Genomic DNA, 236,159 nt, shown 5'->3' on the forward strand with positions numbered 1-236,159 from the left:
CAGAAAAGCGATATGCCCAGGTTGAAAAACAGTGCCTGGCAAGCGTATGGGCATGTGAGAACTTATACAGATATCCAAGTAATTGATTCCAAACTACACAGATAACAGACCATAAACTGCTTGTAACCCTCATCAACAGAAAAGATCTGGATCAAGCACCACCGAGATGCCATCATCTATTGCTAAGGTTAAAGTGACTTAACTCAAGTGCTAGATATGTTCCCGGGAAAAAAATGCCTTATTTTAGCTAATCTCAGTCATACCTGCCAGAGCATTAAAGCATCTTATGATGAACACATCTTGTGTTTATAAGCAAGCTCTGTAGCCAGTCCATATCTGATACAAAAGAAAATGACAGCATGGACTTCAACATGGGCTGTACAAGCCTGCCTAGGACCCTGAGTATGTACTTGGGCAGCTAGCCCCCACAGCTGCAACTTCACTAGCACAGGTATGTCTGCATGTGATGTGTTGCAATCACCTCTCCGATTGTGGTGTAGACCTACCTTGAGTGTCATCAACTCCCATTTGAAGCTGATGGTAGCTGAGGGTGTTCAGCGCCATGTCTCTTTCAACTTCGTGACCTAAAAGAGTAGACAAGAATTCAAAGTATTCTAAATGCTCCTCTCTCTTTCTCCATGCTGGACCAAAGGCTTTTAGCAGAGAAAGGAGTGATAAAGAGTGTAACTTTTTCTTCGTTGTTCCTTCTTTCCCTGGCCGGGGGAGGAGGAGGGAAGAACAGCTTTATGTTGGTTATCAACCAACCAACCTTTGCCTTCTTCTGAGACCCGTCTATTAATGTCTGCTTTTCATTTTGTTTTTAGGCTGGAAAGATTTTTAGGCTGGAAAGATTATCCTAATGTACCATAAACAACCGCTGAGCGTTGGAAAGAGATTTCTCATCTGGGCTGTTTTGCTGGTGAGTTGCTCGAAGCCTGATGCTATAAAGATAATACAATTAGCAGACCTAGCAGGCCTCATTATTTTTAATTACTCAGACTGCTGCTCACATACTACATGTAATTTGGTAAAGAAAAATAATCCCTATGTGTTTACAATAATCCAAAGCATACAAGTGTTTGTCAAATCCTGCAGAGGGTTATGTACTATCAGTGCTGATTTTTGTGTAATATTCTAATTGAACACAAGGCCTCACACCCAGCAAGGCCAGAATAAAACTAGGAAAGGAACTGTGGATAGTTCAAAATCTAATTACCTTCCTTTTGCAGCTCACATTTTGGTCCATTCATCAAAGTCAGATCGACTCATTATTATTAGCCTATTATCATTCTTCTAGTTAGCTGGTTTCATTTTAATCAATATTTCAGATTACTCTCCATCAAATGCAGTTTTAAAATGAAGCAACCCAGTGCAGTTTAGGTTAAATGGATGTATGCATTAGGTTCAATGCATTGTGCTTTATTACTTAAGATTTCTTTTGAAATAAGTAAAGCAATGTGTCTGAGGTAGGTATTGCAAATTAGAGCTGATGTTGGATTTGAGTTTTGTTCTGGTAGCAATCTAACCCTTATTTTCACCTGGGATATGTGCCTCTAATAACCAGCAAATTACTTGTTTATCTGTCTGTTCTGATAATCATGCACAGAGAGGCTGTGTGGAGGAATAGGAAGAGTACTGAGTCCAGTCCTTTTGAATTCACCCTTTCTGTGCTTCTTACCACCTGCAAAATGAATTCTTCCTAGAGGAAGACATGTGGCACAAATGTCCCATCCTTTGGTGGCTGCTCTTCCCTCATCTGCATCTGCCATGAGGGCTGCTACTATTCTCCCCTTCTCTTCCATTCATCCCCATTTCCCCCACTTACAAAAGTTCTGCCAATGAAGTCAATGAGGCATCTGCATTTGCTACGATAAAAACAAGAGTAGAATTTAGCTCATAATTGGTAAGTCTCTCTCTTTCAAGGCCTGCACAGATCCAGGCAGGGGCCTCACCTTCTAGGAAATCATGAAAACTTCACCTACTTTAAACTGGGCTTTATTAAGGGCCCCTCGGCACTAGAGATACATGCATTGGCAAGATCCATAGCTTCCTTAATGCTTGCAGCCCTGCACTTAACTCATATTAATACACGTACCGTAGCTCAGTAATAAATAAAAAAAGGTAAAGCTGTGATTAGGAGTGGTAGCACTGATATACAGCAGGGCTCCAGCCAGTAGTTAATTATGCAAGACAAGTTTCTAACTGGGGAGATAGATATCTATACCAGGGATGAACTTGTGCTTCAAAACTTGGACCCAGTTCCAAATTTTCCCATAATGCAGGAGTGTTCGGATCTGGACATATTCCTAATCTGTACTGCTCTACTACAGCAAGAGAATTCCAAGCTCAATTGATGTTCTTTCTATCTGTATAAATAGGGTGGCTTCTTTCTGAGGTCGACAAATGAAGGACATTATTGGAAAAAGCATAACTTTGCTGCATATGTATTAAGGTCAGTTTTGAAGCATGAGCCCAGCAAGGGTACAGACTGTTCTGTATCTTTCCAAACACTCCACTTTCTATTTTGTTTTAATCAAATTTGGCTCTGGATCAAAAATTTTCATTTAAAAATAATTCTAATGCCTCCCCTGTCTGATCATATATCATATCTGGGTATCAAAATGTTTTACTGATCACTGCAGATTTAAGCATTTGGCCAAACAGCTGCAAGTTTCACCTTCACATCCCCTGTCTTACACTCCTCCAGTAAGTTATGTGCACTGTTTTGCAAACTGCTCTAGCTTCAGGTAGATCTTTGCCAAAATGCAGGCAGTTTTCTGTGTGTATCACTGGGGAAAAACTGTAGCTGTGCAGGCCACATGTTTAACATTGTCAACTGCGGAACACAAAAGAATTCCGTCCTCCTTACAGCTGAGGCCTGCCACAAGCAGCAACATCCCCTCCATCCAGTTGCTTTCAGTGAAGAATCATTTAGGACTCTCATGCAAAGCTCCCACTGATTTAATTGGTTGCAGGCTTCGGCCCAAGTATGGATGTTGTTTTATGGGACTTAGTTCAATATTTATGGTAGTCCTGTGACTCTGTGCTGCTTTGAGAGGCTCACCAGGAAACTGAAGGCCTCCCAGAGATATCCAGAATTCAAAGAGAACATGTCTGGTCTTGCCTCCACCTGCTCCTTTGGCCAGCACTGCACACCCCTCAGGGGACATGAGGCTGAGTCCCTGTGGTCCAGAGCACACAGTTGTACATAAACCTTCTGCGAACCACGCAAATGGGAAAAGCGCCTTGGGCCCATCCCTTCCACCATGCATCTGTGCAAAGAAGGGCCTATATAATTTGTTTCTTGATGAGGTGAAACCTGTGAGAACCAAAATGTAGGTGACTTCCATCTCTCACCTAAGCATTATTTCCATTAGCAAAGCACTGTATCTGGCTGTTCTAGTTTGGCTCTAACGTTAGCAGCTTAGCAGATGTTTTCTTTACTTTTCCCTCTCCCTCCCCTAATATTTACAGGTGTTTCTTGACTACAATTGTGCATACACTCTTAACTAATGTACTGTAAGTATGGTCTGTGTGTTTTCAAGTTGAAATACCACTTTGTCTGTTGTTTCACTTGACTCAGATAATGCCCTCTTGTATATACCATAAGGTCCGTTGCAATTACTTATAACACTGTCAGAGTGGTGCCCTCGTGAAAGGACGTAAGAGCATTTAAGAGCATGAAGCTAAATTGACCAGCACTGTAATGGGATTATAAGTAAGTGCAAGTAACCATATTAAAATATTATAAAGCTCTCTTTCATATTGTACATATGTCTGTATAGTTGGAAAGAAGGCTTGATAATAATTTAATGGGAATCCCGTTTTATATTGCCTAAAAAATCTACATGAAAAGAATGTTAGGTAGCAAAGCTAAGCACTCAGATGTTTAAGAAATGCTAGAATTAAGTTTTTCCATGCTACCTTGATTCAGCCCCCTTGTGCACATGCATTATGATACAGTCTTTAATTACATGATTACGTACTAATTTGTCTCAATCTTCAAAGGAACCTGTGGGAGTCAGTTATCCAACTCATTTAATTTCAGTGGGATTTCCACACCTAACTCCTTTAGGCTCCTTTAAAAATCCCATCCTGAGTGATTTGCCCAAAGCCATGAAAACACTTTAGTGGAAGAAGTGGAAGTGGAAGAGCTGGAAATAGCACCCAAAAGTCCTGACTTGCAGTCATCTACTCTGACCCCTAGACCATACAGTCCTCTAAATATTTACGTTTTTCATCCCAAAACATCACTGGAACTTTGGGAACTTAGAAGTCAATGGGACCACTCATCGTATGTAAAAGTTAAGCATGTGGGACCAGGGTTTATATTCCTGATTCTTCTTTTTTCCTGCTGAATGTATTTAGGGTTTTATAAAGTTGTTAGATCCAGTGCCTTCCTAGACAGTTCAAAAAATTCCTTACAGTAGCAACTCCTGCTGTCTAGTGTCTGAATTAACCCTTCACAGGCCAACATACACTTTTAGGTCTCAACTTCAGTGTTGCTACTCATGTGCATCAGGCTCACGGGCTATGATAAAAGTTTAATTTAATTTCTTCTTTTTTTTGAGTATTTAGGCTTTGGATTTTTTTTTCAAAGAATAACATTTTGCAGTCACACTTTCTGTTTAGAATATGAGTTATAGAATTTCCTGAGGTGACAAAACTAATATACTTTGTGGCACAGAAAATAATTACTGGGGTATGAATTAATCTTCGTGCTCAATATTCCATTATGAAAATGAAGTATTGAATAAAGAAAAGTGCTAAACTAAACATATATCACCAATATGAGTTGATCATGATTTCTGTCTCAAAATCAGGTGAATGTTTCCGATTTTGCATGTTTTCAAAAATGCAGTATACTGTATTGTACATTTCATACAGCTTTGCTAGGTTATGATACACAGTCCACGACTGAGGTAAAGGTATCAAAAAAGGTTGAGTGCAGAAGGCTGAATTTGGGCACATATTTACTGAGTGAAATGTCACATTAAAAAAATTCTAGGCATGCGTATTATCACTATTGACTTAAATAAGAGCAGAGTTAGGCCAATGTTGAGCACTTCGAAAACTCATTCAAATGTAATAATGGGCCTGATCCTAGGTTCCTTCCTCTAGACCATACTCCTCCGAAGTTCCTTTGGAATTTTGCCTAAGTAAATAGGTCAGGGTATGTCTCAATATACATGAATATTTTTGTAAAGATATGGGGCTTGAACAACTTTTCAGTGGACCAATACTATCTTAGGATATTAATGGGGTTCGACGCTTAACTCTTGTTGTCCTTGTTCACATGCACAAATTAGAAATGATCGCTGACTTTGAAGTTAGGACTTTTCCCTAAGGCCATATTGATAAAGTCCTTGGAGGACGTTCACCTTGGGAGTTAAGCAACAATTGGGTGAGTGTTTCCCACATGATCAATTAAAGGGCACATGGACTTTAGCCCTTCATGTCTCTAATTATTTGTGTGTTAATGCTGACTTTAAATATGTTCCATAAGCTTAGCATCCAGATTCTATATTGCTCATTTCATCTTTCATTCATGTAACTAATGAGATGTAAAATGACTTTCATGTCAGATGAGTTCTATAGAGTTTCTGGGGTTTGTCACAACATTCATGTCTTCTCTATGTCATTCCCCTGAGGTGCTGTTAAACAGCAGCGCTAAGCTGGGTGTGAGAACTTGTCTCTGTGAAAGTGAAGGAAAATGATACCACTGCTGAAAATATTTGTTTTGACAGCTTATTCCATTGCATTGTTGTTAGCTTATCAGTCAGGGATTTCTTTGCATGTTGTTAACCATAGACATTCCACATGAACACAAGTTGTGTTATTCTTAAAGAATCTAAGAATGTGAAAGGCAGTGTTCTTTGCTAGCTATTTCTTTAGCTACTAGATAGCATTTGCAAGTATAAAATGGACAAGTCTTATTATTGAAGTCTTAATATTGTCATAAAAATTGGAGATGGCCCTGTACTTGACCTGCAGTAAAATTATCAGTGACTGTAGCCAGACCAGACATAACGAGCTCATCTGGTTGGTCTTTTGAGTTGAATTTCTCCTGATTCCCAACCATCTAACAGCCAGAGTTGTAATACTTAGCCACTCTCCATTGCTTTTCGTCCAAGTATCTCAAATCACTAATGAAAGAGAGTAAATATAATTTTTCCCATTTCACAGATGGAGAAAGCTGAGACAAAGAGATGTCAAGTGAGTTGCAGTCAGTAGTCAGTAGCAGATCTGGCAATAGAGCCCATGTCCACTGACACCTTTGAAAAGTAGGCTTATCTAACACAATGGTAAAAATAGGTTCATTCTTGGAAGCCTTTCTTACAGGTTCCCACTGTCTTTAACGCCAAATCAACTGAACCAGTGTTAGAATTGGTTTTACTCCACTGTAAAGAAGACCAGGCACACAGTTTACTCTCTCATATTGTCCTCTCGCTCCTCTATCCCCACCTGCTCAGCAATAGCAGTCAGTGAGCACTGACACGTTATCAGTCCCAGTCAGATGAACGCATGGGTCCACATCTATCGTACGTATGAAAATTCAGTGACATGATGCCGTGGTGGCACAAATAGGCAATACCATCAAGTTTAATGCATTTATCCTTTACATTCTGCATGGAAAAACCACTGGAAACCGTTAATAGAATAGAAAGAAAACCCATGGAAATGAAAATGCAGTGGTTTAGAAGCTGTGAAAGTTTGCACATTCTATTGCTTGTGCTGTTTTTCAGTTTCTGAGATGCTTAGGGGACTTTGAGAGTATCCTGATGTTGGAAGAAAAACTTAAATAGACTTTTACACATTCATCTGAGTTTCAGGTTAATTAAAGGGTCAACATTCTTTGCAGGATTAAGGATGGTTTAGTTTCAATGGGATGAACTTCAGAAGAATGTCAGTGTTTTTATCCATTCATATGCATTTGTGTATATATAAGTACAGTAGTTAGGCATCTGTTATACAATAGAGCACTCCAAGGATTTGGATAATAGATCATTCTAATGTAGGGAAGGGTTAAATTCATAACTGCTAACAGTGGGAGAAGTGCTAGTTCCTATGGCAATTTGAAGAAAGCAAATTGCCTAGAAAATTTATAGTATCACTGTACAACAAAAATTATTGATTAGTAGATGAGGGACTCCATTTTTATAAACTTAATCAAGGCTAGCATTTGATATTCAGCACTAGTCTGTCAAGGAGAAAATGAAAGCTGCAGCCCCATAAAAAAAGAAGTTGGTAGTTATCAGGGGTTTTCAAAAACCTAATGTGATTTTTCCATGAGGACCAAAGGATAAACTTTTAACAGGACAGAGAAAAGGGGTTTAAAGGGACAGGTTTCCTGCAGAGAATCTTTGTTTTGGTATAGTTGCTTGATATAAAACAGTGACATTTTTACAAGCAGCTGCTATCTTTATCTTTCATCTTTAATAGTACTCTATACAAGTGTCTCGCACAGACCAACTCAGAACATTCAGTGGCTTAGCCAAGGAGAGAGATTCCCATAGAAATGTTGGTTTTGAACTATATAGGTCCCATTTGCACTTTGCAGTCATATGCAGGATGCATGAACATAGACACGAGTCTAGGGCTGGACTTAGGGAAAATGGCACCCTGGGTGAACCGTGGGCAAGGTGCCCCCTTATTGCCTCTGGCCCCCATAGACTCCCCAGGCTCCTCACCCTCCCTTTGCTCCAAAGGCCTGCTCCCCCTCCTGCACCCTTAATCCCTGCACCCCCATCACTCCTAACCCCTGCATCCCCCTTCTGCTCCCATGTGGGGAAACTGACCTGGATGCATGAAACAGCTGGCATTGCTGCTCGCTCCTCTGCCCTGCACACCCCTAGGGGGCTGTGAGGGGGGTGGGAGAGAGGAGCGACATCAGGGCTTCCTGCATCCAGGTCACTGTCCACACCTGGGCTGCTTAAGGAGAGGGCCCGAGAGCAGCAGCTCCTGATGCCTCACAGCACAGCACAGATGGGGAAAGTGACCTGGATGCAGGGAGCCCAGGTGTGTGTGTTGGGGGGGTGGTGCATGGGGGTTCTGGTCTCCCATGTTTAAGAAGGATGAATTCAAACTGGAACAGGTACAGAGAAGGGCTACTAGGATGATCCGAGGAATGGAAAACTTGTCTTATGAAAGGAGACTCAAGGAGCTTGGCTTGTTTAGCCTAACTAAAAGAAGGTGGAGGGGAGATATGATTGCTCTCTATAAATATACCAGAGGGATAAATACCGGAGAGGGAGAGGAATTATTTAAGCTCAGTACCAATGTGGACACAAGAACAAATGGATATAAACTGGCCACCAGGAAATTTAGACTAGAAATTTAGACTAACCATCAGAGGAGTGAAGTTTTGGAATAGCCTTCCAAGGGAAGCAGTGGGGGCAAAAGATCTATCTAGCTTTAAGATTAAACTCGATAAGTTTATGGAGGAGATGGTATGATGGGATAACATGGTTTTAGTAATTAAATATTCATGGTAAATAGGCCCAATGGCCTGTGATGGGATATTAGATGGGGTGGGATCTGAGTTACCCAGGAAAGAATTTTCTGTAGTATCTGGCTGATGAATCTTGCCCATATGCTCAGGGTTTAGCTGATCGCCATATTTGGGGTCGGGAAGGAATTTTCCTCCAGGGCAGATTGGAAGAGGCCCTGGAGGTTTTTCGCCTTCCTCTGTAGCATGGGGCACGGGTCACTTGCTGGAGGATTCTCTGCTCCTTGAAGTCTTTAAACCACGATTTGAGAACTTCAATAGCTCAGACATAGGTGAGAGGTTTTTCGCAGGAGTGAGTGGGTGAGATTCTGTGGCCTGCGTTGTGCAGAAGGTCAGACTAGATGATCATAATGGTCCCTTCTGACCTAAATATCTATGAATCTATGACTGTTTGAGGGAGACTGTATGTGTGAGGGAGTATGTGAGTAAGAACAGCTAGCACAAGCCAAAGCTGGCCAAAACACGAGCCATGTGGTGCTCCCACTGAAAGGGAACCATCACACTATCTCATTGTTCACATTTCTCAAAGGAACTTCCAGGGCTTGAATTAAATTTTTCTAGTGACATTGGGGCGAATTTAAAAACTGTTTAAAAAGTTTTAAAAATATGAAAAACTTTAATACATTTTATTTACAGTGTCATTATTCATACTAGTCCTTGCCCCCATGCAGAGAGGCACAGAGACTAGGATCAGGTCCAACCCTCCAAATTGGACCCGACCCACATCCCTCCCCAGACCGAACCTCCTAAACTGGACCCGACCCACATCCCTCCCTAGACCAGAGGCGTTGGTGGGGCAAGCGGACAAAGGGACACCAGTTGTCTGCGGGGCCCACACCGACAGGGCTTACCTGGAGCAAGGAGCATCCACTGGTCGGAGTATCCGTCCACTGGGTACCGTTGCCGCCTCCTGCCCAGCATGGTGTGGGACCCCCACGGAGTTCCCCAGCCTCTGCATTCGAATAATGGCGGGGTCAGGGTGGGTGCATGGGGCAGATGCGGAGCACCGTGCACAGAACCTTCCCACCAGTGCTGGCCCAGGCCCAGCATGGCCCCGAGAGCCCACGGAGGAGGCAGGGGCCGCACCACGGGGGAGCCCAGCTGTCTGCAGCACGCGGCAGCCAGAAAGCCCCGAGCCTGCTGCTGAGCCTTCCCCTCTCTCCCTCTCCCTCCACCAACTGGTACAAGCCTCTTGGGGGAGGAGGTGGGGCCAAAGCGGCGCCACAGTGGCTGAGGGCTCCTCTCCACCCCTGTCACTGGCAGGAGCTCTCAGCTGGTGGCCAGCCAAGAGGAGGAATTGGGTGGGGAGCGGGAGAAGGCAGCCTGGGGCCCGCCAGCCGAGAAGAGTTGGTGGGAGGGGCTGGGCCAGTGGGAGGGGAACCACCACCGCGGCTGCTTGGCCGCAGCACACAAGTGGAGCACCAGGCTGGGCCAGTGCATGGCTGGCGCCCTCTTTAGCAGGCCGCCCTGGGCAACCGCCCTGGCTGCCCACCCCAAAGGCTGGCCCTGCACGAGTCCAACCACCAGACAGGAAACTCAGCTAAGTTCTAGATTTTTCTATCTTCACCGTTTGGTAGATAAAATAGTGGCCTGTGCTGAAATAGAGTTTAAAAGTTTGCTAGCAAGAATGGGATTTTCCTCAGCTTCATAGAAAATGGCAAAAAGCCTTCAGTGTTTACTGTATCTGCTAAGGGAATTATCTCGGTTATCACATGCTCTGTTGAGTCACCTTCACATCTTTTAGAGCCTGCTTGCTATTCGTGTATATTGAATTAGTAGGCAGCACACCTTGTGCCACAGCTGCACCAGAGAAGAACAGCTTGAGAATATGGGCTCTTGAATCACATGAAGGCTATGCATCTTTGGAACCACGGAGTCTAGTTATTAATCACTATGTAGTCCATGCCTGTAATATATATCCAATCAATTATACATTTCCAGTTAAATATTTGGTCTTGGTGCTGTAGAGTCTGTGGGGGATAATTTTCTCATTTCCCAACTTAGAAACCTGCTGTTTCATCAGTGGAAAGGGGACTAACTCCTGAAAAGCTTTAACATATTGATCTATTTTAGAATTATTTAGAATCATCCACGATTGTGGATGGTGGGTCCCTAATAGGCTAGTGATGGGCAGGATCACCCCCATCATTTATTCAGATGAAACCCAAGCCATTGATTTATCAATTTAAAACATCATTTGAAAGTTTAATCACAAAAATAATCATCTGGCATAGTTCTAAATACAATCTTGTTTCCTTCAGGGTAAAAGGCAAGCGCCTGATTAATGGTGACAGCAATTGAGCGAACAGGAAAAAATGCAGCTTGGCCTATGTACCCAGTTAAAGTTGTAACAGAAATGTATAGTTAACATTTTTTGTTCTTATAAAGTTGTTTTTTCCTCCTCTGAATTTTCACTTTTTTATTCACCAGGGATTGGGGAATGGTAGCATGCAATGTTGATGTCTGGGGCCACAAACCCATGTTATGAAACCTGAGCTACAATTATAGAGGCCCATTTAGGTTCAGAGCCCCCTAGAGCCAAATACAGCATACAGGATGATTCCTGCCTTGAAGAGCTTATAGACTAACAATGACGATATGCAACCAATGAGCATAACAAACAATTTGAAGAAAAAGAGGAGTGCGGCCGAAGCAAGTGCTGAAAAGAACATGTAGTGACATAGGCCAGAGATGTGCACAGCTAGCTGTGGTGTAGTGGTGGTTGGTGACTCTCTTCTGAGGGGGACGGAGGACCGGGGGTTGATGGCGGGTATGCTGCCTGCCAAGGGCCCCTCTTTGGGATATTACAGAGGGATTGTCGAGTATCATCTGGCCCTCTGACTACAACCCCATGCTACTCATTCATGTGGGCACTAATGATACAGCAAGGTATGACCCTCAGCAGATTGGAAGTGACTACAGGGCTCTGGGAGTAAGGGTGAAGGAGTTAGGAGCGCAGGTGGTCTCTTAGATCATTCCAGTCAAGGGTAGGGGCAGAGACAGATACATCTTGGAGGTGAATGCCTGGCTGCAAAGATGGTGTTGCCAGGAGGGTTTCGGCTTCCCTGATCACAGGATGCTGTTCCAAGAAGGAGGACTGCTAAGCAGAGATGGGGTCCACCTATCAAGGAAGGAGAAGAGCATATTTGGATAAAGACTGGCTAACCGAGTGAGGGGGGCTTTAAACTAGCTTCAAAGGGGGCAGGTGACCAAAGCCCACAGGTAAGTCAAGAACATGGAGACTTGGGGGAAGGTTTGGAATTTGGGAGGAGGATGAGCTGTTACAGCAGGGATAAAGGAGAAACAAGACAGAACGGGGGAGGAGGGAATCAAATCAGTATCTTAGATGTCTGTGTACTAATGTGAGAAGTATGGGGAATAAGTAGGAAGAACTCAAAATGCTTGTAAATAAACACAACTATGACATAGTTGGCATCACAGAGACCTTGTGGGATAATACACATGACTGGAATATTGGTCTAGAAGGGTACAGCTTGCTCAGGAAGGACAGGCAGAGAAAAAAAGGAGGTGGTGTTGCCTTATATATTAAAAATGTATACGCTTGGACTGAGGTTGAAATGGGAAATAAGAGACGGATTTGTTGAAAGTCTCTGGGTAAGTATAAAGGGTAAAAAAACAAGGGTAATGTCATGGTAGGGGTCTACTACAGATGACCTAACCGGGAAGAAGAGGTGGCTGAGGCTTTTTTTTAAACAACTAACAAAATCAGCCAAAGGACAGGACTTGGTGGTGATGGGGGACTTTAAACTACCCAGATATCTGTTGGAAAAATAACACAGCAGGGCACAGATTATCCAACAAGTTCTTGGAATGTATTGGAGACAATTTTTTATTTCAGAAGGTGGAGAAAGCTACTACGGGAAAGACCGTTCTGGATTTGATTTTGATAAATAGGGAGGAACTGGTTGAGAATTTGAAAGTGGAAGACAGCTTGGGTGAAAGTGATCATGAAATGGTAGAGTTCTCAGGGAGTTGGTAGATAAGATCCCATGGGAAGCAAGTCTGAAAAACTGTCAACTGTCTTTCCCCTTAGAGAGACATTATTAAGGGTGTAAGAGCAACTATCCCACTGCTTAGAAAAGTTAGGAAGTATGGCAAGATACCACACTGGCTTAACCAGGAGAACTTCAATGATGTAAAAATAAAAGAAGAGTCCTACAAAAAGTGGCAACTAAGTCAAATTACAAAGGATAAACATAAAAAAATAACACGAGTATGTAGGGACAAAATTAGAAAGGCCGAAGCACAAAATGAGATCAAACTAGCTAGAGACATAAAGGGTAACAAGAAAACATTCTACAAATACATTAGAAGCAAGAGGAAGACCAAGGACAGGGTAGGCCCATTACTCAATGAGGGGGGGAAAATAATAACAGAAAATATGGAAATGGCAGAGGTCCTTAATGACTTCTTTCTTTCAGTTTTCATGAAGAAGGGGTGGAGATTGGACGAATAACATAGTGAATACCAGTGAAAATGAGGTAGGATCAGAAGAGGCTAAAATAGGGAAAGAACAAGTTAAAAATTACTTAGACAAATTAGATGTCTTCAATTCACTAGGGCCTAATGAAATACATCCTAGAATATTCAAGGAGCTGACTGAGGAGATATCTAAGCCATTATCTCTGAAAACTCATGGAAGGCGGGAGAGATTCCAGAAAACTGGAAAAGGGCAAATATAGTGCCAATCTATAAAAAGGGAAAGAAGGACAACCCAGGGAATTACAGACCAGTCAGCTTTACTTCTGTACCTAGAATTTTATTTAGAAGCCCATCAACACAGGCATCTGACAGGGAAGGGGGCACTCTCCTAGGTGACAAGCTGGAAATTGGGTGCTTGCCCAACCATGGTATAACAAGCCTCAAAGGCACAATTGATTGCAGTGAGCAGGAAAATTTCCGAGCCATTGATCCAAGGCTTCACAAAACCCTGAATGAAGCCTGTCAGAGGAAGTTAACAATACATTTTAAACTGTCTCCAAAAGAAACTTAGTCCTTGCTTAACAGGAAACTTCCTTCCTGACCTTGAAACGATTTACAAATGCCTGTGACATTTGCTTTGGTTGATGGGTTTCGAAAGGCAAATTCTCTTTCATAATATGTGGCTATGTGTGTATGTGTGTGTAGAGAGAGATTGATTGGTGGGGAAGCTTGCACAAAGAATGTTCATTTTATAATTCTGGAATGAAACCTTCCCCAATCTCACAGAATCATACATACATTACATTTCCAAGCACCAAGGCACTGTCCCTGCTCAGGGGAGCAGTTTGTGAGTGCACAGAAATGGTGGGCGGCATGGTCTTCTAATCTACCATGAGATTTATGGGAAATGCAGCACACAAGTGATATTCATCTGGCAATCCAATCACCACTGCATGCTGCTTCCTGGGCCTTCTAGGTCACTCAGGAGTTATGCTGCCATTGGCTACCTATGTGTACACCACAACCACTCCTTATGGTGGTAGAAAGCATGGAGCTGCTTCAACAAGTAACACTGACCTGTGAGGGGAATTATGTCACATATAGCAGCTGTCACCATCTTCCTATAAGCAGCAGAACTCCAACTGTGCATTTTTTATACATAGGAGTCTTTTCCATCTTGGAGTTCCTCTAGTTTCAGTAACTACTTCTTGCCCATACCTGTCAGATAGTATTTGCACCTGCCAGTTTAATTGACCTGTTATTAGTCCTTATCCATAAGCCTCACAGAGGTCTGTGAAATTGGCTTAGCTCTTTTCTACCTCCTAAATTTTATTAAGATTGAGGGTTTATTAATTTTTGTGGTTATCCTGCAATTATAGATTGTTCATATGGATATAATATAATAAATAATAAAATGAACACAGCTCAGATTTTCCGACCTGTGCTAATTATAAGACAATCTTTATTAATCTCTAAGCCATGATACAACAGTTCATACATCAATACCTCTTCATTTAACCGTAAATGGGTCTTTATCATGTTGCTGCAAAAGAGCAAAGCTTGCATTTCAGATCAGAAATGCAAAACTCATAGTATTACTTTGGTGAGATGTTGTACTTTGTATGGCACTTCGTGTCCAAGGCTGCTTAAGGTTGATAAAGGTTGGGAAGTACTGGCATACTTAGTTTTAAGATGGGAAAAGGGGGAGAAAGAAATTTTAAGAGATTTTCCAAGATCAGGCTTAGAAATAAGAGGCCTTATTCTTTTCCCATTTACTCTGGTTTTACACTCATGTATCTCTGACTTCATTGGAGTTATGCCTGATTTGCACTGGTGTAAATGGGAAAACAGGCCCAAAGACGCCTAACTCCCATACATTCCTCTCCTATAATCACACTCTGGCTTTTGGACTGTGTTGGTAGTGGCCTCAAATTGAACTCTATCAGGTAAAACTGCACCTCTTAAAACTTTGTATGAGTCTGTCATGTTACCCCTGTGAAATAGACTCTTTCAAAAAATATATTGAGTCTCATTTGCCAGGATGGAATATGAGAGAAAATTAGGTAGATTCTGACATGTCTTTTCAAAATAGTTACCTTCCTTCTTAGTCCTTCCACTCCTAGTGAGGAATAGCAGTTTCTATTACCTTCTACATGAAGTTTCTCTTGTACGAAATGTGAAGTGCCCATTATCTATCCAGAGACTATGTCATCACAGATTGAGCTGAGGTCAGGAGGAAGTGATGACTGTTCAAACAGAGATTGTAGTTTAATGTGTGCGTTTTTTTCACAGCTGTGTGAAATCCTTGTTGACTGTTTACTGGTGCTTGTCTTGAACCAAAGCCTTTTGTATACTAAGCTCAAAAATTTCTCTTTCTCATCATAAAACTGAAGTTACACAGCGGTGTATCAGATTCTGAGACCCACCTTGTTAAATGCTATCATAATAAATTACTGTTGAGAGATGTCTTCAAAAGAAAAGTATGCTGTTAAATGTACAAAGCATTGGTACTGACATCATTATTACAGTACCTACTATATGTTAAAGAGAAAAAAAACTTTGACAGACAGTGAAAAGTCCATTTAGATATATCAGACCATTACTGTACGGCAGTGAAATTAGTATACCGATACAAGAATGAAAGACTATTGCAAGATCCTGCACTTGTACCTCAGGTGGTAAGAAAAAAAAATTGTGTTCCCAGATTACTATGATAGTTCAGTGAATCATTTGATATTGGAAAGAAATTGAATCCTTTGACAAATGTGTGTGTGTGTGTGTCTATAATATTTGAGAAATAGAATGATTCTAGAATTAAAGATTGTATCAGAAGGCATTTGCACATGGGGGCAGAGTGAAGGCTATCTTTTCAACCTTATTTTATGCATGTCTTTACTTTTGTCTGCTTACGGTTGTACTCCTATAAACCTGTATTCATACAAGTACTCCTTATTCACAGGAGCTCGCCTATTGCCTAGAAAAGACAAGAAAATTATTGGAATGTGTAGTTGCCCATTCAGGGCTTGTTGACTTCAGTGGTGCAGAAATCAGCCCTTTAGGGCTTCAGATATCAGCGTTGCCATTGAAACAATACAAATGTCAAAATTAAAAAAAGGTCCATGAAAGGTATCAAGGAGTTTTCTCAGAAAAGGTTCTGAATTTTGCTACCATTCATTGAGCTGGTCAGCATTATTATTATTATTTATTATTATTTTTAAGTTTGAAATTTCAAATGTTCACAAAAAGGGAAAAGACATTGGAAAAATAGTCCATGAAATTTCTTCCCTTTTATTTTTATTTTTTTTAATCAGCTCTACTGCCTCCAATAGGGATTTTTGTACTTCCATATCCCTCCACAAGACCTTTTGTATCATGATGGTAATAGAAAGCCAAAGAGGTGGCCATCAAGGATTCCTATATTTATCTTAATTACTTATTTGTTTAGCTCGAATCATTAATTTTTTTTCTTAGATGTACCTGACCATCTAGCTGTATGCATCTCTGGCCAAAGTCGTTGAATGTTCTTATTAGTGTTTGCTTTGTCCTCATACCTCTCTCTGTCGCTCTAGCTACCCCGATGCCAATTCCCAGTGTAAATCAGGGCCTACAGTGTAAAAAGAAAAGGAGTACTTGTGGCACCTTAGAGACTAACCAATTTATTTGAGCATGAGCTTTCGTGAGCTACAGCTCACAGTGTGTGACTTACCCTGCTGATAAATCAAATTATTCTGGTAGCAGTACCCTCTTGTAGATAAGTTGCTTTGTCCTATTTTTTTTTTTCAAATGTGTCAAACCTGAGCATAAGTAAAAGAAACAAAGTGATCCTATTTCATTCTTATTATTTACATACTTCCCAAAATGATGCCAGGTTCTTTACAGACATGCAGGAAGATAGTCCCTGCTTCAAAGGCTTTATAATCCAAGTAACTTCACCTAAGGTAGGATATGTGTTCTCAAAATGCTGTAATTAGACTTCTAAAGAAAAACATTTAGAACTGTTGTGGTATTACATTTACTTATAAACACAAGTTCAGTTTGGGGGAGGAAAAGGACTGCTGAGAACCAACTCAGAGTTAGAGTTTAATGAGAGGAGGGTTATCGCCAAATTCCAATAAATCAGTATGCAAAAATCTGGGGAAGTATGGAGCTGTTGCCTACAGGTTTTGTGGCCTTTGTTAGCTTGTACCTTATTTTCTCTCCGGATAGCACTTACTATCATTCAGGTGGTCACTATAGCCCATCTAGCCTTTCTTTGTTAATTGGTGTGCTGCCTTTTATTACATTCACATCTGAAGAACAGGGCGGAATGAGTCTGACTCCAGTGACAATATACATTCTGCACAGTAAATTAACCCATTTATGCATCCCATTCACATGCAGTAGTTGCTCTTCATATGTGAGAAGTCAGATGGAGAAGGCATCCTGTCCCTCACTGAGGCACTGCTTTTGTGCTGTTGCAGTTATGGACCGGCCATCATGCCCTCTTAAAATAGATGTCACTAATGAACACTGTGATGACATTGACACAAAATCAAACCTAATTTCATTTTGTAAGGGACAGCTGTGGCTTTTGGTGTAAACATGATTCAATTGTTTTTCTGCCATAATGATGGGTAGATTGCATGTGATAATAAGATAGTCACCATCTCTGGCTGTTATAAGGGACAGAGGAGTCTAGCTGCATTGCATAAAGCTGAAAGTTAATGTTAAAATAGGCCGACGGAGATGCACAGAATTCAGTATCCTGTTAAGTCAGTCTCCAAATTGCATACACTATTCTTCAGGTGTTTAGCTTCGAGATGTTGGTTTATGTGTTTAAAAAACCCCTCAACTTCATGGGCTGCGAACAAGCACACTTCAAGCTTTTTCTACATGGTAATGGAAGGACTTCTCTGAAATACAAAGAATATTTCAAAAAACTGTGTGCCAGATTCACCAGTATGCTTCAGTTGTTTTCTCTGCTCTGGTGACACAAAGCTGCTGTGGTTGGTTGTGACTGTTTTGTGTCTGTTTTGTGACACTGCACAAAGCGGCCAAAGCATCTAGGAGAATCTGCCTCTTTGATTTTGCACTGAACAGTGCGTATCTTGCACAATTAGAATTTTTGTTTCCTGTGTAAGTTGCTGTACTTTTGGAAATCATAAACAGATTGCAATCCAGTTTTGTCAGATATATCCAGCTAAGCAAAAGTCACTTCATAGGTAAGAGAAATCAATGGGAGAATATCCAAGGAACTAATGTTGGTGGATTGAGTAGTTGGCACTATTTTTTCTATATCAGTATTAAAACAATGGTTGGTGTGAGGTGATGCCAGGCTTTTGAAGTGCCACCTTTCCTGAGAGAGGACTAATTTTTGCCAGTAAAAATTCCAGTGGCCCTGGTCCTTTAGCTCAGACAGAAAATGCTTATTGTTTTAGATGCAATGGTCACAGCTTCAATCCCTAGAGATGGACCCGAGCCCCAGTCACTTTAATTGACTGAGGGTTTGATCATGGATCCATTAAGAACCCAAACCCCGGTTACCGATCATATTAAATGGCATTTTCAGATTTATAAATAAAAGAAAACCACCCCAGAGAGAAGGAATAGTTACAGGGTGGGATTGCAAAACTTAAGGGCAAGAGTCCCATTAAAAGTCTATGGGACATTAGCTACTAATTACTCAGGTTATTTGGGTGCGGGAGGGGGTGCGGGCTCTGGGAGGGACTTTGGGTGCGGGGTCAGACTCTGGGCTGGGGCAGGGGGTTGGGGTGCTGGAGGGGGTCAGCATTTACCTCAGGGGGGCTCCCAAAAGTGACTGGCACTCCTCTCTGGCAGGGCTCCTAGGCAGGGGGCCCAAGGCGGGGTCTCCACGCACAACTACTTGCAGGCACCGCCCCTGCACCTCACATTGGCCGCAGTTCCCAGCCAATGGGATCTGCAGGGTTGGTGCTCAGGGTGGGGGTAGCGCGCAGAGACCCCTTTCGCCCCCCCTGCAGTTGCAGGTATGTGCAGGCCACTTCCAGGAGCAGCGTGGAGCGAGGGCGGGCAGGAAGACTTTCTTAGCCCTGCTGTGCTGCCAGCGGCGTCCGGGGCTGCTGGGCCCTTTTTTAAATCGCCCAGGCCCCTGGGCAATTGCCCCATTTGCTCCTTCCCCGCCCGTCGGCGTGCCTGTGTTCCACAGTTAAATCTGCTTGTTAGCTATTTCTTTCGTGACAACTCCAGAGAGAGGAACTCAGAATACAAGCTTGTTGTAACATTTAACTCCCCAATTCTCCAATAACTAAGTAAACTAGAGAGAGGCATGAACCAGAAACCTAAATCCCCAAACACCTGCACTTTGGGCAGACTTTGAAATTTAGTTTTGAACCCAGATTTGGCAGCTTGGACCCATCTCTAATATATAAACTCATCAATTTTGTGGATTTTTTCATATTTATAATTTATAATCTGTTACCTTAACTGGGGATTTTTTTAAAATCAAAGCATTGAGACGTGATCGAGAGATACATAACTTTGAGCTTTAGCAAGCATGTATACGCAGCTTAGGCATTCACACAGCACTTCCTAAACACCTGGGAAAGAGTCTTTGGTCGGGTCAAGAATCTAAGAGCTATGTCCCCAGGACACTACAGTTGTTAGAGTCTGAATAAAAGTAGCATGGACCAAATTCTGCTCTGGTGTAAATCTGGAGTAATTCCATTTAAACTAATGGAGTCGCTTCAGACATAAAATGCTGTAACTAAGAACAGAATATGGCCCTATATTTTAAATGCTTAGTTTATAATTACTATTTTACCTGCAAGCTAACAGCACATTATATTGAATACTATATATGGGTTATTTGAATCTGCTTTGCATTTCCCCGATAAGAGACATTTATAAGGGGCTTTCCCAACACCTTATTATAGTGTAACAGACACTAAAAATTATAAGGCTTTTTTTTAATTTCTGATTTTAAACCTGCTATAAAATTAGTCATCTTCTACTTCACTTTCACATGGCTTTCTCTATTGCAGGTTATTGGCTGACATGGAGAAGTGTTGTCAGGAACAGTTGTTTCTGTTCAATCTCTAATTACAGGGCATCTGTCCTCTTTCCTCTCCCCTCCACCGCCTGGTTTGATTTCAAACCTTTGCAACCTTTCATAGAACATGGAAGTTTAACATTTCATCGAGTCAGTGTCAGCAGTTTTAACTACAAACCTATGACATTTCCAGGCTGTTGATACAAATAAAAAAATTTGGGGTGGGAGGGGAGAGGCGGGGCAAAATATTTACAACATTTTCCATGTGTAAATTTAATGTTTGGAATTACCCTGGAGGTCTAGTCATTAAGCTATTCTATAGAGCCCATCTACTTATATCAGATGCATGGTTAAGAAGCTCCATTTTCTTTTTGCTTGTACTAATGTTTGAACTTGAGCATGATACATAAGCTGTTGCCTATCAGGATTAAACAGAAATACAGGAAAATAAATTTTCTTAATTTCAGAATGAAAAGGTTAGTGAGCCTGTTGTAATAACCTCGTCCAGTAAATTGTCCAAGGTCAGGAAAGCAATATAAAAGCAAACATAACGGACCTCTGCTTTGTGGTTCTGAGGATGCAGTATTACTCTCAATTAACATTTAGTTCGACTCTTTTAGTGTTTGCAGACGATTGTCTCATAAATCTAGACACGCAAAGAAAACTGCATAGCATATAAAGGAATAACGGGAAAAAGCAAAGTTCTAATGAGTGCTAGATGTAACATCAATTGACACACCTAAAACTTACTGAATCAAATTAAAGTGTATAGTAGGAAAAATGAAATATAAAGGCAGAGTAGTCTGACGATACTTTTTCACTGCTATCGTGGCTTCCTAAAGGGAACATGTTATAATGAACTGAGCACAGTATAGGACTGGGAGCCAATATCTCCTACCTTTTTGGAACCCGTTCTGACACTGACTGTGATGTTGGAAAAGCCGCTTTATCTCTGTGCCTGGTTTTCCATCTGTAAACCAATGAGGATGTTATACAGCTTCTTTAATTAATTCTTGTACAGAGCTTTGGAAATGTGAACTTCTGTATGAATAGTAGGTATAATTATTGCCGCAGGTGAGACTGGGGGGGGGGGAAGTGAATAGCTGTCCCTCTCCCAGACTATCCCCACAACTCTGCCCATGTACAACATTAGAATCCGATGCCATTCTCAGTAGATTGTGGAGATCTTCGTTAATATATTTGTACTTCTTCTTTCTTGCCTGCTGTGGGTAGCAGTGAAATAGTTCACATTGCTGATGTTTAAATTGTCACCATTGAAACTCAGCATTAACACCCCTTAACATGCTTGTTTTAGGGGAAGGAGGGAGAAGATTTAGCACCACACTGAGATGAACAGGAGCAGTCTAAATTCTTCTCAAAACCGCTGTTTCAGGCTCTCAGCAGACTCAAGCATATCATGGTATTTTTTTCCCATTTGGTTCACATTTTGCATCTATCTTTGCCACACATATGGGCTAGAGACATTTGTAATGAAAGTGTTTCAGTTCTGCAGCACAAAATGGTAGTTGTCAAGAAAAAGTACTGGGTTACCAAGGGTCTGATCCAGTCAGCTGAAGTCAACATAAAGAGTCAGACTGACTTCAGAAAAACCTTTGGGTCAGGACTCTAGTCACTGTAAATAAACCCAATTTGATCCCTCATTTTATCCACAAGCCCACCTGGTAGGGTTGCCAGCTGTCTAATCGCACAAACCCAAAGACCCTTGGCTTGCCCCCTACTCCATCCCTTCCCCTAGACCACGCCCCTGTCCTGCCCCTTCTCCAAGGCCCTGCCCCCTGCTCACTCAATCCCTCCTCCCTCTGTCACTCTCTTGCCCCCACCCTCACTCACTTTCACCAGGCTGGGGCAGGAAGGGGGTGAAGGATGCGGGCTCTGGGAGGGAGTTTGGGTGTGGGAGGGGGTGCGGGCTGTGGGAGGGACTTTGGGTGCGGGGTCAGACTCTGGGCTGGGGCAGGGGGTTGGGGTGCAGGAGGGGGTCAGCACTTACCTCGGGGGGCTCCCAAAAGTGACTGGCACACCTCTCTGGCAGGGCTCCTAGGTGGGGGGCCAAAGGGGGTCTCCGTGCGGCTGCTCGCAGGCACTGCCCCTGCACCTCACATTGGCCGCAGTTCCCAGCCAATGGGATCTGCAGGGTTACTGACTGGGTTACCAAGGGTCTAATCCAGTCAGCTGAAGTCAATATAAAGAGTCAGACTGACTTCAGAAAAACCTTTGCATCAGGACTCTAGTCACTGTAAATAAACCTAATTTGATCCCTCATTTTATTTGGCAATCTCAAGCTGTTCCACCAACATGACCTAAGGAATCGTCACCTTGTGACTGGTGAGTGATGGGTCATTTCACCCAAGGGCGGAGAACAGTAGAGATATCTCATATCCTAGAAGGCAGCTCATCATTGGATTCCAAGTAAAACGTGCAGCATTTGGTACATAGAATCATAGAATATCAGGGTTGGAAGGGACCTCAGGAGGTCATCTAGTCCTACCCCCTGCTCAAAGCAGGACCAATCCCTAATTTTTGCCCCAGATCCCAAATGGCCCCCTCAACGATTGAACTAACAACCCTGGGTTTAGTAGGCCAATGCTCAAACCACCGAGTGCAACAGGCTTGCCCTTAAGGGCTGGAGCACCTAGGAGGGCTATCCAACCCTGATTACATCAGGTAATTCTCTGTAAAGAGAAGCAGGTGGCTGCAGCAAAGGGGGAAGTTCAGGAAACTGCAGGAAGTAAGACAAGATCTTGCAAGAAGACCCTGGTACTTGGGGGTTTGGAAGCTGTAGGGTGTGGCCGGCAGGATAGGGAAGACAGTGACCAGGGAGCTGAGCTCCAGCCAGAAAGGGCTGGGACTGGCAGCTGTGGTTGCAGCAGCCTGGGATGGAGGAAGAGCTCTGTGTGTGGCAGAAGAACTGGGCTGAGTGTGAACTTTTGTGTTACAGTTGTGGATTTTATTTGTGGCACTCTGAGGGTTGTTTGAACCATTTATAATTATGGACTCTAAGGACTTTTTGCATTTTAATGTTTCAGCGGAATTGGCTGACTGCTGCTTTTGTCCAGCTCACCTTAAGGGAGGTGCAGTAGAGGAGTTGGGGTGATGGTGGCTAATCTCTGTATGGCACTACTCGCCGTCCAGTGACAGAATGGCACTGACTGTAGTCCTGCTCCCTGGAACAGGTTTCTAAGTCAGTGGCTGCTGAGCGTGTCGTTCCCACAGCAGGTTCGAGGCCTCAGAACCATGGCATCAAGTAAACTCAGTCCCTGCCTCTCACCATACCCTTTTCCCTGTAGAACGGGGTGCAGCACTGGTGTTCATTTGCCATGCCTAGAACAGTGCACTTTTCATTGTACTGTGCAGCTCAGCAGATTCGCATGTCCCCTCATCTCTGCACTGTGTAAGAAGTTTCTGCATTCAGTCATGAGTTGCTTAAATATTTTTCACTAATCTGTTTTCATTTGTGATGCAGCGGCCACTACAAATGCCTTCTCTTTGTATTCTCCCCCCCGGGGTGTTTGTGTTGTGTGTAGGCCAACTGATAACTTTCATTCCCAGCCAGAGTGCAGAAGGTCACTGTCATGTTCAAAATGCTGCCTGTGCTCCACCAAATGCATCCCCCTGTTTACACTAAGGCTTGAACTTTGTGTGTGGTAGGGAGGATGCAATTACCCTTGTTAAAAGTACTCTGTTTAGTGTAGAGTGCATGATGAGAGGACAAAAGGAGAGGATCATTCCACATGCCAATTGCGCCTAGAGCCAGATTTGCCCTGAGTTACACCAGTGTAACCCAAGGTAGGATTTGGTCTCTGCACATTCATGTTGCATACAGCTGCTCTGCTTTTGGGGAAAGCCCCCTGACTGTGGGAGCGCTCTGCGAGGCGCAGCTGCAGAATGAGGCCCGACGTGTGCCCTTGACTTAATCTGAAAGGAAACAGAATCGGACCAACAAAATGGTACTTGTAGCACAGGGGAAAATCCAGCGTCTTCCATCTGCTCCCTGCTCTGGCAGCTGCAGTGAATTATGGTATGCTGTCACATTCATAGGGTGATTTCATCAACTGATTTATTTAATTAATTTAGGTTTAACATTGTACAAAGGGTGCGTGATAAAGTGGTGAAATTGTTTCCTTCAGCCACCACACCAGCCAAGATTTATTTTAAGAATCCTCTGTGTCCTCCCTTATTCTTTCTTGAGCTGGTGCCAAAGAGACAGCGTGGTAATGGGATGATCGGACCGAAAGCTGCCGAGGTTTAGACGTAGCCATGCTGCTGTTGAGCGGAACTGGCTAGTTTAGCTTCTTCATTATAACGCTAGTAATAGACAATTGATCAGCAGCTCACAGTATTACTTCTCACTGCCAAAAATGATCTGGTGGAGTGCATGGCAAGAAATACAAAGCTGGGACACAACAGCTTCTGAGCTGCTACTGAGTTATAAACACACCCAATGTGTGGAGATGGCCAAAACCAGAGCCTCACGTATAAGCTCTGAATTCAGAAGTGGGAGTCTATTCAAATTTGAATCACCCAGATTATTTAGGCTCCAATCCTGCAATTTGTTGCATGCAGAAAGACGGCTGTACCTGTACAGACCCTCATTGATTTAGACGGTAAACTAAGATTACTTTAGAGGTAACCTTAGGCAATGTCTGCAGACTACTGCTGGCACACCTCTGTGAGTCATGGGGGAGAAGAGGTGTGATACCTACTTCACATCCCTATGCCAGCAGAAGTCTGTTGTGTAGATGCAACTAGAGCAGCAAAGCTGTGCTTTTACTGGTGGTATTTGTTTTGCTGCTGGGGAGGGTGGTTTTAGAATAGTGCAGTTACTAAAGTGCCGCTTCACTGATGTAGCTGTGTCCACCCTTTAGAGCTAGTCCACACTGGCAATGCTAAAGCGCTGCCGTGGCTTGTGTGGTCCCGGCGCAGCAAAACCACCTCCACGAGGGGTGTGGCCCCCAGCGCTGGTGCACGGTCTACCTCGGGGCGTTACAGCGCTGAAACTTGCTGCGCTCGGGGGGGGGGGGGTGTTTTTTCACACCCCAAGGGTGAAAGTTGCAGCGCTGTAAATTGCCAGTGTAGACAAGCCCTTACTACCGAAGCACGCCTAGTGTAGACCGAGTGTTATATTCTAAACTGAGGCTGAGACTTTTCTTCTGTTCAGCCTCCGGCACAACGGGTCAGGTCTCTAGCTGCTATTGAAATATAAGTAATAGTAATGCAGACTCATCTTTTGGTTTGGTGCCAGGTTGGATCAAAAGCAGAAAGAGATTTTTCTGGTAACAGTTCAGATGTGGTTGCCATTTTATGGGAATTATCATTAGTGTTAGCACAATGTACGTGTACTGCACTATTTCTTAGTAGCCCCAGCTGAGACTGATGACCCATTCTTGTAGCAGCTGTAGATCCACATAGTAAGAGACAGTTGCTGTCCTGAACGGTTTACTGACTAAATAGACTAGACAGCAAAGGGGGGGGGGGGGAGGAAGTAGCGTCTCCATAACATTCCAAATGTAAACTGTTTTGATTGGACAGATAGGTCACATGCTTTGATTCTGCTCCCTGAGCAGATAAATGTAACTCTTAGAATACAGTCTGAGGCAGTCACAATTAGTATCTGCTTTCCACTAATGTTCTGCAACATTTGCTCAAAATTCAGTTTCTTCAGCAAAAGAGAGCCCCAAAAGCTAGCAAACACAGCTTAAATGAATTAATTTAACATATCAAGCAAATAGTCATAGAATGTCTGTGCAGCACTAAGCAAGCTTCAGTTATGACACTTGCAGGCAGGTAATTTATACTGATGCAAAAGCAAAAACCACTTAAAGGGGAAAACTTATTGTTGTGATGCCCAGAGTGGGTCACAGCTGAGAATGCCAAACTTAGCACAGATTGTCAGAAAATAGGGCAGACACCCCGAAACTAGTGGTGTATGCTATCATTAGATTCACTAAGCCAGTAATAAAAGAGTATTCCTGAATCACTACACTAGTTTTACCATGGAATACAGACAATCCCCATGGCATTCCAGCCCGTTTATCACCCAGGCAAACTGGACTTTATGATGTAAGGTTATTAAAACCAAAACCACTGCACATTAGGTTCTGCCAGTCCCAAAGATCCAGTCACACACCCCAGGTCACTGGATGCTTCAAGATTTCACCAAAAACAAAGTTGTTAGCCAATCCTTAATAAACTAACTGAAAATGTTTTGATTAAGAGAAGAAATGAGAGTTGAGATTAAAGCCGATAATATACATTACAGGTGAATTACAGGTTGTAGTCCAAATGATAGCATAGATTTAAAAAGTGTGTTACTCTTTTCATAAGTTCTCAGGGCTTCCCAAAAATGAATTCCAGGGATCTCTATCCATATGCTTAGAACTCCCCCTGCCAGAATTCAAGCAGTCCAGATATGAATCAGAGATAGCAGGATCATTCCCATGGTCCAGCATTTGTAGTTGAACGCAGCTCGTTGAGGGTTACTGGCATAGCATGGGTTTTCCTCGGACAAAGAATAGGTAATACAGAGAGTTTGAGAGTCTCCATTGTTAAACCAAGGACCCTTACTTTGAAGTTAACTGCCTACCTCCCATGCATACAGAAATAGTTCAGTTACACTGATTTACATTAGGCAATTGTTCGCCATTCATTAAAACATGGACAGATAGGTGAGGGCAATACAGGAAATATTCATTAGTTCCATGCAGTGTATACATATCTTTGATCTTAAGGCTAGTTGAGTACAGGATATAGACAGATGTAAATATACAAACAACATTTTCCTTGATTTCTTATCAGCACAAGTGAAGGAGCTGGTGTCTGCAAGCCCATTTAACAACCCTTTGATACTCTCACAATTGAATTGGCCTGATTATATTGCAATTCCTCTTCACCTGCCTTTAAAGATTACACGCAGGTGAGCGGGCCTGTTAATTAGAAAATCTCCTCACTGTATTTTCCACTGAATGCATCTGATGAAGTGAGCTGTAGCTCACGAAAGCTTATGCTCAAATAAATTGCTTAATCTCTTAGGTGCCACGAGTACTCTTTTTCTTTTTTGCAAATACAGACTAACACGGCTGCTGCTCTGAGGCCTGTTAATTCTAACCTGAATTGGTTTGCCAGCATCACACTTATTTCAGAATATCTCAAGAGAAAAAGTGGGTGGCTGGAGAGAGGGTCAAGTACGTGTTATAAGATAACAGAGGAATAGTTAGACTACTCATTGGCACTCCCCAAGCAACTTTTAGTTTTGTTTTCAGTGCTCCTGAATGTTCTGTTGTGCTTTGCAAAGACAGAGATACGTGGAAATCCTTTCACTGTGTTTAATGTTACTAAATAATGCTTTCTTTTCTAGTTTATATTTTATTGATTTTCCCCAAACATTGAACTTATTTAAAACATAATATTCATTTATAAAAAAAGAGACCTAAATTTCTGATAATTTAGTTTAACCATAAAATATGACCCCTCCTGACGTATAGAGATTAGAGCTCCTCTGATGAAAACCATACTACTGAAAATTGTTGTTACTTCTTCTTATTGCATAAATCTAGATAAAAATCAAGATGCAGGTAACAATGGTAATGTAAAAAGAAAAGGAATACTTGAGGTACTCCTTTTCTTTTTGCGAATACAGACCAACACGGCTGCTACTCTGAAAAATGGTAATGTACAAATTTACACTTCCACTGTGCGAGAATTGTGATTGTGAACCTAGAATCCAACTGCAGATTCATACAATCAAATTCACAAGAATACTGGTGACTTAATATAGGTCAGATAATCTACCTGTAAAACATATTATTACCTATCATTTGGAGGTCTGGAAAAATGGGTTATAATTTTCAAGAGGCCTAAAAGTATGTCTACTCTGCAGTGGGGAGTGTTAGTCGGGCCCAAGCTAGTGTGTACGTTGTGGCTCCAACAGAGACTCAGGCTAGCCACCCGAGCTCACACCCAGGGGACCAGGTGCACTTTAAAGCTGGAGCTGCTGCCTGAGCTGTATCATCCATACTCTGTTTTTAGCACATTAACTCAAACCTCGCTAGCTTCGTGAGTCTGTTTACCTGTGCTGGGAGGTTCACTCCCAGATAACTCAGGAGACTGTCCGATTTTCAAAAGTGACTTAGTCATATAGGAGCCTAAGTGTCAGTTAAAGCCAATGGGACATTGTCTCCTAAGTCACTCTGGCCTTTTGAAAATGCTGTGCAGGTACCCTACAAAGGTCTGATCTGGGAAGTGTGAGTGCATCCCAGCCCTGATCTTGAATAATGTGCTAAGATTAAATTGCATCAAAGATCTATCTTTGTGCATAACCTTGCCAGATCTCCACTACTCCCTGTACAAATCTATGCTATCACTCCATTAGCTTTGCCTTATGCATCACTGTGGTTCATTGACCCTGTGCTAATAAAATTTCTGGAAAAGTCATGTTTTAGTAAATCTGATAATGTAAAAGAACCACATTCTCAAATCAAAGTCGGCTCACAACTGCTATTGTAGAGAGAGGCTGCTCTTCTTGTTAGGCAATGCATCTTTAGATTATCCAATCAATGGAAACACTTAGAGCTTGGCATGGACAGCTGTCCCTTCCCCCACCCCACCCTTTTCTTTTTTTTTTTCCTTTCTGTGATTCCTGAGCTTGATATGTTATTGCCTGTTATTGACCTATTCTCTGATTTCTCTCCCTAAGGGGAGTATCTCGGCTATTTTAACCAAGTGTACATAAAATGAAGGATTCATTCCTATCAATAAATACTAGTAAGTGCTTTCAAATCCAGCTAGTAGAGTTTGCTTCTAAGGAGTCCTGTTAAAATGTGCACGTGACTTGCTTTTTTTAGGGAATACAATAAAAAATGTTTTGGTCAACTACAGAAGTTACACCAGTTGCTGTAATGTGGCTGTTCAATATTAAATACTTCGCAGTTTCAGTCTTCAGGGGTTTGTGCAACCTTTGGTTCTGTTTTGAATCACTAGGGCTCTCATCCCTAGCATTTTGTATTCAAATTAGTGGCAACTAGAGCCACCCAGTTCAGAACTTTTTCAAAATTTTGGGTCCATCTAGAAAATGAATGTGAAAATTAGCCAATCTACTCCTCTCTCACTGTTGTGCCTCTCCCCATCCTCCAACTCCCACGCTTCTGAGTCTCCTGCTCACATCTCCGCCCCTTCAGTCTTCTCACCATAAAAAGAAACATCCCATCTTTCAGAGCAAGAAGAATGTGCAAAATCAGAAATAAAGCTGGTGTTGATAATAAGTCCCCCCAAAAGATTTTTGGTTGATATGTGCTGGACAAATGCCAACACCAGAGAATTATCCAAAGCCATAAAGACTGGAGTACATCTGTCTAAATGTCCAAGTCTTTTTGATCAGAACTGAGATCAGCATTCAAAAAAAAAAAAGTAATTCTCTGAGATTGCTGTCTGCTAAGAGTCCCATTGCCATTTTTTAAGATCAACTTTCTAATAAAATCACAGCACTCTGGAAGCCAGAATAGCTTTTCCCTTACAGGAATTGGACACTTTGAAACAGTTCAATACGATCTGAAAAATGAACACAAGACCTCACAGAAATCATCTAAGATATCTGATAGGACTCTGGGAACCTGTGTGTAATGTATCTTAATTGTCATGCTAGAAAGGTCTTGCTACAAATTCTACTACCTATGTTTCACATAATTGAATGAAGGAGTTAGCCTGTTCCCTGTAAGACAGTTAAATGAAATTTATAGTGAAACTACTGTACTCTCATGAAAGCCCCCGTAAACATGAGATGATTTTGACTTGTATTTTGATAAAACATTGATTAGCACTTGATATTTTAGCTCACAAATGTCCTTTTGGATTTTTTTTTCTAATTAACTCAGTGAGAATTCACCAAACATGCTGCACTTCTTTCGTGTCCTCCATGAAGCATAAGGAAGTGTAATGCCTATTAATGGAGAGTTTTGAACCTTCGCAAGGTTTCAAGCAAGTCTGCCCATTATCTACAGTTCTTTGCACTGTGTCCCTATAAGTAATATTGGAAGAAACACTTGACAGTTTTAAAAGAGAAGCGGAAATCAATCAGCAACTACTTAGAGCATTGCAGTGTGCAGATGATCAGCCTTGCTAAGGCCGAACTTGTGCTGTAACATCGCTACAACGTGTAGAACAATGGGCCTTAGCACAAGTACCGAAGGAAAAAAAGAGAACTCCTCTTATAATAAGCAAAGAGGGAAGGGTGTTAATGTGTGCTGACAAGAAACCACTGGAGTCATTAGCAATGTTCACATGCATTGGATGCAAGATCCTTAGCTCCAGTGAGTGATTTAATGAAATGTGCACAGGAACTGACATGACCCTAAATATACAATGTACTTACATCCTCTCTGCCAAAACAAAACTAATGCTTAAGTGTTTTCATTTCTAAACTGTACTTAAAAGATAAGAGATCTTTTTGTTAACTATGAGATATGCATGTGGAAAGCTGCTCTGTGAATGAGTATGTTATGTTTATTATAAGTTTATAACCGTGTAAGTGTTTATGTATTCTGTATAAGCAATATATTGTATGTGTGGGGTACAAAGATCCTTATTGGCAATCATTTGGGATAGCTGCATTAATGAAGCCGTTAATTAGGGCTGATCTACATTAGAAAATTAGAGTGACACAGCTACGTCACTCAGGTGTAAAAATCCACACCCCTGAGCAACATAGTTGAGGTGACCTAAGTCCCTATGTAGACGATGAAAGTTCGACCGGAGAGTTCTTCTGTCGACCTAGCTTCCGCCTATCAGGGAGGTGGATTACCTGTACCATCAGGAGAAACCCTCCCATCAGCATAGGTAGTGTCTACTCTGAAGCATTCCAGTAGCACAGCTGCAGTAGTATTTCAACTGTAAACAAGCCCGTGGACTTGTTATCCTAACTATATGTAAAGAACAGTGTGGTAAGGTATACAAATTTTGGCCTAAATATTCCAAAATAATCTGTCATTTTGAGTGCATCAGTTTTTTTGAACCCAACTTGAGACAACTTAAAGGGGCCTGATATTCAAAAGTGCTGATCATTCTCTGATAATCAGGCCCTTTGAGGCATCTCAGAGTGGCCATCCAAAATTACTAGTCAGTTCGGAAAAGGTAAGCTTTTATGTATTTTGAATATGCTACATACTGTGCATGAAAGCTGTTTTAGAAACATCTTATAGGGTTCTGGCTTCATAGTATGAGTTAAACTTATCAATGGCCATTAGTCAAAGCCTTAGAAGGGAAAAAAGTAATCCTAAAAATAATTCTAAATATCACTATAATAGCTTTACTCATATCTTCATGCTCTTATCACACCCTTTCCCACCTGCAGAATACCCACTATGCCCGTGGGGGCTGGGACCAGATGGTAAGTATGTCCAAGGCCTCTCCTAGTCAAAGGGATCCTGCAGGACCAGGGATTGAATCCCTCCACTTGTGTTATGGCCATCCCAAACTCATTTCAATTTTGTGGCACTACATGCCATTGCATTAATGTATCTCATCATCTCTGCAACCACGAACACACATACCCTATGCATGTGGTAGTAATATCTGTGTAATAAACTGCACCTTTAACGACTTCACCTGCACTCTGCCGGCTAATCCATGTCCACTAGGGCTACTTTTCACATTCCAAAGCTCTGAGCAAAATAGCTTTAATATTTTTTCCTCTAAAAATCAACTAGCCATACAGCTGCCTCTTTCCCCAGGTTTCCTTCTCCATTGCGCAGTTCAAAGATAATGGAGTAGGGATGAAAATATGGCCCACAAACTCTTCCAAGTTCTGATCAGGACCAGACATGTGTTTCCTTATACCACAATGAAGTCTGCTCCTATGGAAATTCTGGCCTAATGGGAAGAAGGGACTCATGGACATGTCTCAAGAAATCCTATCCAGCCTAATTGGTGGATTTGGAAAGTTTGGAAATGTAGGCAAACTTTTAGGTTTTTATTTGAAGTAGCCCTGGAAGTCTCTTCTTTAAGGTACTCCCATCGCTAGCATAGAGTGGAATCTATTCATAGGTTTATTTTACTTTTAAAAACCCGCCCAGTCAGTAGAAACAAAAAAGGTTTAGGATGCACATCCAGCAATCAGAAACCTCACTGTCTCTCCATAACCAGAATTTTTTCATACTCCTAATTCTCTTGCCATTGTACAGCATGTAAGTAAATAACAGTGTTCTATTCTACTGTCAAGATTAGACAAAGAATTGGCCATCACTAATAACATCACAAATTCAGTTACATCACAGGAAATCCTAGTGCTTTTAACACCTCATCATTCTAGTTCCCAACAGATTGTTGCAAAAGCCAAGAAAAAGAGAGAGTGAATTATGGACATAAAACAAAGCAAAAGGCATGAACATATGAGATGACATCCAACAATGGTTTGGAGAATATCCAGACTGCTGGCTCAAGATCCCTAAAGTATCACCGATCCCAAGAGAGAAAATATACTTTCCAGATTGTGAGCTAGATTCGTTATAAACAGAACAGGTAAATATTTCTATATTTATAAATATTTAATGACTGAATATTTTACTCTACTTCCTCATTTTAAAAATGGTTATAGTGACAATTAGTCATAGAAAAATTGAATTCAATTTCATTATTTAATGAAAACCATCATGGAAGAAATGGCACTTGATTATAGAGTGAACAATAGCAACCACGATAGTTAAGGTTTCACAACAGCTTGAATTCTAATATCCTGTTTTCAATCAACTGTAATTTTCTAAAAATTTCACCTTTCAAGCTGAAATTTTCCAGGTTTGGTCTTTGCCCCAAAATGAATATCTTCAGAAAGTCTGAACAAAATTAGCATGCCCATTATTGATATTGGGGCAGTTGGTGGAAAATAAAACACACTCCCCTTTATAAAAAATAAAATAACATAAAAATGTTTCCCCCCTGACCCCCCAGGAAAAACGCTATAGTTTGTGCCAGAAACTTGTATGTTCAGTATGCAAATAGGCCTCATTAGAGAGAAGTGATTGAGTCGTCTTGTGCAGATTCTTTTTTATTTGACCAAGGTATGACCCTTTGAATATCCCATGCTGAAGTCATGTGGAGTCAGATTTTCAAAAGCACCCAGAACTAGATCTTCAGCATCTTCTCAGCATGCACGTTTAAGATCAGATTTTCAAAACAGCTCAGCATCCAGCCATTCCCATTGTGACATTGAGAGCCAGACCTACAGAAGAACTCAGTTTCCAATTTGCTGAGTCGTCTGAATATCTAACCACTTATTTTGGTCAGGGCTGGCTGTAGGTTTTTTGCCACCCAAGCTCCGAGAGCGCAATTGTCCAAGCAAAAAAAAAAAACGGGGGGGGGGGGGGAGGAAGGCCGCCCCCTGGAATTGTGCCGCCCCAAGCATGTGCTTGCTTTGCTGGTGCGTAGAGCAGGTCCTGATTTTCGTGCTGAAATATATGATCTATTCTGAAAATCTGTTCCATAGTACAATTTGCACAGGAGTTTCTATAAACTTCTGAAGTGTGTAGCTCAGGAAGTTTGCATTGAACATGTGGGCATGGCTAAACTGATTCCAAAATGAAAATTAAAGGGAAGGTATGCAAGAGTAAAAGAGGGCTAGTTCCCATTTGTAAGGTGCACAACTTCAGAGCCAAGGGTCCACACAGACCCTTGCCTCAGTGCCTGCAGACCTTGTAAAATGTAAAAGGATTAAAGAAGGCTAATGAATCAGTACTTTGTACAGTTCCTAGAAGGGAATCCCGTTCTGATGCATCTTGGGAGTTGCAGAGGAGATGAGCTGTTTCCTGTGAATTTCTACACAGGAAATTTCTACACAGTGCCTTAACAAGCCCTGACCCAAAATGTCTACCAGTGTGAATAATACCATATATGTTTTAAGAGAGACAGCTTTGTTCTATGACAAAGTACAAAAATTGCTAGTTACAATTTCCAAAGATGTCTTCTGAAAAATGATTTTGTCTGGCACAGCAATACTTATCCAATTAAGTGTACTATCTTTGGTATGGCATTGAAGGAAATTAAAATCAGGCTGTCAAAGCTGCCTTTCCGAGCACTGCTGTTTTTAAGAGTCTCTGACACTTTGGGGTTCAACCGAGACCAGTAAGAGGTTGTGTCACCACTTGCCTTATAACCTTGGGTGCCTTAAATCCTATGCAGCAGACCTGACACGAACAGCCAAGACAAGCATGGAGGTCACACCCTGGCTTTCACTGCCTAGTTAATTTTTTCAGGGTGACCCCAACACCCTAGTTCTGAATTTCCCCCATACTATCTGCCTCTGCAGTGTCCAGCCCTCTCACTGAACACTTAGGTAAGTTACGTTTGTTGCTCCTTTAGAGACAAGATAATACAGCTCATTAATTTAACTGAATTGGTTTATAGTAAAAGTAAAACAAGTTTATTTAACAGAAGGGCATAGGATTAATTGATACCAAGTATAAGAAATAAAGATAAACAGTATTACAAGAAAACAAAAGTAAAAATACATTTCTAAGACTAAAATTTTATTTCAGCAAGTTACAATCATTGTCTAAGCTGGTATCTCACATAAACTCAGAGACTTCAATCCTCTTGGCTGAAGGATTCAACATGCTGTGATCTGAAGAGCTCTATCCCCTTGGATCCTTAAAGTGGTGGACACTAAAGTGGCTTTCTGTTTCTTCTTCTCTCCCCTAAAATTCATTGACCTTGTTACAAGAGACAGGAAAGCTTCCTGCTGTTCTTTCCTTCCTGTGGACTTCCTATCCCACTGCTAATTTGTATGTAAATAGAACTTCCATTGTTTTAATTTCATAATGCTTAATTTACATTGGAGACAGGTAGATAGCTGCCTTCCCTCCAGTCCAGGAGAAAACCTGTTTCTTTTCGTGTTTGGTCACAGACTTTAAAGCATATCGTCAGTTAGTGTAATACCTCCTCTAGTGTTAATACAGACATTTCACAAATTATATTAATCACCAGTATGTTGCAGGCTTTGACAAAACACTTTATTCAATTTACTTTTATAGCACAGTAATGTTATACACAATCAGTTGATTCAATTGCTTTTCATTTGAGGTTAGACCCCCTGTCTGTATAGCCCAGTATACCTTTGCAGTTTATTCTTTGAAAACTAGGCCCAGACCAAGCATCTCTCTCCCGCTGAGGTGTAGAAGCCATGCTGTCTACCCAAATTACTTTGGCCCAGCTTCCAGAGGCAAGAAGGCTTTTTGGGGGTGCCATCCCCCATCTAAATTAAGTATTCATCTTTTTCCACTTGCTGTGCTGATGGCTTTGTTTACCTTGCATGTAAATGTGCTTAGCTTTGTCTTTGGTCACAGCTTGCCTAATTTACATTGGAGATCCAGTCAAACAGGTGGAATCACATTCCTTAGTCATGGCTTAGGCACTACTTGCCGAATACATTTAAGAACATGATTCTAACACATGGTTATAACCGTTCATATACACCCTGTACATACACGCAAGATTATTAATGATCAGTGAGTTACTAGTTTTCCAGGGATATCTTACATTACACCTTTTGGGTATAGATCATGACAACAGTGTGTTCAGTGTATGAGTATGTCAGGGCTGACGAGTTGCTAACACAGAACAGTGAGCCACCAATGGGCCTCTGTGTCACAGTCTCACAGGATTTTCATTTAGAAACCCTTTCTGTTTTCAGAGGGTTGTAAAATGCAGGGATGGCCAAACTCTGAAGGATTTGGTACAGTCTGAAAAGACACCGAAAAGGTGTCTAAACATTATCGCAACATTCTGAATGGGTAACGTTTGCTGAGAGGAAGAATTGTTCAGTGGCTAGAGTGTTGTCCTGGGCTCTGAGACATGGGTTCAATTCCTGCTCTGCCATAAACATCCTGTGTGACCTAAGGACTCAATCTCCTTGTGCCTCAGCTCCCCATCTGTAAAATGGGAATACTAGTACTTCCCTACCTCACAAAGGTATTGAGGATAAATACATTGAAGATTGTGCAGTTGTACAGTGATAGGAGCCAGATAAGCAGCTAATATAGATGGCAAACACAACTCCCACTGTCTTCACCACTCACTTAGCACCTCCATTAGGTGCTTTCTGGCACTCAGGTTTGCCTCACACTGATAGCTGGGGTAGAACCAGACTAAGGTGTTCTATCAGGAAGAATTAAAAACTACCAATGGGCCTGATCTTATGTGGATTCACCAAAGGTGTGATATGTTCAGATCTGGGAGCAGAACCTCAGCAGATAAACATTAAATGTATGGAATGGAATTGAATGGAAGTATGCTGAGTTATACCACTTGAAGTTCTGACACCTGTATTGATTATTGGTTAGCTATATTACTGTATTCACTGTAATTACTTTTCACATGCCCTATGGACAAAAGATGTACAGCAATGTTAGCAAGGCTCTTAACATTTACAGTTAACTTTCTAGGTGATCAGTGTAACTGTTTTCTGTGTTTGCTAGGTCTCTTTTTATTATTACTATGTTGAGCTGTTTCTCCTTCATCCTGCTAGGACTAATGTTCTGTGTTGTTGATGAGAAAAACTGATGTGGTGCCCAGCCCTTAATTTTCCAGGTAGGAAATTGGAAATAAGTTAGCGCTATCCTGTGGCAGGAGAAATACCAGCAAGAGGGACGTGGTGATGAGAAATCTGAGTTTGTGCACAGTCTCAGTTTGGGTTACCAACCAGTAACTGCATAGTGGATAAACCATCCATTGCTTGTCTAAAAATTGCGTAACATCCATTCCAACTGAATGGAAAGGCTGTTCTGTGATGCATTTAAGTGCTTATTAAAATGAGCGACTGACACCACTTTGAAAATGGAGCGACTGTATCCAGTGGAAGTCAGGGATAAATCACTCAACATTTTGCTTAATCTTAAGTCTCCTTTGGAGCCATTTGGAAAAACTCTACTTAATTATGTGTTTGTTCGGGGATATTGGTTAATAATTTATGAAGCTGTAATGCCAAATGGGCTATGTCTATAATATGTCATAACTCAGGTCTCTGAGTCTATAGCCTTTTGCTATCATCACCCAGTCCTCAGAATAATATTGTGTCTCTGATGTCCCAGGTGATATTGGCAAGGAAAATGATACAACGCAGTGGTTCTTGTACTCCTTTAGTCTCCTCCTAATCCCCCGTTTTCCTTTTTGGGGCTTGTCTTTAGAGTGGGAAATGATTTTCCTGTCCCATAAAAATTTTTGAAATTTAAAATATTCCTATTCCACATCAAGATAAACCTGAAACCTTTTTTCTTTTCTTTTCTTTTTTTTTTTTTTCGGTGGGGGACAAATGGGGAAGGGGGAAAAACCAGAATAGCCAATAGTGATGGCACCCACCTGGGAGGAAATGTAGAAGCAGGTTCAAGGCCCTGTCTGCTTGATACTTTCTCTCTCTCTCTCTCTCTCTCTCTGTTTTTGAGCAGAAATTTCATCCTGGATCTTAGATGCCTTCCTAATGAAAGTTTTGTCAAAATTGAGCCTGTCCTGGTAAAAGTTTCAGTTTGGATAAACTGGCAGTTTCTGATGAAAAAAACATTTTTTGTCAAAAAAAGAAAAAAAAATCACAGCCAGCACTCCTTGTCATGCTTCCAGAGTCCCACCGACCTTGGAAGATTAGTCTCCACACACAAAGGTATATCAGTTTCCTCTTGGTATGACCACCCGTAATCTCCAGCGGGTTTCTGTTTTCAGGATTGGATTCCACTTTTCAATCTGCACAAGGTTTTTACATGTGTAGCATTTGTTATAGATAATGTTAATCCTTGGGGAGTTTGAAATGGTTTCTTTTCATGGCTTTATTCAGGGTTCAACTCTATCTTTGTCTACATCAGGCACTCATTCCTGGGCAGCTACTTCCTTTTAGTTGCTGATCATCTCTTTCAGGACCTCCTGGGCACATCTCTTGATGTTTTCTTTGCTTACCCCATCTATAAAAAGAAATTCTTCATGAACCATATAACTGTTTAAAACAGAACAATGATGTTTTTGCCTCTTAGGCTGTGCTGAGAATGATGCTCGATAAGATGCATATATATTTGGGAACAATGATTCATGTGATTTCATGAAACAGGGAGAGTTAACGACTAGTGAGATGAGATCAGCCAAGTCTCTTAGTCCACAGTAACAAGAACTCTGAGACCTAATGGTCTGCAACAAATGCATGAAAGAAAAATTAACTCTGAACTTCAGAAAGCCGGAGAGCCATGTATTTCACATTATGTAGAAAAGACACAGGTTGAGGTTTTCAAAGGAGCAATTTATAAACATTCATTTTAATAATGAAAGATACGTGTCCAAAGCCCCTAGACTGCTTTGAAAATCTCAGTCTAAATAACTGGTAAGTATTGATAAGAGGAGCACAAAATTTACATATCCAAATCGAAACCCAAATCTCAGGCTTGGTTCACCATTGTTGATTCATGAACTTTTTGGCAAATGTGAGCAAAATTTTGAGAGAATGTGGGTTGGTTTTTGGTTACATGGAAAAACAAATAGAACTCAATGCTTCTACATTCTAGGAATGTTGTGTGAATTTGTCCAAGCCACTTAATCTCTCTGCCTTGGTTTCTCCATTTCTAAAATTGGATAATAGAGTCCCCACTGCTGAGTATTGTGAGACATTTGGGGATAGGTGGAAGGAGGAAGGCCCTGTAGAATGGAAATGTAATTATTATAGAGTTCATGATTTCAAACTGGTTCTGTAATGACTTTCCACCTAATTCATCATTACATTTTTCCAAAATGATCTGCTCTGTGCAACTATTGGTATATGAATGACTCTGATGTTACTCAGTGCCTGCAGTTTTCCTGGCTGACAAATAGTTGATAAAGGGACATCACTGCTTTGCATCTTGTTCAGGTTAATCAATCAGAGGACAGAAAATGAAGGCAGTTATTAAAATTCAAACTGCATTTCCACTTCCTGCAAAGGTGTTTTTTATTATTATGGCTAACTGTGTCAGCAGTCAGACTAGACATGGACTTGCTGCCAATTAATATAAAAATTCCTTTCTTTGATTTAATGGGCTGGGGGAGGGGAAATCTTCTTTTCTTGATATTTCTTTTCCCAGCCCTCGCTGGGCTGAGATTTGGATCTCTGGGACTGTGCAGCTGGAAGTTATTAAATTAATTATTACATGACAATCTGTTATTTAATGAAAGCTTAAAACAAATAATAAATCAATTGCATTTGGTGCAAATGATAACTATCAGATGGGATAAGGCATTTCAGCAACATGATGGTGCAGCAGGCCTCTAGCATTAGTAGTGCACCCGCTTCACCTTCTGGCTCTGTGCTTTATGGCTGCATTAGTGGGAGCAAGGACTGTTGCCTGAGAATTAGATTTTTTAGCCACTTGTGATGCTGCAGCATGAGACACAGTAACTGAACTGCTTTGTCACTTACACCATTGTCTTTTTCAAGATGCGTGGTTGCCATTCCATACAGACACTGGAGTGATAAGGGGAAACTTCCTTAGCCAATATGGGTACTTGAAGATAATAAGCCTATTTTTTTTTAGAGTCCAAACCTGGGCTAGTCCTAGTAGCTTAGATTCCTAAAACTGCATTAGTGCATAACAAACCTACAGATGTTTTTTATGTTGTTTGCTGTACCCTGGAGCTACCGCTGAGAGCATGTTCAGGAGAACTTTTCCATTCCACTGAGTGTTTTACTGCAGTACCCTTTATACAACAGCCTAATAGGTGCATCAGACAAAAATGTAGGTGTAGCTTTTATTATTCACCACCTGGAGATCTGGTGCTGCACATCTTTCAGTCTCATTTGCTGATTGAGCTGGTAGAACACAGTGAGGTTTTGTACTACGCTTCACAGAATTTAGAAATGGAAAAAGCCATATTAGACGATAATATCAATTTTCCTGAACCAACAAAGGATATAGTTCTTGGAGAAAGAATGGATCAAATATTAGATTGATTCAATCCTTGTTGTTTGCCAAAATGCTGAAGTTCTGTAGGATTTTGGATTTGTGATCACTAAAAGACTTTAAAGACAATACACCTACCATCCATAATGCCCTGAACTGCCCTATCCCATTTTGGAAATAAACAACTACTGTTACTACAAGGTCTAGCCACCAGTAGCAAATACAACAGTATGGGTGCTGGTTATAATAGTAACAGAGTGGGCTTTTGTGTTTACCCAAACAGATCATTTCAGACAAACCTGTGCATCAGATCACTTTTTGGCCACTCCAATGTACAGCATACCATGAAGCCCTAACACATCTCCAACCTTCGTCCTGGTGGTGTGTATATATATGAGAAGAACAGATTTTCACTGTACAGTGTTTGTATGATTGAAGTAAAATTAACCCCCCTATTTTTAACATGGCTAACAGTTTTGCCTGAAATTGCACGTATGCTGCTTCCTTGTGCACAATATCAAAGCGCTCCTTGGAAGACTGCATCTTGTCCCCTGCTTACACTAACGTTAACAATGAATTCTAAAAAGGTCATTGTATGGGCTATGAGTGTAAATATGATGTAGATATTATTCAAAACTGAATCTAGGCAAGTGCCCTTTTGGCTAAGATCCAGTTTAGCGTCAGTTTAATATCTGATGCATCCTCGATCCTGCATTTGGAGGGGGACATACTGAAAGAGCTAATACATCATTTCCATCTCTAACTTCTGTGGTACTATATATTGTTAAAATCTAAGCATTCCTGCACTCACCAATCCTTATACAGTTGGGGGATAATAGAGGGTGCTAGCCCAATGACCCTTGAAGAAAACCCTGTTCCATTTGCCATAGTATTTTCCATACATATAAACTTCACACTTGGAACATTTTCCTGTTGTCAGCATATATCTTGGCCTCTGTAAACTGCTGTCTCCTTCTGCATTCTGTGGCTCAGTTAGCACTTCGTTCAGACGGAGGATGAACTGAGGTGCTGGGTCACAGAGTAAATAGGAAAGTTAGCAGACTATCTGGTAGTGTACGTTGTGGTAATATGAACAAGTTTCAAATGTTACAGTTATGCACATGGGAACCACAGGAATGGCATGATACATTTTGTTCTATTTCATGTTTCTATCGTGTAGAACCTTTGTCATGCTTCTTAGTTACGAAACAACATGCCTTTATCTATTACCCATATACGTATTATTGATCAGCCAACTCAGATCCTTCCTTAATACCATAAAAAGGCTTGCACAGGATGCACATACAGGATCTAATCTCCAGCCTCTACTTTAGTGTATGTTTTCAAACATGCAAGTCCAAGCTTACCTTTCATGCATGACTAAAATTGTGAGTATTTAACCCTGTGAATGTATAAACGGAGATGTAAAGATGGATACAGATGTGTAAAGTGTGTGTGTATTTTGTGTATTTGCAAATGTGAGCTTTACTGGGGACTGATTGTATTTGCACCTCTGCAGTTACAGAAAATTGAAAACCTCAAGAAATATAAAAATGTAGGTTTTAGATGTTTTTCCCCACACAGTGATATGCACACCAAAAACTTTGAGAAACATAATACTCTGATTACAAAATAGTTCCTTAAATTTTGTAATGAGTATTAGTGGTGGTTCAATCCATACAAAATGTAGGAAAGGGTCATATAGAGAGTTTCGTCAGTCCAGTTTTGCTACTGTATTTGGCTGAGTAACTATAATTTTGTTGGCCCAGCTTCCCTATTTTAACTCCTTCCACCTTTTTTTCTGTACTTCTCTGGCCCTTCATTGTGTCATGGCTAAAATTAGTTTATTACACTTTGGTAGTAGTGTCATGTCTTCTGTATTGTGATCACGTTGTTTTATCTGCATTGTAAGGTGCCTTTTAAACTTGGGAATATTGTAAAATAATGCCTCCATCTTGAACTAAGATTTCCTTGCAATTGCACTCACAGCTTTTACTGGAGCAGAAGTTGCTGCTTATCACTTTGATTGTGTCATGCTTTCTGGTGGTTACACAGAGATGAAATTGAGGAATGAGAAGTGGCTAACAAATTTCATTTTACTTGTGATCTCAGGCAGAATTTCAACCAGGCCTTTGCTCTGGTGCAAAGTTGATACCTCGTCCCATTTCATTACTGACATAACCGTAATTGACTTTGATGCATTCATTGTCGTGGAATCCAGTACAGCAGCCCCCGCAATGCACGAGGTGCAATGAAACCATACATAGGACAATGAGGTGGTAAACCTGGGGAAACAGGCAATGGATGCAAGAGGGAGATTTTTAGAACGTGGTAGGTTGTGGATATGTTGAAAACTGTAGGGAAATTGTAAGCTAAATTTACCATGTGTACAGGTTGGAAAACAGAGCTTTTGATCTTACTGTGTAAAGGGATGGTGGCTTTACATCACACTAGCACCGCAGCACCGCTTTTAACTTGTCCCTCCGGCAGAGCACTATTAGTGGGACATGATCAGGAGAGCTCCATAACCTTACTAGTTCTCGTATATCAGGGAGAACCAGGCATGCTCAGAACATACCAGTGATACTAGTGCCAACTGAAGGCTCATAGGAACATTTTCTGATTTTAGTCACATCCAGTTTTCTTGACTTTGTAGATTACACTGTGTACAGACAGGGCCAATCCTCTGAAGGCTTTGTTATATGATACGGAATACTGACCTTACCAATGTTCCCTTAACAGAAAGCAATATGTGGGCGTGCAGTGGGCTTGAAGCACGTAAGCTTTGTACAAACATGATGCTCTTTCTGCAGGTTAATCAGGTCTTTAATAAAAGACCATGGAAATGTCAGTGAGTCTGAATAAATAAACCAGATCTGTAACTGAACGTTGAAGCAAAGAAATATCAACCCAGTCTTTTTATTCCTGTCCCTCACACACAGAGAGAAAATAGACTGGGATTATAATTAGGAAAATATATATTAAATATGCTCTAAGCATGTGCTTCCTACAGCCATGATCTCACTCTGAGGCTTCTGTCCAAATTTAGGCTTTTCTTATAATGTGTGTATAATCTGGGTCGCTGGACTAGGTAAATGCAAGAATCAGATCATTAACCTCACCATGAAGGCAAAGGAAAATAATTGTTTGTCTAATTCAGAAATATTGCAAATGTTGGAAAAGGTGTGTTTTGGTTTTTAAGCATAAGGTGGACAAAATAAATAACTCAATCTCTGTTGTTGGACAGCAATAGTAGAATGTTTTTGAGCAAAACTTTTCCTCCAGGTATTCAGGAAATATAACCACCCATGAAAATACTCCGTTTATTAGGTAGGCATTGGATATCAACAATGAAAGGCATCTAGTAATTAATACCTGCCATTAAAAATTCTCATTATGACCATTTTAATTCCAAATGAGCCTTTGTCCCCATAGATAAATATTGTTCATCTGATAATACTGCAGTAGATACTCCTATCTGAAAAATATCTACTATTTAGTTCTTGTATATCACTTAATTATTTTTTGCTCTTAAAATACTTTAGCTACAAATCTTGCTTTTATGCATCTGCAAAATATGATACAAGCTGTACTATTGGGATATACTGTCTAGATCATTGATTCAGATCAAGTTCAGTTTGATAGGGAATCAAAACACTCATCTGATGGCTTCATAGCCTTTGTGGAATGGACTGGGCTCCAAGTCCAGTTCCCAGTGTAGTTATTCACATCACAAAATCACAGTTGTCACTGCTTGACACCCTTGCTGGTTTTCTCAGCAGAAGAGCCAAAGTGTGAAATGGGCACAGAGATTGAACTATCCTCTTCCTCCTGCCTTGGCAGGCTGTAGGTAGGTACCATATTTTGGCAGGGAAGCTAGCAGTACTGCTGATCATGCAACATCTATATGGATTAATAAAACAGTTCAGTCTCCATGCATGTCAACATTCAGTATCCTTTCAAAAGCAATAAATTCACTTGAAACCAACGGTGCATCAAAATCCATAGTGTCCTCTGCTCCCTAGGCACTATCCCTGAGTGAGGCTGCTTATGAGCAAGTCTGCTTGACTGCTACTGCATGAGGAAAGACACATTATTACTTTAATTACTTAAAACAAAGGATCATGGAATGGTGATGTTGTCATTTTAAGACCCAGCATGTCTAAGTGCACTACCAGGAAGAGGAAAGTTGGAATGATGATTTGTGTGTCTTGGCCTAAAATCAGATAAAACCACTTCAAAAATATTAATTGTTTGAGGTCATTTTCTATTACACAAGATCCATTCACTGGAATTTCTTACAGGTTCATAGTGATAATCCAGGAGTGCTCAGAATACATTGGATCTACGGTGGTGAGGGGAGGGAAGTAAGGGTAAAAATATAGATTTGCATTTGTGACCAACATAGATGGTTCATAAACGTCTCAGACCCAGAGCAGAGATCTGTCAAAACTGCTGTGTTGGGGAAAATCCACTATTAACTGAATAAAAAGCAGTTCCAGAATAACTGTTCATCAGTTTATCCCCTGCCATTTTTCTGATGCTGTGGTGTAGGCAGACCATTTTGCCAGGACATGAGTGAAAGAACTTTGTGGTAGTGTTGTCTGCTATCAATCAATGGTTTTAATTACATACATGATTGACTAATAAAAATCCCCAGTGACTAATTGATTTTTTTGATGTGGCTAACGCCTGCTTTATTATGAGGCAATTTTTCATTTAAAATGAATATTTTATTACTGAAATGCAGGTTTATATGTTGAGAGAGAGAGTGCGACAGTAAGGGTGGAGGGGAGTACAGAACTCAACAAAACTGCTGTCAAGAAGAAAGTTATTAAAGGGTGTGATTCCAGCACATTTAAGAGACCCCCTCACCAGCATAAACTTGATAATAAAATGTTAGAGGCTCTATGAAATAATGTGCAAGCACAAAGGAATTGATTTTGAAATACTATTGTCATCTGCCACTAATGGATACTTTTCTTTATGTGTGGTGGTCTTATGCATGCTTCTCCCATGTTTTTTGAGTTTAATAAACAAACTGTTTCTGTCCTCAGTAGCTCGTACACCCAAAACTAGCGCTTAAGCTTTTGTGTGTTTTGATTGTGGGTATATGTATTCAATAATAAATCCAAACCCTACAGTGATTAGGTGCACTTCTTCCAGATATGTGCCACAGAACTAGGCACAGAATAAGTGGCAAGAAAAGTGAGCTTTAGAGAGATTATCGAAATGGAAAGAGACATTTACCTGACAGTTTATTTGGTTATATGGCACCTTGATTAGCAGACACGGCTATACCTGTATATCCAGTCTCACTTCTTTTGAATAACTGCATTCTCGTGTGTATTTGTTTTTATGTGAAGTTACGTGGACTTGAATCAATTTCTTGTAAAGGTGAGTGGAAATAAGTCAGTGATGGCACTGACTAAACCCAGACAATCTTGATTCTCAACACAGCCATTTCATTTTATTGGAATCTTGTCTAGCAGCACGGATCTCTGAGAAGGTAACCCCAGAACTGGGCAAAATTTGACTCTTTTGAAACAAAAATATTGATTTTTTTTCACTTCAAAAGAACTTTCATTTCAAAATTTCTTTTAACTTTATTTCAAAAATAAAAATAAATTAAAAATGTTCAAAGCGAAATGAAATTTTTTCTATTCTGTCAAACAAAATGTTTTGTTCTACCTAAAATAATTTTTTTTTTTTACTTTTCAGTCCACTTAAATATAAAAAATGATTGGTTTGGTTAAATCTGAATGGATTTTTTTTTTTACTGGAATTGCCAACAAGCAGAAAAATCTGTTTTGTCCAGCTGTAATATACATCAACCCCGGCCAGGAAGGAAAGGGTTAACAGACTTCATGAGGGCAATGGAAGAGGAACAACTTCCCACCCACAGAGACTATCCACGTTGCCAATGCTGAAATGAGGGATCCTGCTATGCGATTAGGAAATAGGAATAAATAAATAAATAAAATATCTTTCAATTCATACTTTTGTTTATTGAAATCCAAAGTCTTAGAGAAGGAATAGCCTGAGGTACTGTATACATAGGACTTGAGGGACTCTTGGGCTGCTAGTTTCTGAACTCTAGGATTGGCAAGGGAGCTCACCAGGAATTAAATTAGAAAAAAGTCTAACTAAACCTAAGTCATCCTGGAACAAAGTTGGTTCCTCTATTTTCCCTCTCAAGCAAGGGATGGGGTTTTTATTTGTTTTTCTTAATATCAGTGGACTGCTCTCCTTTTGTACTGGGGATGGCCTTTGTTTTATTATGTTCCTGTGACAATCGGTAACTACACTGCCTGTTTGAAATGACCCAGGTTGTTTGCTTCGGTGGCAGGCTCATTCCTGAGAGGCCCATTGGATTGGGCCAGGACAGCAATACTGTAGTGTCAATCTTTGGAGGCTCTTGATCACATATGGGCATAGGAGTGAGAGTTGCCCCTGAAAAAACAAGATGAATTAAAGGGAAACTTTAATTTCTGAGATCTGGCTGGAAGTATCATTTCATGGAGAGAGAACCCTTCTCCTCCCACTTCCAGGCAATCCTTGTGAATTGTGGTCCAGTGAACAGGGCAATAGAGGAGGAATCATGCAACCTGGGTTCTATTACCACTGACTCAAGTCCCTTCACTTCACTGTGCCTCTGTGTTTCCATTGGTAGTTTGGGTAACTGATCCTTGCCTACCTTGTAAAGCACTTTGTGACTTAGGGATGAAAAATATTATGGAAGTGATAAGTGTAAATTCAAAAATCTGAGTGCAAGGTGGAATGTGATAATGCTCATATAATGCACCAGAACCATTCAGGGCACATGTGGATTATTAATGAACAAAATCATAGCAACATTCTAGTAAGATGAATGATAAACTAGCATTCAAAGTAGTAGCAAAACCAAAACGTTATTTTGACATCTTGAGATTTTTGTGCTCATTTTTAGCCTCTTGGTAGGAAGAGGAACTGACCTTTTTGCCCCATACTCAGCATAACTACAAAGGATTCCATTATTGTTTGAGTGCCCGAGCTGCTCTTTTAAATATGGCCCTCGACCTTTAAACTCTTGTGTTCTAACAGGTACTATTAGTTGTAGGTATGGAAGTCATCTGCCTATCACTGACTGCTGATAAATGAACTGCTTTCAAATAATATCATAATATTTTAAACTTGCAGCACCTTCCATACCAGGGTCCTAAAGCACTCACCATACATTCGGTTAACCTTGCCCAACTACTGTGAGGTGGGTGTGTGAAAAGTGGGGGTAACTGTGAGAGGTTAAGTGATTTGTACAAGGTTGCAAACTGTCTGTGAAACAAATCTCCAGACTCCATGTCTGGTGCCTTCACCACAGGCCCATCATTCCTCCCCTGAATAGTCTGATCTACAAAACTTCACTAACTATCCAGCTCTAGGATTCCTACTGCTAGACAGGCAGCGTGGTCTAGTAGATAGGGCACTGGACTAGGACTTGGAAGACCTGGATACTATTCCTAGCTCTGTAACTGGCTTGCTGTGTCACCTAAGGCAAGTCATTTCACCTCTCTGTACCTTGTGGAACTCTTTGTCTGTTTGTCTATTTGGATTGTCAGCTTTTCAGGACAGGATTCATACAGCGTGTTAGCACAGTTTCTAGTGCAATGAGCTACAAGTCTCAATTGGGGCCTCTAGTTGCTACTGTACTAGAAATTAGTAATAATAGATGCACTGATTCTCACCAACAGTGGAATAATGATATAGAAGGGTACAGAAGGGTAAGAACCATACACACACATGACCAGTCTGCAGAAGGCTGGTGCTAAGTCCTCTTTAAAATTCTATTTACTTATTCTAACTTTGGTCAATTGAAATGTGATCTGGAATCAAGTCAATAGTATACATGAATCACCCAAGTGTGGCAAAGGAGATTGGATGGCCGTTAACTGAACAGGAAAATTACCTGGAGAAATGCAAGAAGGGACAGGCAATCAGACGAGAACATTTTAGAAAGTTCAGGGAGATGGATGCAAAGTCAAAAGGGAATAAAGTCAAGAGAGTGAATTTCAGTGCACATATTGACCATGAAATAGCCATTTATAATTCATCTTTGTGCAGGACTTTGCACCAGGATGTAATTGGCTTCCTAGGCTCTTAGTTATCATTATCAAGCAATGCTAAGTTTCTAATAATAATTAGAAGCTCCTTTACTTTATCCTTTTGTTTTCCAATTATTTCCTGAGGAGTGAATTATCCTAGGAGCTAATGATAAGAGGAGACTCATTCAGGGAGAGCAGAATATTGAACTCTCAATCCACCAGGCAGAGCACAAAGCAGAATTTTGTTCAAAATTTAGTTGATGTTTTAAAATCGTGAATCACTACTCAGCAGGTGCTTTAGTTCATATTCTGGAGTCGACATCATGAATGACAAATCTCACATCACCCTGGCCACTGTTTAGCTGATGACAAACTCTTCAAATCTATGATAGCACCTATGTAATGAAGAAGCTCTCTTAGAATAGTTTTTTATTTTTTATAATGGCTAACCTCCCCCCAAAAGCCTGTTAACTTATTGCATCTTAAATATATAATCAATCGGCTAGATCCTCAGCTGGTGTAAATCAGCATAGCTCCACAGTACACTGGTTTACACCAGCTGAGGAGCTGGCCCATTCGTTCACTAAGTACAATTTGTGTACTAAGCTTGCTTTTTATTTTGAGGCTTCCTTCTTAAAATGCTGGCAGGAATTTGGAAGTGAATGAGGACCATTCTATTTACACCATTGTATTATGTGTGTGTTTGTTTTAGAGAGAATGAGGACTTTCTGGTGATACGAGAAAAGATTGCATCTTCATATTGAATTAGAAACAGTTCCATGTCCCAGACAAAAAGGCTTTGTCTTGCTGCTGCAGGTACATTTTGCCTACTTTGCTCTGCTCTTGGAATCAAGATTGTTTTTGGTTGAAGATCATCCAGTAGGAAAAGTAACTAGGAAATCTTTCCTGGTTTAGACCATATTAAAATGTATTACTGCACTGGGGCAACCTCAGCTGGAGTATTTGTGTCCAGTTCTGTTGCCATACTTTTAGGCAGGATGTAGACAAATTGGGGAGAATTCAGAGGGAGAGCAACAAAAATTGAAAACGGTTTAGAAAACCTGATCTTTGAGGAACGGTTTTAAAAAAACTGAGCGTGATTAGTCTTAAGAAGTGAAGACTGAAGGGGGAACTGATAAGTTTTCAAATATGTTATAAAAAGGATGATGATCAATTGTTCTCCATATCCACTGAAGGCAGGACAAGAAGTAATTGGCTTAATCTGCAGCAAGGGAAATTTGTTAGGTATCAGAAAGTTTTTCCTAACTATACGGATAGTTAAGCACTGGAATAGGCTTCCAAGGAAGGTTGTGGAATCTCCATCATTGAAGGTTTTAAGAATGGGTTGAACAACCTGTCAGGGATGGTCTGAATATACTTGGTCCTGCCTCAGTGCACGGGGATGGACTAGATGATCTCTCAAGGTCCCTATCAGCTCTGTTTCTATGACTTGCTCCTGGTTGTTTATGAATGTTGTATTCAGCTCAGGGGAGATGGGGTCTGATGCTGTTACTCATTACCATTGAAGTTTATGGGAGGTTCCCTTGATTAATCAGTATAGAATGAAGGCCATCATAGCCCTGAAAACCATGTACTCCCAAAAGAGCCTGACTCTACAAACCCTTACGCAAGCAGTTCTCTTGATATCAATAATGCTACTCATCTCTATATGAGTGTCATTAATTTCTCATTCATGTCCTTAAAACAAAGACATAATTTTCATAATTCAATATTCAGTTCAAAGGATTTATGCTTCAAAAGCCTTTTGAAACAAAGGCAGATATGATGGAGCATACGGTCCCAACACTAGGAAGGAAGCAGGATAACTGGGGCCCATGGTCCCAGTTGGGTTCTCCTGGAGCAGATGTCAGGTTGTGCTCCTGGTTGGCCAAAGAGAACTGCAGCACCATGGACAGCTCATTTCTGGGAACAGGGGAGTGAGGAAGAGCTTCTGGCTGGCTGCTGGGCTAAACTTAGAAGAGCCCTGAGCTAAGGGTGAGGCACTAGTGAAGGTTGGGGCTGGGCCTGGGGCTGCAGGGAAGTGGCCTGGAGAACTGAAGTTTTGCTGAAGGGACACAGTGCCACTGGGGAGGCGCCTACAATTGAAGCGCAGTAAATCTCCAGAAGGACAACTGAACTGCTTTGAGTTCTTAACATTCCTTTGGATTTTAATATCCCACAAGGAGGTGGACTCAAGAGTGCACTAGCTGGAGAGCTAAAGCCCAGACTCCCTATGGGGTATTAGCCGACTGCCCAAGATACCATGACAGGGTGAGAAGTGCTCCATTTGGCCATAAGGGCACACTGCAGAGGTGTCCCTCCCTCAGCAGATTTAAAGCAGTCCTACTTCTAAGTGGTGCCACTTGGGAAGTTCAGCACACAGTAGGAGTGGACAACAAAAGTAGCTTTAGGTTACCCTTTGAGCCCCTGAATTCTAAGACTGGCCTCTAGCATAAAAGTGGCCCATAAAACTCCAAAACTATTGTGTTATAGTTATTAATTATTTGTATTATGTAGCATGTAGGGGCCCTAGTCAGGGTCCAAAACCCCTTCATGCTAGGAACTGTACAAACACACAAGGAAAACTATGATCCCAGCTTACAATTGAAGTATGAGACAAAAGACAATGGGTAGATGTGAAAAACAAATTGAAGAAAGCAGCATGTAAAAGGTGATTAGATCTGCTGGTCTTGCTGAGGAGAAATGCATCCTGGGTATTTTGGGGGGAATTGGATGTGAGGCTTAAAATGATATCAAGAGACAGTTTACATACATACACACCCACAAACGCTTTGATGCTAGAGCAGCCTCTGAACTAAATCACAGCCTGGGGGGTGCAAGACTGGCATGAAAGACAGCAGGACAGATCCCAGGAGGGGGTAAGAAGGATGGGCAGGTGAAACATGGAATTAATTGGATGTATCAGTGGAGGAACTGGGAGCTCTGGGAAAGACAAGAGGATGGCATACATGGTGTGGGTGAGGGCATGGGGAGAGGGATGAACAGGGGTGTAGGGGGCTCAGGTGTATATATGAGGATCAGGGTCAGGTGAGGCACGAGGGTGTGTAAGCCTGGTGCCAGGGGAACATGAGAAGAGGTTGAGGATCCCAGGAGAGCTATGGGTAGAGGAGATGGTGTGACTGTACCTGCAGGGAGATAGTGGGAAACATGCAGTGGGTCAAGGAATGAAAGAAGGGGCAGGATACTTGGGGAGAAGAGGGATTGTGGAAAGACAGAAGTCAAGGCATATGGAGATGGCACTAGGAGAAAGGACAGTTTGGAAGGGGATGGAGGGGACCAAGTATATATAGTAGAGCCTGGGGAGAGGAAGGAGGGTACCGCACAAGATGGTGGAAGTGGAATTGAAAGGTGAGTGGGAAAGACAGTCACTCATCTATGTTAAAAGCTTCGAACACTTAAAATTATTTTCCAACTGGGTAGAACTGCCATGACCACATATTCTTAAGATGAGCTTATGCCTGCAGGGGAGGTGCTCTGCTTTGATGGCCTTCATAAGATCTGCCACAGTAAGAGTTCTCTCCTGTGGACCTGAAACAGCTACCTGATGTAAACGTTTGGTACTTGCTCAAAAAAAAACAGGGGCATTCCAAAACAAACAAACAAAAACTTGGCTAAAAGAGTTGAGGTTAAAAGGTGTGTTCAGTGGAATGAAGCTAACCCCACCCCGTCCCCCAAAAAATAACAAGATTTCATTAGAAATTCTACCCCTTTTTTTAAAAAGTACTGAAAATTAAGAGATGCAGCCTGTTCCCCATTGCTACATAATCCTTCATCGCACACCATCACCCTACCTGACTTAGATTGTCCACCTAATTTTAACAGTCAGTGCAGTGTTGTGCAGGCCGCCCCAGGAAGAACCCACCACCACCCTGAGATGCGGGTGAGGCCAGACAGGCTGGTTGCCTCTCATGGCAATGACCACAGAAGGTGTTAACATCCTACTATGGATAAGATCTCTTGCAATACTAAAGTTAAGATCTTTACAGTCCTTGTGCTCACTTTAAGAGGCCCTGGGCTTTTATTAAGCATATACGTCTCTTGCTCATTGATGCCTTATGCAAGGCATCACCTCACGAACCAGAATTAAAAATGAAGACAAAAGCTACCTTTCCCATGAGAGCACTTTGTAGGTAAATGTTGATAAAACTTGTCAAGAGTCTCTAAATTGATTTCTTGGGTTCACTGCACATTTTCCCTTTCAATCACAACTTTTTATTCCCTAACTTTGCTGTATATATTTTGTTACTCTGTCAACAGCTGATTTATGAGTGCAGAGACCAGCTGTGTCGAGTTTACATGGGAGGTATTATAGGAGGACTGAAAAGGCCTGGTTAACTTAGAAATATTAGTGCTGTAAAAGTGCTGATTGTATGTTGACCTAGTAGTGATTTTCCGGCTCCTTGGTTACCTGGGACAGTCAAACCAGTTTCTTCAGGAGTCACATTCCAGTATAGTTAGCATAAGGCAGAAAAATTATTTCAGGTCATACCTCATTGTACATTGTGGTGAACACCCATTTATCAAATAAATTATACAGCACAATGTCTTATAAAAAAAACAACCAATAGTCAAATTCTCAGTCACTGCTGAGAATGAGCAATATGCTTGAACCAGCATTGTTCCCCTTCCTAAACCTGTTTTGGGGCACACAGGGGGTGGACATATTTGTTCATGTGTTTATTGAGGGGTTTTTTTTTTTGGTTTAATTAAGCCTTACTGTTCATTCTACAGAAACTGAAGCAAAGAAGTGCCCTGAGTTATATGGTGATCAGTCACACAGTCACCACTGAGAGACAAGAAGGTTTTTTTGTCAGTACGAATGCTACATAAAAATCTAAGCAAGGTAGGTTTGGAAACTTGGAAGGAAGCTACAATACAGGGAACTCAGTGACTACAGTTAGTTTAACTGCATGATGCATTAACTTTTATAAAATATTTCCATCAACCATTAGTGGTGGGAGGTGAAGACATGGCTATCTATGTACGTTAGAATCTATGAAGACGCAATATACAGCTGTAACCTACTTTTGTGTTATTTGCTGTAGGCGTTTAATGTTCCCCTTGTCTTTCTCTCTTGGGTCCTTGCTCTATTCTTCAAGTTCATGAAAGTCACAGCCCAAAGGAATGCAGGCAATGTACTCCAACATTTTTATATTTTGGGGTGGGGAGGGGAGGTGAATGAGTGGATCTCACTGCAGAAAAACATATCTATTTGAAAGCAGGAACAGTAAGTTTTAAACTAGGAAATGGCCTCCCACCATGTGATTCAGTTTTGTTACTCTAAAACAAAATGATGAATAATCTATATTACTTTGTTTTTAATGTATATATTATTGTAGGCAGAGCCTATTGAAGTTGCCTATTACTGTTTGTTTTTTACGGTAGCACCTAGGAGCTGCAGGCATGCATCAGAGTGCCATTTTGCTAGATACTGTACAAACATAACATAGTGTCCTTGCCCCACAAAATATGCAACTGATACAATATGAATATTGCTTCATATTGAATTGTAAAGAGGTAGTTTTGCTACTGTTAATTTTTTTCCCTAACCATTTCTTTAAGGCACCACCATGGCTCTGGGGTTTGGAGCAGGGACTTGAAACTTAGCAGAGGAGTGGGGAGGTAGTGCTGGGGTCACAGAGGTAGACTTTGCTGTTTCCATGAAAATTCACCCACATTTGGGCAAGTTATAAACCTCTGAAACTAGCCATTTGCAAACTACCAGAGATTTTTGTTGGCTTGCTGCTAAAAATCCTTGAATGTGCTCTCTGCAGCGAATGTGCTCCCAGCTCTGCAGAGCTTGAGCTCCAACAAATTTGCTTTTGGCTCAGGCATAACTGAGTGCTTGTCTGGGAACTAGGATGAGGCCCTGACTTCTAGACCCATCTATTTATTAGTATTAATTAGAACATAAGAATGGTCATACTGGGTCAGACCAATGGTCCATCTCCTCCACTATCCTGTCTTCCAACAGTGGCCAGTGCTAGATGCTTCAAAGGGAATCAACAGAATAGGGCAACTGTGAGTTATCCATCCCCTGTCGATCAGTTCCGTCAGTCAGAGGTTATGGGATACCTGGAACATGAGGTTGCATCACTGACCATCTTAGCTAATAGCCATTGATCGACCTATCCACCATGAACTTACCTCATTCTTTTTAGATTTTTTGGGGGGGGCCTTCACAACAACTCCTGATAAGTTCCAAAGGTTGCCTGTTTTGTGACAAAGTACTTCCGTATATTTGTTTTAAACCGGTTGCCTATTAATTTCTTTGGATGACTCCCAGTTTTTGTGTTTTGCAAAAAGGTAATTAACACTTACTTTCTCCACACCATTCATGGATTTTATGGACCTCTATCATATCCCCACCTCCCTTTTAGTCATGTTTCTTCCAAGCTGAACGGTCCCCATCTTTTTAATCTCTCCTCATATGGAAGCTCTTTCGTACCCTTAATAATTTTTTTTGCGCTTCTCTGTACTTTTTCCAATTCTAATATATCTCTTGTGAGCTGGGATAAACAGGAGTGCATGCAGTATTCAAGGTGTGGGCGTGCCATGGAGTTATATAGTGGCATTATGATATTGTCTGTCTTCTTAACAGCTATCCTTTTCCTAATAGTTCCTAACATTCTATTAGCTTTTTTGACTGCTGCTGGACATCGAGCAGATGTTTTTAGAGAGCTATCCACAATGATTCCAAGATCTCTTTCTTGAGTAGCAACAGCTAATTTATAATCCATCATTTTGTATGTTTATTGGGATTACATTTTCCAGAGGGCATTTCTTATCAACATTGACTTTCATCTGCCATTTTGTTGCCCCCAGTCATGCAGCTTTGTGAGATCCCTTTGTAACTAATAATTTTGGGCATTTAACAGCTCTTATAATTGAGTGTTTATTATCATATTGCTTCATTAGAAGGCAGATAAGTATCATCCACCACCCCCTTTTGGAAATAGAACACAGGTTTATAAAATAGCTGACTCATGTCTCATCCACAGCCACACTGCCTTTCAGAAAGAATGTGCCAAATCTGTGTGCTTGTCTGTAACCATTAGACTCCACTCCCCTTCAGAAGAAGGACTAGAACCCAACAATTCTGACTTTCGCCATTCATTGCTGTCTTGCAAACATTTGTGTAAGTCATTGGCAAAGTATGTCATGGCCCTGTGATGCTTCCTGGGGATACTGAGGATTGTGATGCACCTTGCTACCACCTTCCGTAAGCATGAGGGAGCCTTATCTGTGCTTGACTGTGGGTCAGCTCCCCAGCTTCACCAGTCACAGGCAACACAAGCACTCCCTTCTCGGCTCACAAAGGCTCCATCGGTGCTCTCTCTCTCTGCAGGTTAGTGATAGACACACTCCAAAACCTGCAAGCATCTCCCTGGAGTGTCCAGCCCCTTGTCCACTGTGCGTTTCCAGTATTCACAGATTTGCTGCTCCCAAAGTAACAGTACACCGCAGCTTACCAGTTCCACCTCTGATCACCATTCTGCCTAGCACACGGAACTTAGATGCGTTTATAGTGAAAAGTACAGGTTTATTTAACAAAGTATAGAGATTCAAACGATGGCAGGTTGAAGCATTGAAAATAATGGTTACATATAAAATCATAACATGCATTCTAGAATCTAGACATATTTAACTAGATACTTTCTGTCTTATAGAGCAAAGCCCACCCCAAAATCCTTCCAGCATTTTTCAGCTAGGCCTGGCTGTGATCCTTTTTACACGAGTGACAGAGTGTCAGGCAAGAAAGGCTAAGTCAGCACTCTGTTCACAGCAGCTCCAATCAAGCAAGGCAGAATGGAGCTGACTAAGCAGAGCTGTGCCTAATTTGTGGGTGGGGCAGGGCAGTAAGGCTAATTAAGCCATTAGGCAGAGCCCACAAATAGGCACAGGAGGGAAGTGGAAAGAGGGGGAAGCAGGCAGTAATGGGAAAGCGATTGATTTCCCCTGCTTGCTACAGGAGCTGTATATGTTCTGACAGTGGTGGGAGTCTATTTGTAAATAAACTGCACAAGATGTTGGACCAGCACAAGAGTCTTTGCATAGTTTGTAGACCGAGACAGAAGCAGGACCAAGGAAGCCCTATTATAATGAGACAAAACATACTGCTAGTTGGTCTCCTAGGTAAAGGATCCTGGATGTCTCTTGGCAGCCCCAGTTACATTAAAACAATCCTTTGATCTTTATTCATAAAGAGGACCCACTCCTGCTGTTTGTTCTCTCCTGTAGATATTGTGATCTCTTGTCGATTTTTGCAGTCTTGATTAGCTGGTGACTTACAATGCCAGTCAATTTGCATACTAAGACACACAATGAATGGACAGGGATGTGTCTATTATCCCCTGCCTGAAAGGAACCTATCTGAAGCATGTCACCTTAAGTTCAAGGTTTTAAGAACTGTGACAGGGTCAGGCCAGATGGCTACAGGAGAGTGATAGAAGGCAGATATATTAGCCCCAGGTTAAGTAGGTCCCTTTTCCCTAGGTAAGGTAAGAGGGAAGGTTCCAGAACAATTAAGACAGACAGGCTGATTAGAACACCTGCAGCCAATCAAGAAGCTGCTAGAATCAATTAAGGCAGGCTAATCAGGTTTAAAAAGTTTAAAAAGGAGCTCTCTTCAGTTTGTGGTGCGCGTGTGAGGAGCTGGGATCAAGAGGCACTAGGAGCTGAGAGTGAGAACGCGTACTGTTGGAGGACTGAGGAGTACAAGCATTATCAAACACCAGGAGGAAGGTCCTATGGTGAGAATAAAGAAGGTGTTGGGAGGAAGCCATGGGGAAGTAGCCCAGGGAGTTGTAGCTGTCACACAGCTGTTCCAGGAGGCACTCTAGACAGCTGCATTCCACAGAGCCCTGGGCTGGAACCCAGAGTAGAGGGCGGGCCCGGGTTCCCCCCAAACCTCCCAACTCCTGGTCAGACACAAGAGGAGTTGACCTGGACTGTGGGTTCATGAAAACGGCCAAACTGAGGGCTGCCGTGAAGCTCTGAGGTGAGCAAATCCGCCAATGAGCACAAGACCCACCAAGGTAGAGGAGGAACTTTGTCACAGAACATAATTTCCAGTATAGATACATAATGTAAATATCCATACCTATGTTTCACCATGATAATGATGACTGGTAGGCTGCTGGCTTTCCCTAAAGATCTTACATGCCATTTTTTAGTAAATTATTGTGTGCAGTGATGAGCTGCCAAAATCTTAACTGGTTCCCTATAAAAAGTTCTGATTTAAGGGATGTGCCTCAGTATGTATTTTTTGTACCAACAGGGTTACCATATGCCCGTATTTTCCAGGGAGGAATTTTTGAAATTTAAAAAATCCTCTCGGATGGTGATTTAAGAACCAAAAAGCCTGACCTGTCCGGGAAAATACGGGTGTGTGTTAACCCTGCCTAAAGTTCTTTTTTAAAAAGATGGGCCTGAACTAGAGATGAGCTCCGTTTCACATGTGTGGGTCCCCGCCACTCCCTGGGGGTGTGCTAGGATGACCAGATGTCCCGATTTTATCGGGACAGTTCCGATTTTGGGGTCTTTTTCTGATATAGGCTCCTATTACCGTCCAACAAATTTTTCACACTTGCTGTCTGGTCACCCTAGGATGTGCACATGTGTGGGTCCCAGCTGCTCCCTGCCCCCCTCATTGAAGCAGGTGTGCAGGGTTATTGCCCTGGGAACTGCAGGGCACCAGTGGACGTGGGGCCAGCTGCAGACAGGGGTGTGGGGCAGGGCTGGCTGTGGGCAGGGCAGGTGGTGCGGAGCTGGCTGGAGACAGGAGGGTGTGGGATTGGCTGGAGGCAAGGGGGTGTGGGGCTGGCTGGAGACAGGGCAGGAGCTGACTGGAGGTAGGGGCTGGCTGCAGGAAGGGCTGGCTGGAGACAGGGGCTGGCTATGGACAGGGCAGGGGAGAGGGCAGGGGCTGGCTGCGGGCAGGGCAGGGGGTGCGTGCGGCAGGGGCTGGTTGCAGGCAGGGAGTGCAGGGGTGGCTGGAGACGGGCTGGCTGTGGGCAGGGTGTGCAGGGGTGGCTGGAGACGGGGGCTGGCTGCAGGCAAGGCAGGGGGTGCGTGCGGCGGGGGCTGGCTGCAGGCAAGGCAGGGGGTGCGTGCGGCGAGGGCTGGCTGCAGGCAAGGCAGGGCGTGCGTGCGGCGGGGGCTGGCTGCAGGCAAGGCAGGGTGTACGTGCGGCGGGGGCTGGCTGCAGGCAAGGCAGGGGGTGCGTGCGGCGGGGGCTGGCTGCAGGCAAGGCAGGGGGTGCGTGCGGCGGGGGCTGGCTGCAGGCAGGGCAGGGGGTGCGTGCGGCGGGGGCTGGCTGCAGGCAGGGCAGGGGGTGGCTGGAGACGGGCTGGCTGCAGGCAGGGCAGGGGGTGCGGGGGTGGCTGGAGACAGGGGCTGGCTGCAGGCAGGGAGTGCAGGGGTGGCTGGAGGCAGGGCAGGGGGTGGCTGGAGACGGAGGCTGGAGGCAGGGCAGCGGGTGTGGCAGGGGCTGGGTGCAGGCAGGGGGTGCCGGGGGTGGCTGGAGGCAGGGGCTGGATGCGGGCAGGGTGGTGGGTACTCACGGGGAGAGCAGCAGGACGCAGCCCAGGCCCAGCAGAGCAGCCGGGGACCCACCAGGCAGCATCGGGAGCCCCAGGGCCAGGGGAGCAGCAGCAGCAGCAACAGGACTCATGCCCAGGGCCAGGCGGCAGCCCACATGGCTCCCGCAGCACAGCCCCCCCGGTGGCAGGAGGAGGAATTACATCACTTCCCGGCCAGAGCCCATCAAAGCCTCATCGCCTCCTGCAGGGAAGCGGGTTAACAACCGGTTCTAAAACTGCTTCAAAATTTAACAACCGGTTCACGCGAACCAGTGCAAACTGGCTCCAGCTCACCACTGATTGTGTGTATATCTGAGACAGGGTTAAAATTCTGTACAGTCACTCTGCCAGTTGGCATCAAGAAGTCCCTGGGTCACAGTTGCCCTGCCTCAGTCCCCCTGGTCCAAATAGAGAATAACAGCCTAGTATTGCTATCAGTTACCTCTCTAGCTCAAGCAGAGGTCTGTACTGTGGATCTACAGCTGATAACCCAGGCAGGGATCAATAGGGTTCCACATTATGGATTTTTGTTTAAAGGTTTCATTTTTAAAAAAAGAGGAAATTATGTGCAAAAAGTCTACTTTGAAATAACATGAAGGTTGCAAAGTCAAGCATTCTAAAGTTTAAAAATGATAGAAATAAGTTCAACCTTAATTCAACCGCTTTTGTGTTTGCATCATGATATAATCCTTAATTATAGACCGCATACTACCTATTTTGTAGGACCTGCCTTCAGTGTATAGAATGGAGAGTAGAGATTTGTAAGAAGAGCAAGGATGTTCTCTTGTGGGTAAGCCACTGGACTGGAACCCAGGGAGAGTTGGGTTCTTGTAACAGGATATCTACAGGATGGTTGGTTGGAGTGCCTGGGAATAAGACCACACAGATTATGGGATGGGCCCTACCTGAGAGGAATCAGGTGATTCCTGTATAGAAGGAGACTGCAGCTGTGTCTGCAGAGACTGCAAGGAAAAAATCAGCCTAGGAAAAGAAGCTGCAGAGAAGAAAATTAGTAAGGAAGGCACCCTGATCCAATGGGGAAGAACGTGGGAGACCCAGAGGGGGAAGTAAATAGATGAGGTAGGAAGTGCTCCAGGGAAAATTACAGTAGGAGTAAAGAAGCTGACCTAGCTGTGCAGTATAGGGCCCTGGGCCAGAACTCAAGGAGGGGACATACAATGGTGGTCAAGCCCAGAATAAGGGCAGCAGAGTGAACTGAGAAAAAGCCCCAGAGAAGGTAGAAGGGTTTTTGTTTCTGTTACACAGTTTTGGACTTCTAGTTTAGATAACTGTGACCGTGGAAGGGTGGACTCAAGATTGTGACCTGGCCGGAGGGCTGAGTCAAGGATGAGTTACTAGGCAAAGAACCCACCACAGCACCAGAGCAGTCATTGGCAGGGGGCCCTAGCCTTGTGAGAGAGCTGAGATGACACTCCTGGCCACAAGGGGGTGCCAAGTTGTGAGAGGACTGGATTACAGTTCTGTTACTGATACTTCCACAGGCCTCCAAAGTGATGGTGGGCAAAACTCTATCATAATGCACATGCAGAAGGTATCAGAATTGTAGCTGCATGGGCATCCTTTCTTCAGGCAATCCTAATTTTTGAGTGCTTGACTTTCTAAATGTAATGTTTTTCAAATTTAGGTATTTCATGTGGGTGTGGCCTAAACAGCTAGCCAAAAATTTGGGGAGCTCTCAGGTTGTGCAAGTTAGGAGGAGAAATTGTTCATTGTAGGTCCACTAGATGCAATCTTATTTATCTACGAAGAATTAACCAAGACCCATTTCCCTGATCACGGGAGGAATCAAACTAACATGAGACCATATCCTTGTTCACAGTCCCAAATCTTTGAGCTAGCACCTAGCCCAAAAGCGCTCTCTCTCTCTCTAGGCTTCTTTTAGGGTCACACAGTGTGCTTGTCCATGCTGTGTGTCTTTCTGTTCCTTCTCTCTCGGAGTCTTCTCCTGAGTGTCCCATTCCCCCAACCCTGTCAGGTGACTGGAATGTGGGTGGTCTAGCCTAGTGGTCGTAACAAACATCAGGTCTAATGGTTGGAGCAGGTATTAGGAAACAGGGCCTAGGGTCAGAGGTGGACACAGTAGTCAGGGCCAGATCCACAGGTCAAAATGGAGGTCAGGAAATTTGGTACCAGAGTCAAAGCTGGAGTGGTAACTAGGGTCAAGGGTCAGAGTTAGAATCACAAGAATGAAGCAGGGTAAAAGGCAAGGGTGGGTCTCAGGCAGGGACAGAGCTGAAGTAAGGCAGGGGCATCACACACAAGGCAACACAGGAGCAGTCATAGTGTTGGGCATGGGCATTGAGTAGCCACTGAGCTGCTGCTGGTTTAAGAGCCTGTCTGCTGGCCCTTCCAGCTGATCTGGTGGCATAACCAATCAGGAAGCCTGCTGCAGGCCAGCTATGCTCTTTTGGTTGCCTGGAGACGAGCTCTGCTGCAGGCCGTAATGCCTGACACACCACATGTGTGTGCGCTCGCACGCTTACCAAAACAATACAGAGTGACGCCTTCCACCTGCCTAGTTCTAATCCCTGTGCAGACCTGAATATGCCCTCTTTTCAGGTGGGGTTGCTATAAAGGAGCTTATCTGGCTTTTGTTTGTTTGTTTGTTTGTTTTTATAGCTATCCTAAGTGAAGGGTGGCAATTACTTCCTTCAGCTTCAATGACATTTTGCCCAACCCACAGCTATACATACACACAGTCTTATACCAACAGAATCCAGAGTTCGGATGTTCACATATAAAATGCCAAAGGAGAAGTGTGACCTGACTGCGTAAGTATTTGCTTTTATGATCCGGACTCCATATATTTCAAGGTACATTTTTAGTCTGGGTGCAGATCTCTTAAATGAGGCCAGGATCATATTTCCATTCCATTCTATTGATTAGGATTTTGAAATGTATGGTGCTGAATGTAAATCAGGTTGCATAGATCACTTAACCCAATGCGGGTTAACTTATAGGTGAAGTCCCCTGTAAGTCCTGAATCTGATATTTTTATGCTAATTCCTATAGTGACCAAATTAATTTTTATTTTACTGAATGTGATCTTTCCTTTATTAACTTTAATATGTCTTCCTACCATATGTCCATGACTGAATAATGGTCATTAGTGTGTCAGTTCTTCTGTCTCAGATTTCACTCAATAATTAGGACATGGAAGATTGTCAGGCCATTTCTCCTCCTCTCCTCTTTCCCTCCCCTCCCCATCCCCCCCCCCCCCCCCCAAGCTTCTGTGGCAAATCTATGGCTGGTGTAAATTGTCGTAGGTCCATTTTGGACCTATCACAATTTATACCAGCTAAGAATCTGCCCCTCTCATTGCACTAAAAACAACTAGCAGGTACTGCATTGTGTTTTATAAGCAGTACGAAGGAATTTCATGGAAATAGGAATAGTACCATATGTGTACACGTTAGACTAGTCAGGCCCCTTCCTAAAAGGAAGAACTTTGGAGGACTAGATGGGGTTGGTAATGGGCTAGGGAGGAGTTAAAACCTCTGTTAACAAGGGCTGTTTGTGCACAGCATGAAATGGTTTTCAGCCCAGTTTCTAGTGGACTGGTGTCCACTGTGACACTGCACCCCATATTCTTCGTAGAGATTATAGTATATATATGATATGATGATGGCATAATTCTGATGTATTTTATGCAAGGTAAGTCATGGGACATACCACTGAAAAGATTATGATTTACTGAATATGATTATCCTATTTATATGCATGTATCATTTTTGTATCTGAAGTTCGGAATATAGACTATGTATCTGTATTACAAATGTGTTTACACCTGGGGAATGCCCACTAGGCAAAAGATACTCAGTCTAGATGGCTGGCTGGGAAGGACCCATTCAGGCTGATGAGCCATTAGGAGAAAACAATAGGCCTTAGGATGCTGTAAACAGCCTCTGACTCATGGCTGCTATGACACTTCAGGGTCATGTGACCATGTCACCTGGTGCTGGACTCCATCTTGGAATACCAGTGTATTTCCCCTGCCTGGTGTGGGAACCAAACTTTGAAACAAAGGATTCCTGTCATGTGCAAGAGGTCTTTAAGGTGGGGGTTCTTCATTGTCGTTCTTCACTGACTCCCTGCCCCAAAGAGACTCTTGGAAACACCTGAGGAACAAGGACTGAACTGGGGGAAAGTGCTGGACCCAGGCTGAAGGGATTTTTAGTTTGTGAAAGAAACACCTGGGGTTTTTAAGCTGTAAACCAGTGCAGCTAGCCCATTAAGAATCTCTGTGGCCTGCTTGAATCATCATTTAGGGTGAGAATTTGCTACTCATATCCAATCTCTTTAGTATACTAAGCTTAGTTTGCATGTTTTGTTTATTTGTTAGGTAATCTGCTTTGATTTGTTTGCAATCCCTTATAATCACTTAAAATCTGTCTTTTATAGTTGTTAAATTTGTTTTTGCTTTATCTAAAACCAGTGTGTGTGTGGAAATAATAACTTGGGGCGGAAAGCTCCACAGTGAGGGAGGGGGCGAATTTCATGAGCTTACTCTGTACAGATCTCTGTGCAGTGCAAGACAGTACAGTTTTGGGTTTACACTCCAGGGGGGGAGGTGTGCTTGAGCAGCTGGGCATTTCCTTAGCTGTAGCCTCCCCATGCAGAGCTGATCACACAGTCTGTATGTACTGCAGCTGGGTGTGTCCCTACCTATATGTGTGCTGGAGCTTGGCAGAGGGTTTGGCAGGCTGGTCACAGCAGTACAGTGTAAAGGGAGCCCAGGCTGATGGGTCAGGCGGGACTTGGTGGTATCCCAGTTCCAGGTGGCATCCCTCAGGGGAGCCCGTCCCATTCACCATCATGGAACTGTCACTAGAGAGGTCATGACAGGTGTCAAACATGAGGCTGATTGAGTCAGAAAGGGCCAAATTGTTCCCCCTTTGCCTCTACAGGTGGAGAGCATGAAAAATCTGGTAGACTGGGAGTTGTGGGGAGGGCATGGAAGGGACAGACTTCTCCAACTACAGCATCACCAGCCTTCATTCCCTGCTTCCATGGAAGCTGCTTCCTGGCATCAGTCTGCATAAGATGTTGGGCTTGGAGAAGGCCAACATTTATCTGCAGCATCATCCCCAGGGATAGCCCATCAGGAATTAATTCTGCCTCAGACTCTTGCAGAGTCCCAGGCATGGCTGCTAATAAGAGGATTCAGGGGATTCTGTGAAAGACATTCTGAATCATGCTGGAGCCGTACTGCCAGGGAGCAGCAATGTGGCTGGGCAACACCTCCAGGTGGCAGGCCCTGCCTCTGTCTGTAGGCTTTCAGACCCATGTAGAGTTTTCTAGCTCCTTCTGCTCTTCTTACACAGCAGGGGCTGCTCCAGCCTCAAACAGAGCCCATGGTTACCCCTTCCCAGTAACTGCAGGGTGAGACCAAAGCTTATCAGATTTCAGGGTTTGTTGAGCTTAAACAGCAAGAATTTTACATTGACCATTTCAGCAAGATACATATCCAAGCGGCTTTTTTTTTTTGCATTTATTATGGTAAGAGTTTCAGTATTGCCAGCCCGAAGCATTCAAAATTCATGAGTCAGCCCCTCATCCTTTCTCAAAGTCATGATAATGGCTTAACAATCATCGTTGTAAAAAAATTGAGGGTTCTTTTTATTTGCTTTCTGAGGCTAGGTATGATCTGGTTATGCTTCCAGGTCTTTGCAACCATGAAAGCTACAAACTTGCCTTTTGTTTTTTGTTTTTTAAATGAAAGCTGAAATTCTCATGTATTTACATAACTCCAGGAGCGGGGGATTTAAGAAAAATACCAAAAATGCTGTTTTATACTTCCTTTGTCAGTTGGGCTCAGCCCTTGGGTCCTAGTGAGTTGCACAATGTTACAAAACGTGGGCCTGACTGGGCAGATTTGACTGTGCATTGAATTGAATTGTCCTCTGCTACCCCCTCCTCAACCCACTTAAGGTGGTTTCTCCATCTTAGTATTGAGCCACATTGGTTGGGGCAGTGTGGGAGTGTGGAGAGAGCTAGTCCTGGCATGGTCATGGCTCCTCTGTGACTGAATAGAGGATGTCAGACTCCATGGCTGTCAGACTGACACCTATCCCCTAAATTCTGAGGAAAAAGAGAAAATGTAACTTTTTCATTACTAGGATCTTACATTACTATGTTATCTCCTGGAAATGGACAAGGAAAAAAATCCCCTTAAGATGCCTTATATTTTGTCAGCTGGTTTTAATGTATCAGCTGCCTGCTTCAACATATTTCTCTAAGCAATTATACGGTCACTTCTGGAGAAAAACATTCCCCACCCCTCAGCTATTCAAACTCCAATTAGGAGATAAGAATAAAATATGTTCTTGGTGTTCCAGTGCAGTTATGTAATTGGTTAATTAGAAGATGGAGAAATCAAGGTGTCAAAGGTAGGAAGAACTTTAATATCTGGGATCTACTACAGATGTGGGGAGAAGTATCATTTTAATGTAGTTGACGTTGCCTATTAATGTCAGGGAAACTAATATCCTCTGACTAAATAACTGACTAAATGCTGAACCTCAAAGCCAAGGTGGCTCTGGGTTAGAGCTATTGGGACTATTTGCAATATGGTTCCAGGCAGAAAGGCCCACTGTGAAAATGTGAGCTTAGTGAAACATATGTGGTCTCTGTTCCTGCCATTGATTCCTCAGGTCTTACCCACACTGAGTTTCTAGCCACCAGGGTATCTGCACTGGGTCAACCCCCTACTATAGATGTCCTGCACACCATTGTAGACCATGGCAGCTTATACCTGAGCAACTTACACTGCTTTGAACCTCATATACACTAGGGCTTTGCAATGTTGCAGCTATATTGTTATAACTGCACCAGTGGCTAAAAACCTTAGTCTAGACAGGGTGTATGTTTTACTGATGCACAAATAGACCTAAGCCACAACATTTGGATCTAGGTTCCAGGCTTGATTTTGAAACAGACACCACCCAGTGCATTGCAATAGAATGTCAGCATGTCCTTAGGGGTACAGTCACACTACACTTGCCTTTTTTGTTTGTGCTCTATAACTGATTCATTGAAACAAGTATGCTGAATGTAAGACTAACTTTTTACTAGGATAATATAAACATTGAACATATTTTACCATACCAATTTCCAGAGCTAAAATGACCTGTGATGGGGTTATGTTGCCCCTTACAGGTAGTAAGGCCTACTTCTCAGCTCACTCCATTCTGTAGTCATGGCCCTTTTGACTTGCCCAGCCTCTTATGTAGGAAAGGATCTGGGAAGTAGGAGACACGGGTGGAGAGGAAGCAGTCCCAAGAGTAAGTAGTACTCGGAGTTGAGAAATCTGTTACTGTTCTTTGGAGGGCTTGGGACAAGGAACCTCGCAGAGTGGGTGGGGCAAGTCTCCTCTCTATCCCAGCCCATTGGCATGAATTTTGGGAAGGGAACTAGCATGTATGTTGCCTCCTCCCTCATAGGAGAGAGACACTTTTGGGGAAGGCTGGTCTGCGGAACCCTCCAAGCTGGAGGACTAACTGGGGAAAAGAGCCCAGCTGAAGGAGAAACTGTCTAAGGCCCTGTAGCTGGCCCGAACCACAACCCCAGCTCCAGAGGAGGGCTGTGGTGGACACCTGTCTTAAGGATTACTAACAGCCTGAAGAATAGCTTCAGGAGAGAGGGCTGGGAATGCCTGTCTGAATAGGGACCAGGTAACTCCATGTAGCACAACGCAGAGGTCAGAAAGACTGGGATTGATCAGAAGAAGTGACTCAGTAGCCAGCTGAGAAGAAGTCATGTGAGGTGATAAAACTACAGAGCTGGAGCCGCAGAATCTGCAGTCATGGAGACACAAGGATGAACAAGGAAAAGTAGGAGTAGCCCAGGGAGGTGGCAAGAGACTGGAAAGAGAAGTCCTTTACGGCCTAACACAGGGTCATTGAGCTGGAACCCGGAGGAGTGGGTGGGCCTGGATTCCCTCCACATCAGTGGTTTTCAAACTATGCTTACAATTTCCAAAGGGGTCCGCACCTCCATTTGAAATGTTTTAGAGGTCTGCAAATGAAAAAAGGGTTGAAAACCACTGCCGTACATCCCTAATAAAGAAGAGTGTATGAGCCTCAGAACAGAGAGACAAAGACTAACAAAATCTCCGAGGGGGACTGAGGCCTGGACATAAAGGCCTATAGACTATGGGAGTCGGCCTTGTTGGATTCTGTTAACTGGAAGGGGACTGGGTTTTAAAAGTGACCTGGAACTCAGAAGTCACAGACTTCAATAAAGCTAGAACACTGGACAAGGAGGGGACACATGAGTGGAACTAGCCTTGCAATACCACATCTTAGCACAAGGGATCGCTCTGATGATGAGCCCCATAACATGACCAAAGTGGTGTAATTGAACTGCAGCTGCTTTGTGAGACAGGAGTAGGAAAGGGCTCCCTGTTGTGAAGGGTTAGAACTTGTGCCCATGTGTTTATTTTGAAATTGCATGACCTTGCCATCTTTGCTGCTTATATAAACTTGCAGCAATGAAGTCAAAGTAGGTGCAATTGTGTCAGATAAAGCAATAAATTAGCTGCTATTTTATGAACGGTTCGTGATAGCATCGACATGAAGGCTTGTTTTGTCAAGGCTGACTGTTGGCCATTATTTTATGATTCAGTGAAACTGAGAAATCCTGTGATCAGAAGTCGGGATTTTATTGTTGCAGCTGAAAACACATTTTCAAAGTTGTGTATTATACTGGCAATGACATCCATGCCCTCTGTTGGATGTCAGGTATCAGACTGCCACACTAACAATGAATTTGTGGTGATCTTGCCATGAGTGGCAGGAAGACTGGGTCTAATGTATTCTCTATAATGTATGTTAATGGTTTAGTTAGAGATCATGGTGTCTGTATGTATGGGATCACCGGTGGTGAGGACCAAAATTTGACCAGCCTCTCTTTCCACTGGCATCTGTTGTCAAGTCTTTGGGGTAGATTCTTCTCCATTTCACTGATGGAACCCTCGATGTAATTGCATGTGAGACTGATGTAACTGATTTGTAAGACTGTACAAACTGACACAAACACACAGCAAAAGTTGGCCCTATATACATGGTTTTTGTATTTTTTAGACATAATTTTTCCTCCCAAAGCACATTACAAATGGCTGCAGCAGAGTCATGTGACCCTACAATGACAAAGCAGTATGTGTGATATAATTAAAATTAAAAATCTTCAGCTGATCAAGAATCAGATTTCAATCTCCACCTTCTAGAAGGAAACGGCTCCTAATGACGGATATATTTTGTAAATGTTCCCTTAAAACAACAGAGACAAGTAAAAGTCTCTGAATGCGTTGTCCTGCTGCTGACCTACCATAGCATAAGATCTCTGATAAACTAGGAGTTCTCTTATCACCAGCTTCAGCTTTACAGAGGGCATTATCATATCAAGACATCTCAGAGTGCCTTTACAAAAGAATGATACAATAATTTAATTCAGTCTGCAGTGCCAAACTAATGACTCAAAGCAAAGCAGAAATAAATGGGTAATAAGCTATAGTTGAATAATCATAGCAGCCTGCAGGAAAGTGTCAGTTTTATCCTAATTATTTTTGGTGGGAGAGTGATGGGAAACATTACGGAGCATGTGCTTGTGGAGAAAATAAAGGACAGCTGTTTTCCCTGCATTTAATAGCACTGACTTTCTTATCAGTTTTAAAAAGGTCTTCAGTGTTTTAAGGATATTAAAAACCGCATAAATTGTATTTTGCATTTCATGTGCATCATGGTAGAGATGATCTACTAGAAGGAAGTCAGGGGATTAGGGTTGTAATAAACACAATGGCAGTCCCCCACCCCCCACTTCAGTGAGATGCCACATAGATACAGAGTTAGGGCTCCTCTCCTCTTTCCCCTCCAGCACCACCAGGACTAATTTTGGGGGGGAAAAAAATCAAAACCTGAAATATTTTGATTCTGAAATGCTGCTGTGGTGCCTTATGGGAGTAGTTTGGGTGCCTCAGGCTCCCATTCTCCTTTGTAGGCTGGATTCCCTGCTTGGACAACATCTCCCATCTTGCACCATGATCATGACTCTTGATGAGGGGAGGCAGTGCATCATAGAAGATGAGGTCCATCTGGAGAGCCCAGCTCATAGAGATGAATGGGTGCATGAGGCGTCTAGCAGAAAATCCATTTTTCCATTGAAAGCCAGGCTGAAAATATTCAACTCTCCCTATTCAGGGGCCCATTTATATCGGAGTAGGGCCATCGTTTGTCTGGAGCACAGCTCTATGATCCCCGTGGACAGAATATACCAATGGAAGAAACGCCATATTTCTCAAGTTGCTTGTAGTGTGAGTATAGTGATGTCCCTGCATTACATTTCTGACAGATCTCACCAGGACAAAATATTTCTCTTCTACAAAACAACTGTCCAGTGTGTATTACATAGCACTCCTTAAGCCTGTGTAACCCATTGGGCTGCATGTCTTACATGTCTCCCTCTTTGCCTGATCCACAGATGTATATCATTTTTTAAAGTTTTATCAGTTTTATAGGTCTCCGTTACAGAGTCTGGCTTTGTAGCTCAGGCTGTGGAGGCTATTATTTTCAGTGTTGGAAGTCACTGGTTCAACCCTTGTGTCCTTCAAGATGGCAACTACGCTACCTTTTTCCACGGAGGATATGACTCCTACATATGCAGTGTTGTTGTAGTTATGTTGGTCCCAGGATATGAGAGAGAGAGAGAGAGGGTGGGTGGATGAGGTAATATTTTTTTATGAAACCAACTTCTGTCTGTGAGAGACACAAGCTTTCGAGTTTACACAGAGCTTTTCTTCAGGTCTGGGGAAGGTAACCAGAGCGTCCAAGTTAAATACGAGGTAGGCCAAATTAAGTATATGAGGTTAACATGTTGTAAAATGAAGTGGGCAATTTTCACAAAGTGAACACTTCAGATTTGATCTCTCTGTCTTCATCCTCAAAGGAAATCTGCATAACACCTTCAAAAGACAAGCCTGGGAACTTAAATTCATAACTCTGCTGGACATTAAAAACCATTGACTTAATAGAGACGCTGGTTTTATGGCTCAATACATCAATTTGTAATACACACTACTGCCTGCTAATTCTTAACTGACCAGTTCATTTTAAGTGGTTTCCTACAGCATGTGTGAATCTCTTCTACTTCACAATCTGTGCTACCTTGTAGTTAGCTTGGACACTCTGGATATCTTCTGAAGAAGAGCTCTCTGAAGCTCGAAAGCTTGTCCCTTCCACCAACAGAAGTTGGTCCAATAAAAGATATTACCTCATCTACCTTTCAGGAAGAATGTGAGACAGGTGTTACTCACACCTTCTTGTCAACTGTTTGAAATGGGCCATCCAGATTATCACTACAAAAGGTTTTTTTTCTCCTGCTGATAATAGCTCACCTTAATTAAAGGGTCTCATTACAGTTGGTATGGCAACCCCCATTTTTTCATGTTCTCTGTGTGTGTCTATATATCTTCCTACTGTATTTTCCACTGCACGCATCCGATGAAGTGGGTTTTAGCCCACGAAAGCTTATGCCGAAATAAATTTGTTAGTCTCTAAGGTGCCACAAGGACTCCTTGGTTTTTTTGGCTGATACAGACTAACACGGCTACCGCTCTGAAAGGAATCCAATTGTAACTAGTTATATTATGCCTCTCTTGGCATTTTATTTGCAATTGTTCTTTAAATGCACACCTGACACATGCTTCTGAGCAAAGAATGAAAATATTTGATATTTTCTTCATTCTGTAGTTAATCACAGAAGGGTTCCTAATCCGTGTTGGAGTGCAGAATAAGCCAAAGATTGTCAAACAGCAGAGCTGGTTATCATGTAGTACTGGCTTCTCCTTATTTCTTGCTACAAACCTACATGAAAAAGCATCTTAAATACTTTCTCAAAGACTTTATTTCTTGGAAATAATTGTTCATTTGCTACAGGGACGTTTTGTGATCATGAGTAGGAATGTAGATAGCCATAAGACTCTCTATTAAAATGTAGTCCACGGCAGGAGAAAATTTGAGAAACTCTAAAATACTGAATAAAAGAACTAAATTAGCAGGAGCCAGGGTTTTGGTTCAGATTGTCAGGAGCCAGATGCATAATCTGGATTATGATCCTCCCTCCCTCCTTTTCTCTTAAGGTTTCTTTCTAAAAAGATGCACTAATCATTACAGAAGTATACACTGGACTGTGGTTTTGTATATTTTCAGGTATAGATAGTTCTTTGAGTGAATGCAAATGTCCATTCCAATGTAGGTATGTGTGCACCCCGAGCACAGTCACCAGAAATTTTTCCCTCAGTAATATCTTTCAGGTTGGCTCTGGTATATAGGGCACAGCCAACCCCACGCCCCCTCAGTTCCTTCTTGCCACCCATGATGGTTGCTGAAACTGCTCTATCATTGCTTTTGCAAGTTTTCCTCAGTGGACTTTGTTCTATTTGTTTTTGTCAGTTTGGTTCATAGTCCGTTAAATTTTCTTTTTCTTGTTGTTAGTTTTCTTTGTTTTTAGCGGAGTTTCCTCCACTCGCAGTACTGAGGCATGCCTCGGTCGCTGGGCTTCAAGCCTTGTGCCTCTTGTAGCAAGTGTGTGCCTCTGAGCGACCCGCACTCCAGCTGTCTTAAGTGCTTGGGGGAAGCTCATATTCAGGAGCACTGCAAGATTTGCAGGGATTTCAAGCCCTGTACCAAAAAAGAGAGGAATGCTAGGCTGCAGTCCACCTCCATGGAAGCAGGGCTCAGATCTCCCTTGGAGCTGAGTCATTCAGACTCAGGACTGAGCACCTTGATGTTGGTGAGGAGTGCTCCTGGTGCCATACGAGAACTTCGGCACTGTTGACCATATTTAGTGCCAAACTAAAAACAGAAGTCAGCCGAGAGAGCATGTTCCCCGACCTGCTCCTCTACGGACCATCCTGGTGAAGTCAGTAGGGAGGGCATCCCTACAAGCAGCCCTGGATGCTGCGGATTCAGTGGTCAGGTCCATGGCCTCTGCAGTGGTTATGTGCAGAAGTTCCTGGATCCATTCCTCAGGCCTCCCACATGAAGTTCAGCAGACCCTCCAGGACTTTCCCTTTGAGGACACTTCACTCTTCATGGAGCAAACAGATGCCAAGCTCCATGGCCTCAAAGATTCCAGGGCTGAAATCCCTGGGCTTTTACATACCCCAGTATCTTTGAGAAAGCACTATAGGCCCCAGCAGTTCTGTTGTGGGTATTTTGCATAGCCCACTCGGTTTGCCTTCAGGCTTCCTACTGCCAGGATCACAAACCAAGCTAGTAGATCATCTCGGCAGATCCTTCTCTGATCACCACGAGTGGTCCCTTCACCCAGATGTCACAAAGCTCATTTTCCAGTGCTGGGGGACTCCACAGGTGGACCTGTTCATGACCCGGTACAACAGGAAGTGTCATCAGTTCTGTTTCCATACAGGTCACAGCCCCGGGTCCCTCATGGACGCTTTCCTCCTTCCATGGACTACATTCCTTCCTGTTCTGCTCATAAACAAGGTCCTGCTGAAGATCAAGCGGGATCAGGCATGGGTCATCTTTATAGCTCCGGCTCATGGTTCGTAGTCGTTGCAGATAGGATGAAAGATCTCCCCACCTCATCTCAGAGAATTTAATCATGGATCACATTGTGTATCCGCACATGTTACAAGCTGCTGCGTATTCCCACACAGTCTGTCCTAACTGCTCATTCCACAAGGGCACACGCATCTTCAGCTGCATTTCTAGCAAAGGTGCCTATTCAGGACATTTGTAGAGTAGCAACTTGGTCATTGGCACACGTTTGCTTCTCATTACGCCATCACTCAGCAAGCTAGGGATGATGTCGGATTTCGCTGAGCTATGTTGTAGTCAGCATGTCAGTAAATCCAAGCCCTCCACCTGTACAACTGCTTGGGAGTCACCTACATTGGAATGGACTCGTGCAATCGTTGGAAGAAAAAACGGTTACTAACTTTTCTGGAACTGTTGTTCTTCAAGATGTGTTGTACATGTCCATTCTAACAGCCACCCTCCAACCTCTCTTATCAGAGTTGGCTGGAAAGAAGGAACTGAGGGGGTGTGAGGTGGGCGGTGCCCTATATACTGACGTGCAACACCAGAAGGCACACAAGTCAATGCAACGGATACCACAGAGGGAAAAATTTCTGGCAACTGTGCTCTGAACGCACATGCATCTACATTAGAATGGGCATGTGCAACACATCTTGAAGAACAACAGTTCCAGAAAGGTTAGTAACCGTTTTTTACAACAGAGACACAGTGCTGGTTTCAATGAGTGCTGACACTGAAACGAACAAATAATGACCAAGATTCAGGAAGTGAAATAAACTCAGGCTTTCATGTGATGATGCTGAAGTGCTGTTTTATTTAGAATGCTAGAAGCTGCTTGTAACATGAAGTTTTGGAACATCAATTATAGTTTTAAGATAATACTAGTTTTGTCCCTAGCCTGATCAAATATTTGTGCTGCAACATTTTGCCCAAACAAAGTTAAAAATACACGTGTACCTCAAATGGTCCTTCATGGTTAATTTTGTGGTTCTTAAATGTAGAGCCCACAGTGGAGTTCAGTGGAAGGTACACATAGACCTATTTGCTTTGGCTTCACACATTTATCAGTAGGTATTTTGTGTTAATATCTTTGGCGCTTCTTAGACACGACTGTGACCAAATAACAATTCAAGGGCATAACTTTATTATGAGACCTTCAAAAATGTTTAAGTGATGCTTACTTAGAAAGCTTTTGCACTTCTAAGGTCACTTTCTAATATTACCACTGAGGAAGGCTGAGAGAGAGAATTCACAGAGCACCAAATATTAGGCAGATTGGAGGATAAAACACAGGTCTGAAGAAGAGCTCTGTGTAGCTTGAAAGCTTGTCTTTCTCACCCACAGAAGATATTACCTCACCCACCTTCTCTCTGCAACATCTGCTGGCAGACTTAGCCTCACTCTGATCATGCAACAACTTACGCATTGTGAATAGTCCCATTGACTTCATAGTGCATAAAGTAAAGCATATGCATACATCTTTGTACCATCAAGCCTTAGCTGCAGAGGCTTTTTTTGATATATCTGGAGGTTGAGGGTTCAACCTCTGAGAATGACAAAAATTATAGTGGTTACTTTGTTCATTGTAGCTTTTTTCACGACATAATTGAATGACTATCTGAGTAATGGCCTCTAGGGATTACTTTCATTTTCTTGGTCTTATTACCAGACTCCTCCTTTGTGTCAGGCTTTTGACTCCACTCCATCCATTCCTCCCACCAATCTCTGGTTTTGCTGTTACAAGAAAAGACAAACAGTCAAATGGAGCCAGAGGTGGTGCTGTTGTGCAGAAAACACCTTCTCTGTAAGTTCAGCCATTGCCGGCCATCCCCTCTTAAAACAAACATTACTTTGAGACCGGTGTGAGTCCTGCTCTAAACTTGGTAAGTGTATTGGGGGGGGAGGGGTATTCATAAGGAAATACTAGAATTAAACCAAATACAGGATACTCCCTTCCACCTTTGCCTCTTTTGATGTCTATGTGTATATGAGAAACAAAATACTTTCAGGTTTCAGAGTAGCAGCCACGTTAGTCTGTATCCACAAAAAGAAAAGGAGTACTTGTGGCACCTTAGAGACTAACAAATTTATTTGAGCATAAGCTTTTGTGAGAGTGAGCTGTAGCTCATGAAAGCTTATGCTCAAATAAATTTGTTAGTCTCTAAGGTGCCACGAGTCTTCCTTTTCTTTCTGAAAATACTTCCAGACATTTTGAAAACAGGGGGGTTGTGTTCTGAAAAGTAACTAACGTTGGTACCAAAGGGCTCAATATTCATCATATTTTACGATTCCATTTGCTCAAAAAAATAATGTTGTTCCAACTGCTAGCCCTGCAAATTCAACTTAGGATGTGAACATTAAGTTGGATACTTTCCCCTACCCAAGTATTGTTTAGCATAAAATTAATAACTGCAAAGTAACGTTCTCTTTAGATGTAATTCAGTAGAGTTTCCTAATCAATATAGCAGCCTCCATCTCGCATAGTAGGGAAGATGTGTTTCTTATAAATAATCACCTCAACACAAAGTGTGAAATTTAACTCCATTGATCACATTTAGCAAAGCACTGTTTCAGCAAAGCACTTAAGCGTGTACTTAAGACCCTTTGTTTTGCTGAATAGGGAAGAACTTAAGCATGTGTTTAAGTGCTTTGCTGAATGTGAGCCTTTGGCCTAATTCTATGCCCTTTGAAATCCGTAGAAAGACTCCTGCTTACTTTAATGGGAATTGGATCAGTACCTTAGGCCCTGTTTACACTGGGAAGTTTGGGCACAGTAAAGCAGCTTTGAGCGCTGTAACTCCCAAGCTGTACACACTGCCAAGCCGCTTAGTGTGCAGAAACTGCGCAGATGCAATGCTCTAAAAAAACCCACCTTGACGAGAGGTGTGGAGCTCTGGGGCTACAGTGCGGTGCCAGTGTGGACATCGTGGTGATGACAGCGCTGCGATTGGCCTCCGGGAGGTGTCCCACAATGCCTGTTCTCACCTCTCTGGCCATCGGTTTGAACTCTACTGCCCTGCCCTCAGGTGAGCAACCATCAGCCCCACCTCATACATTCCTTTGGAAATTTGAAAGTCCCCTTCCTGTTTGCTCGGTGATGCGTGCAGTGGTCTCAGCGCATCTTTCCAGGTGGCCAGGCCTGCTCTACGCACCAGGCGACCCCCCATTCGGAGCAATGCCGAGCTGCTGGACCTCATCGGTATTTGGGGAGAGGAGGCAGTGCAGTCACAGCTGCACTTCCAGTCATCAGAATTTTGATACCTATGGACAGATCTTGAGATGCATGACAGAAAAGGGCCATGACCGGGACACATTGCAGTGCAGGGTCAAAGCGAAGGAGCTGCAGAACACCTACCACGAGGCGCAGGAGGCAAACTGCCGCTCCGGTGCTATGCCCACGAGCTGCCAGTTCTACAAAGCGATGGACGTGATGGACCCCACCATCACTGCGAAGTCCCCTGTGGATACTTTGTTGGCTTCATTGCCAGACAAGAGGGGGCCGAGCCAGGAGGAGGCAATCTTGGATGAAGAGCGGGAGGTGAAACCAGAGGCAGAGGATGACTTGGAGGCCAGAGATTCATGCAGTCAGGAGCTCTTTTCTATTCTGGAGGAGCCTAGCCAGGCACAGCAGGCAGATATCGGTGAAGCACAATCAGGAGAGGAGGCCCCTGGTAAATGGATCTGATTTTGGAAATTGCTGAAGCAAATTGTTGAGGGTAGGAGAGTTGCAGAAATCAGGCTTGTCTCCTACCTCACGCCTAGTTTGAGTGGTGGAACAGGCTGTTGATACACTCCCTCACTTCATGGGAATCTCCCTCAGATCTCCAGGAAACTCTCGTGGAGATACTGGAAATCTGCTCCCACAGGTTCCTCAGCAGAGCTGCTTTGTTGCCCCATTAGCAGTAACTTTCCCGCGCCACTCTGCAGTCACGGTGTGGGGACAGGACCATAGCTGCACACAGGCTAGCCCCACATAGGGGTCAGGGCGGAAGCCGCAGGCCTGGAGAAGACCCTTCATTCCCCGCTCACCCTCAGCAGTGAGAGATCTTTGAAAATGATCACCTTCTGTGGGAAATGTGGGGACAGGAATGATTATCAGGCCCCCCTACAGTGCTGGCTCTCCCCAAGTGCCCAAAAGCCACATGCCTCCTTTATCGGCAACAGAACAGTTGCGAAGAATTTGAAAGATGCCAAGAACTAAGGAGGACTTTATGCATGAGGTTCTGATGCACTCCGCCGACGAGAAAAGGGAATTGAAGGAGTGGCAGGACAGCGAGAAGAGGGAACGAAAGGAGAATGCGGCACAGCAGAAAGAAGCCATGGAGCGGCTCTTAACAGTTATGGAGCGCCAAGCGGACATGTTTCAGGTGATATTAGCTCTTCAAACCGAGTAGCTCCGTGCCCGCCCTCCCCTGAAGCCGCTGTTGCAAAACTCTTTCCCATGCGCCCCACACACACTGCCAACACACTCTTATCAACCTCCTGAAACAACTCTCTACCCACAGCACTCCACTCCTCCCTCCTCACATTCCAGCAGCGTGGCCTCCCAATACTCGCTGCACTCAACACCCATCCATCTGCAGTTTGGCCCTTCTGAAGTACAGCACCCACTGCATTGTACTCCAAAGGAGAAGGCTGGGTATGATCCCTGGACATACACAAGTCTGTAGCTGTCCCGGGACCCCTCCTTCTCCTCCTCTTGAGACCTTCCATTCCCCCATCCCCTCCCTGCTGATGAATTTTTTCCTTTGACTCTCTCCTCTGGTTGTTGTATTTCAATAAATGCTTTCAAACAAACAGAATTCTATCTTTATTCTATTAAGTGAAAGCAAAATGAGTACTGCAAAGCAAAATACATAGAGCTATGTTAAGGCCCCTTCTTGCATCATGTGCACCAGTCACCACCTAGCATTACAAGCACTGCAATCCTGAGCATAGCAACAAATATTCGTGGCTTTCAGCTTCAAATTGCTGCTTCAAAGCATCCCTAATCCTTATGGCCCAGCACTGTGCCCTTCTAATAGCCCTGGTCTCTGGCTGTTCAAACTCAGCCTCCAAGTGCTGAGTTCCTGTGGTCTACCCCTGAGTGAATACCTTCACAAATATTATGGAGCACACAGCTATAAGAATTGGAATATTATCATCGGCCATGTCCAGCTTCCCATACAGGCATCGCCAGTGGGCTTTTAAATAGCCGAATGCACACTCCACAGTCATCCTGCACTTGCTCAGCCCGTTGAACCGCTCCTTGCTGGTGTCAAGTTGACCCATCTACGGCATCATGAACCATGGCATTAAGGGATAGGCTGGGTCTCCCAGTATCACAGTGGGCATTTCAACTTCCCCCATAGTGATGATCTGGTCTGAGAAGAAAGTCCCTGCTTGCAGCTTCTTGAACAGGTTCATGTTCCGAAAGATGCGTGCGTCATGCACCTTTCTGGACCAGCCTGCATTAATGTCCATGGAACACCCATGGTGATCCACAAGTGCCTGGAGAACCATAGGGAAATACCCCTTGCGATTAATGTACTTGGTGGCTAGGTGGTCTGGTGCCAGAAGTGGAATGTGCGTGCCATCTATCGCCCCTCCACAGTTAGCCAAGTCCATTTGTGCAAAGCCATCCACAATCTCTAACACATTGCCCAGAGTCATGGTCTTTCGGAGCAGGATGCGATTAATGACCCTGCACACTTGCATCAACACGAGTCCAACGGTCGACTTTCCCACTCCGAACTGGTTAGTGACTGATCTGTAGCAGTCTGGAGTAGCCAGCTTCCACAGTGCAATCACCACATGCTTCTCCAATGGCAGGGCAGCTCTCATTCTCATGTCCTTGAGCTGCAGGGCTGGGGCGAGCTCATCACACAGTCTCATGAATGTGTCTTTCCTCATGCGAAAGTTCTGCGGCCACTGCTTGTCATCCCAGACGTGCATCACGATGTGATCCCACCACTCAGTGCTTGTTTTCCGAGCCCAAAAGCGGAGTTCCACAGTGGTCAGCATCTCCATGAATGCCACAAGAGATCTCTTGTCATAGCTACTACACGTGGCGAGATCAATTTCGCACTCCTCTTGCCTTTGTAGTTTTAAGGAATAACTCCACTGTCACTCATGACGTGTTGGTCAGTGCAAACAGCATTCTGGTCAACAGCTCGGGATCCATTCCTGCAGCCAGAAAGAGGCAGGGCAGGACACACAATACACAAACCATTGAAAGATGGTGCCAAATGTGGACGGAAGCACAGGGATTGCTGGGATGTGAAGCAATGCATCACGGGACATTGGGACAGGACCCAGGATGCCCCATGACCCCTTCCGCCGTCCCACAAGTCTTAGCAGCAAAAGAGGTGCTCTGTGGGACAGCTGCCCAGAGTGCACAGCTCCGAATAGCACCGTAAGTGTGAACACGCTAATGTGCAGGCAGCTGACAGTGTGAACGCACAACAGCGGTTTTCCTTTGGCAGTCTCTGAGCGGCGCTGTAACTGCCGGTGCTGTAACTTTGACAGTATAGACGTGCCCTTTCTCTGCAGTACCTGAGAGCAGAATTTAGCCCAGCGAGTTTGGAGGAAAAAAGAATGCAGAAAATTACTAAGAAAGGGTCCCTTACCTTCCAGTAACACAGAGTTAGGTGGTGAGTGTTTAGAGTTGAGATGAGTTTTTAGCCAGTTTCTGAAAGACTGACATCTTTCACTTATCATACTCACAATTGTACCTTGTGGAAAATGTAAAATGTGATGGTTTGTTCGCCATTCCCAGAGGACCAAGGGTGAGCCTTAATCCTTCTTGTTTTGGGATAACTTTTTTGGTTGGTGTGTTGCAATGCTGAGTAATAAAACCATCTATGTGGCTTTCACAGAAAGTCCTTCTGATCACACAATAGTGCAAAACAATGTTTTTAGAGTAAAAACTCATGAAATTTACATGTGATAAACATCATTTGAAAATAATTGTTGTTGGAACATATCATTGTTTCATTAAATACATTGTATCAGGTACACAGAAAAATGGGTCAGTCTCCTGTTTTGACTGCACCAGAATTGATTTACCCTACTCATAAAGGACTTGATGGTATTTCTATCTTAGATTGCAAAGGGTGGGGCATAAACCAGAAATTAGAGATGGGCAAAGCCTGTTAAGTCATTTAGCCCATATTCCTTGTTAAAACAGGTTTGACTGTTGAGTCAGTGTTCAGGATGAGATTTTAATCATTTAAAAATCAGAGAAAAGATTCTCATGGCAACCTTAACTCTTCCCTCTTGGGTGAATGACATGACAATTTACACAACTAGTTGTAATGCAGCCAGCTTTGAAATGGAGTCCATATCTGGCACAGGAATGCGTATTTGGCTGCAGTTGTTCAGATGCCAAGAGAAATCTGAAGGCATTGAAATTCTTCCAGGAAGTCACTTTATGTCCTGGATGGGAATTGATATTTTTCAGTGCAGATGATATTGCCTTATTTTAGATGATATCAGAATTGATTTGTGTTAGTGTGAGCTTTTAAAAATATGATTTAAGGTAAAGCTCAGTTTAAGGTAAAATATTTCTCCTCAAAGGATTGATTTAATACTAAACTGTTTGTTGTTTTCAATACATCATGAGTATCCTTCCCTGACACTGTTTCCTACCTTCTGTCAGGCTCCTCTAAGGACTCAAAAAGAAAAGGAGTACTTGTGGCACCTTAGAGACTAACCAATTTATTTGAGCATAAGACTAACACGGCTGTTACTCTGAAACCTGTCTAAGGACTCAGTTCTTCATAGCCTTATGCATGTGAGTTAAGTTACTCAAGAGCTTAAATTTTGCTAGATTGACCCTTAGGTTTATAGTCTCATGCTGTCCATCAAGTGCCCTCTCTCTGTACTTCAAACTCAATTCATTTATCAAACTGGCTAGTGTTGATCTCCACTCCATTACTATCCATTTCTGAGCCTGGGTTTGTGCTGGTTTTTATCTCAAGTCTGATTTACATGCCAATGCAGAAGTCCTACTTCCTACATGTACCACATATTTTAAAAAATGACTAGAAGTGCTTTCACTAATTTTATTGGAATCGTTTTTTCTATAAAGTCAGGTTCCCTAGTCCTTGAATCTATATATGCAGGGATCAGGGGAAGATAAATTTCAGTTTAGACCATCTTTAAATTAATCTAAAATAGTTTTGCTAAACATAAAAATGGCAGGACAAAATACTAGACCACTGTGTTTGTCCCACTGAAAAGAGGGAATCTTTCCTTTCCAGTGATACAAAGATCCCATTTCTGGTTCTGCAGGTTTGTGAAGTATCGGGTGTTTAATCTTGCTGCAGGTTTGACTATTATCCATCCTACACTTCACAACAATGCAGCTGTGGAGGGAAAACTCCATATTTGAGAGAAAGGCAGAATATTTTTTTCCGGCACACTGAAATATTATTATTGCAAAGGCCTGGCAGACCAGAAACTTGGTCATGTTAAAACAAGTAGCCACTATTTGCTCCTTACCAAGTGAGATCAATGTGTAATAGTTCTGCACTCTTTGCCACTGTGTACCAGGATTCCATCTCTAAGTTCATTGTAATTGTTTATATGTAGGTGTGTATTGGAGTGGACTATCACGAATTTGTTGGTTCTGGAGTTTGTGTGTGTGTGTGTTGGGGGGAAGGTTAAGTGAACTTTTCTTATCTTGAGTGTGAAAGAAATCTTACTGACTGTTTAGTCATGGGAAATAAAGATGTTTGAAGTGTGGCTGGGCAAAGTTCCAGGTTAAATCGGTTATCGTTGGCCCCTCACACCAGTATTATTGAAAAGGAACTACGTCCATCCATCACGTAATATTCTAGTTATCCCCGCCCCCGATGTACAGACAGAATGAACGGAGCGGTATTAACACAATGTTTCTCATGAAGAATCATGTGTGTGCGCAAAGGCAGCAGGTAATAGACATCAGATCACCAGCTGATAACCTGGTTATGAGAAAGAGGCAACTGTTGCAGAAGCCTGGCTAGCTAAAGCATTACCGGAGCAAATGCTAGCTTGCTGGTAGGACAGACAGTTCTGTCGTCGTCACCACTGAGTCAGCAGCAGGGTCCCTTGGCATTGTTCTTGGCAAGCTGTACGGTGCATGAGAACGCAGCAGGTTAGGTAAATTTCCCAAGAGAGAATGGAGGGGCGGGGGAATCTCCGAGCCGTGAACTGAAGGGCACTGGATGCTGATGGTTAATAACAGTACAGTTAATAGCATTATGCTGCATTTACACCACCCCCAGGAGTAAGACTCTGGTTAGAGACATATGGGTTTCTTCTCCTTACGTCTCAGCTGCTTGGTGAAGTGTTAATGCCCGCTCCCTGACTGGCACCTGGGGATAGTCTTGATGTTGGAAATGCCCCATTGTTAAAGTAATCGACTTTGAATAACGCTTCATAGGTGTCCGGGCATGAAATGGACAAGGGTATGCACCGATCTCTTCCCCGCCCCAGTCCCCAGAACTGAGACCAGAACTTACTGAAACTGTTGCCACCAGAAACCTTGCTTTGAGGGCGGAAATAGCGCGGCTGTTTGCAAATCGATTTCAGAGACCCCTTTCCTGGGCAAGATTGTTTTAAATTAAGCAGATTGCGTTTGCTGTCCCGCAAATCTGTCTCGATTACGGAGGGGCTGAAGCGGGAAACTCCTGGCAGTCTGTCCCCGGTCGGGAATCGCTGTAAGGAGGGCTTGGGCGAGGTGCCCCTTGTGCTGTCGGGCAGTAAATAGGAGCTCAGCTGTTCCGTGCGGCGTTTTGTTTGCAGTAGCCGAGCTGCCCAGCTGAGCAGGCTAATGTGTTGTTAAAGGCTCTTCACTTGTGCTTGAAAAGTGGCTTTTCACTAATAAACAGGATGAGCGCGTTCTGGGTTACTTTGGTCGCTTGCCAGGTAGAGATCGCCTCTAACAGCATCCCCCTGTCACCAAGCAAAAATATCTCCTCGCCCAAGGATTAATTATTCAACACCTTTAATGTATTTGGGGGGTGGCTTCTTTTAATTCACTACATTTTCATTACCTTCGAGTTGCTGGGGCGAATTGTTCCTCCTTTGTGTCTCCCTACACCTGGTTAGTTTCGTTTGCTTTACCTTCCTTCGCGAGCCTTGTTCTCTCTCCCTCCCCTTTCCCTGTCATCCCCTGCAGTTCCTTTCCTTTGTCATCTCTCCCCGCCGCCCTGCTTAGGGGGCGCCCAAATTCCCCCTGGGGCGGGTTGACTGTCACTCGCCATGCACTAGCGATCCCCTTTGAACCCTCCTTACTTACCTGGCCAGCTACCGGCTCCTCTCTGTCGATCCCTTTTCGTTTTCCTTCTGTCACTAAGAACATTCCCCCTCTGTCAGCCCCCCCCCCCCGGCTTTTGTTTGTTTGTTTGTTTGTTTTTGTTTTTTTTTGCAAGACAGAGCCCCTGTCCCCTCTCCTCCGCCCAGAGGATGCTGTGGGTGGATCTGATAAAACAGTCTCTCCTTGAGATCTCTCTTCCCCTCCAACCCCCCGTGTCGCTTTCACACTCCTCCCCGCCGGCTGCAATTTATTCATTAAGTGGGGAAGAGCAGGCAGTCCATTTGCTGCTGGGGGTTGAGTGATTCGCAGCTCTACCGCCAGGGGAAGAACCCCTGCCTGCACCAGCAGCCTCATTAGGAAATCTGCAGCTCCACCAACCACAAGGACCAAGCAAACCCTTTCTGCAACTTCCAACTGCGAAATCCCGGCTCCTCCAGCCCAGCCGACCCCAGGCTGGAGCTCCCCCAGCACGGACTCGCCTACATGAGGCTGATGGGCACGCAATAAAATCCCAACCAGCCGGGCTCTGGCTAAGAAGAAAAACCACCTCCTGCCACTGGTGAAGACGCGGCAGCCGGCGAGAGTGTTCAGCATCGTGTTCTGCAGGACATACCCTCCCGCTGAAAGTTTCGTGGCCCTCTAGAGGATCAATAGCCTGGACATCCAGAGTCAGCACAGTCAGTGGCCGTTTCTCATCGTGTCCTCCAGGAGGAAGGAAACTTATCAGAGCCTGGTTCTTGCCCCCTCTTTGAGTCAGTGATCCAGGTCTTCATCACAGCCCAAGGCACCACGAGACAGTTTGTCAATTCTCCCAGTCAGGGGAGGAGAGGCAACTCTGGCAGCAGGACTTTAAAATCTGCCCAGCATCTGGTTAAACAGAGCTACCACCACCGGGAGGTTGAGAGAGAACAGCCCGGCACCATCTGAGCAGGTTCACTGCAATCTCTCTCTCCCTCTGTGTCTCTCCCCCTCCCTTTCCCCAGCATCATTATATCACCGCTCTTAACAGAGAGAGTGAGCGCAGAGCTGAGAAGCCCCAGACTATGGCTCAACCCGACTGAGGAATTACGTGCTAAAAAGACTTTCTCAATTTACTGGAAAGCTTATTGTAATCATTGACAATAGCCTGGCCAGGAGTACTCTCAGCATCTAGACCCCGGGGGGTGGGGAGAATAGGATTATTGGAGTGGCAAAGATGCCTTTCACTGGGTGGATAGTAGGTTTTCTCCTCCTTTGTGAAGGTAAGTAGTTCTGAACTAATCCCTCCAGGAAGTTTGTGGTGATGGGTCATCAGGGCTGCTGGTGGCTGATTAGAATAAAACATACCTGCCCCCAAATATAAAAAAGATAGAAATAAATTCTGATATATCTTTGCTCTGCGTTTTTAGGCTCTAAAACTAAGTTACAGCAGATGTGTGTTTCCTTGTTCTCTAAATTTTATGATGTGAAAGATGAATATTAAAGTGTTTCTATTTTAAGGGTCTGAAAGATTATTAATTCTGTTCCCCTCCTAAGTTTTCTACATCATCAAATTAAATTGAGTTTGGGTTGATAAATGAAAAGGAGAAAGATGAAAAGTTATTGGCTCATAATGTAGCTGATGCTTTCACAGCTGTTAAGTTTCTAAGGCAAACAGAAAATCCATTATAGCTCTTTCCCATCCATATGGTCGTGTTTGCCAAAGTGTTTCTGATGTTTACTTGACTAAATCAAAGTTGTTGTTTTGCAAAGAACTCCTTCAGTGCTCTCAGGGGCCCAGGGCACAGTTGAACACATTCTCCAAAAAACACCTTTAAAAAAAAATAGATCACTGGTTGATTTAAAGAACAGAGTGAGGTGTTATGTTTTGGTGGTTGTGACTTCCATCAAATATATCACTTGTTCCTTCTCATTATTGCTGCCAAGCTAAATGTAATAATTATGATAAATTCATTCTTAGCATCTTAAATTGTTCTCAGAGAGACTTTAAAGGCTGCATCTCTGTTAACACAAAGACCCCTTGACCCTGTTTCCGACCCTTTTGATCTTCCTACATTATTGTAAACAGCTACATGTCTTCAGATTTTTCCAATAGTTTTGCTAGTACCTAAAAAGTAAGATCTCAGAGGGAAAAAATGGATGGAATGTGTTCATTGAGAGTCCAAAACCTCATGTAGCTTTTAATTTTGCAATGGCTTGCACCGCATAGATCATTGTACTGTAAAAAAAGATTTTAGACATAGCTGCATTTTAAATCTATGATACCTTTTTTCTTTTAACTTTTTTTAGTCCTGGCTAATCAATTTTCTTTACATTTGTGGTAAAGTTGGTAATATTCTAACCTGTGTCGTCTTTGGCTTGATGGTATTTCCCATGTACGTGCTTTGGGTAATAGATTGTGTATAGTTCAGGTATTCATTTGAAAGTGTTTTTATTGATCCTTATCCTAGTTGAATGAATAAGCTTGCTGTCATTAATGTGGTGGTGGACCAAACTATGATGACGTATAGCAAATGTTTGTGAAGTTTTGTACTCAAAATTTCCCCCCCCCCCCAATTTTTCTGTCCAGTAAGATTGCTACTCAATTTGACTTCTATTTCTGTGACTTCCTGTATTTTACTCTTGCCTTCAATTTTTTTCCAAATATGTGTGTTAAAACCATTTCCTCTTTAAATATCAAATCACCAGTGGGTTTTTTTTTAAAGTAAATCCATAAATAACTAATTTCTGGATTCATCTGTAGCATGGGTGTAAGTGATCTGATTCTTTTATGTTGGCCTATTTGAATAAAATAGACTGCTAGTTACCACCTGTATGTTAAGCTATGTTAAGCTTTCTCTTAGTCAGGTTTGTTTTTGCAAACATTAACGTTTGTTTTTGCCCTCCGTTTTGACTGATGATCTTTGCTCCTTCATAAATACCCCAGAAAAGTTTGGGTGACTGATGTGTTTTGAAGACTCTTGTTCAGAAAAACTGTCAGTGTGATTTAGGGTAATTATATTCATTGTGACTTCAAGAAGTCTAGCATATTAGCAGTGTGAAATGGGTGTCTATGGCTGGAGAGAAAGCACTGTTTCACGTCGTACAGCAGTGTGACACCAGCTCCTATTTATGTCACTTTAAGCTGAGTTCATAGTGGTAAACAGTTACATCTTGGATGTATAAACAAATTTCTCCTAAGTAACACAGGGAGCCTCAACCCATTTAGAAGCTGAAATGCCCCTATCATGATGCTGCGTAAATTTTACATGTGCTGGGGGACAGGAGCGGAAAACTAGTTAATTTGTCTCAGATTCTGTTGCAAAAGAGAAGCACAGACACTATTCTACAGTAAAGTGTTTTATTTTTATTATGGGTTGTGAAGAAACCACAGATCCTATTACCTGTGTAAAAACTCAAGGTTAATAACACAAAGAAATAAGCTTACACTCAGATCCTCTTAATGCATGTTTGATTTATCCATAGCTGCACGTGTCTGAAAGCTTAAATTTGTAGATGTTTAGTGAACACAGGTACACACTTGAATTGTTAACCCAAAGATTTCTCTAATTTGAATAAGAATGTTTTTGCCAAGTGACTTGGGTTAACTAGTCTGGTGAGTATCCTGCTAGCAGAAAAGATTAGGATTGGTTCCCCTGTGTTGCTAGGTTCGGAAGAATATGGGAGACTCCTAGTTTAAAGCAGTTCTGAAACAGAAAAGATAGGATAGCTGCTATTAATTGCATCATGGTAAACAACTGGCAACTTGTGAATCTCTTGCAGGCATTGATATTGACATTTAACGGCCTAGAGTTAAGTAGCATAGGGATGATGTTTCTTCATCCATTCAGACTTGTTTTTCTTCAGTGTCAGATGAAAAAATGCCTACTTTTGCCTTATGTGTACGTTGTAGATATTTTCCAAAAGTTGTACAAGTCCACAGCTGTTCTGAGGCTATAGAATGTTCATATGCATGCTACATGATCAAGTTGCTGTGGGATTTTTGGTTTGGTTTCTAAAAGTTCCTCTTGAAGTGACTAATTGGGAAAATGGGACCTTCTTCAACTAAGGATACTCTGGGTTAATACCATAATTAGCCACTCCAGGTTCTGTGTTGTGTGGAATATAGTTTTATTTCTAGAAGGAAATGGGCATCTTGATACTTAATTGCCAATAGACAGACTAAGTTGTGCAAGCCTTACATTATAAACATGCCTCATAATATTAGAAGGAAAAAATGCTCCAATATGGGAATACCACAGGTGGAAACAATGAAAGTTCTCTTGTGTACAAGCCATTTAAAATATAATTTGTTTTTTAGATTACTATGATATAAAACTAAAGATGAATTTAATGGTTTTGGTATTCAGCTAGGGGCTGAGCTGTACTCAATTGATCCTTACTGTGCAGTTTTATGCTCTTAGATTTATTGTTAATGCTTTATTTTGACTGGCTGCAATTTACAGTACATTCTGCTCAGCACATACTTATAGAGTGAGGACAGACCTTCATAAACCAACAGCTCAAAGAAATGACATTTTTCAAAAAAAGTTCAAGTTGTTCGGGTTATATTATTTGTATTTCTTGGTGGGGAAAAATGGGCTTTCCCTGTAGATGAATATCTGTAAGTTCCCTCTAAAAGAACCCACTATACATTAACCTCTTCAATTCAAGGAAGTGCTAATGAGATCAAACTACAGAGCAGGTCATCAAGTGGCTCAAGGACCTTGATGCATATTTGGCTGCATGTGTGTGTGTGTGTGTGTCTCTCTCTCTCTCTCTCTTTTTTTTTTTTTTTTGGCAGTCCAATGTTCAGGCAATATGTGATTTCCATTTTAATTTGTTTAGATTATAACCCTGACCATAGGGCAGGAGAAAATGGAACTTTGCCCTCAAAAGAGAGTCATTTCAAGAAATCTTATTCATTCTTTTTTTGTAAGGGAGATGAGAATAAAAAGGAAAGTTCAAAATGTCCTTGGTCCTAATTGCCAGGAATAATAACACTAATGGGACAGCCTGGCTCCTGCCTATCTCTTCACTTTTCACTCTCTTTCATGCCCCCTCCCCTCCTCCAGGTTCTTCCCAAGCCATGTGATTACAGGGGTCCAGTGTTACTTCCAATGGAGCCCTCTGCACATATGGATCTTTGAGGCCTATTGATGTTAGAGGTCCATTTTGCACAGAGCTCATTGCAGGATCAGGGCATACCTCAATAGCAAAACTACCATTAATTTCAGGGGGAAGCAGGTAAAGGGCTCGATGTCCATCCAATCTAGCTGGACCCCTTCCCTCCCCCCATTCATCTCTAGTCTCACATGCCCCAACTTTTTCCTTTTTCCAGTCCCAAAGAAAATCAACTTCTGCAAGGAAGCCTACTAATTCCATCTCATTCCTTGTTCCACCAATTCACTGTAAATTGTGTGCACATTTTTAAAAAAGGGTGACTAATAAGTTGCACCTTTAATTTTGTAATTCATCCACATTGCTATCCATTCTTCTCTAGCTTCCTGCCCCAAATGGACATGTACACACACATTTGCTACTCCGTGTGCTACTCTTCAGGGCAAGGACATTGTCTTCCTATCAGTCTGACGAGCACTGTCAATTAGTCTGTTTGGAGCCCGCTTGACAGTGCAATGACATTGCTTTCATTGATGGGTTTTGTCATGACTGCAAAGTTCCCATGAAGGAAATTAATAGGAAAATTAAAATAAGACAACATCTTTATGTTTAAACACTGCATTCAATGGATTTTGATCAGTGGAAAGGCTGCTTGGAACGTAAACATGAGCAGTCAGGTCATATGAGAATGTTGATCTTGTATCTGCATACTAGATTACTGTATAGTGTCAGTATCCAATTTTCTCTCTCTCATATTACAATGAAGATAATTTTCTTTTTTTTTTTTTTTCAAGTGAACATACTTTTCATTAAAGGTGCTGGTCTGAAGATCTCTCGTTCAAAGAATAGGTACATCTCTGGTAGCAACAGTGTAAGTGCACCCCTCATCTTACCCTTTTTCTGGAGGGACCCCTGTAGGAGTTAAGAAGATTCATTAATTCTCCATGCGCTCTAAATGGTTGGCACCTCTGTTCAGATTGGCAACAGGGCAGGTTGCACTTGTGATTGGAGGCTTTGAAAAGGCCTGAGATTAGCCCACAAAAGTCAATAAACAGCTGCTGGGAAGGTGGGTGGGTGGTAAGTTCCTTGATTTCCCCCCCACCTTTAATCATGTTCTTTTAACTTTATTTGTATGTGAGATATATATAATGGTAGTATGTGATACTGTGAAAATAATCTGAAGGTAAGACTTCATACTCCCTCTCTTCCCCTCCCCAAACCTTTGTCCTTGGCTGCTCTTCTCCACCTAGAACTGAAGCAGTAAATAAATTATCTCATGGGTTAGGAAAATTCAGTAATGTGGGAGGCTAGTATTCTCCATAGAGCTTTTCTGTGTAAAGTTCACTTGGAGCCTATCTATGCGCACAGTGTGTAATACAGGCTTTCTGTAGTCAAGCCCTGACCTTCAGTTCTCCAGCACTAGAATGGCCAACAGTAACATTTTCTGGTGACTGGTCTGAATCATTTGATTTTGGTTCTCAGGGTGACCATTACTCTGCCTGATGTTGTTTATTTTTAATTGTGTTGATAATGCTGCACAACATAGCTGTGTTAGTGTAAACAAGGTCTGAAGTAAACAAGGTCTGTATTAGCAAGGGTTCTTGCATATTCAGAATGAGATACGTTAGCAATGCTGAGTGGGGGACTTTTCTAACTTTCTTGGTACTTGCTCATTGCTATCTCTTGATCTGGCAGCTTCTGAGCATTAAAATCCACCAAGTTATTGTCCAGTTGGTTTCTCCAAACTGACTTCTTTTTAAACTCCCCATTTTTGAAAGCAAACACCAGAAGCATGACAAGAATAAACATGGGTGCAGGAACAATAGTGGGGGTGCTAAGAGCCATTGAACCAAACTGTAAACCTTGTATATAATGGAAACCATTCAAGTCCATGGGTGCAGCAGCACCCTCCCCCCTCCACTGCTCGTTCCAGCATCTATGAGAATAAATACAGTAATCGCAATATAAGAAAGATGGTTTTGTGGTTCCTGTGCAGGGCTGAGGCTGGCTAGATTTGAGTTTAGTTACTCAACTGTGCCACAGATTTGCTGTGTGACTTTGGATGAGTTATTGTGCCTTGGATTCAGTTGTATAAAACAGGAATAAAAATACTCAATTTATCCATCTTGTCAAGAAGGTAAACTCAGGGATTGTGCAGTGCATGATATCCTGGTGTTTCAGTTGGGGACAGTAAGTTCTACTGGAATACAAACACTTGTTGTTGAGTTGTGCTTATATATTATTTTCCTGGAAGGAAAAAAGTTTCCTCCTGAAATGGGTCTGTAAATTGGCTCAAAGTCTTTTAATCTGGAAGAGGCGCTGAGTAGAATGTCTGCAATGGAACACAAGTGGTCAACTTTATTAGAGGCCTTAAGGGGAAGTTACAGTGGTCACAAGAAAGAAAGGAAATTAAAAAGTTTACTGAGTTCATCTTTTTAATAATGTCCAACCTAATTACCTTAGGAATCTGAGTAACTAAATCAGCTTTCTCTCCAATTGTACAAAGAAAATGGGTACAGTACTTCTAATGGTTAGCTAATGGCTTTTCAACTTGTGCATTTAGAAAACTAATTCAGCATTATATTTGACTGATATAACAAAGGTGATTGTGTTGCTCTAAAGGGTATTTTTAATGCCCGTTTTGTCTAAAAGAGAAATCCGCGTGTCAGGAGGTAATAGTATTAAAGTAAGTTTGGTAGGTTTGTTCCCAGTTCATCAGAACTGAGTTAATGCTTTGCTTACATGGTTTTCCCAGAAAGTTAGCTGCTATAAGTATGGATCTCCTCCCATTCTGCTCTCAGTAAAGTCAGTGGGGATTTTTCATTTCCTTCAATAGAAGCGGGATCAGGCCCTCTGTATGTGTGAAACCCTGACCATATGATATCAATGGCAAAACTCCCATTGACCTTCAGTAAGGCAGTTTTTCACCCAGTATATTCTGTAGTGCACTATTCTTGGACCAGACTCACCACTGTCATGGAGCACCTCCCTTTTACCTCTTACCTCCTATCCAAACTCTGTTTCACAGCCCCAAGCATGGCAAGAGGTGCAGCTGGGGTGGCCCTGCACTCTAGTGGTTGTATCCCCTTCAATGGCCCACAGGAGCCACTGAAGCAGAGGCTATCCAGTCCTGTACCAAGGGCTGAACCTGTCCCAGCAGCCCCTGAGTAGAGGTGGTGCAAGGCACCTCCATTCTGTCCCTGTGTTGGTGCTAGAACAGAGATGAATATGCCCCAACAAGTTTTGGGAGTGCTGCTGTTCTTGACACCTTTTTCCTTCAGGGAGCTGTGTCCAAATATTAAAGAGAGAGAGCAGCCCTCTAGCTACCTAATATTCTTTATCTCGTATACCGGTTCCCTTGCCCAGCTTCTATTGGTAGAGTGGTCAGCTCTTCCACATACTAATGCATTAATATCTCAGTGCAAAGGGAAATGAGAATCAAAGAAGTGATCTGTTGGCAAAAGCTGTAATTGAAAATGACTTTAACACAATCTTACGTCTCTTTTCAGTGCCAGCCATTGGGCCAAATTATGCTCTTTGTTCTACTGATGTAAATCCAGGACCAAGACATTGACTTTGCCCAGAAGTAACTGAGAGCAGAGTTTGGCTGAACAGAATGTAATGCCCAATTGTATTCCATAAACTCTGGCTTGAAAGAGAAGCTACAGTGTGCTCAAATGTAGTCCATGGCATCCATTTGTGCCCTTAAACAATAGGATCCATTTGAAATGAATTATGTATGTTTTGATAGGGAGTATCCAATATGGAATGATTAATATACACATTATGACAGTCAGTCATTTCAAAGGAGAAGTGGGTTAGAAATATGTGTGCTCTAGGCCTCTCTAATCAAGGCTTCTTTTACAAAGAATAAAAACAGACACTGGCAAATTGGTTGAAACTATTTTCTAAATTAAATTTCTGTTATGTGGTCTACAGCATTTTAAGATAGGAGGGCACAGTTCCTGAAGTCTAAAAACTGAGGGTGGAAAAACACTTTATAAAGCAAAGTCCTCTTAGTTCATAAAATTGCATAGGTCATATTCAGAATGACTAGTTGCAGGGGAACAAGCTAATTTCAAAACTTTTAATTTAAGGAGTATGCTGAAATAATAGACCTTGACAGAGGTCAGGTACGAAACTGCAGAAAAACCTGAGTGTCTCTGGATTAAGTTTAGAAGTGTGTGCAACAAGAGTGATGTAGTGGTGGGAGTCTGCTATAGACCACCGGACCAGGGGGATGAGGTAGATGAGGCTTTCTTCCGGCAGCTCACGGAAGCTACTGGATCGCATGCCCTGATTCTCATGGGTGATTTTAATTTTCCTGATATCTGCTGGGAGAGCAATACAGCGGTGCATAGACAATCCAGGAAGTTTTTGGAAAGCGTAGGGGACAATTTCCTGGCGCAAGTGCTAGAGGAGCCAACTAGGGGGGGCACTTTTCTTGACCTGCTGCTCACAAACCGGGTAGAATTAGTGGGGGAAGCAAAAGTGGATGGGAATCTGGGAGGCAGTGACCATGAGTTGGTTGAGTTCAGGATCCTGACACAGGGAAGAAAGGTAAGCAGCACGATACGGACCCTGGACTTCAGGAAAGCAGACTTCGACTCCCTCAGGGAACGGATGGCCAGGATGATCTGGAGGATGGTGTGGATTACACTCTCAGCAAATTTGCGGATGATACTAAACTGGGAGGAGTGGTAGATACGCTGGAGGGCAGGGATAGGATATAGAGGGACCTAGACAAATTGGAGGATTGGGCCAAAAGAAATCTGATGAGGTTCAATAAGGATAAGTGCAGGGTCCTGCACTTAGGACGGAAGAACCCAATGCACAGCTACAGACTAGGGACCGAATGGCTAGGCAGCAGTTCTGCGGAAAAGGACCTAGGGGTGACAGTGGACGAGAAGCTGGATATGAGTCAGCAGTGTGCCCTTGTTGCCAAGAAGGCCAATGGCATTTTGGGATGTATAAGTAGGGGCATAGCGAGCAGATCGAGGGACGTGATCGTTCCCCTCTATTCGACATTGGTGAGGCCTCATTTGGAGTACTGTGTCCAGTTTTGGGCCCCACACTATAAGAAGGATGTGGATAAATTGGAGAGAGTCCAGCGAAGGGCAACAAAAATGATTAGGGGTCTGGAACACATGAGTTATGAGGAGAGGCTGAGGGAACTGGGATTGTTTAGTCTGCAGAAGAGAAGAATGAGGGGGGATTTGATAGCTGCTTTCAACTATCTGAGAGGTGGTTCCAGAGAGGAAGGTTCTAGACTATTCTCAGTGGTAGAAGAGGATAGGACAAGGAGTAATGGTCTCAAGTTGCAGTGGGAGAGGTTTAGGTTGGATATTAGGAAAAACTTTTTCATTAGGAGGGTGGTCAAACACTGGAATGCGTTACCTAGGGAGGTGGTAGAATCTCCTTCCTTAGAAGTTTTTAAGGTCAGGCTTGACAAAGCCCTGGCTGGGATGATTTAATTGGGGATTGGTCCTGCTTTGAGCAGGGGGTTGGACTAGATGACCTCCTGAGGTCCCTTCTAACCCTGATATTCTATGATTCTATGATTCTATGATCCCCTGGGGGACTAACTTGAAGGGGAAAGGAGTCCAGGAGAGCTGGCTGTATTTCAAGGAATCCCTGTTGAGGTTACAGGGACAAACCATCCCGATGAGTCGAAAGAATAGTAAATATGGCAGGCGACCAGCTTGGCTTAATGGTGAAATCTTAGCGGATCTTAAACATAAAAAAGAAGCTTACAAGAAGTGGAAGGTTGGACATATGACCAGGGAAGAGTATAAAAATATTGCTCGGGCATGTAGGAATGTTATCAGGAGGGCCAAATCGCACCTGGAGCTGCAGCTAGCCAGAGATGTCAAGAGTAACAAGAAGGGTTTCTTCAGGTATGTTGGCAACAAGAAGAAAGCCAAGGAATGTGTGGGCCCCTTACTGAATGAGGGAGGCAAACTAGTGACAGAGGATGTGGAAAAAGCTAATGTACTCAATGCTTTTTTTGCCTCTGTTTTCACTAACAAGGTCAGCTCCCAGACTGCTACGCTGGGCATCACAAAATGGGGAAGAGATGGACAGCCCTCTGTGGAGACAGAGGTGGTTAGGGACTATTTAGAAAAGCTGGACGTGCACAAGTCCATGGGGCCGGACGAGTTGCATCCGAGAGTGCTGAAGGAACTGGCGGCTGTGATTGCAGAGCCATTGGCCATTATCTTTGAAAACTCGTGGCGAACCGGGGAAGTCCCGGATGACTGGAAAAAGGCTAATGTAGTGCCAATCTTTAAAAAAGGGAAGAAGGAGGATCCTGGGAACTACAGGCCAGTCAGCCTCACTTCAGTCCCTGGAAAAATCATGGAGCAGGTCCTCAAAGAATCAATCCTGAAGCACTTGCATGAGAGGAAAGTGATCAGGAACAGCCAGCATGGATTCACCAAGGGAAGGTCATGCCTGACTAATCTAATCGCCTTCTATGATGAGATTACTGGTTCTGTGGATGAAGGGAAAGCAGTGGATGTATTGTTTCTTGACTTTAGCAAAGCTTTTGACACGGTCTCCCACAGTATTCTTGTCAGCAAGTTAAGGAAGTATGGGCTGGATGAATGGACTATAAGGTGGATAGAAAGTTGGCTAGATTGTCGGGCTCAACGGGTAGTTATCAATGGCTCCATGTCTAGTTGGCAGCCGGTATCAAGTGGAGTGCCCCAAGGGTCGGTCCTGGGGCCGGTTTTGTTCAATATCTTCATAAATGATCTGGAGGATGGTGTGGATTGCACTCTCAGCAAATTTGCGGATGATACTAAACTGGGAGGAGTGGTAGATACGCTGGAGGGGAGGGATAGGATACAGAAGGACCTAGACAAATTGGAGGATTGGGCCAAAAGAAATCTGATGAGGTTCAATAAGGATAAGTGCAGGGTCCTGCACTTAGGACGGAAGAACCCAATGCACAGCTACAGACTAGGGACCGAATGGCTAGGCAGCAGTTCTGCGGAAAAGGACCTAGGGGTGACAGTGGATGAGAAGCTGGATATGAGTCAGCAGTGTGCCCTTGTTGCCAAGAAGGCCAATGGCATTTTGGGATGTATAAGTAGGGGCATAGCGAGCAGATCGAGGGACGTGATCGTTCCCCTCTATTCGACATTAGTGAGGCCTCATCTGGAGTACTGTGTCCAGTTTTGGGCCCCACACTTCAAGAAGGATGTGGATAAATTGGAGAGAGTCCAGCGAAGGGCAACAAAAATGATTAGGGGTCTGGAACACATGAGTTATGAGGAGAGGCTGAGGGAGCTGGGATTGTTTAGCCTGCAGAAGAGAAGAATGAGGGGGGATTTGATAGCTGCTTTCAACTACCTGAAAGGGGGTTCCAAAGAGGATGGCTCTAGACTGTTCTCAATGGTATCAGATGACAGAACGAGGAGTAATGGTCTCAAGCTGCAGTGGGGGAGGTTTAGATTGGATATTAGGAAAAACTTTTTCACTAAGAGGGTGGTGAAACACTGGAATGCGTTACCTAGGGAGGTGGTAGAATCTCCTTCCTTAGAGGTTTTTAAGGTCAGGCTTGACAAAGCCCTGGCTGGGATGATTTAACTGGGAATTGGTCCTGCTTCGAGCAGGGGGTTGGACTAGATGACCTTCTGGGGTCCCTTCCAACCCTTATATTCTATGATTCTATGATTCTATGAAAGGGAGTTCTCTCTGCTCCTTGTCTGATGCACCTACCTGCGATCACATTGTGACAACTAAAAGGGAAGATAATCTTTTTAGAAGAAACTTCTAACTCTGTTAATAATACTAATACATGGCACTTCTGTTGCACCTCTTGTATTTGAATCTCAATATTTGTAAAGTATTTTAATTAACCTTCCTCACTTTTTGGTGATAGGTACTCTTAGAACATATTTCAGGAAGGTATTTAAGGATGTTCTTTCCTTGTGTGGAAAAAGAGTGAGATTTAAACAGCTCAAACTACCTTTGCTAAAGTTTCTCTGCCCACTGGTCACAGATTCAGAAGTTCCAGAAGCAGCACTTCGTATCTCTCTGGGATCAGGCTGACAAAGCGCAGTGGGCACAGGATGGCAGATGGCACACAAGTTTAGTACATACAGCATGGGGAAAACCATAGAATTTTAAAAACATGCTTCAGTCTTTTACTCCACGAAGGCCTGGAGGGTCAGGGGGATATTGGCATGTTTCAGGCTCTTCAGCATGAATGTATCTTAGTTAAGCAACAAAATAAGTGTGAAAATAATGCCATTGGCCACGGTCTTCAAAAGTGACTAGTGGTTTTTTTTGGGGAGTGCAATCTGAGACACTTGAAAGGGGCGGTAAGGTCAAAGTGCTGAGCACTCACCTCTGAAAATCCAGCCCTTTTTAAGCGGTTTGACCAATTTTAAAATTATAGCCATTGTTATTTCCAAGGCATAAGCAAAGATAGGTAGTCTCACTCATAGGCCTAATATTGCACCTTCTATTCCAATAGGTAGTTTTTACTCAAGTCCAGTTGACCATTCTAGGTAAGACATGGCAGGATTTGGTTCCAGGTCTTTGTATCAGCCTCCTGGTTCTTTTTTGAACTAGAGATATTTATTATTTATGGTGCAAAGCAAACGTTGTATTATTTAACATCATTTGTGCTGCTGCTTAGGTGTATGTGAGTTATATAGTGCATACCATATTCTGTGTTATATCCCCGGAATATCTCTGCAAACAGTATTGGATGCAAATACCAAGAACATGTGATTGTCTCTTATTGATTGTGACCTATTCTGGGCAGGGTCAGTTGGTAACTCTTTGGGCAGCCTCTGGATGCTACTACAGTACAAAGCTGCGGCTGCTGTTTATTTTCTGTATACGTAGGCAGCCAATCCGGTTTGGAAGAAGGAATAGCAATGGTAAAACATACCTGAGTTTTGCTTTTGAGCACCTGGATTTTCAAGTAATGGGAAAAAAAAAAACAATATGGTTTTAGTGTGGAATTTTATTGCAGATTTTAATCTAACACCCCTGACACATTCTGAACCAGAAAGTACCATAAACACTTCTTCTTGCCTGGCTGTACTTTTGCCTTAGTGAAGATGGCAGGACTGGTCCTAAATTGCTTAGCTATAAGTCTGTTTCAGGCATCCAGAGAGTTTTTAAATACTCCTTTTTTTTTTAATAATATGGAGTCTGAAAAATCTATGTAAGTGTTGCCAACTCAACAGCAAATGAGGTGACCTGAAAGGAATCAAGCTAGGGGATCTTAAAATCCCAACAAGAACAAAAATCCACGTATAAAATGGCTTTGTTCATCATCCAGGGGTTTTCAAGACATATGATGCTGGGGGAGAACAGGCTTTTTATATATATTAGGTTTTGGTCTGGAATAAAGTGCTCTGTTTTGAGGTGTGTTCTACATCTGGGTGATAAGTGGTTAAAGAAAGTCACTGGATGTCAGGACTCCTAGATTCTATTCTCTGTCTCAACCAGGTCACCATGGGTTCTCAGTGCCTCTCTTCTACTACTGACAACTTGCACAGTATTTGGTGGGTTTTTCATAATGCCTTGGCTTTTGGAGCCATGTGATTGTGAGAATCTCAGCTTCCTTTTTATTGAAATATTCATTTCTAGCCTTTATGGGTATGCAGAAAAGATGGCCCAAGTATACCCTAAAGGCTGAAAACCAGAAAGCTAATAAAAGATCCCCCCAAATACAAACTCTATGGATGCCTGATAGATACAACAATGAATGATTTTTAAGTTGGACTCATGACTTATTGGGGGCCTGACTCATGATATTTGAATACTCAGGGTTGGCAATGTTGCAGTTCACCCATAGGATAATAGTGATTCAAGGTAAAAAGATGTTGAGGCTTGCATGTTCATAAAATGCCCTGTTAGTACGAGATCTTTGACACAAGTTGTTATAATACTTCGCTTATTAACACTGCACTCCTCTCTCTTGCATTCATGCCACAATTGTGTGATCACCAAAGGCTTTGGGCTGGAAGTCCCATTATTTATAACTGAGAGAGCAGCTGGTAGGGCATTTTTGTGCAGGCCCTTCAACTTTGGAAGTCATGTTGCTACCTTGGTCTGAAAGATCCTGAATTTGTTGACCCTCAGGGCACATTGCAAAGTCTGTCTCTTGCAGCAGGCTCTTGGGGGAGGGTTGAGTTCCTGCTGGGACCAGGGGAAGGCATTTTTAAGGGAAGTTGAAATACTTCTTTGACCAGCTTGGGTGAATCGTGTTGCTATAGAGGGTGGAGTTCCCATTGAAGTTAATGGTTTGTATTTTATAACTGTGCTTTTTAAAAGATCATAAAGCACCTAGAGCCTGAGATGGACACAGCTTCTGTATCTATATATCCAAATAAATAGATACATACATATAATTAATCACCTTGAGCCGAGTAGCCTGGAGCCCCTTCCCTTTAATGTTGAGCCAAGCTGCTGGAGTTTCCAGCTTCCAGAATGACCATTGGACTTTGCACTTTACATTTGTTTCATGGTCTTCCATGCCTTTCTTGAGAGCAATTCTTCTCATGTACCGAGCACTCTCAACACCCATTGAGTTGGAACTTCGCATTGATGGAGCTCAACGCCTCTCCCAGGGTTCTTATCATTAGGGCAGGGAACACTGAAGGGCTTTACCATTAATCCTTGTAAATGGGCTAGATTACCCACATATTTCCTTAACTTTGCTGTCCAGAACAGCGCACAGACAAGGTACAATGCAGTTAATTGGTAAAATCTTCCTTTACTTGCCATACCGTGCCTGTGCGCACACAGGCAGAGACTTTGGGGAAGGGATTTCTCAAGAGAGTTAGAATTTAGATCTACATCCTGAGATTAGTCATTTGATTGGATGTTAGATAATTTCATGTTAGCATGAAAATCATAAAAAAAATCAAGGATAGGAAAAGCCTTTTAGGTTGTCTGCCAATGGTCCTCAAACCTTTTCATACTGCATCCTCTGCTCACCTTTCTGTGACCCCCTATTTTGAGAACCCTGATGTAATTTATTCTCTTGCTAATGCAGGATTGTTCCCTACCAATACAGGATGTTCCTGTATATTTTTTTATTTTCAGTGCTCAGCTGGTTTTAAACTTCCCTAGCTTCTACAGCTTCCTTTGGGAAGTCTGTTTCACAGGCTAATACACTTAATCATTACACAGTTTCCCCTCTAATTCCAGGACACTCCAGAAGGAAGCATTTCATTTAAAATGCACTATGCTCTGTATAAGGAGTATTTGAGCATCAGCTGCTTCCTAATAGCATATGGGACATGCTACAGATTTAATAAATCCACTGAGAAAGAAACAGAGGCTCTTGTTTTTTCTTCCCAAGCACTTACTGGAATCCTACTTTATTTTGATTTAAAGCTGAGCTGCTGTTGCATCACCTTTTCCTACAGCAGAACAACAGAAACCCACAAACATGTGGAACTGCCATTGAAAGTGAAAGTGCTTAAGCACATGGGCTGTGCTGTGTGATTAAATGTCAGATGTCGACTTCTCAGTGCAGACACTCTCGTTACATGACTATGCCATTACAAGCCAGAATATCTGATTTTTAGGCACATGCTGTTGTCTGGAAAGAGGCTTTTTAAAATTTAACAGTTGCGTAGCTCATGGGTACCACTATCCTTTCAAAAATGTTGCTATCATGGGTCTTAATTAGCTAAAAAGATGATGGGAACTAGGGCTATTCATGCATATTTCACTTGGAACACTGTAGAATACCGTTTTCCCCATCTAAAGATGTACCCATCCTTAAACAGCTTCCAATTATCACTGGGTATTACACAGACACATGCACACACAGACACACACATGCACACAAACAAAATGTGGAACATAAACCCACCATTGATTTTTAAATCTAGCATGCAGAGTGCACGCACAACCCGGTTTTTAAACACGGACTCCCAGTTTAGGTTGACCAAAAGCCCACAGTTCTACCACTTTCCACGACAGCTGTTTAAAGCTATGGACTTGGAAATCTAGTCAGTAGAAAAAAAGAATAAGTTAAAAACTAGTTCCCAATATTAAACCAATTGGTGTCCACCTTACCAGTTTGGGGGGTTTGCAATCACATTTTTTTTATTCTTAAACTGCATGTCTGTGGGTCTCGCTCTCTTTGCTGTCAGACCTACATAAACAGGAGAAAAGTAACTGACTATGCTGGGAAAATACATGGAAATCTGGCCCTTAGCACATAGTCAAATTCACTAAGTGTTTGCTAATGTGTTTAAGAAGGTTACAGTCTGTTCCAAGGTAAATAAACAAAAACTCTAGCCCCTTCCAGATTTTAGATAATCTGTAACAATAGTAGATGTGTAATTTTATTTCTTTTTTAAATAGTGGTCTCTTTTAAAATGAAATTACATTTGCTGCTGTACTTGCTGAAAAGCAACTGTATTTTAACAACTTCATCCCTTCTGCCACAGTAATCTTCCCAAATGGGAACTCAATGTAAACCAAAGCAGTGTTGAGTTGAAGTACAGCTGTGACTCAGATGGACTCTCCCATTTATCTCAATGAGGCATAATTCTTAAGTCTAAAGATTATTTTCATGTCATCATTGCCAACTGTTTCATTGCTGATCATTTTAACAGCACCATTCAGATATAGCACCTACCTATTAGAATATGAAGGATACAGTGGAAAAATGAAGGAGTGAGACAGATGATTGCTGCCCAAGATTATTGGGATGTGGAATAAATTCAAGCCTTTCCCCCTCCCTCCCAAAAGCCAGTTACTTCCAATCCTGCCCAAAAGGTGAGGGGAAGAGGATATGTATCCAACTCTTTAGTCCCAGAAGCCTCAGTTGATTCCTACGTAACACAATCCCACATTTCCCCTACCCAGCTACCAAAACTTCCAGAATTTCCACAGTATATTTTATGCATTGGCAATATGTTTGTAGCTTTTTGGCAAAGTGGGAGGTAGCCTAAAATAAAGCGAATACATTAAAAATTAAATCCTACCACAAAGACTACTCTGATCATATTGACAGGTTTCAGAGGAACAGCCGTGTTAGTCTGTATTCGCAAAAAGAAAAGGAGTACTTGTGGCACCTTAGAGACTAACCAATTTATTTGAGCATGAGCTTTCGTGAGCTACAGCTCACTTCATCACTGAAGTGAGCTGTAGCTCACGAAAGCTCATGCTCAAATAAATTGGTTAGTCTCTAAGGTGCCACAAGTACTCCTTTTCTTTCTGATCATATTGTTTTTTGTGTCTAATTAAATAAAACCTCCATTATTATTTCACCCAACTCTGCTGCAGCATATTCAGCCTGCTGCAGAACAGCAGGAACCTGGGGGCCTTGGTGCAAAATGTAGAGTACACAGACCACTGTGTGTAAGTTTCCAAAACCTTCACTTTCAACGCTGGCAGAGGACAACAGCTCTTGTTAATGATGAATTCTCTCAGTACATGATGGCAAACCCATCTGTCAGTACTTTAATTGGGTTTGGATTATGCCCGCATAGAAGTCAGTGGGAGTCATCCTATTGACTTGAATAGGCTTTAGATCATGCCCTCTGTGGCCAAAACAAAGATATTGGGAATTGTACTTGACAAAACATTTTTACGTTTGTTTACATCTTCTTTCCCCAGCATCGTCCAAGCTGCTAAGCATTATGAATGTTGGTTTACTGCTGCTATTAGATTGACCTCTTTTTCAGCTTAATAATAATTCTCCATTCTATTCAAAATTTCAGTTTTCTTTTACCTCCCCCAAAAAAGAACCTGAAATATATATCTTTAAAAATACAAATCATACAAAGCCTGGGAAATTTGAAAAGCAAAACACTTAACCCACTCTCTCCTCTGCCCCTCAAACAAACCTGCTTATGATTGGTAAGAGCCAGGTTGCAGAGTGACTGCAGTGTAGTTGCCTATTGCATCATTGTAAAAAAAAAAAAAAAAAAAGGGGGGGGGAACACACCACACTACTTAAATATCTCAATGAAAATGGAAAATGCTTCATTAAAAAAATCTTTTTGAATGTCTTTAAAATTAATTCAAAATGGAGTCTCCCTCCAAATGGTAAAGAGTGGTTAGGTCTGCCTTACAGCTGTTTACTTATATTCTCTTTCTGTTCTGTTTGTACAGCACCTAGCACCACAGTTCCTGATCTGTGACTGGGGCCCATAGGCACTGCTGGGGAGCAGGGCCTGCAGCAGCGCCAGTCTCTAGGCAACCAAATGAATGCAGCTGCCCTGTAGTAGGTCTCTGATTCCCTAGACCATCTGATTGATTGGAAGAGTCAGCAGACTGGCTCTTAAGCCCTATAGCAGTTTAGGGGCTGCTTAAAGCATTTTTCCATGGCTGTGATAGCCCCTGTACCTGTTTGTTCCCAGCCTTTCATGATGCTTGTCAGAGTGTCCAGAAATGGGAATCACCTTGTTACCTCCTCCCCCATCTCCAAGAAAAGAGAGACTTTCCTGTGCTTAGCTAAGTGTCGGCTCCCTGACATCACCAGCCTCTTAGCCACCCAAACAATCGCCTCCAGACAATACTAGTCTTCTCTTTGCTTTGTAGGTTAACAAAAGATGCACCCTGTTCCCCAAGCCTCTTTTGAAGCATTCCCCTGAGATATCCTGTCACTGGCAACTCACAGAAATATCAGGTGTGCTGGACAGCGTAGACATGGGGCTTGTTGGATTTAACTGTGAATCAGCTCTTATATAACATAACAGGACTGAGCTGTATTTATAGTGAAAACCATCAAAAGTTTATCATCAAAGATTAAGGTTTGAGATGGTAAGGATAATGGAAACGGAAACATTACCTATACAACAAAATTGTAACATGTTTCCTCAAGTCCAGATGTAATAGGCTTGTTTAAAGCAATCTCCCAGCATTTCCAACCTAGATGGAAGGGATACCTCTTTAATTGATGCAAAAGCACTATTCTTTTGCTTCCTTGGTGAAGGATAAATAGGTGTCCTTTTACCTTCTCCTTGTATCCCTCCAAATTTATTTATTTTTTTGTCCCTAGAGTCAGGGCTGATCTACACTGAAAAGCTACACTGGCATAGCTATGTCTCTGGGGATGTGTGAAAAATGAGAGATGTAGTTAAGCTGATCTAGCCCCCAGTGTAGACAGTGCTAGGTTGACAGAAGAATTCTTCCATCCACCTAGCTACTGCCTCTCGGAGTGATGAGATAATCCCTCCTGTTGCTGTAGCGAGTGTCTACACTGAAGAGCTTCAACAGCTCACCTACAGCACTGCAGTTGTTCTGCTGCAGCGTTTTCAGTGTACACATAGCCTCAGGATGACACCCTCAGTTTTATTCCCTGGTGTGTTGACTTCATGGTGCCTTTATATGCAAACAGAACATCCACTGTGTTGGCTTACAATGCTTAATTTACATGTTGACTGAAGCGGAGAGGTAAATATCCATCATTTGTCTGGCAGAAACCTCTTTGTTAACCCTGCCTTGAGTAGGAATTTAGGAACGTATTTTCATCTTACATACATAACTTTTTACTTAATGTTATACATACATTTCACAATGATATTAATGATCAGTGTGATCTTGGCTTTCATTTAAGACCTTGCATGATATTCTTTATGGATCAATATAGTGAAAGCAGCCAGGGCCAGCTCTAGCTTTTTTGCTGCCCCAAGCAAAAAAATTTTGGTCCCCCCCCCCCCCCGCCCTTCTTTTTGGCTTTTACACATGTTTGCACTTCAAAATGTTTTTGTTTTATTTTGACTGTTTCAAATAAAAAAAAATGAAAACAGAGAATTTGTAGTTAGTGAAATAAAACAATTTCCTAGTAGTGTACTCATTTAATTTTAACAAAATCACAATTACAAACAATTTGGGTTCAACTATACACTGTAATGAAAAACGTTAGTGTCTTCTGGTGAGCCCAGTTTCTCATAAATTAAAAGAACTATAATTGAGTAATATGTGACATGTTTCAAATCCGATAAAATTTCATTACTCACTCCATTAGAAATTAATTGTATTATCTCATTTTGTGTATTTTTACCCAAATAGTGGGTGTGAATCTCTCCATCTTTCACTCTTCGTACATGCTCAGCCATAACACTATCAAATTTCGCCAATAACTCAACCAATTTCAAGAAATTTCCTTTGTTATTCTCATATTAAAATATCTGAGCATCCACGGAATGCGAGGCACTGTTTGGCTAGGATATGAATGATTTCCAGTAAACGTTCCAACACAGCTTGCCAACGTAGAATTTCTGAATTTAGTAGACGTTGCTGTACAGCACCGATTGTTGTACCAGAACGTAATCTGTTTGACAGCGCAATCCAATTTGTCAATGAGCATAAATGATTTTTTGATCTTTCAAATGCTGATGCAAATTTCGCCAGTCATTAAAACCTGCAGTTGCCAGAAGAATGTCCGAGTTACAGAACAGTGTGCAGCAAAAACAAAAAACTACATCTTTGGTCTGTGAATACACTAACCACGATCTATTAGTTTGTTCCCCATTTTTCATTTTTTTCTTCATACTGGATGGCATAAGTCAACGATTCGACTCATTACATGGATATTCAAATGTAGGATCTAGTTTTAAAGGACCTTTTTCACAATAATCATTAGAATTGCATCAGTAATTATTGTCGGCCAGGTACTTGGATCTCATCCTATGTCAGTCTCTCCACCTTCCCATAATTGTTCTTCAGTTTTAGATTTGGATAACAGTTCTTCTTTTCTGGACTCTTCAGCTGAAGAAGTAAATCTTTGGATGGATTATGATTGTTCGTCTTTATTAGTTAGCGAAGATAATCTTTGGTCGGATTGTTGTTCCTCTTTATCAGTTGATAATCTTTGGTTTGATTGGTCTTCATCAGCTGGTGAATAATCACTTTCAACGCATTGCTTAGACCTTTCTCCTTGATTGTCAACTTTTTAAAAATACTTATTTGAGGTACGAAATAGTTTTTCTAATTCTTTTTGCTGTTTTTCTCTTTGTTGCCAGTAGGCAGCACCGGAAAGTAATTTTTGTTTTTGTCCTGGCATTTTAGCCCTATAACCATTGGCACTGACGCGACATGGAAATTGGCGTGAATGGCACCGATAGGATGGCACAGTACACACAAGTAATCATGATTCCTGATTTAATTAATCATAACCGTTAATGTTTACACATTTACCCCCTTTCACATTATAATTGACCGTGTCACTGCGTGACTCGATATTTTTCATGTCATGCTCCTATTGCACTACTGGAGATTTTTTTGATCTTCATGTATTTTTTTTCGTACATTGGTGGATTTTTCCGATTTAAAAAAAAAAAAAAAAAGGATGGCCGGAATGCCGCCCCTGGAAATGTGCCACTCCAAGCACGTGCTTGCTTTGCTGGTGCCTAGAGCCGGTCCTGAAAGAAGCGTGCTAGGTGTAATGAGTTTGTCAGGCTTGTTTGGAGTCACTGTCACAAAACACTGAACCCTTTCTCAGCTGCCAGCAATGGGCCTCTGTGTCATACCTTGTTCCAGTCCTGCTCTTGCTTTGTTTCTGCTTTGGACCCATACCTGCTCCTGCCTGGCCTTGCTGCAGGGAATCTGGTCTCTAACACCATTTCTGATCCTGGTTCCAACTCCTGCTCTGACCACTGGGCTGACTGCCCATGTCCTGGCCACTGAAGTTGGCACCGCAATACAAATCATGAAATAGTAATGATCGCTGTCTAATTCTGTCTCTGATATACACCTATCAGTGCCATCAAACCTTTGTATGGTTTATAGGTGAAAAAGCGAAATCAGTTTCTCATCATATTGTCCCATCTCCCCAAATTTAGTAACTGTGGCACTCCCCCCAATCATCCTTGTGTTCAATATACAAGATGAATGAACTGTTCTGACTTTAATGATTCTTCTGGTTTTTACAGCAAACTGAGCTCTGGGGTAGCCTGTGCTTTCAAACTCTCCTTGCCAATAGTTCAGGGTTTTTTAACTCCCCTTTCCCTGGCAGTGGAGATTATTCTATAGTGAGTTAAAGGGTAACTCATCATCTTGTGTGATGACAGGAAACATGGGGGAGTGTAAAGGATAATGGCTAATTCAAAGCAGATTGTTCCACTCCGCCTCTGGAAATCCATCAGCCCCATTGAAACTCATGATTCAGTATTTCAGAACGAACTCTCAAAGCTCTCTCGCCCTTCTTCTGCCTCAATAAATTCTGTCTGAGAGAGGATGATGCAAGTGCCCTTGAACTGTGCTGACCCTCATTACTAGGGAGCAAATCGCATGTTGTTCCAGCATGGCATTCGGAAGACTTAAGGATTTAGGGGATTAATTCAAAGAGCACTGTTTGCCTAAATGAGGACACAGGGTTGGTAACCGATAGGGTGATACGAAAGGTCTGTATGGCGTTACCTGGAACTAGTTTCCTTGTTTCTAACAACAGAGACCCCAAAGCATGTCTGATTGAAAGTGCACTTGCTGCCAGAACAATAATCTCTAATCTGAGATTGGACCCAGCTCCCGAGGCAGAAGGGCCAGGTGGAACAGCAGGTGAACTGTGCCTTGAGTAAACACCTTTGTTTGCTTTTTTTCTGAAAACCAGCTGCCGACAAGAACAAGGAAAATCTAACACAATAACAAGCTATAGAAGTAGATTTTAAAATCTGTATTCCTGAATCGTTTCAGAGAGGTGATTTTCTTTTAGAGATGGATCAGAATCAGAACCATTCATCTGGTATTCCCATCCACTTCTCTCAGGTTCAGTCACATTCACACCAGAATCTGAATCATCCTACGTTGGTCTGTGATTCTGCTTTGTCGAAAAACCAAAAAACATGCCTGCAACAAAGTTTTTGTTTTTGGGGGAAAAGGCTACTTTTCACTGACATGTTTTTCAAACAAAACATGCTCACCAGCTCTACTTCTGTTTTTCAACACTGTCAGTGAGACAGGATCCAGCTATATCAGCCATCGTATCTCTTGACTTCCAAAGATAGCTTCTCCTTTTTAGGACGTCCTGCAAAAATCAGGGTGAAGCACATGAGAATTTGGGATAAAAATGTTCTTTGTTAAGAGGGCTTAACTGTGAAATGACCTGTCTGAGGAGACTTGGCTCAGCCAAAGACTAACTGCTTTTAGAGCAAACTGCAGAACCCTCCCTTTTAAATCTTTTTCTCTCCATGCAGGATTTTTAAAAAATTTAAAGTTACCGGCACCTAAACCCAGCAGGGCTTCCGAGAATTGGTGAGGTGTGAAGAACAGACTCTTCCATGAAGTCTAGTATGATTCTTGCTGTGCAGAGCTAATTGACTTAGGCAACATTTAGATATGACAGTGATGAATGCTAGAGAAAACCCTAAGATTGTTTCTGCTAGGCAGTGATTCTAATTATTCACAACTATAGATATACATCATCTATTCTACTCCAGACTGTTTTTAATTTCCTGGGGACAATGCATCCTGTGGCATTTTTTCTTCATCAGGTCATCTGATTTATTCGCAGACTGCTAGATCCTTATATCTAAAACTCTGTTAATGATCATTGTGTATGACGACAGGTGTACTTAATGTGTTAACGTGTGTGTGTGTGTGTACACATTTTAACGTGCTGGCTACTTCCTCGGCCCACCTCTATCAAGCAGATAAAGCAAACATTACAAGAAAAAGAACCCTGTACAAATAATGCATAGAGCAGCTTTTTAATTAAAGCGTTTCTGCTTTTTTATTACCACATGCAAGAGAGATTTATTGAATATGGGTTAGCAAACGCTAATGAAATAGACAAGTCTGAGGTGAAAACCTTATCACAACAGAGGTACAGTGTTGGGAGAAGACAGTACAGCCAACAATATGATGTTCCAGTAAGGCTGTATTTATTTTTTTGCTATGTCTTTTCCAAGCTGATATTTGTTTTACATTGAAGGTAGGAAAGGTAGGTATGACTGAATTATCTCATGTTATTTTTGCCCTTTATGAGGCAAAAATGTTACTTGGGAATCAAGCAGTTCTTAGGGTGATACAGGAAATAAAATAGTGATTCAATAGCCAGGATTGAGGGCCTGATCCAAAGCCTATCAAAGAGTCCCATTGACGTCAATGGATTTTGGATGGGACCCTGTGGTAATATTCTCATGTTCTTTTTCAAAAGACCCTTTTTCACATTAATACAACATGTATTTTAGGAAGATTCAGGGAAGGATCTGTTATAATTGCACAAAATTCCAGAAGTAAAAAAATGCAGTAACAACTTGCTCAGCATAGAGCTATTTAATAAAACCATTTTATTTGTAAGCAGAGTCTGCGTGAGCTGTCCTCTGACATCTAGTGGTGAGCTGTGGAAGAGGACTTCCAGGAGCTGATCTCATTTGCATGGACACACCCACCCTGCCTAGGTGCTCAGCATGATGGGACTGCTTGCCCAAACGCTCAATTGGGGCTAGTATTGGATCCCTAGTCGCCTTGTGATTGGGACAGGAGTAATAAAGCGTTGTTATCCTTGTTATGTGAACCGAGGGCAGCAGAACTGTACCTGGCATACCACAATTAAGGGACTCACCTCAACAGCACTGGCTAGGCAAGGGACATGGGTTCCGCAGCCCAATGAGTTGAGAGAGGGTAGGGACAGCTACTTGTATCTGGTGGTGTGGGCCCTGTTTAAGGGCTCTAGACACCATTTGACCCTTTCTGTCTCCATGGTATAATAAAAGAGCTAATTTAGACTCAACTGAGAGTCTTATACACTGCAGAGCTGAAATCACTGGTAACTAGGTCTAAGTATTAGACCTACTTTTGCAATAGAGACACTGCCCAAGAGACTGCCCAGTGTGCACCAGCAGTGAGGCTCCCCTACTAACAGCTGAAATCACTGAGAGTTTTGTTAAGTATGTGTGTGTGTGTTTTCTGAAGACATCTTGGTGAGTGGGCAGCTGGTGGAGAGGCATGGCAAGCAGCTAGCAGGGTGGCTGGCGGAGAGGCATGGCAAGTGGCTAGCGGGGCAGGTGGTGGACAGGAGTGGCAAGCAGTTGGCCATTGGGGCGACAAGCGAGTGCCCGAGCACTGCAGCGTGTAAGGTGCCTCCTTTACCCCCAACCCCGCCTTCCACACAGGGTGGGAGGTGAACTCTGCGGATAAACCTCTGAACTCTGGGGCTGCACTGGCCAAAGACAGCAACTGTGAGTGGGGTTGAGAGAAGGGATGGACATGTTTAAAGGGACTTTTGGGTAGCTGGACTTAAGACCCTGAGGGGAAAAGGACACTGTCCAACTTACTTGGGGGGTGGGTATTTTGCTCATGGTTTGTGTTTATGAACCCTAGTTATGGTGTTTTCCCAAATTAATGCTGAGTTAATTCCCTCCTTTTATTAAAAGTTTTTGCTACATTCAGACTCTGCTTGCGAGAGGGGAAGTATTGCCTCTTAGATGCACCCAGGGGATAATGTGTAATTGCCCCATGTCACTGGATGGGGTCTCAAGTCGGTTTTGTGTTGTATTGTTGAAAAGGAACTCCTAGATACTGAACCCGGCTCTTGTTGCTGCTGGCTGAACCTGGCAGAAGGGTTATGTATTTTATTTAGAGAAAATTTACTTGCTTTTCCATGTAGTATTTTTGCATACTTAAAAACATACTGTATTGTTCAGATCATTAATACCGCCACATGTCATTTCCTGTGGTCTTTTGAGTGGCAGTTTATTTCCTATCTGAAACAGTAACAACTCATATTCCACAATAAATCACCAAGATGTGAGTTAAACGGATGGACTGGATGTTTAGACAACAGTTTTAAGGCCTGAGACTCATAGTTGGGGAAATATCCAAGTTACCATGGAAAATGGTATGGGTAAACAGATAACCCAATCAGCTTGGTGCATGCAGGTGTATATGAAGCAGAGGGAATCAAAGAAGGATATTGTAGAGGCAGTGTCTGGATCTCCTTTGTTACTGACTGCTAGTACTAGGCTGCCATTCCAAACAAGAATTGAATGGGAGCTTGAAGTTTGTTTAACACTATGAATTTTCCCATCGTAATAGCTCCAAAGACACAGAAGCTAAATCACTTTGGGTGAATTCTTGCCTCGTTAAAGTCAATGGCAAAACTTCCATTCATTTCACTTGGCTTGTGTGATTAAATACAGAGTTTCAGAAACCATGACAGGTTTGTCTTTATCTGGTATCTGTGCATGTGCCTGGAAGATACATTGGTGCTTTCTATGACCTGCATCTGCATTTAGACTCAATGTGTAAAAAGAACAGTGAAATCTGGTTTAGAGAGGATATAGCAGTGCAAAGGTGTAAACAATGGATGTGACATTCACAAGAAGGGTTCAGGCCAGGTCGTGGGTAGCCAGACCTAGTAGTCGGAGCCACGGTCCAAAGTCACAGGATGGGAGTCAAGAGTCAGCTGGGTCAGGACACTGGGAGATCAGAAGCAGAAGACAAACTTAAGAGCAGAACCATGAATCAGTAACCAGAGTCAGGCCAGGTATGGTTACTGGGGGGTCAAAGGCAGGAAACAAAGTGGAGGTCAGGAGTCAGTCAGGCCAGATTAGGATACCAAAAGCTCAGAGGTAGGAGACAAGCTGGAGATCAAAACCACAAGTCAGGAGTTAAACCAGGTTGGTATGCCAGGAAGTCAAGCCAGGGGAGCAGGAGCACCAATTCAGAACAGGGTGGATCCCAGTTACATGGACAACTTCCTGGGTTTATACAGAAGCTATTGACAATCAAGACATCCAGCATTCTGCCAATCAGGTTCCAGGACTGGAGTCCTCTGTCAGGGTTCGGCTTCTGCCCTAGCAACTGTTAGCAGGTCACTGCATGGCAGGTTTGAGCTTATTAGCTCCTAAGAGTCCTGTGGACCAGGGTTCAAGACCTGGGGTACCTGACAGATGGGTGGAAAAGTACTTGATTGTCACAAAAGTTCACTACAATGGTTATAGGAGCTGCAATGATAGTTGAGCAGCCTCTAATGTATTTGCCCCATATTTAGCTATAACTGCCAGCTGTAGAAGTATTGACACAGGTGAGAACCATGTACTGGAAAATATCTTGAGAGAAAAATGATCAAGAGCCTTGTAAGGAAATAACATAAGGTTTGCTACCATTATTCAAGACTACAAGTATAGTGCACATGTTGATAGCTTTTTAATGGTTGACAATGACTATAAGTGCTTCAGACATCCACTTGCATGTGTTTCCCCCTAAGGAAGTGAATGACTCATTTGTTGTCATAGGATTCATGTTACTGTGATGGCACATTAAACTGATTAGTCAATAGGCTGTACACATTGTGCTCCAGTAGACAGGGTATCACACTGAGAGTTGGGAGAGCTGGTTTCTATTCCCAACTCTGCCACATGTGACCTAAACCAAGCCATTTCATCTTTCTGCATCTGTTTCTTCATCTGTACAATGGGCTAAATAGCCAATTCTGTAAAGCACTTTAAGCTCTGTACCTGGAAAAAGTGTACGTAAGTAGAGTACCCCTCTTGTGGTTGATTTTTAAAAATGGTTGGAATACCTACTTGTCAGCTTCAAGGTGTGGGTTTGTGGGTTGAAATATCTAATCTAGTGGCAAATGTCATCAGTTGTTGTTAATTTTTCCTTTTTATAACCTCTAATGGTATATCTATACTGCAGTGTAATCCCATGCTTGAGCCTGGCCTCAGGGCTTACCATCCTTGTGTCTACAGTGCAATTGCGCCAATTATGCAATTGGACCCAGGATCCCAGGACCCTGCAAGGCTGGAGAGTCCAAGCTCAAGTCAAGCCAGGACCCAGGGTCCGAGCCCTATTGCTTTGCAGTGTAGCCACAGCCTTGGTTGACTCAGGTCATAGGAGTCATCTGGAAGTATCCCACAATTCCATGGGACAACTTCCTTCGTCCTCTCTATCCCAACAATCTGCGATCAACTCTATTGAAAATGGAAGCACTCCCACCTCCCTTGGCAAATGGCAGCATCTCAGGTCAGTGTTAACCCATTCTGTTCTGATCACTGATCTGCAAGCATGCTATCAGAGAGTCTCATAGGTTCGCAATGGAGAGCGAACCAATCAATTATTTTGCAACGAGAGCTGCGTCCTGGTAATGTGCAAGGAGGGGTCAGTAAAGTTTTTCCACAGTGCACTACAGTCCTAGGGCAAGAGCGGCCACATTTCAGGGGGCTGGAGATTCTGGGATATGGTTACTTTGACTTGGGTCTGCACACTGCAGTGTGGATGCCAGAGCCCTAGGTTTGAGCATGAGTCAGAAAATTCATAACCTAGGATTAAAATATAATGTAGACACTGAAGCCCAGGGCTCCCTAACATGGGTCAAGTGATTGGAGTCCCACTAATCTTGGTCTTACATTGCAATGTAGACATACCCTAAGTCTTTTATCAGGTGCGTCTATGCAATTTATAGTGGGAACTGAAAACCAAACTTGTATTCCTGCTGTTTAGTTCCATTATATTAGGGCTCTCTCTTGGGTATTACTCCTGTTCTGGACAATCAGCCAGTACCTGTATCTGTTCATTATATTTGTTTAAAGGGGAAAAAATCCAAATAAATTCATTGGCTCTTCCCCTTAAACAAGAGACTTTAGAGATTTAAATGTGCTGGGTTCTGGTCTGCTACTGATGTGCAGGCATAATTTCCACTGACAGTAATGGGAGTTAAATGTGTGTACAGAGAGCAAGAGAGACTCCTAAATAAGTACAGCTCAAATAACAAAAGCTGGTCTAAGGAGTTATTTCTGGAAGGTAGAGATTGGGAGTTTTAACTTCTCTCTACTCTAATGTCCATATTCTCCTCTCCACTTATGTTAGATTACATCCACTTTCAACAATGAAGTTACTCCTGGCTTACTCTGGTGTGAGAGGAAAATCAGGCCCCATGTGGAACAGCTAAACAGAAGATGTTTTTAAAATAAGGAGAGAGAGATGCCAGAGAAAACTTACAGAAAAGCTAACGAAAGCCTTTTTCATATCATTGTAGTGAAACACTAATGGAAGTACATACATAGCACAGTAGTGATAACAGTTATAAGCACAGAAGTAAATAACACAGCAGTGTTGCTACTATTAATGTGATTTTGTGTGGAGTTGTTATTGCTCACAACATCTTATGAGCACCACTATATGTATTGTTTAGGGGTGAGAGAAGTGGTCTGGATGAATCAAGTTCCATCATGAATTGAAACTGAACATGAACCAAAACTACCAGACTTTGGGGGTTAACTCTTTTTTAAATAAATTGTTGTGTGCCTCAGAGCATTCTAGCTGCAGGCAGAAACTGAAATCTGGATATATTTTGGCAAAATTCCAGGTTTCAGAGGAACAGCCGTGTTAGTCTGTATTCGCAAAAAGAAAAGGAGTACTTGTGGCACCTTAGAGACTAACCAATTTATTTGAGCATGAGCTTTCGTGAGCTACAGCTCACTCTGATGAAGTGAGCTGTAGCTCACGAAAGCTCATGCTCAAATAAATTGGTTAGTCTCTAAGGTGCCACAAGTACTCCTTTTCATTTTGGCAAAAGTTATTCTTCCTTGGTTTGAGTGGGTTGAAAATCTTGAAGCATTGGAAATCTCTCAGAAAAGCCTGCACTGGTGGGATACTCAACCTAGCTTTCAGTGGGGAGATTCTGAGATGGTCTGGATAAACATCCAGACCCCCAGATGCCTGTTAATTCAGAACATCCCCTCACTCTTAACTCCTCAGTGTATTTGGTTTCTAGATACAAGTCCAAGGGTCAGGTTCTCTACTTTCATGTGCCTGCAGCTGCAAGAAAGTCAACTGTGTTGCATGCAAAAGCCCCATTCGGCCTAAAAGATGTAGGCTGGGATTGTCAAATGCACCTAAGGGAGTTAGGTGCCCATCTTCCATTCCATCAGTGAAATTCAATAGAAGATGGGCACCTAATTCCTTAAGGCCTCTTTGAAAATCCCATCTTGAAATCCTAATGTAATTAGAACAGCATGGCTGGGAGAAGCTAAAATTAATTGTGTGGTGTGCAGGGTCAGCCCTAACCACAGGGAAAGCCAACTGGCTGTTAGCTAAAGCTGTAGAACAGACTCATTTTATCTCGCTTTCTACGTGGTCTCGGTGCTACTAGAAAGGACACAACACCACACCCAGAAAGTGTGCGGGTTACACCTGCACGACATGTTGCTTGGGATTACAGCTGCAGGTCAGGCACTGGGACTAGAACAGGAGGAGATTTGCCAACTATGGCCCACCTGTGCAGTGCAGGATCTGTAAACTTTTGTCTGGCTTCACTACTTGGTGTTCAGAAGGTCGGTCTCTCTCTCTCTCTCTCTCGTGTGTGTGTGAGTGTGTATCTATCTATCTGTCTATCTGTAACTGGTGAATATACTGTATACCTTGCATACAGCTGCAGACCCTGAAAATATGGTTTTTGCTAGTTTGTATACCATCATAATTTGATGAGTAAATTAGTCAAGAATTGAATGAGTGGAGAGAGGAGAAGGGAGAACTTCATACCAGAAGGACAATTGGACCTGGCGATTGGTATTCCATCACTCACTTTATACATTTTCATTGTGAGTGGATAGGTAGCGGCCTGCAGAAGAAATCAACCTTTGGAAGTGGAAGGAAGGAGGAAAACAGGTTAGGAAAGCCAAGCATGAATGAAAAGACTAAAAGGCATAAGGAAATACTTGAACATCATGCTACTTCCTACTTGGAAATACTTGAACATCATGCTATCTTTGCCAAAGGGAGTGCTACAGTATGCTCTCTGGATAAACCTCAATAAAGCCTCTAAAAATAACTACATAGATATAGTCTAAGTTGATTAGCAGTAATTGCCCTGACTTAATGTAGTCACAGTTGGATGATGTCATGTGTAATATTCCCTGAAAGTAATTTTAGTAGACAGAACCATTTGAAGTCCTGTTGTAGCCAGCATAACCATCTTCATGTTGTTGAGCTGAATGCTCAGACTGAAGCACTCAGAAAGCTCTGACATAAGACTCCTTTATCTTGTTTCTTTGCGCTGCTGTAGCTCATCCATTACAAATAGTTTTGCAATAACAAAAGATTGCATTTGTCTTGAATGAAAAATTAGTAACTATAACATATTTTAGATTTTCATCTAATTGGGTAACAGCCTAGAATTATTATTTGTAGAAGCATAAAAGTTAGTGATGGATAAGACCTATTAGGTCATTTGATCCATCTGATTGCAAAAATTGCTCCATAGTGTACATTTCCAATGCTTTGGCCAGTATGGTTCTCAATGTTCCAAGCTATGACGGCTTCTCTTCCTTCCCTTGAGTTGCTACTCCACAGTCTAATAAACTGCACCAGAAGGAAGGTTTAAAAAAACAAAAACAAAACTATTTTCCTATGTTTTCTTCCATGCTTTTGCAGCTGGCTGCATGTCCATTTGTAACAATTCTTCTCTCTTGTTGTTTTACAGCCTTCAAACATTTGTAGTTGGTTACTGTAGCTGGTGTGTGATTCCACCATTTTTGTTGCTTGTTTCTGAATTATGATATGCTGATAACATTGCAGGATTGAGGATTGAATCATTCATAACACAACAATTTTCTCAGTGTATTCTGAAGCAGAGAGGAATTGCAGATTCACTTATCTGTGATTCTTTTCCACGTCGATCCCCAAAATTGCTTTGACTTGTTTGATGTTATATCACAGTGATACTCAGACTGCGAGCCACAAGTGGCTCTTTAATGTGTCTCCTGCGGCTCTTTGCAGCACATATTAAAACTCTGTGATTTAATTATTAACTAATCAGGATGTTTTTACTATGTTTTTAACCAATTGTAGTTGAGAAAATAATATTTGGTCAGTCATTTTTCTGTGAGATATTATATACATATATATAAAATAGTAATGAAACAATGAATTCACACAACCGTGGCTCTTTTGGGTAATAATGATAGCTAATTTGGCTCCTGAAACACTGAGATCTGAGTATCACTGTTATATCATATTAAAAGCTCAGATCAGATTTTGTCTTCATCACCCCTAGGTGGGTCTTGGTATTGATGCTTTCTAAGTTTGTGCCATTGAATATCAGGAGATAATTGATGTACATTGGTTGCTTTTAAATACTCCATCGGTGAATCAAACAATATCCGGTCTCTGTTTTGCATTATTTTCACGTGTGCAAAGTCCAGTATTCTGGTATGTAAGATTTGCAGGTGCCATGTTGATCTTGTCCACATCTGAGGTTCACCAGCAATGCTTTGTGAAGCTCCTGTCCTGGGGTGAGCTCTGAACAATATTGTGGAGATGTGGAATTTTGCTGTGGATTCAGCTGCCTATCTAAGTAAATGTGCCTCAAGCTCAGACCTTTGTAAACAAGAAGATTTTTGCATGTGTTCACATTTAAGCTCCATCTCAGGCTAAATTCTTCCAGGTTTTTAATACTACTCGAACCACCATAGTAGCAGAATGCTTTACAAGCTCCCAATCTGTTGGATCTTCCTGGCTTGGCAGGGCCTTTATCTGTTGGAAATAGGGCCCCCATATATTCCTCTAATGTTCTCAGGAGAGAACATTTCATGAGTCTTGCTTATCTGTAGAGGTCTGTGCAGATATAAATCAATATCCACGGAACTGCAGGGCTTTCCCGGGAACTGCAGCAGCTAAAGGAGCGGAACGTGGGGCCGGCCGACAGTGCCCCAAGCCAGCAGCTCCTCCGGCGCAGCTGTACCTCCCCTAACTCCGCCCCAAAGCTTCCATGCAGCTGACTGCGTCTCCTGTCTGGGGGCGTGTGTGCCACTGGAATGCAAAAGCGCGACCAGGGACACTTGCCGGTGAGCTTGGTGCCTGCCCCAGTGGGCAGGGTGGGGGGCGGTACAGCCGCGCCAGAGGAGCCGCTGGCGTGGGGCGCTGGCTCCTGGGAGCGGCGGCCCTACATTCTGCTCCTTTAGCTGCTGCAGTTCCCGGGAGAGCCCTGCAGTGCTGTGGATACTGATTTATATCCGCGCAAGGCTCTATTTATCTGTGTGATCTGACTAAAGTGAATTAGAATTACAATCTCTGGGTATTGGTTGTTCCAAACAGAAGGAATTCCTTTCTTCTAGGATTTTTCTTCATCTGTGTGGGCAGATAAACCTACAGTTAGGAGACCTCTTGATTTTACTGCAAGGTCTCTGATGCTACAGGAATTGGTGTCAGACGTTATTGACTGGTAAAACATGAATATGATTAGCACATTAAAAACCTGTACTAAACTTTGGAAACTGCTTGTAAGTTCAGTGCGCCAAATCCTGAAGGCCCTGCTTAGGTAGAATTCATTTGTTACTCGGGAGTTTTGCCAGAGCCAAGACTGATGGTTTCTGGTCCTGTATTATTAAATATAAGAGGTTAAATTATGCTAAATTAATGTATTTGATTATTTAAGTGTTATATTGCGTGGGTGTTCACATGCAATAACTGATGGGTCAGATTCGTTAATAGATTTTCCTATTTTTTTCCTCCTGGTTTATGTGATGTGTAGGCCCATTAGGAGTAATTAGGGACAGGCCTGGAGCACGTTCCCCTCATGCTCCTCTCTCTGATGACGCCTCTGTGCACAAAAGAATCTGCGGTTTCTCTTTCTGAACGTTAATTTTGTTTTCATCAACTCTGCCAGCTCTGCTGCTTGAGCAGTTTATTTCTCCCAGAAGACCTGGGAACCATTTTTTTTCAGCCTTTTTTCTTTTTAAGTTTGTGGTGGAGAGCTAAGCTAATTGGCTGTACAAACTTTTTTGAGGCTCTCTTCACTATACCTTTACCGTGAAGGGTCAGAGTTGTGAGCTCCTATGGAAGCTTGTTTGGCAGAGTTCACATCTTACAGACTTTAGAAGTTGTTAGCAAAAGCTATCCTCCTCCCAGGAGTAGGAAGTTGACAAGAGATATATTAACAGATTTTAGAGAGCTTCCTTCTGTCTTTTTAAGAGTGGCCGTGGCTGTTCAAGCTAGACATTATGACAATTTAGTACAGTTTGTCCTAAGATGGTTGCAGCACATTATGCATAATATTAATAATGGAAGTGATGGCAATCTATCTAGCTGTCTCCTGCAAAAATGTCATATCAGTTGTTTGTATGTGGATAACAACTTCTGATATTTGTGGTGGCCATTTGATAACATGTGCATCGTTCTATTAGATGTTTTGGCGGATAAATACTACCATAATTATTTAAAGACTTGGAAGTCATGGTCACCAAGAACCTGATCCCCAAGCCCTGTGAATTCAATGGGTTTATTTCTATTAATGTCAATAGGTTTTGGGGTCAGGGCCATAGAGATGCTTAGAAAACACTGACATGCATCAACTTTAGGAATCCAAGATTTCTTTCCTTTTTCACTCTGTCCCTGAAATTCTTTGTCATGAGGTTGAGGTGAAGGTGATGTGTGGATTCTCTGTACATTTAATAATTCTGAGCTCCTGAGACAAAACATGCTATTTACAAACATTACATTTTAAAAAAGCCGCCCCTGTGAAGTAGCTAAGTGTTATACAAGAATTTGTGGATAAACTAAGGCACGGAAAGGTTGCATTACTTAGTCAGGAATTGAGAATTCAGTGACTGAGCTGGGAATAGATCTGGACTCCTAATCCCTCTATCTAACCAATAAATGTGTTTCCAAATATTGCTCTGGTGGTCTCAACCCTGACGCTTGCATAAATGCCTAAAATATACGTTTAATGTGTGTTAATTGTAATTTTTCAAACTTGTGTACTTTATTAAGTGCTAAGCGTGTGGTTTGTTTTTTGTTATTTTGGAAGTCAGAGGCTAGAAAGAAGGGATGGCATTTATATATAATCAGGGAGCTTCAAGCAGTAGGTGAGCTGTAAATGGTGAAGGTATTATGGGAGAAGAGACAATGAAGTGCGATATTAAAAAGTATAGGGAGTGAGTTACAGACTAGGCAGAGATGAGGTCAGTACAGCTGGATGACAAATTGATGGAAATCTTGAGATTAGATGTTACAGAGCATTCTGTAATGGACAGGAAGCCAATGAAATTTCTGAGGTCAGATTTGTTTCCTAGTATGGATGAGGAAATAAACCATCCAAATTTGAACAAATTAAAGAACTGGACCATAGGGTCACTCCAAAGTAGGCTGGATACTTGAAATATCTAAAAGTTACTTTCTAGTGTACGTACACATTTGGTGACCTATTACTGCTGCAGTGCCTTACCACTTGGTCTTTCAAACACAACATAACTGGTATTGAGTAATGCTTGAAAAGCTAGCCATCAATTTCATACTTAGATCTCTCTAAAAGACTTTCTATAAGACACAAGAAGGATCTTGGAAAGATAGTCCAGTGGCACAGGCACTAGGCTGTGTCTTGTGAGACCTGGGTTCAGTTCCCTGCTCCGCTACAGATTTCCTGTTGCTTAGTCTATCTGTGCGCCACTTCTCCACTCTAAAAATCAGGATGATAGCACTTACCTACCTCACTGGGGTGTCATGAGGATAAATATGTTAACGACTGAGAGACAGGTACTACAGTAATGGGGGCCATGTAAGTACCTAAGATAAATAGATTCCAAACCACACTTAACTATTTTTTTTCAGTATTAAGATCATCAGGCTGTGCAATAGCTATCTTGTATAACCTCATGATCTTCTGTTCATTATTCAATGTGAACTTCATGTTTCAAATTAGATTGTAAACTCTTTGGGGAGGTGTGACTTAGACATCCTCTATATTTGTCTATAGAAATTTTTAGTGATCTAGTTTTGCATCTGCTGTACTTTGTTCTAAGTAAAAAAATGGAGAAAACCTTTATTTAAACAAAGGTTAAAAAGAGTCTTCAGCTTGTATAAATTGTCAGCTTTGCTCAAATCAATGGAGCTGTGACAATTTACACTAGGTGAGGATCTGGCCAAGAATATATAAGGGGATTTTGGGAAAATGACAGATGCCAGTGAAAAATGACTAAATGTGCCATGTGTTTTTTGTTTGTACAAAATATAGTATATAAATTCATAAATGTGTTCCTAAATAAATGTGACAAATCATGATTGATCTTACTGTTCTCCTGCTATCAGAATTTAGGAGTGAGTCCCCAATCTACATGCAGATAATAGTAATGTCGGAAAGTCTGGAAGTAGGAAATGGGGTTGAACTGAAAACATCATATGATGGGGTTTCATGGGCACTTTGGTGCTGACACAGCCATACGTGTGTTATGTCTGCATCTTAAGAAATTGATTACATGACCTCCACAATGCTTGTATGTATTGTAGGGCTATGGTATGTTTATAATTTCTTTGAGTTGTGTCTGTGTTCCTTGTGGAACAAGATATGAGAACAAGGTTGCTCTAATGATTTATTACACTGCAATGTGCAGCGAGACCAGCCTGAAGTCATAAGATTTGTTGTTCTTTCATAAGTTTTAAATCCATCGTTAAATAGTCTTTCTTTTGCAGGAGGAAATAACATATTGTAATCTTTCCATGTTGGATGCTTCCGTGGGAGTCTCAGCTTGTTTGTGAGGCTCAATGTTTGTCTTATTTCCAGCTCCTTGGCAATCTCTTTAATTCCCAGGTTTGTTAAAGTTGCGAAGCTAGACTGTTGTATGATCCAAAAGACCAAGATTCCCCCAGAAGGTACGTTTTTCAAGCAGTTGTCAGCAGTTCTAGCCCATGTTGTATTTCCCTAGCTATTGAAGCATTGTGTGTTAGATCAGTGGTATGGAACAGTGATCAACGCGGTGGACAATTTATTTGAATGCTTTCCTGACAGGAGATAGACTTTCTTAATTGCAATAAGTGCCGATAAAATCAGGAGCCCATTGGTATGCTCCCAGCCTGCATACATGTGAGTTTTTCCTGGGATGGTTTGATTTTCAAGATCTTCAGGTTGTTACAAGAACATTTATCGCTGTACCTGGCACTTTCTTGATAAAATCCAAGCAAACAACTCAGTTGAAGGATACTGTAACCTAAAGTATATCCTTAAAACAACAACAAAAAAGTCTTAACATCTGAGCTTTGCTGGAAATTTTTTTCTTCAATGAAAAGGCATAGTAGTTACACTAATCTGGAAAACTGCCAAACATTGCATTTACATTCACTACAACCTTAATTCAGAAATCAAACTTAAAAGCTATTGGGAAAGGTTTAGCACTATTCATGCCATAATTTTCCCCAAGATATACAGGTTACAGTGGAGATGAAAATTTTCTTTCTTAAATGATAGAAAATGGCAGTTTTGCATTGTGTAGCAATTAACACTTTAGGTGCTCATTTGTTCATTTTGGCAGCTAACATGGATGGTTTGACAATATCTATAAGTACATATTTATCTGTCTGTATACACCTATAACTATCATTTCTTTGATACACATATCAAGATATAATCCTGGTAAGGCTGAATAGTGTAAATGTTTTAAGATTAACAAAGAATAGAATGATTTATTACTAAGTGGTGGAGGTGGCTGGTTGGTTTGTTATTCCAGTATCAAAGAACATGGTTTTAGTAGTATTTTCCCCATAAGAGGTTAGTTCAAGGAAGCAATTTCCCATATTTTCCAAAAATGTTGTCCAGGAAAGCAGACATTGGAACAAACTCTGTTAAAGTTATTGGAAAAATCAAGGCTGTTCTCCTCCTGGAAAGAATAATGGCAAATTTCAGTGGGAGCTCTGTTTGGTTATTTGAAAAAAAAAAATTCTAGTGGGAAGGTAACTTTAGTTATTCTCCCAAAGTGGTTATTTTAAATATTATCAATAAATTGATTGGAAGTTAACATTTTGGTTTTTAATTGAATATATATCAAATGCTGCAATACGTAGTATGAATAATTCACCTTACTGCACTACTCCCATGTTTCACGGGGTTTAGAGAATGACCGGGATGATGAATCTAACCCTTATTGTGTAATGTCTTAAAGCAATTTTTAAAATTACTTTTCACTGTTCAATTGGAGATTTTGAATGTATCACTTGGTGTTTGTGTGTAACTTAATAGCGCTGCCTTTCTAACTGCCACATTTTGACTGAATGTTAAACTAATTTTAAATACACATCCCTTCATGTAAATGATTGTGTGTGTTATTGAACTTGTTCGTGATAATGCCAATCTTTTTGTTAACCAGGTTTTTCTTTCTCATTGAGATTCAACAAAAAAAGAGTGTTGAACATCTTGTTGATTTTTATGATCAGTTCAGTTGGGGGAAGGTCTGAAGAGGTCATGTACAGATCCAAACTAGAATTAAAACTTGGTTTAGGCTAAGGATTGAAGGTTGGCTTTCAGGCTGAATTGGGCTACAGCAGATTTTTATGACATCCTTCATCCTGAATGATGGAAATCTAGTGAAATCAACTGTTCTGATGATCTGAATAGGAAATTGTTTCTTCTAGTTTTGATTTGATGCAGAACTAAAATGGCGAGTTTGAATATGGGAATCTGAATCCTAGTCTCTTCTTTCTTCTTCTCTGCTCTCCTTCCTCCTCCCCCCTCACAGGTTTGACCAGTCAGCATAACTTTTAGTTAACTTGAATGAATTTTTCATAACATATCTGCTAAAAAATACCTAAAGCACCTCTAGGATACAGCATCCTAGAGGAACAGATCTCTGGACTTTCTGAATGGTTGGTGCTGAGCTGATAATGGGGAAATCTTCGTACTTTATTTGTATTCACTTAGATCTAAAAGCTGCCATAATGCAAGTGGGATGAGCTGATGAGATAGAACTGTAGTAAACATATGTAGAAATGCAACATACATTTTAGTACATTTGCTGAACATTCATATATTTTAAGACCAGAAGGGACCATTGTGATTATCTACTCTGACCTTCTACATAATGCAGGTCATAGGATTCCCCTTCACATCCAATAGCTGTGGTTGATTTAGAGCACAACTTCTAGAAAACTTCCAATCTTGACTTAAAAATTTGCAGTGATGGAGAATCCACCACAACCCTTGGTAAATTGTTCTAATGCGTAATTACTCTCACTGGTGAAAATTTGCAGTTCATTTCTAGTCTGAATTTTTCTAGCTTCAGCTTCTTTTTACCTTTTTCTGCTAGATTGACAAACCCCCTATTAGCAAGTCTGTTACACATGTAGGTACTTACAGTCTGTTATCAAATCACCCCTTAACCTTCTCATTGAGATTGGAGAACAGCAGAGGCTTCTGTAGTGTTGCTGCCTGGATTAAGCATTGTTTCTCCTCTATGAATTACTTTTTATGTACCCTAGCAACATAGATAGTGGTTTTGGTTTGTTTTGGATTAATTTTGTGCATTAGAAGAACTAGGCTGGGGGCTATAAATTAACCATCAGTGCTGTCTACATACATGCAGGTCACAACCTTCCAAATTTTTCTGTCATGAGAGAGAGAGAGAATTAATTACAGTCCTAATTGACTGTTTCTTTGGAAATAAGCAGGAAGGAACTGCTAGAAAGTAAAGTGATTAATCAGTTAGCAAATTACATAAATCAAATTTGTAAGAAAGTTAATCATCATAAACCTTCAGAAAACAGAAGCTATCACTTTTTACACAGGGCTTTTGCTGTGTGTCTTTTACCAGCATTCAAGGGAATGTTTAAAGATACACCAGTGACATGTTTTGTGCTTGACAGTCTGTCACTTCCTGCCTTTCCCCAGAGAATGCAAGATGTGGTAAAGTAATATGTCACGGGTGGCCAAACCACAGCTCATGAGCTGCATGTGACTCTTTTACAGTTAAAGTGTGGTTCTCGGAGCCTTCCCCACCACCCTATTCTCCGCATACCAGACTGTTTAGGGGAGCTCAGGGCTTCTGTCCAGGAGGGGAGGGGGTCTCAGGTCCCGGGAGGCACCTGCTGGGGCTGACACCCTGAGACACACCCCACCCAGGGATGAAAGTGAGGCGGTACAGGCCAGTACGGCGTACTGGTAAGAAGCTGGTACTGGCCTGTACGCAGCCCACATTAAAGCACTGCTGCTGCTGGGGGGGCAAAAGGGGCAATGATTTTAAAGCCGGGCCTCTGATGGGGAGGGGCAAAAGGGCAGTTGCCTTGGGACCAGAGCCCCGGGCCCTTTTAAATTGCTGCTGGAGTCCCGGGCGGCGGGGGCCAGGCAGCGCGGATGGGCTGGCTGGGGAAGGCTGACCCCAAGCCCCGTCCCTTCTGCCGAAGCACCGCCCCTTCTGCGGACCAGAGCTGGCCCCTGGACTGGTAAGAATTTATTATTACTTTCACCCCTGCACCCTCCCCAACCCCACATGGCAGAAGCCCCTAGCCCTCCTTCTCCACTGCAGGGCTGAAGCGCCAAGCCTGAGCAGGCACGATCCAGGTCTCAAACTTCTGAAGATTGTACTTTGTGGCTCAGAGGGTCAGTAAGTTTGGCCACCCCTGTAATATGTGCAGGTATCAGAATTTATCTATAGAGTTCTTATTAGAAGGCACCAATTTAGTTTATCAGCATACATGGACAAATAACTCTATTTGCATAATAAATAATTTTTAAATGATAATATTGCTATTTATTTAATGACTGACAGCCAGGACATTTGTGCACTTTCACTTTGCCACCTGAAGCCTTTCAGTTGCTATTTCATTTAAAATACTTAGGTGCAGGCTTAACTTGGAGCATGGATGTTGATGGTACTACTTGTGTGCTTACATTTAAACTGTGTGTGTGTAAATGTGTGCGGGCTTGAGGTCTTAGCTACCATAAATAATTCTAGGAAATAATCCATTTTCATTCATTCATTCACTCTTGTCCGTTGATGACCAGCAGCCTCATACAGAAGGAAATATGAGGCTTTCTGCTTAACATGAGCCTTGGAAGGCTGTGAATGCTGATCCCATGACAATCCAAACCAAGCTCAGGAGATAGCGAAGCTGCATGGGATCTAGAGAGGAGAAAGATTTGATGCAAATTAACTTCCTGCCTTGCAGCAGCTCTGTAATGTTTAATTCTTGAGTGCCCTTCATGTCCTGATATGGGGACTCACTGGAGTCCTCCTATAGTGCTAGGCTTTCAACTGATTCCTTCATGCAGACTGTAGTGAAAGTGGAGGGAGAGCCTTCTAAACCCCTGTTTGGGGTTCCTTCTTTACCATTTCCCTGGATTTTAGGGGCTGTGTCTTGACACCTTGGACATGTCTGGCTGTTTGTTTGTTTTTTGGAAGAGCTGGGAGGTCCTGAAGTCCTCAGGCTCTGCCTTCTTTAAATATTTGCTCCTGGTCAACCGAATATGAAACAAGTAGAAAGCACAGCCTACTCTGGGATGTCCAAGGCTGGACTGACTTATCCCAAGTTCCCAGCTGCCATATACTTGTATAGCCATTGGGCCAGGCAGGCAGATTCTATGAACTGGACCATGAGAAGGAGCCAGCCATAGCTGGCCTAATGCAGTATTCCACAGCTGGTAACGAGAGGCTGTTCCAACATCCAGAATTAAGTTTCCAAGGCTGTGTTTCTGAGGGTCACAATCCACATCACTATTCCAACGGAGGAGGGTAAAACCTATGGCATGGGGTAGAATGTATTTGATATTGTTGTGACCTATGATACTGAAAGAGAGTAAGCCAAGAGGAAGCTGTGTTGGCAGATTCTGAACTTAATTTGAAATAACATTTGTGGACTACAAGTAAATATACAAATTACAGCTCAAGCTAATGTAACTTTAACCTTTGACCCAAATTGCTCTCTGCATTTATTGGCAATCTGGGTTCTGTTCCCAACCGTGGATATGTTTCCAGAATAGCTAGTACACTCAGCACTCACTTATCCTATCTAACCTTCATTCATTCTTATGACGGTGTTACGCTTATAAGATAGCACCCATCACCTTCGTGTCTTGAGTGCTTCCAAGTGTTAAATAACCCAAATCCTCATAAGCAAGTAGCCCGTTTTTCCTTCCCTTTCCCCGAAGCAGTCAGGACTACTGTTTCTTTATTTTTTTAGTTCTCTCCTTCTTGCGTGCTCTTTGTTGCAGCTCGGGGAAAGCTAAGGTAATGTGGCTTTTGCCCTTCATTCTGAAGGCTGTAGGATGTGTGGTTGTCCTTTCCTCCTCCTCCTCCTCGTAATGCATTCCAAAGATTATTTGAATATTCATATAAAATGTCTTCACTATAAAGGAACAGTATGCATGTAATACAATCCAGTATATCGTGTCTGAGGCTGATATGAGGATGTTGATAGTAATGTGGCTTGTACAGTAAAGAAACATGAACCAGAGAAATGTTATCAGCCATTATCAACGTACTTGTAGTAAGAATTTATAGTATTCTCACTTTCGCTTTTAAATAACTCATTGAATGGCCATCAGTAATTTCATTGTGAAGAAAGGTTGATGAAGTGCCTAGGGATTCAGACATTCTATGGGTCTGATCTGTCCCTGGACTTTGGAAAAGCATACTGGGGAGAGGCTGTCATTTTCATTTGGTACTTTTCTCTTCTACTTTGTAATTCTGCTGTTCCTCAATTGAACTTCCTGTGTTAGCACCAGCATGTAAATAAAATAAATACATTTGTGACCTTCTAGGAACTTCACAGTTGTCAGTGTGCTACAGCCTGGGACCACACACACCTTTATGGTAACTGTAGACAGAGAAATCATTCTTCTTTTCCAAAAGTCTAGATACCTACCACTTGAACTAGAGGAAACTCTCCTTTATCTGTTAGCAATATGGGGCAGATGACACAATTGAGTAGTTCTGTTCTGTCCATCGGAGAAGAGTGATGCATATACACACTTTTTACTTAACAGACAGTAAATACCTTAGTATAATTTTGTTAGCAATTATTTTCTTTTGCCTGTAAATTGAACACTACACTTTTTAAAAAAAAAACACATGAATTGATATGAAATTGAGATGCTTTTGCTTTTATTTCTTTTGCTCTCAGCAGGTTTCAATACCTTAATTTCCGATATACTGATGAGCATTTTGGTAAAAGACAGCGAATGTCTGTTTTGGAGTTGACCTTAATGTTTGAAGAAAAAAATCTTATTCAGCTCTTACAATAAAAAAAGGCTCAAAGTTATAATAACCCCATATTATATATACTTCTATCTAAAAAATCATTGAGAACCTCACAAATAGTTCCTGATCATATTAGAAATGAACATCTTGCAAAATATTTACAACACTAGAGCAGAGCCTGTACAAAATATGAAGTGTCCTTTAAAGAGTGTGGTTAGGATTGGAAAATTTCAGCGTGAAATGTTGTCCAGACTGCTGGATGTAGTCTCACGTACACGTGCGTGCATGATAGAATATATAAATATAAGGCCATCCATACTGGGTCAGATCAATGGTCTATCTAGGGGTTCTCAACCTTTTTCTTTTTGAGCCCGCCCCCTCCTCCCCCCACCTAACACGCTATAAAAACTCCACTGTCTACCTGTGCTACAATAACTGTTTTTCTGCATATAAAAGTCAGGGCCAGCGTTAGTGGGTAGCAAGCAGGGCAATTGCCCATGGCTCCATACCTCCAAGGGCCCTGCAAAGCTAAGTTGCTCAAGCTTCAGCCCCATACGGTGGGGTTCGGAGCCCCGGGCTTCAGCCCCATACGGTGGGGCTTTCTGCCCTGACGCCCAGCAAGTCTAATGCTGGCTCTGCTTGGTGGACCCCCTGAAACCTGTGCACGGCCCCCCAATGGGCCCCGGACCCCTGGTTAAGAACCACTGATCTAGTCCAGTATCCTGTCTCCCGGCAGTGGCTGGCAACCAATGCTTCAGAGGGAATGAACAGAACAGGACAATCTGTCGTCCGGTCCCAATTTCTGGCAGTCAGAGGTTTAGGGACACCTGGACGTGCGGTTGCATCCCTGACCATCTTGATTAATAGTCATTGATGGACCTATCCTCCATGAACTTATCTCATTCTCTTTTGAACCCAGTTATAGTTTTGGCCTTCACATCACCTGGCTGAAAGTTCCACAGGTTGACTGTATTCATGTAAAGAAGTGCTTCCTTTTTGTTTCTTTTAAACCTGCTGCCTATTAATTTCATTGGGTGATCCCTGGTTCTTGTGTTGTGTGAAGGGGTTAATAACACTTTCTTATTCATTTTCTCCATACCAGTCATGATTTTATAGACCTCTGTCATATCCTCCTTTAGTCACCTCCTTTCTAAGCTGAACAGTCCCAGTCTTTTGAATCTCTCTTCATATGGAAGTTGTTCCATACCCCTAATTATTTTTGTTGACTTTCTCTGTCCTTTTCTAATATATCTCTTCTGAGATGGGGCATCCAGAACTGCATGCAGTATTCAAGGTGTGGGTATATCATGGATTGATATAATGTCATTATGATATTTTCTATCTTATTATCTATCCCTTTCCTAATGGATTGTTAGCTTTTCTGACTGCCATTGCAGTCTGAGCAGATGTTTTCAGAGAACTATCCACAATGACTCCAAGATCTTTCTTGAGTGGTAACAGTTAATTTAGACCCATCATTTTATATGTCTAGTTGGGATTATGTTTTCCAATGTGCATTACTTTGCATTTATCAACACTGAATTTTATCTGCCATTTTGTTGCCTAATCACCAAGTTTTGTGAGATCCATTTGTAATTCTTAGCAGTCAGCTTTGGACTTAATGCAAAATTATTCAAAGTAGTTATCTGAAAACTTTGCCACCTCACTGTTTACCCTTTCTCCCAGATCATTATGAATATGTTGAACTGTGCAAGTCCCAGTACAGATCCCTGGGGGACCCTGCTATTTACCTCTCTCCAGTGTGAAGACTGACCATTTATTCCTACCCTTTGTTTTCTATCTTTTAACCAGTTACTGATTCATAAGAGGACCTTCCCTCTTATCCCATGACTTCTCACTACTTTTAAGAGCCTTTGGTGAGGGACCTCGTCAAAGGCTTTCTGAAAGTCCAAGTACATTATATCCACTGGATTACTGTTGTCCACATTTGTTTGACACTCCCTTCCTTCCTCCCCCCAGAATTCTAATAGATTGGTGAAGCATGATTTCCCTTCAAAAGCCTCGTTGATCTTGCAGAAAATCATGTTCATCTGTATATCTGAAAATTCTGTTCTTTACTATAGTTTCAATCAATTTGCCTGGTACTGAAGTTAGGTTTACCGGCCTGTAATTACCAGGATTGCCTCTGGAGTCTTTTTAAAAAAATCAGTGTTACATTAGCTATCCCCCAGTCATCTGGAGCAGAGGTTGATTTAAATAAGTTACATACCTCAATTAGTAGTTCTGCAATGTCATATTTGAGTTCCTTTAGATCTCCTGGGTGAATATCACCAGGTCCTGGTGTCTTATTACTGTTTAATTGATCAATTTGTTCCAAAACCACCTCTACTGATGTCTTCATCTGGAACAGTTCCTCAGATTTGTCACTTAAAAAGAATTGGTCAGGTGTGGAAAACTCTCCTCTGCAGTGAAGACCAATGCAAAGAATTTATTTGGCTTCTCCACAGCAGCCTTGTCTTCCTTGAGCGCTCCTTTAGCACCTCAATTGTCCAGTGGCCCCACTGATTGTTTGGCAGGCTTCCTGCTTCTGAGCTACATAAAAAAAAATTGCTGTTAGTTTTTTGTGTCTTTTTTTAGTTACTCTTCAAATTCTTTTCTGGCCTGCCTAATTATACTTTTACTTTTGACTTGCCAGAGTTTATGCTCTTTTCTCTTTTCCTCAGTAGGATTTGACCTCCAATTTTTAAAATATTTGTTTCTAACCACCTCTTTTACTCTGTTTAGCTCTGGTGGCATTTTTTTGGTCCTCTTAGTGGGTTTTTTATTTTTTTTTGAGCTTCTGCTCTGGTGTTTTTAAAAAGTTTCATGCAGCTTGCAGGCATTTCACTCTCGTGACTGTTGCTTTTAATTTCCATTTAATTAGCCTCCTCATTGTTGTCTAGTTCCCCTTTTTGAAGTTAAATACTAGTGGAGTGGCTTTCTTGTTGTTTTATCCCCTACAAGGATGTTAAATTTAATTACATTATGGTTGCTATTACTGAGTGGTTCAGCTATATTTGCATCTTGAACCAAACCCTGTGTGCCACTTAGGACTAAATCAAAAATTACCTCTCCCCTGGTAGGGTTACAGGACTAGCTGCACCAAGAAGCAGTCATTAGTGGTGTCTAGAAATTTAATTTCTGAATCCCATCCTGAGGTGTCATGCTCCCAGTCAATATGGGGATCGTTGAAATCCCCCATCGTTATTGGGTTTTCTGCTTTTTTATAGCTTCTCTGATCTACTGACCGTTTCACAGTCACAGTCACCATCCTGGTCAGATGGTTGGTAGTATATTTCTACTACTATGCTCTTTTTATTCAGCCATGGAATTTCTATCCATAGAGATTCTATGGTTCCATTTGATTCATTTAAGATTTTACTACATTTGACTCTTCTTTCTTTCACATACAATGCTTCCTCCCTCCCAGTGCAATCTACTCTGTATTACCATGCCTCAATGATTATCATCATTCCACCAAATTTCTGTGATATCTATCATATCAATATCCCCATTTAATACCAGACCCTGAAGTTCACCAATCTTAGTATTTAGTCTGCTTGCATTTATATAAAAGCACTTATAAAAATTTTCAATATTTAGTTGTCTGTCTTCATGAGATGTAATTGAATGGATCTCTTTTTCGTTTGACTCTTTCTCTTCAATTCCTAACTGTACTTTATCACTATCATCTTCTCTTTACTGGGATATAAGTATCCCCTTTAATAAATCCTCCCCGTCTGTCCGAACCGTGTGCTCTTCTGTACCTGTCGGCTTTCTCCCAGCCCTTGGCTTAAAAACTCCTCTACGACTTTTTAAATTTGACATGCCAGCAATCGGATTCTGTTTTGGTTTAGATGGAGCCCATCACTTCCTGTATAGGCTCCCCCTTTCCTAAAAAGTTCCCCAATTCCTAATAAACCTAAATTCCTCCTCCCAACATCACTATCTCATCCATGCATTGAGACCCTGCATTTTTGCCTGTCTAACTGGCCCTGCGCATGGAACTGGAACCATTTCAGAGAATGCAACCATGGAGGTCCTGGACTTTAAACTCTGACCTAGCAGCCTAAATTTGGCCTTCAGGACCTTTCTCCTTTTCCCTAAGTCGTTGGTACCTACATGTACCACAACCACTGCCCCCAGCTTTGTACATAAGCCTCTTTAGATGTCTTGAGCCATCCACAGTCTTGACACTCAGCAGGCAATTCACCATCCAGTTCTCTCAGTTATCACAAACTCAAATATCTCTTTCTAATTAGCAAATCCCCCATGACTATAATCTTTCTTCCTAATAACAGGGGTCCCCTCCCCTGGAAGAGTATTCTCAGTGTGAGAGGATACCATGACATCATCTGGAACTTGGGTCCCAACTGTTGGATTTTTTTCCCCCTGTTCCAGCTTGACATTCCCTTTCCCCTTTGATCCTCATCAGTAGCACAGCAGCTGTCAGACTGGGGATTGGGACCGTGCTGCTGTGTCCCAGGAAATCTCATCTGTGTACCTCCCTATCTTCCTTAGCTCCTTCAGTTCAGCCACCATCATCTCAAGAGCCTGTACTCTGTTTCTGAGAGTCATGACCTTTTTGCACGTCTGACACTTTCCCAGAAGGCAGGGAACTGGATAGGCCCTACTCTGATGCTGGACTTCTGTCTGCACTATTTTTACCCTTGTGTTTGTGGGTTTTGTTTTGTTTTGAGGGGGGTGTTTATTGGCTTAAGTGTAGAGAATGTTTGTTCGGTGAATATGACTGTCATACACCATTTCTAAACACCACTGTTTTATATATTATATTTATGTGTTACGGGTGTATATTTAGAAAATCCATACTAATATCTACACATACACAATAGTGTATTATATCATGTATTTTTATATTTGTGTTTATATATATAAAAATACAAACTTTGTCACACATTGTAATGTATTAACACTTGCATTAAATATTTCTTAATTGTATCTAACAAAGATTACAGATCAAAATCTGTTTGTTTATATTCCTAGTGTATTTCTTTGGGTAGAAATTCCTAGATAAATTAATGTTCTCGAACAACTGTTTGCACTTATGAATGTGCATACATGACATTTAAGTATAGTAATGTAAATTGTTTCAAACTGAATTTCAGTACTAGAAATATTAATTTTTAGTCTTGCCCTTTGTTTCTTAGTATATCAGGCATGGTGCTGGTGCTCCATTTAAATGAAACCTGACCACAGCTTCAGGCACCAGTTTAATAAATCTTTGTTTCTTGTAATCAGGCAATATTGAATACGCTGTCTTTAAAATATGGGTAGGTACGAATTTCATTTATATAGATGTATTTGTGCCTATATGTACTAAATCTATAACTTTATGAAAGAAATGCAATGTTTAACCTATTCAGCATGATGCTAAATCTTTGGTAGATGGGTGATTACATATAGTGGAACATTTCTAGTGAGGTCACTTTTCTTTCCAGGGTAACATTTGTTGAATGAAAGGCAAAATCTAGAAAATAATATTGATTTTAAAATTTGCTGTGCAGCAGCTGTTCTATACCTGGTTTTAATATTGTTAAAATATCCCAGAATCAAATACACAGCCTGGTGGTGCAAACCCGGAAAGGATTTTGGTTTTACCATGCTACTGTATTTACAATCAGAGATATCAGCCTATTTGATAAAAGCCACGTTTGAAATATCTGTGATGAATAGGAAACTTTTCCAGGCAAGTGCCCTCTGCTTCTGGCATTTAAGATGGCATTTGAAAAATAAAAGGCTGAAATTTTAAGTGTTCACTAATCTTGTCAACCTTGGAAAAATATCTCAAAAATAAGACCCTAAAAGTTGAGATCAAAGGATCAAAAATGCTGAACACTCGAGGTGTTTACAGTTACAAAGGTAACCCACATTTGAAAATGTTGGTATTAATCATGTTTTGATAATTAATAAGTAATCATTTGTCAATCCATAGCCAATTAATTGATGATTGACCATTAATAGAAATGTTAAAGGCGATTATATGTTTAGTGAGAGGGATTCTCTCAAGTCTGGATAAGTTTAATAATAAACCTCGGTTAAGTCAGTTTGATTTTATTTGCTGATTATCAGTTAGTAAAGACAGCACATACATAGAGAGGCCTACAGTTACCAACAGCTGTGGAAGATCTTCCCTGCGGTTCTCTGACAGTCTGTGTCCAGCCTGCAGATGATCTCATTTCCTTGTGATCTTTTAGTGTAATTGTACCCTTTGTTGTTCTCCTTGTTTATCATTCTAACCCTTAACTATTTCCTCCTTTTTTGCACTTTTCCTTATCTCTAGGTTATTTCCTGACAAATTTTGCGGTTAATGTGATAAAATAACTGTAACAGCCGTCTTCATGTTTTGCAGTTAAGATTGCAAAAAAATTCTGTAACAGAACTTTAAAAAAAATATGCTGAAGGTTCAGGTGTCTTGGTAGCAGAGCATCATGGGAGTCTTGCTTCCAGGCAAGCCTTAAAATCTTTCTTGACACTATATTAAGTGTCTCCAAGGCGATTTAAAGATGTAGCACAGATCCAAAAGCCCATTGAAATCATAAATGATCTGGAGGATGGTGTGGATTGCACTCTCAGCAAATTTGCGGATGATACTAAACTGGGAGGAGTGGTAGATACGCTGGAGGGGAGGGATAGGATACAGAAGGACCTAGACAAATTGGAGGATTGGGCCAAAAGAAATCTGATGAGGTTCAATAAGGATAAGTGCAGGGTCCTGCACTTAGGACGGAAGAACCCAATGCACAGCTACAGACTAGGGACCGAATGGCTAGGCAGCAGTTCTGCGGAAAAGGACCTAGGGGTGACAGTGGACGAGAAGCTGGATATGAGTCAGCAGTGTGCCCTTGTTGCCAAGAAGGCCAATGGCATTTTGGGATGTATAAGTAGGGGCATAGCGAGCAGATCGAGGGACGTGATCGTTCCCCTCTATTCGACATTGGTGAGGCCTCATCTGGAGTACTGTGTCCAGTTTTGGGCCCCACACTACAAGAAGGATGTGGATAAATTGGAGAGAGCCCAGCGAAGGGCAACAAAAATGATTAGGGGTCTGGAACACATGAGTTATGAGGAGAGGCTGAGGGAGCTGGGATTGTTTAGCCTGCAGAAGAGAAGAATGAGGGGGGATTTGATAGCTGCTTTCAACTACCTGAAAGGGGGTTCCAAAGAGGATGGCTCTAGACTGTTCTCAATGGTAGCAGATGACGGAACGAGGAGTAGTGGTCTCAAGTTGCAGTGGGGGAGGTTTAGATTGGATATTAGGAAAAACTTTTTCACTAAGAGGGTGGTGAAACACTGGAATGCGTTACCTAGGGAGGTGGTAGAATCTCCTTCCTTAGAGGTTTTTAAGGCCAGGCTTGACAAAGCCCTGGCTGGGATGATTTAACTGGGAATTGGTCCTGCTTCGAGCAGGGGGTTGGACTAGATGACCTTCTGGGGTCCCTTCCAACCCTGATATTCTATGATTCTATGAATGGGAGTCTTTCCCCTGGGTTCAGTGATTGTTGGGATAGGACCTAAATGACCAGTCAGTACAACTTACAAGCATAAAAATAATTAATAATGTGTCCAATCCTAGAAAACAAGCCTAAAGAACCCTTTTAAATATGCTTGGTGAGTTCGTCATTATTTTTCCTCTACATACACTTGATAATGTGTGTGGTGGGGTGGATTTTATCTTGCAATTCAGTTATTTTAATAGTAATTTTAACTGTAAAATACTATGGTGGACACATTCGCTGCAGAGGGGTTTTCTACCCCAGCCCTCCAGTACGCTGGCAAGAAGGGCAGTATTGGGAGAAAGGACTAAAAGTTCCATATTTAGGTGGAGTCCTATTGCCCTGCACAAATAACGTACAGGTGCATAAGCCACTATATTCCAGACCATAGACTAGAATAATGACTGTAGAGGTCTGCTGTCTGGGTTCATTCCCTACTCCCGGGCTAGGAAGCATATATTTTGGCCACTGATTTGGCTTTATTCAGAAAAAATAAATTAACCTACAATGAATAACTCTAATTTTAAAATTATATTGCAGATCACCATTGCATTGCCATGATAAAGCCTTCCTAAAGTTTTCCAATCCAGGGTATAAAGAGCAATGCAAGATAGAGAGCATATGCAGCTATTCAGTCCTGTAAAGCAGATATTTCTGAGTGGTCATCAAGAGCCAAAGCCATGTGGCCTTTCTGAAAGGTAGTCTTCTGTCAAAATTCTACCTACCAGGGAGCCACAAGGTTGGTGAGATTTAGAAACCCCTCACCACATCAGCACACCTTCAAAGTGCTTAATATTATAGCATATATTAAAAATGGCATTTTTAATGATGTATGTAGATTGGCTGTTCTTGGACTTTTTCTATAAAATATTGTTTCCCTGAAAGATACAGAACTGGGGCTTTTTGACAATTTTAATGCAGATTAAGATAATTAATATGATAAATGGCTCAAATTGTAAAGGGCATCTGGCCAGACGTGCTTGATTTGTTGTACTGTGATTTTATTTTATTTTATTTTATTTACCTGAAATTCAGAGAAACCAATTACATAGTTTAAGAAGATTAGTGTTGTGCCCAATGACATTCGATGCTGTGTGTTAATCTCAAACTTTGTCAGGAACTTGCTCCTCCCATGTTGATCTAAAACAGTCCAAATTTGGTCATCATGCTGGCATTCTGCATAAGCCACTTACTCCAGAGGGATTTGGGGGAAGGTTGAGGGCCTATTCCCAGAGACAGTGAGGGTGGAAAACAGCTTTTGTCAATGGTTCAGTGGCTGAGGTGAGTTATTTTGATTTTGTTCCTTTGGAATGTTTGTATTTAATTCTGCTGGGTGCATTATGCTGTTGCAGGATTAAGTAAATGTAAAATCCCTAGATCTCTTGTACAGGAGTCCTTTTATTGTTACTTGTAAATAAATGTACAATTTGTTTTCTGCTCTCAAAGTGCTTAATTATTGTTGCTGGCCTGGTAACAGATGGTAGGGCCTTCCAAGTCAATGTCCTATTAAAGGAGAAATCAGTGACATGGAGTCTTCAGATATTCTTAATGGAATTTGCTTTTTTTTACACTATATGTACCGGTCCTTGAATGGAGGCGCTCACAAACAGCATGGAGGCAATAATCTGTTTCAGGAATCTCAGCTTAAACTCCAATGCCCCAGTCCCAGGGAGCAACTTTGCCTCGAGAGTCCACTCTGATTAGAGAGATTAAGACAGAGAGCAAACTCTTTTGCTGCTTGCCACAATTTCCCAAAGCAATTTGCTTCAGGAAACCAACAATGCAGAAAACCAACAAAAAAAGACATTATAAAATTGTGTGTCACAGCTCCACCAGGGGACTCTGGCCACACCAGTACTTAACAATTAAATAACCGGACATTGACTCTCACAGGTGTCTTTTGATTAAACATTTGTAAAGAGAAAATTAACTGTAGCCTATTTGGAGCCATGTCTTGGCACAGTTCTCCACTTCTTAAACATGCCATTCATTGAAGTATTAATTTCCATTATGGTCAAGACTCTGCCAGTTATATGTAGTGGAAGCCAACTATAATAAAAGTCCTCTGAAAGTGGAGTTTCAGAGTAACAGCCGTGTTAGTCTGTATTCGCAAAAAGAAAAGGAGTACTTGTGGCACCTTGGTTAGTCTCTAAGGTACCACAAGTACTCCTTTTCTTTTTAAAGTGGAGTGGAAGTCCCAGATTGCATCAGTGCATTTCAGTTGACTTTCACTCTTCTTATAGTGGAACTTCACTCAGTTTATAGCAAAGTTTCATTTCATTCAAAGGATGAATCTTAGATGAGGAAAATGAGGTGTGTTTACCATTTGTTAGCTAACACGTTTAGTACTTAATATGATTTTAAACGCCATTTTGTGCCTACTGTAGTCAGTAGTGTTAAACTTAATACCTGAGGGAGGGAGAGGAGCTTTTTTCCTGCCAACTTGGGGTTCCTTTCCCCTGTCACAACTTTAAAATTGGCAGCTTTTGCTTATGACACTTCAAAAATTTTACAGCCAAAAGTACCCAACAACTCCTGCTCTCATGCCCTCCCATTCCCACCCCTCACAATATTTGGTGGCAGAAATGACATAATTTGTATGGAGATAATATTATAAATACTTGCAAAGTGCTGTTTTTACATCTGTATGTGACCCGAGTTTCAAACTCATTGAAGTCAATGGGATTCTTGACTTCTGTAGAAGTCTGCTTTGAAACTTGGTCATTTGATAGAGCTGTAATTATAAAGGTTCTTTTCTTCCAGTAGAAAACGTGTGATAGTTTTGCTTGAGAACTACTAAAAATGACTTGGGCCTTGCCAGTGGTTTTGTAGGCAAATATCTGGCCTCCTCATAGGTATGTGCTTACTGTTGTATGTGGAGACATCCAGATTTATGTAGATGATGCATCTTGAACTATAATCCATTTAATAGTAATACGTCCATGTTATGTCTATTTGCATTTACTCCTTTTAAAGCACTGGATTGGCGCAATAATAGATGAAAGGCCATGTAACCCATAAAGGCAACGGGGAGTGTGTTGTTGAGGTGTGAGGTCAAAGGCGGAGTGCTTCCTATACTCTTGGCACCTTTAATACAGTGGTAACACGTGCCACACAGTACCTTATTGCTTTTTTAAAATGTCTTGCTTGAAGAAAGGGAGCATTACTTTTTGACATGGAACTTGTTTATCTCATCTGCCACAATGTCAGTGTGGAATACTCCAGGTCCGCAAACCTACTTCTAGTTTTAAAAGGCAGTATGCAAAGAGGTGCTTTAAGACTTTGGGGCAGATCCTTAGCTGGCATGAATTGGCATAGCTCAATTGATTTCAGTGGTGCTATGACAGTTGACTTTGAGTATATGCCCCCAAGTCAGTTGTAGCCGTGAGAATCTAAAATGCCAGCTATAATGTGCAGAAAACCAATTGCCTAAGTAAAGAGCTGTATATTCTTATTACCATGTATGACACATAATCAGACTGGGTCAGCTGAACCATGTTTATTCCAGTGTATGGTAAAAGTTGGGGGATCAGCCTTTCTGTTGCGTTGGTGTAAATCCAGAGAATTGCCACTGAAGATATTGTACTTGAAGTCAGAATACAGTCCTGTAACTTGAAATCAACATGGACTAGATTGATAGTGTGTTTAAAGAGGGGATAAAAATGGTTTTATCTGGTTTTGGTTTTTGTTCCCCCCTCCCCAGTCTTGCCTTATTACATTCATATAAAATAGTTTGTGGACTCTCCCACAGACTGCTATTAGAACCTGTCAGATAATGTTTATTCCAGAACAGAGCAGTGCAAAAGCTATGAAACATTTCTACCATTACAAAATGCTGTATCCAGTTTTACTGACCCTCATAACTGTGCCGTCAATCATCAAGCTGCAGACACCTAAGAAAGGCGTGCATATGTCCTCTGCATTTCACTGTCAAACTGAAAGCATATTGATATGGTGAAAACTGCCTACTGTGGTTGGCTAAAGCCTTCTGCAGCATCATTCATGCTCGCAGAGTTGAATTTGAATGTGAGTGCAGATGCTTCCTCCAGTGTTGATCCATATGGATTCCGTTATCTACTACATCATTCATTCTGCAGCCCAAAATTCAGTTAGTCAAGAATGCTTATCTGGTTTAGCCTGCTGTTGTGTGAAAATTTAATGGTGCAAAACCTGGTTAAACACTGAGACCAGAGGTTTGGTTCTTTTTTTTCTTCGTGACAATGAATGGACCAAATATGATGATGTGACTTTGGGTGCAACCTCTGCCTGAAACTCCTAATCCAGCATGTGTTTAACTCAGTGGCATGTAAATCCCAGGAGTTTAATTAATCAAGTCCCCCCTCCCCCGGTACCAGTTTAGGGAAACTACAACTTTAATCTTAAATCGTGTCCCTGTTGGCAGAGAAGATGTATGAAAGGGAGAGTACATCTTAACACACACATTTTATCAGAAGCCATAGCACAGGAAGATAGCTGAAAGGCATAAATATTTGTATGCTGGGTCTGTTCTTTTTTTTTTTTTTTTTGGCATCCCCATTAATAACAGAGCATGTTTCCATTTAATGACATCTTAAGCAAGCTGTGTTAGGAGTTAGTGATTGCATGTTTAATCATGGAAATAAGCACCAACCGAGCCAGTCATTCACTCTTACCCCAAGGGAGCTATATTTCTTGGAAAGCACTGATGGAAAAGTCAATGTGCTTGAGTCTCAGCTGTGGCATAAAACCCATGGCACATTTTGTTTATGCCACTGTGTTCATGTCATTTCAGTGTATGTGTCTGTGAACAGGAGGGGTTAAAGGTACATTTGTGAGCTTATATGTTGGTTTCCATCATGCCATTGACACCTACTTGCATGATACGTTCTTGTCTCTTTTGCCCTATCATGGCAGGGAATATGAGGTGTTCCTTAGATATGTGAATTAGATATCTAGATGAAATTACACAGGAACGACCAACATGAAGGGATTTGGAAAAGGAAAATACTCCAGTAAACAGTAAATTAGGGAATTTAGCTGAAACAAGATTAGATTACTCCTGTGTGTTTACAGATATTATATGAGGTGATTGAGCTTATAAGCAGAGAGGGAAGCCTGAACCACTGGATCTTGACACTTTTGAAAAGTTTGTATCCATGTGTGAATTTTGTTTGCCAACCCCATCTCTATTTAGGACATGTCTACACTTTGAGCTGGAAGTGTAAATCCCAGCTTGAAGAGACATTTCCATGTGAGCTCTGATTGAGCGAGCGTGCTAACAATGAAGCGTAGCGGTAGCAGCATGAGCAATGGCTAGTTTGCCCCTATTACGTACCTGTCCAAGTTACTATGACAGGTGGTGCATGGTTTTTTTGTTTAACTGCTCGCTTGTTTGATTTATCTAGGTACCAGTCCCTGCTAATCTGTCAAGCAAGTGGAAAGGAAGGGGAAAAATCTGATCTTTAATTTGTTTGAGTTGTAAAGGGAAGGTCTGAGCCACAACGCTATTAGTCAATATTATATCACCTTTTTTTCAAACTTTGTTAGTACATATTCTCCTTTCTTCACTGATAGCATGTACAGTTTAAGATAACCATGGTATACAGCTTAATGGTTCTCTGTTGTATAGTAACAGGAGCCCCAGATCTATTGTTTTTGGTACACTTAAGAGAATGTATATCTTCCACAATGAGATATTATGGTTGCAAATGTAGATCTATACAAACTTTCCTTCAGGTGATCTTAAACCTTTTTATTTGCAATCTATATCTGTGTTGTTAAAATGGGAATAGTACCCGTACAAATAAATGCTACCCAAACTTTCTTTCCAGTGTTTCACCCCATAGATCACCTGGTATTTAATATCATAGAGTGGGACTTTTCTTGATTTACAATCACACAACTTAAAAAAACAAACAAAAAAAAGGGGCAAACTATTATAATGGTATCCACTTCTTGCATTGAAAAATGAACTGTGGTCTCACAGCTCCCTTGAGTGTTTGGAAGGAGAATAGCATCTCTTAATAATAAAGCACTTTCCTATGAGCGGTGCACATTCATATAATTATCATTTGCCTGGCAAATTTTCAACCATCAACAGAGAAAGTTTTCATTGATTGCCTCCTGTTGTAAGGAAGTAATAATACTGCTGTCTCTGCCTTTCATGAACTATACAAATCAAAGAAAACAGAAAGAGCTAGGGAGACTTGGTGGGAATAAAATACAGTGTTGTGTGGGTTATTTCCCATATCACTGCATAAAAGTACAGGGTCATGGTCTCTGTGCATAGGCACTAAATATTTTGACTAAGGTTTTCAGAGATGGCTACTGATTTTTGGATGCTCAGTCTGAGACACCTGAAAGGAGCCTAATTTTCAAGAAGTTCTGAACCATCCTCTGAAAGTGAAAAATCAGACTCTTTGTAAGCTGCCTCAAGTCAGGGACCCCAAATTGCTAGTCACTTTTGAAAATCTTGGCCATTGTGTAGTAATTTGGAAAATAGAATGTTACCATTTTGCTACAGGGTTGCAAATGGCTCAGGCTCCTAGAAACCATGAAATGAAAGCTACATATGAGAAATATTGTTATAACTACCCTAAGCTTTGTTAGCCCTGATGGACTGCTGTTGAAACAGGAATTACTCTGAAGTGGTTGCGATCATTTGGACCAGAGTCTCACTGAGTTGATCAGAAAGTGACACTATGCTTGATCCTAATCCCATTAAAATCAACTGGAAAACTCCCATTCAGTTTGAAGGTGCTGGATCAGTCCCACTATACTGTGGTGGGGAAAACAGGGGGAAACCATTATGTATAACAGCAATGCAACCCTTTGCCGGGGATGTGTGTGGGTACACATCTTCGTATAAATCTATAAAAAAAATGCAGTTGTGATATTTTCCTCCCAATTATGTTGTTTTATGAATCATGACTGTGTTAGTGAAATAACTTATTATTTTTTAAGTGACACATTGACACAAATTCTTGTCCCGTTGAAGTGAATGAATTTTGCAATTGACTTCAGTTGGACCGGAATAAATAATTTGCACTCACCAATTTTCACGTCCTGGGATCTGTCCATCCCATGAAATGTGTGCATTACTCCTACCAATAAGACAATCCTGTGGTTTCAGTTTTTGTGCATAAATTGAACTTGCTCAGTTTCCAGTAATTTGGTGAAATTTACCCATTGTTTTCTTGTGCTGCTATAACGTATACCCAGATTCTATCATTTGTTTTTTGGAGGAAATGTGTAAGAAAGCTAATTGAGGTACAACAGGCGTTGAGAGCTTGTATCTCATTGCAGTATAAAAGGGGAGGTTGAGCTGCAGAGTAGGCATAACTAGATGGCAGTTATCTTCTGTTTTTCAGACTTATAATTAGTCTGGCAATTTTTTGTAACCAGACCAAGAAGAAGACTAATCTATCTGTGTGTGTTGACTTCTCAGACATCAAATTTTCAGACCTGTACAGTTGGTACAAATAAGTTCAGCAGACTTCTAAATGGAGAGAACTGACATGAAGGATGAATGAAAAGATGCCTCTTCACCTCTGATATGAATCCAGACTTAATATTGTTTTTTCAGGTTCATAGCTGCCTATGAGTGGTGTACTGTTTTTCTCATTATTTTTCACATGCACCTGTATTTCAAAGTTCCAATCCGTATACAAGTACCAAAATATCAGGGTTATGTTTTAAAAAGTGTAACCAGAAGCAGGAAGTATGAAATGAGACAATCCTTGTTTCTCATGGTATTTCCAGTCCAGTAATGCCTATCTAATAGCACTGATGATTTCAGATTAGAATCCAAACCAGATCTGAACTCAGAACCTTTTTGGTGGTGCAATTGAAGTAGATGATAAAAAGAAATAAGAAGAGGTGGAAGAAGACTAAGTTAAATAAATTCAGGCATAATGAACCATCTGTCATTTCCTTTCTCCAAAATTTCCTATATTTTTATGTCCTGAAGTCACAAAAACATTGTGACATTGGGTACAATTTTCAGAAGTACCTAAGGGACATAAGAGCCTAAGTCCATTGCAAGGAAAATGTGATTTAAAAAGATTTAGGTGTGTTGTGAAAATTTTACCCAGTATGCCATCATTCTTCCAAAATATCAGCTGTACAGATCCTGTGTTCTTCATGGATACCCAAATGTTTTAACAGTGAACTGACAAAATTAATCTAAGCAGAGATTGTTATGCTGATCTGTCTGTTGTACATTCACTGTCTAGGCTGAAATAAGTCTTGAAATATGTCTTGACATGAAATAAGTCTTCACTGTTTTTGATTATTTTAATCTACTCCGGCTATCTTAATTCTTCCTTGAAGGCCGTCACAATGGTGTATAAATCCTCCTGGTCCAGAATGTACCACTGTGGACTGCCACTGCACTGACTGCAGTGAGACTGCTGCATGGCATACATTCTGAGATGTCTCCAGTGAATCAGGAAGTACCAGAAAGATTTTGGAGGAAAGCTACTTTAGAAAGAGAAGTTGAAAACTTATTCCTGTACTAAAAGTCTCCTCACACCTGTTAGTTGAGATGTCATGTACACACAGCAAAAATGTCATTTTTGCATTGCAATTCATCTTTAATGTATATTCCAAATAGTATCTAAAAGAGAGAGAGAAGATTTGGGATTATGTTCTGTGCTCACTCTTTTTAGAATAATCTCATTGGTACAAATAGTAGTCCCCTTAATTAAACAAAGATAGCGTACATCCTTTGTTTAATTAGTCTGGGCTGCTCACTGTTGATGAGAATAAATTTTTTTAAAAAATGGAAAAGTTCCTTCATTCTTGTAAAACCTAACTTTTAAAAACTGATTTGGATACATTTTAGTAGAAAGTATGACTGCAGCATTTAATTGCAAGTATCAGCATTAACTTTTTTCTGGATAATCATGTTACCCATGATACTTGTAAATGGTTGTAGAAGAGAGAAGACCAGTTAAAATATAAGCATAAGTGAGCCCCTTCCTTCCACTGCCTCAATCTTGTAGAGGTGGGTTGCTCAACAGGTACTGTTTTGTGATCTGCTATTCAGTCTAATGTTGACTGACAACACTGTCATTAATTTGAAAGAGATGCAGGCACATATTCGATTAGAGGATGTTTCAGTTGCTTTTTACAACAGTAGTAGAACAGTTTTAGCTATCCCATCCAACAGAGGGATCCCATGGCTTCCAGTTCTGGGACTGTGAAGGCTTTGTTTGGCCACTAGGATACAGCCAGTGTCTTTTAAAAATATATCTATGTTCTGAGTAGCTTTGGTTTGCTTCTGGTGGACACACCTATAAATACTACGCTTCCAGTTGGTGACAGTAGTGTTATATTGTTTTTTTCAGTGCTGTTCTGGTTCATATCATGTACTTTTGGATCACAATGTTCTATGCAGTGACTGGGTTAGACATAAGGCCTAACTTTTCCAACCAATAATTTGAGTACTGTTCAAATTCTGGATTTCACAATATGTGAAGGGTGTAGTTCAGACTGTTCAGACCAAAAGATTTCGCTATGAGATTGTTCTGATAATGGCAACTCGAGGTATCCAGTAAACGGTGAGAAATCTGACTGCTTTCTCCTCTTCTTTTTGATTTGAAAGAATTGGTTGTGTTTCATATTGCTCAAAACATTTTAGCTTCAATAAGGCTTCCCTTAGGGAACTGGATCTTTATCCCTGTGTCTTATTGTCTAGTCTACATGTGGCTTATGGCTGTATTTAGCAATTTGTTCTGTATGGTTGGTGATCAAACCAAATGATAACATGGCTTGGCAGGGAAAACACCTATAACTTGTTTGACTTCTTTTTAATGTAGGTTTCTGCCTAGGCTAAATTACATTTTTAATGTAATGTAAAAAATGTTAACAAGGTTAAAAAATGAGTTTTGATTTTACAAAATTTACGGTTGGTCATAGGACTTGTTACTATGAGGAGTGCCATTGGACTAATAAGTGTGTTTAAGTATATTATGTGGATTGGGCCTTGGAATGAGCAGAACACTTTGTGTGTTAACTTAAATGAAATAAGTTACAATTTCCAAAATCATGGTTTGATCTTCTGTCTTGGTTGTGTGTGTTACGATGATGTTGGAGACAACTTGGAGATGTTCCCAAAAGTTTTTGCAGGGAATATGGAATCACATCCTTGGATCAGTACTTTCTCTGTCTCCTATTGAGTTCCTATTATTAAACATATTTGTGTCTGGAGAGAGGCTTGCGCTCTCATTGTTTCATTTTGGCATGACTGCAAACCACTTAGAATCATGCCTCTTACTTTTCATCCAGCCCTGCAAAATCAAGTAAGGAAACAAACCTTGTTTAATCCCCAATATCTATAGAATTAGTGAACATATCATGCAGTATTTTGAAGAACCGATGAAAGGTGATTCGATTTATAGCCAGTTTGTCTGATACAGTGAAATGTTTTCCCTAGACTGTTTCAAGAGACAAGGTGGTTGCGGTAATATCTTGTATTGGACCTATTTCTGTTGATCGGAGAGAGAAGTGTTTTTTAGCTGACACAGCACTCTTCTTCAATTTTGTGTAAGTTTGGAAGCTTGTCTCTCTCACTAACAGAAGTTTGTCTGATAAAATATTACCTCACCCACCTTGTCTCTGTAATATTCTGGGACCAGCATGGCTGCAACGCTGCATACTGAGTCAAGAATCGTTCAGATAACGTAGTATAGTAGTGTGCATTACATTCTTAATTACGAGGATTGTCACAGGGTAAGAGTAACTCATTTCAATTTGGTTTATTGATGGAGGGAGGAAGAGCACAGTATCTACTCCCTCTCCACCAGATAGCTTACAGTTTTTGAGGTGTTCTGAGATGCGTTTGGGGAAACAGTGCCAGCTCAAGTCAATCTGCTGCCCTGGCCAACCTCCCTTTTCACTCCCACACCTCCGTCACTTGCTCAAAAAGTTGTCATAAACTGCTGCTGTTGATATTTTGCTCCCTTAGCCAGCCACTTTTTTAACCAAGTTTCATTTAGGGTCTCCAAAGACTAATGGTTGTGGCTGAAATGCCTGAGTGCTGGCCTTTGGTTGATTGCTCGTGCATATTATTACATTTTTCTCTGTCTGGAAGCTCATACTCTTTTTGAATAAAATAAGTTAGAGCCTCAAGCACCCTTATGCTTTCTTCCACACAGCCCCTTTCATCTGGGACCTCCCACCCCAGTCAAAATCCTTAAAATTATCAGTTAAACCTCCTTCAAGTCACTCCTCAAGATTACCTTTTTCCATGTTATGTACAGAAAACTGCAACCTGATGATGGCTAGATATGTGATGAATTATGATCTCTGCTCCTGATTGGCTAAGAATTGTTTCAGAGTAACAGCCTTGATAGTCTGTATTTGCAAAAAGAAAAGGAGTACTTGTGGCACCTTAGAGACTAACCAATTTATTTGAGCATAAGCTTTCATGAGCTAGCTGTAGCTCACGAAAGCTTATGCTCAAATAAATTGGTTAGCCTCTAAGGTGCCACAAGTACTCCTTTTCTTTTTAAGAATTGTTTGTTGCCCTGATTTATAGCATACTCTTCCTGTCTTACAAGGGTATTTTAAAAGTCAGTGGAGCTTTGAGATCCTCAGATAAAAGGTGCCACATTGTATGCAGTAGAAGCACAAATTATTTTTTAAGAAGTGTCTATAGCATGCCTGGCCAAAGCTTTCAAACCTGAGTGCCTACCATTAGGCACCTACATCCCTGGTTAGGCTCAGAAATAAGGTCTCTAATTACTTTTTCTGAAGGTGTGGGATACCAGCAATACTGGTTGGCCTCACTGGCAGTTGGAGTGTTCAACATCCCTGAAAATCCAGCTAGTTCTACTTATATATGAGTGCCTAAAATTAAACTCCTAAATCCAGATATGAAAATTTTGGCCTCTGCAGTGCGTTTTGAAGAGAGTGCTCCAGGCACTGTGAAAATGCTCGGATTTACAAGAAGTACACCTTACTCTTGAACCAGGTAAATAGAATTGTGTGATGCCATGACTGGAGCTGTGCATTCACACTAAGATGATTGTATCCATTTTCTCAGTGAAATCTTCCTGTCCCATCCCTCCCAGTGAAATTCAGCCAGACACTGACTCAAAACTAAATAAATCTTTTTGTGCCTACAGGTAAACTTTTCTCTCTCACTATCACTGTCACCTATGCAGTCAAACCTGTCAGTAAAAATACCATAGGCAAAGATAGGTGTCATTGTCAAAGCAACTCACTTAGTCTCTGAAACTTAATCTCAGTATGGCCATGTCTCCAGATGTGTGCCCATTGCCTCTTAATAGGTATTATGTGAGTAAAACTATTTTCAAAAGAATTTTAAAATCGTTAAAATCCTTTGCAGTGCTAAAAATAGGTGCAATTCAATTATAAAATAGCTATTTGTGTTATTGCATACAAAAATAAAAAAATCAACGCTTGAAGTTGTCGCTAGGCTGCCAGGTTTAACCCTACAGATGAATGTTAGATGAGTCCTCATGGTTTATGCATGAGGATACAATTTAATGCAATCATTAATTCTAGTTTTTATTGTCTCAGTAGCATCTAATGGCTAATATAGATAGTACTTCCTGAGCAGCTAGTGCCAGAAATAATGGTCTGGCCTATAGATTTGTGAACCAGGATTTCTATTGCTCTTTCCAGGTGCTGGCTTTGTGCTCCTGTGGATGATCAGTCAGCTGAGGGGTTCCCAGTGTTGTTTTTTTACGTTAGGCACAGAAATGTAGGTTACCTTTCGCCTCTTGATTTCAAGTGTATTAACAGGCTGAGAAAAAAATCTCATGGTCCAATAATTGTGCAAACTTAACCCTTTACAAATTTGCTGAAAAGACGGCAGTGGATACACATCATTCCCATCTAGAGCTAAGTTCATTGAAGTGATGATTTGCACCAGTGATGGTTGTTAGCATAGCAAAGAGTGGAGGTATGTGACCTTCTGCAGTGACTTCTAGTCTTTTTCTTTTCTTGTCTCTCTCCTCTCATTCAAGCCCAGGGTTGGCCACCAGAACAAAACACATGCAGGTCACTGGCGATCCAGACTTACACAACACAAAATAAACTATGTCTATATAGAGCTCAGTGGGAATGGACATAATGGTTCATTTTTACTTGTCTTCATCCTGAGTTTTTGCTGCCTTGCATATGCTATAAATTTGACCCAGATGTGACTAGATGCCATTAACTGCTGTATTGATGTAACTTTTGTGCTGATGTGTATTCTCCAGTCAGTTCCCTTTTCCTATATTGCAGACCTTTACTAACGAAAGTTCAGTTATATTTGATTATTCCTAACCTTTTAAAAATAGGGTACCCTTAAAAGTTATGGTTCCCATAGACTGCAGCGGTGTTAAGAGACCATGTCACTGTGAATGGTCTCCAGTGTTAACTGCTTATGCTAAACAATCTGCTCCACTTTGTATTTAGTATTCTGAGTACATTTCCCAGACCTGCAAATCTCTGTGTAAGCTCGAAAGCTTGTCTCTCTGACCCACAGAAGTTGGTCCTGTAAAAGATATTACCTCACCCGTGTTGTCTCTCTAATTCCCCAGTACCGGCGTGGCTGCAACAGCACTGCATACATGGTTCACATAGTCCTGTACCAAAAGAGAGAGGGAATTTCTGGGTTTCTGAAGAACTTGCAGAAGTCTATAGCTATTCTCTCCATCTCTTTCATGTGTGACCCACACATGATATCCATATAATATGTAATATTCTCTAATTGACTAGTATCATGTGAGATATGGAGGTATGAGAAATCCAAACAATGTTGGCTAAAATTGCACGTAGTATAGTCATTTGCTTTCTGTCAAGCTGTATACCTCTAAATATATGCTCAATCTCTGAAGAAATAAATTAAGAAAAACATTTTAAGATTAACTAGCATTTGTTTTTTAAAGTGATGCTTCACAGCAACAAGGCATCCCAACCTTGCCTTCTCGGTGGAGTTTAAAATAGAGGAAGGACACCTCCCATCATCATAGCAATTAAAACGAATTAGAAATACACAGAATTGCTCTAACTCACTTAAAATGTAGAGAGAACTTTTCAAATGAACAAATGGGAATTAGGCACCCACCTCACTGATATTTATTAGGTTGGGACTGGAGGAGAGCTGGACAGGAAACAGTTTTCTAGTACTATGAGAATTTTTGAGATTTTTTTTTTAAATCCCCATCCCAAAATGGGACAAAATATCAATCTCAAAATTTTTTGCAAACTGAGAATCCAAAAAAATTGCTTGGGTCAAGTCAATTGAAAGGTATGGGTTTGGTAATTTTGAAGTGTTTTACTTCAATTTTGACCTTTTGCATTTTTTTACATGTTCTTTACTATAAAATAAATTTCAAAACAAAGTCATTTTGCTCTGAAAAAACTGAACTTCTTTGTTTAGAAAATGTCACAATGGGACACTTGGACAATTTTGAAACTTTTTCAAAAAATTTTTTTTGAAACGGGAAATTCTTCCAATCTGACCCTTCCTGGTGAACATGAATTTGTTTTTCTCAGAGGTTTTTTTCCAGCCACAATCTCTAGGTTTTTCTCAATAGAATGCACGTGGAGAGCTGCTGATTCGAATAATAATGCGAGAGAGAGAGAGAGAGATGCATATAGACTAAATTAAACCAGGCCAGTTCAACAAAAGTATCCCAGAAACTGATCTGGAATGTATTTTAGTTTAGGATTGCTTCTGCCTACCATTATCTCCTCAAAATTCCTGAGAAAATGTAAGTACCACATTGCATGAAACCTATGTATTCCATTTATATTGCTGTTGTTGCACTCGCTATCCCTTCTGTCATTTTTACATGTGTACTACAGGTGAAATGCTACCAGTAATCTACTCAACTCTCTAAAGTTCAGATATAAACTTAGGCTATGTCTGTACTTGGGGCTGTGGGTGAGTCCCAGCTCGAGGAGACATACTTGGCTAGCTCGCATCAAGCTAGTGTGCTAAAAATAGAACGTAACCATGGCAGCATGAGCCTGTCCTGCCATTGGTGCTATGCTCTGCTAATGTAATAATGGCACAAACTTCATTCAGTGAAGTAATGGCAGAATCTGATTTCAGTCCTCATAAAGCAAAGAGTATTGGCTAAGACTTTGTAAGACATTGTCTAGGCTCAAGGCATAAGCACGTACAGGGCTTGATTCACGTGCAAGAAGAGGAGTTACTCTGCCTAAGGGGGGAATTGACTCCCTCGTGATGTCCAGGGGGAGGACAGCTTTAACTGACACTGGGGCTACTGGACACCTTAAACTATGCTGGGGGTGCCCCTTTCTGGATAGAGCTGCAGCTGTGGGAGTCCAGGTTCAGAGATGCACTGCTGCAACCTCTCTCCGGGCAGAATTTCTTCTGCTGCAGGCCCTTTGCCCTGGTTTATTATGGCATAACTATAGGCTGAATCAAACTCTCAGCACGCTGAAGCATCCAGTAGGCATAGTTTCCCTGCAATACCTTACAGTAGATCAAGTTTTAGCTCAGAATTTCTTTGCTTTCAAATAAATACAGATAAACAACAAACTTCCTTTCCCAACTGTTGTAATGAAAAAGGAAAGCATTTATCTCTCTGCAGTGATATGTACTGTAAGTATCAGCTATCCCAATGGAGCAGTTATGATTTAACCAAATTGTGTATATTTGATCCATTCACAGATGTTCTAGTAGCCTCTTCGAAGTGCATTATTATAGTACAGGGTCTATGCGATAGCACATATGCTCTTGATCACTATTAGCATTCTGCCTTCTTACTCCACATCTCCTAATAATTCTCAACAAGGACTATTTCTGAGACCGTTTCTATTCCTGAGATTGCTCTTTTTCCCCCCTGAACACCAGTGAGGTGATGAGGGCTTCTCTCAAGAGCCCCTCATTTAAAATTCTGCCACTGGATTGATTCCCCTGCATGAAATGCAGCTTGTCCCTTCTCTGGCTACTGTTAAATCAATCCTGTCAGAAATGACATATCCCTGAGACTCATAAAAGTATTTCTGAAGGGCAATTTGATACTTGTGGAATGGACAAGATTGGCAGGTATTTTCAGAGAGTTTCTCATGGAAAGATAACTCTTGCAGGGTCCTAACTCCACATGACCCTCCTTCAAACTATATGAGTTGAACTCTGTTCCATACTGTCTGTATACTCTTCAGGAACTAGGTATAAACATTCCCAGCATGTGACAACATAATGGTCTTGCCAAGTGGTTTACTTGGATTTTGGTCATGAAGAAGTGTTGGTTTTTCGATAAGTAGATTTCTTGAATCTCCTCTTCTGCAAGGTCTAGAAGAGCACAGCTTATTGCAGACTAAGTGGGAAGGGAGGAATTTTGTGGCAGATTGCAGATACTGACAGTGTATCCCTGCCACATGCTCTGAGTCAAACATCAGGTAGATGAATATTCATAATGGAGCATAATGGCCAATAAACAGTAGTCAAAATAGGGACACAGTGCTAACCCCCCCACATCTAACTGATTGTTGAAATCTGATGCTGTGCCACAAATGGTAGAATATTAACAGCACACTCCCATGTTTGTCAGCTAATATCATTTTCTCCTCTACTCTACAAATGTTCTGACTTGAGAGGGGCATGTTATTAATGTAATCATACACCCATTTCAGTAAGGCATAGAGTAAATTCTTCAATATTCTTTCCACATCAGGGAAAGGTTTGTTTCTCATGAATTGTAACACTATCCCTCAACAATATGGAGAAGGCCTGAGTAAATTTTGCTAGAGGAAATTGGTTGTGTCACATATGTATATTATTCTTAGTTGAAAGAAAACCAACTCTTGTTCCAGTTTCCATATTGCTGCTGAGAATCATTTTCCCTATTATTTTAACTCACAAACCAATTAAAGCTCTGTTAATGCAGTTCATATTTCAGCACATGAAATGTGGTGGGTAAGATTACCCATACATCTAGCAGAATAAGGCTAACCAGAGCCAGTAGTTGCAAGTTGAAGCTAGATGAATTCAGACGAGAAATAAGGCACACATTTTTAACAGGGAGGGTAATTAATCATTGGATCAACTTACCTAGGGATGTGGGGATTCTCCATCACTTGAATTCTCTAAATGAAGACTGGACATCTTTCTAAACTATATGCTTTAGCTCAAAGAGAAGTTATGGGTGTGAAGCAGAAATTATTGGGTTACATAGATTTATTCTTTGGTTTGGGTTATGCAGGATCAGATGATATGGTCATAATGGTCCTTTAAAGCTTTAAAAATATATTAATTGAGAACCGCAAAAGAAGACCATCTGAGTACAATGCACTTAGATAAAGAGGCATGTGACAATTAAGGGATTAAAAACACACACACAACTGTGAAAATAGTGTTTTAAATAAAAATTAGATTCTGTAATATTTTCTAACTTCCACAATCACAGAGATCTGTGCAAATGGGTACACCTAATGTTCTACCAGATTCTGACTCTACTCCATATTTTGCATAATGTCATATTTCTTTTTACTAGGGATATGTACGCATAATTTCTTTCAATGCCAATGGACGTTATACCCATTGATCAGGGAGGTGAGATATTCTAGGTTTATTCAAATGCAGCATTTGGATTCTGGGAAGCTTCATTGGTTAGTAACTCTGCTATTTGCAAACCTCTTGTACTACAGCTTGAGTGTGGAGTAAGTGAAAATCAAAGCTCAGATGTAACTGGATGAAACTGTCAAAGTATTGCATCAAATGTACATGTAAACATAAAGTAATGGTACTGAAGATAAGCAGGAGGCTTCTTCTTCTTATTGGCATGGACTTTTGGATAATGCACAGGAACATGACTCAGGAGATCTGGGTTCTGTTCTTAGCTCTACGACTGATTTGTTTTGTAACTTGGATCAATGAATGTAGTCTGTGCCTCAGTTTCCCCTTCAATAAAATGGGGCTGATAGCACCTTCCAGAGAAATTTTGAATATTACTTGTATAGTTATGTGAAATTCTCTGATGGAAATCCCCGCTGTAAGTGTAAGATTGTATTCAAATCTAATTTGAATTGCTTTCACAATGTCAAAAGCACCGAAGTTCCATTTTCAAAAAGTGACTTAGGCATTAAGAATCTAACTTTCCATGAGACTTAATTTCCTAAGTGCCCTACTGAAAAGAGGGTATAAGCTCCTCAGTTGCTTAAGTGCTTTTGAAAATTTTATCATCCATCTGAAAATGGATAATTTTTTCAAGAAAAATATGTAATGTATGTTTAAAAATAAAGTTAAAATGCTAAATATTTTGGCTAGCTCTGATTATAATGTGTGACAGGGTCGGGCCAGATGGCTACAGGAGAGTACTAGAAGGTAGAAATATTAACCCCAGATTAAGCAGGTCCCTTTCCCCTGGGTAAAGTAACGGGCGGTTCTAGAACAATCAGGAACGTGCTAAAATCAATTAAGACAGGCAGACTAATCAGGGCACCTGGTTTAAAAGGGACCTCACTTCAGTTAGTGAGGGGCGTGCAAGGAGTGGGAAGTGAGAGGGCATGCTGCTGGAGGACTGAGGAGTACAAACGCTATCTGGAATCAGGAGGAAGGTCCTGGGGCGAGGATAAAGAAGGTGCTGGCGGGAGACCATGGGGAAGTAGCCCAGGGAGTTGTAGCTGTCACACAACTGTTACAGGAGATGTTGTAGATAGCTGATATCCCCAGGGCCCTTGGCTGGAATCCAGATTAGAGGGCAGGCCAGGGTTCCCCACATCCCCCCAACTCCTTATTGGATACAGGAGGAGTTGACCTGGACTGTGAGTCCCACCAGAGCGGAAGGTCTCTGGCCTGTCCCCCGACCCGCTTGGTGGATCAGCAAAGACTGAGGGGATTGTTCTCCTCCCTTTCCCTATGCTGGCCAGTGATGAAGTTAGCTGAGTGAACGGCAGGTTTGTACCACTGACAAAAGGAGCCAAACTGAGGGCTGCCTTGAACCTCTGAGGTGAGCAAATCTGCCAGAAAGCGCAGGATCCACCAAGGCAGAGGAGGAACTTTGTCACAAATGGAAAACAACAAATACACAGCGTTCCAAGCTAAGACAGAACCTGAGAAAATAGAACTGGTTGAAATTTTCCAAGTTGCAAATTTTTCAACCAAAATGAGAAAACAAGTATATTGAATACATGTTATATAAGTAACTGTATGAAGTGCATTCCTGTGCACCCTGTGAGTAGGGCAGGAAGATGCTGGAATTTGGCTTTGGTTCAGATACGCCATTGTATGTTTGAATGCTTAGCTGAATCTGACCTGAACAATTTGAATCTGCAAAAACTCATCTTTTTAAAAATCCGGCTCCTTGGAGATTACATTTTTTCTTTTGATGTTTGAACTGCTTCTTGTTCAGGTCAGGACTCAGAAAAAACACAAAAATAGGTGGTAATGTATAATATTGTCACTTCTGTTCCTGGCCAAAACCTAGAAGTGCCTAGCAGAATTATTAGACCTTAGATAAGTTTTGTTTTATTCCTTTTCAGAAATGAACTTCAAAGTTTTAAGTGGATTTCTAACTTTGTTGAAACTGATTCTCCCAACCCTACTTGCAAGACACAATGCCATCGGCAAAGGAAGAAGAGTAGCAGGTGCAATGTAACCGAATTTTCAGTGGTGGTGATGATTTGCCAAATATTTTTGAACATGTCTAGATATCAGTTGTCTTGATTAATTAATCTTCAAGCATATCTCTTCCAATTAACTGTTATTCAAAGGACAACCAAAAAAAGTGAGGAGTACTTGTGGCACCTTAGAGACTAACAAATTTATTTGGGCATAAGCTTTTGTGGGCTAAAACCCATTTCATCAGATGCATGCAGTGGAAAATACAGTAGGAAGATAGATATATATATATACACACACACACACACAGAACATGAAAAAATGGGTGTTGCCATACCAACTGTAACAAGACCAAACCAATCAATTAAGGTGAGCTGTTATCAGCAGGAGAAAAAAAACGTTTGTAGTGATAATCAGGATGGCCCATTTCAAACAGTTGACAAGAAGGTGTGAGTAACAGTAGGGGGAAATAGCATGGGAAAATAGATTTTACTTTGTGTAATGACCCATCCATTCCCAGTCTTTATTCAAGCCTAATTTAATGGTGTTCGGTTTGCAAATTAATTCCAATTCTGCAGTTTCGCATTGGAGTCTGTTTTTGAATTTTTTTTGTTGGAGAATTGCGACTTTTAGGTCTGAAATTGAGTGACCAGGGAGGTTGAAGTGTTCTCCGACTGGTTTTTGAATGTTATAATTCTTGATGTCTGATTTGTGTCCATTTATTCTTTTGTGTAGAGACTGTCCGGTTTGGCCAATGTACGTGGCAGAGGGGCATTGCTGGCGCATGATGGCATATATCACATTGGTAGAAGTGCAGGTGAACGAGCCCCTGATGGTGGGGCTGATGTGATTAGGTCCTACGATGGTGTACCTTGAATAGATATGTGGACAGAGTTGGCAACAGGCTTTGTTGCAAGGATAGATTCCTGGGTTAGTGTTTTTGTTGTGTGGTGTGTGGTTGCTGGTGAGTATTTGCTTCAGGTTGGGGGGCTGTTTGTAAGCGAGGACTGGCCTGTCTAGTAAGTGAGTTCCTACTGTGAGCTACTATCTATGACAATTTGGGTTTGTTTGTTTTAAAAAGAGGAAGGTTAAATATACAATGAATTACTAGTCTCTGTACTATTTAAAGCTGTGATCCTGTAAACACTTAGGGGCAGAATTCGGAGCCAGATTTTCAAGGGACCAGATCCTCAAAAGCGCTCAGCACCCAAAATTCTGAGCTCTTTTGAAAGTCTGGCTGATGATGAAATTCAAGCATCGGAGTAGCCACTTTACAGTGAAACTGCTCAGATGCATAAAGTTAAACATGTTCATTAGTTTTTGCAAGGATCTCAATTACTTAAATGGAATGGAGGTGTTCTGAAAAGCACTTCAGTGTTCTAGATCTCAGGGTTCCAATTAAGTAAAATTCTCATGCTGAAACACAGAAATCGTAACTGGTAACATTTTTTGACAAGCCTGGTTTGCTTTCTTCTTGTGATAGGACGACTCCTTGTTAGGTGAACGAGATTTGGCTCAGTTGTCTGTTACAAACTTTACTGGCCTAATTGAGTAGGAATAGTGTCTCCATTGAAAATGCACAGTGGTGTATTTTAATGTTTTAATTTTTAATCAACAATCAATTCAGTACAGTATTAAAAGGTACATAAAGCAAACCTGTGTTTGAATTGAATCATAGGAGTTAGTGATGGAAAAGTTCTATTAGCTCATGTAGTCTTCCCTCCTACTACTGGATAATTTATTTGGATCTCACCAAGAGGAGTTTCCCCCAACATTCCGGTTAAATTTAGACCACAGGCAGGGACCTTGCCTCCTTTTTGGTTTGTATAGTCTTACCTTCCTTAATTTATCTCTATTTTGTTACATCTTGTACCACCTTAAATAATTTTTTTCACTCCTCTTTGCATCTTTCTGGTAGAAGTATATCTCTCCTAAAGTATGTTATACATATTTAACGCTTGTATTCCTGAAAATATTGAGTTGCAATGATGTGTGGACACAATGTTTGCATAGCCTTCAGTTAGAAGCAACAGTAGATTGAATGGGCCAAAAGTATATCTTTGACGGTATCTTTATTAAACAGTGCATGTTGCTGACAAAATCTCAGTGCTGAATATCAAATGGAAATTGTTTTGCAGAAAACGCTCTTTTAAAAAAAATTAGAAAAGGTTTCTTGCAATTACAAAAGTAGGAGACCGAAAGAGATGCATGGAAAATTTAGGAAGAATGCTCATGAATCTAGTTTATGAACTAGATACATGCTAAAAGGAAATATAGCAGACGGAAAATAATATTTTCCTTTCAAAGAAAAGAAGTTGGAGGGGGACTTTAACTCAGGAGTCACTGGTTTTTAGCTCCCTGCCACCCACCGGCTGCCAAAAATTTATTGTATGCTTTTTTTAAAAGATTACATCTGGCTGCCTTCTTAATTGAACATTATTTTGGTAAGTTTTTGCCTGCTTTATTAATTTATTTAATGCAAATTACATGTAGCTAAATAACAGCCAACTGTAAAACCTGAGGATGTAATTCCATGCAGCAATGCTGCTGATGTAATCACGAGAGAGAATACTGTGGCTTGTGTAGTGTTTCCAAGTTACATCATAGGCCTTTAATTCACAGTGGGTTTGCCATCTTCCTTTTCCTTCTTTAAAATGGATCCTTCAGTAATCCTTCAGTAATGAGGAAATGTTAGCCCATTACTATTCTGGAGATGCTTTGGCAGCCTACTTCCCATTTCTGCTGGGGCGGAAATGCATCATCATGGAAAAATGTCCAGTAAAAGTGGGCCCAGTTTTGAGCAAAAAGGGCTTTGCACCAATAAAATGGATGGGGTGATATCTTTTATTGGCCCAACTTCTGCTGGTGAGAGAGACAAGCTTTTCGAGCTTATGCTGAGCTCTTCTTCGAGTCTAGGAAACTAATTCAGAGTGTCACAGCTAAATATAAGGTGGAACAGATTGTTTAGCATTCAAGGTCAAGAGGGCCGTTAACATCCCTTCAGTCACAGGGAGGAAAAGAAGGGGAGGGGAGCAGCTAGGGGGCAACTGTTGTAAGTGGGTTACAGATTGTTGTAATAAGCCATAAATTCAGTGTGTCTGTTCAGGCCATGATTTTTAGTGTCCAGCAAAGTTATGAATTTAAGCTCCCAGGCTCGTCTTTTGAAAGTGTTGTGTAGGTTTCCTATGAGGACTTATAGGTCAGATATAGAGTGATCGCTTTGTAAAAAGTGTTCACCCACAGGTGGTGTGGTGTTTTGTCTTTTATCATTTTCCTGTGTGAGTTCATTTGAGAGCATAGTGCTTTTCAGGTACTCAGATACCACAGAATATGCTGCGAGGAGAAAGTCCAGGATATACACCTGAACACATTCAAAACTGCCTTCACCAAACAAGGACACTCCACCACAAAAATAGATCACATCACATCATGGCATGGCTCACCGAAATACCTCAAGAGAACCTGCTTCAATACAGAAATAAAACCCCTTCTAACCACACACCCCTAGTTGTCACCTGCCCCTACAGGGAACCCTTAGTATCCAACAACTACAACCAGACATGAAAGTAAGCCAGTACGCCCTGGTGCACCGTACCGGGGTGGATCAGCTTCCCCAGGCGCAATTTAAAGGTCTGCAGCTCCCAGCAGCGGCTGGAGCCCCCGGCCCTTTAAATTGCTGCCGGAGCCCTGGGGTAGTGGCAGCAGGGCTGGGGCGGTGATTTAAAAGGCCCGGGGTGGTAGCGGTGGCTGAGCCCTGGGCCCTTTAAATCGTCTCCAGAGCCCCACCGCCACTTCCCCAAGGCTCTGGCATGCTCCGGGGATGATTTAAAGGGCCCAGGGCAGTAGTGGCGGTCGGAGTCCCGTCCCTGGAGCCCTGCTGCCGGAGCCATGGAGAAGCGGTGGTGGGGCTCCGGGGATGATTTAAAGGGCCCAGGGTTCTGGCCCCCGCTACTGCCCTGGGCCCTTTAAACTGCTGCCAGAGCCCCCGGCTGCTGCTGTTACCTGGGCGGGGGGAGGAGGGGAGGGGAGGGGGAAGGAGGCACTTACCGGTACAGGGTGGTCCGGGGCTGGCTCTGACCCCCTCCAGTCCAGCCCTGTACCGGTAAGTCCCTAGACTTACTTTTACCCCTGACTACAACCCATACTCAATGAGAACCCCATCCTGAAAGAAATATTTCCTGAGCCCCCTCTTCTGGCGTCCAAACAGCCCCCCAACCTCCCCAAGCTCATAGTCAGAAGCAAGCTCCCCACAGACCAGGACAGGCCAAATCAAAGCTGTACCAATGATCAACACCCACCCCCACCTCCCACCACAACACACCTTTCAAGATCTAAGGGTCCTACACATGCCTATCACAACATGTATTGTAGCTCATCCAGTGCACTAAATGCCCTAATAGCAACTATGTGGGTGAAACCAGACAATTACTACGCTCTCAAATGAATTCACACAGGGTGAATGAATCCAAATTAATGTAAATGTCTACAACCAGGGAGAGGAAATAAACAGTACAGAGGCACAATGGGTCAGTCGCACCCATTGCATTAGAGAGAGATTAAATTTCTCTAACCTTAATTGGTGTTATCAATCCTGAGTTTTTATATCTCTGAGACCTATATCTTTGTATGAGTTGTAATATTACTTAAGCACCTCCCTGGGGAACAGAACAGTGATAATAGAGGGCTCTTCAATCTACTGGTGAAAGATATAACAAGATCCAATGGTTGAAAGTTGAAGCTAGATAAATTCAGCCTAGAAATAAGGTGCAAATTTTCAACAGTGAGGGTAATTAGTCATTGGAAGAATTTTATGAAAGGCTGGGGTAGATTTTTCCATTACTGAACATTTTAAAAACAAGATTGGATGTTATTCTGAAAAGATATGTTCCAGCTCAAACAGGAGTTAATTGAGGGAAATCCCATGACCTGTGTTATGTGGGAAAGTCAGACTGGTCCCTTCTGGCCTGATAATCTATGGATTTATTTAGTTGAGTGGAGTACCACTTACTTTAGGAAAGGTGTAGGGTGGGTTGGTTGGTTTGTATGTGAAAGGAGGTGTCCACAAGAAAAATCACTACTTAAAAAGAAGTCCACACTAGGGAAAAGTTTGAAAGCCCCTGATGTACTTGCACGTTTTTCCTCTGGATAGAAATTGAGTGTTTGGACTGTGTGACTTGAAAGGGTGAGATTCATTTTACAGCAGTACCTCCTAATGTTTTTTCATCTAACTGTATTTATTTCCTCAATAAGATTTCACCATAAATGATGATATTCAGAGAAGAAAACAATTTGTGTGAGAATGGAAAAGCAGCTGGGAATTGCTGATGTGAATTTATCTGAAGTTTGACAAGAAATGCTCCATTAGGCTCTCTGCTGTGGCTATGGTCTTGTTTACAACTAAGCAATTTGGCTTCTAGGGGGAGTTCTCATAGCTTGTACATAAATTATGGGTCAAATCCTCAACTGATAAACATTGAGGTAGTGCCATTGAACTCAGTAGAGCTATACCAGTTTACACCAGCTCAGGATCTGGGTCTGCTCTTATATCTTCCTATGCACTTACTAAATGGAGCTTCCAATTCTTTAGAAATGCACCTCTTACGACAATATCTACCCAGAGTTCATTCAGCTTTAACAGTTCTCCTGTTGTTTGTGTTCCTTTGCAGCTTCCTTTGGTCTCTACTTCCCTAGGAAAGATTATTCTGAGACTGTCTACATTGATCAACCAGCCGGTACACCACTACTGCACATCCGTGCCTTGAGGGATTCACATGGGGAGGTGGCCCACTTTCAGCTGTGCCAGCATCTCTTTATCTATCGCGTTGGAGCCTATGAAAATCATTGGTTTCAAATCAAAGAAAAAACAGGGCTTCTCTACCTCAATAAGAGTCTGGATAGAGGAGACTTTGATATCCTGTGTAAGTCTGAGAGGAGTAGCTGCAGTTGCGATAATGTCCAGAGTTGAAGCTAAACACTTACATCTAATGGGATTTATCCAGCAGCATATGAATAGCAAGTCAATACTTAGGGATCAGATTGGAAGAACTGTTTGTTTACTTTAAATGAATTTTGGGATTGAAAAGAATCCTCAGATAGACACAGTGGTATTAAAGCCAAAATGAACACTAAGGCCAAGAAGAAATTGCATTAGTTGTCAAATGGTGGAGTTTCATCAGGAAAGTTTCATCAGTTTAACTAAATCAATGTAATGAACCTAGACTAGACCCCAAAGAAGACACACTTAAACCATTTTTAATCCTTGCAAGTTTATTCTTATTTAGTAATTTACCAACAAGTTATATCCATTTATGTGTTGGTTAAAATTTTATTTCTGCATCAGTTCAGATAGACTGATTTTAGTTAAACTGGTGCAACTTTTCTAATATAAGCAAAACCTTTAATTACAAAGACCCAGCTATCTGGAGCACTTTTTTTATGGGGTAGTAAATGAACCTCTGCTGAAGGGGTTAAGTGATGCCTATTTATATTGCTTGGGATTGAAGTGAGGTTTTTTTTTGTAAGAACCGCATACCATTGAACCATAGAAATGAATTGTTTCCATTCTCCTCTTGCATTCAATAGACAGAACCTATATCTTGGTGGTTTTGATCCCCGAGGAAATTAGGTAGCATTAGATGAGGGAGGAGAAAGTGGTGTAAAGAAAGATCCAGAAGTAAAGGCTGCTGAAAAGGCTTTCACTGTGGGGTAGTCTGATAGTCTGAAGCAATAGGAGAACCTATAAGAGCCATATTTTCCACCTTAGCCTGTAATTTTGGGTGGCTTGGTCCAACTTCAAACATGTAGGGCCTTATTTTCAGAGGTGCCAAACATCACGTATTGTCACTGAACTGGCCTTTACTTCTGGATCAGTTTCAGAGATCAGTAGGGTTCCACCGTGGGGTAGTGTGATAAGCTGAAGGAATAGGAGAACCTGTAAGAACCATGTTTTCCACATTAGCCTGTAATTTTGGGTGGCTTGGCCCAACTTCAAACATGTAGGGCCTTATTTTCAGAGGTGCCAAACATCAGGTATTGTCACTGAACTACTTGGTTCACTGTAGAATAATGGCTGATGGAAGGAAAATATTAAGAGGAATATTTGCTTGTTTCTTTGTCAACTGTTTCTTTGTTTCTGTTCTTGCAGTTGGAAGAAATTGGTTGTCATTACCAAAAGTGACATTTCATGTCTACCTTTCATCTCAGCCCTTCCAAGGGAAGGAATGTGAGACGCCCATTTCTGCCCTGGTGCATCTCTCCATCCTCAATGCCACTGTACCAGCTTGCAATGCTCTGACATCAAGGGAGCTTTGTTTCTCAGAAATGGATCTCTCCTTTCACATCAAGGAGAATAAACCACCTGGTACATTTCATCAGCTTCAGTTACCCCCAATACATCACCTGTGCCAGAATGTCAGCATTTCCTACAAATTACTAGCAGGTAAAACTGGAGGTAAACCATTCAGTCACGGTCATATTAATGAGATTTTTAATGGAGCAGATCTCTCTTCTGTTGGTTATTCTACTCTGCTTCCATACAAGTCCTGTAGACTTCCTCTTGTGCCCCTGATATAGCTCCTCCACCTTCCTCCATATCTCTTCCTAGACTGATTTTCATAATACAGAGTGAAATTCTTCCCTCTACATGGATGCAACCCAAATGGATTCATTGGGATCACACCAGTATGTCAAAGAGGAGAATAATCACACACCACTAATAGGAAAGGATTATTCCAGTTTATGCTCTGCATGTGTTGTTTCAGTTGACGGGCTGCCTTTTCGCTACAATGAGAACACCACAGGCGTGAGTGTTGTGCAGCGTTTGGATCGGGAAGAAAGAGAGAGGTACGAGCTGATCGCCAAGTGTACAGTGAGAGAGGGCTCCAAGGAGATGCAGGTCGAGGTGCCCTTCCTGGTCAATGTGTTAGATGAAGATGACTCTGCCCCCTTCCTTCCCAATGGCACTAGCACGACGGATGCTGTTGTGGAATTCAACAGAAAAGAGGTAGAGTTCTCTTCTGCTTGGACTCTGAGATGTTCAGTGGAAATGCTGTGGGTTAGGCATGTCTACATGGAAACTTCAGACCTTGTATGTTAGCTCCCAGCATCATATGCCCTAATTTACGATACAGTCCAGAGAGCTCTGACTGCCTAATAATAGTAATAATATGAGGAATGTGATGACCACCTCCACTGAGTGACTAATTATCTGCGTGGTCATTTGACAGATTTCCCTGTGTGTGTATATCTGCCTATATCTTACATACAAAAAGCTATGTTAAAATATAATTTAGGTGGGAAAGTCAATCACTGAGAAGTTAAGAAATGCAAGATTTATAGCTGTCCATGCAACCATGATTCTTCTTTGTGCAAGTACACTGACTGAGGCCTGGGTTCTGTGGAAAACAATAGCGTGTGTAATTAAATACTGTACCATAATGCATGCACACAAAGAGGCATCGTGTCAAAGGCCTGCTTCAAACAAAGAAGAGGTGAGAGCTTCTCAAATAAAAGGGTTTCAGGAATCTTTTGTTATGGAAGGTCTTAGGGAATCTAAATATTGGGGTTGCTACCAGCTCCTCATATAATGTATATTTGTGAATATCAATTGATATTTCTTTTATTTATTTATTTACAATGGGATTTAAACAGGCACCTGTCTGCTGCCTTGGACATCTTTTGGTGTTACTTATAAAAAAAAAAAATACAAACAGAACAAAACCAGCAGCAACTTCCTGGAAAACTCCACCTCAAACGCTAACCAACTTTCCCCACCAACACTCCCATCCTACATAAACCTTCCTCAGATATCTAGGCAAAATTATGGTTCTTGCAGTGTCCACTGAAAGTCAACAATGCCAGAGTATTCAGGGCCAAGGGTAGGATCTTGTTCTGTAGCTGAAGGTTGCTCATTGACAACCCTTTACCACTTCCACCCCCTTTCTACTCCATGGCACCCCTCCTGCTACAGTGAATAGAGTCCAGCCTGAAAGTAGGCACATTTCTCGTATGGCTTTATAGGTGAAACCCAAGATACATATGTATAAAACTAGTAGAATAATATTCAGCTGGGACTTACTCTGGGAGAAGAAACGCTCATAAAAGCTTTAATAGATGGTTGTTATGCTTGAGCCATTTCAATGTGCGTTCATCATAAGCCATGCATAAAATTCCAGCAAGTACTCAGTCACTTCCCTCCAGGGATTTCTGTGTAATAATATTTCTCTAATAGCTGTATTTCTTTCCCTTGGAAGTAAACTGGATTTTGCATATCTGGTCTGGAAAGAGAGTATACAATTTTGGATGTTTGCTGCCACCTACAGGCTTGACATATCAGTTCCACACACCGATGGGCATAACTAGTAGAGCTGCTTGAAAAATGGAATTCCCATCCCATGGAAAATTCTGACTCTGAAATTTTGTTTCTTCTCAAATCAGGATGAAAAGCAGAAATCTCAGTATTTGTCATGCAGTGAAATATTTTTGACTTTAATATGATGTATAATATAGTTGAAATAAACCTTGACAAAATCAATTTATTCTCATGAAACATTTTGATTTAATTAATTCAGTGTTTTCCAGCAGAAAAATCTGTTGCCGGAAAACTTCCAAAATACCTCTGATAATTTGTATATTCAAACTTAAAAGGAGAAAGGATTTGTATGGGAATCTCAATGTCCAATGGAATTATAACTGTACAAAATGAGTTTGAGGCCTACTGCCAGGTAATCAGAAATCTAGTGTAGAGTCAATAAAGAGCAATCTAGTGGAATGATCACAAGACTGGGAGCCTAGAACATCTGATTTCTGATCATCCTTCTGTTACTAACTCTCTGTGGGGCCTTAGTTATGTCATGCGGCCTCTGTTTCTTCTTCCCTGACTTTTAAATGTGGATTTGTTGCTCACCTGCAACAAGAATATTGAGGATTATTTTTTTTATTTTGATGAGTGAAAGCAAGGTATGATCCTGTTACTTCTGCCTTCAAACGTCCAGTATTACATTTGAGCACAGCCGCTTAATTAGTCTCTCCCGGGAGCTAAGGGAGAAAAATCTCTGCTATCCCAGCCATTCTCTGTAAATTGGGGATTAAAATTTTTTAAAAATCCCACAGCACATAACAGAGAGTGAACTGCATGTCTCAGGGAGTGGAGACTGCACTACATGGGACACATCCTCTTGTGTGTTCCAACCCTTCTTGCCATTCACACAGCTGAGAATTCAAGCCACCCTAAACTCTGTGAGGTTGAGTTGGTGCAGAACCAGCCAGAGAATGAAGATCAGTATGGTCCATATCAGAGAATGGTTCCGTGAGGACTCCCCCCCGCCCCTCCTCACCTTGCTGACCTGAGCCAATATTGGCAGTCCCATATTTTTCACTTGGCTTTTCATTCTGTGCATCACGTCATGTTTATTCAGTGATATACCAGAGTTGCAAAATTACCCCAAAGATCATCCTAGCTACAAAGTCTCTGGGGTCATTGAGACCACTAGTTGGGGATTGCTGGAATCAGATATGCTGTCTTTACATAGGTCTCAAAACTGACTGTTGCTACAGTAATTTTGCAATTCACTGGCTTTGTGAAATGCTGTTACAGTGCTCATCTGTCTCCAAATAGGTGGTAAACGGTAGGATCATCAATCTTTGCCCTTTCTGTTAAAGACCTACAAAGACTTTGAATGGAAGTGGATTTGTACAGAATGTCAGGGAGCTTTATATGGACAGGACTTTGGTCTCCAGATTGTATCACTTATTCAGACAGTAAACCAGAAAGCAAATCTGGAAAAAAAATAGTATGGCAGTCATTGATTTTTCCCCATATTGTCTATGTTTTTCTTGTAGGGAACTGTCCTAGCCACACTGACTGTGTGTGATGCAGACACCACACCTATTTTCCCCATTGAAAGCAGCAGAAAGAAGTACACAGGCACCATCAGTACAACTGATCCGTGGATTAGCGAAACATTTCGGGTGGATCACATCTTCCACGAGATCTATTTCAGCCCCAATGGCAGCCAAGTGAGGGGAACACTGCATGAATACAGTAAGGTCTCTTCCTTCTAACAAAGAGTGAAATTGCTTTGCTTATAATTGACCAAAATTGTATTTCACTTTTCTATGCATCTGGAAAATACCAAGCCGATGGAAAATGAGACAGAAAATCCCAGTATCAGAACAGATATTTGGGACTGAAAGAGGGGATTCTGATATTACAGTCTTTCCTCCTATGTATAACACAGTGACTGTATAGGAATCTGACAGTTGCATTATGTGTTGACTAGCCAAGAGAAGTTCTGATTGTATTGCATTTCAGAATGTGATTCTAAGCTAATGACTACAGCTGGATGGCAAACATTTTTCCTCTACCACACACATTTTTGAGATTTTTAAGATTTTCCAGTTTCACATTGGGGAGAAACGGAGACATTTTGAAAAAAAAATCATGAAAAAACAGAGAGAGGCCCATCCGCTTGCTCCACAATAGCTAATAGCCAGATGGGGAGGGCACTCACTTGGGTCCCCCAGTATACATCTACCCAGCCAAAAAAAAAGCCAAAACCCACAACACAGTGGGTCAGCTGACTCAGGTTCACATTGCTGGGCTGAAAATAGCAGTGTAGATGTTCGGGCTCGGGCTGGAGCCAGGGTGCTGAAACCCAGGAAGGCTGGAGGGTCTCAGAGCCCAGGCTCCAGCCTCAGCCTGAAAGTCTACACTATTTTTAGCTCTTCAGCTCAAGCCCATTGACCTGGGCTCTGAAAGTCACTGCTGCTGGTCTTTTTTTTTTTTTTTGCTGCGTAGACATATCGCCACATCCCAGATGATAGTCCTAACCACCAGGCTATTGGCTATTCTGTGGTGGGTATCTCTCATATTGACCAGAAGATATGTGAAACGTTCCTGTGAAAAATGTTGATTTTGATGAATCCACATTTTTCTACTAAGCACCATTTCATCAAAACATTCCCAACCAGCTTTAGTTGTGACATATCTTTAGGCACTTTTTGTTGAATGGAATGGGAGAATATCTATATTTCTAGTTTTAATTCAACCTCTCCCTTTACCTAGTATGACAAAGTTTCTGCTGTACCTTGGTGGGTCTTGCACTTATTGGCAGATTTGCTCACCTTGGAGCTTCACGGCAGCCCTCAGCTTGGCCGTTTTTCTGAACCCACAGTCCAGGTCGACGACTCCTGTGTCTGACGAGGAGTTGGGAGGATTTGGGGGGAACCCGGGCCCGCCCTCTACTCTGGGTTCCAGCCCAGGGCCCTGTGGAATGCAGCTGTCTAGGGTGCCTCCTGGAACAGCTGTGCGACAGCTACAACTCCCTGGGCTACTTCCCCATGGCCTTCTCCCAACCCCTTCTTTATCCTCACCATAGGACCTTCCTCCTGGTGTCTGATAATGCTTGTACACCTCAGTCCTCCAACAGTATGCATTCTCACTCTCAGCTCCTAGCACTTCTTGCTCCCAGCTCCTCTCACACACACCACAAACTGAAGTGAGCTCCTTTTTAAAACCCAGGTGCCCTGATTAGCCTGCCTTAATTGATTCTAGCAGCTTCTTGATTGGCTGCAGGTGTTCTAATCAGCCTGTCTTAATTGTCTCCAGAAGGTTCCTGATTGTTCTGGAACCTTCCCTGTTGGGAAACGGAACGTCTTTTGCTTGCTCCTCAGCTATCTGCTTTCTATTCTTTCCTAAAGCCCCCTGGCCCGGATTTTTCTTACTTTTTGCACCTGCCTTAGTCCCCCCTCGACCGGGCCTTTTTTGTTTTTTTGTTTTTTCTTGATTCTTTGTTTTTTTTTTCCATCTACGTGCTTCGGCCCTTAGTTTGCCATCACCCGCCCCCCCCCACGCCTGCTTTCGGGCGCAGCTATTTGCCTCAGCTGAGCCCCCGGAGGAGGGGGGGGAAGATTGCCGATTTTGCTGTCTGGAGGGGGGAGTGGAAACCCCCAGACCCAGCCGTTTTGCCAGCAGCTCGGACTTTACAACATTCTTAGCATGCCGGAAGCCTTGGAACACAGCCAACACAGCCGGAGAAGAAGATTTCAGCAGATGGGAGAAATAATCCAGGAGAGCTATAAATCATCGTGAAGGGGGCCGTAAGACTGAGTAATTTTCTGAATTATACTCTCGTGGGGGGGAGTTTGACTGTGGTTACTTGCGTTTGTGGCGGCACAGGGGGTGTGGCATGGAGACCCCCACCCCCGATCCATCGGTGCCCCTACCCCCCCATCGTTATTACAACTGTCACGGCCCCCCCGCCGTCTGTCCCTGCTGGCAACCTGCCATTTCCCTTCGGATCCAGCTGTTCGCTTTGAACTTTGCCTTCCGGACCGGACATAACAGCCGACCAACCGAGACTCTTTGGACAAACGTGTGTGGGTCTGCACCCCCCCCCCCGGATTGCTTATCCCACAGCTTGCCCCTATTACTGGACCCCGATTTTGGTTCCCCCCCCAGTTTAACCCCCTCGGCATTTCCCCCGTCCCTGCCCGCAGCCTAGCGGAAGGAGGGGCTACTCCGCTTTCCCCCCCGCCTTCCGGTGTCTCCCTGTCTCTCCCTGCTCACAATGGCGGGGAACGAGAGGGGCGAGACTGCTTCAACAAAATTAGTTGTCCCTCCCCCACCACCACCCCTGCCCGACCCCCAAGGTCCCCCCCCCACCACTATTGTCAAGATACTTGCCACCCCCTCTGCTGGGGCACCGGTAGCAGGAGGCACCAGGGTGATTGCTGCTGCTGCTGCACCCACCGCCCCCCCAGATTCTAGGAACCCCCCCCGGTTAGCCGGAAGGGCCAGGGCGGGTGGAAAGGAAAGGGCCCCGCTAAAACCACTAAGCCCTCCATGGCAGGGGCTGCCCCCACCGCTGTGGCCTCGTCATCAACCGTGGCGCCCCTCCCTGCGTTTCCCTCCACCAGCTCTGTGATTGTCCCTCCCCCGGCCCCCAGGACGTATGCCCGGGCGGCAGTGGGCTCCCCCCTGCCTACCGCCTCGTCATCTCGCCCCCCCCACCTCCGCCACCATCACCAGCGGCCGGGGCCCTTTCCCCGCCTTGACCAGGAAGCACGGCATCCGTTGCCTCCTGGTGCCCGCCTCGCCCCACGTGGAGACATACGTGCAGGCGTTGGCGAAGGTGGTAGGACTCACGGCTATTGTGGCGGCCTCCAAGATGTATGGGAAGGTCGTTTTTTTCTTAGCCTCGGAGGATGCCGCCCAGGAGGCGGTGGAGAGGGGCCTGACGGTGGGGGGGGTGTTTGTCTCCCTAGAACCGTTAGAAGACCTGGGCGTTCGCCTCGTCCTTACCTCCGTTCCTCCCTTCTTACCCAATGCTGCCCTGTTACCCGCTCTTTCCACTTTGGGGAAACTTGTCTCTGTTATCAGCCCTCTCCCATTGGGCTGCAAGGACCCCACCCTCCGTCACATTTTTTCGTTCCGCCGGCAAGTGCAGCTTCTACCACCGGCAGGGGCGCGTGACGAAGAGGCGCTCGAGGGGTCTTTTCTAGTCCCCTACCAGGGAGCCCGCTATCGGGTCTTTTACTCTACTGGAGAGGCCCGGTGCTACCTCTGCCGTTCAGCGGGGCATGTCCGCAGAGACTGCCCTTTGGCCCGGGGGGGAGGGGCACCCGAAACCCTCGAGACCCGGCAGGACATCGGCCCCATCGCTGCCGACGCCCCTGGCTGCCCAGCACCTGAAACCAACCCTCCTCCTACTCGACCCATCGCTGCTCCCGTCCGGGCCCAAGAAATACCTTCCCTAAAACGCCCGGGCAAGCAAGGGAGTTCCACCCTTGCTAGTACCAATACAACAGAGCCCATGGAGGAGGGTGTGGCAAGGATATTACCGGTTATAGGAGAGGGCCCTCCCCAAGGAGAAACCCCCGCCCCTCATGTTGCCTCACCGCTACCTCCCTGAACCCCTAAACCATCGCCTCTGCCCCCCGACACGACCCCTGCTAACCAGCCCCCAGATGACGCTATGGAGGGCTGGACCCTAGTCCAGGGGAAGCGAGGCAAGCGGAAGGCTCGAGCTCCGCTGCATCCATCCGACGCGGAAGCCCCCCGGAAGACCAGGAAATGAGGCACTGCTATCAAGCCTCCCACCACGGCCACGAGCGAGATCCATCCGCTGGTGTCGGGAGGGGAAGACGGACTGGCATTGGAGGGCAGAATCCCCCCTCCACGGGAGACCCTCCCCTCCGAGACTTCTGAGGACGCCCCTTCTGCCTGGACACTACCCGAACCCCCCGCGGACCCCGAGGCGACCGTTGAGGCGGGCCCTAGAGGAGAGGCCCCCGGGGTGGCAGGAGTTTGGCCTCTCCCCCTTGTATGCGGAGATTGAGGCCCTAGATTTGACCCCGGTCACCCAGGGAGGGGATGATCTGCTGCCGGCTGGCCTTGAGCTAGGCAGCCTTACCCCAGCCTCCCTTTCCCCATGCTCCCTCCCCCTAATTGCCTTCCTGGGTGAGCACCCTGCAGAAGGTGGTCCACCACCTGATGCCATGGCCGCTAAGGCCACCATGGAGCCAGCACCTAGCATTATTGGGAGCCCCCTCCCATACCCCTTAACCCTTGACTCTGCTCAGGAGGCACTTTCCTTTAGCTGCTTACCTCCTGAACCCCAGAGCCTTACCCCTGCCCCTGCCCCCACCCCTGCCCCTGCCCAAGTCCCTTCCTCCTGCAATGTTAATGCTGCCCCTGGGGTTATTTCCTTTCCGCCTTTCGCAGATTCCCCCCAGGGAGCAGTCTTTGCACTTTCTAGCCGCGACCCATTAGGAGTGGCAATTTTTCCCCTGCCATCCTCCTCTACCCCAAGGCGTGAAATGAATTTAATAACCCCAGCCTGTCAGACGCCCCGTCGGTGGTCCGCACCCTGTCTACCCGCCTTAGCGGACCACGAGGCTGTATTAAGAGGCCCATCAGGGAACACCTCGGGAATTGTAGCCCCACCCCCCCGAGCTGCGGCATGCGCTACGGAAGTTCCTAGAGCACACCCGTGGCGCCCGCGATAGGGCACAGCTGGCTCTTCAGCTATGGGGGGACTTTGATCAAATCCTCCAGGCCACAAGGGCCCTCATAAAGGAGGGCAGGGGGCAAGGAAGGCGCGGTGCTGCAGCCTACGAGCGAGCCCGCAGCTTCCGACACGATCTACTCACCCATGGGATGGGTCACGGGTTGCTGCGCAACCCGCCGGGGGCCCTGAACACCCCCGCCAACACGAGGCCCCCACCCCCCCAGCCCTCCGCATGACGCCTTATATTATTGCGACCCTGAATACCAGGGGCTGTAGGATGGCTCTCCGCAGGTCCCAGGTGCTCTCTTACCTTCGGGAAGGAAGGTACTCTGTAGTTTTCCTGCAGGAAACCCATACGGACCCAGCCGCCGAGGACAGGTGGCGGCTGGAGTGGGGGGACGGGGTATACTTTAGCCACTTCGCGACCTGGCAAGCTGGAGTGGCGACCCTGTTCTCCCCCAACCTACGGCCTGAGGTGCTAGGGGTCAATGAGGCCGTGCCGGGCCACCTGCTGCACCTTCGAGTCCGTATGGAGGGGCTCGTGGTTAATCTTGTTAACATCTATGCCCCGCAACTGAGCTCCAGGCGGCCACAATTTTATCAGCAGGTGTCCGACTTTCTCGGCACCCTGGATTCGCACGAGTGCCTGGTCCTGGGAGGGGACTTTAACACCACCCTCGAGGAATGGGACCGCTCAGGGGCCGAACCGAGTCCGGCCGCTGCGAATATTCTCCAAGGGATAGTTGACCATCACTCCCTAGTGGACGTCTGGCGTGACCATCACCCAGATGACACCTCCACATTCACCTTTGTCCGGGTGGAGGCCCATCGGTCACACCACTCTTGGTTGGACCGTATTTACTTATCCCGTTTCCATCTTTCACAGGCGCACTCCTCCGCCATTCGGCCGGCCCCATTCTCCGATCATCATTTAGTCACTGTAACGGTCTCCCTCCGTGCAGAGAGACCAGGGCCGGCCTATTGGCACTTTAATAACAGCCTGTTGGAGGACGAGAGCTTTGCGATGTCCTTCCGGGAGTTTTGGCTGGCCTGGAGAGAGCAGTGGCATGCCTTTCCCTCGGTGCGGCGATGGTGGGATCTCGGGAAGGTGCGCGCCAAGCTCTTCTGCCGTGACTACACTCGGGGCACCAGCCGACGGCGAAATGCAGCGATAGAGAAGTTGGAACGGGAGGTCTTAGAGATGGAGAGGCGCCTGGCCGCCGATCCCGAGGACCCGTCCCTCTGCGGAGCGTGCCGGGAGAAGTGGGAGGAGCTCCGGGCCCTTGAGGACCACCGGGCCCGAGGTGCCTTCGTTCGGTCCCGCATCCGCCTCCTTCGGGAGATGGACCGCGGCTCCCGCTTCTTCTATGCCCTGGAGAAAACGAGGGGGGCCAAGAAACACGTCACCTGCCTTCTTGCGGAAGATGGCACCCCCCTCACGGATCCGGAGGAGATGTGTGGGAGGGCCCGTGACTTCTACACAAGCCTTTTCTCCCCGGACCCGACCAATCCTGACGCTTGCGAGGTGCTCTGGGAGGAACTCCCCACGGTCAGCGTGGGCGACCGAGACCGACTAGAGCTGCCTCTCCCCTGGCCGAGTTCTCGGAAGCCCTCCGTCGCATGCCCACCAATAAATCTCCGGGCATGGACGGGCTGACCGTGGAGTTTTACCGCGCGTTCTGGGACATTCTCGGCCCAGACCTAGTCACCGTCTGGGCTGAGTCCTTGCAGAGCGGGGTCCTCCCTCTGTCGTGCAGGCGAGCGGTGCTCGCTTTGCTGCTGAAGAAGGGGGACCTCCGCGACCTACGAAACTGGCGTCCCGTCTCACTCCTTAGCACGGATTACAAAATCGTAGCGAAAGCAATCTCGCTGCGGCTAGGGTCCGTGATGGCGGACGTGATCCACCCAGACCAGACCTATACTGTCCCGGGTCGCAGCATTTTTGACAACCTCTTTCTAGTCCGAGACCTTTTGGAACTCGGGCGGAGAGATGGTCTGTCGTTCGCCCTCCTGTCTCTTGATCAGGAGAAGGCGTTCGACAGAGTAGACCATGGGTACCTCCTGAGCACTCTGCAGGCATTTGGATTCGGACCGCAGTTTGTGAGTTTTCTCCAGGTGCTGTATGCCTCCGCGAAGTGTTTGGTTAGGCTCAACTGGACCCTGACTGAACCGGTCAGCTTCGGGCGAGGAGTGCGGCAGGGGTGCCCCCTCTCGGGCCAGTTGTACGCTCTGGCGATCGAGCCTTTCCTCTGTCTCCTCCGCAGGAGGATGACAGGGTTGGTGCTGCGGGAGCCGGAGCTGCGGCTGGTCCTGTCGGCATACGCCGATGACGTACTCCTCGTGGTCCAGGACCCGGGCGACTTGGCGCGAGTGGAGGCATGCCAAGCCATCTATTCGGCAGCCTCCTCCGCCCGAGTCAACTGGGTCAAGAGCTCTGGCTTGGCGGTGGGGGACTGGCGGCAGGTGGGCTCCCTCCCACCCGCACTTCAGACCATCCGGTGGAGTGCGGGTCCACTGCTCTATTTCGGCGTTTACCTTTCCGCCACACATCCTTCTCCGCCGGAGAACTGGCAAAATTTAGAGGGCGGGGTGATAGAGCGGATCCGGAGATGGACGAGGCTACTCCGATGTCTCTCCCTCCGAGGGAGAGCACTGGTGCTTAACCAACTAGTCCTGTCCACGCTCTGGTACCGGCTCAACACCCTGGCCCCGGCCCCGGGTTTCCTGACCCACCTCCGGAGATTGATTCTAGAGTTCTTCTGGTCAGGAACACACTGGGCCCCTGTTGGAGTTCTTCATCTACCCCTGAAGGAAGGAGGGCAGGGCCTGAAGTGTCTGTACACTCAGGTCCGCGTTTTCCACCTTCAGGCCCTGCAGAGGCTCTTTTATAGTGCACGTAGTTCGGCGTGGAGCATACTGGCGCACGCCTTCCTGCGCCGTTTCCAAGGGCTTCGATATGACCGGCAGCTCTTTTATCTTTTTTCACTTTTTATCTCTTTTATCACGAACTGCAGCCGGTTAGCTTTCAAATTGCACCACGGAAATACTTATATACACTTACGCTTCACATCCTTCACGCCCACACCCTGGTGTCCCGCCCCGATACAAAGTGGCGGGACCTCCTGCCACCTTTGGAGGGTGAGCAACCTCGGTGGGCCAGCCTGTATTCCACCTTGGTCCCAAGGCCCGTCGGGGACATCAGTTGGCGGCTCCTTCACGGAGCTGTGAGCACGGGCGTGTTTCTGACACGGTTTACCCCCATCCTGGACACTTGTCCTTTCTGTAATGTGAGGGAAACCCTGGCGCACGTATATTTAGAGTGTGCCAGATTGCAGCCCCTTTTCCGGCTCCTCACAAATATTCTATTACACTTCTGGCTTCATTTCTCCCCTCACCTTTTTATCTATACAATTCCCATCCGTGGCCCCACAAAGTCGCGGGATCTTCTGGTCAACCTCCTCTTAGCCTTGGCTAAAACAGCCATTTATAAAACCAGAGAGAGGAGGTTGGCCCATGAAACGTCCTGCGATTGTGGGGCCTTTTTCCGATCCTCAGTACATTCACGTATCCGGGCGGAGTTCCTCTGGGCGGCGTCCACCGACTCCCTTGACGCCTTCGAGGAGCGGTGGGCGCTGTCTGGGGTTCTCTGCTCGGTGACCCCGTCCGGTTCCCTCCGTCTGACCCTTTGATTGAGGGGAAGAGCGAGAGACGCCAGCCCCAGCCGTTGCCGCTGTGGATACCATCATTCCTGTTATCTAGGAGGGGTCCTATAATACATGGGTGTCTACCCCCCCCACCCCGAAACCGCCCACCCCGCAGCCGTGCCCATCTTACCGGGCACTCTCAGGAGAGGGAGGATTGGTGACACTGGGCGCGGCACTGGGTAACTCGAGGGGGTGGAAGACCACGAGTGTCGAGGAAGCCCCCCCGCTCTAGGCCACCAGGTAACTCAGGAGGGTGGAAGACCACGAGTGTCGAGGAAGCCCCCCCGCTCTGGGCCCAGGCTAGCCTGAACACTTCTCCCTCCTGAAAGCTGCTGTGTTATACCTTCTAATTGCGTTGTTTTGTTGCATAGTTGTTTTGTTTCCTTTAGTAATTCTGTAAGCGTTACCAATAAACTTTCTTTCTGTTTCAAAAAAAAAAAAAAACCTTCCCTGTTACCCTACCCAGGGAAAAGGGACCTACTTAGCCTGGGGCTAATATATCTGCCTTCTATTACTCTCCTATAGCCATCTGGCCTGACCCTGTCACACTAGTAGTATGCATGAGCCTGTGCTTGAAGAATAGATTTGATATTTATAGTTGGGATTTTGTGCTGCCTAAAAATGCATCAACATGTGAAAAGCCAATCTTCTCTTTTGCAGAACTGATGCTGAATAAAAATATTTCAGTCACAGAGAACCGTTCCTTCCAGTTGGATGTTTTGGTGAATGACACAGAGTTTCATGGCCCTGAAAGATCTGTGATGCTCCACTTCAATGTCTCCATTCTTCCCGTCAGCATTCAGTTCTCTAATGTGACTTACCAGTTCGCGGTGAACAGAAATGCTGAACGTTTTGCACAGGTAAGGACTGTCTTAATTGCTTTTGATTCTGGCATTGTTGAAGATAAACCTTGTAAAAGTGAGACAGCTTGGAGGGAAATGTGTACATAAAAAAAACAAAAAAACAACCCTCCAGGATTTCAGAAAGGTCCACAAATACCAGATGACATTGCAAATCTGTTCTGACCCTGAGGCAATGTTACCTAGTAGTTAGAACCCTGGACTGGGATTCAGGAAACCTAGGTTGTCATATTGATTCTGCTACTGGTCTGCAAGTCACTTTGCTTCTCTTTGCCTCATTTTCACCCGTGTATAAAATGATGTGTGTATTACAGAGCCTCATTTTGCAAGGTGCTGTACAAATACATAGTCAGGGACAGTCCCTGCCGCAAAGAGTTTATGATCTAAATAACAAAGCATTGTGACCCTCCGGATCACTATCACACTTATATGTGATTACTGCTTTGCCAACATCCAGTCTGTGTGGCTCTAGAAACTAGCACCAGCTAATCTGGAAGCAGAGAATTTTTAGATGGCTGTACTCTGATATGATCATCAAATCTGAGTCTTTGAAATGAAGCATGGTACTTCTGAAAGTGAGCAGTGTCTTAAAAAATGCTTCCAAGCTTGGCTTCATCCTCACTGCATCTATTCCTTCCCAAAGTTTGCAGAAGATAGTGTCAGCATTCCCACTTCTTTGCACAGAAACAAAAAGGTGGATTCTACCAGTCAGGTGGACATTGCCACCCGCTTCTAGGTGGGCTTCTCCTGGTCTGCCTAGCTCTGATAAGACAGATTTCCAGCTGACAGGCCAAGCGCTTGTCCTTGGTGGATGGCCCTAGCACCTGGGATAAGGGAGGCTTGAGAAGTCAGAGATGTGAGCATGTGTTTTCCAATATACACATAGCTCCAACCAAAGCCTTGTCAGACATTAAACAGAAGTGAGCTATCGTAATGCATAATGTAAATATGACCTTGTCATAGTTACGAGGTGAACTACACCTCTGATGTCTCCTAGTCTTGTGGAGGTCACCCACTTCCAGGTTGCAGTCTCTAGCCATCACCTGGCTCAGGGTGGAATCCCCTGATTCTCCCATACCTGGGATGCAGTCCCCTGGTACTATTCATGAATTTCTAGCAGGGCTGATTTAGGCTCATATCCTGCAGTTGTTTTCCGTCCAGGTCAATGACAATAGTAACCAGTGACCAAACAGCTCCTTAAATCAAATAATTATTTATTTAGAACCAGAGCATTTAAGAGAAAACAGATCTTAAAACACACCACTCTAGCTTACCAGGTGTTTAACCATCTTCCACATGGGCATTCTAGGAGCATTGTTCTCTATAGACTCTCTTCCACAGAGCCACTCTCTTTCTGAGCCTGTCAGAGCTCACTGATGCTCACTGGACACCCCCTAGCAACTCACCCCCCTTCACAGGAATCAGTTTACTTTTAAACTGATTATAACCCTTTGGCAACTCCTAGCAGTGGCAAAGCAAGATTTACAACCGGAGAGAAGGTGTTTGAAGCTAGCAAACAGACCCTTTGTATTTCTTGATTATGCCTGTATGTTTTTATCTGGGAAGCCATTTTGTTGCTTCCCTGCTTGTTGTTCCCAGAGTCCCCTATTAAGCTAGATCAGTGCATTCATGTAGGAATGTCACATACCGTGTTCATAAAATTGTTACATGTCAGTATTTGTGACATTATTATAGATTATTACGTAGCAACTCCGCTTCTGTTAAAGGCCCTATATTAACATAAATAGAGCAAACAAATAGTTCCTTAGGTTGTTCACTGGACAAAGCCTTTTGGACCCTAATTAAAGTGATGTAGGAAAGAATGACAATGGAAAAGGGTAAAAAAATCAAGTGGAGAAGATACGCCTACTGCAATATGTTCATGGATTTTCCCTAGATAATGGCTACTCATTAATTAATGTGCTTCCTAATTTAACCCTCATTTCAGTTTAATCACCATCATCGCCATTAATAATACCTTCTAGTAACATTTCCAACAGATTGACATTAATCAGTGGTAAATTACAGTGAATTCCTGCAGAACATGCATGTTAATACTAAACTAACTTATTATAATGAATATTGTGGAAAGATGAAATGTTTCCATATTCTAAAACCTTGTGACAAATAGAGACGTAAGAAGTCCTGTGTACTTGTAACACAGAGCAGTGTTGAGACTAACCTGTTTTTCCCGCCTCCCATTGTGAAGGAAACTTAATAATCAGATGCCTTACTTATCTTTAAGCTTCCGGTTAGTCAAGGAGAAGAATAAAAGAGGAAAGCAAGATATATTATGGTCTAGATAATACTAAGCCCTGCCGTGAGTGCAGGGGACTGGACTAGATGACCTCTCAAGGTCCCTTCAAGATCTATGATTATCTGGCTTCACATTTAATTTTGATACCAATTTAATGTTCACGGAATGTGCTGCTGGATTGGCAGCTTTTGAGACTGCAGAACAGGCTCCACACAGATAATAGTAATGATGACTTCCCAATCAATGGGCATAAGGCAGGGTCTGCAGTTACCATCCCTAACAAGTAGAGGCTACTTCAGTCACTGGGCTTTTTACAAAGAGTGCCAACCAGGGTCCAGACTGTGGCAGTTGTCTTTATTTCTGGTGATTGTTCCTTTTTGTTTGGTGCTTGGGGTTTTCCTGTTTAGTCTTGCAGACTCCGATCCGTGAGAAACTTGCATGCAAATGCTGTTGCCCTTCTGGTGCTTTTTGCACAATCCTTTTAGTAAAAAGAAAAGGAGTACTTGTGGCACCTTAGAGACTAACCAATTTATTTGAGCATGAGCTTTCGTGAGCTACAGCTGCTCATGAAAGCTTATGCTCAAATAAATTGGTTAGTCTCTAAGGTGCCACAAGTACTCCTTTTCTTTTTGCGAATACAGACTAACACGGCTGTTACTCTGAATCCTTTTAGTGTTACACTGGCTTTTGTAGTGCCAGATTGTGAACCTCTTACTCTCAGTGGTGTGCATTTACTCTCACTAGCAGCTCTGTTGAAAGCAATGGGGTTATTCAGGGGAGTAACTGCTTAGTCATGTGAATAAGGTGTTCTCAATCGGGCCCTTATTACTTAGAGATGAACCTGAGCCATATGTATCTGAATATTGATCCAAGCTACTCCTAAATCCAGCAACGTTATTTTCTGTGGCTCTAGCTTGGGCTTATCTCTGTTAAAAATCATTGTTCCCAAGCATAACAAATCAGTACAGAAAGGCAATGTGTGGAAGCCGCAGACTTTTCATTGTGTTGGGACCATTGAACATTCTGCATTTTCAAAGGAATTCCCCTTTCTAATCTCAGCAGCTTCATTTCCTGACATGTAACGGTCTTGGTCTCGTTTCACTGGATGGCTGTAGTAAGAGGGAAATGTTCCTGAGATAAAGAGCTCTGTGTCTGTGGAAGCCGTGTCTGTATGTGCTTGCTGAATTCTAATTCCCAAAGAGATTCTGTTCTGAGGTTTAACTGGGGGGGCGCGGAATCAAAGCCAGAATGGGAATGGCTTTCTCAGTCAGGAGTCACTTCTGAGAGGTGGATTTGAAGGTTCAGTGTGGTCTGAAATCAGCCCAACTAAGATGCTAGCAGCTTAGTTCCTAGAGAATGGCATTCCATGTCATCGAAGCATTATGCATAATTAACTATAATTAGCCTGTGCAGTGAGGAAAAGTATAGAGCCAAATGAATATGAAGGCTGAAACAGCTCTGACTCGAAGGAAAACATGAGCGTGTGTTAGTTAACCTTCTGGCCAATGCCATTTGTCCGTTTTAGCAGCCAAATGAATGGAGTAACAGGATAATGGCCTGACGGAACCTGTGCAACTCACTTAGCTCTTCAAAGGTCTTAGAGCCCTGTCCTTATTTACTCCAACCATTGATGAAAAATATAGGCCAAAATTTTCAATTTACCTCTGGCAGTTGGGTACCCAAATCCCACTGAAATTCAATGGAAGGGGGCACCATAATCCATTATCCAAACCTTCCTAAGATTACCTGTCTTGTACCTCTCTAAATTAATTTCTCCCTTCCCATCATTTCTGAAAACCAAGATATTTGTGTCTTAACTGATGGCCTCTCTTTTAATACCATCCTGCTCCTTGCCTGAATCCTGCCCTGACGTTGGATCACATTACTGCTGATTACTGAAGTATTTTCTGAGGAGGTAGCAGCATTCCTCTTAATAAGTCGGAAGCGCTGTCTGCCTGTTTCTGCCTGAGTCCAGTGAGGCTGCACTGCGGTATGTTTAAGGTCACCACCAAAGTTTCCATTAGACGACGACTTATAGTCGTGTAATCCTGGGGCAGTAACGCCTAGGAAAGAACCATCCAGATAGAAACGGCTTCTTTTCTTTGACAAAGTACCTCGGGATCCCCTCTGTTGCTTCCCCTCTGTATAGAACAGGGGAGAGCAGAGCTGTTGTGGGGCTGCACTGAGGGAAACCTGGCTGTGAAGGATGCTTCTCCATCCCCTAATGATCTGCACAGCCTTTCCCATCCCCTTCACAGGAAATCTCTATGGCTGACAGGCTATGTGGAGAAGGTGAGAATGGCTTGATGGGAGAGGAACAGACAAGGAACACCCACTGTCCCCTCCTACACAGGCTAGAGTCCATATAATAACTGTGGTTAATGCTGCTTGGAGCGGCTTTCATTTTCCCCTGCTGCGTTCTGGAACCACTGTGGTGGGGATTGCAGAGCTAGGTCAGTGGCAGTACAACACGACATCTACCGTGCTGTCATTGCCAAGAGACTTGGTTCTAGAAGGGGACCAGAGGGACCTAAAGCTACCTTGTGTCCAGCCAGGGACTTGAGAGCAATCTCAGCCTTAAGTCTTTTTACCTCCACCCGCTGCTTGTTTACTTGCCAGTTCCGTGGCGCAGAGGAGAGAAGGCAGCCCACATCATAAGCAGCCTAGCTTTTGGAATGTTTTATTCCTGTCCCTGCATTCTTCTGCCAAAAAGAAACACATGGCCCTAAGTGGAATGGAAATAAAGAAATGTAAAAGCAGTTAAATGGGACCTTCCTATAATAAGATTTCTCATTAGTCTGAATCCAAGAATGACGGTTTCACTTCAGGAAATGGATTTACCTAGATTTATTTTAAAAATGCTAGAAGTAGCATTTATCTGTGTGTGCTAGGCCCACCTGGCATAACTTTAAAGCATATCTTAAGTGTTTTAAATTTAAGATGACCCACCACAAATCTCCCTGCACCCTTACCATTAAAGTTCTCCCCATAAATAAATCAAATGCTATATTGGTCCTGATTCAAATCTCATTAAAATCAATGGAAAGACTTAGATGGGTTTTGAATCAGGTACTATATGAATTAGACAGGATATAAGGATTTACATTCCTGTGCTGCTTAGATAAATAGTTTCAGAATGTAGAGTGGTCTAGTGTATATACTACTCCAGGCAGAAACTCCTACAGCAATAATCCTCTCCCTGTTTTCATTTTAAATGACAATGCTTAACTGCCACCAGCAAATTGAAAAAGATGAGGTCCTTCTTTCTTTAGAGACTTTTGGATGCTTCTGTTGGCCAGAAACTTCTGACCATAATATTGTGCCACTCATATCTAAGCAGCGAATAATTAGAACGTTAGAATAGTGCTTCTGTAATTGCTTTCCATTAACTTTCTGTCTTCCTTCATTAAGAATGTCATCTCTTCAGTTTTTGGACTAATTACTACATTGTCTTTATGGCACAAAAATATTTTACTCTATCTAATTTGAAGTTTCAACCTCTGGAGAATGGAGTTTGAGGTTATACAACTTTCGGAAACTTTTGTGTTTTTTTAGAATTTAAAAAAAAAAGTTACTCGTCGCCTGCCAATGAATATATTGCCATGAGGTCAGATAATTTATTTCCGGTATAATCTTTCTCCTGAGTGGTAGAAAATGTGGCTTTTTTAGCTCTTTCTTCCTACCTTCATTATTTATTTATTTAAAGTTGTTCCTAGAGACTCCTACTGAGATCAGGGCTCCTTTCTTCTAAGGCATCCTTACAAACGCGTACAGCCCCTGAGACAAAAAGCTTGCAGACAAAAGGTGGGAGGGGAAACAGAGCAGTGAAGTGACTTGACTCTAGTCATGCAGCAAGTTAGTGGCAGAGTTGGGAATAAATCCAGGTCTTTTGAGTCCCATTCCAATACCCCGTCCAGTGGACCACACAGCTCTGTTTGAAAGGGTCTTCAATTTGTGCACACTACACCAAATTGCACAGTTTCCTCATGCTGGTGTAGGGTTTTCACATGCACTTATTTGCTCAGATATACAGCAGGGATACTTTTCAAGTCTAGCTTTGAAATAGCAACTTCATTATATCTCCTGGGAGCTCTGATTGGTTTATTTTGCTCCATTCTAAAAAGCCCAATAGAAAAGGAATAAAAAATTGCTTTTTGGCAACACTGCAATTTTTTAAACCAAAACTAAGTCATCTGGAAAATATAAAATAATTATGCTGATTCTGCTTCATTGTGTGTGTGTGTGAGAGAGAGAGAGAGAGAGAGACTTTCAGCTCTTAAGTCATCCATAAAGTCATCGCAGTTTAGTAGAGTGATGAAAAAAATCTCCATGAAGTTTCCACTAGGGCTGGGCAATAAAGAGAAGGAAAAGGGGAATTGTTTTTGATATTTTCAAAAACAGTTTTGATTACGGTTTTTTTTAGTTTATTTCCAAGTTAGGAAAATAAAAATGTCAGAATTTTGGAACCTGAAATATTTCTACCGGCTCTATAGCTTGCGCAAAAAAAATGGGAAAACTTTACAAAATTTTTCAAATGTCAAGATTAGAAAAATTTCCATCCATTCTAGTTTCCACATCATGCTTCTAACACAGACAGGCCTGATTCTCCTCTTGCTCGCTTTGAGTGTGCCCATTGATTTCATCAGCAAAACTGAGAGCAGGACCTGGTCCAAAAACTCTAGCACATGCAGTATGCTTCTGTTCATCTGTAGAAATAACGTACCTATTTTGAATTGAATAACATGGTTTTGTTCGTTCTTGGAAAAGAAATAGATATTGGGGCCTGAGGCTGCCATCGTTTTCCACTTAAAAGTCCTGTTGTTGTCAATGGGCATTGTGTGTAGATGAAATGTGTGATATTTATGATAGCGTCATTATAACTAGTATCCCAGTATTTTCTAGTGAATTCCTTGCAGAGGATCTTTGAAAGAAACATATTTTGGCTGCATGGAACTGGATAGGATGAAGAATGATGGTCTGGTGGATGGGCCACTAGCCTTGGATTTGGGAGACTTGGGTTCAAATCCCTGCTCTGCCTTGGGCAGGTCAGTTAGTTTCATGTTTGTAAAGTTGGGATAATGCTACTTCCCTACCTCAGAGGGGTGCTTTGAGGCTCTCAGATACTACTGTAATGGGGGCCATGTAAGAACAGTAGACAGAGAGATGCTGAATATTGCATGTATTTAACTAGCTTTAATCACTGAGAAAGATTTGTAGTGAGCGCAAAGTATCGTGATCTCTTTGTGTTGTTTGAGCCTAGATAGGTAAAATCTGCATCGAAAACTGCATGAAGTTCTGTGGAGTAAACATCACCTACAGGTTGCTGTCTCCCAGTGCCAGCTGCTATGCTGTAGGGATACTTCAGGGCCGAGAGGACAAGTATGGAAGCCTCTATGTGAATGACTCCTCTGTGCTACTCAGACCCGAATGCAAAGAAATTCAATACACCATTGTAGCCTCAGACAAGCAGAGTAAGAAGCATGCCAAAACCCAGCTCACTATTACACTGGAAGGAACAGGTAAGTACTTGAGATGGATGGGGGAGAAAGGTTGGGAAATGTTGATATTAACACTGTATGAGGAATTATGGATACTCACTGATATTACGCTTTAAAGTCTGTGACCAAACAAGGGAAGAAACAGGTTTTCTTCCAGACAGGAGGGAAGGCAGCTATCTCCCTGTCTCTAATATCAATTAAGCATTGTGGAACCAAAACAATGGAAGCCTCTTGACATACAATCAACAGGAGGATGGGAAGGCAAAGGATGAGAAGAAAACCAGGAGGTCTTCTTGACTCTGGGGACAAAACAATGAGTTTTAGGAAATATAAAGAGAAGCAAAAAGTTATTTGGGCACCCATCACTTGGGGGTAGTGGGACGCAAAGGGACCAGCACCCTCTGATTCTGTGAGTGGTGGATCCTCCAGCCTGAGCGGCTGGGGATGCTGATAGCTTGATGTAAGTGAGGAAGCCACTTAGGCAAAAGGCTGTAGCTTTCTTAAATTAAGTTTGGTCACTAAAAAGCGTGTGCTTTGTATTTTATTTGTTACCAGATTTGTCTCTGTTTCTCTTGCTTAGAATCACTTAAATCTATGTTTTGTGTTAATAAACTTATGCTTACTTTTCCTATAAGCCACCTCTGCTCTGTTATACTACAGTAAAGGTGTGCTCCCTCAGTTGATCCAACAGGCTGGTGTATGTTCTGTCTCTTTGGAGACAGCAGATTTGGTAATTTCTGGGAGTCAGAGGAACTGGACACTGCAAAGGGAGACATCTCTGTGGAATTCGGGAACTGGGGTACACTCGTTGTTACTGGCAAGACAAGGTTTAGACTGGCAGAGTACAAGGAGTTTACTGCTGTAGCAGGGAGTGTAAGCTCCAGAAAAGCGCTCTCTCACTGAGGTTAACACAGTGGCTTATGGTTCTGAGCTCCCTGAGGAGACCGTCACAACTTGTTTTAGCTGGGCTTGTCTCTTTCAGTGTTAATTTTTAGGCAAGTGCCTTGTTAGAGCAGTTCATACACTGGTGAAATTAACAATAGAAATGAGCCTGAGCCACCGAGTTCAGATCAGATCCCAAAGTTTGGGTGTTTGGATTAGGTGTTTTGGTTCAGACTCCTTTCAAATTCACATTTCTAGAGGATATGTGAAGATAGATATTGTGTTAGATATAAAAGGAGTTTCATCAAATGCAATTCCTTATATTATAAACCATGATTAGCTTTGTAAGAATCTACTTTTTGTGTGTGTTTGTTTCATATACATGTATCCCTCTTCAGTTTTGTCATTGCAAAGCACTTCCTTGTCAGACACACCTTTCTCCTTGTTTGTTTCTCCTCTTAATACTCATGCAGAACATGAGGTATAAAAATTTAGGCTTGTGCATAGAGTTGAACACATGCTCTGGAAAAGGGCAGTAAATTAGCCATTTAGCAGCCTCGTAATATTCAGTGTAGTGCATATGTAGCAATAAACACTGCAGTCCTTCACTCTCCTGGACTGAAGATTAAAACAACAAAATGTTAGAAAATGTGCACGGGAGGCACTGAAGTTATGTTAGATGCTTCTCATTTTGTTGTTCATACTATAATCATTGTCAGGCTGCTTAAAAACAGGCAAGGGAACATTACAGAAACGGGACTAGACAGCATGGTAGCACGTGTGGTCTACATTAGGGGTCAGTTCTCTTCCATTTGTTTCTTTTTCTGTACTTTCCACTTATTTAATTTTATATGTCCTTATGGTAGCCTCCAAATATGTAACCCATGACTCTGCTGCACAAAGATGTCAGTGTGAATTCCAATGGGCTTGTTTACCACCAACAACCATTTGTATTGTATCTATTTTTTGCTGGTTTAGTCATTTTACCCAGCCTTTGCCTAGTACTTAATATGGTACCACACTTGGTTCATTGTAGCAAAAGTGTCAGGGTTCAAACTTCACAGAAAAGGGAAGATCTGTGTAAGTAAACCGTATAACACCTCCCTGGATCACAAGAACAGATTGGGACTATACTTCAATCTACCAAACCATTAAGTACTCTCTAAGAGAATTGTCCACGCAGAACAGTTAACTTCCAGCAGTTGATTGCCCCTATTCCTTTGAATTATGTAAATAACGTGACCTCAGATGTTAAGTTTGGGGCAGATTGGGGAAATGGACACAGGGGATCAGTCGTGCTATTCCTCCCGCCAGAGTTTTGTGCTAGTTGCAATCAGAACCTCTCCGTGCCACCTGCTGTTTGCTGGCCCAGTGTCACACCAGCCCAAACAACAAGGGTCATGCCTTCATCAGCTGTCTTTTTCTGAATCCATTGTTTGTATTATAATTGGTACGTTAGTGCATCGTGCAGCCTTTCTGTAATTCCAAGCATTATGCCCAGCAATCAGAGAGGGCAATGCTTCTGCCACCACCCCTTTGATACTAAATAGGAAGAAGATACACAGCCCTGGTCCCTTCAGTCTTTATTCTAAATGTATTGAGGGATAGTCCTCAAAGTTAACTGTGTTCTCTCATTTTTAATCTAGAAAAAGGAATTTCTCCTTTTTAGAGCCCAGCTGCCTTGAATGTGTATTCACCTCTATCAATCCAGCTAGTGACACCTCACGTTGTCTTGCTTCCGTTCCACGCAGTTATTAAGAAAGAAGAGGACTGTCCTGAATCTTGCGCTGTTAATAAGCACCGTGCTGAATGTGAAGAGTGTGGTGGTGTAGGAGTGCTAACAGGAAAATGCGAGTGGAGACAGGGAAGTGGAAAAGGTACACACTTCTGCTGCGTAATTGGCCAGATTGTCAGCTGATGTTAAATTGGCACAGCTCCATTGACTATGGTGTAACTGTGCTCATCAGTTCCAGCTGAAGAGATACCCCAGGGTATTAAACCATCCAGAACTTATGGTATAAATAATACACAAATAAAACCTGAAGGAGGGAGGAGAGCAGAGTTACGGGGAAGACGTCATTAATCCAATCCCTGGGGCCCACCCATCACAGCACCTGCAGGTATCAAATTAGCAATCACTGGGAATGAAGAGAAGAATATGGCCTGTTGGATGCAACATAACCCCTTGCAATCATGACCTGAGTTTGGAACAGCTCAAATTCTACAAAATCCCACCAGCAGATATTGGCTGGTACAACAGAGGTCTCAGTTTGAAACCATTATCCAAAACTTGAGAATGTGTGCTCTGTAACACTTACGACACATTGCTTATGTGACAAATTATGGTATTCTTAAATATTCCATAGCAAACTTGATGTTTTACTCTTGCCCTTCTATTAATATCACAATTTCCCTCCAACTATTTGTAAACCTTTTGTTCAATCACAGGCTTGTGAAAATACATTTAAAGAGGGATCATCAGTTTTAAAAAGCAAACTTTGTACTCAGGATGTTTCACCTACCTTTGTTGCAAATAACACCGAAGATCACCATAACTGAAACTGACAGCGCACAAAGGGCCGTCAAATGCACCAAGTAGATAAACTGAAAACCCAGTGAAAAACAGGTTTCAGAGTAGCAGCCATGTTAGTCTATATTCACAAAAAGAAAAGGAGTACTTGTGGCACCTTAGCTCACGAAAGCTTGTGCTCAGTGAAAAACACACTTTTTGATCGCTTTCAGTTATCATCATCTTGCATGTTAGTTGTAAAAACAGCAGGTAAAGAATTTGTAGACAGAGTGTGATTTTTTTTTTTAAACTGACAGCGTCCCCTGTGTCTGTGTGTCAACATGAACCAAGAGAGTGCAATGAACTTCTCTTCAAATCATTGTGGTATTTGGACTGTTGTGTGCTTGTGTGTTCATAGGAATCACCACAAATTATTCTACCTGCACCCCAAGCATCAGGACTTGTCCAGATGGCACCTGTGACATTATAGAGAGCAAAGATCCATCAGTGTGCCCCCAAGATTGCACAAGTATGGAGTGTTTTAACGTTAATCTAAAATATAATATATAAAATAATAATTGGTATGTTAAAGCTGTGTATATTAGTCCAAGTTCTGCTTTCTTGTTTCCAGGTCCTTTGCATATATTAAACACAAATATCTATTTACAGTCTTATAGCTAATGTTTGAGTTGTGCAAAGTTCAGAGTTATGAGCCCAGTCTTCCGCCCTTTAGAGTCAATAGCCAAACTCTGATTGAATTAACTCAGAGCAAGATTGTGTTTGTCTACACTGTGCTTTTGCCTGCATCAGCTGGGGGGCAACTTCTAATATGGACCCTGCTGGCATTCACTAGGGAGCTTTAGTGCTGGTGCATATTAGAATTTACACCCCAGTTGATGCAGGCTAATTCACAGTGTAGAAAAGACCTTGGTAAATCTAATTCAGCTTGTGAACAAAACATAAACTTTAAAGTGGCAGAAATGCTTAAAGTGCTCATAGATATTTTACTATCATCTGAAAAAATCTTCACTGGTTATAAGAGGAATCAGCTGTCACTTTACAAGCAGCAAATGATGTGCTAGAAGCAGCCTCCCTAAAATCTGTAATGTTCAACATATGTAGTGGCAGATGGTTTGCTTGACAGAAGACTGAAAGAAATGGAATCTTATTGGACAATAGAAACAGGCAAGTAACACAAGCTTTCTAGATGTTATGTATGCTATCTTGTTAATGCATAAATTGAGAATGTTGTTCTGACTTAGCAGTTCAGGACACAGGGTTGGTGGTCATAGCCAATATGTTCACAGATGGAGAAATTAGTGCATTGCAGGAGTTCAAATGTGCTGACAAGTATCATTATCTCCGCTTTTATCGGCAGAAGGCATTTCTTTGGCAAAAGCAAACAATGTATTATAAAATCCTGGATGTTGTAATGCCAAGTATGTTGTGTATATATAAGATCGCTGCTAAAATATTTATTTTTATCATTCATCTATCATTCTGATGGGTAGGCACTTGGTGCTTAAATCCCAAAAATTATACAGGTTTCAGAGTAACAGCCGTGTAGTCTGTATTCGCAAAAAGAAAAGGAGTACTTGTGGCACCTTAGAGACTAACCAATTTATTTGAGCATAAGCTTTTATACATACGTGCACACCCATATGCACATATTACATATGCCACTTGCAATGGGACCCTACAAACAAGCTAATACAATTGGTTCTACTGTTGTCACCATCAAGCACAGGAAACCTATTTACGTACTAAACAAAGTCATAGAATCATAGAAGATTAGGGTTGGAAGAGACCTCAGGAGGCCATTAGTCCAGCCCCCTGCTCAAAGCAGGACCAACCCCAACTAAATTATCCCAGCCAGGTCTTTGTCAAGCCAGGCCTTAAAAACCTCTAAGGATGGAGATTCCACAACCTCCCTGGGTAACCCATTCCAGTGCTTCACCACCCTCCAGTTATCCAACCTCGATCTCCCCCACTGCAACTTGAGACCATTGCTTCTTGTTCTGTCATCAGCCACCACTGAGAACAGCCGAGCTCCGTCCTCTTTGGAACCCCCTTTCAGGTAGTTGAAGGCTGCTATCAAATCCTCCATCATTCCTCTCTTCTGCAGACTAAATAAGCCCAGTTCTCTCAGCCTCTCCTCGTAAGTCATGTGCCCCAGCCCCCTAATCATTTTCATTACCCACCGCTGGACTCTCTCCAGTTTGTCCACATCCTTTCTGTAGATGCCTCAGTATAATATGTAATTACTTTAAATATAATAGTAGAGAGAATTCTAAATGGTAGTGGGTTTTTGGTCAGGGCTGGCTGTGCCATGTGAACCCTGCTAAGAAGTTTTGAACGATGTTCACCGGACCAACCATTGCAGGTTCATCTGTGAGATTAGGTTCTACAGAACCTGAACTTCAAAGAAAATATGGGAGCTGGGTTCAATTTTGTTTGTTTACTTTAGTGTTCAGTGGTAGTGTGACCATCCAGCATTCTCTGCTCCTAGCTAAACTGCAGTGTTTGTTTTCTGATCTTCTGGAGCCACCAGATGGTCACTCCCACATCTTTCAGCTTTGGGGAGGGTTTCTTGGTAAGGGCCCCAGTTTACAGGATCTGAAGGCAGGGTAGAAAGTCCCTGCCCTCCATCAGGCAGTGAAAACAGCTGCTGATTGAATGAAAGGATAGGCATAGAGACACAATGTAATCTGTAGCACCGCTGGTAATCTGTAGAACTGCCGGAGTTTCCCTAGTAACTGTACTCTAACTCGAGTAAGCTCCATTGGACCCAATGGGGAAGCCCCATTTATATCCAGAGTGGAAGTGTTTTTTCTCTTGCTGTCCTATGCAAGGAAACACTTCCCCTGCTCTCACAAAGAACTTTTGGAGTAGAAGCAGTTGTACTTATCTGACGTTATCGTCATCCACTGCCATGAGCTTGCAAGCTGGGAAGCAATCAGTGCTCACCTCTCCAAGACAGAGGAATAATTAGGAGAATTAATTTAGGTCCCATAGGGGACCAAATGACAGGTCTGGAAACACCTATGTTTCCTGGAACAGGTCCTAGCTCTGACGGGGTTGACCCAGCATAGTCTCCTTAAATCACACGCAGTTTAGTACGTGTGGATCCCTGAGGAAAGATCTGTAAGACTGAGGTCCTATATACTTTGCAAGGATGCTGAATTCCCATTGCACTTTCCCCGCACAAATTAGAGGGTTGCTCTCATGCTATTGGCCAAAATGTCCTGTTCCCCAATTTTGGAGCACATTGCTTTGCCCACCCGTCCTCCGTCACAGAGACAGCTGCATTCCCTTTTGGAAAATACATGTAGGATTCAGTAGAAAATCATAACCTTTCTAGAAGATTTTTTTTATCCTCCTGCAAAATTTAATAAGTTATATCCCTGGTATAGAATTCTATAGGATGGTTTAAAAATATAACTATAGAAATGATCTCTTTCTCCAGTTTAATACCTGTAATCTCTATAGAACCTGACTACATTTTTATAGAACACAGTTGATTTCATCCTATTAAATCTTAGGGATGTAAAGCACTATGTAGATAAAAAAGATGATTACTACTAATAGTTTCTGTATGGAAGTATGTTTTACAGATTTTCATATGATGGTTTCAAAAGAGCCTGATTCTGCAGGAACTTTGCCATTTGGAAATCAGGCTAGCTCTGTACATAGGGTGGTTACATACAGTGTGTCCTTATGCTAAATAATAGATTATCCTAGACAATAAAACATTCATTTACAGAGGTTTTAGTGCTTTCATATTGCAAAACACTTTGCAAAAGTAGGTATCATCATCATCTCCATTTGAAGATGGGAAAACTGAGGTGCACAGTGCTTAACTGATTGGTCCAAGATCAGAGCAAGTGGCTGTCAGAACCAGGAATAAAACCCGTCTCTTGACCACCGGTTCCTGGCCTGCTGTCACAACTAGACTGCTGTCTCCTACATATATAAGGCACACAACAGTCACAGAGCAGCAGTGGGAGAGAAAAATTAAACTAAATAAGAGAAGATTTTGAGGGAAGATTTTGGAGAGCTGACAAGGCAGAGAGAGGTCAGATGAGTTGGGAGTGGGAATCAATATTAAATAATAGATATACATGTTCCATATTTAAAGGCCATTTTAAATAAAGGCGGTATCCACCCATTGTACACATACAAAGTAAAGACATAATCCAAAATAAACTCTATGTATTCTATACCCACCTTGTCTATCATTTGTAAATCTATGAACCAGGATCTTCTATAACAGCAGTAATTGCTAATCAGACCAGTGAGCCCAGAACTAGTATTCAAGTAGTCTTTGAGTTCCCTAATCTCTTTACATTAACCCCCAGAGACCTTTTGTCCATTTTTTTTCACCTATCTTCATTTTTACTGCTTAATCTGAGCTGCACTGTCAAATTTCAAATACTTAGTAGGGTAAGCCCACAAAAACCCTTTAGTGGAATGAGCTGTTGAGGTTTGTCTTTTAACTACAGTGTGAGAATCTGAGCTTGCGTTTGTATTTGATTAGATGGAAACATCATTGGTGGTCATGAGAGAGGCGCTCATGGAATTAAATCAGGACATGGGATTTGTTACTGCTTCCCAAGACAAAACTGTTACTGTGAGAAAGATGATATTAAAGGTAAGTCTAAAGATTATTTAGCTGGTTTTACAGTTATCTTGCTCTTGTGACACTAACCTTTCCTACTATATACAATACTCCTGTCTTTGATATATAGAACCATCTAAACTCATTTACATGGTGATGGGTAATGTTCACGTTCATGGCCTGCCAGTGTACAAAGCATTAAGAAGGGAGTTCCTGGATTTGGACATTAAGGATTCCCCATGGATTTTGTCCCTGTGTTTTTGGCATAGTGTCCCCTCCCATCCAGTGTTGCACAATACACTGGTTGGCTGCCCCACAATCCCCAGAGGTGGCTGCATATCAGTGGAAGGGTGGCATGGACTTGTGGTCTGAAATCTTCAAAGGTGGTTAGGGGATTGCTTTTCACTGGACTTGAGTTAAAAATCTCAACTACAGAACTCAGAGATGGAAAAGACAGTTGTGGAAGGTGCTGGAATCACCTTATCCATTCTCCTGGGGGTAGATTGATACCTAGCTACACCTCTTGCCCTGTTTTCCAAGGAAGGCAGAATGGGAGTACTTGCAAAAGGGGAGTAGTGATTTGTTTTCTCATGAGCCTTCTCCATGAAGGACTTGTAGCACTGGACAATATATTGTTAAGTGAAAAGCAAAAAACAAAATGAAAGCAATAATACAACTAAGGACCCCCCCCCCCCCACCTCGACCCTTCTGAAGTTAGAGAGGGGTTCCCATGCAGGAAAAAGGGGAAAGGGAGACTTGAGAATACTCATAACATAGTTATACATGGTCCCGCCTCAGTGCAATAAGATAGACTAGATGGCCTTTCAAAGTCCAATCCAACCCTACATTTCTATGATTCTATAATAATATACACTTCTAGGGGAAATGTTAGTTGGTAGGGAAGTGGATCTGAAAAGGATATCAAGGGATTGTGTTCCTAGGGTCTGCAGTGGTGTTGGCAAATGACTATATGATAGGATAAGTCTCAAGGAAGAGGTCTCAGATTAAGTCAGTACCTGCACTACTAAGGGCTGTAAGACTCTAACTAAATCTAGTTACAGTTTAACAGGCATTTAGGCTTGCAATTGCCCACAGAACTTGGGGGAAATGTAGGATTTTGCAGCTGCACTGGATATATTTGCAAATGCATCACTTCTACCTTTCTTTGAGAATTAGATCCAGGGTTTTAGTGTCGCTTATGAAATTACGGTTATACGGTAAATTTAATTCAAAACCTCGAAGTAGATGCTGTTGTGAACGGTAACTAGCTACCAAAGGGGGGGCGTGGAAAGAGATGACATGGGAAAAAATTGAAAACGAAACCAGCAGAACTGTAATCAATTCCCCCTCTGCCCATAGAGCCGCTGTGTGATGACGTGTGCAAGACCGTGATTGCAGGGGCAGTTCTGCTCTCCTTCATTATCTCAGTGCTGCTCTCTTCTTATTTCATCCACCGTTACCACAAGAATTCTCCGAAACCACCGATTGCCTCAGCAGAGATGACCTTTCGGCGCCCAGCCCAGTCCTACCCCATCAGTTACTCTTCTACAAATGTCCGTCGGCCATCTCTGGACTCTATGGAGAACCAGGTGCCTGTCGACACCTTTAAAATACCTGTAAGCTTTTATATTTTATGCTTTTAAATTGCGTACTGATTCGTCTTGGCTTTTTTGCTTTGCCACGATTTGGGCTTTCTAAGGAAAGTTGTGTGTCGTGTACTGAATATGTTGTGGTAGTGCCCCAAACCCCCATTTTGATTTGAGGATGCATTGTGCTGGACAAACATTTAAGGTGAAATTCTGGCCCTATTCACTTCAGCAGGCCTAGAATTTCACTATTCGTAAGAGAGAGGCCTTCCTCCAAAGAGATTGCAGTCTAAGATTCAAATGAAATGAAACAAAAATCACCCACATGGAGGGAATAAGATAAAGATATCTAATGAATGCATGGTAATTAAACAGATCATAACTTCCTGCACAAGCCCACTGCATTCTCTCTTACTGTTAGTGTCTAAAGAAGTGTAACGCTCTAGGCACAATCTAATCCCTTATTTCTTTTGCCATTGACTTCAGTACAGGGTTAAGCTAACTGAGGTTAAACTGATTTGTCAATGTTTGAAATCTATTTGCTGACCAATATCTCTATCGTGAGGATAAATAATAGTAGCATCTATCTCTCAAAACACTCTTTGCTGGTAGATTTCAAATCACTTTTTCAAAGGAGGCCAGTAGCATTATCCTCATTTTACAGGTGGGGAAACTGAGGCACGGAGAGGCAAAGTGACATGCACAGGGTCACACAGGAGGTCATTGGCAGAGTGGGGTATAGAACTCAAGTCTCTTGAATCTTAGTCCATTGCTATCCCCTAAGAAACACTGTCTCCCTTGAATGTAAGGTGACACTGTCTAGTGATTTAAGCACAGACCTGGGAGTGAGAAGACCTGAGCTCTATTGCTAACTCAACTACTGACTTGAAGTATTTTCTTGGGCAAGTCACATCATCACTCTATGTCAGTTTCCCCATCTGAGAGACAATGGTAACTTTCTGAAGGATTTAAAATTCTCGATGAAAATTGTCATGTACTGCAAATGGAAAGTATTTAATTATTTATCAATTACTGAGCAGTAGCCTGATATCAGCTTTGCATGGGCTATTACTGTACCATTCATTTGTATAACACTTCTTGTAGTGCAATAGTTTGATTGTGAGCTAACTGTCCTGGGGTGTGGAACTAAATAATGGTCGACTAAAACAAACAATTGAATTCAAATTCAACTAGTTCCCTGGAAAGTTTGCGGCTAATTACTTTTGTTCCCTAGTACTGTCATTATTGGCTACTCCCGTTTGCAGCTAGCTGTACTGTTTGCACTTTCATTGTAAACATTATGTCGTTGTTTTAGTAATATCTTCCAGCATTCAGTTGGACTGCACGTGCTGCACTGTGGAGCTTGATCACAGGACTTTATTTTAGTGCATTGACTAAATTTTAATTTATATGGTAGGATTCTAGTTAAGGGGGGGGAATGTCAATATCCTGGCAGTATTTTATTTCATGGGCTAATTGTAGATGGCCAGAAATTGTGTAAAATGCAAACAATCAATGGGTTAAAAAAATTCATCCAACTAACATTACATTAACCGAGGTTAACAGCTCCATAACATCTGGTATCAGCTAATCTCCAATACAGGATTTTCCTTGGACATTGACCTACAGCACCACACTAAAACCCGATTATCTTAATTTCACTTATAAAGCTTAGTTTAGGGTGGGTTTATCTGCATACTTTGGAAGGCTTCTCCCCCCTGCCCTCCCACCAGTCCTTTGATGCAGTTTCTGTTGTTTGATTATACTGTATGTAGGATGCCTGCCAGTTTGTGCATTTTTTATTTATTTTCTACCTGGGCCAAATAGGATGGTGTCTGGAAAAGTCCTGTGCAGTGAAACACTGTTCTCTTGTTTGACCCATATGGCAGCGTCTGATACATTTGGATGTTAGATATGGATGCCTTCATAGTAGCTTGTACTCTATTTGCTTTTATTTCTTGGTTGGTTTATACATTTTATCACTCTTCTGTAACTGTAAGGCTCAATAGCATTTCATAACAGATTGATTGTTGTCTGTGATGAATTCTTAAAGGAAAACCTCCTCCCACAAGTTAAACAGAAATGCAAGATCAAATATGCATACTTTATTTTGAAGGTGAGCATTTATTCAGTTAGTGTTTCATTTATACAGAAAATCTCAGGTAGGCCTGTAAACATCATCGATATTGATAGTGCCTTTTTATCTAGAGGAAACTAGTAGCTAATTGAAAAATGCTTGCAAAGAGCTTTTAGAGGGTGTTGTAGAAGAGCAAAGTCATGGTCTTTTGTCTGATAACAGAACAAAAACAAAAATTAATCAGATAACTGAGCCTAACGTCTTCCCTGAAATATAGTAGTGTATTAAACCTTTGTGATTTGAGCTACCAGTCAGCAGCTGGCCCCTTCTGTCTCATAAGATAACCCCTTCCATCTCATTTTTTATCTGATAGGATTCCTTTTTTTCCCTCATATAGGAGGACCCCAAATGGGAATTCCCCCGGAAGAACCTGGTTCTAGGCAAGACACTAGGAGAAGGAGAATTTGGAAAGGTCGTCAAGGCAACAGCGTTCAGACTCAAGGGGAAAGCAGGCTACACCACAGTGGCAGTGAAAATGCTAAAAGGTACATTTCCCCGAAATGATTTGAAAGCTATCTGGGAACCTTTGAATCTATTTCACAAGAGTCTAGTGTGCACGCAGGAGGCCATGTGGGGGCAGACCCTGCCAGCATCCTGGCAGCATTTCCTCTAGCATTCTATTTGTGTACTGACATATTCCTGTTGAAAGGGAGAGTGCCACATTGATGCAAACAAAGTAATTTCCAAAGGCCCTAGCTTGTGCTGTGCAAGGGCAATGTGATATACTGTGGCAAATGTATCTCATTTAAGTTGTCAATGATTGAGGTATCACAGGGGCTTTTTAAAACTCTGCACAGATTTTTGTATTAATCTATCTCAATTTTTCTTCAAATATCTTTAAGTAGACCATTTGTGCTAGATACATAGAGTCTAGAGACAGAACACACCTATTAAGCTATCCATCTACTTCCCTGCCCGTGTCAGACTGATCTGATGTATTTACTCGACAGAGGTGTGGTCTAGTGGTTTTGGGCAAGGGGCAGGAAATCCAGGAAGCCTTCAGCTCTAATTGTAGGCTGGCCATGACCAATTCACTTCATCTCTCTACTTAAATTTTCCAATCTGTGTAATAGTGGGTAATAATACTTACCCAGCTAATATGGCTATAGGAAAAAGCAAATAGGCAGTTTGTAAAGCACTTTGTATGCACAGGGTGAGATTTTGGAAAGCTTTCAGCCTTGGTCTAATTATGCTACTATTAAAGTCCATGGAAAAACTCTCATTTGAAGTCAGTGGAAGCAAAGCTAGGCTAGCACTTTTGAAAACCTCACCTGAAAAGCCCTACATAAGTGTTAAGAATTATTAATTTAAGACTATTGTTTTGTCCAGTTGAGTTTTAAATGTACAGAAACTGAGGATACAGAGTTGGAAGAAGACCTACACTAGACAAACTCTGGTTGATAAGAAGGGGGCGTCTGTATCCACCTATCTCTGCCTATTGTATTTTCTTTCATTAAGGAAATTGACCCATATGTCCTTCTTTTCAAACCCAGCTATACCTACCTTTCTCCTACATCTTTAAAAGGAGAGCAAAGTAATGAAATAATGAGTTGTCACTTTCTGTAGACCAGACCAAGTACCACCATATTCCCCAAGTGAAGATAGTGGTAGGCTTTGGTTTATGCCACCTTTCGCACCTAATGGCTACATCATCTGGACCATATCAGTGAGATGGGAGGCCTTGGTCACAGGTCAAAGAAGGCAAATGGAGGCCTTTAGATCACATAAGGCCCCACAGAACCTAGGACTGACCCTATTGTTTTGACAGAAGGTTAATTTCAACTGCATTGTCCTGAAGGATGATGTAGAAATGAAAAGAACAGAGAGAAATAACCCTGCTTTGTGATAGAATCTGATACTACTTTATAATGGTGTGTTGTCCCTATATACCAAGGAGATAAGCACCCTAGGAATATGAAAGACACAAAAAAAGTATTCAGAAATGTTTCTGGGTGGAGGTTTCTTTCTTTTGGAGGGGAGCAAGCACTGGCTGGATGACCTTAGTCGTTAATTGCTGCTGTGAATAAGAAAACACAATTATAATAGAATAATGGGCTTCTTATTAGCATTTTCATTATGTGCAAGCTTAAAAAAAAGTCCATCATCCTCTTACTGAGTGCAAGGAAATTGCATATTATAACAATTTACCAATGAAATAAATGAGTTATGAAATGCATGTCTACATTTATAAAAAGGCTTCCTTATAATGAGGGTTCAATGGAAATGAAATCAAAGACAGAGCATGCAGACGGAGCCCTGGAACTTAGTCTTGCAGAGACACAGATGAGTATAGCTCTACATGTAACACTAAAATAACCTTTTACATGGTATTATAAATGGAATATCCATAATTTTTACAGCGTGCCAACTTTATTTATACATTTACAAGTACTTGTGACTTTTTAGCAGGTTTTACATCAATAATATGAGCTAAAAATTCTGAAATATGCTGTTAAAAAGTGACATTCTTAGTTCCAGTTGACTTACCATTTGACTTTCCCTAGCTATTATCTGGAGCAGAATTGATAGCAGCAGGAGTAAGCCTTTATTTTAAGCACCCTCCTCTAATAAATTCATATGGCATTTATAGTAATAGCACAAACTCTAATGAATTCCCTTTGCAATGCATATTTTTCTCTCAGATAGCTCCCCCAAACGTTCCATGAGACCTGGATGCTGGAAAACATTTGCCCATTACTTGGGTAAACATTTGTGTGTTGCTGTTGTTTTTACTTTGTTAACAAATAGAAATGAAAATAAAACCATAACAAAAAATCACTACCCCAGAATTTTCTCTAAAAAGTTTTCTGCAGGCAGACAGCCAAGGGATAGTATAACTGAATCAGTACCCATCCTCTGCTCTTTAAAGTCATTAAAAAGATTCCTGTTGGCTTCTGTGGATATTGGATCTGGAACAATATAAATGAGAACATATCCAGGGTCAAATTCATCCTAGTGCAAAGAACAAAGCTGTTTGTGCCTTTTAATCTCCGGGTTGGGACACTGGCAGAGCAGATGTGTAGAGAAGCCTCCAGCTCACAGCAGCACCTCGAAGAACCAGTCATGGTCTAGGACTCCATTGTGCCTGGCTCTGTACAAACACAAAACAATAACATAGACCTTGCCCCCAAAAGCATACAATTTAAGATGGATACAGTCAGGCAGATGGGGGAGTACAAAGAAACAATGATACCATATTAAAATGTTATTATCAGGGCAAACTATTAGCAAACACATATTTTAATTGGGTGTTAAAATAAATAGTATAGACTGTCTTTTGGGTTTAGTATGCCATGTAAAAATGTATTATGTGTTAGGGTTCAATGTAGATTATTAATGAGAGGACCGATAACCAAGACTCAATCAGTTTATTAATCAAAGATTATTAGTGAAAGATTAATCATCCTGCCACAGAATGGCAAATACATTATCGATCCAGGCAAGCAGTCCTGCAGCCCAATCCATTCGAAATATCATTCAGAAATTCATGCCTTTATATATGATACGTGTTCACAAAAAAGGGACAAACAAATTCTGTTCTCTTGACCTATTGACCATTGGAGTTCCCTTCATGGCATCCCAACTTATATAATTGATAAGCAAAAGACATCTGTGCAACAAGTTGTTATCTTCCCAATCACAGAAGACATCTTTAATAACAAATACTCCCTTTTTTGATTTCCTGGACATTTTCTAAGGGTCATTGGATCAGAGCAAGAGGTCTTACACAATCCATCACTTGACAACACACCGAGATCTAGCCTGAGTACAAAACATGTTGGTTCATCTACAAAGGATCATGGCAGTTCGGTTCATCTGCTAACAAATGGAATACCAAATGTTCGGCAGTATGATATATTCACAGAGACCAAAGTTTGAACTTGGTTTCTATGAGCCTCTGGTAACAGTGATTATTTATTTATCAGCCTCCTAATAAAAATATTGGCTGTAAAAGCAACTGTCAAAGCCCTTTGTGTCAAGGAGATTCAGGATGGACAGCACACAGAATTTTCTTGCTGAAATCTAGTGTTAGGGCCATAGAATTCCGGGGAGCCCAAATGTGTTCAAAGAGGAAGACAGGAGGCCCTGCAAAAACAAAAGACTGGGGGAGCCTCTAAAAGCCATATACTATCCTGGATGCGCACAGTTTTCCCACAAACATCAGCAAAGAAGTCTGGATAGGTATCTTCTATTGATGTCAATACAAACTCTCTACCCAGCTCCAAGTTTAGAATTCTGGATATGTACTGCAAGATTAACAAGAATAGAAGGGCATTTTATCTTTAATTAAATATTTGGGGGAAAGAGGGTTGAGGCGAGCCATGGATGTTTCTGTAAGCTTGGTTTGAACAAGGGAAGCTCTGGTCAAGAGAAGTGCTTGGCTTATGTAGCCTCCCAAAGCTCAGACCACCCTCATTGGGTTCATCACATAAATTAGCTTTAGGCCTACTGGAGATCTCCTGCTATATCAGGTGCTAGGTCCTCTAAATCTTGTCTACTGTATGTAGCGTGGAAAAGGGATGCAGTAATTTCAATGTAGTTATATGGCACAAAAGGCTCTGGGTTTGATTCTTCAGTGCCTTGCAGCTTATCTAGTCAATTACACCAGTGCAGAGTGGGTATAAAAATGCTACCTAGTTAGATGGCAGTGCTGTACTCTCACCTGGCTTTAGAGTTGGACAGTAACTGATTTTGTGGTTCAACGGCAGTTCCCAAAATTTGCAAACAAAATTCAGTGAATTGAAAAAAAATTATTTTGCATTGAACAAAACATTTTGTCTGACCTGAAACATGCTGTTTCGGATATTTTGAAAAGGCTAGATTTACAAAACAGGGGGAGGGGGTCATGTCACCCATCTCCTTTGTAGCTTTTAGCCCAGTAGTAGAGCACTCACAAGACACTGGTTCAATAGCCCTCTCTGCCTAATGTGGAGAACGTGGTCCTCCCACATTGCAGGAAAGCACATTAGCCATTGGGCTATGGGATATTCTGGTGTGAGGATCTTTCAATATCTCCTATTGAAGCTATTCCACTTTGGATGAAATACTTGAATAGTCACTGGGAAAGAGAAGAGTGTGTGTGAGAATGACTCTATAGCCTGCTGGTTAGGGCTGAGAGGTGGGAGACCCAAGTTCAAATACCCCTCTGCCTGATATGGAAAATGGGAATGCTAACCACTGGACTAAAATTTATAAAGAGGGCCCATGATGACCTCCAGTTCCTCCTGCTGTTTTGTGAATGACATCTAAGTCCTGAAAATATATTTTTTTGGCCAAAACTATTAGGCAAATTTGTCAAATTCCTGAATAGTTTGGGGTCATCCAAAACTGCATTTTTCAGTGAGTTAAACCACAAGCTGAAAAATTTCACCCATCTCTACTTGGCAAAGATGTGAATGACTGAACATCAGTGAAGACTAAGGCCCTGTCTCTTCTCTGAAAACTGTTACAAAGCTGATAGCACTTGAAGCTTTTCATCTCCATGCTCATTTCAAGAGCATTCTGAAATTCTTGTTCTTAGATTGTACCTGTTTTATACTACAGTGATTCGTCCCCTGCAAGTACCTAAAATAAGTCAAAGTCTGCTCCGAGCCACAGATGGCTCATCAGGCTAACACACGTCAGTTTCCATAGCCAACAGTACACAAGGGAGTGATGTGACTAGCATCATGCTGACTTCCTTTCACAGCCCTAACACTATGGATCAGGTGCCCATTTTGCTGCTGGGTCAATTATCCTTCAGTATGAGATGGAGCGAGAAGTGAATCCATGACCTCTGGAATTGCAGTTGAGCACCTTGATCACTTGGCCAGTGCATCTCAATACCTCAAATAGGTAGCAGTATGCTAATTTACAGCTTAGTCTATAGGTGGTGCATTCCTTTTGCAGTGTTTTATTAACCAGATGTCTGGTTTTGATGCCTTCTATAGAAAACGCTTCCCAGAGTGAGCTGCGAGATCTGCTCTCAGAGTTCAACCTCTTGAAACAGGTCAACCACCCTCATGTCATCAAACTGTATGGAGCATGCAGTCAGGATGGTAAGTGTCAGCAGCTAGTTAGTAAGAGAAAAACAAAGAATGGATCTAGCCTGGGGTTGGAGCACTATTTAAAATGCAAAACACTTTTATAAATTTGCCTTTGGTTAAAAATGGTGATGTTAAGAATGAGTGAGAGAAGTAGAAATACTAATTTCAGATAAACTAGCCATAGATTTTATGGATACCACCTATATAGTCAGAGACAAACATGTTTTGATTCTAAAGCTATTTTAAAATATTTCCTGGCCAGTTTCTTTTTCTGCCTCTATTTTTTGACACTAACTTGGTTCTCAGTGAACCTCTTCTAATTTGGCGACTGGATTTTCCATATGATTATTATTTTGTATTCTAGTAGCACCTAAAGGCCCAAGTCAGGGATTGGGGCACCATTTTGCCAGGTGCTGTGTGAACAAGTAGTTAAGGGACAAGCCACTACCTAACCCCTGGTTTAGGTTGCTAGTTAGTTTCGCTTTCAGTTTTTCTGCCCCAGAGTTTTTCTTCACTAGCATGATTCTGTTGTGTGGTGCTTACGTGAATGCTTACATTTGTCAAAAACTGGTTTCACTGAAGTGTACACTGTACTTAGCTGCAAATACATGGGGGAAATAATTTTCAAAAGATGTATTATAAACAGCCAATGGGGCAAACTTTCAGTGCAGTTCATGGGGATTTATCTAAACAATTCCCATTAATGTTAAATGGAGTTGCATGGCAACATCTTCTGCCATAAAATATCTGCTGTAAGTTGAACTTTCAGTTGTTATGGAGTGTGAGTGATTTACATGGCCACAAATTCTTAAGGCTCAGTCCTGCATCCCCAGAACTCCTGATGATGTAATTGTTTGTTCTGGGGGCACGTAGAATTCAGGATTATGCATCTGGGAGACGCAGTGAGATTTAAAAAAAAAATCAGGATTTTTTTTTATGAACCTTGCGGAGGGGATAAAATCATTGTGCTGTGAACTGTTTCTGAGTCGAACGCTTCTCATAAATATGAAGGTAATTCATTAATGCATAGGTGTGGGAAGGCTTTGATACAGCTGACAAATGTACTCAGCATTGTAGCACAGAGTGGATATTATTCATGTGGGTGGTGGGGAGGAGAAGCTTGCTAATGGATTGAAGTGTGTTAGGATTTTTGTTGAGAACCTATACTTGAGTGCTTTGAAAATGAAGTGCTGGAGGGAGAAGATGCTTTGTGAGCTAAATATTATACACTCCAGAAAGTAATTGTGATTTTTTTAAAAATCAAGTTTCTTAAGCAATTCCTTATACAGGCTTGATTTTCAGCTAGGTTTAAAAGAAAATTAAAAGGTGAAAGCTAAGGAGCTCTATTCATTAGGCCAGTATTTCTTCATCAGTGTGAATCTGGAGTCATTCTAGTGACTTCAGTGGATTTATTCTGAATTGAAACTCAGATGAATGAGAAGAACAGATTTTGATCCAACACCTTTGTGCAGCTGCTTATTGCATGAATGGATTGTATTCTATTTGCTTTCTTGAATCCTCCTGACCTAATTAAGGTTTTATCTTCTTGCAGTCAATGAGACTATTCATCTGCGTCAGGCAAGCAAGATCTGGCCTGGTATTTGGTATAACATTGTGTGTGCATGACTCCATCAATAGAACCAAAAGAGTATTAAATAAGCGTGTCACTAGCCATACACATGAATTTACAGCTAACGATAAAAAATACCATATGTACTGCAAAACCTACACAAAATGAGGCAAATCAAAATGAGGCAAATCATGGAGAATTTGAGTTTTGCCATTGACTTCAGTGGGACCAGGATTTCACCCCACAAATTTAAGATGGCATGTGTCATGCACTGGATTAAATTTTTTTTCCAATCTATTGTTTAATAATTGTTGCCGGCACACCAAAATTTAGTGTGTGGCTAGACAGAATAAAAACTAGCTCAGTCTAATTCTATATATAGATATCACAAATATTTTTTGTTCAATGAAACCTTTTTCCTTGTAAACATGCTCCCCATATCCAAGCAAAGACACTGTTTAAGGCTTTGTGCCATGATGCCTACAAAACAACCTGACAACAGAGAGGCATCTGGTGCGCTGAGACCACTGCCTGCCATGCTGACCAGTACTTTCTCATTGTTTCCCTAAAAACAGGCACTGCTTGGGTATGTAGAGAGCCCTACAGGGTACACACTCTACGGTTCTGACATGAAAACACAAGGCTAGCATAGAAACTGTTTCGCAACTTTAGCTTTGGTAGGTGCCCTTTATAGCTCTGAGCAATTATGTACATGAGTACCTGGGATTGTAGCATGAGCGAATTCCCATAGGACATCCACTTAAGTGCATGTTTGCAAGATTCTGAATCTTTCCCATGCCATCAGACATTGCTAGGGCATGAAGAAGGCTCTGCCACCCTTGTCTATAATACTGTTTGCTGGAATCGCTACTTATTGTTTTTCTATAATTTAACTTTTTTACAAGGATAGGTTGTTGGCCTCTCTCTCAAATGCCAACCTAAGGGACCAGTGGACTGCTTTTCATGTGTTCCCTGACTGGCTTTGATGGCCCTATTGGGAGCTAAAATCCCCACCAGCATAGCTCTTAGGGTTATTTGAAAGCACACATCATTCTACCGCATCAAGTTGCAGTGCCCAGGGAAGGATGTTTACAGGATTGGGGCCTGTAATTGTTACAAACCAGTCCGTGATGTTAACTAGAAAAATCTTTTGCAAAGTAGAGCAGAACAACCTGACTGATTTGTATTTTTCTTTCTTTTCCTCAGGACCTTTGTATTTAATTGTGGAATATGCGAAGTATGGTTCCTTGCGCAGTTTTCTCAGGGAAAGTCGGAAAGTAGGACCTAGCTATGTGGGCAGTGATGCCAACAGAAATTCAAGCTACTTGGACAACCCAGATGAGAGAGCCTTAACAATGGGAGATCTGATCTCATTTGCATGGCAGATATCTCGGGGGATGCAGTACCTGGCAGAAATGAAGGTACAGTGCTACACCAGTGTACTGACCATATCTCTCTGATAGACATAAATATATCTGGATATATATATATATAAATATATCATGCATCTTACCCCATAAGAATAATAACCATGATTGTTGGTTTATTTTAAAAGCTTGTTCATCGTGATTTAGCAGCTAGAAATGTATTGGTGGCAGAAGGACGCAAAATGAAGATTTCTGATTTTGGCTTGTCCCGAGATGTTTATGAAGAAGATTCCTATGTCAAGAGAAGCAAGGTACAGTGCATGTTAAAACCAGGGCTGGAATCCTTGCTTAATCAAGGGAATGGGTTTACACTGAAGCACTTGAAAACAGGAAAATAAATACAACAGCTAATTCTGATAAGGAAATAGGGAACAAAAAGTAAAGTTTAAACAAAAACAATTAATTTCATCATTGGGGCCACTATTTACCGGTATATCATCAGCAGAAAACATTAATTCCAGTCCGCTCTTTCTTCTGCCTATGTGCAATAATCTTTGTATTTTACTCTAATGACCCATCAACACAACATCTACAACCCAGTCACAGGATATGGTGACAATATAGATTCAGTAGGACCACCTGTGTCCTTGTAAGTAAGTTAAAACCCTGGACTATTTTTGGAAAGCATGTATCCATGCATCTTATAACCACGATTTCTCCTGTGTTTGTGTAATAGCTATCGTATGGGCAGGGGCCTTAAAAATAATGGGTGATCTATCAATAATAAAGACAAATATATTCAAATATAATCCTATTTCCTTTCAAGTATTTTTCAGGTTGTAATTTTTTTTATAGCTGTTAGTATGTAAGTTACTTAGGGTACAAAATCTAGGGCCTCATCTTGCTACTTTATATAAAAAAGCCATTAATATCACTCTCCCTCTCTTTTCATAACTGCCAAGCTCACAAAACAAGGGATTGAAGAAAAAGTCGGCAGAAAGAGCTGGAAATCATTTAAATCAGAACTAGTTCTGTCTGAAAACTTCATACTTGGAATCTAAATCCAGATCCTAGTTTCATGAATGCTTCTACTATAGCTATGATAATCTGAACCAAAACCCAGCTCCAAACAGCTCTGAAATATACAAGGTTCAAAATCCAGATACAAATGCCAGAGCTTGGGCCCATCTCTGCTATAGATAGTAGAGATACCCATCTGCCAGTTTGGAATGCCTTTCTTTAAAGCAATTATATTTTTCCTGTTACAGTATATTATTATCAGCTGTCTAGAAATAGTTCTGTCTGCTCACAGTGCTCATTGCAGAACCCAGCATATGGTTACATTTAATCTGTAGGATTGTGCAAAGGAAATGTGATGGAAAGCCTCTCCTGTGGTGTTAGGAGAACTCCTCTCATTGTTTAGCCATATCATGGCTTTCCCTAAAAAGAACTATTATGATAACTCAAGATTGTGAAACAAGTTCAGACTTGTCATTATTTATTATCATAGCAGATATCGTCATAACGCACTGAGCTGAATTCTGCCAATAGCCTGTATGCATGCAACTCTTACTGAAATCAGTGGGCCTTTTGCATGTCAATGAGGCCAGTATCATAGAATCATAGAATATCAGGGTTGGAAGGGACCTCAGTAGGTCATCTAATCCAACCCCCTGCTCAAAAGCAGGACCCATCCCCAATTAAATCATCCCAGCCAGGGCTTTGTCAAGCCTGACCTTAAAAACTTCTAAGGAAGGAGATTCCACCATCTCCCTAGGCAACGCATTCCAGTGTTTCACCACCCTCCTAGTGAAAAAGTTTTTCCTAATATCCAACCTAAACCTCCCCCACTGCAACTTGAGACCATTACTCCTTGTCCTGTCCTCTTCCACCACTGAGAATAGTCTAGAACCATCCTCTCTGGAACCACCTCTCAGGTAGTTGAAAGCAGCTATCAAATCCCCCCTCATTCTTCTCTTCCACAGACTAAACAATCCCAGTTCCCTCAGCCTCTCCTCATAAGTCATGTGTTCCAGACCCCTAATCATTTTTGTTGCCCTTCGCTGGACTCTTTCCAATTTATCCACGTCCTTCTTGTAGTGTGGGGCCCAAAACTGGACACAGTACTCCAGATGAGGCCTCACCAATGTCGAATAGAGGGGGACGATCACGTCCCTCGATCTGCTCGCTATGCCCCTAGTTATACATCCCAAAATGCCATTGGCCTTCTTGGCAACCAGGGCACACTGCTGACTCATATCCAGCTTCTCGTCCACTGTCACCCCTAGGTCCTTTTCCGCAGAACTGCTGCCTAGCCATTCGGTCCCTAGTCTGTAGCTGTGCATTGGGTTCTTCCATCCTAAGTGCAGGACCCTGCACTTATCCTTATTGAACCTCATCAGATTTCTTTTGGCCCAATCCTCCAATTTGTCTAGGTCCCTCTGTATCCTATCCCTGCCCTCCAGCATATCTACCACTCCTCCCAGTTTAGTATCATCTGCAAATTTGCTGAGAGTGCAATCCACACCATCCTCCAGATCATTTATGAAGATATTGAACAAAACCGGCCCCAAGACCGACCCCTGGGGCACTCCACTTGACACCGGCTGCCAACTAGACATGGAGCCATTGATCACTACCCGTTGAGCCCGACAATCTAGCCAACTTTCTACCCACCTTATAGTGCATTCATCCAGCCCATACTTCTTTAACTTGCTGACAAGAATACTGTGGGAGACCGTGTCAAAAGCTTTGCTAAAGTCAAGATACAATACATCCACTGCTTTCCCTTCATCCACAGAACCAGTAATCTCATCACAGAAGGCGATTAGATTAGTCAGGCATGACCTTCCCTTGGTGAATCCATGCTGACTGTTCCTGATCACTTTCCTCTCATGTAAGTGCTTCAGGATTGATTCTTTGAGGACCTGCTCCATGATTTTTCCGGGGACTGAGGTGAGGCTGACTGGCCTGTAGTTCCCAGGATCCTCCTCCTTCCCTTTTTTAAAGATTGGCACTACATTAGCCTTTTTCCAGTCTTCCGGGACTTCCCCCGTTCGCCACGAGTTTTCAAAGATAATGGCCAATGGCTCTGCAATCACAGCCGCCAGTTCCTTTAGCACTCTCGGATGCAACTCGTCCGGCCCCATGGACTTGTGCACGTCCAGCTTTTCTAAATAGTCCCTAACCACCTCTTTCTCCACAGAGGGCTGGCCATCTATTCCCCATGTTGTGATGCCCAGCGCAGCAGTCTGGGAGCTGACCTTGTTCGTGAAGACAGAGGCAAAAAAAGCATTGAGTATATTAGCTTTTTCCACATCCTCTGTCACTAGGTTGCCTCCCTCATTCATTAAGGGGCCCACACTTTCCTTGGCTTTCTTCTTGTTGCCAACATACCTGAAGAAACCCTTCTTGTTACTCTTAACATCTCTCGCTAGCTGCAGCTCCAGGTGCGATTTGGCCCTCCTAATTTCATTCCTACATGCCCGAGCAATATTTTTATACTCTTCCCTGGTCATATGTCCAACCTTCCACTTCTTGTAAGCTTCTTTTTTATGCTTAAGATCCGCTAGGATTTCACCGTTAAGCCAAGCTGGTCGCCTGCCATATTTACTATTCTTTCGACACATCGGGATGGTTTGTCCCTGTAACCTCAACAGGGATTCCTTGAAATACAGCCAGCTCTCCTGGACTCCTTTCCCCTTCATGTTAGTCCCCCAGGGGATCCTACCCATCCGTTCCCTGAAGGAGTCGAAGTCTGCTTTCCTGAAGTCCAGGGTCCGTATCTTGCTGCTTACCTTTCTTCCCTGTGTCAGGATCCTGAACTCAACCAACTCATGGTCACTGCCTCCCAGATTCCCATCCACTTTTGCTTCCCCTACTAATTCTTCCTGGTTTGTGAGCAGCAGGTCAAGAAAAGCTCCCCTCCAGTTGGCTCCTCTAGCACTTGCACCAGGAAATTGTCCCCTACGCTTTCCAAAAACTTCCTGGATTGTCTATGCACCGCTGTATTGCTCTCCCAGCAGATATCAGGAAAATTAAAGTCACCCATGAGAACCAGGGCATGCGATCTAGTAGCTTCCGCGAGCTGCCGGAAGAAAGCCTCATCCACCTCATCCCCCTGGTCCGGTGGTCTATAGCAGACTCCCACCACTACATCACTCCTGTTGCTTACACTTCTAAACTTAATCCAGAGACACTCAGGTTTTTCTGCAGTTTTGTACCGGAGCTCTGAGCAGTCATACTGCTCCCTTACATACAGTGCTACTCCCCCACCTTTTCTGCCCTGCCTGTCCTTCCTGAACAGTTTGTAACCATCCATGACAGTACTCCAGTCATGTGAGTTATCCCACCAAGTCTCTGTTATTCCAATCACGTCATAATTCCTTGACATCATCAGGACCTCCAGTTCTCCCTGCTTGTTTCCAAGGCTTTGTGCATTCGTATATAAGCACTCGAGATAACCTGCTGATCGCCCCTCATTCTCAGTATGAGGCAGGAGCCCTCCCCTCACAGACATTCCTGCCTGTGCTTCCTCCCGGTATCCCGCTTTCCCACTTACCTCAGGGCTTTGGTCTCCTTCCCCCGGTGAACCTAGTTTAAAGCCCTCCTCACTAGGTTAGCCAGCCTGCTCGCAAAGATGCTCTTCCCTCTCTTCGTAAGGTGGAGCCCGTCTCTGCCCAGCACTCCTCCTTCATGGAAGACCATCCCATGGTCAAAGTATCCTAGCTCAGTTTGTGAACTTCAGTCATACTATTTTATGTTGACCATTCAGTCTTCTGTGCTACTGCTTCAGTTCCCTGTGGGGGTTAGTGTGAAAGTGCTGTCAGAACGAATTCACGCACATGGAGAATTTCAAATATTGGCTTCCACAAATACTGTGACTTTTTGATGTTTGTTTTCCAGTACAATTCCAGCCAATAATGCTCGATTGCATGATGTTTTCAGGAGGCAAATACAAAAGTGACCATGGACAAAGACAATTTAAAATATAACTAGATAGCATATTAGGAAAGACTGTGCAATATGCACTCAGTTCTATTATGTATGCTTTACACTGAAGGAATGCTAGCTCTTTGTACCTATTTCTCTGCAAAAAGTATTTGAGAACAATTTATTCTAATATATAGATTTTCCCCCATAAAATTAACAGATACTGATATAGCCCTCCTCACCATAGTATCTCTGAGTGCATATTCAATTTTCCAACACAAACAATTGTCAAAAATAACTTGAGTAGAGAGGGAGCAGGAGGAAAGAATGGGAGAAAGAATGGAATATATCCAGAAATTTTTTCCAAATACATGTGCATTGCCTGAAAATTTATGAAAATACAAATCACTGTGGATGTTGTGAAGCATCCTGGAAATCACGTTGGCATCTTGCACAGCCACAATCTTTGTGAATAGCTGGTATAGATCTGAGATTTTACCATGTGGATTTCAGCATGCAGAAGGCAGCGGTTTGCACAGCTTGTTAAGCAGCCATTGAACAAGTGTAACTGCCTGAGTGAAACCTGAGTTCAGAAGCCAAAGCTGTCCTAAACCTGAATTTTGAAGTTGCGAATCAGCATACATTTTTCATTTGGGATGGATCTTACTCCTATAGCTTCATTCTCCATCTCCTTTTGCACCTGCACAACCCCCACTAGGCTCTGAAAGTGTATCTCATGGATGGCAAGCAATTCATGTTGATAAGTAAAGGTTTAGTGTGATAGGAGGGGTCTGTGGCCTGAGTTTGCCATGTAATATGTCTGAAAATCACCGTTAATTGAGTGCATGTCCTTTCAAAACTGGGTCCTCCTAAGTGGGTTAGGTTAGAATGAATTGTAAAGTTCAGTGGTGATTAAAGAGAGGTTATAGCTGTGCCCCCTAACCTATACTGTTCCCTTTTATTTGATGAAATGTCACTTCAGTCATTCCACTGAAGCGTATCAGAGAGGCACAGTGCAGTGTAAATAATCTTATTGTGAAAGCAAACGCACCAACATTAAATTTACCCTTCTAATTTAGTAATTTTGCTGCTGTTTTTTCTCTTAGGGTCGAATACCTGTTAAATGGATGGCAATCGAATCCCTATTTGATCATATCTATACAACACAAAGTGATGTGTAAGTCTAAATTGTGATGTGTTTTACAATTTATATGTCTGTTGTATACAGTTTAACAAAGAACATGGTAACATATTTAACAGCCACAGCTTTTAAGTTGGAAGATAACAAAAATCAGAGAGCCCAGATGACTCAGTCTCTTAGTAATGGTGGGATAAATATGGAACTTTAAAATTGTAGGTGACCCATTAAATTAAATTAAAACCTAAATCATGAGTGACTGTATGGTGTTCCAATCTGATTGTCCTTCGGTGGCCTGTGTGGAATGAGATTTGATGGTCTCAGCCCCGTTCTTAGTGTGCACACCACAAAACCCACTCTTGTTGGCAGATCCAGCAAAAAGACTAAGGATTTAGAGCCTGAGTCGCCTCCCATTGAAACCGGTGACAAAACTCCAAATGACTTCAATGGGAATAGGATCAGACTCTTAATGAGCAACCAAGTTGCAGCCACATGATGCACATACATGTGCCGGTTGTTAGAGAGTGATTGCATGGGCAGATTTGCTTTCCACTTCCCTTCTCACGTGACTACTTCCTTCCTCATCCAGGCCAGTAGAGCGGCAGGAGAGGAGCGAGTGCCGGGCTAGGGAGACCTCGGGGGAATAGGCTGGGCAAGGGCAGGGCCTCAGGGTAGAGCATGGGTGGGGCCTCAGGGTAGAGTGTGGGTGGTGCCCCGGTCTGAGCCTTGGTGGGCCTCCCCACTTCTAGGGAGCTTCGCTTCCAGCGCTCAAAAGGCGCATCTCCAAAGGGAGGTGACGGGCACTGCATCTGCAGCATTTGCACCCCCTGCAGGGCCAGCCTTATTTGGGGAGGCTTAGTCTCCTGCAGCCTCTTATAAACAGCCCCCATGCTCCAAACTATGACTCCAACAGTGTAACGCTGAAGAATTAAAGGGTTACGTTATTGGAAAATTGATTTTTAAAAATTGACATGTTCACAAATATAATCTACAAATATTCAATGCTGTTTGGGGTGATGCAGTTATGGTTTTAGTGACCATCTAATACTATACTTAAAATCCATTCCAGCTGGATTTTCCTCATAAATTCTATATCTCTTTTTTTCCAGCTGCTTCCTTTTAAGACCCTTGTATATAGTCAGTAGTTGGCAGTGATCTAGCAGTCGTATAAGTTGCCAGCTTCTGTAATTTCTTTTTTCCAACCCTGCTGCAAAAACCTTTGCTTTTTATGTTGGAACCTAGACACACATTGTACCAGTGCCAGCCCACAGTCTTCCTGTCCCCCTCTCTCTGATGGCATTTTTATTCATCCACAAAGACCGTAAAATGGAAAATATTCTCCCCCCCCCATACACACTTAGTTAATTTTCATTATGTTTACAAAACTAAGGTACAATATCCTAACATACAAATCTGACAAACAGCTGCAGCTAATTGAGAAATTACTAACATGCTACACCCTCTTACAGAGCCCCCAAAAAATTCACTTAAACAATCTTAAAAATAAAAACCCACAATGCCACACACTTTTTCTGGATTATTTACAGGTCAAATTATAACCTAATGGGCTGCACGGAATGATTGGCTCAATAAAGGGCATGAGGAAGAATAAAAGACTTAATCAAGTGCAATGGAACGTTATAAATATGCATTAGCTTTGAGGAAGATATAGACTGGTTAAAAATGAACTTACAGAATATCAGCAGGAAAAAGCTGTTTGAAAGTTTCATGTAAGGCTGTGTGAGACTAGCAGTTGCTTTTTTTTTTTTTTCCCCTGTGCACAGCCATTTTGGAGCTGAATATGTCCTGTCCTGGGAATGCCATTTCTCTTGTTTAAAATAAAAATAACTTAAAGAACTACAAGGAGACAAGCGAAGCCCAGTCAGGAGGAGAGCAATTTCTGTGACTAAAATTTTGAGGTGGGATTTTCAAGGGAACCTCAGGGAATTAGGCACCTGACTTTCATTGACTTTCAGTGGACTTTAGGGGCCTAATTCCTCTAGTCTCTTTTTAAAGGTGGAGCTCTTGCATAAAAATCAGACGGCAAAAGTGAATGTTTATTACACTTTGTATATAACTCTCTTCTCAGAGGTATCCCATCAAACCTGAGTGGAAAAATGCACTGTTGCCTGCTTTCCTTCACCCCACATTGTGAACACTGAAATCTTGGAGGGTTTGAAATGGGGTTCTGGATTAGATTTTGGTTGCTCAAGCCTCTCTCTCTGAAAGAGGGCTTCCACTCAAGAAAGGAACCTTTTTTTTTTTTTGGCCTTTGAGTCAAGGCCTTTGTACTAGAGCTGGTCCGAAAGTGGATAGAAAAATTGACTCAATTTTTTTCCCTTTTTAAAAAAAAAAATCAAAATGTCACCATTTTTTTTTTTTTTGTGCATTTCAAATTTCCAAATAGAATTGACCAGTGCTGCTTTCTGTATTCGGCCAAGAACAAAATTAAGGCCCTGATTCATTAAACGAGCACAAATAAGCCTATTAAAATAAAGGGGGTCATTTAAGTGAAATTAGACACCTGCATGCAAAGAAGGATGGATTTGTGGTTGATGCCTTGGTCTGTCTTTTCTATTTAGAATGTAATAGATGGGGGCAGGGATTGTGTCTTACTATTTGTTCATACAACACCTAGCATAATGGAAACTTGATCTTGGAACCTTTAAGTGCTACTGTACTATTTGCTGGATAGGGGCCATGTTAAGCTCTTAAATCCCAGCAATTCAAGTGAATGTTTCCTTCCTTCCTTCCTTCCTTCCTTCCTTTTTCAGCTGGTCATTTGGAGTTCTGTTGTGGGAGATTGTAACCCTGGGAGGTAACCCTTATCCTGGAATTGCTCCTGAAAGACTCTTTAACCTCCTGAAAACCGGCTATAGAATGGAGAGACCTGAAAACTGCAGTGAAGAAATGTAAGTATTTCTTGCTTTGTTTGGATTAATAGAAATATCCTTGAACAAAGGGAGGAAACAGTGTAAATAACAGCCATCTCCAGCATGACTTTTAGAGAAGTCTGAGAACAATCTAATAAAAGTAAAGAACTCTGACCATAAAGTGGCAGAAAGGTGGGGTGACAATCTGTGTTAAATGTGCACAAAAAGAAATGCAGTCCCCAAGTGCCTGCAGCTATTGCCAAAATACCTACTGAAAATTGGATAAAGTACTCATCAGGCTAATGAAAAAGTGTCAGTTAAATATTCGGAACATGTGGCTGGGGAGGGGAAATGCATCTAACATAGTGATGATTGACCTCTTCAAGATGTGTTGAAGCACATCCAAATACTGGGAACCCACTTTCCTGAAAATAAGGTGGTTATTTTAATATCTGTGCCCCATCTATTCCCTGAAAATGGTTTGTAAGCTGTCTAACTTTTCTGGTAGTGCATAGAACCCTGAAGAGAAGATACCTTCACTCAGAAATCAATACCTCTATAACACAAACATTTTGTGAGTGAGTGAGTCATTTCAGTTTATCTGTGACTGTAAGACAGTTCATATGTTATTAACTGACTTATTTACAAAAGGCAATTAACCAGGAAAATCTCAATGAGAGAGAAATATCTCATCACCCTGGATATTCCCTGGTGTCCAAAAATGAAACACATAGAGCTTGAAATATGTTAATCAGCCCTTATTAAGGCATATTCACATATTCAAATGAGACAGCATTGTTTCATTTGAATTTTGGAGAACAAGAACGAGATCCCTTCACGTGTTTCTGAATGACCTTGCCCACGTGGTAAATAGTACAGCCATTTCTTTCCGTGCATCACATATATAGAGATACCACGGAGACACTGTTGAACTTAGAACTGTTCAGAAATTCATAGATCTCAAGTCCAGACTTGCCCCAGCAAAATTAAATATTTTAAATTTTCACCTGTCTTCCCTTCCTCAAGCATTCACTTCAAAGGTCCCCTTTCCCACCCCCAATTATGTTCCATTGTTTATACTTTTTTGAGTTATTCCCGTTGCGTAAGTTTGCGGGGGAGGAAGGGTTGATGGCTTTATTGTTGTTGTCGCTCTTAGATGGACAACCTGGGTAGATGTTTATCTTAGGACATTAAAGACTGCATTAAGATGAACCACTTAAGACCCTTTTTTCTATGCCTGCTCCAAATGATCCAGTCTAGCAATGAGGGGGTGATGCATAACCATACCCTTTTTTTTATATAGGTATGCAGACTTTTCTGACGCAGTTCACTCCATCTCTCATATAATAAATCCCAAAAAAGTGAGATTAGAAGAATCTTATTTAGGTTGTAAAGTCAAGTGCTAAAAAGTTAGGAAATGCCAGATTTATGGTTTCCTGGGCAGCCTTAATTCAGCCAGCCTATGCACATGTGTTTTTGAGACAGTCCTTAATGACATGATCACATAGTATCATAATGCATATGCCCAAGGGGGAGGGTGTGAATTAAGGTTGTACAGCCAATCATATATCTGGCATTTTTTAACTTTCAAGTGCTTGAATTTGCAACCTAAACAGCATTCTTATAATTTAGGGTTCTTTAATATAATTTCAAAAGGTTTTTTTGTTGTTTTGTGTTTGTTTTTAAGGAAAAAAGTAAAACCACTTTCTTCTGTGAACAGCTGAGCACGATCAGGGTTTGAATCCTGAACCATCAGCACTGCAGCAGAAGTCATTTAAGCTATAGATCTAACTACGTTGTCTGGGTAGGCTGCTGAGTCCAGAAAGAATGGTCATGGGGGAACTCAGCCTGGCCCAGTTCATTCTTTCTTTCTCTTCCCTTCTGGGAGCTGGGGGAGCTTCTGCCCTATTTGGTGTCCGAGTGGCCCATTCTTCCCTCTGCGGTCCAGGTGCTGGATCAAGAGGAGGGAAGCCCAGTCTAGGTTTTTCTCCTCCCCGCAACTACGGCTGCTCCCAGCTATTCCCAGAACAATATGGTGCTGCTGCTGATTTGGTGGAGCTTGGCCTTAGAATATTCATGTGTTCAGTTATTATTTTAGCAGGCTGCCAACATTTTCCTGAGGAAGGAGAGCAGGAGAAAGGAAATTATTTTGAAAGCTTATATCTCAGCAAAAGCTGAATGGAATTTCATACAACAAAGAGAAAAGTACTTCTGTAGCCAGAGGAACTTTCCCCTGCCAAATACCAAAGGCAAACAATGGAGATGTGAAAGTTTCTCAAAGGAAAGGTTGCAAGAATCTTGTAGGTGGGACGTGTTAGGCAGCATAAACATTGGTGTCACTATCAACTCCCCCTGTACTGGTTGTTTTGTTGTTCTTCCAGGTGACCAACCGAGAAAACAGAAGTCATAGGAGAAGTGTAAGGGTGTCAGCAGGGAGGTGTGATTACCAGCGTAAGTAGGCACTCGCCATACCTCAGCTCAAACTAGTGTGTTAAAAATAGCCGTGTGGAGGTTGCGGCACTGAAGCTGGGCAGGCTTGGGGTTGAGGGGCTAGCCCACGCCACCACCAGTGCCACAAAGTTCACGCTGCCTTTTTTAGAACAAGAGCTCGAGTTGAGCGAGGGCGAGAGTCTACCCACGCTGGGAATCCCACCTTTCAGCAACAGTGTAGACTTATTCTTTGACACCAATTTTGCAAAGAGATCCACATGCCTGAGCCTTTAATTACACGCGGCATCTCCTGGGAGTAAAGGTTCACTCCTGTGACTCTCAGTGCAGTATTAGGGCCTCGTCCCATGGAGAAATTGTTTAGCTACATAAATAAGAAAAAGGAAAGATTGAGATATTTCTTTGAGTGGCATTCACAAAAGTGTCCAGATCACTGTACTGTATGTAGATTTATTTGAGCAGAAAGGAAAACCAAACCATTTGTGAATGCAGGAGCTTATTATGTGTTACTTTGGTTCATAGGTATAACTTGATGCTGCGATGCTGGAAACAGGAACCAGATAAGAGGCCAACCTTTGCTGACATCAGCAAAGAACTGGAGAAAATGATGGTGAAGAGTAGGGTAAGTCTGCTGCAAGCTGAGTTTTGCACAGTTAATGAAAACTAGTAGGGAATGTTAACAATCCAAAGAGCTTGGGTGTAGCACAGGGAAATAAGTTTCTGATAAGAAAAGTTCTGATTTTGATCAGGATTAAAGGCATCCAAAAACCTTATTTCCTCCAGATGGCAGAAAGCTTTCCAAAAGCAGTTCCATCTTTTTTTTTGTATGGTGATTTTGAAGATTTCAGACCTAGAAATGTTGTGTGCTTGATTATTTTACCACTTAGTTTACTTAGTAACAAATGTATTGTTGCAGAGTTAATTTTAATTTGCATTACTCAATAATTAAGCAATAGGAAGTCTCAAATGACTAAAATTTTGCAATGTATTGTGCCATTTCTGACTTGGGATGTCTTAAAGATGTAATAACAGCAACAAAATATTAAAGCGGTTTGGTTCCAAATCTGTCTACTTTAAAATGCATAATCTGTTAAGGGATTTTCTTGGGAATTCAAAGGACCTCATTGTCAGTGTGGAGCCTTTACACATCCTCATCTAGGACTTCGTCTTGCACACTGCTGAGCACTGTCATCCTGATCCAGGAGAACACCTATGCATGTGCTTAATTTAAAGCCCATGAGAATCTGCGTCAGTACCTTGCAGGATTGAGTCCCTAGTACACACTGCAAATATATGTCCACCTCAGTGGACATTTTCCAGTATTCATACTTGTACGTGCACTTATTTGATACAGCTTAGGCATGGATATTCTGTCAGTGCAAATGGAAGATTTTCATGGAAAAATCCAGTGATCTGTGTGTGCTGGAAAAGGGCATGTGTAGCTGAATGAGCACACATAAGAGTACATGTGCACACAGAAGTACAGGCTGGTGACTAAAAATAAGTGTGTGTATGTACTTATATATTTATAAAATCCCTGTTTTACAAAAACATTAGAAATCTCCAGCAGTAGTTACTCTCTAGGTAATGCTCCTCTGTTACAAATCCAGCAGAGGGAGAACATATGAACTAGCCCATTCTGGGCTTGGGCATGTGTTCCTGGGCACAGATTAAGAAGTGAACAGAAGGGAGCCATTATGCTCCTATAGGAAAATTAAAAAATCAAAGTTAAATCAATGGTGGTGAAAGGCAAAGTAAGAGCAAAGTTTTATTTTTTGAGGTTCCAAAAGGCTATTACAAGAGCAATATATTGAACTAAAAGTAGATTTCCAACCCCAAAAGTTGTCTGCTTTGTATGCCGTATATAGACAGAATATCTGGGATAATCCAGTGACTGGACAGTAACACTGAACTGGGCAGTGTTGTCTGAAATGGTTATCATAGTTAAAAACAAAACCACCAGCATCCTGAACAGAACTGTGGGCCAAATGCTGCGAAATGGCGAGAACACCTTCCAGGCATTCTTAAGCACCCTGTCCTCCCATTGAATCGTAGGCTTAGAGGAAAGCTGAAGTTAAAGCATATCTATCATATATAGATTTTTGAGTGTTGTGTTGACTCGTTGGCAAGCAGCATTCAACAGGAGAAGCACTAACTGAGCATGTTTCTATTGAACCATGTCTAGTGTTTCTGCAAACAAGTGCATTGCCAAGGACACTACTCTTGCAGAAAACAGGACATTAAGCAGCTGGTATTCTCTATAGAAGGGCCCACTTTGAGTTTGCAGTTGCCTAGTTTAGGGAGCCCAGAAATTTGTTAGGAACTGTAACTGAGGAATGACTTTGTTGCTTATTGTAACCTAGCCTTTTATTTATTTATTTGGTAGGACTACTTAGATCTTGCAGCTTCCACACCTGCTGACTCCTTACTTTATGATGACGGGCTCTCAGAAGAGGAGACACCACTCGTGGACTGTAATAATGCTCCCCTCCCTCGAACCCTTCCCTCCACATGGATTGAAAACAAACTCTATGGTAGAATTTCACATGCATTTACTAGATTCTAGCAACACACACACAAAGTGAATTTTTTCTTCTGCACTATCTTCAGACTCTGTAACCCCATTAGAGTGTTTCTTGTGTGAATGAAGCCAATCAAAATTTGCTTGGAAAGCTTTTTTTATTTGTAAATGTCAAACTTTGCATCAGGATTATACTTTAGGCGTCTTGCAGCTGTGTTTAAAAAAAGATTAAAAAAGGATGTGAAAATAAGTAAAATCACCATATATATCTATATCTATATATCATATGATAAAGAGAAATAAATAGATCAGGGAAGTACTCTCAGGGGAAATTTTAAAAGGCTAAGAACCGAAATTCCAATTAAAATAGTCTTTTGTGTTGAGGGGTGGAGTTGGGAAATATGTTAGATTCTACATCTCTAATTTAAGTAATGGATTTAAAAAAAACATTTGCTAAACATTTTGCGGGGGGGGGGGGGGGCGGGGAGCTCAGTTGAATAGTGAGGCCCAATTTGTTACAGTTTTAAGTTTATCCAGACGGATTTCTGAATCTCAGCTGCTGCTTGGGCAGAAATTTCTGCTTAACATGACATGGGATGGGATCAGGTTACAATTTACAGAAGACGGGAGACTGAGGGCATCTTATACAGTCTTTTGGAAATTGAATTGGTGATAGCCACTGTAAAAATACTTTTAACTGTTTTCACATCCTTTGGTTTATCATGCAAATGTCAGCACTAAGCCCTGATTGAATGATGTAGCAAGTGTTTTGAAAAGGAACATGTGCTTTCATATTGTGGTGGTGAGATGGACAGTAAAAATGGTTCTTGCCAAAACTCCTATATTTTGTTTCCTGATTAAATATTCTACATGTTTTTGGCTGTTCACTAACTTCAAAGATTTTTTTTTTTCATTCTTCAAGCAGTAAAACTTTTTTAAAACCTGAAGCTTTTCCATCACTCTATGTATTTGTAATTAGTAAATATCTTTGGGTCTTTTTTTCCTCTGCTCACCAGACATGACTTTCAAAACTAGGTGCCCAAGGTTAGGTTCCTAAATACATATTTGAGATTTTAAATAAGTGGTCAGCTTTTCAAAAGGTTCCAATTCAACAGTTCCCAATGAAGTTCCCATTGCTGAATGCTTTTGAAAATCTCAGCACTTATTTAGGTGCCAAAATAGGCAACAAAATTAGGCTTCTATTTTTGAAAATGTTGGCCTTGGTATGTTTTTGCATATAGTGCTGGATCTTCAAGATGCTGAGCACTCTGGGCCCAGTCCAGCAAAATATGTAAGCATGACCTTAACTCTACATTTATGAGTAGCACACTGATGTCAGTAGGACTACTTATATGCTTAACTTTAAACCTGTATTTAAATATATAGCTGGATCAGAGCCAGAGTGCTCAGAACCTTGCAGCCCATTGTACTACTGGGAGATCATGATGGGTGATATGAGTCTCATCCTAAACCTATTGAAGCCAATGGAAAGACACCCATTAATGTCAAAGGAAATACTTTCATTTACTAGAATGGACATTGGGTCCTGCCTTAAATGGGCGTATTACTGCTTGGAGCATTGTACGTACAGCAAGAACTTCCAGTTGCAATAAATTCTCTGGCAAAGCAATTTGTAATTATGTTGTCATGAAACTATAAAATTGCAAAAAGTTGGAGGCTATCAGAAGAAAAAATAACAACTTTTATTGAATTATATGATATACACACTTTTTTTTATCAAGACAGCACTTTATTTGTTCAGGGTGTTTGCCTTCAGCAGAATTTGTGCTTTGGGGCTTTGAAACACAGTTTATATCAATTGACTGGGGACAAAAACCAGTGGTCTGGCTTAAAGTATTGAACGGAGTTTTGCCAAGGGCCTTACTGTCTGCACATGAAGTTATGGTTCTTCAGTGCAGAAAAAATTATCTGTTTTCATTTTTAGGCATGTCATACCCGAACTGGCCTGAGGAGAGCCCCGTTCCACTCACAAGATTCGATGGCACTAACTCTGTGTTTTCAAGATATGCAAATGATAGTGTATATGCTAACTGGATGGTTTCACCCTCAGCGGCAAAATTTATGGACAAGTTTGATAGTTAAAAATTTCTTTGTGAAAGGTAATGGACCCGTGAGGGGAGCAAACATGCAAAGAATGGAAAGTCCATTGGCTCGTTCTTTGTACAATTAAAACTGGTTAAACCAACGTTAATTTCTCAAATGGCAAACTCTTTTTTGGTAGTTTCTCAAGTGGTTTTACGCATGATCAAGACTATAATTGATTATTTCCCCTTTCAGGAAACATATCAAACTGGATAAAAGTTGTGGTTCCAGTACTTATTTTTTAGTCCACCATTCTGCACATAGTCCAATTTGGTAACTGTTTATTGCAAATGGCTGTGCACTTCATGCTTACAATTTTTTAGGTCAGCTGTCCTGCATTACAGCTTTCTTGGGTGGGAAAATGTTGTTGTACTTGAACTGCTACTTTTCTGGTTATTAACAAAAGGCCACTTGATCTAAGCATGAAGCACAAACAGTATATGTCGGGGGAAAAAACATTTGGCTCAAAATAACTGAGCTTACTGTAGAATCCAAAGTGTTACCATGATGTTGGCACTAATGAAGCCTATATTTTGGTTTCGAAGCCAACATTAAGTAACTCAGTAGGGAACTTGAGATTCAACATTTGAAGTCTTGAAAAGCTGTAAAAATGTCTTGCCTTGTCTTAATGAGAAAAGAGTTTGTTTTATTATGTTTAAACTATTCTTACCTTTAGCACAATGGAGATAAATTTGATACCAGATATGCTATATAGACTGATGTCAATCAAGAGTGCTCACCTGACACAACTTACTTTCCATCACATCCATTTTACTCATGTTACAATGTCTGTTGTACAATCATAATTCTGTTTGAGTTCAGTGTAGACTGTACAGGATATTTTGAACTAAATTAAAGCAAAGAGATTTTGTTTGCAGTCATGTTCAATGAGTTGGAGTCTTCCTCTAAGTTCAAAATCTGATTCTACAGTCCAATACACTGCTAACATAGGATATCACATTGACACCATTCCAAATAAATCTTCTGTCTTGCAAGTCACAAGTAGACAACTCTTTTACTTAGCATAGCTTATCTGATGTTTTTATCATTAGTTAGTTAATTATTCCCTACAAGCAAGAAAAAAATCACCAGATTTTGTTAAGGGTAAATTTAATTCTAATGATGTGCAACAGTATTGACATGGTATTTAGGAGAATGATCTGACTCTTATAGAGCTTATATGGAAGGGGATAAATAGGTTGGCAGTACTTTTCTGTCTTTTATTTGTAATTTAATATTGTTGAAGAGAATATTTTTTGTGTTCTAAAAATGTTGGACCATAAACCCAGACTAACATGTTGTTACATGTGTAATGGCTATTCTTAAATAATCCAATTCTACCAAAACTTGTTCCTGTCTCTTAAATTCCAGTTTAGCTGTCTTCATGTGTTTGTTTTGTGTGTCAGCACAATGTGTTTCCATTAAAGTCTGTGATTTCAGAAGTAAATGAGTCAGATTGCCAAAAACTTAACACAGGTCTTCATACATACAACGGAAGTACAGATGTAAAGCACTGTGTTAGTATTTAAACACTATTTTATAAAGGAATATTGTATTTTATTATAACTTGTTTTCAGACGAGCAGTAGCAGTGTGTATTTTTCTTTGTGTAAGCTAACTACTGCACTAGGTACTCTGTGCACAGCATAAAGATACAGACATGCATAGGAAGAGAAAATGTAATGAGTTTAGTTGTGATACAACAGTGGCCTCTCAAATGATTCTGGAGGTGTGGCACAGCCCTGAATACACTGTAACAATGCACGTCAAATAAGCATAAAATAAATGAAATGGAAAATTAAACCCCCATTAAATGGGCTTTTTCTTCACTGTCACTGAGAGAGGGAAACTAGGTATAAATGCCGTAACAACATAAGGGAGGTCTACAATCAGTGACAGCTGCTGTGGTAGCTTTCAGTGTTACTCATTAAGTCTGGCCATACGCTGTTTTCCCACTGTTTCAGTTCATCAGTGAGAAATCTGAATTCTTCATTTGTCATGAGCAATCCGGAAGCATCAGGGAGATTTTTTCATCAGCGGCAGCATGTGACAGAAATTCCTGAACTAGAACAAAAGTCCCCCAGGCAGAGGTACTTTACTCCAGTTTCTAATCGGACAGAACCTGTGACAACAGTGTCATTCTAAGACAGGTGAGTGAGATGACAAGTGGTATTGAAATAACCAACTGATGGAGAAAGCATTGAGTATCATCGTATTTCAAACTCTGAGCATCATCCCCTGGTTAGTTCAGTTCACCCCTATGAAAACTGGGGTTCCCAGTCACATTTATCGTTAATTTCCTTATGCACACATCTAATATAGGCGCTGTATAGAACACACAACAGCAAAAAGTAATTACATTTATGCCATAATTACATGCCGGCCCACTTTCTCAAGCAGAGCTGAATGAATGATTCACAATGAACAATTTATAATCCAACTAATTTAGCCTTCCTTATTGTTCTCAGAATACCTGTAAGAAGCAGCTTGTGACTTCCTTGCATACTTTCATTATTTAACATTTTTTATTGTGAATGGTTCATGTGGAGCATTTGATATTTGTTCTGTATTGGTTAGTTGTGGTTAAAGTCACAAGGTATTTCAATTCTCTGATTGGATGAAAACGGATGCACTTCTGGAATGAATACTCACACATGAAAATTCTAGTTTTAGTTCCCACCAATGTTCGGGACAGTAAAACTCAATTACTTCATAACTTCATAGATTTTTATTTTTAAGGCCAGAAGGGGTCTTATACAGAGGTATGATTACATGATCTAGCAGGCTACGAAATTTCCCCCAGTTCCTCCAGTACTGAGCCCAATAACTTGTATTTCCTTGCTTTCTCTCAGAAAACTTAAAAGGAGCATGAGAAGAGCCAGCATGAACTCATTTATATATTTGAGGGAATAGTGACAGAATATTCTTCCAGCTCTACCAACATGTCAACAAAAACCACACCACATAAACATTGTACACTTGGGGTTCTGTAAGATGTGGCCAGCTGTAGAAATGGGTGAATCCAAAAGCATTTTTCTCTTTATAAACACACAAGGAAATGATTTTAATGTACATTTCTTTTCTATGTGCAAATGTTTTTCTTAGCTGTGATCCTCAAAATCCCTCATGTAAATGTATGGCAGCTGATGAAGTAGACTGCAGCCTGTCACATATTTTAGACAACTTTACAAATATGCATTCTTACCATTAAATCATGAAGGGTCCAAGATGGGCATCCTGTTTTATTCATTGTATGTGGTAAAATAATATTAAATTGGAAATATAAAGTCTATACATACAGCTTATGGGTTTGTCCTTTTAAAAATAGTATTCAAGTGCATACAATAAGACCATTTTTGTACTAATTGCTTACTATATTTAAAATTTTAAATCAATCACATTTGAATAATACAAGCACTCAAATATTCCAAAATAGACCATTGTTTTATTTAAAAAAAAGTATATGATTTCAAAATGATCAAGCTAATTTGCCTTTTTCATTAAAAAAAAATCCCACATTCTAAAATCTTGTATGCAAAATTACAGCCCACACAATTCTTAAATCTATTACAGGGTTTATAATGAAAACACTATGAAACTCCTAATTGTACACCAGCAAGCAGGCCCTGATATAGTATCACCATCCTCCTGGTGCCTTAGCCAGTCACATAATACTAGGTTTGATCTGTTAAAAAAAAAAACAGTGTACCTGTCTGAAATGTTTTTTTCAAAATTCTACTGGAGTTGCATGAAATAGTTGTGAATCTAGTCTGACTGACCTTAATCCACCCTAAATTGTGTTTTCCATATTGCCAGCCAAATAAGCGTGTAGGAAAGTATGCATGTATATGTGTGCACGTGATATTCTCTATATAATCCTTTCTACATTATTTTATACCTATATAGAGATAAATACAATATATCATATAAAATGAGTACATATATACAATGGGCCTGGGTATAAATATACTTAAATACAGATATTATAAGCACATACACACAACTGGTGTCTTATACATAGCTTCTGTACTCTCCAAATGTTTAGTCCTGATTTCTGTTCAGGCCAAACTCCTACTGAATTCAGTCAAGAGGTTGTGTCTGTGTAAGCATTGCATGATAAATCCAGCCAACAGTCCATTACAGTAGTCACCATAAAAAGCCGTGACAATTACAATAGTATTTGTGATATTCCATCATGCAAAGATAGGGATATTGCAAAATAAAAAAAAACCACTGTAAAGTTACTTTTATCTGCAAATACTGGTTGTACTCTTTTAATGATCATTTTGCGAGGCTAAAATGTATCAGTAAGGTTAGAAATGCTGCAAAGATTAGGTGTTAATGAAAATACAATAGATTTTATGTGTAAGGATGTTTTCTATGTATGAAAATGTTTAAAGACATTTTAAAATGAATATATTTTTTGAGAAAAGAGAATTGGTAAATTAATTAATCCCCAAGGATCTGCACTGGCACCATAGCTGTTCAACGTATTCATAAATGATCAGGAAAAAGGGGCAAACAATGAGGTGGCAAAGTTTGCAGATGATAGAAAATTACTCAAGATCGTTAAGTCGAAAACAAACTGAAAAGTTACAAAGAGAGGTCTCACAAACTGGGCAACAAAATGGCAGATGAAATTCACTGTTGATAAATGCAAAGTAATGCACACTGGAAAACGTGATTCCAACTAGCCATACAAAACAGTGGGGTCTAAATTAGCTGTTCCCATTCAAGAAAGAGATCTTGGAGTCATTGTGGCTAGTTCTCTGAAAACATCTGCTCAATGTGCAATGACAGTCAAAAAAGCAAACAGAATGTTGGAAAGCATTAGGAAAGGGATAGATAATAAATAAATAATCATAATGCCACTATATTAAATCCATGATACACCCACATCTTGAATACTGTGTGCAGTTCTGGTTGCTCCATCTAAGAAAAATACATTAGAATTGGAAAAAGCACAGAGAAGGGCAAAAAAATGATTAAGGTTATGGAACAGATTCCATATGAGGGGAGATTTAAAAGACTGGGACTGGTCTGCTTAGAAAAGAGAGGAATGGCGGGGCGGATGTGATTAATAAAATCATGAATGGTATGGAGAAAGTGCATAGGGAAGTGTTATTTACCCCTTCACATAACACATGAACCAGGGGTCACCCAATGAAATTAATAATCAGCAGGTTTAAAACAAAAATAAGGAAGTACTTATTCACAAAGTCAACCTTTGGAACTTGTTGCCAGGTGGTGTTGAGAAGGCCAAAAGTACAACCGGGTTCAAAAAAAGAACTAGATAAGTTCATGGAGGACAGGTCCATCAATGGCTATTAGCCAAGATGGTCAGGGATGCAACCCCATGTTCTGGGTGTCCATTAACCTCTTACGTCCAGAAGCTGGGGATGGATGACGGGATGGATCACTAGATAAATTGCCCTGTTCTGTTCACTCTCTGAAGCGTCTAGCACTGGTCACTGTTGAAAGACTGGGCTGGATGGACCACTGGTCTGATCCAGTATGGCCGTTCTCATGAGTTCTAAACCGGATGGTATTTTTCTAATTATTAATCTCTCACTCTGCTTTACAACTGGAACTGCAAAGATTAGACACATGCTTATCATATTAGCACGTTTTCAAAGTTCAAATGCACTTAGTAGGAGGTTCATTATTTACATTCACCAGGTTTTAGGCTTCTTACCACTAGTAAACATTTTCATCCAAAAAATCAAAACCTGAACAGTGTAGTTTCACACAGCGTGCATATACATGTATGTGCATTTTAAAATTAATTGTCTATGTTTTCACAATTAATGATTAGCGGATTAATCATTAGCCATACTTCAAAAACCAGGCAAGACTCCACAACAACAAAGTGCCATGTGTAGTGGATGCACAAAATGACCGTTTTATCATAAACTTCTCTTCCAGAAAACTCCCCTTAACTTCACTTTCACTTAAAAGCACAGAACAGTGCTTAAATAAATAAACCTAAGGGCCCAATCCTGCCAATACAATGTGACTAGCTTTACCTAATGCAAGCAGTCTCATTGAAGTCAATGGGACTACTCATGTGAGTAAAGATACATGAATAATGTTTGCAGGATCGGGCCCTAATAATGAGTTTTATTCCCCTGGCAAGAGGTATGAAAAATATGGCTAGGAAAGGTAACTTATGAAACAGTAGCTTTGATCTAGGTATCTCTAGCCCTAAAATATTTTGCTATCCCCCCCAAAAACAAATCCTTATCAGTCGACATACACAGACAGAGCATAGATAAATGTACTGTACATGTACAAAAGTGAAAGGAATGTTTATCAAGAACTGCTTGAGTAAAGCTGGATCATTCACAAATACGGTATCCATTACATAAATTGTTTCTTATGCATATTTCTTATTTACTAATTTTGTGGGAAGGAAGTCCAAACAATGACTTTCAATAACAGCAAATATGTTTTTGAAAGAATATTTTTCTAACAGTGGCCATGATTCCTTTGTTTATTTTTGTAGAGTGACATGATTTTTCTAATTTAACACCTTTTCATACTAAGAGGTGTGTGTGTGGGCACAAGCTGTGGCATTTCCATTTATTAATGACCTTCTGCAATTAAGCAGATTCACATCCATCAGCTGAGTTAAGACAATTAAGTTTGCCTTAAATTTACCTGAAGTACTTCACTCCTTAGTGGGGCTAATACAGCACATTTCTTTAAAAAAATCCAGCCTGCTTGTATGATTTACCAGCTGTCATGTTTGAATGATGTGCTAGTCACAAATGGTAAGAACATTTTAAAATATTCTTTAGGTGTATTTTTGATGTTGGGAAAATAATTTTCAAAGTTTTTCCATTAAATGTGTGTCTCGAGTAGTCATAAAAGCCTTTAAAAGGAGTGATATCACCTAATGTTACAATTATTGTATCAAACTAAGTGCTTGACCCTGTCCATGCTGAAATGGATTCATAGCTAGTAGCTGATTTTCCAAAATAATTGGTGAAACATATATCAGTGTGTTAAGAGAAGGATCAAACAATAAATATTTTAAAATAATTTCCTTATTCTATACTACAGGAAAATGTCTACAAAAGTACTCTGCCTCACTGGGAAATGTGTAGAAGCTTAAACAAATACTGAGAGTGAGTGATGTACATACTTTGAATACAAATAATGATGCTAACTCTATCTGTTTCTGGTGTTTGTTGGCTCCCAAATATAAAAGACCGAAATATATGGATGGTATTTTCAAAAGCCCTCAGTGTTGTCCTAACTCTGCTCCCATTGAAATCAGTGAAAGTTTGATCATTGACTTTGATGGGTAGAAATGCTGAGTGCTGTTGAAAATCCTTCCCAAAATAAAGATATCATAAGGATGGAGTTTTAAGTAGGAGCTTTCTGGCAGCATGTGGTAAGGGCCCTAGAGGAAAGCTTAATTGCTCATATTGCCAGTAGATGCCCTTCGGGCCCAATTCTGAAGGATACTCCTACTGCGATAGAGCCCTGACTCAGTAATGCCTTATGGGTAAAATATACCACCTAAAGGAGGCCATAGGCAGGGCCTTCTGCACCCTTTAAGCCATATGGGTGAATGCAGTCACACCAGCCAAACAGGGAGACCTCTTCACGCATGGTACAATTCACCCCCATGCAAAGGGCAAGCATGAGGCCTGGACACTGCTTTAAGTCTGAGGTTCTGATTTCACCCCTAATGTGCAACAAGGGGGTAATGCTGTCTGAGCCTCACGTAGGCAGAGCAGAATGGAACACTAGGGGTAGGGAAGGGGCCATCAGATGCGCACTTACACAAAGACAACGGCCCAAAACACTTGCATAAGATGAGCAGCTCTATGCATCCCGAAAGTGTTTCTACAAAGTAAACAGCTGACATATTGTGTACATCAAGGACCTGTTCCTGTGAAGTGGCAGATCATTGTGCCCTCCCAGTGATTTCAGTATGAGTTAAGAGCGCTTAGCTCATCATAGGGCTTGGTCCTCACTGCATACCAATCTAAATTTATGAAATAGACCTCTGTAAAATCACAGCTGTCTTGGGTCCTGTGCAACGTTCTTGACAGACCAAAAGAAACCCTCTGAATTTTAGGAGAGCTTCCCCAGATCTGAACCTGTTGTTGTAATTCTGGCTTGGATCTGCAACTAGAAGATACCCGGTTTTGCATTTGGATGCGATGAATATGTATTCGCAAAGATTTTGGCTCAGGTTGGTAGAGATCTCATTAGAACAACTTGTGAAACTTTGGAGTGTCATACTCAAGCCCATGATCTTAGCCCTGATTTGGCTATGAAATTTAATCCCAGTCTAAACCTACTATAGATCCAAATACCACTTCTTTGGTCCTTCCCTCTTTTCACTGTCTGGCAAAATTTTATATTCTACCTGTGGTTTTTGGGGCCATTATAAAGGAGACATTTATGTTTCAGGCCTGGTTTACACCTAAAACTTAGGCTGACCTCACATCATCACTCAGGGCTGTGAGAAACTTCATGCCTCGTGTGACAGAGTTAGGTTTCCAACTCCCACACTGTAACGAAGGTAGGTCAATGGAAGAATTCTTCCATCAATCTAGCTACTGCCTTTTGGAGAGGTGGATTAACTACATTGACAGAAAAATCCTTTAAGTCACCGTCGTAAGTGGGTATGCTACAGTGGCATAGCTGAAGTGCTGCAACTGTGCCACTACAGTGATTGTAATGTAGACATTGAAAAATGTGGCTTTCCCCTTGACATCACACCTCCTCTGAAAGAGGATGGGGCTAGCACTGCTGTGTTTTTTATTCCTAACAGTCATATTTAACAAGTGCCAGTTTCACAGTTCTCTTCTCATTCACTGCATACAATTTACTACACCTGAAATATTTTTAACTGATAAACAGAACTGAGTGAATAATTACGTACAATTGTTTGCTTTACCGAACATCTTGATGCTCCACCTGAACTTTGGAATAATTTTTAAAAAGTTATTTGGGAGGAAGGGAAAAACTGTCCCCCATTTTTTAAAAGATAAATATTAAGGGTCTGATTGTAAAATCCTTACATACCTAAGGACTCATTGAAATCAGTGAAACTACAGGTTCAAGAAAAGATTACTTATGGCAGTAAGATTTCAATATGTGGCTCTAGATGTTCATCAATTCACTGCCAATAATCATACACACTTTAATACTGTATACTAGCAATATAGGAGGAGGTAAGAGATTTGGAGTGATCTCACAAAAAGCCTTAGGGCCATCAAAGTTCAGGGAAAAGATTCCCTTTGAAGTCAGTGAGATTAGGTACAAAATGATTTGGTGTATGTTGCTGGCAGACTGTCTGTCGCCAGTAAGGATTTTGACTCCACTGAAGGTGGATCATAGTGAACCTTCAAAGAGGTAAGTAAAGGGATGCTCTAAAGTCAGTGGAAATAGTCCCATTGACTCCAGTGGGCTTTGTATCAATCCCTGAGAGAGAGGTGTAAGAAGCAGGAAGTTTAAACACACTGGAAATATATCTAAGAAATTAAAATAATTGTTTTGTTTTAAAATTAAATAGATTTTAAGGATTCAGAGAACCAACCAAAAAGACACAAGCAAATATTTCAATGCTGTCTTGAGGGGCCTTTCAGTAACAGTGCCAACGACAATTTCACAAGGAAGAGATTCTGCTCTACTCTGTAATTTTTCGGGATTTGGAACTTGATTCAGGAAATCACTTAAGCACTTGCATAAATGCTTCCCTGAATAGAGATTCTGGGGCCTAATTCATGGATGACAAAGATAATTGAAATTAGTTTATACTTATAATTGTTATCAAGTATGAGACCTGAAAATCTCATCCAATTCTGCTATGAAAAATATAAACCTGCCTTCCCAGTACCATTTGTTAGACTGAATTGTGACAAATTTGTTAAATCTTGAGCAAATAGGGATAATGCAGGTCTTGTACAAACACTACTGAACACATAACACAGAGAGACCATTTTTCACACTTATAAACAAATATGTATGTAATAAATTACATTTCAAGCCTATAAAAATGCATTCTTGCTGTCAAAAATTTCATGGATTAATTTTACAGCAGTTAATTATTTGATTAACAGATAATTAACTGAAATGAAATTTTTTATTAAATCATTTGGATTAGCTCAACTGACTTTGCTTTAAGTTTTACAAAACAATTGCCTCTGTCTTTGAAGACTTAGAAAAATGTGTCTGTTTTAAATGTATAACTAGGACAGTTATTTGTAGAGTGTCTTACCATTACAATTTTTTACATTATGAATATAACATTAAAAATGTTATTTTTACTGCCCTTTGACTCTGAAGTGCCACTCAGAAGAATAGCTACAGATAAATCTTATTGCTGTAGTATGTTTTTAAAGTACTGTAGGAATGTAACTATTGCCATACAAGATCAGAACATGGCTCATGTAGGCCCGTAACCTGCCACTGGCAGTGGCCAATAATTTATGTTTCAAGAGAAAGGAAAAGAGGGGGAAAGTACCCTCTAGTGCACCTTGCCAATTGTGCAGTGTTCTATATGGGGTCAAATATCTCCCGGATATCAATAGGGCAACAGCTTAATGTACATCCTAACGCAGGAGTTCTTATTGAGCTCTTTATATTTTGCATAGCTATAATCCTCTTTACCACAGTGCTATTTTTAGGAAGTGTACTTTCAAGATTCTAAATCAGTTTGAAGTTTCCCATAATGAAAAACCTTGTTAGTTGCATCATCATCGTGTTTTAAATGTGACTTGCTATCACTGCCAATACAGCTATGTCCTCAGCACTTTAACTACTGAAATAAGCAATCTCTTGGTAACTGGTGTAGCCTTGAAGTCTCTGTCGCATAAAGAAAGAAAAATGATTTTTCACAGCCATGGACCAAGAAATTGTCATTTAAAAATCATCCAAAACCTGTTATCAGAACACTTCAGAAGTCAGAAAGGCCTGACTAATATAACAGGCTGTCATATTGGCCTCTCTGTAATTTTACCTCCAAAAATAGAATGTGGTGGGGAGGAAATTGAGATGCTCCCAAAGCTGCGAGTTCTATACTTCTGGTCCATATCTTCTGATTAGCCCCAAATTAATTTTTTGAAATGTAAAGTCTTGCTTTAGACTAATCTGATTGGGAAATTCTTTTTTAACCATTCAAGCAAGGAGTCAAGGAATTCATGGGCTCAGACCATGGACCATATTTTATTCTTTGTCCCTTCATCAGAAAAGCCTTTTTTGAAACAATGACTGCAAACCAATAATTAGAGCATGCCCTGTGCTGCAGGTATGCAGATCCAAACTTCCCCAAAGTGCAGGGACATTTGGCTCTGCTGTTCCAATTTGGGCCCATCTCTACTAATTTTAAAACACAAATATCCTTGGTAATAAAAACAATGCCACGATACTAGATTATGGAAATGTTACCTGAAGAATACTAAAACTAAATGTATTTAACATATAATATTTTTTAACAATCGGCCCATAGGTAACGTTGTTCTTTTATTACTTGAACTCCTCAGACACGAAACTTAGTTTGTAAATGAAGTAATTGAAGTTTGGAGTCAAACTGCAGAAGTTTTGTGGGCAGTTTAACCCCCTGCCTCACAGTTAAGGGTTCCAACAACATTGCCATGGATTATATGTTTACTTTCAGAAACTCAATAGCATAGAAATCATTGTGTGGCCTTACTATTCCATTTTAGTGAACAGATTAAGAAGCTTTTTGTCTTTGTGCCTGCCCATTTATAAATAAATCTGTATTATATATATAAAAAAGGAACAATGTCATGTACAAGCTGTTAATTATATCAGCTTGGATCTGGTCTCATGTATATTGTACATTTTTGTAGGTTTTTTTTTTCATAAAGCTATTTTTTCTGTGTCTGTTGGGCAGATGTAATGAGCACAATGCTGATTATGCAATAAAATCTATTAAATGCTGATGTCAGTTGTTTTGTATTAAACCACAAAGCTACTTGGTTAAAACACCATGTAGTATTCCCTGTGCTAGAGCTACTGGGTGTATGGTATAGAAGCTTATTTTTTCTCCAAATACTTAAGGTTTGGTACTTAATATTTTTTTTATAAGCTAAGTTTTGAGACCTATGTAGAATCCATCATAATGGATGAAATCAGCAAATCCAGCTAGCACGGTATGCTGCCTCGCTCCAGAAGTGGCTAATATTGCTTCATAAGAAAGTGTATTTTAAAAGAAAGGAAAAGTAGTGCACTCAGTCATTTCTGCAGTGATGTATTCAGGCTAACCAGAATTTCGTATGAAGTCTGAGATTTGATTACCCTGACTCTTTTTAGGCTGAGGAAGTTTTCACTATGTCTTTCATATTACTTAATACCTTACTCAATTTGTAAATGCCCAGTACAAGGATCTTCTCACAAGAAGCTCCTTGGAGAATTAAACCCTTAATCTGTACATTCATGGCAGGAATTGTACCTTCTCTCTGTTGTGACAGGTGCCTAGTCCATCTGGGTAAGGTGACAAGTGCCTTAGAAATAGTTTAGAAACAAGCCACTGTGCTACTCTAGCACTCAATAACTGGACAGGATTCATGGTTTGTCTTATCAGACTGTTATACAAAATGGGGAATGAGTGGGAAGTAGCCAGGGCTCTGTGGCCCATTACACCGGCCAATACAGATAAACTCATGCCAGGAGAAGTCATCTGCTACTGGTGCAAACTAGTAGCAAATTACTTTCCTCTGAAGCGAGGGAGGAAGCCAAGGACCAGGCTGTGACTCTAAGTGTTGATTAGGGCCCTGTTCTGCTCCTGGGTTAGCACAACTGTATGCGTGGCCCTTTACTCAGGACTTGCAATAAAGCCCTAAATGCTAGATCTTGCAAGATCCTGAGTGATTCCTGAGTTTCACACTCTACTCCCACTGAGATAGTGGCATCCAGGACCATGCCCTGGCTGAGAGTACATTTATCAATTCCCTGCAATAACATTAGGGGCAGAGGAAGAAATTGCTTTGGCAAATGGGAAGAATCCATCCCCACCCACAGTAAAAACTGTGAAAAACCTATTTAATTCAGTACTTATAATGTATAATGTTCAGTTACAAAAGGAAGAATGCTTCTACTAATGTCCTGCATGCCAAGCATAAGGTTCACAAAAAGCAGTCAGAAAAGCATTGAAGTAACACTACGCACCTCTCATACGGGCAATAAACTAAAATTAGACAACCAGAACCATAGAAAATTGTGCCGATGTATTCAAAGTCCCAAGAGACATGGGACTCTGAGAGTCCGAAGACATGTACCCTGCCATAGATTATTACTCTTTCAGGAATTAGTTTTTGTGTCAATCAGTGAACTCGTGTTGAAAGAGTTGATCACACCCTAATTAAAAGAAGAGTTGGCGTCAATAAAGCTTGAATGATAGCAGTGCAGAGTAAGTTGGCATTCTACCTAAAGGGCACGTCTACACTTAAACTGCTGCATCGGTGCAGCTGCACCACTGTAACACTTTAATGAAAATGCTCTAAATTGCCAGGATAGAGCTCTCCCGTGCATGGAGTTAATCCACCTTCCCGAGAGGTGATAGCTATGTCGGCAGGATTTTTCACCCCCCTGAGCAATGAAGTTATACCAGTATAGGTCTGTAGTGTAGACCAGACCTTTAACGGCATGTGGATTGATTCTGTTCTGTTATGTCAGTAGAAATAAGGAGTAACTCCATTAAATGTCTGTGGATGCTACACCAATGTCAAACTAGCAGTGAGATCAAAATCAAGCCCACATAGTATAGTCAAGGGCGTCCCTTATACAAGTCCACTAATTCTGATGAAATTTCAGCTGGGATGAATTTGACTCATTACATGCTCTTAACATAAAGGTAGGCTTAATGAAAGAATAATGATAAAATAGATTGGAAAAAATTCTTCTCCCCTCTCCCCCTCCCCGCAATGCCTCCATTTTCCCCTAAGTGTTTTTCTCTTTCATCATCTAGTTGTGCAGATGGCTGTGCTTTTCTCTTTACCTTTCCTCTCCCCCCCCCAACCCTCCCCAGCTGCATCCCTGAAGCTTGCTCAAACATTCACAGACAGTTGTTATCATCTAGGATAAGTTAATTTTCTTTGATATTCATCCCACCTTCTTTCATGACGGGCTGTGCCGCTTTAAAAAAAGGAAGATTCTCTCAGCCTCAGAGAGCTCTAGCAAGGTGAGAGAGATCTACACAACTGAAAAGGACCGGGTAATCGGTACTTTTTCCTTACATTTCTCAATTTCACACTCAAGCCAAATCAAGAAAGCTCAAGAGCAGTGACCAAATAATAATACTTGGCAGGTATGTAGCTCTTTTAATTGCCAAATGCTGTACAAAGGAATAAGCATAATTTGCCAGTATAGTGTGCTACTTTTACCAGGCTATTAATATGTATGTATGTGTTTGGCAGCAAGAGTTATGCATGGCCCTGTGCAATGGACACAAAGACAGTCACTGACGTGAAGAGCTTACGTTAACAACAGATTCATATTTCAAAAGTTTTTGAGACCAATAAAAAGGCTGCTGCTTCTGCATAGCTATCTACCTGCCACGATCCAAATGTGGGACAAAAGAAAAATGACGGGCACAATACGTTTAATAGATACCAGGGCCAGAAGGGACCACTGTGATTATCTAATCTGCCTTTAAGTGTAGGAAGCTTAAAACATGTGTGATTAGGTACAGCAATGGGACGGCGCAGACTATCTTACACAGCCGCTGCTTGCGCTGTATCTGTTTTGTGGTTAAAAAAAGGACTGAAGTCTCCATGGATGTCAGATAAAGTTTGCAATACTACAAAATGCTTTAAAGCATGAAGAATCTTCACAATAGCCTCCTGAGGAAGATAAGTAGTATTTATTACCTGCTGTTTACAGATGGGGAAACAGCAACATGGAGAACAAGTGAAGTTACCCTTTCCATGACTTCGTCAAAGCTCACACAGAGTCAGAACTAGAAGTCAGGCTTACCCATAGGCCAGACATGTATGTGGATTCTACTATAATATACTACTATTCCTGTGATCTCATATGCAGATTTCAATGAAATATTTAATAGCCCATGCAAGCAAGACATCGGAACAGGAGCAGTAACAAAGGGGTTGTACAATATAATGTGGAATAAAAAGCCAAAATGAGGGACTTAAGGAAAAAAAATAGAGGGCAGGAAACGTACAATGTTGTGGGAAAGTTTCCTTTAGGTTGTTTAAAATTGTCTGTATCTTAGTTGCGTGGTTCAATATCTCCAGTATAAATAATTTATAACCATAAAAACTGGGAAGGAGGGCAGCTTTATATGGACTCATTGGAATTATGTCACCATTAGACAACTGTAGCACTTCACAAAAAGTCCCTTATCTAGACAAACTGACTATTGTTTGTGAGTTTCATTTTTGAAAGCTAAGAAAAAAATAAACCTCACCAGATATCATTTTTGTTTTTCACACACTTTTATTTTATCCTGGCCTGAGAGGCTTAAAAAAAAATATTTGGGTTCTGAAAGGTTGCTTTTTCCTCTCTGTTCTGTGATCTAATTCAGATTACTCTATCAGGCCTGAGTCCTGCTTTTATGTCAGTTTTATTTTCCCCACTTCAGCCACTGCTTCACTGCCACCATCCCACACATGCGCTGAACAAAAAAACCAAACCAATCAAAAAAAAAAAAAAAAAAAGAGGCCACAGCTAATGCTGTTCTGGGAAATTCTTCTTTTCTTTAGATTCCAGCCATCACTGGCCACATCCTGTCCCACAACTGTACTGAGTTAGGAAGAGAAATGCCTATAGCAAAATATCTTATTTTTCCTGTCTCTAAAATAGCTCTTCTACACCATTTTTTTAATGGATTTTAAAGGTGTGTCCCTATTTCTTCACCAAATTTATAACTTTCAGATGTTGGAAGGAGTGCAACTATCTCTTTTTAAGAAAAATGTTCAGGATGAAATAAATTATACCTCAAGATGAGTAAGTTTCCTGAATCTCTTAGTCCATTATGTCTTTACAAACAAAACACCAGTTTCAGAGTAACAGCCGTGTTAGTTTGTATTCGCAAAAAGAAAAGGAGTACTTGTGGCACCTTAGAGACTAACCAATTTATTTGAGCATAAGCTTTCGTGAGCTACAGCTCACTTCATCGTATGCATACTGTGGAAAGTATAGAAGATCTTTTTCTACACACAAAGCATGAAAAAATGGGTGTTTACCACTACAAAAGGTTTTCTCTCCCCCCACCCCACTCTCCTGCTGGTAATAGCTTATCTAAAGTCTTTATCTTATCTTATCTTTAGATAAGCTATTACCAGCAGAAGAGTGGGGTGGGGGGAGAGAAAACCTTTTGTAGTGGTAAACACCCATTTTTTCATGCTTTGTGTGTAGAAAAAGATCTTCTATACTTTCCACAGTATGCATACGATGAAGTGAGCTGTAGCTCACGAAAGCTTATGCTCAAATAAATTGGTTAAACAAAACACCAGCTCTTCTCTCAGTTGTAAAGACTAAGATACATAAACTCTTGTTTTTTGAAGAATCAGTAACTTTTTCTCCTTCTCCCAATTTGGAGAGAAAAGCTCCTTAGAGATTGGGAGTATCCTTAGAAACAGAAACGGAGGAAATAGACACACAGAGAGTAATGTGGCTTGTCTGCCTAATAAGAAAGGATAGAAGAAAAACAAGTCAAAATCCTATAGAAGCCAGAAGGATATTTTCACAGTAGTGGGAATCTTAATTTTTGTTGCGGGTGGATCACATCTTAATGGAGACACTGTATCAAAGACCATCTTTACTGCCAGCCGTGACTGCATCGACCACTTCCTCACACACCCAGAATCGTGTAACCTCTGTGTGGCAGCTACAGCGTCCCTCCTCCTACCGTATATCGTAGAAAAATCATATATTATTTTCAAGGGAAGTAGTACCTACACCTACCAAGTCTCAGGGGAGTCTTCCAAAGAAAACATTTAGAAACCTGCCTTTAATCTAAATCAAAAACACATACTTTCTCTGAAAGCAGATGGCTCTTTCCTCTATTTACTTGTTTACTCTTAGTATATTGTAATAGTGTGTGTGTGTGGTGGGGGGGCGGGGGGCGGGGTAGGTAGGAAATTCTCTAACTTGATAGGATTAAGTCTCATCACAAGGAAAAAACCATTGTAAGTCAGAAGGGCACCCATCTCAGTTACCTAAATCCTATCTGTCAAGCCTTTCTCCTTGAGCAGGAAAAACCTACATCTTGTATATTTTCCCTACATGCTGCCTCTCATCTTTAGCTAACCAGATGCTAATGGAACAGAGCAGCAGACTAGAAGGGAGAGCAAAGATTAAAACAGACAAGGAGAAGTGAAGGAGTTCTTAATACACATGGAGATTGTAACCGAGTAGATTGCCCCTTGCTGGGCTAGAGGCCTGAGGCCACCCCAGTTATTAAGGAGACACACCCGATTCCCCTATAAAAAGTAGCAGGACACTGCAGAAAGAGGTTAGCCGGAATATGGAAGCTGCTGGGTATGAGAAGATTTCCATGCATAACCCTAGAACTTGGGGAGTGAGAGGATAGGCAGAAAAAATGCCTAGGAGTGACTTGTTCCGGGGCTAAATGAGGATCTAAGGAAACCTGTGGGGTGGTGTTGGATGAAAAGTTCCTGTGTGGAGTTTATTTAAGGAAGAAGTTCCCTTGAAGGTGGAAAATGGGGTAAGCTGCCTGTAGAGCAATCTCAGACTGTGTTGTGGTGGTGGTGGTTAGGAGTTAGTTTGCCCCAGGACACCAGAGCT

At 41.8% G+C, this 236,159-nt stretch overlaps 1 protein-coding gene across 2 annotated transcripts; it reads left to right on the forward strand.

Annotated features, from left to right (window-relative positions):
* The first annotated feature begins 82,690 nt into the window (after positions 1-82,690).
* On the forward strand, positions 82,691-220,208 carry RET (ret proto-oncogene). 2 transcript variants are annotated; one of them, XM_075130794.1, is made up of 21 exons: positions 135,041-135,114; positions 153,289-153,393; positions 159,034-159,285; positions 160,512-160,805; positions 161,128-161,369; positions 164,207-164,408; positions 173,742-173,941; positions 181,459-181,717; positions 184,330-184,455; positions 185,506-185,616; positions 189,625-189,738; positions 191,065-191,321; positions 193,766-193,913; positions 199,359-199,466; positions 202,231-202,445; positions 202,580-202,702; positions 208,430-208,500; positions 211,236-211,373; positions 214,305-214,404; positions 216,169-216,316; positions 218,249-220,208. In XM_075130794.1, the coding sequence occupies exons 2-21, from the start codon at positions 153,291-153,293 to the stop codon at positions 218,404-218,406; spliced, it is 3,369 nt and encodes a 1,122-aa protein (XP_074986895.1). In that variant the 5' UTR covers positions 135,041-135,114; positions 153,289-153,290; the 3' UTR covers positions 218,407-220,208. The 2 variants fall into 2 exon arrangements, with proteins under 2 accessions (XP_048712210.2, XP_074986895.1); XM_048856253.2 differs by lacking the exons at positions 135,041-135,114; positions 153,289-153,393 and adding an exon at positions 82,691-83,641.
* Positions 220,209-236,159: the final 15,951 nt, after the last annotated feature.

This window comes from Caretta caretta, chromosome 7, assembly GCF_965140235.1.
Source record: "Caretta caretta isolate rCarCar2 chromosome 7, rCarCar1.hap1, whole genome shotgun sequence".
Lineage (NCBI taxonomy): Eukaryota > Metazoa > Chordata > Testudines > Cheloniidae > Caretta > Caretta caretta.

Excerpts from the sequence above, each read along its gene's own strand:
- RET (XM_075130794.1), top strand. The coding sequence starts at position 153,291 with ATGAACTTCAAAGTTTTAAGTGGATTTCTAACTTTGTTGAAACTGATT. Across the intron at positions 214,405-216,168 it reads AAATGATGGTGAAGAGTAGG|GACTACTTAGATCTTGCAGC; the intron begins GTAAGTCTGCTG and ends TTTATTTGGTAG. Across the intron at positions 216,317-218,248 it reads GATTGAAAACAAACTCTATG|GCATGTCATACCCGAACTGG; the intron begins GTAGAATTTCAC and ends TTTCATTTTTAG.